Source organism: Pelodiscus sinensis, chromosome 2 (genome assembly GCF_052426305.1).
Source record: "Pelodiscus sinensis isolate ZL-2025 chromosome 2, ASM5242630v1, whole genome shotgun sequence".
NCBI classification, from domain to species: domain Eukaryota; kingdom Metazoa; phylum Chordata; order Testudines; family Trionychidae; genus Pelodiscus; species Pelodiscus sinensis.
Genome location: NC_143053.1, coordinates 247,623,084 through 247,911,441, shown reverse-complemented (window position 1 = coordinate 247,911,441; position 288,358 = coordinate 247,623,084). Strand labels below are relative to the sequence as shown.

Here is a 288,358-nt window from a genome sequence, read left to right as displayed (position 1 = left end):
TGGGGCAGCTCCACACTCCCGGAAAGGGCAGGGCTTTGGGCTGAAGGGGTGGGATTGGGGGTAGCCAGACTTCAGAGCTGCACAGAGCATGTTTCCCCACCTCCACCCTTCAGAACCCCATGGAGCATGCATCGGGGTCCTCTGGCAGCGATTTAAATAGCCCAGGGCTCTGGCAGCCTCCACTGTCTCAGTAGCAGCAGCAGCAGCCAAGAGCAGCAGGCCCCGTTGCCAGGCCCCGAGGCAACTGCCTCCTTTACCCCTCCCCTTCTCCCCCATCGGCAGGCCTGCTTTATACCAATATAACTGCATCCACACTAGGGGAATTATACCTCATGCTTAGGGTTGCCAGATGGTCTCCCAAAAAATACCGGATACACCGTATTTTTTGGTCGAGGAAAAACAAAAAAAAAAAGGAATGCAGGATAATAAGCCCCACCTCTCAGCTGGGACTCCCAGGCAGGGAGGCAGGGCCATGATCGGTGCTGGGAGCCTGTGATTGCCCAGAAGCCTTGCGGGGGTTGGGGGGAGTGGCTGGGACTCCCAGCCAGCCCCCCCCCGCCCAGGCTTCTGAAGCACCCAGAGCGGCAATCACGGCCCTGCCTACCAGCTGGGACTCCCAGGCTGGGAGGCAGGGCTGTCATTGGCCCTGGGAGCCTGTGATTGCCCAGCCACTCCCCCCGCCCCTGCCAGGCTTCTGTGCAATCACAGGCTCCTAGCACCGATCGTGGCCCCAGCTCCCAGCCGCTCCTCCCGCCCACGCCAGGCTTCCGTCCAGTGTGCAGCTGGAAAAGTCAGAGAATACCCGACATTGCACATGCAAAGAGCGCAAATACCGGACACCTGGCAACCCTACATACTAGCTTAGTTAAAACAGAATAAGGGCAGACAAGGCCTAGACTACAAAACTTTGGGGATAAGGACTGATTTTCACGACGTATTCCTGAAGTCAACAGGATGAAATTCAATAGGACAGATGTAAAGTACTCCACTGAGGAAGGAACAGTGGCACACATACATAATGGGAAATGACTGCTTAGGAAAGAACACTGCAGGAAGGGATCTGGGGGCCATAGTGCTAAATACGAGTTAACAGTGAAGCGCTGTCGCAAATAAAGCAAGCATCACCCTGGGCTGCATTAGCATGAGCCATGGTAAGCAAGACATGAGAAATAATTTTTCCACCGTATTCTACGCCAATGTTACCTCAGCTGGAGTTCTGTGTCCAGTTCTGGGTGCCACATTTCAGGAAAAATGTGGACAAATTGGAGAAAATCAAGAGAAGAGCAACAAAAAGGATTAAAGATCTAGCAAACATGACCTCTGAGAGAAGATGGAAAAAACTGGTTTTGTTGAAGGCTGGGAGAGAACATGATAAAAGCTTTCAAGTACCTAAAAGGATGGTTACAAGAAAGAGGGAGAAAACTTATTCTCCTTAACCTCTGATGATAGGATAAGAAGCAATGGGTTTAAATTGTAGCAAGGGAGGTTTAGGTTGGACATTAGGAAAAACTTCCTAACTGTCAGGATGGTTGAACACTGGAATAAATTGCCTAGGGAGGTTATGGAATCTCCATCACTGGAGATTTTTAAAAGCAAACATGCGCTGTCAGGAATGGTTGAGATAATATTTTGTCCTGCCACGAATGCAAGGAATTTTGCTAAATTACCTGTCAAGGTCCCTTCTAGTCCTATGATTCTATGATTTGTACAGCACCTAGCACAAGGAGGTCCTGCTCACTGTGATACACTTTCCTAATCAGGAACAGAAACATTATTTGTAATTCCTAAAGTTAGGCTTCTGCTGGGAAGAAAAAATTCACATACTAAAAATATTCTTCAATTGTGGCATGTTTCACTTCTGCCAGCAGCATTCCAGCCTTTAATTCAAGCAACATTTCACATTCATTTTTGGCACTATTTGCCCAGTTCACTCTTGATAGCTTGAGATGCAATAGAGTCAATGGGGCAGTTTAAGCCACACTGAAGTGCAGTCCATATGTGCATCTCTTTCCTTAATAGTTCAGCTTAGATGAAAAGGGCAAGATGCTACCATCGGAGTCAAAATGACAACAATGGGCCATATTCAGACGTGGTGTAAGTGCACTTAGTTCGTTGATTTCGATGGGAGTTGCACTTGGCAAAGTTGACTTCGTTTCCCTGCTCTCCCACAGACTTTCTATGTGGCCTTGGACAAGTCACTTAGGATATATTTAAACTTATTTTGAATTTGGTAAACCTCATTCTATGAGGAATAACACCAAATTTGAAATAGCTATTTTGAAATAATTGCTGTGTAGACACTTATTTCAAAATGGGGGACCTCCAGTCTTCCCAGGGTTCCCTGGTGGCCACTTCAGCCTCAACCAAGAACACTTCTCTCCCTCCCTTCCTCCCCGGAGCCCTTAAAAGGGTAGACTCTGGCCATAGTGCCTATGCCAGCTCCAAGCCTACCAGCCCAGAGCCAGCAGTCACTACCCCTAGCCCAGTAACCCCAAAACATGAGCCAGCAAGCCACTGGCAGCCAGCCCTCCACCGCTCCCCAGGAGTGGTCTGCCAGCTCCCAGGAGCCTACCAGGGACTGGAGAAGGCAGGCGCCTTCCTGGTCCAGGGTGGAGATCATGGACCTTGTTCAGTTTTGAGGGGATGCCCCCAATGTCCATGATCTCAGCACCAGATGGAGGAAAGCAGCCATCTATGGCAGGATAGCTGCCAGCCTGGCCAAAAAAGGCCACATGCAATCCTAGGATCAGGTTTGCATGATAATCAAGTTGGTCCAGCAAGACCCCCAACTCTGAGCCCTGAGCTTCCCTTCCCCCTTCTTCCCCTTGTTTCCCCCTTCCAGCTCCCTCCTCCTAGGTTTCCCCCTCCCCTCTCCCACCCTCTCTTCTCCCCTTTCCCGTCTCCTTTCCCCAGTCTCACAAGAGTTTCATTCCCTCCCCCCCAGTTTTGTTAAATAAAGAGAGTTTGTGTTCATGAAAATACTTGTATTTTATTTGACATCAGGAAGGGGGGTTAGGGAGGGGTAAGTGGAGGGACGTGAGGGAGGAATGAAGCACAAACCCCCAGTGGGGCAGACCAGGGAGGCTCATGGTGCTCCTCAGGGTGGAAGCTCTCCCGCAGAGCCTCCTGGATACTGACAGGCCCCCGATGGACCTCCCGGATGGCAGCCTGCAGAAAGTGCAGCCAGGCTCGCAGCAACATGTCCAAAAGAAGTACCAGAGTGCCTAGGGGCAGCTCTGGCTCCATGTTGCAGAGTGCTGTGGTGTCTCGAGTGAGGGCAACCAGAGCATGCAGAGACAAAATGCTTTGCTGTCCCTCATCGAGGTAGATAAGCAAGCAGGGAAACCTGAGAACTGGCTGTCCGGGGGGGAGAGGGGTCCCTTTAAGCACAGACCTCAGATAGCTTCAGGCAACAGCGCCACACAGTAAGTCCTGACCTGGTGTCCTGCTGGAACTGGATCCAGCCAGCCTTAAATGCGATTCAGAGTCCACTCAGTGGCTACGTCTAGACTGCAAGCCTCTTTCGAAAGATACTTTCAAAAAAGAGCGTCTAGACTGCAAGCAGTACTTTCAAAAAAGCAAGCCGCTTTTTCGAAAGAAAGCACCCAGGAAGTCTGGATGCTCTCTTTTGAAAAAGCCCTGTTTGCATTCAAGAACGCCTTTTTTCGAAAGAGCACTTTCAAAAAAGGCGTTCTTCCTCATGAAATGAGGTTTTCTGCCATCGAAAGAAAAGCCGCGTTCTTTCGATTTAATTTTGAAAGAACGCGGCTGTAGTCTAGACGCAGGTGAAGTTTTTTTGAAAATGGCTACTTTTTTCGAAAAAACCCTTGAGTCCGGACATAGCCAGTGTGGATACACTATTTCGAAATAGCAAGATGCTATTTCAAAATGCATTTTGTGTGTAGATGTGTTATTTCAAAATAACACTGTACTGTAGACATACCCTGGAGGACTTTCACTGTGAGGGACATATGTTGACAAAATATGTTTTCTGTACAGTCTCAATCAAGTGTGAACATAAATGCAAGGAACTAAGCTAGCCTTCTGGTGCCAACTTTAGTATACAGGCAGTCCCCGAGTTACGCGAATCCGACTTACGTCGGATCCACAGTTACGAACGGGGCCGTCTCCCTGGTCTCCAGCAGACCAGGGAGAGGAAGCAAAGCGGCGGAGCATGCGGGCAGCGGACAGCCCAGACACGACTGGGCTGTCCGCTGCCCGCGTGCTCTGCGGCTTTCCTCTGATTTGCTCTCCGTCCCCCTGGTCTGCAGATCAGGAGGATGGGGAGCAAAGCAGAGCAAAGCTGCGGAGCCCGAGGGCAGCAGGACAGTCACAGCGCGTCTGGGCTGTCCCACTGCCCCCGTGCGCCGCGGCTTTGCTCCGGATGCCTGTGGTACAGCAGCTGGGGCGCTGCCGGTTGGTCCCGTAGCGCCGCTCTTGGCACTACTGGACCAACCCGGCAGCATCCCAGCTGCTCTGCCCCAGGTGTCCTGATTCAGCCACTGCTGGTCAGTTTCAGCAGCGGCTGAATCAGGACGCCTGGGGCAGAGCAGCTTGGGTGCTGCTGGGTTGGTCCAGTAGCGCTGAGGAGCGGCGGCGCTACCGGAGTAACCCAGCAGCACCCCAGCTGCTCTGCCCCAGGCATCCCCAAGTCAGCCGCTGCTGAAACTGACCAGTGGCTGACTACAGGAAGCCCCTGCCCCGGGCTTCCTGGAATCAGCCGCTGATCAGTTTCAGCAGCAGCTGACTTGGGGATGCCTGGGGTTCTAAAGTTGAATCTGTATGTAAGTTAGAACTGGCATCCAGATTCAGCCGCTGTTGAAACTGATCAGTTTCAGCAGTGGCTGAATCTGGACGCCAGTTCCGACTTACATACAGATTCAAACTTAAGAACAAACCTACAGTCCCTATCTTGTACGTAACCCGGGGACTGCCTGTATACACAATAATTGCTCAGAATGGTTACTCTATTGTGACTATTAATGGGAGTGGCTAAGGCAGGCCTTGGGCTGATCATGATAATTTTAATATTTGGATGACTGAGAAGCCCTACCTAAAACGATGCAGTACTGTATGACTTAACAGACCCTCTCCTATGCCTCACTAGAAAATCTGTTTCAAAGGTGCTCCATGAATTGTAGGGTACAGGCAATTAACTTAAATATTAATTATCTATAATGAATGTATCCTTCTTGAGGGCTTGAAAAAGAAGCAAATTACTTGGAAAAGGACTAATTAAGATGATGTAATTTTGACCATGACGAATAATTCCTTTCTAGTGATAGAAATGATCTAATTGAAGTATCTCATTAATTAATGTCTCATGAAATTGACTGATAAAATGCTTCTGTGAATGCCACCTGAACTCTGGCCAGTGGAGCAATGTGCCCCACACACTCCTGCTCTAGCCCCTATTGGTGACAATATAATTAGGCTGTGGAAGCATGCTTTGTACAGGTGAATTGATAACTCTGCAATAGGATTACCTATCAATGCAAAGTTAAAGCCCTACCGTTTTCAAACATTGCAAGATCTCTGAGGTCAGCAAAATAAACTGGAAATCTTGTGAAGATTCATTGGACTGGGGTGAATCCCCTCCACACATATACACCTAGCCCCTCTCTCCCAGCCCACACTAAGGGTATGTCTACACTACAGCACAAATTCAAACTAACTTAATTCGAATTAGTTAATTCAAACTAAGCTTATTCAAATTCGTGCATCTAGACCTAAAAACTAATTCAGATTAGCATTTTGCTAATTCGAAATGGCATGTCCACATTGAGTGGACCCTGAACCGAAGTTAAGGCTGGCTGGAATCAGTGCCAGCAGGGCATCAGGTAAGAACTTAAGAGTGTGGGGCTGCTACCTCAGGCTAGCCAAGGGCTGTGCTTAAAGGGACCCAACCCCCACTCCGGACAGACAGTTCTCAGGGTTCCCCACTTGCTTGTCTACCTCGATGAGGGACAACAAAGCAGACCTGACTTGGAGTGCCCTGAGTGCCCTCACTTGGCACATCACAGCACTTGGCCGTCAGCCCGACTGCACTTGCCGCAGGCTGCCATCCAGGGGGTTCAATCGGGGGGCTGTCAGGATCCAGGAGGCCCTGCAGGAGAGCTTCCACCCCGAGGAACCCAGAGAGTCACCCCAGTTCTCCCCATCGGGTCTCGTGCCCCAGTCCTCCCTCACCTCCTTCCACTTACCCCTCCCTAGCCCCCCTTCCTGATGTAAAAAATAAAGGACACGTGTGTTCAAAAATAGAAACTCTCTTTATTTAACAAAACTGGGAGGGGATTAACCTCTGGGGAGACTGGGAAAAGGAGGAGAGAGAGGGGAAGAGAGAGGGTGGAAGAGGGAAGGGGGGAACCTGGGAGGAGGGAGCTGGAAGGGGGAAGCCAGGGGAAGAAGGAGGAGGGGAAGTATAAAACTATGGTACGCCATATATTCAGTACTGTGTACAGATGAGGTCTCCTCACCTCATAAAAAGATATTTTGGCCTTGGAAAGGGTTCAGAAAAGGGAAACTAAAATGATTAGGGGTTTGAAACAGGTCCCATATGAAGAGAGGCGAAAGAGACTAGGACTTTTCAGCTTAGAAAAGAGGAGACTGAGGGGGGATATGATAGAGGTCTATAAAATCATGAGTGGTGTGGAGAGGGTGAATAAAGAAAAGGTCTTCGTTAGTCCCCGTAATATAAGGACTAGAGGACATCAAATGAAATGAATGGACAGCAGGTTTAAAACTAATAAGCGAAAGTTCTTCTTCACACAGCAAATAGTCAACCTGTGGAAATTCTTGCCACAAGAGGCTGTGAAGGCTAGAACAATAACAAAGTTTAAAGACAAGTTAGATAAATTCATGGAGGTTGGGTCCATGGAGTGGTATTAGCCAGGGGGTAGGAATGGTGTCCTTGGCCTCTGTTTGTGGAAGGCTGGAGATGGATGGCACGAGACAAATCGCTTGGTCATTGTCTTCGGTCCATCCCTCTGGGGTACCTGGTGCTGGCCACTGTCGGCAGACAGGCTACTGGGCTAGATGGACCTTTGGTCTGACCCAGTACAGCCGTTCTTATGTTTTTATGTTCTAAGCTCAGGGCTCAGGCTCAGGGGTCTCACTGGACCAACTTGATTTTCATGCAAACCTGCTCCTTTGCATGCGGCCTTTGGTGGCCAGGCTGGCAGCTATCCTACCCTAGATGGCCGCATTCCTGTGCCTAGTGTGGAGGTCGTGGACGTTGGAAGCCTCCCCCCAAACTTCGATGAGGTCCACGATCTCCACACTAGACCAGGCGGGTGCCCACCTCTTGCAGCCCCGGGCAGGCTCCTGGGAGCCACCAGCCTGGTCCTGGGAAGAGACGGAGGGCTGGGTGGCAGCGGGTGGCTGGCTCATGCTGTGCCAGGTGCAGGGTCTGCTGGCTGGGTGCTGGCAGGCTTGCAAGTTGCACAAGCCCTGTACCCAGACCGTGCCCCTGTAAGGGCTCCAGGGCCGGGAGGGGGGCAGAAAAGTTTCCCTGGTTTGGCCCAGAGTAGCCACTAGGGCAACCTGGGAAGGGCTAGCCTCCCAGTAGTTCGAATTAAGTGGCTACACAGCCCTTAATTCGAACTAGGCGTTAGTCCTCGTAGAATGAGGTTTACCTAGTTCGAATTAAGCGCTCCGCTAGTTTGATTTAAATTCTAACTAGCGGTTTGTATGTATAGCCGCTATTAAAGTTAATTCGAACTAATGGCTGTTAGTTCGAATTAACTTTGTAGTGTAGACATACCCTAAGTCAGTCTGCACTGAGAGGCCAGTCATGGGAGGTGCTGAATGTTCCCAGTTTTTATTGATTTTCCAAGTCCCACTCACCATGCTCGATCCCCGCTGAACACAGAATCAGATTCCAGGTCTAATTTTTAACTTACACCAGTTTAACACCAGCATAAATCCATACACTTCAGTGGAATTGCTCTTTATTTACCATAATGTAAATGAGAAGAGAGTCAGGCCACTTCCAGTCAGGACTCTTACATGATGGGGGAGGGAAGAGGGTACACATTACGAGGGTCCAGAGGCCCGGCCCAAGTTGCAAATTGCAGTACATGTGTGGGAGAAGACGTGTATTCCATGTTTGTAATGGGCTTTAAAAAGAAAAAAAAAAAAAAAAAGCGCTACTTGGGCCTTGTATTTCCTGTGCCTTGCAAAGAGGGTTGAAATCCAACTTTGTAGTTTTACATATTCTGTCACAGGGTGAGCTGGCCATATAAAGGAGTTGGCCTGTATTTAGTTCACTGCCTGTCAGGTGATGGATTGGAACTCAGGAGATAGTCCTGCAGATCACCTGATCCCCAGATAAAGGTAGGTATGCAACTCAGGGTATGTCTACACAGCAAAGTTATTTCAAAATAACTAGACCAGGTTATTTTGAAATAACAGCCGTTATTTTGAAATAACTTTCCTAGTGTCTACACAGCCAAACTGCTATTTCGAAATTAATTTCAAAATAGCGGAGCGCTTATTTCCAATTTGGTAAACCTCATTCCACAAGGAATAACGCCAAATTCAAAATAGCTATTTCAAAATAAGTGCTGTGGAGACACATATATATATATTGTAGCCCAATGTCTGTGACTCTGTAATGCTGAAACGCAGGCAGTTCCTTCTGGGCGGCACTGTTGCCTCCCACAGTGGTGCTCGGCTGACTTCTGCACCACTCAGCCAGGCTGCCACGCAGGAGCAAGTGGCACAAGCAGCCGTTTGGGATCCGCACTACCCATGCAGCACAAGGGTGCTGCATAGGGAGCACGGGGCCCAAACAGCCGCTTGGACCGCATGCTCCCACTCGGCGGCCCGGCTAAGCGGCACAGAAGTCAGCCGAGCACCAGGACAGGAAGTGAAGGGGGGCAGGGCAGTGACATACACGCCCAGCGGGGCCTGGACAAGCGTGTATCCCTGACGGAGACAGAGGAGAGCAGAGAGTGAGAGGCAGGAGGCGGAGAAGAGAAAGAGAGACACGGAGAGAGGGGCAGAAGGCGGAGGAGAGCTGGAAGAGGGGGGGAGGCAGTAGGAGGAGAGAGAGAGAGGGGCAGAATGAGAGACCGGAGGCTCAGGAGAGAAGACCGACGTGGAGGAGAGACCTGAAAATCCCGTCTTAAGATGGGTTAATGGCTAGTTTAGAAATAGGGGGCCTCCAGCCTTCCCACGGTGCCCTGGTGGCCACTCTAGCCTCAACCAAGAACACTACTCTTCCTTCCCTGCTCTCCGGAGCCCTTAAAGGGATTGACTCTGGCCATAGTGCCTATGTCAGCTCCAAGCCTGTCAGCCCAGAGCCAGCAGTCACTGCCCTGACCTAGTGGCTCCAAAATGGTGCAAGTTCTGTAAATGGTGCAAGAACAGCAGTGGGCACAGGTAAAATATTGGCAAGTGCCCTGATTCTACCGATAGGTTAGGGATGTTAGATATTGATTAATTTAATAATCGTGTAACCGCACCAACACTTGGCAGTTAAACGATTATTCAATAGTCCACAGGCATAGGGCCCCACTCCCGGGGAGCCCCCTGCCATCCCACGTTGCTGCCTCTGTATCAGAGGTAGCAGAGCAGGATGGCAGATGGGAGCCGGGCCACAAGAGGAGCCAGTACAGATGCAGCAGTGTGATGTGGCAGCAGCCCATACAGAAAAGAGAGACTCAGCAGGCAGGTTGGGGGCAGGGTCCCAAACCGGGGACTGTCCCAGTCCTGAGCCTCTCAGGCCCAGAAGGGCCTGTGCCAAGTGATGACGTTTCTACCACTCCCTTTAGACTATTCCACAGCTTAATATATCTCACTGTCTAGAAATGTCACAATATTCAACCTAACATTTCCCTTCTTACTTTTATCCTTTTAACTCCCAGTTGTACCACCTTGTAACACTCCTTCTTCGTAGCATTTATCCCTCATAATGTTTGCAGACCACCACCGCATGGGTGGATTCCCTCACAATGTTGTAAACCAGGACTTAGTACAGTGCTCGCAAGCATAAGCGGAGTTGGGAGTTTAAGATTAGACTTGTTTCAATACGACAGTAAAAGTTTAGTAAATCCATTGCAGAAATATTACTGGTTTCCCATTTACACTCATATCACAGCAATACTGCCAGTCCTCTGGGGAAGAGAATTCGCTCCTGTATGTAACCATGGCACCAAAACCGACTGATTGGTGTTAGCTTCTTTCAGATCAGCTGCAGCCCCTTGACCCTCACGGTTTGCAGGTCATTCCAGCACCATAACTGACAAAATGAGTTGTCAGACACAGGGGCATATTCTCCTGTGAAGGCAAGCACATAACTCCCATTAGTGTTAATGGGAATTATGCACATGCATCAAGTGGAGAATGTATGGCCTAGTCTAGACAGCACACTGAGCAGGCTTGAGTCATCTGTGCTGATTTGATTTTTCTCCCCAGAGTTTGAGGTGAATGGGAATGCATGGGGAAACGGGGGTCCGAGGCATGAACATTGAGGAATGCGCTAAAGAGTGCTTGATGGCCATTATTTGTGCTAGTAATGGGTGGAGTCCTATAGGAACACTTTACTCTTAAAGGGCTGATCCAGATTTTTTTATATATATATATATATATATATATATATAGAGATAGAGAGAGAGAGAGAGGAGAAGGGAAGCAGCAAAGCTAAAAGCAGAAGAAGAACTCTCCCTTCCCCACACCGTGGTGATCTAGGGCAGTGCCCTCACAGATTGTGAATGCCTCACAGTCTCATGCCTTCATCCTCACACGCTACCCCAGCACTTACAGATCAGGACAGGAGGTGCGGAGAGGCCTTGCCCTAAGTCAGAAGTGGGGCGGGGCACTGAACCTATCCCTAGCTAATGCCTGAAACTGGCCCACCCTTCCTCTCCGACACTCTGTGTATAGGCAGGGTCTTATCTATGCACTGCTGTAATACATACAGTTTTACTGCTTTATCTTACAGAGATCGCACAGTTCAGCACAGGGGTGGGCAAATTACAGCCCTGGGGCTGGATCCGGCCCACCAAGCCTTTTGATCTGGCCCATGGCCCACCCTGCTCCCAATGACTGGCTGCTCCCTCATGTGCCTTTATGCGCCGTATGCCCTCTACATGGCCAGAAACTTGATGTGCTGACCCCACCGCCAGCCCAATCACCGCAGTTCCCATTGGCCAGAAATGCAGGGCGCAGTCTCCCCCACCTCCCACCCAAAGGGGTGTGCAGTGCCTACAAGCACATGGATGGAGCAGACAGCCATTTTGAGCAGTTTGGGGCTGCAGCAGGCAGAGAGCCTTCTCAGGGTCCCTGCTGGCTGGGAACCATCCAGGTAAGCACCTCCCGACCAGAGGCTGCCTCTGGCACCCCACTCCCTCCCACTCCCCAATTCCTTACCCAGGTCACCACCCAAAACCTCTGCACCTCCCCTCCCCCAGTCCATAGCTCCCTTTTAGACACTGCACCCCTACCTACGCCTGTCCCCCAGGCCAGAATCCTCTCCTGCACCCATACACCCTCCAGGACCCTGCACCCCAAACCTCTGCCCCAGGTTACAACCCCCTCATTTACTCAGACTCCTTCACGGACCCCACACCTTGTCTTGCAACCTGGTCTCCTACCCTGAGCTCCCTTCTGCACCCAAACTCCATCCCAGATCCTGCACCCCCTCCCTAGCAAAGTGAGGCCCTTGACCACTTAGCAAAATCATGGAGTGGCCTCCCATTAAAAATCATTGCCCACCCTGGGCTCTACCCAGAGAATCAAAGGGCTGGGGATCCATTCCTAGATCTGCAGTAACGTGCTCTATGACAGTGAGCAATTCACTGCACTTGTCGGTTCCTTTGGTTTCCCCACCTGTAAAAGGGAAATAAAGACACTTGCCATACTTAAATAAAAACAAACCCCAAAATTAAAATTTAAGCAACGTGGGCTGTGTGCAGAGCTGCTGTGACTGACTGTGAGTGGGAAAGAGAGGATTGTCACTCTGGTACACACAAGGATGCTCTCCCCCTACAGTTTACACATCCTTCACAGCAATAAAGGTTCTCCAGGCTAAACTGCTGTCCTGGGGCCCCTCTGGTGTTTGCTTTAAAAGTGAACTCCTCTGAAAAACCCTGAGTTCCTGTCAAATGAACCCTCCTCTTCTGTAGGGCAAGTAGAATATTAAGGCTCTAGGAGGATCACATAGGTGTGACCAAGAATGGGAATTATTTTAACTGAGGTTGATTGCCTCTCTATTACCAACACAAAGCATGTGCACAAACTCAAGAGGACAACAACAGTTTCTACCCTATTTCCATATTAGAAACCCTGGCTGATTTTGCTTATTACCCAAATAGAGTTGTCTTGTCCCTGTGATTAGCTAACATGGAGAGGAGGAGAAATTGAACACAGTGAGAGTCACAGGCTGCAGCAAAAAGTAGAAGAGGCCAACTCTCTCTCTCTCTCTCTTTTTTACAATGTTACTTGAGTTAACCCAGTGCTCTGTTAACGTTAACTCACACCATATATCACCTTATCAATAGGCAATCAATACCACCACTGAAATATGATTTTGTTAAAATGTCTAGAAGGCCGTACACGTTTAGCTCTCACACTATTTTCAGAAGATGAACATCAATATAAAAAATAATGAGCCTATAAAACCAAAGCCTAATTCATGCAGCTGAGCTGGCTTTTAAGAAATAGGACAGAGATTTATATTAAAGAACTTCAAAGCACACAGGCTAGAACAACATTTAGCATCTCTTTCAAACCCAAATGAAGGATGTTCAAGGCTAAGACTGAAACTCAGTTTGCCATTGCTGATAACATGTGGAGATAACAGTGTTGAGAAACCACATATACATCTCAGGCAGATAGATACATAGAAACTATATAAACTTCAGATAAATAAAGAGAATATTACCATTGATATGACAGCTGTCAGAAGCCTGTATCCCAAGAAAAGGGAAAAAATTTATAGGCAGGTGTGTTAGACCAAGCTGGATGAGCAAGCATCTCAGAGAGGTGATTAAGAAAAAGCAGAAAGCATATAAGGAGTGGAAGATGGGAGGGATCAGTAAAGAAAGCCACCTTATTGAGGTTAGAGCATGTAGGGACAAAGTGAGAGAGGCTAAAAGTCAGGTAGAGTTGGACCTTGCAAAGGGAATTAAAACCAATAGTAAAAGGTTTTATAGCCTTTTAAATAGGAAAAAAACAAAAAAAGAAGTAGGACCACTAATTACTAAGGATGGAGTGGAGGTTATGAATAATCTAGGAATGGCCCAATATCTAAATAAATACTTTGCTTCAGTCTTTAATGAGGCTAATGAAGAGTTTAGGGATAATGGTAACATAACAAATGGGACTAAGGATATGGAGGTAGATATTACCATATTCGAGGTAAAAGCCAAACTTGAACAGCTTAATAGGAGTAAATCGGGGGGCCCAGATAATCTTCATCAAAGAATATTAAAGGAACTGGCACATGAAATTGCAAGTCCATTAGCAAATTTTTTTAAATAAATCTCTAAACTCAGGGGTTGTACCATTTGACTGGAGAATTGCTAATATAGTTCCTATTTTTAAGAAAGGGAAAAAGCGCGACTTGGGTAACTATAGGCATGTTAGTTTGACATCTGTAGTATGCAAAATCTTGCAAAAAATTTTGAAGGAGAAAGTAGTTAGAGACATTGAGGCTAATGGCAATTGGGACAAATTACAACATGGTTTTACAAAAGGTAGATCGTGCCAAACCAACCTGATCTCCTTTTTTGAGAAAGTAACAGATTTTTTTAGATAAAGGAAATGCAGTGGATCTAATCTACCTTGACTTTAGTAAGGCATTTGATACAGTACCACATGGGGAATTATTGGTTAAATTGGAAAAGATAGGGATTAATATGAAAGTTGAGAGGTGGATAAGCAACTGGTTAAAGGGGAGACTACAGCGGGTCATACTGAAAGGTGAACTGTCAGGTTGGAGGAAGGTTACTAGCAGAGTTCCTCAGGGATCATTTTTGGGGCCAATTTTATTTAATTTTTTTATTGCTGACCTTGGCACCAAAAGTGGAAGTGTCCTGATAAAATTTGCAGATGACACAAAGTTGGGAGGTATTGCCAATTCAGAAAAGGATCGGGATATCATACAGGAATGCTGTATCTACACTCATGGCTTCTTGCGCAAGAACATCTTGCGCAAGGGTTGTTGTGCAAGAAGTCTTGCGCAAGAAAACGTCCACACTGCCATGTGTGCGCTATGCTTTTGCGCAAGAGCTCCCATGGCAGTGTGGACGCTCTCTTGTGTAAGAAAGCTCCGACGGCCATTTTAGCCATAGGGCTTTCTTGCGCAAGAAATCCCTGTCCAGCGTCCACACTGCCCTCTTGCGCAAGAGCTCCTGCGCAAGAGGGCTTACACCTGTTAGAAAAGAGCATAGCTCTTGCGCAAGAAGCCTTCTCTTCCCACGCCGTACTGTAAATTTCCTTGCACAAGAGTGGGCGGGCAGTGTAGATGCTCTGTGAATTCTTGCGCAAGAACAGCCATACTTGAGCAAGAAGCCGCGAAGGTAGACATCGCCTATGAGTACAGGGTCCACCTACATGCCTTGTATAATGGCATTAACACTTCCTTATCCCTACTGGAAATACCTCGCCTAATACATCCCAAGACTGTATTAGCCTTTTTCACGGCCATGTCACAATGGCGGCTCATAGTCATTCTATAATCAACCAGGACTCCGAGGTCCTTCTCCTCCTCTGTTACTTCCAACTGATGTGTCCCCAGCTTATAACTAAAATTCTTGTTATTAATCCCTATATGCATAACCTTACACTTCTCACTATTAAATTTCATCCTATTGCTATCACTCCAATTTACAAGATCATCCAGATCTTCCTGTATGATATCCCGATCCTTTTCTGAATTGGCAATAGCTCCCAACTTTGTGTCGTCCGCAAATTTTATCAGGACACTTCCACTTTTGGTGCCAAGGTCAGCGATAAAAAGATTAAAAAAAATTGGCCCCAAAAATTGATCCCTGAGGAACTTCGCTAGTAACCTTCCTCCAACCTGACAGTTCACCTTTCAAAATGACCCGTTGTAGTCTCCCCTTTAAAACTCTTCAATGGGGAATGTTCCTCCAAAAATGATTGTATGCCACCCTAGAATCAGTCCAGTGGTGGATATAAAAGCTTTGTGGAGTATCCCCTACTCAAGGCCCCCCAGGTGCACAGTAGAAATAGAGAAAAATAATATCCATAGATCTATGATGTCTCCGATGTAAAAATTTGATAGAATGGAGTTTGATTGGGACTTACTAGCTAAGACCCCAGTCCTGCAACCAGGAGCAGCCCTAGACTAGCTACTAGCAACTGGTGCCCTAGGCAAATCATGTAATCGGCGTCCCCACCTCCAAACCCCTCAAGGAAATTGCATCACCATTTGGTGCCCCATTGTGCCCCATTTAACTTGGCACCCTAGGCAATCGCCTAGTTCACCTATATGGATGGACTGCCCCTGCCTGCAACAGACTCCATCCCTGGAAAGTTGTATTGACTTGAGTAGGAAGTAGCGTTGCCAGATGGTTGAAACAAAAATATCCCCCCCAAAAAAAATACACGGGAAAAAATTCTGTTGAAGAGGGGAAAAAAAGGGGACGGGGGGAGAGAAGAGACCAAAGATGTTGAGGGGGAAAAAAAAAGGACTCCAAGGACTTCTTAAGCCAAAAAAATTAAAATTAAAATTAAATTAAATTAAATTAAAATTAAAGAGCATGTCCCCTTTAAGAGCGAGTGCAGGGATAGAAACAGGTCTTTCGCTGGCAGACATTTTGTGCCAGCAGCCTTGGGGAACCAGGTAAGCATGGGGGCTGAGGGTGTTGGGGGCCGGGGAGGTTCAGTGGGGGGAGAGCGGAAGGCCGAGTGCTGAATGTTTGTAGGGTTGCCAGGTGCCCAGTATTTTTTGCCTCCTGGCCAGGGAAAAATTTAGAAAATACTGGACATCTCAGGTGCCCGGTATTCACCCGGAAAGTCCGGTATTTTTGCCTCCTGTACGGCAAAAAAGATTCAGAGAATACCGGACATCTGGCAACCCTGTGCACCCGCAGAAAGCTCAGGACTGGGGCCTAAATGGAGACGTGTATGAGCCTCTCAGCACTTGCTTTTCCACCAAACAATGGACTCAGACTGGAACTGAACAATCTCCAAATTCAGGAAGACTTGGATCTAAAATTCCATTGTAGGCCTACCTCTGAACACCAACTAAGTATGCCAAGGCTGGTCAGCCACCCAAAAATTTGGCAAAGAGGAAAGAAAGGGCCTTCTAAGCTAGAAGGAGTTGATGCAAAATCAGTTGCATTTCATAGGCTGTGGGAGCTCACACTTGGTTCACTGCATCTAAGGAGGCTTCTGGTTTTTTCCTGCTATTGGATACTTGGGGTTCTTATTTAGTTTTTATTTAGCTTCAAACTCAGCATTATGTATTGTGACTTACAAAAAAAAATCCACGTGTGGGGTTTTCAATTACAGCTGCGCATAGACCGAACAATGTACCACACTGGATGAGCACCAGTAGCGAATTAAAAATGTTCCCCCCGCCCCTCTTGCAGGTATTATACAGTACCAGCCTGTTTCTGCTTGCCACAGGGAAAATTCTTTCATCTATCACATGTTCCTCTATGGCTGGATTATGTCACATCAAATCCAATTACCTCATGTCATGTCAGTTTCTGATATAATTCAGCAGAACATACTGGAGCAACATGACGCAGTGTAACAAGATGTGTCAGAAATGTTTAAAACATGCATTATTCTATGCAGCAGTAGAAGCGCACTGGCTGCTAAAATGCCTTTGAGCAACTATATTATCTGCATTCCTTGCAGGAGCAAAATCTAACCCATCTTCCAGCACTGAATAAACTCTACTGCATGGGTTCACAAGGCTCCCAAGTCCTTCTGTGCTTGAATTCTTCAACTCCACTCTGCATTTCCTGAATGTGCAGTGTAAGCAGCAGATGACCATTCATCAGTCATAGCTACAAAGAGCATCTTTTTAGACATATACCCTCACCACACCCAAAAAAGAGGTGTTTTGTGGTTGAGTTCAGTACAAGAGTCAGGATGGAAAGACCCAGACTGTGCAAAAGTCTCCCAAAGAAATGATTTGGGGGGTCACTCAAAAGTGGCCTAGCTGGAGCACAAGCCTTGAAAAAGAAGGATTCTCAGTCATCTTCTCATCAGCTTTTTGAAGTGAAACAGCAAAAGCCCCACTCTCGCCCCAGATGTTTGAGTCAGCATACAGAACTAACTTCATATGGACCACGGAGCTGGTTCAACTCACATAATGAAAAAAGCGATAACAGCATACATAGGACAATTAGGAAAAACTATTTCACTAGGAGGGTGGTGAAGTACTGGAATGGATTACCTAGGGAGGTGGTAGAATCTCCATCCCTAGAGGTTTTTAAATCCTGGCTCGACAAAGCCCTGATATAATGTAGCAGATGGGATGATTTAGTTGAGATTGGTCCTGTTTTGAGCAGGTGGTTGGACTCGATGACCTCCTCAAGGTCTCCTCCAACCCTAGGATTCTATGATAAAGGTAGAACAAGGCTCCACAAAAGGTAAACAGCCAGAAATAAGGATACACCTACATATTTGACTGCCCCAAGATCTTAACAGGCAAACAACAATCCAGTAGGGTGGCTTGTGCGTATAAGAAAAGTTGCTTACCCATTTCCCTTCTTTTCTTACTTAGGAAAAGGCAGCTTCCAAGGAATGAAATTATCTGCTGCCCCTTCTTTCTTGTTTAACGTCACCTCCAAAAGGACCTTGTTGGGGACACAGTTTCCCTTTCCCCCAAACCAGAAAGAAAACCACTTTCTCTTTCCCTGTACAAAGAGGGAATTGAGTGTAGACAAAGCTCACCTGAAACCAACAGGACAGATCAGGATCTCCCAATAATGAAAAGTCTGAAGGAGTTTGTATTTTTATTTATCCCCTTACGTAAAGTCATAGCTGCACCCAGGGAGGGAATAAATCTACTAATTATTTTCTGGCTGGTAGCAACCACTAGAAGAGTGATGGGCAACCAAAGCTAGTGAGCGAGCCCTATGAGTGGCCCTCCATCTCAGAGGGCTGCAAGATTGAAATGGGGCCTGTGTACTAAGACCCCCAAGAATAAGATGAAATACGATGCACTTGATTCTCCTTCTGTTTCACATCTTTTCAATACACAGTGATCCACTATTAGGACAAATTAAATTGCTGGCAAAAATAACTGGAAGAAGCAGAGGGAGAGCACGTCTCTTACAATGCTGTGTGCAATCAGCATGCACCTCACACGTGTCCTCGCTCTAAATGTGTGTCACTTCTCATTTTGTCAGGGGCTGCTCGACCCTCCCCTTTAATGCAGGCCCTACCCCTTACCTGGCCTCTTCCCTGCCTCCTCCCCTGAGTATGCCCCATCCCTTCTCCTCCCTCCCAGCATTTGAATCTGCTGATTTGCAGCACTCTGCAAGGCCCTTAGCCACCTAGCCGGTGTATAACTTGAGGTAAGCAGATGCCCAACCTAAGAGAACTTTTTTTATAAGGCTTCTTTAGGAAGAAGCTTTTTTCGGAAGAGATCATCTAAAAAAACTTCTTCCAAAAGAGAGCGTCCACACTGCGATCTGCTTTTTCGAAAGAGAGAGTCCAGACTGAATGGATGCGCTCTCACATGTAAGCTGTGATTGCTATGGACGGAATGGCCACCAGGGCACCTGTGTTTTTTCCTCTTTTCTGTTCTTCCGAAAGAACTCCCTCTTCCCCGTCCACAAATGCCTTTTTATGAAAAAGCTCTTTCGGAAAAAGGCTTCTTCCTCATAGAATGAGGATTTCCAATGCCAGAAAAACCCCTCTGTTCGATTTTCTTGCAGAACACGATTGCAGCGTGGACATTCCTCAAGTTTTGTCAGAAAAATGGCTGTTTTTCCGACAAAACTCTGTAGTGTAGACATACCCTAAGAGCAGATGACAAGAGCTGGGGCTCATTGTTGTCAGCACAGGTCATGCATGGGCGGCGAGTTATATGGGTTCGTGGTGCCCATGCTCCAGCAATATTCAGAGCCGGGAGCCCTGCTCCACCAATATTTGGAACTGGGTCTCTCCCCCGGCCCTGCCTGGAGCAGGCCCCAGCTCCCACCTGCTGGCCCCCCCGCACATCCTCCCACTTCGGCCCCAGAGTGTTCTCCCCCCCAGCCCGTCCCTGCCATGTGCAGCTTTCAGTCTGGCTCCCCCTTGCCAACGCACGCTGCCGGCTGCTGCTGTCATGAGTGGCATTTACAGGCAAGCGGGAGATGTTAAAACTGCTCGGTGCAGCATTGCCCTGCACAGCCTAGCTCCGGGTTTGGAGTCCGGGGACTTCTGGGGCCCGAGCGCAGACTCCGGCCCCGCAAAGTGGAAGGCAGAAGATAAGGTAAGGTAAGGTAAGGTAAGGGAGGGGAAGGGAGAAAACTAGGGGGAAGGGATAGAAGAGGAAGGGGCTTGTGTGGAGGGGGAAGAAAGGGGAAGGCACCAAGGGACAAGGTAGAGGAGAAACAAATGCCAGGGGGCTCAGTGCCGACAATGAGGAAAAGGGCAGGAGGGGAGGTGTCAGTGGGAGGGGGAACAGGATGATGCTGGGAGAGGAGAGGAGAGGGGAAGGGCATTGGGGTCTGGAGGGAGGAGGGGGAGGTGCTGGGAGAAGGCTTGAAAGAAGGGTTGGGCATGAGAAAGGTGGGGATGGAGCAAGTCATGTATGAGGGCACAGGGGCATGAGGGGAACTGGGGCAAAGGGTGGTGAGGGGGTGGGCATCAGGGGAAAAGAGGGCAAAGGGGGCAGGGGCAGTAAGGAAAGGGGGAGGCACCAGGAGGGTGCAGGGCTAAGGGAAGGTGCAGGTGCCAGGGGATTCTGGGGGTGAAGCAGAAAGGCAGACACCTGCAGGGAAGGGACCAGCACCAGAGCAGAGAGGCAGGACAGGTGTGTAGAAGGAGGTGTTAGAAGAAGGGATGAGGAGGGGTAGCTCACATGATCAGAGTGGGGCTACTGGAGGAGTGGGCACAGGGGGAGAGAAGGGCTGGTGGAGGGAGGCAGGTCACAGGAGGGCTGAGGACAGTGAGAAGGGCAGGAGTCAGGACAGCAGAGGAGGGTGAGGAGTTGGGGGAGGCACCAGGGGAGCTGATGGAGCAAGGGGAGGAGACATGGCAGCAGAGGGAAAAGGTAGAGGTTTATAAAATATTTATTAATAACTTGGATGCCACAGTGGCACATCCGAACAAGCCACATGAACTCAGTAATGGTGCACAACACAAAATTCATTCTGCTCATGGGAGGAAACTCTTAGGCTATTGTCTACACTGGCGGCTTCTCACGCAAGAACATCTCGCTCAAGGGTTCTTGTGCAAGAACACATCCACACTGCCATGTGTGAGCTGTGCCTTTGCGCAAGAGCATCCATGGCAGTGTGGACACTCTCTTGCACAAGAAAGCTCTGATGGCCATTTTAGCCATAGGTGTTTCTTGCGCAAGAAATCCCTGCCAAGCATCCACACTGCCCTCTTGTGCAAGAGAGCTTACACCTGTTAGAAAAGAGCGTAGCTCTTGTTCAAGATGCCCTCTCTTACCACACCGTACTGTAAATTTCCTTGCACAAGAGCAGGCGGGCAGTGTGGATACTCTGTGGGTTCTTGCACAAGAACGGCTGTACTTTCGCAAGAAGCCGCAAGTATAGACATAGCCCTAGAGGGAACACTTCCCCCAGCCTCTCTGCCCCCGAGTTAATGTCTCACACATTGGGTTAATGTAATTGCAGGATAGTTGCATGAGGGGGGTTTGGTGGGGGCCAAACTAATCCCTGATGGTAGGAGGATGGTGGGAAAAGTCCTTCGAAAAGGGTGATATGACATCTTTTACTTCTGGTCATATGTCCCGAGCGTGTTACATAGGGATGTATGGTTAACGGAGGTCAGAGGGTGTGGTTAACAGGGGTCAGGGGGCGTGGCTAATGGGGCACCCTGAATTATACAAACCGCCACCCCTGCACAGGTTGGATTAGAGAGAAGGAAGAATTCCAAAATGGAATACATTAGCTTGTGGCACCATCTCATCACACTGCCTGGAGAGAGGCTTGCTAGAAAATCTTGAGTCAATCTGACCAACATCCCCACTAGTTCCCCTTCTGCCAGAGATACATAGTGCACTCCGAGGGCTGGAGTAGCAGGAAAGCCCAAGCATCCACAAATGCAGCGAGGTTTGAAACTTGTGGTGACCAGAAATCCCATTTAACAGAGAGTTTGCAAGAGCTACCATCCAATGGCACAGATGCTCAGCTGCTGTAAAGAGCTGTATCCTCAGTGCAGACATAGCCATGTTCACTAGCTAAGGGTCTAGCTAACCCAAGGACTTGAACGTCAGCACAAAGAGAACAAGAACTGGAATGTATTAGGAAGGAGGATAACCAGCATGGGAGCTGGGCTAGGACAGAGCAAGGGATGAGCATGAAAGCAGGATAAAAAGTCAAGAGTTAGATTCAGTCAGATCTCCACACTCATCTGACCCTCCTGATCTCAGTTGCGCTATCGCTAACCGTGACGGGTTCTCTGAATTAGAACAGATAGGATTGTTTTTAAAACACATTTCAGCAAGAACCGGTATTTACAAAGTCCTTTCCTTCCAGTGGAAGAGACCAGGCTGAGACTATGGGGTTTTGACAGGATCCATATAACATAAAAGCAAACAGTGAGATTATAGAACTCACATTTAACTTCCAATGAAGAAGAGAAAAAACCAGGAGTTCTGATCTAAGCTTTATTGGTCCCTATGCAGCACTGTTAGCTTTTACTGTGGTTGATGCACCCAACATCCATTCCTATAATTTGTGCAGCATTAGTCTTTGTCTGGGTGGGAACGTGAGATGAATGGTTAAGTCGGATGACCCAAACATTAGAGCAATTGGAGAAGTAGCATCTCTATTTCTGAGTTCTTGTGATGGGTAAGAATTTGTGACAATCTAGTGGCATATTTTAATGCAAGTCAAGGTCCCCTTCAATTGACTTTGTAAAAAAATCTAATTTGTGTACATATTTCCCTTCCAGTGAACAACTAAACCTCCTTGTAAACTCCACAGTGAGCCCTGTAATTCTCTGGGGCTGCTGAGGGAGAAAGCACATTTTAATTGATATAATGTGTCTAAAGAATTTTTAATATTTAACTATGGGAGGAGGGCTCTATCCTGGTTTCTGATAAAAGAGGTAAGAATATGGGTGTGCCTGATTGTACTATTAACAGGACAATAAATTCATTCCTGCTCTGTGGAGAAAATCCTAAAGTTACATTCTCCCACCTTTGCTCGCAGGAGTAATATTTAGTTTGTCAGTATTCCCACCGGTTTCAGTAAGGCTTTTCTAGAATAAGGTGCTATTGAATGTGAAGAGGCCGAAGGTGTCTAGCCCATAGAAATTTGCCATTTCTGGGCTTGGCTGTAGTTTTTCGGTTCAGCTCAACGGGGGTCTCTGATAGGGTCAAATAGCCACAGCAGGAATTCCAGGAGGTAGGATGGGCCCTGAGTACTATACACACTGCTGCTACCTTTAAGGAGAGGCACCTGAGGTAAAGGTGCAAACAACATCAAGGTCTCACCATCTCCTTTTGGGGTGGCGAGAAGCAGAAGCCAGGATTATTCTTTGCACTCTGGGGAACACAAGGACTTGGGCTGTTTCACATCCCCATAGGACTTTGCATTCATGCCTCCTTATGCCCATGTTTGGGGCCTTGCTACAGTCTGGCTTTTTCTAGTCAGGTGTGTGTTTATACAAATGCAATACAGGACCCAGTATTGGATACTGTGTCATACACATGTCTACAAAGTTGGATGGACAATACCACTTCTCCACGTCACAGTACAGACACAATTTGCCATGCCAGGCCTGGCACTGATGTAAACATTTAGGGTTGTTCTCAGCCTGTCATGATCCATAGAACGTGTCCTATAATGATTCCTGGGCATCTACCCACCTGACTTTACCCACCAGGATTTATGTGATCTGTAGTCCTTTGCCTAACTACAAAAATGGATCAGACAGACACCAGGAAGAAAGGGTGGAGGACAGGGGAGGGACAGGGGAGTGAAATACTGACATCTGTGCCCTGTACATCTGAGATAGCAAAGAAAAACTGTGGAGTGCTTTGTTAGTTGCAGGGTCACAACTAGTGCACTATGTGCATACCACACAATTTTTCAGTTTTCCTATAAAACAAAGCAGCAGGGTACTTACACTAGAGATTATACTGCTTGGTTAAGGGAGGTCAAATATTTCTCAACGGGGTCCCTTTTAACCTTAATAGCAACAGGCTTGTGTCAAACAATAAGCTTGCTGATGCTCTCCTAAGGAGAACTAGCTGATGGATTAGTTTGCATGTAGATGTACTGCCCCAGCCGCAGGCCATACATGAGCTTTATGATCTTGGTCATTCCCCATTCGTTCAGGAAACAGGAGCTGTTTGGGTCTCAGTTCCACCAGAAAAGCCACTTACAAAAAAAAAATCAAACCATTTCGTTCTTTACACTTGCAGTTAAGGTGAAGGCAGCTGTCATGACTCAGAGGTGATCTCTACGCTTCCGGAAATGTTCAGCTGAAAGGCAGCTGTTTCATTTAAGTCAAGTCTGTAGAGCTTTGAACAAAGGAGCTTTTACATCTCTGCTAAAGCTACAGTGAAGAGAAGCCCTGGAAAGTTAGTCACTGACACCATTACAGCTGATGGCCCCCAACCCCCTCTTGCGGCGTCCTTCTGGCTTATTGCAGCAGCCCTTAGAGGCTTCATTGTTCTAGGCCAGGGGTGGGAAAATTTTCACAGGACAGCAGTTTGGTTCTTGGTCATGGGCTGGCTCCACCCCCAGAAAGGGCAGGGCCTGGGTAAGAAGGGAAGGAGCTGAGGACTAGCCTCCCACCCGCATTGTCTAGGGCCAGAGGCTTTGTATTAAAAACATAGCAAAGGGCTCACAGCCCTCAGCCCTACCCTTACCACATTGCCTGGCAGCCACTCAGGATTGCTGTGGCAATTTAAAGGGCTTGAGGCTCTGGCCCCTGCCAGGTTAACCCTACAACTGAAAGCCATGAGTCATTTAAATAGGATCCCGCGGCCTGAGACGCTGCCTGGAAATTTGGTGGCCCAGGCAGCAGGAAACAAATAGGAAGTGACCAGATGCATTCCTCAGGCTGGATCTAAGTGTTAGGCGGGCCGGCTCTGGCCACCAGTCCGCATCTTGCTCAGCCCTGTTCTAGGTGCTGTGCATACATAAAGTAAGAGATAGCCCTGCTGGGAATAGTCCAGTCTCTATGCACAAGACAGAGAAAAGCGGCACCATTATCTTCCCGTTGCATAGGGAAGCACACAGAGATGGACACTTGTCCCGAAGTCAAGTTAAAATTGGAATCTGTATCTCTAGTCCCAAACTGGAGCCTTAAGCATGGGATCATCCCTCCTGCCAAGCAAGATCATCTGGCATCTTCCCACACTATGGAACTCAGCCTAACACTCCTGCTGCATTGTGAGCCTGGCATGCCCACAAAGAAGGAGCAGCATTCAGCTCTGAGCATTCTCACTTGCCCCACCAGCCCTGGAGCCTGGTGCATTCCCCCCCATGCGCCTCTGACAATGCATCCTGATTGATAGAAGTGAAGCGTGTTCAATGGGTTTGCACCCACCCCATGTTGCAGAGGAGCTAAGTCTATATAAGCAGATGAGCCGCCATTGTCGAAACTGAGAGTCAAACACATAGATCCATATTTTAGCCATTTAAATCAATGGCCTGGCCTGCAGAGGTGCTGAGTACTCAGCTCCCATCTGACCTCACAGGGTGGCAGGGACACTCAGCCTCTCTGAACATGAAGTTCAAGTTATGCTTTTAAGTTCCCCTCTAGACAGATAATGTCAGGCTCACAAATTAGCACAGTCGGGTGAGAATTGTGCTAACAGCTACAGAAGAGTTATTATTTACTTAGCTATTTGATAGTTGCATATGCTATTTATTTTATTGCTAGCAGATTTACCCGGCATTGCGTGGGTCCTTAATTCATGGGTTTTTTTCTAGATAAAAGGAAATTGCACATGCCTTATTGAAATGATGGTATTTTTAAAAAATATTGTCTTCTACTTTTCAAACCTTAAACATTGATTTAGCAGTGCCAAAACAGCACTATTACAAATCTCTGTTTTATCACTTTTCTGCAAGGTTTATTGAGAAGCAATCCTATTCCAGGTTCACACTATTTTTCTGACTCATCATGGTTAAGTCTCTTTCAACATTCACTTGGTTATGGTAATTTTGAGGACTGTACTTTGTTTTGTAATTCTGTCTCTTTTCTGTTTGGTTTTATGAGAAGCAATCCCATTCCAAGCACATCCTGTTTTCCTGGCACAACCAAAGACCTACCTTGCTTTAAGCTGTGATAAGATGAAGCTATATACTGAATTTGGTGCTCCTAGCTCTTACCGTTAAGGAGTTCTTGATCAAAGAGACAAACTCTCTAACCCATACTAGCAGATGTACCCAGTGTTTCTCAGGTGTTTAATTTTTTTGGGAGGTGTGGGGGGGATGCCGGAGCCAGGGCAGGAGGTTAGAAATTTGGGGGCGGCATGGGGTGGAAGTGTAGAAATCATGGCAGGGGGCTTGCAGGTGTGCATGGACTCAGGGCAGGGAGTAGGGTGTTTTGGGGATGGGGGGTGCTCAGGGCATGGGATTGGCAGCAGGGACTCAGGGCCGGGGTGGCGGATGCCTCGGGTACCTGTGGCTGGTCTGGCTTGGAGATGGGGACAATGCTGCCTGACCAGTATCCTCTTGTCTGGCACTGGGTCCAAGGGTGGGGGTGGGGGCAGTGGTGTGGCTGCCCTCCTATGTTCACTCTGAGGTATTACTGTCCTTCCTACCAGCCCTTTCCATGTTATAGAAAACAGTCCCATTTGGGGTATGTCCCATTTTCCTGGCACATAAAATAAAACCCTGACTTGGCTTTAGATAAGAGTAAACTGCATTCCAAATTTAGTGGCCCTAGCTTTTACTGTTTAGAAGGCATTTTTGAACAAACATATTCGCAGATGGATGGGCAGACGCATATTTCTAAAATATATAGCTAGATTACAGTTGACTCGATGTAGAATATGTTTAACGTTAGGAATAGCCATTCTGAACAGTCACCTTCAGGTTAGCATGAGTGCATCAGCTCTTTATTGATCATTTGTCAAATATCACACACATGGATCTGAAGCTGGTTAAGAAGTGTTTCCTCTTAAAATCAATATTTATTCATTAACAACCTTTTAGCAAGTTAATTGAAAGTGACAGGATGCATTTTGCCTAATAGATTGCATTTTACAGAGTAATTTCTGATTTACAGTAATTTTTATTGAGATAAACATTCATTTCTGGTATCCATTTGAAAATGGTTTGTGCGTCTAGCAATTTTGCCTTAGGGAAATGCTGTGCTCTGATTTACTTGGGTGTGTGTTTCCTGGCTTGCAACAACACCTCAGTTGAGTTTTTCCTCCAAATTCTAGGTATCCTAGCAAAGGGACCATGTGAGGGACATGTCAGCAAATTGTGTTGAAGAGCAATTATTCTGCTATTTTGCCTTCAGGGTGGCCTTTAAACACAATTAGATGTCCCCTTGGCATCTCTTCCACATTGAAAACTCAAGCACCTAGGGGTAATATGCTACAGATAGTAGGATCAAGTACATTAGAAAAACAAGTCAGACACAGAATGGACCGACTCTGTTTGCATTGTGGAAATAGTTTTGAGTGGGTAGAGACATGGGCTGAGATTTTATTCCACTTATAGCAACAGCACTCTACTAATTCACGTTCTGCACTCCTGGCTTTCCCTCAATCCCTCTTATTCTTAAAGGTGAGGAGCAATTCTGCTTATGCAGGAAGTGTATATTACAGAGAAGGTTGCTCTGAATTAGGATTGCTGGATTCTGTTCCCATCTCTGTCACTGCCTCATTATAGGTGTGGTACTGCTCTGAAAGGTGACTATGTAAAGATGACCATGCGTATTGCCTCTTGGGGGACTCCAAATCAAATGTGCTCACTATATAAGTAAAAAGAAAATAGGGTATTCCCCCCACCCACACCAGCATTACAAGCCCACGCTGGAATGCAAGTTTCCATATCTTGAGTTATTTCTGGCCCATGCATCAAACAATACAGAATATGCAGCTGGAAATTAGTAAACAATTCTGCAGAAGATAACATGACTGTGCAGGGCTAGCAGGAGTAGAGAGTGGAATAAAAAACATATGGCCCAATTCTCAGGCTTTTATTCACATTGAGTGGAAACTTAGTATGAAAATAGTCCCATAACTCAATCGCATCTTCCAGATAAATCTGTGAACTACAGGATCTCTGTCAAGCATTCTTAGAACTACAATAGCCACCCAGGGAAGTGAAGAAACAGATTGACAGAGTCAGGAGAGTACCTAGAAGTCACCTACTACAGGACAGACCCAACAAAGAAAGCAACAGAATGCTACTGGCCAGTACGTTCAGCCCCCAGCTAAAACCTCTCCTACATATTATCAAGGCTCTAGAACCTATCCTAGATGACGATCCCTCATTCTCACAGACCTTGGGAGGCAGGCTAGTTCTTGCTTACAGACAGTCCCCCAACTTGAGACAAATACTCACCACCAACTTCATACTACACATCAGAAACACTACTCCTGGAACCTATCCCTGCAACAAACCCCGTTGTCCACACGTCTAACCTAGAGACACCATCATAGTACCTAACCACACCTACCATACCATCAGGGGCTCATTTACTTGCACAACTACTAATATGATATATGCCACCATGTGCCAGCAATGCCCCTCTGCCATGTCCATGGGACAAACCAGACGGTCTCTGTGCAAAAGAACAATAGGCACAAATCAAGACATCAAGAATGCTAACATTCAAAACCCAGTTGCAGAGCACTTCAGCCTCCCTGAACACTCGGTAGCGGATTTGAAAGTTGCCATTCTTGAGCAAACAAACTTCAAAAATGGACTGCAGTGTGAGACTGCAGAGCTGAATTTATATGCAAACTCAACACTCAGACTGGGTCTGAAGAAGGACTGGGAATGGCTAGCTCACTACAAAAGGTAATTTTTCCTCTTTGAGGATTTACACCTGGTCACCAGCTGTTGAGAGTGGGCTACATCCACTCTGATTGAATTGGCCTCATTAGCACTAGTCCTCCGCGCAGTAATGTGACACTCCCATCATTGCAGATGTGTATATCCCTGTCAGACTGAAGTTTCCACTCCATGCATCGGAAAAAGAGGGCTCCACACCAAGAAGCTTACGCCTCATTGTCTTTGCGGCAACCGGCTAACATGACTACCCCTCTGAAACAATGGAGACAATCCATATGACATTATTATGTAACATAATTAAATGAAAATGATTGTGAAACACTTTGAGGCACATGACTGGACAATGTAATAATTACAACATCTCCTTACTTACCACCAGAGATCACTGAGGAATCCCATTCTGACACCGATAGGCAGGGGAGACGAGGCAGGGGAGACGATAGCTACAGTGGGCCCCTGGGCTGAGAGGGGGGACCTGTTGCACAGTCCTGGAAAAGGCCAGCCCAGGGGCATCCAGTCCTCAGCGCTGCTGTGAGAACACCACAGTGGCTCCCCTGAGCTATTAGAGCCACTCAGCAGTACTGCGTGGTGCTCCAGCAGTGATTTAAAGGACCCAGGGCTCCAGGTGTTGCCGCTGCCACAATAGCAAGGGTGACATCCAGGAACATCTGGCCCTTCAGAATCACTGGGCCCAGGAGCAGGAGTCCCCTTTGTGCACGATGAATTTGCCCACCCCTTGCTGCATCACACAGGGACTTGCAGAATAGACACTCGAGTGTCTCAAATGTTTAAATACATCCCTACAGTTCAGGGATGAAAACCGGATACTGCTAACATCAGTGGCAAAACTTCTGGCTCTATTAAAGACAACAGATTTCACCCCAGATGTTAGGCCCAAGTTACCCCCAGTCTTACCAGGCCTTGTTCTTCCCCCTCCTTGACTGTTCAAACAAGACATATGCCTTCCCTCCTTGGCCACATCCTCCTTCCACTTACCACAGATCAGGTCAACCCTAGAGGCATACCCTTCAGTTAGTGATGGAGACGCAGTGCAAGGTTCTCAGTATCGCCATTCTGAAATCTCCACCATTCTGCATTTATCATCCAAATTGAGACTAAGTGGTAAAGAAAGTGACACGTTACCCCCTTACTATTGTTTCCTGCCCACTAGTGACAGTTTTCTGCCTACTTGGACCTAAGTCAGATTCTGAGAACATGACGCCCCGGAGTACTACCTTACCCAAATGTCACTGAAGTCACTGGAATGCTTATAGAATAAAGAGACCACTCAGGATGACTGACTCTATGCTGCTGGGAACAGGAGTATTTGTTTAGTAGCATTTACAGATTAGAGAGGAGAAAAGTCGTCATGTCAGTGTGACGCTACAGGAATTGAGTGGTCGGGACACATCAGAATGTTGCACTCCTCAGACTGCGGCATCAGCGCCAAACACCATTGTGAACAATCACAGCTCCACTAGACAAGAGCATGCTTGTGCTCTAAATCTCTCTGGCTGTATTCTCTTCACTAAGATGCAAGCTTCAGGGCAAATTAAAGTCCAGAGTATTTTCTGCTGTTGTGTGATAGCCCATTAGAAACCAATCGATCATCAGAGAAACCAAGACATATCTATTTTAAACATCCATTTGATTGCTGAGACAATGTTACCTGCATGGCCATTTAGTTGTTCAGCCACTGCTCCTGATCTGCAGTATCTCATCACCATGGCAGACACCTAGCACTGCTTGCTTGTTAAAGCATATTTAATACTTCAAGTTAGAAACGCACCCCCTATGCTGAGCTTTGAGGAACCACCACCCATTTATATTTCAGTCCTGCGAGCCTGTACTCATGTGCTTACCTTTACGTATGTGACCAGTTCTGCCTGACCCTTACATTAGGCATTACATAGAGTACTTAAGATTTCCACATTATTACTCTGAACGTGGATAGGTCCCCACCCCAGTATTATTTAAGTTATTATCGAGTTGGGAACCCTGATGTGCACAGTAGCAACCCTGGCACTATAAGAACCCGGCTATGTTTACAAATACAGTTAATTAATACATTTAGCACAGGTACATGTCCCTCAGCTTGGGAAGGCAGAGATACTTCAGAATGAACATGCAGCCCGCAGTGCAGTGGCGCGAAGAGCAGCTCACAGGGCAGTGGCAGAGAGCAGCAAGTAGGGGCCAGCAAGCAGCTAGCAAGAGGCCTCTTTACCTCCCTCCACCCTGGAGGGACATGAGCTCTATGGATGTACCGTTGAACTTTGGGCCTGCACTGGGCAAGCACAGCAGCTGTGAGTGGGGTGCAGAGATGGGTTGGGCATGTGAAGGGACTGCTGGGTGGCTGGGCTTAAGAACCTGAGGGGGAAAGGGCACTGCCTGACCTACTCGGGGTGGGACTTTTACTAACGGTTTTGTTTATGCTCCGTTTGTGGTGTTTCTTTTCTATATCCAGACTCTGCTTGCAACTGGGGAAGAACAGGGTCAACCTCTATGGTCTGGATTTCCTTCATCCAGCAATATTTGTGGTCCAGCATTCCTGTGGGTGCTCCCGGGCTGGAGCATCCATGGGGAAAAGCCAGGCCCCGTGCTCAGCAACTCCTCCCCCACCTTCTCATAGCTTCTGGAGCATCTCAACTCTCTCTTTTGCAGCGCTCGAGTTCAGGGAAGGAGAGGGGATGGGGATGCTCAGAGGAAGAGACCCTGCAGGGCCCTGGAGCCAGGAGCACAGCCCCGTGGCTGGCGGAGGGGAGACTGTGAGCACAGCACAGCTACCATGAGGCTTGGTGCACTTCTGAGACTAGGAGGGTTAGCGCTTGGGGGAAGTGGGAGGATGGCTGCAGAGCCCCATGGCTGGTGGTCAAGAGCACAGTCCCGCAGCTGGAGGTGGGGTCCAGGAGCACAGCCAAGGGCTACAGGGCTCAATGCACTCCCACAGAGGTGTATTCCTGACCCCCGGCTACAAGGCTCCACAACCACCCTGGTTGTTCCCCTGAGTCATCTCTCTACCCCCAGCAGTGGCAAAGGGGCTGGCATTGCCCTCCCCTGGTCTGGGAAATTCCCTGGTTAGGGACCGATCAGGACCCTAGGGAGGTACAACCTGTATTGCCCCTCAGAAGCACCCAGAGATGGTGTGTAAATTTCCCAGGTTACTGAGGCGACGGGGGCGTGGCCTCAATCTGGTTCCATGTTGAACTGATGGGAAAGAGCACCTAGGTATTGAACCCAGCCCTGGCAGCTGCTGGCTCCGCCTAGCAGAAGGGTTACAGACATAAGTTAGGCCGACTTAATTGTGTAGCAGAGACATGGTCACGGTCAACAAACCCAGTAGCGATGTTAGGCAGCAAAGGGAGGGGAGCGGCTCCTATCTGCAGCCAAGCAACTGAACCACCATCCCCTGCAGCTGCCAACATGGCCAGTCACGAAGGAAGGCACTCACAGCTCTGCCCAAGAGAGGAAACAAGGCCTACCATGAAGGACAGAGAGAAGAGAAAGAGGGAGTGGGAGACAGAAAAACCTAGGACAGCTAAGGAGCAATACCCCTGTGCCAAGCTGCTTCCCCAAGCACAGCTAAGAGCTGAGGCACACTTCCAGCCTCGGACCAAGTACCAACCTGATTGGGAGCAAACTAAGAGGGTCCCAGCAAAGCCAGGAGTGACCTTCCAAAGTACTACACCAGGAGTCTCTGATACCCCTTTTCCAAAATGACCTGACAAGCCTGTCCGGATAAAAACTAAATTAAAAATCCAGAAGAACATAAGAACGGCCGTACTGGGTCAGATGAAGGGTCCATCTAGCCCGGTAGCCTGTCTGCCAACAGTGGCCAGTGCCAGCTGCTCCAGAGGGGGTGGATTGAAGACAGTGATCAAGCGATTTGTCTCATGCCATCCATCTCCAGCCTCTGACAAACAGAGGCCAGGGACACCATTTCTATCCCGTGGCTAATAGCCTTTTATGGACCTAACCTCCATGAAATTATCTAGCTTCTCTTTAAACTCTGTTATAGTCCTAGCCTTCACAGCCTCCTCTGGCAAGGAGTTCCACAGGTTGACTACCTGCTGTGTGAAGAACTTTCTTTTATTAGTTTTAAACCTGCTACCCATTAATTTTATTTGGTGTCCTCTAGTTCTTCTATTATGGGAACTAATAAATAACTTTTCTTTATTCACCCTCTCCACACCACTCATGATTTTATATACCTCTACCATATCCCCCCTCAGTCTCCTCTTTTCTAAACTGAAAAGTCCCAGTCGCTTTAACCTCTCTTCATATGGGACCCATTCCAAACCCCTAATCTTTTTAGTTGCCCTTTTCTGAACCTTTTCCAAGGCCAAAATATCTTTTTTGAGGTGAGGAGACCATATCTGTACACAGTATTCAAGATGTGGGCGTACCATAGTTTTATACAGGGCAGTAAGATAGGGATAGAAAAGACACAGACTTTCTTAATAATTCCTAACATCCTATTTGCCTTTTTGACCGCTGCTGCACACTGTGTGGAAGTTTTCAGAGAACTATCCACAATAACGCCAAGATCTCTTTCCTGATTTGTTGTAGCCAAATTAGCCCCCATCATACTGTACGTATAGTTGGGGTTATTTTTTCCAAAGTGCATTACTTTACACTTATCCACATTAAACTTCACTTGCCATTTTGCTGCATTAGTTTAGGGAGATCTTTTTGAAGTTCTTCACAGTCTGCTTCTGTCTTGACTATCTTAAACAGTTTAGTATCATCCACAAACATTACCACCTCGCTGCTTACCCCTTTCTCCAGATCACTTATGAATAAGTTGAACAGGATTGGTCCCAGGACTGATCCTTGGGGGACACCCCTAGTTACTCCTCTCCTTTATGAAAATTTACCATTTATTCCTATCCTTTGTTTTCTGTCTTTTAACCAGTTCTCAATCCATGAAAGGACCTTCCCTCTTATACCATGATAATGTAATTTACACAAGAGCCTTTGGTGAGGGACCTTGTCAAAGGCTTTCTGAAAATCTAAGTATACTGTATCTACTGGATCCCCCTTGTCTGCATGTTTGTTAATCCCATCAAAGAACTCTACTGGATTAGTAAAACAGGATTTCCCTTTACAGAAACCATGCTGACTTTTGTCCAACAAATTATGTTCTTCTACATGCCTGACAATTGTATTCTTTGCTGTTGTTTCGACTAGTTTGCCCGGTACTGAAATTAGACTTACTTGTCTGTAATTGCCAGGATCGCCTCTAGAGCCCTTTTAAATATTGGTGTCACGTTAGCTATCTTCCAGTCATTAGGTACGGAAGCCGATTTAAAGGATAGGCTACAAACCACAGATAGGTCAGCAATTTCCCATTTGAGTTCTTTTAGAACCCTTGGATGAATGTCATTCGGTCCTGGAGATTTGTTAATGTTAAGTTTTTTTATTTGTTCCAAAACCTCCTCTAATGACACTTCAATCCAGGACAGTTCCTCAGATTCATCACCCACAAAGGACGGTGCAGATTTGGGAATCTCCCTAACATTCTCAGCCGTGAAGACTGAAGCAAAGAAATAATTTAGTTTCTCCGCAATGGCTTTATCGTCCTTGATTGCTCCTTTTATATCTCGATCGTCTAGGGAACCCACAGGTTTTTTAGCAGGCTTCCTGCTTCTAATGTACTTAAAAAACATTTTGCTATTTCTTTTTGAGTTTTTGGCTAGCTGTTCCTCAAAATCTTTTTTTGCTTTTCTTATTACATTTTTACACTTGATTGGACTGTGTTTATGTTCCTTTCTATTTATCTCACTGGGACTGGACTTCCACTTCTTGAAAGATGCCTTTTTATCCCTCACTGCTTCTTTTACATGGTGATCTGCCATCGCTTTAGGGCTTCTCCCACTTTTCCCAGTTATGCCAAACTTTTCCTGGAGGTTCTCCAGGAATGTGTTGAATTCCTTTCTGCTCCCAGGTCCTAGCAGTTCTGGAAAGCTTGAGACAGAGTCTCCAGTCCACTTGAACACACTCTCAACATTTGATAAGCATCAGACATGTAGCTGAGCTTGTTGGACTTGCCCCAAACTCCAAGCAGTTTGAAATCTCCCTCCGGCTCCAGTCACAACGCATTCAAAATGACGTTTGCGTGCATGCACAATTTAGGGTTAAGGCTGAAAAATTATCCTCGACTCCTTCCCATTGTGGCTGATATTTGTGGCACTTACTAGGCCTGCTTCTCCCCTGCTGCACCTTGTGTCGTTGTTTACACCTATGTGGAGCATGTGCAGAGTGTGACAGGCTGCCATTCTGGTTGTGCACCATTTCTGGCACTCCCATTGGGCAGGTGCAAGTGACTCCATAGTGTGCTGTGCAGCAGAAAACAAGGCCCACTGTCCCTATTACACCAGTGGTTTTTAAACTTTTTCTCATGACACAATTGAAGAAAGTTATTGATATCGCAACTCAACATAATTTGAGTAGAGTTTGGACTCTGGGGTGGGGATGAAGAGGGGAGCTTTGGAGTGTAGGAGAGGTCTCCAGCTTTATAGGGTGGGGTCAGGGCTGACCTTGAGCAGCTCCTGGTCAGCAGGGTGCAGGGGATGCTAAGGCAGCTTCCTGTCTCTCCTGGCACCACAGACTGGGCTGCACCCCAGAAGCAGCCAGCAGCAGGTTCCCAGCCATGGGAGTGCAGAACTAGTGCTCGGGGCAGGAGCAGTGCGTGTTCTATCCACCCACCCCCTTCCACCTAGGAGCCGGGCCTGTTGCCAGCTGCTTCGGGGGTGCAGCACAGTCTGTGGTGCCAGGCCAGGCAGGTAGCTGCCTTAGCATCCCCACTGCTCTCCTGATCCCCCTGCAGCAACGAGACCCAGTGCCTGGCATTCCATGACCCACTACGAGGTCACAACCGCAGTTTCAAAATCACAGAACTACAGGACAGTTAGCAACCTCTGCAACCCAGAGCATGACAACGTGCTTCCTAGCCAACTCCTCCCTGCACCGCTGCTGAATGTTCCAAAACTGTTGTGGTAGGAAGAATACTGTATGTTAAAGGAAACACTTGCAAAAGCCACTTCTGAATAGATGTTTAAAAGTTTCTCTAGCAGGTGCTGTAATATGGAAGAAACAAGCACTTCCAAAGCTACCGACCCTGTTATGGATGTATCGACATTGTTCTTGCTCAGGGATTACATTGCTCCTCTTTCCAAGCCTGCCCTTCTTTCACAAAAGGCAATCAAGGAGATTGCACCCTGTCAAAAGACCCTCCTTTTTATATGCTCACATAATTAAACCAGAAAACAGGACTATGTAGCACTTTAAAGACTAACAAGATGGTTTATTAGATGATGAGCTTTCGTGGGCCAGACCCACTTCCTCAGATCAAATAGTGGAAGAAAATAGTCTGGGTCTGTCTCCCAGAGCCTCTTGGGGTATGTCTACACTACAAAGTTAATTCGAACTAACAGACGTTAGTTCGAATTAACTTTGATAGGCGCTACACATACAAACCGCTAGTTCGAACTTAATTCGAACGAGCGGAGCGCTTAATTCGAACTAGGTAAACCTCATTGTACGAGGACTAACGCCTAGTTCAAATTAAGTAGTTCGAATTAAGGGCTGTGTAGCCACTTAATTCAAACTAGTGGGAGGCTAGCCCTGCCCAGCTTTCTCTGGTGGCCACTCTGGGCACCACCAGGGAAACTCTTCTGCCCCCCTCCCGGCCCCGGAGCCTTTAAAGGGGCATGGGATGGCTACGGTGCCCGTGCCAGGTGCAAGCCTGCCAGCACCCAGCCGGCAGACCCTGCACCTGGCACGGCACAAACCAGCCACCCACTACCACTCAGCCCTCCGCCTCTTCCCGGGACCAGGCTGGCGGCTCCCAGGAGCCTGCCCGGGGCCGCAAGAGGCAGGCACCCGCCTGGTCTAGTGCGGAGATCGTGGACCTCATCCACGACCTCCGCACTAGGCACAGGAAAGTGGCCGTTTAGGGCAGGATAGCTGCCAGCCTGGCCACCCAGGAGCAGGTTTGCATGAAAATCAAGGTGGTCCACTGAGACCCCCGACCCTGAGCCCTGAGCTTAGAACATAAAAACATAAGAACGGCCATACTGGGTCACACCAAAGGGGCATGGGACACCAAAGGCCCAGTAGCCTGTCTGCCGACAGCGGCCATCACCAGCTACCCCGGAGGGGATGGACCGAAGACAATGACCAAGCCATTTGTCTCATGCCATCCATCTCCAGCCTTCCACAAACAGAGGCCAGGGACACCATTTCTACCCCCTGGCTAATACCACTCCATGGACCCAACCTCCATGAATTTATCTAACTTCTCTTTAAACTCTGTTCTAGTTCTAGCCTTCACAGCCTCCTGCAGCAAGGAGTTCCACAGGTTGACTATTTGCTTTGTGAAGAACAACTTTCTGTTATTAGTTTGAAGCCTGCTACCCATTCATTTCATTTGGTGTCCTCTAGTCCTTCTATTATGGGAACTAATGAAGAACTTTTCTTTATGCACCCTCTCCACACCACTCATGCTTTTATAGACTTCTATCATATTCCCCCCTCAGTCTCCTCTTTTCTAAGCTGAAAAGTCCCAGTCTCTTTAGCCTCTCTGCATATGGGACCGGTTCCAAACCCCTGATCATTTTAGTTGCCCTTTTCTGAACCTTTTCCAAGGCCAAAATATCTTTTCTGGGGTGAGATCACATCTGTACAAAGTACTGAAGATATGGCGTACCATAGTTTGATACTTCCCACCCTCCTTCTTCCCCTGGCTTCCCCCTTCCAGCTCCCTCCTCACAGGTTTCCTCCTCCCCTCTCCCACCTCCTTTTCCCAGTCTCCCCGAGTTTTGTTCAATAAAGAGTTTCTATTTTTGAACACACGTGTCCTTTATTTTGTACATCAGGAAGGGGGACTAGGGAGGGGTAAGTGGAAGGAGGTGAGGGAGGAATGGGGTACAAGCCCCTGATGGGGAGAACTGGGGTGGCTCTGCGGGCTCCTCGGGGTGGAAGCTCTCCTGCAGCCCCCCGATTGACATCCCCCCCCAGATGGCAGCCTGCAGTAAGTGCAGCCGGGCTGATGGCCGAGTGCTGTGATGTGCCGAGTGTGGGCATTCAGGACACTCCAAGCCATGACTGCTTTGCTGTCCCTCATTGAGTTAGACAAGCGAGCGGGGAACCCCTGAGAACTGTCTGTCCGGGGTGGGGGTCAGGTCCCTTTAAGCACAGCCCTCGGCTAGCCTGAGACAGCTGTTCCACGCTCTAAGTCCTAAGCTGATGCCGTGCCGACACTGCTTCCGGCCATCCTTAACCTCGGTTCAGGGTCCACTCAATGTGGACATGCTAGTTCGAATTAGCAAAATGCTAATTCGAACTAGTTTTTAGGACTAGATGCACTAGCTCGAATTAACTAATTCGAATTAAGTTAGTTCGAATTAGTGCTGTAGTGTAGACATACCCTTGGAGTTTAGTATCCTGTTCCAGTATAGGCTGTAGTTTATTGATAATGTGTTGGACAGGTTTAAGTTGGGGGCTGTAGGTGATGACAAGTAGTGTTTTATTGTTGGTTTTCTTGGGCCTGTCTTGAAGTAGATGGTTTCTAGGAGACAGACCCATAGTCTCCTATAGACAACCACCTAACCTCAAGATGATTCTTAGGGTACGTCTAGACTATATGCCTCTGTCGCCAGAGGCTTGTAGATTAGGCTCCCAGGCATAGGAAAATGAAGCGGTGATTTAAATAATCGCCGCTTCATTTAAATTTACATGGCTGCCGCGCTGAGCCGCCAAACAGCTGATCAGCTGTTTGTCGGCTCAGCGCGGCAGCCTTGTAAATTTAAATGAAGCGGCGATTATTTAAATCACCGCTTCATTTTCCTATGCCTGGGAGACTAATCTACATGCCTCTGGCGACAGAGGCATGTAGTCTAGACGTACCCTTACCAACAACCACAAGACATACCACACTAATACCAATCCTAGTACCTTCCCTTGCAACAAACCCCGTTGCCAGCTTTGTCCACATATTCACTCTGCTGATACCATTATTGGACCTAATCAAGTGAGTTATAAGCTCAGCCAGAAATATAATTTATGCTATCATGTGCCGAAAGTGTCCATCTGCTATGTACATTGGACAAACGTCTCAGACACTTCACCAAAGAATCAATGCCCGCAAAACAGATATTAGACAGGATCACAAAGAAAAAACAGTTTCTTGCCATTTCAACCAGAAAGGACACGGTCTCAACGACTTGATTACCTGCATCCTGCTTCAAAGACCTTTTCAGATCACACTTGAAAGAGAATGCTCTGAACTGTCATTCATGCTTAAATTCAACACTTTAATGTCTTTGTTTAAACTTAGGCATAATTATCTTACCCATTACAAAGATAGCTTCCCCAATTATCACCTCTAATATCATTAGCTCACAGACATTTACCTCCCCCCACCCCCCCAACCCCCTTCTGTTCTGAAATTTGATTTGTTACGTACAAGATAGGGACTGTAGGTTTGTTCTTAAGTTGAATCTGTATGTAAATTGGAACTGGCATCCAGATTCAGCCGCTGCTGAAACTGACCAGCGGCTGACTACAGGAAGCCCGAGGAAGATTTGCTCTGCCCCGGGCTTCCTGGAATCAGCCGCTGATCAGTTTCAACAGGCTGAATCTGGACGCCAGTTCTTACATACAGATTCAACTTAAGAACCCCAGGCGTCCCCAAGTCAGCTGCTGCTGAAACTGATCAGCGGCTGATTCCAGGAAGCCCGGGGCAGAGCAACTCTGCCTCGGGCTTCCTGTAGTCAGCGCTGGTCAGTTTCAGCAGCGGCTGACTTGGGGACGCCTGGGGCAGAGCAGCTTGGGTGCTGCTGGGTTGCTCCAGTAGCGCCACTCCTTGGCGCTACTCAACCAACCCAGCAGCACCCAAGCTGCTCTGCCCCAGGCATCCTGATTCAGCTGCTGCTGAAACTGACCAGCAGCGGCTGAATCAGGACGCCTGGGGCAGAGCAGCTGGGGTGCTGCCGGGTTGGTCCAGTAGCGCCCAGAGCGGCGCTACGGGACCAACCGGCAGCGACCCAGCTGCTGTACCACAGGCGTCTGGAGCAAAGCCACGGAGCACAGGGGCAGCGAGACAGCCCAGATGCGCCGCGGCTGTCCCGCTGTCCTCGTGCTCCGCAGCTTTGCTCCCCGTCTCCCTGGAGACCAACAGACCAGGGAGATGGGGAGCAAAGCAGAGCAAAGCCACGGAACACGCCGGCAGCGGGACAGCGGCGGCGCGTCTGGGCTGTCCGCTGCCCGCGTGCTCCGCAGCTTTGCTCCACGTCTCCCCAGACCAGGGAGACCGGGAGCAAAGCCGGGGAGCACGCGGGCAGCGGACAGCCCAGACACGCCGCGGCTGTCCCACTGCCGGCGTCCTCAGAGGCTTTGCTTCCTGTCTCCCTGGTCTGCTGGTCTCCAGCAGACCAGGGAGACGGGCAGCAAACCCCGTTCGTAACTGCGGATCCGACATAAGTCGGATCCACGTAACTCGGGGACTGCCTGTATATGGTTGTGACAATTTTCTTCCACTATTTAATCTGAGGAAGTGGGTCTGGCCCACGAAAGCTCATCACCTAATAAACCATCTTGTTAGTCTTTAAAGTGCTACATAGTCCTGTTTTTTGTTTCAGCTACACCAGACTAACATGGCTACATTTCTATCACTATAATTAAACCACACACTGATGGCTGAAAGTGACGCTCTCCTACTGAGACACAAGTGAGTGGGCCTCGGGCTTGTCCTGTTGTGGCTCTAGGAAATCGTCTGGAATTTCCAGAGGTGTCACCAGTGGGAGGGCTAGCAAAGAGTAGCTAGGAACATGCGCAGGACCAGGTAATGGGGCCTGAGAGCATTTGTGCTCACCTGAAAAGAGAACAATGCAGGATTCTGCTCGTTCCAGTGGGTCAGGAGGATGGGGTTAACACCAAGAGACTACACGAGATGGCAACTGGCACAATAAGATTAATACACTGCACTTAAAGAGCCCCTTCTGCAGAAAGAACACAAATCAATTCATAAATATTCAATACAAAGAAGCCCCACAGTGCCCATGTGAGCTGCTTAAGTGCTGTGATGAGGGATGTGATGAGTCCACACTTTTATGGCTTCACTGGATACCAAACATCAGGTCCTAAATTTCCAAGGATGTCAAATGCAATGTGGCTGATAGGCCTCAACCTCTCATTTGCTGAGAATAAATGTTGTATTTACATAGCAGCCCAATCTACCCTGCCATAGGTGCAGTTTCCATCACAGGGAATATTATTGACTGGCCTGAATACCCTCTAGACCTCATAGGATACGGAAGTAAGGGGTGGAAGGCTGGGGAAGAAAGCTTCTTCTATCTGAGACACTTCTTACTCACACAGAGGTGGCTGATCCCATCTTGGTTCTGGCAGGTAACGTCATATAGGGCCAGGTCATCTCCCCGAGACCTGCACATAGCTCTGTCCTGTTAAATAGCGAGGGAGAATCAGCTGCCTTTGAACTGTAATCCCCTTCCCCACAAGTCACAGATAGCCCCCCACAGCAGTCACATGCCAGATTAGAATGGAGTTTCCAAAAGTGTCTTTGCTCCCATTGAACTCAATGGGAGACTTTGCCATGGACACGAGTGGGGGGAAAAGGTAGGTCAATGCGGAGCACTTTTGAAAACCCCACCCTATGTCTTCATTCTTGCCCAGGGGGCCAAATCCACAGCATCACACTGCCAGTCAGAGTAGAGGCTGCAGATGTCTGCTCTGGAGATTTCCCACTCAATACATTTAAGACTCACATTAGGCTCACCAATGAGACTTTTTTGCTTGTAGAATCATCCTGACTGAAAAGTCTTTTTGGTCACCTGAAGAAGAGCTCTGCATAAACTCAACAGCCTGATCTCTTTCACCCGCAGAAGTGGGGCCAATAGAAGATATTGCCCCACCCACCTTGACCCTCTATGTGAAAATGAGTCTGTAAAATGAGGGCTTTATGCATAGGGCCAGATTGTGAGCTCCTTACTCACACATGCAGTTCCAGAGAAGTCAATGGGACTATCCACATGAGTGACTGCTCCCCACTGTAAGACACTGATCATCTGGCCCTTACAAAGCCAATGGGTTGGTGTTGTTGAAGTTGCACATGCATTTCCATCTGCAAAGTGGGTGACTGTTTGTATAAGGACCCCATTTGCCCAGGGCAAATGTACATTTCATGTGCCCAGCAAGCCTCCAGGCACACATTCTATAGTCTTAATGTACATGCCTCAGCTCCTGCCCCCAATGACTCTCCTCTATTTGAGCTACACTGATGAGATCGTCATCATCTGGACCCATGGGAAGGAGGCCCTTGTTAAAATTCCAGTGGAATTCTTCTATTTCCACCCCATCATCAATCTCAGCTTGGACCAGTCCACAAAAGAGATCCAGTTGATGTTCACATGAATGCCACTCTATACCAGAAACCTAGTGACCACTATACTTACATACACACTTTCAGCTTTCATCCAAAACATACCACAGGATCCATTGTCTACAGCCAAGTCCTAAGATACAACAGCATTTGTTCCAATCCCTCAGGCAGAGGCAAACACGTACAGGATCTCTATCAAGCTTTCTTCAAACAGGAGAAGTGAAGAAACAGATTGATAAAGCCAGGTAGATACTTAGAAATCACCCAGTACAGAACAGACTCAACACAGAAAGCTACAGAACAGCACTGACCATTACCTACAGTCCCCAGCTAAAACCTCTCCTACACATCATCAAGGATCTACAACCTATTCTAGATGATGATCCCTCATTCTCCCAGACCTTGGGAGGCAGATTAGTCCTTGATTACAGACAGCTCCCCCCCTCCCCAACATGAGACAGATACTCATCACCAACTTCGCAGCCCATAACAGAAACACTAATACTAGAATCTATCTCCGCAACAAATTCCATTGCCAACCCAGTCCGCACATCTATCCTAGTGACACCATCACAGGACCTACCCATACCAGCTATACCATCAAAGGCTTATTCAGATGCACACCTACTAATGTAATATATGCCATCGTGTGCCAGCAATGCCCCTCTGCTATATACATTGGGCAAACCAGACTGTCCCAATGCAAAAGAATAAATGGACACAAATCAGACATCAAGAATGGCAATATACAAAAGCCAGTGTGGGAACATTTTAAGCTCCCTGGGCACAGATCTTCAGACTTGCAAGTTGCCATTATCAGGCGAAAAATATTCAAAAACAGACTGCAATGAGAAGCTGGAATTATATGCAAATTGGATCCTTAGAACAAGGATTAAAATGACCCATGAAGTGGTTCTCCCATTACAATAGGTAATTTCCCACTCAGATACTCTTACCTTCTCGTCACTGTTGGAGGAGAGCCATACCCACACTGATTTAATTAGCGTTGGTATCACATTCCCAGCACTATAGCCCCTTTTTTTCTTTCTCTTCAGCATCTGAGGAAGTGGGTTGTAGCTCACAACAGCTTGTCCCCTAATACTCTAATACTTTAAAGAGCCACCGGACTCCTTGCTGTTTTTGCTGAAATAGACTTACATGGCTACCCCTCTGAAACATGCCCACCTTGAAAGTTTGGCTTCACATTTTATGCATTCATAAGCCAAAGCACCTGTTATATGCACTTATGAGCTACCTACTTTGAAGAAATGAGAAAGAACCAATCTTTTCCCTTAGCTGTCTATTGTGCTGGGATTTGGAGGGCTTGGCGTTATAAATGCTGATCACCTGGACCTGGGAGCTCCCAGCAGCCTTAACAGTCCCGACAAATGCTTCTTTAATATACACACCAACAACATTTGAGTCACTTCAAGAACCTGACTTAAAAAACTTCAACCACCTGCTTCGGGCTTTTTCTTAACGCATGGCACTTGGGTATTCTGAGGAGACTTGCAATCACACAGCACGTGTTGCAGAGCCTCAGAGCAACATATCAAGATACAGTCATAGGGAAGGCTTTCTCCTAGACTCATTTAAAAAAAAAATCTGTTCCTCCCTGTGTTTCTCAACCATGCATAGTCACCGTGCTGCGTATGATTGTTTGGTACCCGCAGCGGTGGCACAAAGTCCCCCAAAACAATACAGGTTGATCATCTCTAGTCTGGCACTCTTGGGACTTGACTGGTGCTGATCCAGAGAATTTGCTGAACCATGGGAGGTCAATATTGTCTAGCAGCATTGCCAACACTTCCACTGCTCCTTGGGCTCTTAGAAGACATTTAGGGGTAGATTAGATCCAAACAGTAGCCCAGAACACTGAGACAGGACTGGTGGCTGTAAACAAACTTTATGGCTCCACAGGAAACTTGGACACACCCATGATAAGTGGCTAACTAAAACCATGCCAGACCACAGATGTTGCCAGATCACTGTATCTGTATCTGAAATCTATGACCTGGGCAGCAGAGAAGAGTACGTTCTGGGTTAAACCTACATGATATATTCATGAAGTATTTTCTGTTACCCTGTATAGCGTACCGTCCTCATAACACATCATTGTCCTCCATCCTACTGGGTAGAACTGAGGTATGTTCAGACTGCTGTTAACTCTATCCCAACTGAATATTTCAGCTTTCCTTCAGTCATTATTTCCACCTTCTCAAGGAGAGAGAAACCAAGGACTCCAAGTCTGGTTTCCAATTTCATTGCATGTGGAATATACTGTAGTCCCAAACTGCTGGGCCTTAGGCCAAAGTCCAAGCTGATGTTCAACCTTGGAGCTAAACTCTGCTCTCAGTTACACCAATGCAATCTCATTAACAATGCATGTATTTAACTGTGTAGAGAATTTGACCTTTAATATTAAATGGAATATATAGTTGTGTATATTCGGTGGTGCTAACAAATAAGTAGGGGTATGTCTACACTACCACCCTAGTTCGAACTAGGGTGGTAATGTAGGCAACCGGAGTTGCAAATGAAGCCCGGGATTTGAATTTCCCGGGCTTCATTTGCATGTTGCCGGGCGCCGCCATTTTTAAATGTCCACTAGTGCGGACTCCTTGCCGCGTGGCTACACGCGGCACGGACTAGGTAGTTCTGACTAGGCTTCCTAGTCCAAATTACCATTCACGAGGAGTAACTGTAGTTCGAACTAGGAAGCCTAGTCCGAACTACCTAGTCCATGCCGCGTGTAGCCGCGCGGCACGGAGTCCGCACTAGCGGACGTTTAAAAATGGCGGCGCCCGGCAACATGCAAATGAAGCCCGGGAAATTCAAATCCCGGGCTTCATTTGCAACTCCGGTTGCCTACATTACCACTCTAGTTCGAACTAGGGTGGTAGTATAGACATACCCTAGGAGAGGTCAAATCTCAGCATGGAGGTGTATAGACTGTGGGTTATTGACATTAAAGTCCATTGGTGCACATTATTTGTGATACTCAAGTTACAGATAATTAGCAAAAGAGACCACAACAGTTCTTTCTGAATTGATACACTCTATCCAGTCAATGCTAAGTTAAAGCCAAATTCAATAAAGGCTCTGTCTTAAGCACCACAAAAACTCCTATCAGGCTGTGTACTAAACTCTGAAAAATAAAATGTCCAAAACATCTTTTTCATCAATTGGTTTCTGAGGACAGGACAGGGAGTAATGGGCTTAAAGTGCAGCAGGGGAGGTTTAGATTGGACATTAGGAAAAAATTCCTAACTGTCAGGGTGGTCAAATATTGGAATAAATTGCCAAGGGAGGTGGTGGAATCTCCCTTTCTGGAGATATTTAAGAACAGGTTAGATAGACATCTGTCAGGGATGGTGTAGACGGAGCTTGATCCTGCCTTGAGGGTGGGGGGCTGGACTCGATGACCTCTTGAGGTCCCTTCCAGTCCTATTATTCTATGATTCTATGATTCTATCTAGGGTAGAGAGGATATACAAATCTGACCCTTACTGATTGTGTAAATCAAGAAAGATTGAGCATGCTGCTTTTGATTTACTTGGACTTTAATCCCTCTTGTAGTGGCAGCACAATACAGTGGACTGAGGAGGAGACTAAAATCCTAACAGCTGGAGTGAAATCTTGGCTTCACTGAATCGGGGTTTTGTCACTGATGTCAATGGGGCAAAGATTTCAACCCTGGTTCTCAGGTAGGGTTATGGAAAACATTTATAGCGTCTTTTAAAGTCTGGATAGTCAGGCTTAAATTTTCCAAAGCAACTAGTGCATTGATTTTTTAAGTGCCCACACTGGAACATCTTCAGCGGGCTGGATTTTCAGTGCCAAGCAGATGCCCTCTGAAAATTAGAGCCTCATAAGAGGTCTCAAAATGGGCACCTCAAACCTGAGGCACCCAACGTCACTCGCATCCTTTGTCTATTCAAATTTGCAAAAATAAGGTGCACTTTTGTAAGAAATGTGCAATTCTTTTCCCATTTGAAAGCTCACACCCATTTCAAAACACTGACTTTTCTGGCACTGCTTGCTACTGAAAATCTGTGTGATTAGAACATACCTTTATATTGCAGACTACACATATAGTATGCACACTAACATAATTTATTACATTTCCATATCTGTGGAGGAGTAGCTTTTCCAGTTGAATAATTCCTGTCTTTCTAAGTAAGCTCACTAATGTAGCAGTACTGCTAGGTAGCCTAAATAACCCTATACCCACTACAGGATAATGATAGGTTGGTAGGCTGGTGCTGTACATGGGAGACGGTCCTGCTAAATTTCATCATACAAAGCTCCCTTTGAGTGGTCAGAGGAAGGAGAATCAAGTACTTGGTGAGTGCCCTATCGCAATATTAATGCCCTTCTTTCTAATTGCTCTCTTCCACATTGTTTGCTAGCATGGATATTATTCAGCCTGTTCATGTATGATAATCACTGATGCAGCTAAATGCTGAGAAACTCAGCGATACTATAACTACATTGTTATACTTTTATCACTGCCTTTGTACAGTGACTCATTTATAATGCTGAACCAGAAATAAAAATAAATAAATTAGTCTGGGGCTCTGTTCTTCTCGCTTTGCATTTTCCATTAACAAGCCCTGCAAGGAAAAATAGATGCCTCCTCTACAGTTATTATTTTCACCCTCTGTGACAACCCCCTCCCCAAGCCTGCATTTCTCAACCCAGTCTGTGGATTAGGGTTGTTATTTCAAAATAGCCTTACTTCATTCTGTGCTAATGCATATTTCCAGCCTGTCACTTTCCCACGTGCTTTGGCTGTCTGGGACTGAAATCCCTCATTATGACCTGTGTTCCAACAGCAGTTATGTGATACGGAATCTCTATGTACATAACGGGCAGTAGCCCATCTGTCTCCTGCCAAGCATATAACAGGTGTGGCCTGCATTGCTCCATTTTGTCACCTGGATTTGAGGGCCAAGAAAGACAGTGAATGGAAGGAAAACTGCATCTCTAAGAGTATATACAGCATGGCTGATGCTCTTCTCATTTCATCACTCCTGATTTACATAAGCACACTTATGTGCTTAATTAATGGGGAGCAGGTTTAAAACTAATAAAAGAAAGTTCTTCACACAGCGTGTAGTCAACCTGTGGAACTCCTTGCCAGAGGAGGCTGTGAAGGCTAGGACTATAGCAGAGTTTAAAGAGAAGCTAGATAATTTCATGGAGGTTAGGTCCATAAAAGGCTATTAGCCAGGGGATAAAATGGTGTCCTTGGCCTCTGTCTGTCAGAGGCTGAAGAGGGATGGCAGGAGACAAATCGCTTGATCCTTGTCTTCGGTCCACCCTCTCTGGGGCACCTGGTGCTGGCCACTGTCGGTAGACAGGATACTGGGCTAGATGGACCTTTGGTCTGACCCAGTACGGCCGTTCTTATGTTATGTTGTTATGTTCACACAGTGATGCTACTACAATGTGTGGGCCAGATCCCCATGTTTGGATCCCTGTGTCTGAGTACTTTCTGCAACACATGGTCAACCTGTGGAACTCCTTGCCACAGGATGTTGTGAATCAGAATACTAGGACTGGGAGGGACCTCAAGAGGTCATCAAGTCCAGTCCCCTGCCCTCATGGCAGGACCAAATACTGTCTAGACCATCCCTGATAGACATTTATCTAACCTACTCTTAAATATCTCCACAGATAGAGATTCCACAACCTCCCTGGGCAATTTATTCCAGTGTTTGACCACCCTGACAATTAGGAACTTTTTCCTAATGTACAACCTAAACCTATACCCTTGCTGCAGTTTAAGCCCATTGCTTCTTGTTCTATCCCCAGAGGCCAAGATGAACAAGTTTTGTCCCTCCTCCTTATGACACCCTTTTAGATATCTGAAAACTGCTATCATGTCCCCCCTCAATCTTCTCTTTTCTAAATTCAACAAATCCAATTCCTTCAGCCTTCCCTCATAGGTCATGTTCTCTAGACCTTTAATCATTCTTGTTGCTTTTCTCTGGACCCTCTCCAATTTCTCCACATCTTTCTTGAAATGCCGTGCCCAGAACTAGACACAATACTCCAACTGAGGCCTAACCAGCACAGAGTAGAGCGGAAGAATGACTTCTCGTGTCTTGCTCACAATACACCTGTTAATGCATCCCAGAATCATGTTTGCTTTCTTTGCAACAGCATCACACTGCTGACTCATATTCAGCTTGTGGTCCACTATGACCCCTAGATCCCTTTCAGCCGTACTCCTTCCCAGACAGTCGCTTCCCATTCTGTATGTATGAAACTGATTGTTCCTTCCCAAGTGGAGCACTTTGCATTTGTCTTTATTAAACTTCATCCTGTTTACCTCAGACCATTTCTCCAATTTGTCCAGGTCATTTTGAATTATGACCCTCTCCTCCAGAGCAGTTGCAACCCCTCCCAGCTTGGTATCATCTGCAAACTTAATAAGCGTACTTTCTATGCCAATATCTAAATCGTTGATGAAGATATTGAACAGAGCCGGTCACAAAACAGGTCCCTGCGGAACCCCACTTGTTATGCCTTTCCAGCAGTATTGTGAACCATTAATAACGACTCTGAGTACTGTTATCCAGCCAGTTATGCACCCACCTTCTAGAAGCCCCATCTAAGTCGTATTTACCTAGTTTATTGATAAGAATATCACGTGAGCCCGTATCAAATGTCTTACTAAAGTCTAGGTATACCACATCCACCGCTTCTCCCTTATCCATAAGACTTGTTATCCTATTAAAGAAAGCTATCAGATTGGTTTGACATGATTTGTTCTTTACAAATCTGTCCATGAAGGCCAGGTCTTTAACAGGGTTCAAAAAAGAGCTAGGAGGAGATTCATGGAGGATTGGTCCATCAATGGCAATTAGCCAGGATGAGCAGGAATGAGGTCTCTGGCCTCAGTGTGTCAGAAGTTGGCAATGGGCAACAGGGGAGGGATCACTTGATTACCTGTTCTGTTCATTCCCTCTGGGGCACCTGGCATTGGCCACCATTAGCAGACAGGATACTGAGCTAGCTGGACCTTTGGTCTGACTCAGCATGACCGTTCTTATGATCTAGAGAGGGAGAGGAAGGAAGGTCTAAGCTCCCTTTCCACACCTATGATTCTTGGTTGAATGAGAACAAACCAGGCTTTTGCAAAACACAATTGTCCACTAGCCATTGATCCTTGCAACACAGTGTGCTCTGGCTTCTCCCGCTCATTCAGCGACAGCCCCCCCAGACTATGCATGGAAGGTGGCAGACTGTTGGCTATGTCTTCTGGGGAGTCACTCTAGGTCAAAAGAATCTGCATGACTAGAGTAGCACTCATCCCTCTAAGGCTGCAGGAGCAGTGTCAAAGGGACAGAGCTGGGTCAGAGTTAGGGTCTGTCCCATTATTTTCAGAGGAACCATGTCCATCTGTACAGGGATGCTTTCAGCTCCTTTGCGTGATGTTGACAAGGGGACAGAATTGCTATAGACCTGGAAACTGTACAAATGTGCCACGATGAAAGATCCATCTGCTTTCTAAGGTCCCAAAGTGAAATCTGATTCCCCTCTCATGTTTTTATGCTTATTGCTGTCATGCTGTTTATACACTCAAGTGATGCACATTCTAATTTTGTTTAACATAAAACAACAACTATGTACTGGCTGCTGAAGTGTATTTGACTGTCTCTTCCTTCTGTCCATACAGTGAAAGACACAATACTAAAAAATGCATCTTGCTTTATTTGCTTTCAAAAGTAATGCACTGAGGCTAAATCTACACTATATGGCTGAAATCGATGAACCTTAGGTCGAGTTACCGCAGGGTCTACACTATGGGAGGTCGACAGGAGAAACTCCCCAGACAACTTACCTTACCTCTTCTCATCCCGGGTGGAGTAGAGGGGTCAACTACAGAGAGATCTGCAGTCTATTTGGTATGTCTTAACTAGACCTGCTAAATCAACTACTGGTGGATTGATGTCAGTGTATTGGTCTAGGCTGTAGTGTAGACATAGGCTGAGTATGAATACAGCAGAAGCTTTATGAAACAAGTATGACATATTTGGTCCCAATGTATCAGACCCTCAGCTGATGTGACTGAGACTTTGTCTACACTACAAAATAAAGTCAAATTTATTAAGTTTAATGTTTAGCACCTGATTTTGTGAAGTCAAAGGTCCAGAGCCAGGCAATTCCTCCTTGGAGCTGGAGCTATGCAATCTGAGCGACTGGCTGACAGCAGTACTTGGAAAAACAAACAAATGGTCGGGTAGCACATTAAAGACTAACAAAACACATAGATGGTATCATGAGCTTTCGTGGGCACAGCCCGCTTCTTCAGATGACCGGACAGTACTCTGGACAGCTCAATGTGGGGCGTGGGCGGGCCTGGGTTCCCCTCCAGTAGTTACTGAAATGGAGGACAAGAAAGAAATCTGATCTTAGGCAATCCAGGGAAAGGGATGCCATCTGGCCCTGGAGTGGAGGAGAAACAGAGTGAGAGCGCACAGGCACATGCCCTCAGCCAAGGGGGCACTCATGAGAAGTGAGTGCAACCCCATCACAGGTACCCACTGTCGACTTTGACAATGATGGTAGCTATCCCCACAGTTCCTGCTGCCCCTTTGCGATCTGCCCTGAGTGCCAGATGGGACCCAAACAGCGCAGTGGGTGGCTCTGGGTATTCGTTGTTAGCATCCCATAATGCACGCATCTCTTCCTCCCTTCTTGAAAGCAGTGGAAAACTATTGTTTTGTGCCCTTTTATCCCTGGTTATCCATGCAGATGCCATAGCATGATAAGCATGGAACCCAGTCAGCAGCAAAGTACTATAGCAATCATATTAACCGTCATGTGCCTTATGCCGACATATGTCCAGCTCCTAGCCAGGGTCCACCAGAAAGAGCAAGACTCTCAGGAGGCCATGAACAGACTCTTGTGTAAGACACTTGAAATAAGTGATTGGCAGATGATGGGAGTATTTGATCCTGTTGGCACAATGGAACACTGGTTCTGGTGCCATGAGATAAGCACAGACTGATGGGACTGCATGGTTATGCAGCTATGGGACAAGTCACAGTGGCTGCAAAACTTTTGCATGTGTAAGGCCACCTTCATGGAAGTTTGCAAATTGCTTTCCTTCTCCCTGAAGGGCAGCAATACCAGAATGAGGCCCTCTCTGATAGCTGAGAAGCAATAGCCCTGTTAAAGCTTGCAACACTAGCCAGTTGGGAATCCATTGGGAGTGGAGAAATCTACACTAGGGGCTGCTGTGATCCAAGTATCCCAGGCAATCGATACCCTTCTGCTACAACCGGCAGGGACTGTGCAAAACTGACAGACATAATGGATAACTTTGCCATGATGGGGTTCCCTAGCTGTGGTGGGGCAATAGATGGTACACGCGTCCCTCTCTTGACACCCAACCACCTTGCCAAAGAGAACGTACACCACAAGGGGTACTTGTTGATCATGTTGTAGGCACTGGTGGATCACAAGGGCCCTTTCACTGACATCAATGTGGGATGGTCAGGAAAGGTGCATGGCATACTTCATCTTTAGGAATGCCAGTCTCTTCCAAAAGCTGCAAGCTGGAACTTTCTTCCCAGACTGGAAAATCATCATTGGATGTGTTGAAGTGCCAATGGTAATCCATGGAGACCCAGCCTTCTTGCTTCCATGGTTCATTAAGCCATACATAGGCAGCTTGGACTGCAGACAGGAGCACTTCCACTACAGGTTGAGCAAGTGCAGAATGCTGGTAGAATGTGCTTTTGGCCATCTAAAGGGAAGGTTTGACCGTGTATTGACTAGGTATGACCTCAGCAAAGGAACATTCCCTTTGTTACAACAGCCTGCTGTATACTCCATAGTATCTGTGAAAGTAAGGGGGAAAGTTTTATGGCAGGGTGGGAATGCGAGGCACAGCGCCTAGCCAGTAATTATGAGCAGCAAGACACCAGAGCAATAATGAGAGCACATAGAGGGGCACTGGAAATTAAATCAAACTTCAGGACCAGACTTCAAATAGAAACTGCTGAGCTACAGTTCATCTTCAAGTTTGACACAATCAACTCTGGATTAAACACAGACTGTGAATGGCTTGCTAACTACAAAAGCAGCTTCTGCTCTCTTGGAATTCACACCTCCAGATCAGCTACTAGAAGTGGGCCTCATCCTCCTTGATTGGATCCACCTCGTCATCTCCAGCCTGATCCTGGCCTGCATATTTATTCCTGCCTCTGGAAATTTCCACTACATGCATCTGACGAAGTGGGTCTTTGCCCACGAAAGCTTATGCTCCTACACTTCAGTTAGTCTATAAGGTGCCACAGGACTCCTCGTCGCTTTTGCAGATTCAGACTAACACGGCTACCCCTCTGATACTGGAAATTAAAGAGGCTTTGAAAAACAGCTTTGTGAATGGCCAGACAATGATATGACAGTCGTTGTGTGTAACAAGGTGACCTCGGCTTGCCTGTAAACCTCCCCCGCCTCGCCCCCCACAACACGAGCAATAAAGATGACATTATGCATTTTTATTTAGGGAATAAAAGGAAGCAGGGACAGAAAGGGAGTTCTGGATGGAAGCTTCGGAGCGGGGAGAGAAGGGAAAGTGGCATATTAAAATCCCCCTGCTCAGCAATCATATAGGTGTGAGAATGACAGCCTTTGAAAGCCTGTGCAACACGGTGCTTGCAAGGAGCAGCTCCCGCAGCTAGGCAAGTGTCTGTGTTTGCTAAGGGTGGCCACAGTGGCACGCTGGTGGGGCAGAGTCTCATGTGGTGATCGTGTGTTTGGCACACATACACCCCATTTGCTAAGAGAGTGCAACTTTCTCTTCCCACAGGAAATTCATGGATGTCAGAGAGCCAATGTGCCATACCCAGGGAGCTCACTGCCACAACAAACATTATTGAAACCAATGATCCAGAAAAAGAATTAGGCATTTATATGGGTAACAAATATATCAGCATTACAATAGCAAGGATTAAAAACAAATCAAGTGTTTTAGAAGGTGTATCAACCTTCATGCTATGGGGCACGAGCTAGCCTCTAAAGAGAATCTGTCTCAGATCTGCGTAGGCTCACCTGGACTGTGGCCCACCAGACTGCTATTAGAGGAGTCTAGCCTCTGGCTCCTCAGGTGTTTAAGCCTCAAGAGTCTGAGCAGAGCACAGACACTGTCCCAGACTTGGGGTCTGGAGAGACTCCCTCAGAGTGCAGACACCCTGTCTGGCACTGACAATCCGGAGAGCTGAGACAATGCAGCCCAGCTGCCCTGCCCCTGGATCCAGTGCCAACTCAGACTGCCCCCATACCTTAAGCACTTCCTCTCACAGAATCCCACCGCAGGTGTGAGCCTTCTAGGTTACAGTTCAACTCTCTCAGCAGCATGTAACATATAGATACAGACACTTTAGACAGAACAGTACCCTGCTAATGCTCTTAGTCAGACAAGAAGTACACCGCACTATACAGAGATAATACATTCTAGACACATTTTCTCTCGCTAGCTTCCTCTTCAAGAGTCTTTGGGGGACCATCTGTATTCAGGTTGGAAGGGTGCCCTTCCCCCCTCCCCACGCTTTTTCTGGCTCCTGCAACAGCTTCGTCTTACACTGGTGAGAAATGGCCAAAGAGAGCAAGCAGAACAACTTCAGCCCTTTCATAACCTTGCAGCCCCTCTATCCGGTGACTCCCAGATGACCAGAACCCTACCTGCTATTTGAGTTGCTAGCCAACCTCTACCATAGTAAACCCAATTCTCCTGGCTGAGGCCAGCCTTTTATGTAGGTGCTTCCATCCTGAATAAATAGCCACCAGCATTTAGTAACCCTCTGTTAGGCTTTCGCTGCTGCTCCTATTGGGATTTCTGTTCAACAAGGAAGTTAAAGGATGCCAGAGGAGACAAAAGGCTTCATAATGGGATTTGCAGCTTGGTAAAGACACAAACAGAAAGTTCATAACTGCACAAAGAATTTGGCATGATTTATATCTAAAACTTACTGGACTTTTCAGTTTAGAAAAGAGACAACTAAGAGGGCATAGAATAGAGGTCTATTCATGAAGGTATGAAAAAAGTCATTAAACAAGTGTTATTTACTCTTTCCCATAACACAAGAACTAGGAGTCCCCAAATGAAATTAATAGAGGGCAGGTTTAAAACAAACAACAGGAAGCATGTTTTCAACACCCAGTCAACCTGTGGAACTCCTTGCCAGAGGATGTTACCTATTTTGTTCTTTCTTTCTGGAGCACCTGGCATTGGCCACTGTCTAAATGTAGGATACTGGGCTAGATGGACCTTTAGTCTGACCCAGTATGGCCGTTCTTATTGTGAAAGCTCCTCCCCAACCTTGGATGGGTCCCACACTTTCAGGTAAATTACTTGCCTCAGAAGCTCACAGCAGTCCTCAATTTAGACACCAGCTTGGCTGTTTGTTGAGCTACTCTCATTAGCCAGTATGGGAAAAAGAGGGAAAACCAAAATTCATAGTCTCTCTAGCCCCTCCCCATGGTACAGAGTATGACAAACCCTTGTACCAAAGCCCGTCTCCTTCTAGTACTGAAATAGGAGAGTTGGGTGTGTGTGGAAATCCAGCCCACCCTCTATTCTGGATTCCAGCCTAGGGACCCTGTAATAGCAGCTGTTTATAATGTTTCTGGTGACAGCTATTAATCTCCAAGCCACTTCCCTACAGCCTTCCCCAGCACCTCCTTACCTCAGGTTCTTCCTGCAAATACCTACTTGCACTTTCTCCTCCCAAACACTCCACAACACTTTCTCTCATCTGCACACATACTAAGCAAACAAAAGGGAAGCCTCTTTAAACCAGTTTCAACTGCTTCTTAATTTGGCTCCCCACGTGTTCTAATTAATCTGACCCCCCCTGACTCTGGAAGCCTCTTAATTGGTTCCAGGTGTTTTAACTGGCCTGATTGTTCTGGATCAGCCCTTGCCAGTTTACCCTGGGAACAGGGACATATTTAATCTGGGGCTAATATATTTCCCCTTTACCACTCTCCTGTAGATCTCTGGCCTAACTCTGTCACAGTATGTTGTGAATTGTGTTAGCAGATCCCCCCAAATCAGCACCAAATCCAAAAGAAACTTCCCTGTGGGTAAATTATCCCTTAACTCACTAAAGAGTTTCTTGCACCTGCCTCTGAAGAAGCGAATCCTGACCACTGCTTGACAAAATACAAGAGGCCTCTTGGACCACTGGTCTGATTCAGTATTTCTATGGTCCCTTAGAAACTAGCATTCATTTAAATAGAAGAAATTTAAGAGGAAGCTACAAGGAGCCTTGTCTACTAATTCCCAGTACTTCCCTTGCCACAGTGGTACAATGTTTTAAATGGCGAGTTCAGAACCTTATTTTGTTGCTTTTAAAACCAAAGTCTGCTGAGACGATCAAGCAAGTGAGAAACTTCAATGGTTCTTGACACCATGGATTGATTTAGATATTCTGGGAAGGTTTCTGGAAGATTTCATGGGAGATGTGCTCACAAAATCTGTTAAGGTTTTATAACAACAAGTGTTGTGCGCATACATCCCTGTGCTCCAAGTTTCCAGCCCAAAAATAGCAAAAAATGAGGTCAGTCCCTGAGACTGATGCCATCGGGCTGGAAAAGAAGTGACAAGAAAGACATTGTATTATTATGAAAGCTCCTCTCTGGGATTGCATTTGCTGGCAGCAGTGTTGAAAGCCTTGTTCATGTCAGGATGTGTCAACGTTGACAAGATCCAATGGAACAAAAATCATGATTGGTCAACTTGAAAAGAAAAAGCTAGACAGTGTTATAGATCCTGAGTCTGCAGTTGGATCTATGCCTGTGCACTGTATGGCTATGTCTACAAAGAAATCCCTGCTGAGCGTCCACACTGCCCTCTTGCACAAGAGCTCCTGCACAAGAGGGCTTACACCTGTTAAAAAAGAGCATAGCTCTTGCGCAAGAAGCCCTCGCTTACCATGCCGTACTGTAAATTTCCTTGAGCAAAAGCGGGCGGGCCGTGTGGATGCTCTGCAGATTCTTGCGCAAGAACTGCCATACTTGAGCAAGAAGCCGCGAAGGTAGACACCGCCTATGAGTACAGGGTCCACCTATATGGATCCAACTGCAGGATCCAGGTAGGGACCCTGCAGAGAGAAACAAACAGATCAGTTGGGTTCTGTGAAAGAACAGGAACCTAAGTCGATGGCATTTCACCATATGGTTCTCCTGGCAGGCTCAGGGTCTGAGCTTGTAAGAAATCTGAACAAAAGGAATAGCAAGAAATCACACAGTAAATGCAAAAGAGAGCAATAATTTCTGGTAGCCTCTCTTGGGCTATGTCTACACTATGACTTTTGCTGCATGAGGAAATGAAAATGAAGTGCAGATTAGCATTTTCTCACTCTTTTTTCCAATTTTGAGCTAGGGGTTTTTGCGCAAAAACAGGCAGTGTGGCCGGGGCTGTTTTGCACAAAACCCCCTTTTTCCACAAGATCCTTATGCCTCTCTGGGACAAAAACGGAATGAAAGAGAGCATGTAAATGAAACATGAGAAAATGCCAATCCATGCTTCATTTGCATTGCCTCTTGCGGCAAAAGTCATAGTGTAGACATAGCCTTGGAGAGGGTGCGTTATTTTGGGATTTTTTTTCAGGGACAGGGAAAAAATCACTGACAGTTCCCTTATATTTGTGGTAGTTTGTGATGATTGATATTTACTTAGTTCCTGACACTTTACCAAGTAGGATAGAACTTGTCTGTAACAATATGAAGTCTGCCCCTATGGCAGCCAACAGCCTGTATGAAGATAAGGACTCTGCTTCAAAGACCTCACAAACTAAGGCCAAATTTCAAACTCAGGCAGTAAAGTTAAACAACTAAACCCATATAGGTTTGCCAGGTGTCTGGTATTGACCTGTACAGTCCGGTATTTTTGCCTCCTGTCTGGTAAAAAAAAAAATTCAGAAAATACTGGACACCTAAAATGTCTGGTATTTTCTGATTTTTTTTCCCTGCCAGGAGGTGAAAATACCAGATACTTGACAACCCTACATACACTCAGCAACCGGGCCCAGCCCCCAGCTCACTCCCCCCCCCCCCCAGGGACCCTAGTCCCAGCCCCCTGGTCCCCTGGCCCCCTCGCTTTCCTGGTTCTGCAGGGAAGCTGCCTTTTGGTTCCAATCTAGAAAACAAGATGGCAAAAAAGCCTAAAGCGGCCATGCTGTTTTAATTTTTTTTTTTTTCTTAATAACTCTTGGTGTCCTTTTTTTTTCTCAGCAGCTTTGGTCTCCCTCTTATTTTCTCAACAGAATTTTTTCCCTGGTGTTTTGGGGGGTTTTTTTGGGGGGGGGGGTTGTTCAGTATTTTTGGTTAAACCATCTGGCAACCCTAAACCCATATAAAGACCCGGTTAGGTGACCCAGGTGTCAGAGCTGCTGAGAACACATAATTTCTATTGGCTACAATGGGAGCTTTGGGACCTCAGCAATTTGGTGCTGAAGTAGGGATGTAGGGGCATGACTCAAGGACTGGAAGTACAACAACAGCAAAACTGACAAGGAAACACAGTTTGTATTTCATGAACTATAAGGAAATACTCAAGGTGTTTAATTACACCTAATGCCTCGCTAACCCTCTAGTGGCCAAAGAAGACAGGATTCTTAGTGAAAGCATGTCTAACTTTGCTTTCCAGAACTAGACAGGTTTACTGGCGATAACAGAAGGGTTATCTCCAATATGCCCATCACTCAGAATCTTAATCTGGACATTGCACATGGACCAGTATAAAATTTTACTCTAATTTGTTTTTTCAAATTGACAAGCACACACGTCATTTTCAAACCAATAGTTACCCTTGTTCTTCTGCCGTAACCTGTAACTTACAAGTTAAAAATCACTTAGGAAAGTTAGATGTCAGCAAATCACCAGGTCCTGATGAAATGCATCCCAGGATAATCAAGGAGCTGATAGAGGAGGTATCTGAGCCTTTAGCTATGATCTTTGAAAAATCATGGAAGACAGGGGAGATACCAGAAGACTGGAAAAGGGCAAATATTGTGCCCATCTATAAAAAGGGGAATAAGAACAACCCAGGAAACTACAGACCGGTCAGTTTAACATCTGTCCCAGGGAAGATAATGGAGCAGGTAATTAAGGAAATCATATGCAAACACTTGGAAGGTAATAAAGTGATAGGGAATAGCCAGCATGGGTTTGTGAAGAACAAGTCATGCCAAACTAATCTGATAGCTTTCTTTGATAGGATAACGAGCCTTGTGGATAAGGGAGAAGCGGTGGATGTCATATACCTAGACTTTAGTAAGGCATTTGATACGGTCTCGCATGATATTCTTATTGATAAACTAGGCAAATATAACTTAGATAGGGCCACGATAAGGTGGGTGCATAATTGGCTGGATAACCGTAGTCAGAGAGTTGTTAACGGTGCTAAATCCTGCTGGAAAGGGATAACGAGTGGAGTTCCGCAAGGGTCTGTTTTGGGACCCGTACTGTTCAATATCTTCATCAACGATTTAGATATTGGGATAGAGAGTACGCTTATTAAGTTTGCAGATGATACCAAACTGGGTGGGGTTGCAACTTCTTTGGAGGATAGGGACATAATTCAAAATGACCTTAGAAAGTTAGAGAAATGGTCAGAGGTAAATGTGCAAAGTGCTCCACTTAGGAAGGAACAATCAGTTCCATACATACAAGATGGGAAGCGACTGTCTAGGAAGGAGCATGGCGGAAAGGGATCTAGGGGTCATAGTGGACCACAAGTTGAATATGAGTCAACAGTGTGATGCTGTTGCAAAAAAAGCAAATATGATTCTAGGTTGTATCAACAGGTGTGTTGTAAGCAAAACTCGTGAAGTCATTCTGCCGCTCTACTCTGCACTAGTTAGGCCTCAGCTGGAGTACTGTGTCCAATTCTGGGTGCCACATTTCAAGAAAGATGTGGAGAAATTGGAAACGGTAAAGAGAAGAGCAACAAGAATGATTAAAGGTCTAGAGAACATGACCTATGATGAACTGGGCTTGTTTAGTTTGGAAAAAAGAAGATTAAGGGGGCACATGATAGCGGTTTTCAAATATCTAAAAGGGTGTCACAAGGAGGAAGGAGAAAATTTGTTCCTCTTGGTTTCTGAGGACAGGACAAGGGTAATGGGCTTAAACTGCAGCAAGGGAGGTTTAGATTGGACATTAGGAAAAAATTCCTAACGGTCAGGGTGGTCAAATATTGGAATAAATTGCCAAGGGAGGTGGTGGAATCTCCCTCTCTGGAGATATTCAAGAACAGGTTAGAGAGACATCTATCAGGGATGGTGTAGATGGAGCTTGGTCCTGCCTTGAGGGCGGGGGGCTGGACTCGATGACCTCTTGAGGTCCCTTCCAGTCCTATGATTCTATGCTCACTACCATGTAATAGGACACATTCCCTGTTGGTGTAGCTAGACCAGGCTCTCTCAAAGAATGACAGAGGCCCCCGCCACTTTGAGTTTAGAGGCCCAAGCCCAGCCTCAGCCGCAGGCCCCCGATGTATCTAACTTCTCATCCACTGGGTCATACTAAAACCAAAAGAATATTTGAAAATGAACACTTGAGACTATTTATTAAGTCATTATGCCAATAAAGTATATTAAAATGTAACTAACTGTGAGTTTCCACTGCAAGCAAAACTCTTAATTTTAGGAATGTGTTTCTGGCATTGTGTGCAAACTCGTTTATAATTGAAGAAAAATCTAATTTACAGGCAACACCACTGCTAATGTTAAGCATTGCGAGCTCATTCAAATGCTCTTGTCCCATTGTAGGACCATGATAGTTCTTTACTTGTTTTAACACGCTGAATGTGCATTCATCTGAAGCAACTCATGCAGGGAGACTACGTAATGCAATTGTGATATTAGGAAAAACAGTTGGTAGGTCAAGATCCAATATTTTTGAAGCAGTTCTTTTGGCATGCAGTCTGATTTAAAGTTGATAGAATGTATACGTTTCAGGAAGATGATCTTGTCACAGAGATCTCTTAAAATTTCAATGTTGTACCTTCATTGAAACTGTTCAGCTGCTGAATATTGATCTTCAACACTTAGTTCTCTGAACTCCCAAAGGAATCCAAAAAGGGAACAAATTTGTTGCAGTGACTCAGACCAGATTTGATGGAGTCAATAATAACAAAAAAATGATTGACTCTATAGTGCCATTCTGCATTAGATTGAGATGTTAGGCTGCGATTGGTGGAAAACTCAGATGAAATGTCAATACCCTGTCATACTGATTTGGACTCATAAAGGATTGCATCCCATTGATTATTAATCTTTTGAATAATTTTATAAAGTTGTTCAGTGTTATCCCTCTCAACATCTAATGTAGCATTGTGTGCTTCAATTACAAGATTAGTTTTGTGGATCATTTTTATCAGCATCAGCCACATGGATGACATTAAAATGCATTCAAATTTGGATGTATACTTCTGAATTGACTTAAGTTCAGTGTGAGCCTGTGTTGTGAGAGTAAGAGATTCAAGCTCACTTAGGGTATGTCTACACTACAAAGTTAATTCAAAATAACAGCAGTTATTTCGAATTAACTTTAATAGCATCTACACAGGCAAACCGCTATTTCGAAATAAATTCGAAATAGTGGAGCCCTTATTTCAAATTTGGTAAACCTCATTCTACAAGGAATAACACCAAATTTGAAATAGCTATTTCGAATTAAGTGCTGTGTAGACACTTAATTCGAAATAGGGGGCCTCCAACCCTTCCCAGAGAGCCCTGGTGGCCACTCTGGGCACAACCAGGAAAGCTTACTCTCCTCTCCCCCATCCCTGGAGCCATTAAAGGAGTAGACCCTGGCCACAGTGCCTGTGTCAGCTCCAAGCCTACCAGCCCAGAGCCAGCAGTGGCCACCGGGGCCCCTGAACAAGTGGCCCCAAAACATGAGCCAGCAAGCCACTGGCAGCCAGCCCTCCACCGCTCCCCAGGAGCAGTCTGCCAGCTCCCAGGAGCCTGACAGGGGCTGGAGAAGGCGGGCGCCTTCCTGGTCCTGGGTTGAGATCATAGACCTTATTTAGGTTTGGGGGGGATTCCCCCAACTTCCGTGATCTCAGCCCTAGACGGAGGAACACAGCCGTCTTTATGGTAGGATAGCTGCCAGCCTGGCCACCAAAGGCCACATGTGAACCCAGGAGCAGGTTTGCATGAAAGTCAGGTTGGTCCAGTGAGACCCCCCAACCCTGAGCCCTGAGCTTCCCCTCCCCCTTCTTCCCCTTGCTTCCCCCTTCCAGCTCCCTCCTCCCAGGTTTCCCCCTCCCCTCTCCCACCCTCTCTTTTCCCCTCTCCCACCTCCTTTTCCCAGTCTCCCCAGAGGTCCATCTTCCCACCCCCAGTTTTGTTCAATAAACCCAGTTTCTATTATTGAACATACGTGTCTCTTATTTGACATCAGGAAGGGGGGCTAGGGAGGGGTAAGTGGAAGGACATGAGGGAGGAATGGGGCACGAGCCCCCAGTGGGGAGGACCGGGGAGGCTCTCAGGGCTCCTCGGGGTGGACGCTCTCCCTCAGGGCCTCCTGGATCCTGACAGCCCCCTGATGGACCCCCGGATGGCAGCCTGCACCTAGTGCAGCTGGTCTGATGGCAATGACCCCACGAGATGCACCGGAATGCCCAAGGGCAGCTCTGGCTCCATGTGGCCGAGTGATGTGGTGTCTTGAGTGTGGGCACTCAGGGCACTCCAAGGCTATGTCTAGACTGCAAGCCTCTTTTGAAAGAGGCTCTTTCGAAAGAGAGCGTCTAGACTGCACGCGGAACTTTCGAAAGAGCAAGCCGCTTTTTCGAAAGAAAGCACCCAGTGAGTCTGGATGCTCTCTTTCGAAGAAGCCCTATATACATTCAAGAACGCCTTCTTTCGAAAGAAGCACTTTCGAAAGAAGGCGTTCTTCCTCGTGAAATGAGGTTTACCGCCGTCGAAAGAAAAGCCGTGTTCTTTCGATTTAATTTCGAAAGAACGCGGCTGCAGTCTAGACGCAGGTGAAGTTTTTTCGGAAAAAGGCTACTTTTCCCGAAAAAACCCCTGAGTCTGGACACAGCCCAAAACAGGACTACTTTGCTGTCCCTCATCGAGGTAGACAAGCAAGTGGGGAACCCTGAGAACTGTCTGTCCGGGGCGGGGGTAGGGTCCCTTTAAGCACAGAGCTCAGTTAGCCTCAGGCAGCAGCCCCGCACACTAAGTCGCAACCTGATGCCCTGCCTGCACTGGTTCTGGCCAGCCTTAACTTTGGTTCAGGGTCCACTCAGTGTGGATGCGCTATTTCGAAATAGCAAAATGCTATTTGGAAATAGTTTTTGTGTATAGATGTGTTATTTCGAACTAGCTTAATTTGAATTAACTATTTCATGTAGACATACCCTTAAAGCCTTTCTCACAGGTCCAAATGCTGTGCAATTGATTTAATGCTATCAATTTGTACTGACCATCTCGTTGTTGACTTGCTATGAAGGGAAACAGACAGATGCTGCTTCAGAATTTCCCACTTTAGAAGACTGCGACTGAAGAAGTTGTACAACTGCTGGATTGTTCCAAAATATGTGATTGATTCTGTGCAATCAGTACCGACAAGATTTAGTGTGTGGTTGTCACAACTGGAAAAAATAAATTTTGGATTTTGCTCAAGGAGGACTCCTTGCACTACGTTGTACTTCCCAGCCATACCGGATCCATTGTTATAGGCTTGGCCAATGCAGACTTGAAAATTTAATTTGAAACCCTCCAGAATTTCTAATACATAGTGGCATTTTTTTCTTTTGAAATTATCAAACAAAATGCATCATTCTTCAATTGAAACCTTTGAACTTCCTGCAATTTTAACATATCGAACAACCAAGGTCATCTGTTCTTTATGAGAACAATCTGGAGTTGCATCAATAATAATTGAAAAGTATTTTGCATGTTGTATCTCTTCAAGAATTGTTGTTTGCACAAATGTCTCTCACAGCTCAATAAACTTGTTTTGTATTCTTATAGACAGATAATGGACTTGTATGTGTTTCCCGCACTCTTGTGATTCACGAACATGCTTAACACAGCCTGATAAAAGTGGGTCATGCTTGCTAAGAAGCTCAAGTATACCAGGAAAGTTTCTGTTTGTAGAGTCACTGATACATTGACTGGAACCAAACGAAGCCAATCCCAGTTCAGAAAGAAAAAGAATGACATTCACTATGCGCTCAAGAAGTTTTTTCCAGTTATCAGTTTCTGTGTTTATTTCACTCAGGAGTAAGTTTTCAACTGAAGTATCAGCTAATGCTGCTCTACTAGATGATTTCCATGTAGAATGATTAACTCTATGTGATAATGAAGTTTCATGTGCATCTTCGAGGTCCTCATTTTCTGCCTGCACAGTCTCTAAATCAAGGATAGATTCTGCATCTATTGCTACTGTTGGCATTTCTGTATCTTGATTAATGACCTCCTTATTTTGAGGCAGTGGCATTGAAATGTCATTTGTGGGAACAAAGTTTTCGTAATCAGAACTGGTAGTGTCACTGTCAGTATGGTCACCGTCTAATGGCTGAGGCGTCTTTTCTGTGAGAAATAATGTTATTGGCTTTAAACTCCTACCTGCTGCTTCACTCTGTTGCTTTCATCGTCTCTTACTTGCACCACTTTCAAATCTTTGCTTCATTTTAATAAAGGGGTTCTTTTAAAACACAGTAACACACAAATTAATTTGCTAAAGGCTATTGGTTATACAAAATAATTGTATATACTTCACAATATTATATAACAACAGTTTGGGGGTGTTATTTACTATGGCCCTTATAGCCTTATTTCAAAGTCTTGAAATTTCGTCTGCTTACATGTTCCTGTTAGTAAATTCCTCTAATAACTCGTGCATTATGAATATGAACTTGGGGTGATTGCCAGATTAGATAAAAAGTTTATGAAACAACTAGAATTAAAAGGTTTTTTATCACAAAAAAAGCCTTTAAAGTTTAATCTAAAACTGGACGAAGAGGTAGCTTACAGCTAAGCCTGATACGGTTATTGTATATGAAGACACATAAGAAAAAACAGGAATACGAAAATCTCCTATGCAGAGATAAACATCTAATTTAAAGGTTAAAATCACCCTCAGACCAAGCAAAATCACTTTACAGTAACTGAATTAATTACAACTTTCAATACCTCTAAACTATGCAAAGACAGTAAACAGTGTTTCATACTGTAGAATCACTAATCACAGAAGCTACTCGAGTCTCCAGTCACACAAATGAAAACTCAGATGTGACCAAAAAATTGGTGATGGCCTGAGGTCCCATAATGTTTTAAATAATTTTTTTGCAGGTGTATGTAGAGCTTCTTTTGTTGTCTCTGTTATAACTTCAAGGTGTATAATAAATGGAAATGACTTGGTAGAAAAAGTCAACATTTGAGGCCCCTTTGTCTCCTGAGGCCCAGGCCAAATGGCCCTCCTAGATCCCCCTCTGATAGGCCTGAGCTAGACATGCTGCCTTTTCAGTCAGATGAGTTGCATATGCTTTCACCAACAGGGTGAAATATTGCCTTTGACCAAGGGCCAGTCAAAGGCCTAGATACTACATAAGTCCTATTCTGAAGGCTTCACTTGTTGTGGAGCACACAGTAAGTATTGCTAGCCTGACTTCAGCCAATCTTTCCTAGCATTAGGGACCACCATTTTTAAACCACCACCCACACAGCTGAAATTTATACTCCCCCTTTCCTTTTCCCTGTTGGTATTAAATATGATGAAAGGCCTCTTGCTTCTCTACTGGGAAAGAAACTCTGGTCTGTCTCTCTCTCAGACTTGCTTCTCTGCCAGAAGCACAGAGACCACATCATTCTGGCTATGTCTAGACTACATGGCTCCATCGACGGAGTCATGTAAAACAGTTTATTCAGCATAGTCAAAGAACCAGGGATTTAAATAATCCCCACTTCATTAAAATAAAAATGGCCGCCACGCTGATCAGCTGATCTGGCACAGCGCGGCAGTCTAGACGTGGCGCGGTCGACAAGGGAGGCCTTTGTCGACCGCTCCAGTAAACCTCGTTCTCACCCTCTAAGTCCTTTTGCAAAGTTTGCTGATTTTCAGTCACATCAAGATCCAGGGTTTTCATGAATCACTCCCCTCCATAACAGAGGGTACGTCTACACTACAGCGCTAGTTCGAACTAACTTAGTTCGAATTAGTTCATTCGAACTAAGCTAATTCAAACTAACGCGTCTAGAACTAAAAACTAGTTCGAATTAGCGTTTTGCTAATTCGAACTAGCAAGTCCACATTGAGTGGACTCTGAACAGGGCTTAAGGATGGCCGGAAGCAGTGCCGGCAGGGCATCAGAGGAGGACTTAGAGCATGGAGATGCTGTCTCAGGCTAGCTGAGGGCTGCGCTTAAAGGGTCCCGACCCCCACCCCGGACACACAGTTCTAAGGGGTGCCCCGCTTGCAAAGAAGTTCTGGCTTGGAGTGCCCGGAGTACCCACACTGGGCACATCACACCACTCGGCCATCAGCCCGGCTGCACTTGCCGCAGGCTGCCATCTGGGGAGAGGGGGTAATTGGGGGGCTGTAGGAGAGCTTCCACCCCCAGAAGCCCGCAGAGCCAGCCCAGTCCTCCCCATCGGGGGCTCGTACCCCATTCCTTCCTCACCTCCTTCCACTTACCCTTCCCTAGCCCCCCTTCTTATTGATGTACAAAATAAAGATAATGTTTCTTCCAACATTGACTCTGTCTTTATTGAACAAAACTGGGGGGAGACTGGGAAAAGGAGGTGGGAGAGGGGAAGAGAAAGGCTGGGAGAAGGGAGGGCAACAAACATGATCAGGGGTTGGGAACAGGTCCCAGATGAAGAAAGGCTACAGAGACTGGGACTGTTCAGCTTAGAAAAGAGGAGACGGAGGGGGGACAGGATAGAGGTCTCTAAAAGCAGGGGTTGGGTGGAGACGGTGCATTCAGAAAAGTTCTTCCTGAGTTCCCATAAAGAAGGACTAGAGGACACCAAAGGAAAGGAATGGGTAGCAGGCTTCAAACTAGTAAGAGAAAGTTGTTGTTCTTCACAAAGCAAATAGTTAACCTGCGGAACTCCTTGCTGCAGGAGGCTGTGAAGGCTACAACTAGAACAGAGTTTAAAGGGAAGTGAGATCAAGTCATGGAGGTTGGGTCCATGGAGTGGTCTTAGTCAGGGGGTAGGAGTGGTGTCCCTGCCCAAAGTTTGTGGAAGGCTGGAGAGGGATGGCACGAGACAAATGGCTTGGTCACTGTCTTCGGTCCATCCCCTCCAGGGTCCCTAGGGTTGGCCACTGTCAGCAGACAGGCTACTGGGCTAGATGGACCTTTGGTCTGACCCAGGACGGCCATTGTAAGCTCAGGGCTCAGGGTCGGGGGTCTCAGTGGACCCCCTTGATTTTCATGCACACCTGCTTCTGAGTGGCCAGGCTGGCAGCTCTCCTGCCCTAGCCGGCCACTTTCCTGTGCCTAGTGCGGAGATCGTGGACAAGGTCCACGATGTCAGCACTAGCCCAGGAAGGTGCCCGCCTCTTGCGGTCCAGGGCAAGCTCCCGGGAGCCACCAGCCTGGTCCCGGGAAGAGGGGGTGGGCTGGGGGACATCGGATGGGTGGCTCTGTGCTGTGCCAGGTGCAGGGTCTGCTGGCTGGGTGCTGGCAGGCTTGCACCTGGCATGGGCACCGTAGCCAGCCCGTGCCCCTTTAAGAGGTCCGGGGCCGGGAGGGGGGCATAGAATTTCCCTGGTGTTGGCCAGAGTGGCCACCAGGGAAACCTGGGGAGGGCTAGCCTCCCACTAGTTCGAATTAAGGGGCTACACACCCCTTAATTCGAACTAGCTAGTTCGAACTAGGCTTAATCCTCGTAAAATGAGGTTTACCTAGTTCGAACTAAGCGCTCTGCTAGTTCGATTCAAATTCGAACTAGCGGAGCGCTAGTGTAGCACCTAGGAAAGTTAGTTCGAACTAACGGACGTTAGTTCGAACTAACTTTGTAGTGTAGACATACCCAAAATCTTTTTACTTCACCTTACATGCAGAGGAGTGGACTTGATGACCTCTCAGGGTCCCTTCCAGTTCTATTATTCTATGATTCTATGTACCCAAAACTCCCTGTTTTGACCCCAGAGACAAGCCAACTCCCAAAGGCTCTGGTTTCCCATGCTGATTTCACATCCCTTCTCTAACCCCCATCAACTTGTTTTCCTGTTGAGTTTATATGCAAATAGAGCTTCTTTTGTTTTTGGCATATCCTTCTTCATTTACCTCAGAGATTTAAGTAGGCTAACTGTGCACAGTCTGAATATAGGGCTCACCCATATGGATCCAACTGCAGGATCAGAGTAGGGATTCAGCAGAGAGAACCAAACAGATACATTCATGTTTTCTCATGGAACCCGAGTGACGTTAAATCAACATTCCTTTGTCCAGGAAAAAGTTGCTTACCGACCCTGACTGGTTACAATGTTTAAACATATATTTGGTATATGCCTACAACTTCTTGCATGACATCCATACCTACACCTCACAATGCTTATGACCACCATTATGACACAAGTTTTTTACTCAATACTTTACATGACATTCTTTCTAAATAATGACCACAATGGTATAGGGGTAATGAGTTTGTCAGGTCTAACAGGAGTTGCTGTTACAGAGCACAGAGTTCATTGCCATTCTTGTTGTTAATAGTAGCCCAAGTGTGCTTCCTAAAGCATCATTAGCCATGGCTAAAATAGAGATACAGTGTATACAGCCAGTGACTGGGCATGACCTACAACTAGATTTTTCTTAAGGAGCTTTATTGTAGGTTTGGTGCCTTGGTGCTTTAACATGTGTAAGTGCTGTACTCTTTAAATCCATGCAGGGAGTGATGGGAATGCTGTGCAACTGGTTCTCAGACAAAACTCAGCTGTATCTAAAAGCATCCAACTCAAAAGCTGCCTGGGACACCAAGGCATGCAAGGGGCACGTTACTGGTGATGTGGCCGTTGTTTTTAAAAGAGCGCCCAGGAAACAAAGCTAGAAGAAAATTCATTCACATGTCAAAGGGCCCTGACGTCAAACCATGAAAGCAAAGCATCCCCAGAAGGCGGCAAACTATTGCCGGAGGCCACCCACTCACACGGCTACAGACTGCTGGCCTCCCAAGGATGGGCAGGGATTGGGAAGAAGAAAAGGTTTTCCATGGTTCCCGTGTCAGACACAGCCTGATGAGGCCAATCGATTTTGCAGCAAGGGCTAAAGGAGAGAAATTCAGATGTTTAGAAGGGGAGAGGGAAGAGGCTCTGTAGACACTTCCCACTCCTAAAAGTTTGATAAACAAACTTGGCTGCAATGTAATAACCTAGACCAGACCAAAACTCTTTATCTCTCACTCCCACTGCTTTGAATCAGGAGCATTTCCACTGAAATCAACCGAGCTCTGCTAGGGTAAGTGAGAGAAGAATCAGGCCTTTTAGGTTTGAAAAGGATAGCGCCGAGTTCTGAAATGTGAGCCAAAGTGTCTGATTCCCCACTTACCTAGCCCAGTGTAAATCACGAGTAACCCCATTAAAGTCAATAGAGTTCCACTAGTGTTAAAGAAGGAGATTCAGGCCCAGAAGCTATATTGCTCCCTGCCAGTATTTCTAAGTCCACTGCATATCCACGCTTACTTCCCCTCAAGCATTGCAAGATCTAGGTATAAAGGGTTTCGGGGAGGGAGGCAGGTTGGGGATGTTATTTAACCTTTAACTTAGTTAATTTCTTGCAGTGCAGCGAAAGGCCCATTATGGGTATCTCTAATGTACTTCTCTCTCTGAATGGTATTCATTTTCTGTCGTGATGGAAGGGAAAGGACAGTTTTTCCCAAAGGAGATGAGCAGTGACAAAGGACAGAGCTTGCTGACAGCATACTTAGCCACAAGCCACTTTTACACCCTTTTTACAATAAATAGTAGCTGGAGGAGATGTTGCTTTTCCCACTCTCCCGCCAACCACTCATTGTTGACTGTACCCTAGCAGCCCAGGAGCTCTTGTTAATGCACTGTGATTGAGTACCTCAGAAAGGATGGGGTTTAGGGGGTAGCTCTTGGTTCCCTTTGAAGAGCTGTTTACTCTTTAGTGATGCCTCCGGCCCATTGAAGACAGTGCTGCCTCACCCCTGCTGGGCCCATCTGCTTTGTCTGCCTGCTTTCCTGCTGCCGCAGGCAGGCAGCTGGCCTGTGCATTTCAGCTCACATTTGTAAACCCCGGAGGGAAAAAAAATTAACCCCATGAAGAAGGGGGAGGGAAGGGGCAAAAATAAGACAATGTTCTTGCCTTCAAACCCCAGACCCCTCCTCCCTCCCACCCCCATCCAGTTTATGTCCTCATTAACAAGGAAATGTGTGTGTGTGTGTTCCTACAACGAAACCTCCCCAGCGGGCTATATCCCCAGCGGGGGTGAGTGGGTGCTGCCAGCAAAGCTCTGACCATTTATACCAGCTGGGTTGCTGGCCAGGTATTTGTTGTTGCTGCATGATATGCATCCGGCAAGCTATGCTCTTGCTATAAAGGCTTAACAAGCCATTGCTATGTGCTGGGTGCCATCGGCCCTTGGACTCTGCTGCCTTTATTTCATTTGGTCCTCCTGTAAAGCTTTCAGTGAGCTCCAAGGCCTGGGGGTACAGCCTCCTGGTGAGACTGTTACCCTTTGCAATTTAGTCCTAACCACTGGCCCAGCCTTCCTTTTCACAAGAGCTAAGTTCTGTCACACACACGATGCAGCTTGAGGGTCAGTTATATGGAATTACCCTTAAATGCCCGCGCGGAACGTCCCCCTCCCCCAAATCTAACCGAGTGAGCCAGAAAGCGAGAATTTGAGGCAGCTCTTAGAATAGGTGGAATTTATGGCCCTTTTCTACTTTTGCTTTATTCTCCTTTGAAGCTGTCTGCAGTAAATGAGGTGCTGCTCTTCACACACAGTGCTGCCAGTGGAACCCAACGCCAGCCAGAGCTGTCAAGCTTTTATAGGGTCGGGTCAGCTGCAGGCAGCACTACTCGAGGAGAAATATTTTAAGCCTCTGTGCAGCATCCCCCTATTGGTAAATGGGTGGACAGGACCTGACATACTTCTGAGCCTCTGTCCCGTGAGCATGCGCCATGTCTGGAACAGCAGCTCTCCCTGCCACCCAGCAGTGTTGCTGAACCCCGAGAACCCTTTTCTCGACTGCTTTGCGTCTGTATTGTGGTTTACTCTGGTGCACGGGAGTAAAGTGGCACAGATTGGAAGGGTACCACTATAAAAGAGGTTGCCAGGAACAAGTCAGTGGGGAATCAGGCTCTGGATAGTCTCATATGTTCACTGCTCTTTACTGAGACAGAAAACAAATAGGGAAAAAATGCCCCTTCCTCCTCCCCACAATTTGCATGGCAGTTGGGTGAGGTGGCTGTGTGGGTTGCCTACATGACACACTTAGGGCTACCTACCCCTCAGTCTAAGGGCACGTCTCCCCTGCAGGGCTTAACTCAAAATAAGCTACTCAAATTGAGCTACGTCAATTGCATATCTTATTGCAAAATAGCTTATTTCGAAATAGAGAGCATCTACACATCACTTATTTCGAAACAGAGCACTCTTCTTCTGACTTCCCTTACTCTTCGTGCAATGAGAGTTACAGGAGTCGGGGTAAGAAGTCCTCCAGCTTGACAGTATTGACACAATTTCAAAATAACTGCCTGCTGTGTAGATGCAGACTAAGTTATTTCGGAATAGCGTGAATTATTTCGAAAGAGTGTTGCAGTGTAGACGTACCCTCTGAGACTCAAATTAGGCCATATTTAGAGTAATCAAGGTCTCTGATACTTGCAGTACTGTTACTGGTCTGGCTTCATTACAGACACTTATTTTTCTTACCCTCGTTTCCTCTCTTCTCTCAAGTCATAGGCTTATCTGGTAGTTTCCATACTGCTGTCCATTGGAAATGATTGGAGACATGAGAAGCTGATTATACACTATCCCCCTATGGCTTATACTGTTGTGCAAGAGGAGAAAATGCCACCTGCTCCCTGATGGTGACTAATTTCCTACTAGGAAAATCTGGTTGCTTAACATCTGTCCAGCTAGGATACTGATGTGATTTCCAGCAGAGATGCAGGAAGGAATTGGAAAATGTTTATGTCAGACTGAGGATGCTAGGCCCAAGTCCAGCAGTATCAACCTACGCATCAAGGCAAGAAAAACCTTGTGGATCTCCACAGAATATTTCCTCCAAAAGGATCTGAAAACACTTGGCAAACTATAGGCAGAGCACAAATGAAATGTAACTATCCTTATGGCTGGGGGAAGGTGCTAACAAACCAACTTGCAGCATAAAAGTGTGAGCTGAGGAATTCTGGCAAATATACACAAGAGAAAGCCACCTCCCCTATCAGAAGTACCAGGATATATTTAATGTTTTATGCAAGTCATACAGGATTTGCACAATATCTCTATGCTGGAGGCATAATGGTAAGCAGACTTTTAGGATCTGAGCAGGCAATCCCAGAGAGTTTAGCAGTTTCAAACCAAATGCGTGCAACCCTTTTAACCCTCTTTTTGGTGACTGTATTAATGCTCATTTACATTCTAACTGTATATTAATAAGAATGTATTAATGTGTATTTATGCACATGTGTGTGAATACCACTGTCCTCTGCTGGATTAAAACCAGAACTGCCCACTGCGTCATAAGCCCTGCAGTGGTAACAGCTCATGGGGGGATTCTCCTTTCATTGAAGAGATCAGGGCTTGATTTTTCTGCAAGTGGATCCTAGTCCTAGCCCCGCTGTTGCCATGATGTACGTGACATCCACAAGCTCCCTAAAGAGCCAAGGAACCGTTACTACCTATGTGAAGCAGTGAAACAGACTTGGAAATAAATGAACCTTGAGTACCATGCGAAGATTCAGGTGGTGTGACCTAGTGGGCAGAGCAGAACCATACTGCAAAAACCAGAGACAAGCCAGTGGCTGGAGTCAGAAGCCCCGAATTGAACCCAAGCACTGAGCTGGAGTTCTGGTCAGAAAACAGGCCAATGGTCAGAGCCCAGAGCTGAGAGCTCTGAGGTAGGAGGGGACGAGGGCTGCAATGTTACAGGCAGGGGTTGGACAGGAAGCAGACCTGGCACAGCTACAGGTGTGGCCAGGAGCGGCCCGAGGCCGGCTGTAGCAGCTGGCGCCCCAGGCGGAAGGCGCGATCGGCGCCCCTGCCTGCACAGCCATCAATGGCTGTGACGTCATCACAGGGCGCCCAGGCCGGCAGCGCCATAGACGACCACCTAGTCTGCCTAAGCTCATGGGCCGCCCCTGGGTGTGGCACATGCTAAGCAGCCCAAGAGCCACTGTTGCTCCAGAGTTATGCAACAATGGCTTCCTCACGGCCAAGATGGAGTCTGCTCTGCAGGCCTCTCTGACCAAGAAAAGACATGGGCAGGAGCGCAGCAGGGAAACTCCCTTCCAGCCCGAGGGCGCCTGTCCCAAACCCCTGGCGTAAATCCCCCCGCACCTAAATAGTACAATGAATATAGGAAAGGGCAATATTCACACACAGAGGCATGAATGGGAAACACAGCAGGGGGAGAGATGAAACAAGCCAACCAGCAGTGCAAGTAGAGCAGTGCAGTCTGGTATGCTGTGCCAGCAAGATGTTTCCACCGGAAAGAGGAACGGCAGGACGTAAGGCTGTGGCCCTTTCAGCGCCACTGTACTGCCCCAGCCCTTTCATGCAGGGTCTTCAATCCCTCCATCTGTGTACTCTTTAGTGATGCTTATGGCCCAGTGAAGACAGTGCTGCCAGATGGTGGCGCTAAATGTGGCACAATCAACCCGCAGGAGCTTTGGCATGGGGCCTCCTGGTGGCTCTGAGTTCTGCTCCTTCCCCTGCTGTGGTTCCTGAGTACTGAAGCAATGAAAGGAAAAGAACCCCAGCCCTGTCCCCTGCCCTTCCATAGAGCTGTGTGTCCGCCTGCCCCCAGCAGCAGCCCCGCCAGAGGACAGGGCTGATGGGAGGGGTGAGTGCACCACCAGAGGAGTGGCTGTTGTTCTGCTCCTTTTCCTGCTGCAGTTTCCAGGAGAGCCCCGGCGTGCAGGGCTCTCTCGGGAAGTGAAATGGGGCAGGAGCAGAACACCAGCAGCTCCTCCCACACAGCTGGTCTGGCCCCAGCTGTGCTCCCACCCAGCCCTATCCTCTGGCTGCAGAACACATGAGCTATGTCTACACTGGTGGGTTCTTGTACAAGTATGGCCGTTCTTGCACAAGAACCCACAGAGCGTCCACGCTGCCCGCCCGCTCTTGCGCAAGAAGATTTACAGCACGGTGTGGTAAGAGAGGGCGTCTTGCACAAGAGCTACGCTCTTTTCTAACAGGTGTAAGCTCTCTTGCTCAAAAGGGCAGTGTGGATGCTCAGCAGGGATTTCTTGTGCAAGAAAGTCCTATGGCTAAAATGGCCATCGGCGCTTTCTTGCGCAAGAGAGCATCTACGCTACTATGGGCGCTCTTGCGCAGAAGTACATCTCAGACATGGCAGTGTGGACGTGTTCTTGTGCAAGAACCCGCCAGTGTAGACATAGCCATGGAGACAGGATGTGGAGCATGTAGGGGTCCTGGTGGGGGGAGAGAGGAGTCATGGGAAGGGTCACATACCCCAACCCACCCTCCATACTAATAAGAAGTGGATTCCACTTGCACCCCTGGTTACAGCCAACATGAGGAGCCACAAGATCAGTGGTACCAGAGGCTGGTACCTTAGTGACCATCAGGGATAAGGCAGAAGTCAGAATTGGTTACATGAGAAATAAGACGACAAACTTGCAATCGAATTCCTCAACTTTACCAAGCAAAATAAAACTTGAAAGCAAAAAGGAGTCTCTTCCCCACAACACTCAGCAGTCCATACTAACTGGAAGCCTTTCAGTTAGGACCATTCTCACCAGTTCAATGATGCTCCTATTGTCTTTCAATCAATTAGTGCTCTGAGTACAGATGGGGCAGAAGAGAAAATGTGTAGGTGTCTAACCCTCAGAGATGCAGGCTGTAGGAGTGGGGGGAGGAGTGCTGCAGCACCCCTCAGCATTTTGCACCCTATGCTGGGTTGCCAGCCGCTGGCCCATGGCTGGGGTCCTAGCTGCTAGCTCCAGAATGTTCTTTCCACCAGCCCCGCTGTCTCTGGGGGTCTCGGCCATCGCCCACTCATGGTCCACTGTCGGCCCCAAGGTTCCAGAGGCTCACTTCAGGGTAGGGCCTGACATTGGCCAACATCCAGGGCTCCCAGGCTGTGGCCCCAGCCTGGGACTGTGAAGGGTGTGGATGAGGTAAGGGTCACAGCTCAGCACCCCAGCCCTAAAATGTGTTCCAGCGCCATGGCTATCCCTTCTTTTATATACACCTCTTCTCTTTGAGGATCCCCACCCAACCAGGGTGGAGACAACTAGTTTGTGGTGTACGTGAGTCCCAAATTGTCCTTCAGATGAAGTGTACATTTTTGCTTACCCCCTTCTGTATATGTGAAGTCTGAGCCATCAGAGATTACATGGAAAGTTTTTGTTTGCGCGCTTGTCTGCTGGCGAACAGTTGTTTCAGCAATTACATTTTCTATCACCTGTGGTCAGTTCTTTTTTGTCTCTGAGGAGCCAGCCTGTAGGCATTCCCCACAATTACAGCATATTTCAGTAACAAACACACCGAAAAATGTCATAGCTTACACAGATTGCTAATCATTTCAACAGGATAATGATGCTCAACAGGTTATGAGTTTTCAAATGCCATTTCACAAGGTAACGTTGTACATAATATAGTCATAACCATATAAAAGCAGTGCATATGGAGGATAGGGTGTCACACTGGCATAGTGAGGTTTTAAATTATGGAGAAGAATAGAATACACAGAAAAATCCTATGCCGGGGGTGGGAGGCAGCAGAGTGTCATTGTTATGGAGGACACATGGCAGCACATTAGCTTGCATGCAGAACTCCATCTTGAAGCTCACCTCCTTGTCAGAGTTCTCAAATTCTATTACAGCATTTACAGTGAGTAGTGAACAGTATCAAGCTACAACAATCAAGCAACATCTTCACTGGCTATGTAGGCACAATGACACAAAGAACTTCCTCCCACCGGCTCTGAGGATGCTCTCGCTGCATCACTTTCTCCCCGGTGAGCCAGTGGAGCAAAACACATAACAAGAAATTACATCTATGCCTGGGACATGGGCGTGAAAGATGCTAGCATGAGGCAACCAAGTCTGACTTGAGTTTCAGCTCATTTAGATTTATTTTAGCCTTAAAAATGGAAGGCCTGTTTTCAATCGGGTGGTAGGTGCTTAGTATTGTCACCCCCAAAGCATTCAAAAATCACAGTCAGGCTCCCCAAAAAAATCCACAAGATTTTTGGGGATTATGAGATTTTAACAAGAATGAATGTGGGATCCATTTACTTGATTTCTGGATTTGGAACTTTAGGTTTCAAATTTCTCTTTGCAACTGTTCGAAATAAAAACATACTTCCCTCTCCTCCCACACATGAAAGCAAAGGCACTCACTGAATCACATGAGCTGTGGCTTCATAGAAAAAAACCACCAAATATCGTAAGACTCACTATAAAATTATGAGAACTGGCAATACAATTGCTTCAGGACTGACTCACTACTATCAGCACCTCCTGCTGGTCATCCTGGGAGTTAGCTCTGCCAGGCAACGTGTTACCCTTCTAGCATTGACTTCCTGCAGGCTCTCACACTGTATGGACTCTCATGCTCCAGGGGTGACTGCATTCACCTCTTCGTGGCTTGACCCTATGGCCAGGTCATTAAGGTCCTTCCCTTCTTGAAGTTCTTACAGACCTTCTGGCTGGCTGGCCTCTGCAATGTCCTTACCAATTCCCAATAGCTGGTAGGGGAACACATGCTTACATGCTACCCTGGGCTCCATCCAAGGTCTCTGCATAGTTCTACCGAGGGCCAGGGCAAGATTTACACCTTACATGCCCCTACGCTCAGCATCTACAGCTCCTTCATGCAGCAATGCCTGGAGCCCCCCGCCTACATCCTCATGTGGCTTTGTGCCCCCCCCCCCCCCCAGCAGGCCAGTGTGGCCTACACTGCCTCCTAATCTGGCTTCAAGAAGGCTGCTATGATTTTTCACTTGAAGAAAAAATTCACCTACTACCTGCCAGTTAAGCTGTTTGCTGCCAGCCATCAGACCAGTCACCCTCAGGCTGTTCTGGTGCCACAGTGATGGGCAAAAGGCAGAACTCCATTTTCTGCAGAAATAAAATGATTCCACACCAGCTCATCATCTGATGAACTGGGTGGGTTTTGCCCATGAAAGCTATATACTTTTGTAAGTCTCTGCGGTGCCACAGGACTACTAATCGTTTTTGAAGGAGTAAATAACACTTCCTTGTTCAATTTGTCCACACCATTCTTGATTGTATAGACCTCTGACATAGTTCCCCTTTACTCATCTCTTTTCCAAACTGAAAAATCCCAGTCTTTTTTAGTCGGTCCTCATATGGAATGTGTTTAATACTCCTAATCATTTCTGTTGCCCTTCACTGTGCCTTTTCCAAATCAAATATACCTTTTTTGGGATGAGGTGAGTAAAACATAACATAAGAACGTACTAGGTCAGACCAAAGGTCCATCTAGCCCAGTAGCCTGTCTGTCGACAGTGGCCAGCACCAGATGCCCCAGAGAGGGTGGACTGAAGACAATGATCAAGCGATTTGTCTCCTGCCACCCTCTCCAGCCTCTGACAAACAAAGGCCAGGGGCACCATTTCTATCCCCTGGCTAATAGCCTTTTATGGACCTAACCTCCATGAAATTATCTAGCTTCTCTTTAAACTCTGTTATAGTCCTAGCCTTCACAGCCTCCTCTGGCAAGGAGTTCCACAGGTTGACTACACACTGTGTGAAGAACTTTCTTTTATTAGTTTTAAACCTGCTACCCATTAATTTTGTTTGGTGTCCTCTAGTTCTTCTATTATGGGAACTAATAAATAACTTTTCTTTATTCGCCCTCTCCACACCACTCATGATTTTATAGACCTCTATCATATCCCCCCTCAGTCTCCTCTTTTCTAAACTGAAAAATCCCAGTCGCTTCAACCTCTCTTCATATAGGACCCGTTCCAAACCCCTAATCTTTTTAGTTGCCCTTTTCTGAACCCTTTCTAAGGCCAAAATATCTTTTTTGAGGTGAGGAGACCACATCTGTACACAGTATTCAGGATGTGGGCGTACCATAGTTTTATACAGGGGCAGTAAGATATTCTGGGTCTTATTTTCTATCCCTTTCTTAATAATTCCTAGCATTCTATTTGCCTTTTTGACTGCCGCTGCACACTGTGTGGAAGTTTTAAGAGAACTGTCCACAATACCTTCAAGATCTCTTTCCTGATTTGTCATAGCCAAATTAGCTCCCATCATCCTGTTCGTATAGTTGGGGTTATTTTTCCCCGATTGCATTACTTTACACTTAACCACAATAATTTAATTTGCCATTTTGCTGCCCAGTCACTCAGTTTGGTGAAATCTTTTTGGAGTCCCTCGCAATCTGCTTTTGTCTTGACTATCCTAAACAGTTTGGTATCATCCACAAACTTTACCACCTCGCTGCTTACCCTTTTCTCCAGATCATTTATGAATAAGTTGAAAAGGATTTGTCCCAGGACTGACCCTTGGGGGACACCACTAGTTACCCCTCTCCATTCTGAAAATTTACCATTTATTCCTACCCTTTGTTTCCTGTCTTTTAGCCAGTTCTCAATCCAAGAAAGGACCTTCCCTCTTATCCCATGACAATGTAATTTACACAAGAGCCTTTGGTGAGGGACCTTGTCAAAGGCTTTCTGAAAATCTAAGTATACTATATCTACTGGATCCCCCTTGTCTGTTTGTTTGTTGACCCCTTCAAAGAACTCTAATAGATGAGGAAAACATGATTTCCCTTTACAGAAACCATGTTGACTTTTGTCCAACAAATTATGTTCTTATACGTGCCTCACAATTTTATTCTTTACTATTGTTTCAACTAATTTGCCCGGTACTGAAGTTAGACTTACCAGTCTGTAATTACCAGGATCGCCTCTAGAGCCCTTTTTAAATATTGGTGTCCCATTGGCTACCTTCCAGTCATTAGGTACAGAAGCCGATTTAGAGGATAGGTTACAAACTACAGATAATAGTTCAGCAATTTCCCATTTGAGTTCTTTTAGAACCCTTGGATGAATGCCATCCGGTCCCGGAGATTTGTTAACATTACGTTTTTCTATTTGTTCCAAAACCTCCTCTAATGACACTTCAATCCGGGACAGTTCCTCAGATTCATCACCCACAAAGGACGGTGCAGATTTGGGAATCTCCCTAACGTCCTCAGCCATGAAGACTGAAGCAAAGAAATCATTTTGTTTCTCCACAATAGCTTTATCGTCCTTGATTGCTCCTTTTATATCTCAGTCATCTAGGGGACCCACAGGTTTTTTAGCAGGCTTCCTGCTTCTAATGTACTTAAAAAACATTTTGTTATTTCTTTTTGAGTTTTTGGCTAGCTGTTCCTCAAAATCTTTTTTTGCTTTTCTTATTACATTTTTACACTTGATTGGACTTTGTTTATGTTTCTTTCTATTTATCTCACTAGGATTGGACTTCCACTTCTTAAAAGATGCTTTTTTTGTCCCTCACTGCTTCTTTTACATGGTGGTTAAGCCACAGTGACTCTTTTTTAGGTCTCTTGCTATGTTTTTTTAATTAGGGTATACATTTAAGTTGGGCCTCTATTATGGTGTCTTTAAAAAGTTTCCATGCAGCTTGTAGGGATTTGGCTCTAGTCATTGTGTCTTTTAATTTCTGTTTAACTAGCCTCCTCATTTTTGTGTAATTCCCCTTTTTGAAATTAAATGCCAGAGTGCTGGACTGCTGAGGTGTTCTTCCCACCACAAGAATGTTAAATTTTATTATATTATGGTCACTATTCCCAAGCGGTCCTGTAACGGTTATCTCCTGGACCTGATCCTGCACCCCACTCAGAACTAAATCAAGAATTGCCTCTCCCCTTGTGAGTTCCTGTACCAGCTGCTCCAAGAAGCAGTCATTTAAGCCATTGAGAAATTTTATCTCGGCTTCTCTTCCTGAGGTGACATGTATCCAGTCAATATGGGGATAATTAAAATCCCCCATTATTATAGAGTTCTTTATTTTGGTAGCCTCTCTAATCTCTCTCAGCATTTCAATGTCAGTATCACTGTCCTGGTCAGGTGGTTGGTAATATATCCCTACTGCTAATTTCTTATTATTGGAGCATGGAATTACTATCCTAGTGATTCTATTGAGCATGCTGATTCATTTAATATTTTTATTTCATTTGATTCTACATTATTTTTCACATACAGTGCCACTCCGCCACCCACACGGCCTGCTCTATCCTTCCGATATATTTTATATCCCGGTATGATTGTGTCCCACAGATTTTCCTCATTCCACCAGGTTTCAGTGATGCCTATTATGTCAATCTCCTCCTTTAGTACGAGGTTCTCTAGTTCACCCATCTTATTAGTCAGACACCTAGCATTTGTGTAGAAGCACTTTAAAAATTTGCTACTGCTTATTTGTCTGCCCTTCCCTGATGCATTGGATTCCTTTATATGCGGTTGTTGTAAAATATCATATTGTCTCTGTATAAATGCATGGTATGCCCACAGTATTCAAGATGTGGGCTTACCATGGATTTATACAGAAACAATATGATATTTTCTGTCTTATTATCTATTTTTTCCTAATGAATCCCAATAGTCTGCTAGTTTTTTTTATTGCCACGAGATATGGAGCACATATTTTCAGACAACTATGCACAAAGACTCTCTTTAGGGATGGGTTCAGCTAATTTAGACCCCATCAGTTTGTATGGATATTTGGGATTACATTTTGCCATGGTTATTACTCAGCATTTATCAACACTGAATTCCATCTGCCATTGTGTTGCCCAGCCACCCAGTTTTATGCAATCCCTTTGTAACTCTGTGCAGGCTGCTTTGGACTTAATTATCTTAAATAAATGTTGTATCCTCTACAAATTTTGCCAACTCATAGTTTACCCTTTTTCCAGATTGTGGATGAATATACCCAACAGCCCGGGTTCCTGTACAGACCAGTGGGGGACACCACTGTATATTCTTCTCCAGTCTCACCATCTATTCCCACCTTTGCTTTCTCATCTTTTAACTGGAGTGCCTGACTGTGCTTTCAGGGTCATCTAATGATTCTTAGTTTACATTAACGACAAGCCTTTTGTTACCCTGTCTCTGTTGATAAGCACATCTCCTGCCCCAAAGTCTGTGCTGTTCCCAGCTTCCAAAGTCCTCACAGGTCACATGATGCAGTTAAGCTCTGTCTGGGGCTTTTACAAAATTCATGGGGGGAGACTAGAGCTTCCCCATCTGCAAGTGCTGCCCAGCATAAGGGAGCTACAGAGCCAGCACTTGGGGCAGGGATGACGTGTAGAGTCCCTAGCTGCCACTACACGGAGGAGCTGGAAGGGGGACAAGCCCCATGGAGCCAAGGCAGGCAGTGAGCCAGCCTTAGCCGCACTGCACCGCCAACCAGACGTGTAATGGCACTGCTAACTGAACCCCCAGGGTTCCTTTTCGACCGGGCATTCCAGTTGAAAACCAGACACCTGGCAACCCTAGACTCCTTTTTTTTTAACTCAGAATTCACATAACAAGCCTTTTTTCTGCTTTCCTTGTCAGCATTAATTATTCCAAGATGACTGGCATCAAAGGGATAGCTGAACGACTGACAAAGGTGCTCGTATCATCCACCCTCCCATAGCCCCTCATTCACGACTCTAGCGCTCCCCACCACGGACAGATACCACTGTATTTCAACCCCACAATCAGCTGCACAGTGGACAAAAGCATCTGTGAGTTGTGGATTCCTGAAGTCGTGGAAGGAAACGTAAGCAAGGTGCTGGTGAAGTGAAAGGGAACCACAACTACTAGTGTCTGTGCATGTACCAAAAACATGAGCGGAAGAGCAAGGCTGTCACATGAAATGCAGCCAAAAATCTATTTCTAAACACCCAGAACAGTGCTCCTGCTCTATCTATCACTGTTGCTTTCTAATGGCATCTAGATTACAGAGCTAATTGAACTGTAAAAGTAACAGCCTATAACATTTTTAATGGAGCAGATTGCATTTATAACTTTTCCTCTCTATTGTTAGCTGTACTCCAACAGCCTTTCTTTCTTGTGTCATTTCTTTGTGATTTCCCATAGATTTACAACATAGCTGTCCCTTCTCACAAGTATGAAGGACACCCAAAGGAACAACACAGGTCCAGTTTCCAACTTGGATTCCTTAGCAGGGTAGTCAAATACTCTATAAGCATGCTCACAACCACACACACTATTATTAATCATCTTTATTATGGATGATCTCGCTCTCCCATCATGTACATATAAATATATAAATAAAACAACTTGACTCAATGCATTCAGCCAGCAAATTGGACTGAAAAGCAACTGCAGTAAAGTAGATATCATGACCTTTCATATTGCCTCATTATCACCAGTACAGATAGAGGATTATATTCTCGCCAATGGAGAAACATTCATATACTTGGGGTAGCACCATCAGCTGAGATGGTGGAACAAGCCAAGACATCTGGAACAAAATAAAGCCAAGAACACTTTCAGGAGCTTAAATACAGTCTGGAAGTCATCAAAATACAACACCAAAATCAAACTCCAGATATCAGAGCTGCTTACTTTCAATATTACTTAGTGCAGAATGTGGAATCAAAACATGACACGTCCAAACAATACAACCTGCCACAGAAAAATCCTCTATATCTTTTGGCTCAGAACAATCACAAACCAAGATCTATTCACACAGCACAGCCAAGAAGATATGAGCACCAACATTTCCAGGAAGCAGTGGAGATGGATTGGCCTCGTGCTTCAGATTGAAACTGATTCCATCACCAAAGTACAATAAGACGCCTGAAGGCAAGCGAAACCAAGGCTGCCCGAAAACAACATGGCGAAGTGGAAGCCGAGCTGAAAAACTTGGAGCGCAGCCATGAAACCACTGAAAGACTTGCCAGAAACGGATAGAGGAGGAGCTTCATCACTGTCCTAAACATCAGGGCTGTGTCTAGACTGGCAAGTTTTTCCACAAAAGCAACTGCTTTTGCGGAAAAACTTGCCAGCTGTCTACACTGGCCGCTTGAATTTCTGCAAGAACACTGACTTCCTACTGTCTGAAATCAGTGCTACTTGTGGAAATACTGTGCTGCTCCCGTTCGGGTGAAAGTCCTTTTGCACAAAAGGGCCAGTGTAGACAGCTCAGATTTGTTTTGTGCAAAAAAGACCCCATCACGAAAATGGTGATCGGGGCTTTTTTGCGCAAAAGCGCGTCTAGATTGGCACGGACGTTTTTCCGCAAAAAGTGCTTTTGCGGAAAAGCATCCATGCCAATCTAGACGCTCTTTTCCGCAAATACTTTTAACGGAAAACTTTTCCATTAAAAGTATTTGTGGAAAATCATGCCAGTCTAGACGTGGCCCAGAAGTATAATGGTAATATCATGATAGAATCATAGAATCATAGAATAGAATCATAGAATAATAGGACTGGAAGGGACCTCGAGAGGTCATCGAGTCCAGCCCCCCGCCCTCAAGGCAGGACCAAGCTCCGTCTACACCATCCCTGACAGATGTCTATCTAACCTGTTCTTAAATATCTCCAGAGAGGGAGATTCCACCACCTCCCTTGGCAATTTATTCCAATATTTGACCACCCTGACAGTTAGGAATTTTTTCCTAATGTCCAATCTAAACCTCCCCTGCTGCACTTTAAGCCCATTACTCCTTGTCCTGTCCTCAGAAACCAAGAGGAACAAATTTTCTCCTTCCTCCTTGTGACACCCTTTTAGATATTTGAAAACCGCTATCATGTCCCCCCTTAATCTTCTTTTTTCCAAACTAAACAAGCCCAGTTCATGAAGCCTGGCTTCATAGGTTATGTTCTCTAGACCTTTAATCATTCTTGTCGCTCTTCTCTGTACCCTTTCCAATTTCTCCACATCTTTCTTGAAATGTGGTGCCCAGAACTGGACACAGTACTCCAGCTGAGGCCTAACTAGTGCAGAGTAGAGCGGCAGAATGACTTCACGAGTTTTGCTTACAACACACCTGTTGATACAACCTAGAATCATATTTGCTTTTTTTGCAACAGCATCACACTGTTGACTCATATTCAACTTGTGGTCCACTATGACCCCTAGATCCCTTTCCGCCATGCTCCTTCCTAGACAGTCGCTTCCCATCTTGTATGTATGGAACTGATTGTTCCTTCCTAAGTGGAGCACTTTGCATTTCTCTTTATTAAACCTCATCCTGTTTACCTCTGACCATTTCTCTAACTTGCTAAGGTCATTTTGAATTATGTCCCTATCCTCCAAAGAAGTCGCAACCCCACCCATGATGACGATGATGGGGACCAACCAGTTCAGACTTCATAGTGCTAGTCACTGTACAAACACAGAGCAACACAGTCCCTGCCTGAAAGAGCTTTCGATCAAAGTAACTAGGAGACAGACTCCACAGTTGCACAGAGAGCCGCCAGACATGTAAGCACCATTTAAACTCCATTTTGAAAAATTAAGTGGGATTTATGTGATGCACAAGCCTGATGCAAGTCTCTGCACAGGGGTGAATTTCACTTTTGTATGCAAAAATCTGCTACTGAAGCACATAAATGCTGAGCTGAATATCCAAATGCAGAGTTTGGGTGTCTGACTAAGAAGGTGTCCATATTTGGAAATTAAGCTTCCCTTATGACTGGAATGTGTCTGTGTTGAATTATCCTTACAGAAAATAATTTTATCAAAATTGATTCTTCCTGAAGTTCTTCAATACAAACAGCATCCAAACCCCTCAATACAGAGGGAAAGGGTACTTTAGCAATGCTAAGAAAGTCAGGGCCAGTTCTACAGTCTGCAGGTTCATCTGTCACAAGCTTGGTTAGGCTGACAGGCTAAAAGGTGGAGAGCAGCTACTCAGCCTCATTCCCAAGTCCATGTGTCCACCTAGCCATTCTTTTACCAGTGTCAGAGCTGAAGCTTGTGCCAGGTCAGAAATAAGACTCCAGGGCTAAACTTTCTCCTCTTCCCAGCCCTTGGATCCAGAAGCAGAGCAGCAGAATCTGCACCCTCCTGAACTTGGAAGAGGTCTGAATTTTGCATTGCAGGCTCATGCCTCCTTGAAGGGGAATCAAGCAACCTTCATCATGTAACATAGCAAAACTGCACGGAGAGTAAGAAACTTCTGCAACCCTCAGCTACAGTCACTAAATATTACCAATTTTTTTCAGTCCATAAAGATTCAAAACCAAAGTATCGTTACTAACGTTGGTCAGGAATTTTCTGTCCAAATGATTTTCCAATGAAAAATCCACTTTCTGCATCGTTGCCGTTTTCCATGGGAAAATTTCAATTTGTCCAGGAAGCTTTGATTTCCCATCTGAATACCGTTCCCAGCTCCATGGTTTCTCCAAGTCTGGAGCAGCCTGCTAGCTGCACTGTCCCAGAGATGGGGCTCCCAGACATGCAGCTCCTCAGCAGCCCAGAAGTGTTGCAGCTCCCACATCCTCACCTTTCCAGATCTGCCAAGCTCCCTGCCTCGTTGCCAGGACTTGGAGCAGCTTGGGAAGCCCTGGAAATATTTTTTAAAAGTCACAACATTTTTTTGACTTTTTTTTAAACAAAATGTCAGAATTCCCACTGCCCAGGAAATTGCACTTTTTTATTCCTTTTTTGAAAGCTTTTGGTATCCCATTTCTGAATTACCCACTGAACAGGAATCCCAATTTCTGGCCAACTATCATAAGAATATAAGAATGGCCAGACTGGGTCAGACCAACGGTCCATCTAGCCCAGTACCCTGTCTGGCAACAGTGACCAATACCAGATGCCTCAGAAGGAGGGAACACAACAGGTAATCCTCACGTGATCCCTCTCCTGTCACCCACCTCCAGACAAACAGAGGCTAGGGACAACATTCCTACCCATCCTGGCTAATAGCCATTAATGGATCTAACCTCCATGAATCAATCTAGCTCTTTTCTGAACCCTGTTAAAGTCCTAGCCTTTACCGCATCCTCTCGCAAGGAGTTCCAGAGGTTGACTATGCGCTCTCATTATTATTAGTAGAATTTAGGTAGCATCTAAACATCCATGCCTCCACTGTGCTAGGCACTGTACAAAGAGTTAACAAAGAGGTGGCCTCTGCACCGAAGAGTTTACCAAGGCCTGGTGGAACCACTGTGACCATCTCTAGGCTGACATTTGTTGTGTGAGACACAGGCCATAGAAATTCCTCATAATAATTCCTACAGCAGGGCTTTTAGAAGAACATCCAGTCTTGATTTTAAAATAGTCAGGGATGGAGAATTCACCACAAGCCAATGTTTAATCACTAGTACTGTTACAAATTTACACCTCATTTCCAGTCACCTAATAATAGGTGAGTATGACAAACAGCTGAGGTGAGGTGTACAAAATAGCAATGAGTTTAATACTCTGTCAGAAACATTTGCCAATAATAGAAATGAGCATCAAAAAAGCTCCAGCATGAACTTGGTTCATTGACCAACCCCCTCCTCCCCAAATTACCAACAATAATAAAACTGTTGCTGAACAGAATACCACCAGTTGAACATATGGCCACTACATAGTGAGTTGTGCCACCCCTGAATAGTTCTACAAGCAAAGGACCACTTTTAATAGCAGAACAGTAAAATTTGCCTTTCCCAGTAATACATGTAAAATACCCTCTCTCTCTCACACTGTGTGTACATTTGAGAGAGAGAGAGAATCAGGTTTTAGCCCAAGACACTCGCCTTGTAATGTAAATTACAATAAACGGCAGGAATATGCTATGAAATTCTGGTTTGGTTCTAGGCTGGGCTCAGAGCTAAGGAAGCCTGCAATTAATCAGCTTTCCTTTCTCCCTGTCACTGCAAACAAAGGAATTAGCAATAGAGAGGTAGCAGTGTTAGTCTGATCTTGCTGAAACAAAAGGAAAAACTTTGTAGCACTTTAAAGATTAACAAGATGGTTTAATAGGTGATGAGCTTTTGTGGGCCAGACCCACTTCCTCAGAGCAAAGAAATTAGCAGTGAGTTCTGTAGGGAACAGAGAGAGATCATTTGGCTCATGGGGCGAGGGGGAGAGCAAGGTAGAGTGGTGGGAGGAAAGAAAGGAAAACAAAATTACCAAAATTTACTCACACGGAGCATTCCATAAATATTTAGATATGATCATCATTATCTAAGAGTAAATTAAGTTATAAACAGTCGTACAGGTGAAGGCCTGTCTACATAGGACAGCATTTTATTGCAAGTTAATGGGGGAAATGGAGCACCTCAATTCATCAGGAGGCAGAAGTGCTGTCTGTTGAGATCAGTCCATAGAAATCTTTTCCTATTGGACAGCATAGGCTCATATCCACTCTATACTTGTTATACTGAAAGCTATAGACAATAAGGCTACGTCTACATGTGCTTTCTTGCGCAAGAACATATGCAAATGAGGCACAGCGATGAATATCTCCATGCCTCATTTGCCTACTTAATGAGACACCATTTTTGCACAAGGGGCTTTTGCACAAGAAGGAGCAGTCTACACTGCTCCTTCTTGAGCAAAAAAACCCCTCTTGCACAAGGGCCGTTCTGCCTGAAAGTAAGTGTAGATGGCTCCTTCTTGCGCAAAAGCCCCTTACACAATAATGGGGGCACATTAAGTATGCAAATGAGGCACCGTGGTATTCATCGCCACACCTCATTTGCATATGTTCTTGTGCAAGAAAGCACAATGTAGACGTAGCCTAAGAGGCATAGGTGTGTGAAACTGAAATAAGGAATCAAGTACCTCCTTCTGAGTTGTTATATATCACACCAGCACCTACAGGCCCTGCAATCAGGGTCCATTGTGCAAGTGCTGTAGAAATGCACAGTCAGGGTACATCTAGACTACAGGCTTTTGTCAACAGAAGTTTTGTCGACAGATACTGTCGACAAAGCTTCTGTCAACAAAGAGCGTCTAGACTACATTCAGTTCTGTCGACAAAGCATGCTGCTTTGTCAACAAAACCCTGTAGTCTAGACACAACCCTAGATGCAATAACACCTTCTGTCGACAGAACTCTGTCGACAAAAGGCGTTATGCCTCGTAAAATGAGGTTTACCAGCGTCGACAAAACTGCTGAGTTCTGTCGACGTTATGTCTACAGAACTCAGTGGTAGTGTAGACGCAGGTATAGTTTTGTCGACAAAAGTCCACTTTTGTCAACAAAACTCTGTAGTCTAGACACACCCTCAGAGACAGTCACTCACCAAGGACATCCGGAAGTCGATCCTCTAGCATTCGATTTAGCAGGTCTAATATAGACCCATAAATCAAACCATGAGGGCAGCCCCTGCTAGTGTCCGGTATTCCTCATTCTGCGATGAGTAAGGGAAGCTGACAGGAGCATGTGCTCCCATCGGCCTCTCGCTGTGTGGACGCCACCATGGCTCAGCTTAAGGTAAGCCAGTTCCAGCGTACATTTTGTATTGCTGGAGTTGCATACCTTAAGCCAACCTACCTGGTCTAGTATAGACCAGGCTCTAAAGAGCCTTCAGTCTAAATAGAGACCAAGAAATGGTGGTAATAAGTAGTAAGTATCAGTCAACCCCACTTTATAGCTAGGGAGCCTTTTCAGCAAGCCCCCAGAATTCACCAAATTAGAGCTATTCCACACCAGGGTAGAAGGAGGAGTCAGAGCAAGGTCCAGAGTCTAGGACCCCTCACAGAGAATGCTCTGCCAGCCCCTCTCTTCATTATGAGGAGGAGGGGGGATCCAGCTTGTACACTCTGCTGACACAGCCGTGGCAGATGGTGCAGAGAGAGAGAATCCAATGCAAAAACCCCTTTTTGTGCAAGATCCTTATGCCTGTAAAATAGAGGGGTTTTGCTCAAAAAGGGGTGGGTTTGCTCAAAATGGACACATCCACACTGCTTGTTTCTGCACAAAAACCTCTTGCGCAAAAAGCATCGGATGAGATTATGCAAATGAAGCATGAGAAAATGCTAATGAGCGCTTCATTTGCATTTCCTCTTCCACAACAAAACATAGTGTAGACAAAGCCTCAATGATAGCCCCTTGTGTTCATTCCCTCTACAGCACTTGACATTCGCTACTACAGGGAGATAGGATACTGGGCTTGATGCCTCTTTGGCCTGACCCAGCATGGCCATTCTCATGTTCTTACATAGAACCCAGATGTATCTGCCCCTGCTGTAACCACCTAGAATCCACTCTCCTCCCAGCACTGAGATAGAACCCAGGTGTTCTGATGGAGTCTCTCTCTCTCCACAAAGTTAGTTACAAGGTAAGAATATATATTAAAAATTGTAAACCTAGTCATCCCTTAAGTGACTTGCCACAAGAGGTCAGAACATATTATTAGAGCTGAGTGGTCTAATATTTGTCTTTCTTTTACATAGGGTTTAGATACAGGGCTCCTATCAGCCAACTGCTAAATTATCTGCCAAAAATCTGGAGTTTTCAAGTGCCTAAGTAGCCCCTGGAATCATGGTTAAAGTTCCCCTCCCCCCCCAAACCAAAATCTGAAATGGTGCCCCCTGCTATTGAAATAGCGTAACAGACCTAATAAGACACAGCACACGGAATACTGAAAGGCAAATCAAGTCTCGCCCTACAAACAAGAAAAGTTTGTCTTATTCTGAGGCTAACAAGGAGCCTTTTTGACTATTTATGAAGGCCCTGATTCAGCAAGGCACTGAAACTGGTCAGTGGTTCTAATGGCATCAGTGGGACAATGCATATGCTTAAGGAGCTAGCTGAATTGCAGCCTAAAGGTGAGGTGAGCTAAATGGGGGCTGATTTGAAGGCAAAGGATTTCATAGATTTTTAGGTAAAATGGGATCAGCCTGACACATTGCACAAGGCACAGAATTTCATCCAATTTATTTTATTTTGAACCTGGTAATTTGTGCTAAAGAGTCTCTTTCAAAAAGGCACTCAGTCTTCATATGAAGATTCAAGACATGGAGAATCCACCACTTCCATTGGTGGTTTGTTCCAATGCTTAATCACCCTTGCTATGGGAAATATGTGCCTTATTTCTCATTTGAATTTGTCTGGTTTTAACTTCTAGCCATGGCTCCTTGTAATGCTTTTCTCTGCTAGTTCAAAGTTCCTTTTGGTACCTGGTATTTTTCCCCATGAAGGGGAGAATGTCTATCCTTTATGTGCCAATGCAGTGTTTTCTCAGTCACTCAGAATGGTAGATCCCCTAATAGCAGAACTAATATTCAACGGGCAGCTATTTCTTTAATCGATTCTTTCATTTGGGTGAATATCATTGTCTGCTGTGGCTCACAGCTCATCCCATGTAAAACTCAGTTTCTACAGAATAGCTGTAACTCTCTTCTTGAATTTGCCATATCAAAAAGGAAAAAAAAGACTCAACAGATGAAGTGACAGAAAATAATTAAGATAAATAAGATTCTTCTCAGAAGCGTATATTTAGAGAGAGAGGTGGAAATTAGACAACGCAGTGTAGTCTGCACTCTGTCCAACTATGAAAACTGACTCTTTGTGTTCCTGTTTCTTCCCATGAGATGTCCTGCAAGCAACTGGCCTGCTAATCGCTAACCAAAGAGATGGAACACTCCTAAAAGGAAGAGACATCTTTGGATGCTTTTTTCATCTTTGAAATGTTTCACAAGCCACACAAACCTGACAGTTTCTTTTAATAAAATGCTATTTCTCCTCTAACCCCATCCTGGGAGTGAGAATGCACCCCACATCACAATAATCATTCCAGCCCACTAACTTATTGCAATTAAACTCAGATGCCTGTCACACACCAAGGGCAGAATCCCAATGGATTCCCAAGAAATGTGATGCATTTATGTGGATGGACAAGCAGAAGACCAAAGCACATTTTGTTAAACAGTGTCTCAATCTAACTGAGTTGTAGTGTGGCAGGCAGAGGTGCGGAGAGAAGGGGAAATAAATCATTAAATCATTTGACTCAAGGTAAAGATTTCTATAGATACCAAAAAATATTGACTGGCTCAGGCAGAGAATTCTGTAATTGAGTGAACATTAACTAGGAAATCTACTGACTTCTAAATCCTGCCAGACCATGAGGGTTTCAACGCCAAGAGAATTTCAGATTTCAGGTATTTAAGTAAAATCCAGTCCTCAAAGTCTAGAGGACATATCCCAGTCCAAACACAAAATATTCTAGCTGTTAATTTGCAGTTATTAGACTGATGGGGGCATTCAGCTGGCTTTATGAAAATCAGGCATTGCTCCCCTTTCTTTTAGGGAAATCCTAGGGGAATTATAAGTGGCTTTTTTAATTTAAAAATGGGGAATGGTTAAACAAAGAACAAGGTGTTTCTAGAAAATAAAAAGATCAAAGCAAGAGTGTTTGGATAGACAAAAGTTTGCAGCAATTATTACATCTTAACATATAGAATACTCAAATCAACCTCATATGTATGGGCTCCATTCCCCCATGAAAAACGAGACTGATGGCTTTGTTCCCAATACTCCAAATCCTAATAAATCCACCTCTGTTTTAAGTTATAATATATGAAACACTTTTCTCTGAAAATTTTTCTGTGATGCCTTGGAAGCTGAGGCTGGAGCTGTAAAATGTGTTTGTTATGGAATCAGAAAACAAGGGATAACACTGCAAGGTGAAGGAATATATCAACCGGGAGAGATTTCTACTAAGGCAGAAACGAAAAAAGTAATAATGGTGTGATATGAAGACATGAGGAAGCAGCTTACTTCAGGGAGCAGCCTTGTTGGGGGAAATACAGTACAGACTACGGCCAAGCAGTTTATTAGATGAGTAAGTTGGTGGAGTCTTCTGGGGGGGTGAAGTCATTTAAGAGTCTTGTAATGGTTGTGTGTCAGATCCTCAGGTGTTGTAAATTTTCAGTCAGTGGAGTTATTGAAATCAATGGAGCTGCACTGATTTTCACCTGCTGAGGAGCTGACCTTTATTTTTAATGTTCAATGATGTTTTCCCATTGGGAGATGCTAAATCTTTTCTGAAATGGTGATCACATATCTCTTATACCATGCTACATCCTGCTACCCAACTCGTCAGTTTTAGCTGCCCTTCAGAGAAATTCAGCGATGTTCCAGTCAGCCTCAGCTTTCATGGGTCCTCCTGATCTAACTCTCACTGATGTTAATATGAACAATTTCACTGTTCTGGGAGCTGGCCTGAGAGGATCCACAAGAAGCTAAGAGGGGGGCTTTGTGCAAAATGGTGGCTCATTAAGTATGCAAATGAGGTGTGACGATATTTATTGCCGCGACTCATTTGCATATCTTCTTGCACAAGAGAGCGCAATGTAGATGTAGCCAATCAGTTTTTTCAATCCTTCCTCATAGGTCATAGACTTTTAATTGTTTTTGTTGCTCTCCTCTGGACATTCTCCAATTTGTCCACTTCTTTTCTGAGATATGGTAGCCAGAACTGGTCACAGTAATCCAACTGAAGCCCTACTAGTGCTGGGTAGAGCAGAAGACTTATTTCCCATATCGTGCTTATTATACTCCTACTAATACATCCCAGAATGTTGTTTGCTTTTTTGCAACAGTGTTATACTGTTGACCCATATTTATTTGTGATCCACTTTAACCCTTCCCCCCAAATTCTTCTCTGCAATACTCCTTCCAGTGAAGTCATTTCTCATTACATATTTGGGCATTAGTTGGGATTGGTCCTGCCTTGGGCAGTGGGCTGGACTTGATGACCTCCTGAGGGCTCTTCCAATTCTATGATTCTATTCCTTCCTGAGCATAGTATTTTGCCTTTGTCCTTATTCAGTCTTATGCTAATTAATTCAGACCGTTACTCCAGTTCATCACGCTCATTTTGAGTTCTAACTCTGTCCTCCAAAGTCTTGCAACCCCTCTCAGCTTGGTATGTGCCATGAATTTTTGAAGGCAACTCTTTGCGACATCCAAATCATTTATGAACCTGTTAAACAGAACTGGGCCCATGGCAGATTCCTGCTGGGTCCCACTTGATATGCCCTTCCAGCTCAATTGTGAATCATTGATAAGCACTCTCTGGGAATACTTTTCCAACGTATAATTGTACACTTTAGGGACACTTATCTAGCACCTTTGGGCTGTCTCAGTGTCGCCCACGTGTGGGTGCACTGGAGGGGAGGAGAAGTGCAAAGAGTCCTTCCTCACAATTTGCCTACTCACGGGGCACCTGTACTTTGGCTCTCAGTGACCAGGAGTACAAAGAAGGAGTTGGCTGGTAGCTCTGGCAACATGAACAGCCCAGAGAAATTGTGAGTCTGGATACACACACACACACACACACACACAATTCCCTTGTGAAGAACACTGGCTATACCTTTGCACAGACAGAGAAAGAAAAATAAAGCTTCACTCATCGCCGATAAGCAGCCATCTCTAGGGTGTGTCTAATTAACAGCCTATGGCAATGCTATGCAACAGTTAAGAATAGAAGGGAAAGAATATATTTAAGTGAAACTGAAGGTGCCATGTAGATAGGCAGAATGCCATGACCTCCATCGAATTCTGGCCAGAATTAACTCCCTTGCTACCAATATTTCATCTAATGTTTTTCTATTCGTGTGCTGAATAAATGATGTTATGTGCACTAAGGTATATGTGGATGTGCACCACCAGTAGAAACACAGGCTGCTAGCTGTGGGTGCTCTGCTAATCAGCTGGGTGGCATTTGAATCTTTCCTGGGTGGCCATCAAAGCACACAGGTTACAGGAAGCACTGCTGGCTGCGGTGAGATAAGGCTTAGTATCTCTAATTACGACCTAAGTTCAGTGCATCCACAAGATGACATTACAGGAGCACAGCATCCCCTTGTGGCAGGCAGGGAAATTGATTTGGTACAGTCACCAATGGTGTGCTCCACCACCTGATCAACTCATGCAGTAATACAAGTATGTAGCACTTTAAAGACCAAGAAGATGCTTTAATAGGTGATGAGCTTTCATGGGCCAGACCCACTTGCCCATGAAAGTTCATCACCTATTAAACCATCTTGTTAGTCTTTAAAGTGCTACATAGTTTTCCCTTTTGTTTTAGCAAGATCAGACTAATACGGCTACCTCTCTATTAGTAATACAAGTGTAACACTAAGGGGGAGTAGAAGCACTGGTAAAAAAAAATCAGCTTTATTTCCTGTCACAGGTCATGGAACTAAAAGCTAACATCTCTGTTATCTTATTATGAGACATCTGCACAGCATGCTTGGGGAACAGATCCACCAGTAAAATGACAACTTGGGGGGGTAAATCCATCCCATTTATAACAGCAATGGAGTTACACTGTAGGATGATTTTGGCCCATTGCTCCTCAGGAAGAAAGTGGAGTGAAATGGGTAGAACCCTGCCTGGATACAAAATTTGTATCTGCACCAGCATCCCTATCTGCCAAAATGAGCCACGGATATCCACATATACATCTGTGGATGCAGATACCCACAGATATAAAGCAGATAACCATGGATTTTCAGGGCTGTACAAAGGGAGTTCAAAGCAAGTCAGTCTTGATCGGCTCCCAAGGAGACAAATGAATGACTCAAAAAGCATAGTTATTGTAATTGCATGGTTTTGTCTCTTTCACCAATAGAAGTAGGCCAAATAAAAAAATATTACCTTCCCCATCTCGTCTCTAAAACAGCATATGTAGAAACAGAAGAGCCTGTTCAATATGCTAAAATGCAGTGGCTAGACCACAGCTATGGTAGTCACATTTTGTTTGGATTCAAATTACCACTGATCAGTTATGCCCTATACAAATCCCTCCCCCATTAAAAAAAAATCTTAAAACCTCTCTTGCGTTATGCCTTCAGGGCAAATTTGCTTTTATGAGCATGAATAATTCATGCATGTTCATTTATTTTTAATCAATATGCCATGAACATGCATGGTTTAGTCAACCAAACAAAAGCAGCATACTCTTTACACTCTCCCAGAAGCTTTAGATTAACCACCAGTAGCCAGTTGGACCAAAAGCACATGGATCTATTTCATTTTTCACCCCTTTCTCTCCAGGAGTCAGTGAAATCATTCCCTGTCCTTCTCACTTGTCAATGGTCTTCTCCATTCCATAGTGATTATTGGAGTGGGGCTAGTCAACTTATCTGAGCTGAAGCTTCTGGGAGAATTTGAAAACAAGGCATTGTTGTTGCTATAAGGAGGGAAGAATAGGAATTATTAATTTGCAATAGGCTGTACATTTAAATATCATGTTGTGTACAATTGCACACTCAAGACTGATGAAGACAACTCTGGAAACAGCTGACTCAGCTACCTCATTAGTAGACTTACAGTTCAGCAGTATTGCAGAAGGGGACTAATGCCTGAAACAGTACAAAGCCACTGTCACTTATGACAGCATTTTCCAAATGAAAATCTTTCCCAGCACTTTTGAAATGCCCCTGAAGGCTTCTGCATATCACAGCCTCACACTCATAATAATCATTTGTACTATGGGAACCAACTGAGGTCAGGACCCCATTGTGCTAGACTCTGTACAAACGTACAGAAAGAGACAGTTCCTGTCCTGAGGAACTTAATAAACAAGGCACTGTTATCTAGTCCTTATATAGATACGGACTAGAGGCAAAGAGAGATTCTGATTTACACTAAACCCCTTAACACTAGAAGAAAGTGACCCTAATGTTCAAGCCAAAGCAACATGCTTAAGATCACACCTCAGATCTCTGGCTAAGGGTAGATTTGAACCCAGTGACCCTCTAAACTCATATGGCACTGAGTGCCAGTACGTGGCCTTGCTGGCGAGATCATCCTTCGTCCATTGCTGGATAGCTAGTATCAGCCCACGCCCAGGATGAAATGCACAATTCCATTGTCCAAGAAGTACAAACCGTTGGCTGATTTGCCCCACGTCTGTGGCTCTAGTACAACAACACGGCATCTCAGTTTGGGAAATGATCAAAGAATTCCAATTCATTAAAGCCACCTGGTTTGAAATCAGCCATTCCAAACTTACAATATTAGCTATTGTGATTTAAGGGATAGCTCAGTAGCAACGTTCTATTCATTAAACCCTCAATTTGAATCCCTATAGGAAAGGTGAACTCTGCCAGTCAGATACTGCATACAACAACACACACACACACACACACACACACACACACACACACACACACACACACTAGGTAACCTGCCTTTTGTCACTCCCATAGCCAGCATCCAAGCAGATACAACTCTGCTAGACTTTGGGGAAGTCTGGCTTCAAATTGGAGCCCTGATCTGACAACAGCAAGCATGAGGGTGACCTCTAAACTCAGATGGCATCAGTGCCCATGTAAAGCAGAGATCAGTGTGGGATGCAGTCTTAGGGTGCGTCTACACTGCACCATAGATCAAAATAAGAAACACAATCTGAGCTACACAAATTGCATATCTTATTTCAATCTTATTCCAAAATAGCTTAGGGTATGTCTACACTACAAAGTTAATTCGAACTAACAGACGTTAGTTTGAATTAACTTTGATAGACGCTACACACGCGAACCGCTAGTTCGAACTTCATTCGAACTAGCGGAGCGCTTAATTCGAACTAGGTAAACCTCATTCCACGAGGACTAACGCCTAGTTCGAATTAACTAGTTCGAATTAAGGGCTGTGTAGCCACTTAATTCGAACTAGGGGGAGGCTAGCCCTCCCCAGCTTTCCCTGGTAGCCACTCTGGGCACCACCAGGGAAATTCTTCTGCCCCCCTCCCGGCCCCAGAGCCCTTAAAGGGGCAACAGGCTGGCTATAGTGCCCGTGCCAGGTGCAAGCCTGCCAGCACCCAGCCAGCAGACCCTGCACCTGGCACGGCTTGAGCCAGCCACCGGCTTCCACCCAGCCTTCCGCCTCTTCCCGGGACCAGGCTGGCGGCTCCCGGGAGCCTGCCCAGGTCCGTAAGTGGCGGGCGCCCACCTAGTCTAGTGCAGACATCGTGGACCTCATCCACGACCTCCGCACTAGGCACAGGAAAGTGGCCGGCTAGGGCAGGAGAGCTGCCAGCCTGGCCACCCAGGAGCAGGTTTGCATGAAAATCAAGGTGGTTTGCATGAAAATCAAGACCCCCGACCCTAAGCCCTGAGCTTAGAATGGCAAAGGTCCATCTAGCCCAGTAGCCTGTCTGTCAACAGTGGCCAACACTAGGTACCCTGGAGGGGATGGACCGAAGACAATGACCAAGCCATTTGTCTCGTGCCATCCATCTCCAGCCTTCCACAAACAGAGGCCAGAGACAGCATTTCTACCCCCTGGCTAATACCATTCCTTGGACCCAACCTCCATGAATTTATCTAACTTCTCTTTAAACTCTGTTCTAGTTCTAGCCTTCACAGCCTCCTGCAGCAACGAGTTCCACAGGTTGACTATTTGCTTTGTGAAGAAGAACTGTCTGTTATTAGTTTGAAGCCTGCTACCCATTCATTTCATTTGGTGTCCTCTAGTCCTTCTATTATGGGAACTAATGAAGAACTTTTCTTTATGCACCCTCTCCACACCACTCATGCTTTTATAGACTTCTATCATATTCCCCCTCAGTCTCCTCTTTTCTAAGCTGAAAAGTCCCAGTCTCTTTAGCCTCTCTTCATATGGGACCTGTTCCAAACCCCTGATCATTTTAGTTGCCCTCCCCTCTCTCTTCCCCTCTCCCACCTCCTTTTCCCAGTCTCCCCGAGTTTTGTTCAATAAAGAGAGTTTCTATTTTTGAACACACATGTCCTTTATTTTGTACATCAGGAAGGGGGGCTAGGGAGGGGTAAGTGGAAGGAGGTAAGGGAGGAATGGGGTACGAGCCCCCGATGGGGAGGACTGGGCTGGCTCTGCGGGCTCCTCGGGGTGGAAGCTTTCCTGCAGCCCCCCGATTGACATCTCCTCCGGATGGCAGCCTGTGGCAAGTGCTGCCGGGTTGGTGGCCGAGTGCTGTGATGTGCCGAGTGTGGGCACTCAGGGCACTCCAAGCCAGGACTGCTTTGCAAGCGGGGAACCCCTGAGAACTGTCTGTCCGGGGTGGGGGTCGGGTCCCTTTAAGCACAGCCCTCAGCTAGCCTGAAACAGCAGCTCCACGCTCTAAGTCCTAATCTGATGCCCTGCCGGCACTGCTTCTGGCCATCCTTAACCTCGGTTCAGGGTCCACTCAGTGTGGACATGCTAGTTCGAATTAGCAAAACGCTAATTCGAACTAGTTTTTAAGTCTAGATGCGCTAATTCGAATTAGCTTAGTTCAAATTAACTAATTCGAACTAAGTTAGTTCGAATTAGTGCTGTAGTGTAGACATACCCTTATTTAGTAATCTGGCGCTGTCTACACAAAATAACCCGCTATTCCAAAACGTTCCTTATTCCTCGTGCAATAAGGTTTATGGGGACATTGGAATAGCGAGCCTGAAATAACAGGCTTGCTGTTAAGATGCGGGATAGCTATTTCAGGATACTCTGGTATCCTGAAATAGCGTTGCAGTGTAGATGTAGTCTTAAAGGCTAACTCTGCTGCATTGCCCACCTCCAGCTCCAAGAAAAAAAACTAATTTGGGTCAATATTATCAATGTCCCCAGCAACTCTGACTGGCATTTTAAATACTCCTTGTGCTGTATGGACAGCACATATTTTTAGACAGAGCTTTGATCTTCGCTTCTTCGAGGTGACCTGTCACAAGACGCTCAGGTCTGTGTCACTCATGTACAGCATGACGGTTTCCCTCACTCACAGAGACAGGCTGTGAAACACAATGCAGAGGTTTGGAGAGAAGTACACACTCATTTACTCCCATATACAACCCCTTATTTGAAGCATGAGGACAACAACAAAAAAGGATCATACAAAAATCCCAGTGACAAATATACTACAGCTACAGCTCAAGTGTCAGTAAAAATAATCAGAGGAGGCACAGAGATGGCCACTGACCAAGGTCATGTCTATTCATAGAGTCATAGAACACAAGAACTGGAATAGACCTGAAGAGGTCATCAAATCCAGTCCCCTACCCTCACGGCAGGACCAAGCAACATCTAGATCATCCCTGATGTTTATCTAACCTGCTCTTAAATATCTCCAGTGATGGAGATTCTACAAGTTCCCTAGGCGATTTATTCCAGTGTTTGACTACCTGTCAGGAAGTTTTTCCTAATGTCCAACCTAAACCTCCCAGGCTGCAATTTAAGCCCATTGTCCCTTGTCCTATTATCAGACTTTAAGGAGAATATTTTTCTCCCTCCTCTTTGTAACAACTTTTAGGAACTTGAACGCTGTTATGTCCCCTCTCAGTCTTCTCTTTTTCCAAACAAAACAAACCCAACTCTTTCAGTCTTCCCTCATTGTAGGTCATGTTTTTTAGACTATTAATAATTATTGTTGCTCTTCTCTGGACCCTCTTCAGTTTCTCCACATCTTTCCTGTAACGTGGTGCCTGGACACATTCGGAGTTAGGTCTGAGCAAGCTGGGGTGTAAATCTACAGCACTCCAGTGTGCCATGCACCGGTTGGCTGTGTAGACCCTGCTGTGGCACATTAAATGTTCCGTAGTATGCTTTGACCTGCTGCTGTTTCACAAAGGTTTCAAAGAGCAGCAGGTCAAAGCCCACTCCAGAACTTTTAATGTACAACAGCAGGGTCCACAGAGCCAGTTAGCATGTGGCAGGCTAAAGCTTTGTAGATTTACTCCCTGAACTGGGTTGAAGATGTCAGACCTTACCTCCAGCAATATTAATGGAGATAGGTGAACGGAGAGGAAGAGAGAGACAAAAAATAACACAAGATCTAAACTGGTTTTGGCCATATCAAATAGCGATGATCCCAAGCACAACTCAATATCCACGCCTCCCTTCTCTGTTGAACAGGGAAGGGCAAGGGAATGATTTGGAACCCTGCCCAGATTTGGGTACAAATTGTATGGTTTCCAATGTCATGAGCTGACCCAATACCCCAAATCCTACTTCCCCAGGCACTGGTGTATTCCAAATCCAGATCCAGATCTGAATTGTGTGTCTCCAGCTCTAAACACCCTCTTGTTAGGTCAGATTGCTTTACAAACAGAGAGCTGTTCTGGGACACTAACACTTGGAGAGTTACAGTCAATTTAACTCACATGGACTGCTCTGGGAAAACTTAATGCTATCATAATTCATCCTTCCTCCCCTCCCCCGAAATCCAGAGATGAAAGATTAAACCTCAGAAGATTTATTAAACTGACACTTTAATAGAATTTTTAGATTTTCTCTGTTAATAGTTTAAATGTAATTAAATTCTTTCAAATGCAGGGGAGGGGATAAGGTTAACTTTTCCCCCAGCCTAAGAACGTCCGGAAACAGAGACAGAGCTCTGATGCGTCTCTTAGGCTTATTTGCATGGCAGAGACCTGGATTAGAGAAACAACACAAATCTCATTAATAGTGACAGAAATACCTCTACAACCAAACTTCAGTGTAGGTTCAGCCACCATGTGGCAAACAGCCCTGAGTTCCAAATACTAGACAGACAATGCCAGGGGGAAAGAATAAAACAAGCCACCCATCACTTCTCAAGGCGAGGGAAAGAAAGAGAAACAGAAGGAACAGGATGAATAACTCTAGCACTTGACACCACAACAATTAACTTGCTGAGGGTGGAATAATTCTTGCGGCAGGTCTCTGGCCTTGGCACTTTCTCAACTTGGGTAAGCAAGAGATGTACTGAGCACAACGGACAGTAAAAGAGGTTTCATAAATCCCAAGCTGAAGTCAGTTTTGATTTATGAGATTTGTGGGAAAAAATTGAAAATTCAGGGGTCTCTGAATGCATATGTAATCAGCCGCCACAGCCCTGCTGGTCTCTAGAGGCAACTCATCACACAGACAGCAGTAATCGGGTGCTTCACAATCATTTGAGCTTCTGTACGGCCTTCTTAAAGGTTATACATCCATTCCCAATCAATACTTGAAGCAGCAGACACCCCCCCCCACTCCCACGCCATTGAATTGTCTTACATTATTTACAACTCATCAGCTGTGCCCAGTCTCTACTTTCATTCCCAACCTTTCCATCCTTCGGGGACACAAGAAGCTGAGTCTGTTCAGACATGGAAAAGAAGCAGATGTGAGGCTGGCACAGCCAATCCCTTTGTTCTCTATCTAACGAACAGTCACTAGCAAGGTGGCATTATTCTAAGATTCAAATGTATCGTGTTTTCCCATTTCAGAAAGGTGGCACAAAGGGATCTGAAACCCAACTTTCCAGCCTAGTGAGCTCTGTTTGGGAGTGTGAAGGAATAGGCATTAGGAATACAGAAGCTATTGGCAAGCTGCATTGAAGGCTGAGTTAAAAGCCTTATGTTAATGTGAATTGGTGCAGTTTAATATCACTGTATCTGGGGGACATTCTAGTACTGAGCTTTCACCCTCCCTGGTGTTCTGATGCACACAGGTTGACCAGAAGTCCCGATTTGATAAGGCAGTCCCGATATTCAGGGCTTTTTCTTATATAGGCACCTATTACCCCCCCACCCTCCTCCTAATTTTTCACACTTTTTCTCTGATCACCTGAATGCATATTGTGCTCTAAGGGGAACAGCAGCTGCAGCTGGTATTACCCAGTTTAAGATTCTAACCCTAATGCTACTGCAATACAGAACACACAGATAACGACCCCTGGGACACACCATGCAAACAAATGCACCCTCCACTTCTATGCGCAGCAGAGGCCTGGGTAACCCATGCCTGCTTGTTGTGGTACACTGTCCCCCTCCTAGTGACACAGCAGTGTCATGAGTCAGCAGTGTGATGCCGTTGCAAAGAAAGCAAACATGATTCTGGGATGCATTAACAGGTGCGTTATGAGCAAGACACGAGAAGTCATTCTTCTGCTCTACTCTGCGCTGGTTAGGCCTCATTTGGAGTATTGCGTTCAGTTCTGGGCACCGTATTTCAAGAAAGATGTGGAGAAACTGGAGAGGGTCCAGAGAAGAGCAACAAGAATGATTAAAGGTCTAGAGAACATGACCTATGAGGGAAGGCTGAAGGAATTGGGTTTGTTTAGTTTAGAAAAGAGAAGATTGAGGGGTGACATAATAGCAGTTTTCAGGTATCTAAAAGGGTGTCATAAGGAGGAGGGAGAAAACTTGTTCATCTTGGCCTCTGGGGATAGAACAAGAAGCAATGGGCTTAAACTGCAGCAGGGAGGTTTAGGTTGGACATTAGGAAAAAGTTTCTAACTGTCAGGGTAGTCAAACGCTGGAATAAATTGCCCAGGGAGGTTGAGGAATCTCCATCTCTGGAGATATTTAAGAGTAGGTTAGATAAATGTCTATCAGGGATGGTCTAGACAGTACTGGGCTCTGCCATGAGGGCAGGGGACTGGACTCGATGACCTCTCGAGGTCCCTTCCAGTCCTAGTATTCTATGATACCCAGGGCAGAGTGATGAGGCTCAACAAGTGCAGAGTCCTGCACTCAGGATGGAAAAATCCTATGCACTGCTACAAGCTGGGGACTGCCTGGGCAAGCAGCAGTTCTACATAGGACGACCTGGGGATTACAGAGGATGAGAAGCAGGCCCTTGTTGCCATGAAGGCTAATGGCATATTGGGCTGCATTAGTAGGAGCATTGCCAGCAGATTGGGGGAAGTGATTATTCTCCTCTGTTCAGCACTGAATTCCCCTCTATTCCCCCCCAAAAAAATTCCCATCTTGTAGGAAGTGGAAAACATTCCCTTTTTACATAGTTATTTAATTCTTTTGGGTCTATATGTAAGTGAAGGGCACAATCTACTTCTCCCACAGTGACCATGGAGTGCCTCCATTCCAGGGTTTCTTCTACTCGCTTTGTGATTCCCAGAGCAATGAGGCAATCCAGCTCCTCCTCTAGCTCTGAGGGGATCTTCCCTAGGCTCTTTCAGCTGTGTGCTGTTGAGAGATTCCCTATCCTTTCAAAGGTGTCTTCAAACCTTTCCTGAGCTGGAGCCCCTTTAAATTGCTACTAGAGCACTGTGCCATGTGCTCCGCGTGGCTTTGAGGACTGGCGCCATGATCCAGGCAGGGCTGGCTGCCCTAGCTCCACCCCTTCTGCCCAAGGCCCTACCCCTTCCAGGGGTGTGGAGCCGAACCTCCCTCCACACCTTGTCTGGGGGCCCACAGAAGCTGTCAGCCCCCCTCTGAAATCTGGTCTATCATCAGGCACTCTGTCCCCTAAAATCGCAGGACTGACCTTCAAGTTCAGACCAGTCACAAACTCTTCTGTAGTGTCACCTAGCTTGTTCCTTGTGATTACAAACATTCTTCATGCATCCCAATTTTACCAGGAGTGCGGCACTTCTCAAATTTGTGAACCAGGGTCACAATTAGCCTCTTGTGCTTGAGTTAGCTGAAAACTGTTAAACCCAAAGCATCTCTCAACCAGTCACTGTCAAAAATAAAGCGGAATTTCTTCCTTTTTACTAGCATGCACTGCTTGCAAATAATGAATCAAGTGCTGTGTGAATTTCCTCCTGTTGTCCTCCATGTTCCTACATTGTTTAAGCCCCGATGGAGCTGAACTGCTCCATTCTTCAACCTCGGTCATTTGCTTAGGCTATGTGTACACGATGGATTGCAGCTCACACCAAAGTTCTTGTGCGAATTGCCCCGTGTGGATGCTATTTGTGAGAACTAAAAGGTTCCTGGTCCATGTTCACATAGTCGTCTGTCAACCAGGACTATGTAAATGCCAGGTAGGCATCTCTTGGCTTACCCCCGGGTACAGCTATTCAGGATAAAGGCATTACACAAACAAAACTACCAACAGTCTACACACATACAAGCTATTTTGTTCAAAACAGCTCAGGCGGACCCTTTCCACAAGCTGAGGGCTTTGTTTGCTAGCTGTCATGATGCCACTTAGTACTAGTACATACTGCTCCCCTTTCCCTTCTGTAGCTACCAGTGAATGCTGCACTCGAGAAGGACAAGTACCAGAAGCACCATAGGACATTGTTTCAGCTCCTTTACAAAATGCAGAACAGCATTCTAGCAGCACTCCAATACGGTTCGACAGACCTATTCCTCAGTCTAGTGGTTTACAGCCATGCAAAGACACACACGCCACTTCCAGATATAATCATCTTTCAAATATTCACATTTCCAAGGTCTCATCTCCGCTGCACTGCATATCTCATCATCGCCCCCACTGGCACTATGCAGCCATTTGGCCTTTGCACAGCACTTGGGGACGGGCTGTAGAACAAACTATTAAACTGTATTATGCATTCATACCACTCCGTTGACGGAGCCATGTAGATGAGTTTACTAGACATAGCAAAATGAAGCGGCGATTTAAATAATCACCGCTTCATTTACATCAACATGGCCGCTGTGCTGTGCCGATGATCGGCTGATCTGGCACAGCGGGCAGTCTGGACGCTCCGCGGTCGACAAGGGAAGCCTTTGTCGACCGCTCCGGTAAACCTCGTTTCACGAGGCATTTAAATGAGGTTTACCGGAGCGGTCGACAAAGGCTTCCCTTGTTGACCACGGAGCATCCAGACTGCCTGCTGTGCTGGATCAGCTGATCGTCGGCACAGTGCGGCGGCCATTTTGATGTAAATGAAGTGGTGATTATTTAAATCGCCGCTTCATTTTGCTATGTCTAGTAAACTCATCTACATGGCTCTGTCGACGGAGCCATGTAGTCTAGACATACCCTAGGTTGTGAGGCATATACCTTGTTTGTACTATGAGGGGTCCTCTGGCACCTTAAAGACTAACCTTATGCCCAAATAAGTCTGTTAGTCTCTAAGATGCCACAGAACTACTCATTTGTGTGGATACAGACTAACACGGCTACCCCTTTGTGACTTATTTAAGCTAGCCTCAGCTATACCGGGCAGAATACTAAAGGACCTTATAGTGTACACATCTGGTGTATATCTCTGGGAAGGAAGCTCTGTCAACAGTCCATATATGTTACAGGACCTTGACCTGCTAGGAAGAGCCCAGCATCTACTCTGTACAGAAGTACACAACATGGCGTCAGGAGTAAACTAGTACCAGAGGAGGACAGAAACTGAAGAAAAGCAGCAAAAGTTGCGAACAAAGGAGCAAAGCATGCAGCATTGATATAATTGAAAAGTCGTGGAGATCGGGAGAAATCCCGGATGACTGGAAAAAGGCAAATGTAGTGCCCATCTTCAAAAAAGGGAAGAAGGATGATCCAGGGAACTATAGGCCGGTCAGTCTTACCTCGGTTCCTGGAAAAATCATGGAAGGGATCCTTAAGGAATCCATATTGAGGCACTTGGATGAGAGGAAAGTGATTAGGAATAGTCAGCATGGATTCACAAAGGGCAAGTCATGCCTGACCAATCTGATTAGCTTCTATGATGAGGTAACTGGCTCGGTGGACATGGAGAAGTCAGTGGATGTTATATACCTTGACTTTAGCAAGGCTTTTGATACGGTCTCCCACAATATTCTTGCCAGCAAGTTAAGGGATTGTGGATTGGATAAATGGACGGTAAGATGGATAGAAAGATGGCTAGAAGGCCGGGCCCAGCGGGTAGTGATCAATGGCTCGATGACAGGATGGCGGTCGGTTTCTAGCGGAGTGCCCCAAGGTTCGGTTCTAGGACCGGTTTTGTTTAATATCTTTATTAATTATCTGGTTGAGGGGATGGATTGCACCCTCAGCAAGTTTGCGGATGACACTAAGCTGGGGGGGGGGGGTAGATACCCTTAAGGGCAGAGATAGGGTACAGAATGACTTAGACAAATTGGAGGATTGGGCCACAAGAAATCTGATGAGGTTCAGCAAGGACAAGTGTAGAGTCCTGCACTTTGGACAGAAGAATCCCAAGCATAGTTACAAGCTGTGGACCAACTGGTTAAGTAGTAGTTCTGCAGAAAAGGACCTGGGGGTTACAGTGGATTAGAAGCTAGATATGAGTCAACAGTGTGCCCTTGTAGCCAAGAAGGCTAATGGCATATTAGGTTGCATTAAGAGGAGCATTGCCAGCAGATCCAGCGATGTCATCATTCCCCTTTATTCGGCTTTGGTGAGCCGCATCTGGAGTATTGTGTCCAGTTCTGAGCCCCCCACTACAAAAAGGATGTGGATGCATTGGAGAGGGTCTAGCGGAGGGCAACCAAAATGATTAGGGGGCTGGAGCATATGACTTATGAGGAGAGGCTGAGGGACTTGGGTCTGTTTAGTCTGCAGAAGCGAAGAGTGGGGGCGGGGGATTTGATAGCAGCCTTCAACTTCCTGAAGGGAGGTTCCAAAGAGGATGGAGAGAGGCTGTTCTCAGTAGTGACAGATGGCAGAACAAGGAGCAATGGTCTCAAGCTGTGGTGGGAGAGGTCCGGATTGGATATTAGGAAAAACTATTTCACTAGGAAGGTGGTGAAGCACTGGAATGGGTTACCTAGGGAAGTAGTGGAGTCTCCATCCCTAGAGGTGTTTAAGTCTCGGCTTGACAAAGCCCTGGCCGGGTTGATTTAGTTGGAACTGGTCCTGCCTAGAGCAGGGGGCTGGACTTGATGACCTTCTGAGGTCTCTTCCAGTTCTATGATTCTATGATTCTATAGCATTCTTCAGTATCCAAGAGAGCTTAATTTTTGATAGACATTCCTACAGAATGGACAAACTAGAAACAATATTTTCCAGGATTTTGCACTACAACTAAACTTCACAAGGAAGCTGGAGACATTCAGGTATACTCTTTAATTTATGCTCTGGGGAAGCAGGCAGAGAATATCTATAAATATTTTACCTTTAATGAAGACAGTCACAAAGTTTAAAGGGTTATGTTGAGGTTTGATGCATACTGTATGCCTTTAGAGAAACACAGCAGAAGCAAGTAAAGAAAGTCAGCATGACCACTAGAAGTCATTATCATAAAATCCCTAAAGCTAAGAAGGACAAATTTCGAGCGAACATCAAAGCTTTTCAGCCTAAGAGCACAGGGTATTGAAAATTTCACTTGTGTCCAGCTAAAAGTGAGAAATGTAATGAATGCAGAAAATGTAGACTTTTTCAGCTGATTGCTACACAAAGCAATCAGGGAGTTGACTAATATTTCAGACAATCAAGAGCTACCATTTCTGGGATCTATCACATGTGATGACACAGGATCTCCCTGGAGAGCAAAACAGAATATTCATAAAAGAACTATTGACTTTAAAATTGACTCCGGAGCAGATGTCACAGTCATCTTAGAAAGGACTAACAATCACCTTCAACACCTTACAATCACCTTCAGCTCCTCCCAGCACTGACATCAGCTGACAGTTCTCACTAGCCCTGTAGGTAACTCTGAACTGCATGGGCCAGTTCACCTCAAAAAACTACCTATAAAAACAAAAGCTATGTGTTCAGCATGAATGTGATCACGGGATCAAAAACCAGTAACCTCCTCGGTTACAGTGTGGCAACCATGCCGTGCCTCTTGAGAAAGACGGAAAAACTCAGAGGATTTGATGATATCAGACTTTTGAAAGGAGATATCGTACATATAGCCATATATGACAATGCTGGACCATACACAATAACACCTCTACCAGACAGACTTTCAAAGAGTCTAGCTGTAGATTTTTACAAATTCAAAAGTTTCCATTGCCTGGTCCTAGTGGACCATTTTCCAGGTGTATAGAAATAACATGCTTGAAAGACATTATACAAGATGTCCCAGTTATCGAGAAGCTCACATGCACTTTTGCTTACTTCTGTATCCAGAACAAGTAGAGACTGACAAAGGACCACAGTTCACTGCAGCAGAATTTAAGTTATTCAGAACAAAATATGATTTTGATCATATTTCTAGGAGTCCACTTTACCCACAAGTGAATAGAAAGGTGGAAAGAGCAGTACAAACAGCCAAGAAAATCCTACCACAGGAAGAGCCATTTCTTGATCTTCTGTTATACGGATCTCAACATCCAGTACAATTCTGGATGGGAAGACAACCTAAAATTACTGTTCTGACTTTGAAAACAAATTTACCTTCTAAGTGTCCAGATATGGACTGAGTAGCTAAATCAGATAAAAAGCCCTCCTCCCTCCCACCCCAAAAAAAAAACTTACACCACCAGTGAAACAGACACCACTGAGTCAGAGAAATTCCAGGCCTAGAACTTGGTGACCATGTTTGTGTCAAACTGAATTAGGGGCCTTGTATATTAAAAATGTACACACTTGGACTGAAGTGGAGATGAACGTAGGAGATGGCTGTGTAGAGAGTCTCTGGGTTAAGCTAAAAGGGGTAAAAAATGAGGGTGATGTCACGCTAGGAGTCTACTACAGACCACCTAGCCAGGTGGAAGAGGTGGATGAGGCCTTTTTTAAACAATTAACAAAACTATCCAAAGCCCAAGATTTGGTGGTGATAGGGGACTTCAACTATCCAGACATATGTTGGGAAACTAACACAGTGGGGCACAGGCTATCCAATAAGTTTCTGGACTGCATTGGAGACAACTTTCTGTTTCAGAAGGTTGAAAAAGCTACCAGAGGAGAAGCTGTTCTGGATTTGCTTTTAACAAATAGGGAGGAACTAGTTGAGAACTTGAAAGTGGAAGACAGTATGGGGGACAGTGATCACGAAATAATAGAGTTCATGATCTTAAGGAAAGGTAGAAGGGAGACCAGCACAATTGAGGTAATGGATTTCAGGAAGGCAGATTTTGATAAGCTCAGAGAACTTGTAGGTAAGGTCCCATGGGAAGCAAGACTGAAGGGAAAAACAACTGAGGAGAGTTGGAAGTATTTCAAAGGGACGTTGTTAAGGGCCCAAAAGCAAACAATTCCGCTGTGTAGGAAAGATAGAAAATACGGCAAAAGACCAGCTTGGCTTAACAAGGAGATCTTGCATGATCTCAAAATAAAAAAGGAGTTCTATAAAAAATGGAAACTAGGACAACTAACAAAGGATGAATATAGGCAAGCAACACGGGAATGCAGGGGCAAGATTAGAAAGGCAAAGGCACAAAATGAGATCAAACTAGCTACAGGCATAAAGGGAAACAAGAAGACCTTTTATAAATACATTAAAAGCAAGAGGAAGACCAAGGACAGGGTAGGCCCACTGCTCAGTGAGGAGGGAGAAGCAGTAACAGGAAACTTGGAAATGGCGGAGATGCTCAATGACTTCTTTGTTTCGGTCTTCACCGAGAAGTCTGGAGGTGTGCCTAACGTAGTGAATACAAGCAGAGAGAGGGTAAGTTTAGAAGATAGGATACACAAAGAACAAGTTAAAAATCACTTAGGAAAGTTGGATGTCAGCAAGTCACCAGGTCCTGATGAAATGCATCCCAGGATAATCAAGGAGCTGATAGAGGAGGTATCTGAGCCTTTAGCTATGATCTTTGAAAAATCATGGAAGACAGGGGAGATACCAGAAGACTGGAAAAGGGCAAATATTGTGCCCATCTATAAAAAGGGGAATAAGAACAACCCAGGAAACTATAGACCGGTCAGTTTAACATCTGTCCCAGGGAAGATAATGGAGCAGGTAATTAAGGAAATCATATGCAAACACTTGGAAGGTAATAAAGTGATAGGGAATAGCCAGCATGGGTTTGTGAAGAACAAGTCATGCCAAACTAATCTGATAGCTTTCTTTGATAGGATAACGAGCCTTGTGGATAAGGGAGAAGCGGTGGATGTCATATACCTAGACTTTAGTAAGGTATTTGATACGGTCTCGCATGATATTCTTATTGATAAACTAGGCAAATATAACTTAGATAGGGCCACGATAAGGTGGGTGCATAATTGGCTGGATAACCATAGTCAAAGAGTTGTTGTTAACGGTGCTAAATCCTGCTGGAAAGGGATAACAAGTAGAGTTCCACAAGGGTCTGTTTTGGGACCCGTACTGTTCAATATCTTCATCAATGATGTAGATATTGGGATAGAGAGTACGCTTATTAAGTTTGCAGATGATACCAAACTGGGTGGGGTTGCAACTTCATGGAGGATAGGGACATAATTCAAAATGACCTTAGCAAGTTAGAGAAATGGTCAGAGGAAAAATGCAAAGTGCTCCACTTAGGAAGGAACAATCAGTTCCATACATACAAGATGGGAAGCGACTGTCTAGGAAGGAGCATGGCAGAAAGGGATCTAGGGGTCATAGTGGACCACAAGTTGAATATGAGTCAACAGTGTGATGCTGTTGCAAAAAAAAGCAAATATGATTCTAGGTTGTATCAACAGGTGTGTTGTAAGCAAAACTCGTGAAGTCATTCTGCCGCTCTACTCTGCACTAGTTAGGCCTCAGCTGGAGTACTGTGTCCAGTTCTGGGCGCCACATTTCAAGAAAGATGTGGAGAAATTGGAAAGGGTACAGAGAAGAGTGACAAGAATGATTAAAGGTCTAGAGAACATGACCTATGAAGCCAGGCTTCATGAACTGGGCTTGTTTAGTTTGGAAAAAAGAAGATTAAGGGGGGACATGATAGCGGTTTTCAAATATCTAAAAGGGTGTCACAAGGAGGAAGGAGAAAATTTGTTCCTCTTGGTTTCTGAGGACAGGACAAGGAGTAATGGGCTTAAAGTGCAGCAAGGGAGGTTTAGATTGGACATTAGGAAAAAATTCCTAACTGTCAGGGTGGTCAAATATTGGAATAAATTGCCAAGGGAGGTGGTGGAATCTCCCTCTCTGGAGATATTTAAGAACAGGTTAGATAGACATCTGTCAGGGATGGTGTAAACGGAGCTTGGTCCTGCCTTGAGAGCGGGGGGCTGGACTCGATGACCTCTTAAGGTCCCTTCCAGTCCTATGATTCTATGAATGGAGAAAAAAAATGAACAATTTCAACTGTCAAAGAAAAAGATTTTGGTGCCTAATGAGACTAACAATGGATAGTTTAACAAACAGTCAAACTTTACAGTTTGTTTCTCAGAAAGAAAAATCAACAGAGCAAATTCTATAGGTGGCAGATGCAACTCAAAAGAGATTGACTACAACCATTTTTTGCCAATAATGGACAGCCAGATATCCCAACTATTACATATTTGTTTGTGTAATTGGAAAACCAGCATGTTTCAGACAGACTTAACAGACTGATATGCACTGAACTTTAAACAGTGCATAATAGTGCAAATTTTGTCAATGGTAGGAATGTAAAACACATTAAAGGGGAGGTGTAATGCAATATTAAACATCATTATATTGTTTGTCCACTAGATGGCGCTGTGTGTAACAGACCCTTACATAAGTTATACCTGGCAACACATTAAAGGATCTTACAGTGACTACATCTGGTTTACCTCTCTGGGAAGGATGCTCTGTAGCCAGTCCAAAGTTAATATGCTAGTAGCTGTGCCACAACCTACCGCCCACTAGGCGTACATGACAGATTGTGAATTCTGCCCTGACTCTCTAGAACCAGAAGTGTAGTGGGTACATGGTGCTTCGTGGTTCACAGAGAGAGGTGTAAATGTTTGTAGTATTGTTATCTTCTCTGTCTCCACTTGTGTTAGTTTTATGCTACAATCCTGCTTGCCCTTCATTAGATGGAATTGTCACCAGTTCTCCAGTGACCGTCTGTTGAAGGCATTTCAGAGCTTTTAAAGCTGCTTTCTCAGGAGCCTCTGCATTGGAATGTTTTGGATTTGCAGTGCTCAGCTTTAGACACACAGCATGTCCAGCACATGCAGAGATGCTCATCTGTTCAATAAGGCTTTCTGTATTGTTTATGGTAGTGCACGGGATGTGGTAGGTGCTTCCCAAACATCCCTGTCTCAAGAACCACATACGGTACTCTTAGGGAAGGCAGACAAGCAGACACCATAGAGATAGAGATAGAGATAGAGATAGAGATAGAGATAGAGATAGAGATAGAGATATGCTTTGTCTGCTCAGTGCCTTATTCTACATGGTAAAAAAAGAGGGAGATACTTGAACTGTTTATTTAAAAGTTCAGCACTATCAATTTAGGCTTGAATAAAGATCTTAACATACTAAAGGAGCAACTTCTCCATCTTTAATATTTCATTTCCAGATCACATGCTATGAATGAGACACATCTAGCCTGACTTAATTAGCTTCATTAATGCTAGTCCTGCAATTGACCGGTAACTTCTTTTGCTGTTATATATACCCTGGATTCTGTTGTTTCCACTCCAACTCATCTGTGAAGTGGGTTTTTTTTGTCCCATGGAAGTTCACGGCCTAATAAATTTGTTAGTCTATAATGTGCCTAGAGACTGATCATTGTTTTTATTCTGCATCTGACAAAGTGGGTCTTTGCCCACGAAAGATTATGCTCCTACACTTCAGTTAGTCTATAAGATACCACAGGACTCCTCACCGCTTTTGCAGATTCAGACTAACACGGCTACCCCTCTGATACTTTATTCTGTGTGTGCATTTATTACCCTGGGTGTTTCTTTATGGCAGTGGTCACCAACCTTTTTAAGCACAAGATCACTTTTTCAATTTAAATCAGTCCAGGATCTACCTCAAACCCAAATATCCCTGCCCCACCCCTTTGCCGAGGACCCACCCTCCTCACACTGTGAAGATGGGGTACAAGGGAGAGGGACAGAGTGACATCAGTGCCCCCCTGCCGGTCTCCCCACTCTGCACAACAAGCAGGAGGCTCCCAGGGGGCAGCTCTGAGGCTCTGGGCAGGAGCAGTAGGGCAGCGGAGGGAGGGGCAGCTGAAGTGCCAGCACTTGATAGCCTTCCAGCCAAACCACTCAGGATCACATGTCAGAGATCTACTGGTAGATCCCAATCGACTGGTTGGTGACCACTGCTTTATGGCTACTGCTAAGGAGTGGCAGGTCCTAATGGTTAGAGCAGAAAACCAGGACTATGGAACTGATCGCTCTGACAGTTAAGGATCTTGGCCACACTTGTGACTTCCTCCCCCTACCCCACATTAATTTCCCCGTGGGAAAGTTTCCCCAACTGCAGCCCAGCCTGTTTCTGTTCTTGGCTAGATCGAAGGCATCAGTCTCCTGCAGGGTTGCCCAGCCAACCCTTCATTCACGTTTAACAACTTTAAAAAGCCAAAGCAAAGCAAGCATCTTGGCAGCAGATCCCATAAGATGATACAAAGGCTGCATCAAGAGCGATGCTGATTCTGCACTCATCATCTAGCTAGCATTGAGTATAGCTGGGCACGTTGTGCTACGGAAGTTTGTTACCAATGCACTGACCACCATGCCCCACGTTCTGTCGCCCATCCCAGGAAAACACCAGTTTGTCACTGAGGAGACTGTTCATTTCAGGTGAAGGAAATAGAAGAGTATAAAGCAGTGGTGGGCAACCCACACGGGGTTCTGTGTATGGCCTGCAAGACATTTTGTTTACCATTGTTCACATGCAGGGTTGCTCTGTGTATTTTTTCCTACTGGTATTCCTAAAGAGACATGCATGTGAAGCAAGGGCACATGAAGTGAGGTGTGTGCTGATTGCCCACATGAAGTGAGGTGTGTGCTGTGCTCCCTCAGCATCCAATCAAAGTGCTGCTATGGTTTAACCCGCACCCCCTGCAAACTCTAGGTGTGCACATGCAGGTAGTAAAACTGCCCTCTTCCGGGAGACCCTCTTTGTTAGGACAATTTTGCAGCCCACTGAGACAAAGGAGGACCACTCATGCAGCCCACTCACTAGCCTCGATTGCCCATCACTGACAAAGTTTCTGGTAGAAACAAGGACTCAGTCTGCAACCTCCTGCTTCAGAACTGAGACAAAATGTCACCTGCCTCACAGCAGGCAGGAAGCCTCTTCCAAGTAAAGGTTCAGTCAGAAGGAAAGAGAAGAGATTTCTCCTTTCTGGTTACATACACTACAGCCGGGCTCACTAGCAGGGGGGTTCATTGTCCTCTTCGATATCAGTGCTTAGTCTCTCTGCCTGATGTAGGCTCCAGACCCAGTGGACCGGGCACAAAGCATGCCAGCTGCCAAAGCCAGCCGGGAGTGGGACAAGGGAATGCAGGGGGCCGGATGCAGGAAATGCTATATTAATGGAGATGGCCCCCTGATAGTAGAGTTCAAAAGTGAACTTTCCAAAATTCAAGGTCATGGTTTTGGATCCAAAGTCTCATTTAGACCATTGAAATAAAGAAGGGACAAGAAGAGATGGGGAAGGGAGGGTTCCCAGTTAATCCCTGAGCAGTGTAATGCTCTGGAGCTGGACTCAGAGCTGGCATGAGTGGGTACCAGTTCATCAGTGTGGGCCTATAGCTTTAGTCTCTCAGTGTTTGTACATTTTGGAGACAAGGTGGGTTAGGCCACTCACCTCACCTCCCCAATATCCTGGGACCAAGACAGCTAGAAGACAATGAGCTTCAGGACTGTCCAACTGCCCTGTGTCCTGGAATTGGCTAGCCTCTCTCAGCAGCCTTACCCTGATCAACCAGACACCATGCTGGGCTACTGTATGTTTATTCCCCACAACAATTAAACATCTCTGATCAGCTCAACTAATTAACTGTTCACAAGTAGTTACTCACTGATAGGGACTTTTGGCACCTTTACCAGCAGTTACCCGACAGCCAAACAGATCAACTGAACAAACTAGACTTTCTGGGAAAGATACAAAGAGCTAAAAAAATCTCACTATGACAGCTACCAGGAAAGCTAATGCAGCATGCAGACCAAATGTTTTTATGATACGCAAGCACACAGGGCAAATGAGGCATTTGCGCTTCTTCCATTTCCAAACTGCAATGGCACTTCTGAAAACAAAATCAGAAGCAGAAGATTGCTCCTGGGTGAGCTTATTTAGCAAATGCATTTTGGAGACCAGGTTTCAGTATGAAGGGGTTTTCATCACAGCTGAATGAAGCCCCTTGAAAATGGGAGGGATTAGATTTGAATGGAAATGCTGACAAACTGAGATCATTTAACTCTGGTGATAATACAGCTTCTTTAGGTTCCTGGTAGCGAGGAACCTTTAGTAGCGAGCCTTACACTTTTGAATCAGATCTATAGATTTTCTATATTTTCTACTGGGTTCTGCAGTACTTCTAATAGAATTTAGTAAAAAGTTATATCTATTATAAAAGCCTATGAAAAGGCTTCTATAAATTTTACAGGTTTTTTACAGTAATTTGTATAGAATCCTATTAAAAATGTATAGAACCTCTAGTGGTTCTATCTCTGTTTCATTCTATAGGATTTTTCCATATAAGAAAATGTCGAGGAAAATATTTTTATTTTGAACATTCCATATAAGCTTGTATTGCAACATAAAGTTAAGACCAAGTCCCTGCTGCATTCCACACACACTCCACTGAACTCTGCCTTTTTGACCTTTGTCTGAATAAGGACTCAGGCTGGGTCAGTGCCCAAAGATAAAGAACCCCTGTGGTTTGAAAGCTTCCTACTATTGATTCCGCGGTCACCCCAGTCAAGTCTTGAATTCCATGGAGCCAAGATACCACAGTGACGGGCAGCTCATAAATGCACATAAACAATTAAAAATTATACAACCCACCTGGCTATCCTAGGACCTAACTAAAATCCTGCTGACAGTGGTACATTGTCTGGAGGGCTATAATAAGGGAGCTTTAGCTTTTGAAGAGAGAAGAATTTAAAATAAATTCAAGTAACATAAAGATGAGCCTGGATCAGACACCTGGAGACACACTTCCTGGTTTAGCTAGAGAAGAGGAGAGGTCCAAACCTATCTAAATGTGAGATGAAATCAAGCTCTGGATCTCACCCCACACACATCAAAAGAGTCCAACACACCCAGGCTTAGGGAAAGTTTGGCTTCAGAGCTCAATGCAGGCCCATCTCCTGGGAAAAGAGAGAGGGAGGGGGTATTAAGCCAGACAGATGCACAATGGCAAACATGGGCACTACGACCCACAAGAGAAATGTCGGAAGAGTCATATTCATCTTCACTGGCACATTTTCCAGCAATCCCTGCAGAGGCGCTCAGGACTGACTGACCCATGCATACTAAATTGTCTTCTCAGCCTTCCCGGCCCCAGTTCAGTCCTGTCAGCAAGGCAATAATGGGACATTCACTGTCCTGCCTTTCCAGGGCTGCATTCTCCAGGGCATGAAATCCAGGAGCATCATGGCAGGATTTTCAGAAGTGCCAACCAATTTGTGCGGCTCCATTCATGATGGCCCATACAACTTCAAGGCCTGACTTTCAGACAATGCCAGGCTCCCACTCCCCGACAATCAGTTCCTCTCACAGTGTCTCAGCTTGGGCATCCAAAATCAATAACCGCTTGTGAAAATCTCAGCCTCAATGTGCACACACACACAAAGCCAAATACTGAGGAGGACAAAATTGCAGTCACAGACAAATCAACTAGCCAAACCAAAACACCCTTTGTATACAGGATGGAAGAAGGGATGGTATCAATTCCTTTGAAAGCATGCTGAGCATAGAGGAGCCACTAGTATTGTCAGGAGAGTCCTGAAGTGCTGATGTAAAGTATCATGCATGTTCTTTCATTTTTGCAACAAAAGAAAAAAACTTAAATTGTACCATAAAAACCTCGTATTACAAAGAACTGATTAACATTTGACTCTGCTATAGAACCTGAACAATGGCTAACGCTGTGAAGTGGCTGCCCAAAAAGGCTAGTCAAAACAATGCAATAATACAAAGAGCCCTTGTGCATGGCAGGAAGTGTGCTGTACTATCTACCCTCCCAGATGGTGCTCTAGCGTTCCTCTTGACCAGCCAAGCCAAGCGAGGTCATATGCTCGATATTTGTTCAAAAATCTTTCTGCAAAGAGGGTGCATGACAAAGTCACTTTGCACACATCCTGCGTATCTATCAGTTTTTCCTTGTACTTGGGTTACAATGGACAGATAACACAGTGAAACAGAGCTGTGCCTATGTTCTGTCTTCCTGTCTTCAAAGCACTTCACATCCATTCACTAATCCTCACACTGTTCCATGGAGTCAGCCATGAGTATTATCCTCATCTTACTGGTAAAATGGAGGCAGAAAAAAAGGGAGAGGGACTCAGAGGGAGTTAGTGGCTGAGCCATAATTTGAACTCAAGAGTTTCTGGTCCTTAGTCACTCTCTATGGTTAACAAAATGTTAAACAATTAGCGCCAAACTCACCGCTGTTCTAAATCAGCGTAGACTTCTGTAGAAATGTGGTTATTTACACCAGCTGAGAATCTGACCCTTGATCTGACTCCTGGGAAATAATTGGAGAGTTAACCATGATGATTTAGCCCTTTTAATCCCCACTGAGGGAGGTCTGCTTAAAACACTTCACACCATCTACTCTAGAGGATGATTTTTACTTAGGCATGGGCAGACTCAAGGAGGAGATGGTCCTGTCAGCTGGATGTGGTGAGATGTAGTTTTAACTCACATGCTTTTGTAAATAAATTGAAGGCTGAAATCAATCAGAGGACAAAGGAATTATACGTGTCTTATGGTGATTTACTCCTCCATCTGTATGTCCATCAAAAGCAAATTTTAGATCCACACATTTTGTCAGGGCGAGAGAGCGTCTTTAAGCCCCAACACCATCATCCCTTTCACCTGCTTGTTTTGGATATCAGGAACATCGGCTCCTCATGCCCCCTCCCACCTCAGTTTGCTGAGGACTTGGCCAAGATTTTAAAAGACCTCAGGAGGGATGTTGCATGGGGCCATAACCTTGGATGCACATCCTCTTCCCCTCCAACTGAGCTGTTGGGAAGAGGTGGCAGAGGTGTAGACTACCTATGGGAGCTGAGGTGGGGAAAAAAAGCTGCCATTTAGGGTGCAGCCTTGTGCACCATCATTATTCTGATCCCCTCCAAAATCTGGATTAGGCCAAAGTACAGCAAATTGCAATAACCAGTCTTAAGGCAGCACTTTCCAATGACAGGGAGCAGAGTGGACTCTTACCCAATGAAGGTAGAAGAAGGTATTATCAGAGCTGCTGCTGCCTGAAAATTCATGTGTAGTGAAGAGTCTGGCAGGTCTCAGCCTTTCAGCCCAGCCTGACAATCAGAGGGCAAATACTGGTGATATCTAGGGAGGCTTTCTTTAACCATTATGATCACTTATCTTACCTGGGTTAACTAAACATCTGTTTTGAATAGCTGGTCCAGCACCATCCTCTGCAATCGGTCAGCTAAGAGGCAGTGAAATCAGTAATGCATCAGCATTAAACTCCAGCCTGCCACATCAGATCCCACAAATGGAGCAGCCGTAATCCACTGCCTTGACAGATCAAACAGCATTAGCATGGACATTCACCATCATGGCTGGAGCAGACTGAAAGAAAACTCAGGAAGGAGTGCTTAGAGACAGGGCAGTAGCTGGTGAGACTGATTCTTAGAGTGCCTGGTTTTGAATTAGTGTGTATTTAAGGGCTGCTGGGGGTGTGACTTACCTGAGTGAAGCACACAGACAATCTGTGTCAACAGTGGTCCTTGGAATTCTGTGTTGGCTTCTACTAGCCACAGTATTTGTTCCTGTTAGGAAAGTGACATGGGCTCAGCCCGGGAAGGTGGTAACACAAGGAAGGGAATGGAACCAATATGTTAGCAGGTGTATTTCTTAGGACTACACTGAAATGGAGTTGAGGCCACTGGCTTTTGTGACTTCCATGCATCAGATTGTAGCGTGGGTTGAACATGTACCAGGCTGTTTTGTTGCTATGTGAGATACTTGGGTTTCCACTTCCTAAGTGTGTCTCCTGTGCAGTGTATTTCTTTTGCTGATAAATATTTATGCATGTGATTTTGATTTATATTTCAGAGCTTAAATGCTGTAGAGCCTGGAAACATTTGAATTAAAACAACCTAAAACCAAACGAGAGAGAGAGAAAAAAGAGACAGGGACAACCTCTCTACCAAGGGGTCTGCTTCTTCCTACGGCTGAATTTTTCCAGTGAAATGCCCTCCAGAAGAGGCACAACCCTTCCACTTCACCCCCCACCCACTCTGCATCAGTCTGTGCTTTATGATTGTGACTCCAAAATTGCATGCAACAAAGAGGAAAGGTGTTTGCGGCATCACCAAGGTTACTAGAGTGAAAATATCACACACAGCATTTGCATGATTGTACTTCCAAATCACAGCTTGTAGCAACAGTGCATTTTAAATGAAGGTGATTTATAACTCAAACCAGCGTGCTGATCATATTCTGGATAATAGGCTTTGTCTGGTAGGTTGTTTTTGTTTTCTCTTTGGAGGCAATGAGCTGTGTTTGTGAGAAGGAAAGCAGCGGTGTTTCACCACCTCCCCTGCAAACACTTTCAACCAGTGGTCTCCAATCTTTTTAAGCAAGAGATCGCTTTTTGAATTTAAGTCAGACCAGGATCTACTTCAAACCCAAATACCCCTGCTCCACCCCTTTGCCAAGGCCCCGCCCTCCTCACTCTGTGAATATGGGGTACAGGATGGAGTGGCCCGAGGCCGACTGTGGCAGCTGGCGCCGCAGGCAGAACATCTGATCGGCACCCCCGCCAACACGGCCGTCAATGGCCATGACGTAATCATCGGGCTCCCCAAGTGCCCCATGACATCATCATCAGGCGCCCCGGGCACCTCGTTGAAGGTGGCGCCCTAGGCAACCGCCGAGCCTGCCTACACTCGTGGGCCACCCCTGGGTACAGGGGAGGGGGACAGAGAGACATCAGTGACCCCCTGCCTCTGTCTCCCCCACCCTGCACAACAAGGAGGAAGCTCCCAAGGGCTGTTCGGAGGCTCTGGGCAGGAGCAGCCGGGCAGCGGTAGGAGGGGCAGCTGAAGTGCGAGCTCTTGATAGTCTCTCAGCCAGACCAGTAAGGATCCCCTGTCAGAGGCTCCAAGATCTACCGATAGATCCCGATCGACTGGCTGGTGACCACTGCTTTGGACAGACTCAGAAATACACAGGAAGGTTATCCATTCTCAGGGTGGGATTCACAGTCCAGCAGGCATTAATCCCGCCCCTGCTGTGGCCCGCAGGATGTGTCTTCTCTGCAGGCTGGGGCATGATGGCAGCTCGAGCAGAGGCACCTGAGCTAGCTGCAACGGCGCTAGAGCAGGGCCTGAAGCAGGGAAGCCACAGCAGCGTGAGCTAGCCACTCCAGTCCATTAGCCAGGACTCCAGGCATGCTTGGAGAGCCTGCACAGAAGCAAGCGCTGCCGCAAGTTCCCTGCTCTGGGACTAAGTTTGATTAAAGCTCGGGCCTGCCTGCTTGAGCTGTAACCACACCCTGTGAGCAGTGCTGCAAGGGGGCTGTTTTGAACCGGTGGCTCTGGTCAGCACTGCTGACTTGGCCACTAAAAGTTCAGTCAATGATGCAGTGGGGCTAAGGCAGGTTCTCTGGCTACCCTGGCTCCACGTGGCTTCCGGGAGCAGCAGGCATGTCTGGCTCCTAGACCCAGGGGTAGCCATGGGGGCTCTGCACACGGCCTCCTAAGCACCAGCTCCACAGCTCCCATTGGCTGGTAACTGTGGCCAATGAGAGTGGCGGGGGCACTGCCTGCAGTTGCAGGCAGTGAGCGGAATCCGCTGATCCCTCTGCCTAGGAGCTGGACATGCTGGACACTCCCAGGAGCTGCTTGAGTTAAACGCCACCGGGAGTCTGCACCCCAAATCTCCTCCCACAGCCCAACCCTCTGCCCCAGGTCATAATCCCCTCCCGCACCCCAGTTCCTTGCCCCAACCCTGAGTACCCCCCTGCATTCCAAACGCCTTGGCCCCAGTGTGGAACCCGCTCCTGCACCTCAAACCCTTTATTCCTGGCCCCACCCCAATGCCCTCCTTGATCCCAACTGCTGCTCCAGCCCAGAGCACCCTCCTGCACTCAGACCCTTCATTTCTGTCCCCCCGAACCTACACCTCCAGCCAGAGGCATCACCCCCTCCCGTGCCCCAACCCCCTGCCCCAGCTGAGTGAAAGTGAGTGAGAGTGGGAGAAAGCGAGTGACAGAGGGAGAGAGGGGGGATGGAGTGAATGCGGGACAGGACTTCAGAGAAGGGGTGGAGCAGAGGCAGGGCCTCAGGGTAGGGGCAGGGCAGCTGGTGAAGCAAAGGTGTTTGGCCTTGTGTGATTACAAAATTAGCATCCCTCTCCATGACTGCGATGCAGACATACCCTAAATCAAGCCCCGCTACCCACCCACTGAGTGAGTTCAAATCCATTTTTAAAAAATTAACCTGCCACCAAAACAAGTCAATTGTAGATCTCTGCTTTTGCAACAGCTGAAAATACGCTGCTGGAGGTGCCAGAAAGGCATTGCTCATCCCTGCACAAGGTCCAATAGGTTGCACCGAAGCAGAACTGGAAATGAGAGCTTTATGCTGTTTCCAAGGCAGATGCCCACGTTTCCAATGAGCTCAATGATCCCGGATGCTCTGAAGATAGCAAACTTTACAGCCATGACACATTTATGTGGAGAAAAAGCTCATTGAGATCACACTTTAGAAGGTGTATCGGGCCCAATCCTCCATAGGCATAAACTGAAATATGCTGATTTACAGCAGTTTTAATTTCTGTCTGTCTGAGCCTCATGTAATTGGATTCATAATAACTAATCACAAGACTTGGCAGGTGGAGGGATAACAAAAAATTTTCTGAGAACCATTTAAAAATGCTCTAAAACATTGTAAAATAGATGTTCTGTACAAAATGTGGTCTAAAGGGAGCACACAATGGTATGGAGTGGTAGAAAGGCTTTGTATGGGGCGGTTTGGCTGATAAACTCATAGATAGCCCTAAATTCATCTCAACAAAATAACGTTACACCACATAAAACACACACACACACACACACACACACACACTAAGCATTCATATAAAACGTGTCACCCTATAATCTGTCAAATAAATCTGACATAATAAATATGTCACTTTATTTAACAACTGGTGCTGAAGAGAAATAGACAGAGTGAAAGAAATCAAGACAGGGCTTAGTAAAAACACCGCGGAAGGCAGAAAATAAAGCAATCAATCAAATCCGTGTGGAATGTCTACAGCACTTGAAATAATATTTTATTGTCAGCTATTGATTGGATCCCACTGAACAAAATTGCAAACAATGAATCTGGGGTTATAAACAAGAGTCACAATAAGAATAACTTATTTCAAATTCTCGGTCGCACATCAATGTGTTCTTTGCAAAATGAGATGTGAAGTAAGAGTCACTGGTAGCCTCAGTCACTTGGCTGTCTTACCCCTTGAATCTTGGAAGCTATCGCCAGTCAGTAACAATGGAAATGTTTTTATGAAGCAGCAGTAAAAGTAAAACGTTCAACCCTCACAGATTTAAACTTCAACTGTCAAGTTTTCAAACTTCTCTAGGATGAGCGCTAAGGAATGGGGTGAAAATAAAAGTAGCATTTGGTTTGGCTAGGGAGATTTCCTTGTGGGGGTGAGGGAGCGCAAGAGCTTTTCATCCAGTCTCATGGCATCCCATGAGAGGGTCCAGCGGAGGGCAACCAAAATGATTAGGGGGCTGGAGCACATGACTTATGAGGAGAGGCTGAGGGACTTAAGTCTGTTTAGTCTGCAGAAGCGAAGAGTGAGGGGGGATTTGATAGCAGCCTTCAACTTCCTGAAGGGAGGTTCCAAAGAGGATGGAGAGAGGCTGTTCTCAGTAGTGACAGATGGCAGAACAAGGAGCAATGGTCTCAAGTTGTGGTGGGAGAGGTCCAGGTTGGATATTAGGAAAAACTATTTCACTAGGAGGGTAGTGAAGCACTGGAATGGGTTACCTAGGGAAGTAGTGGAGTCTCCATCCCTAGAGGTGTTTAAGTCTCGGCTTGACAAAGCCCTGGCCGGGTTGATTTAGTTGGGATTGGTCCTGCCTAGAGCAGGGGGCTGGACTTGATGACCTTCTGAGGTCTCTTCCAGTTCGATGGTTCTATGATTCTATCCCCAGTAGGATTGACAGCTTGCCCAAAGCAAAATAAAATAAACCAGGGGTGCAAAGTGTGCTTTAGGAGAGATTTGAACAGCTGACACACATCCCAGGCCCAGGGATCTTTGTACAGTGAGGAGAAACAATTTCCATTACCCCTTGACTACTCAGCTCTCCTCTCATTTGCATCATTCTTATCCTGAGGTAACTCCATTGACTTCTGGTTTACATCAGTGGATGACAGAGACTCTGTCTCTGCTAAAAAGTGATGTGTGTGAATAGCCTTGAGTTCTCTTTCTAACTTAAATTATGTTACGAAGTAGCCCACTGAAATGAATCAGACTGCTGGAGGAATAGGGTCTTCTGAGAATCTCGCCCCTGCTTACTTCTGCCCCTGTATAAAAGAATCACTTACCTTCGTCACTGTGGTTCTTTAGAATGTGTTGAACACATCCCTCCCGTTCCTGCTGTGCACATGTGCTGTGAAAAGGTGCTGTGAAAAGTCCATGAGGGTGGCGTGAGAAAGAGGCCATGGTGTACAATCCAAGGGATGTCAGTATCCCCCTTCAGTCCTTTAAGCCATGAAGCTTTTCAGCCCTCTGGTCTGGAAAGAGCAAGGCTCCCTTAAAGGGCAGGACATGGACAAGCTATATTGGACCTTCTGCAGGAGCCCTGAGGACTGCAACCAGGAACTCCTCCACATGGTCACCGCAGAAGCCATGGACCTGGCACCTGAGTCAGCCGCACACACAGCAGCCTGGAGACAGCCCTCCTCCTCACCCATTTCCCCATGTCTGACAGTGAGGAGAACTCCTGCCTAGCCTCTTGTGGCAACAAGTCTTCACGTTTTTCCAGAGTCCCACAAACTGAACTCTCACCTGGCCAGTAGCACCTGCTGGGTTGCAATCCTGAGTAGTAAACCAACATGCCCCTTACCTCCCCGCAACAGAATAAACTTTCTTGCCAAACAGGTCTAGCTTCTTTGAGTCCACTGATACCGGATTTGTGCCCCGTTGTCTTTGTCTTTCTCTCTCCTGGGCAGCAGACACTACAAGAGACCTCATGGGGCAGGGAACGTGGGCAGGCACATGGTATTTTCATGCAGCCCTTTTTGAAGTGGAGGGAAGGGAAGCGGGGGTCTGCCACAGACCCATAACTGGATCCATAATGGCTTCATTGAGAGGCCAGGCCAGTCTGGAAGGGCCTGCAGCAACTAGAATGCTTATCATATGGGAGGTTTCTTTTAATTTCCCCACCTGGACACTTAAGGCTAACCACTTTGACAACTCATGGGGAGCCTTATAACCATCGGGGGAGACATCTCCCGATACTGCCACATCTGGAAGGAAGAAGAAGATACCTTTCTGGCACAGGACTTGACGGTACCTGCATTGGTGCTGGAGTAAACAGCATTGGCTTCTGCTATCCCAAGGCGGAGGTATGCTTGGGCTTTGCTCACTGTGACTGGAAATCTTCAGTCCAGGAGATTGTCCCCTTTGGCAACCTACTTCTTATACCGTCCCTTGGGAGCTGGAAGCAGGACTGAGGGATGGGGCCACAGCCAGGAATGGAGCTGCAGACTAACAGATGTATTGGAGCATACGCTTTCGTGGGCAAAGTCCCACTTCGTCAGATGCATGTAGTGAAAATTTCCAGAGGCAGGTTTAAATATGCAAGCCAGAATAAGGCTAGAGATTAATTCAGTCAAGGAGGGTGAGGCCCACTTCTAGCAACTGATGTGGAGGTGTGAACACCAAGACATCCCTACGTTAGATGTCAGATGATGTCTAGCTTTTTCATCTGGGCAGGACTAAATGGTTTTGTGCTTTGCCTCATTTGTTTGTGTTATATGCGGATCACATGAAAGGTAGAGCAGTCTCCTCGCAGATGACCTCCAAATGGATAACATCTTGCAAAACTGCCCCGTTACACCCTATTAGTGGGCATAGGCTCATTCTACGAGAGCGCAAGCTGCGCCTATCGCATTCCTCCGTGACGTTGCCATAGTGGACATTTGCAGGGTGGCTACGTGGTAGCTGATACGCATATTGACAAACCATTACACTATACCAGGGTGGATGCAAACTTTGGTAGATTGGTCCTGAAGTCCTTGTTTAGGTAGACTGAGCCCCACGTCCAGGGCTGTGCGCTGCAACTGATTCTTCTAAGTAGCATGCACAGCAGCAATTACTCACAGAAAAAAAAGTGATTTATTGTAAGTGTGGTTCTTTGAGATGTGATGCAGGCTTGTGCTCCATGACCCACCCTCCATCTCCTCTGCATTGAAGTCTTGTGACCAGGTGAAGAAACTGGGAGAGAGTTGCGGAGACAATGCCTCCTACAGCCACTAGAAGGACAAAGACTATGGGGCCCAAATGCCACCGCCCTACAATACTGCTGGTCACATTTCTCCAGCTCCGGTGCATCGGGCACATGCACACATAGGTGGAATACGCACCTGCATCTACTTGAACTACTAACTACTACTATCTGTTATATTCTGTGTTTATATTCACACAGCTATAAACATTTAAAAGTGACTTATTTTCAGGACAGATGGGTGATCAAAAGGACGAAAGCAGCTTTTAAAGGTGGATTCTCCCTAAAGCAGGGGAAGAGAAATGTTTTTTGAATTGAGGAAAATGGACTTTGCCAACCAGTCCATTGTGGAGTGGCGTGGGGACTCTATGAAGCTTAGAGCTTCCCATGGGGAAGATGTTTAGACACCTAGGAAGCCAGATTTGTATACATACTGCTTTATGTTTTTTTAAGACCTGTTTTCATTCCAACAAATAATACTTGGTTTAAAAAGGCTGTTTGGTCATGGGTGTAGCCAGCCAGTGCCCCTAGAGGGAACTGACATGCAAGTGCTGGATGAAAGTCAGCCCTGCTGAGGTAATCATGGCTGGTCCCAGTTGGACTGGGAGAATCATATGATTCTTCCATCAAGCCAAGTGACTGCTAGGGACCTGATCCCAGAGAGGGGAGTGCAGTTAGCTTAGTAACTGTGATAGCATCCTCCAAGCATTTCTTCCCCTCCTACTACACACATTCCAAGGTGCCTTGCTTTCGTAGCCCATCCCTACTCCTGAACAGGAGGCCATTATCTTTGGAGCCCATCTCTGCTTCTCAGAGAGCAAAGTCTGGATTGGGGAACGAGTGCTGTCTTAAACCTGTACTTTTCTTACTAATTTCTGCTTTGGCTAAGAAAACAAAGCACATCTCTGCTCCAAAGAGGTTCTCTGAGGGTAGATGTGTCATGGACTTCTGAGCATTTGCCGCCTTGCGGAACGCCAATTAGCAGTGGGTGATTAAATAGTAATGTAGCACATATAATGAAGCATTCAGAGGCGAGCAGAATGAGTGATCAAGATGTACAGAGCAGATCCCTTCAAACACTGGAAGTGCGCCCTGCAGAAAACAGGGGAACAGCAGCTGCTGCCTGTAGAAAGGAAGAAAAGAATCCTTGGAACAAAGCAACAGTGCACCCTCTAGTGGGAAAAGCTGGGAAGCAATCTTTCCTCTGTCATGCACCCTGCATGGCATCTCATCCGATGATGTTTTACTGTACAGCTACAAGCTCATCGGCTTCACATGCCCCCAGGGGCAATCTCTTTAACCCACTTTAATCACCATCTACTGTATCAGCACATCAGCTCCATTAGCATGAGCAGGAACGAGTCACCCCGAGCTTGTCAGATAATTTTCCCATGAGCTTTTACCTCATGCCATGCCCAGAGCTTCGTTGACGTGCACTGAGGCATGGAAAGACCACAAGTACCTTGGCAACACAATAACTTTGGGGATCAGCCACAGTGAAGACCGAACAGATGCCAAAGCTCCTCGTGCTGCTGCCTAGAAGCAGCAGGTTAATCTCTACCACATGCAGTGACACATAGAGCAAGGCAAAAACAAAGTAGAGGTAGTTAGGTGCCAGGTCAGGGGTGTAGAATGACCCCTGACCTGCAAGGCTGAGGGTTGTTTCTCTATTGACAGGGGGGCTAACAGACTTGCTGGGCCCCTGGGCAAGGTGTGGGGGAAGCTGTGTGTGTGTGTGGGGGGGGGTGATTCTACACTCCAAAGAGGGTTAGGGCCTCAGGAGGAGGCGGGGGCAGTTAGCCCTCTGTGCTGCCTGGGGCATACTGTGCTGGGCCCCTCATCCCCCAGCCAGTCCTGAGAGCCACCCAGAGCAGACCACATGGCAATTTAAAGAACCCAGGGCTACAGCCACCATTGCTCCTGTGCTAGAAGCGGCGGTGGCTGAGAGCTCCAGGCCCTGGGGCAACTGCTCCCCCAACCCACATTGGCAGGCCTGTCTATCAAGCACTGGTGATATTGATGCCTGCTTCAGCTCTTACAGAAAACCATCTGCTGTTGTTAGCCGAGCTGGAATGCACAGCATCGGCCATCCTGGCAGGCACACTGAAAACTGAACTGAGGAACCTCCAGAGCTCAACGCACACGCTGCTATAGCTTGAGTTAAAGAGCCAAGCTGCCTTGGGAGGCATATCCTCCCTGGCTGAAGCGGCTGTAGCGCACACCCATCAGCAGGTTGCACAGGTAGCCTTTATTAATATTTGACTGATGACAGGGAATTCATGCCCCCACAAAACTGAGGCCTAGCCCTGTGAGGCTGCATACGAACAATAAGAGGCAGCCCATGCTCTGAAAAGCTTACAGTGTGAACAAAGAAGACCAAAAAAGGCTGGAGAGAAGCAGCAGAAAAAGAGCAGTGAACATTTAGTCAGGACTCTTCTCTCTCTAATTTGGAAATTGTCCAGCATCTCCAGCTTTAAAGCTGATCTGGATGAGGTAGACACTGGGTGCTCTTTGACATTTTTAATATATGAAATCTTCTTTTTAAACGTAAATCATTCAGATAAGCACTGGGATGGACCATAGGTCTGAGAACAGGGTCACATCCCTTGGTTGGTTGTGCTCCTCCAGGATTTGTATTCTCCTCTTTTAAGGATCTTGTTCCCCCGCAAGAAAAAGAAAGAACACAGGGCCAACATTCCCTGCTACTAGTGCTCAAGCTTCTGTGGGAAATTTACTACCATGCCTTTCTGATCAGAGCTGGAAGAAAACTGCCCTTCAGACAGATCAGACTCACAGTTGAGAAAGAACCTCTCTCCTTTTATTACTTGGCTCTCAATCGGTTACAAGAAAAACAACTTTTTTTTCTTCTTAATCACCTTCATCGAACTCCCCTGAACTTTGGGATAATGTATGCTGTGTCATCGGCGCAGCGCCACTCTGAGAATGGTAAATAGGCTCCCATGTATTTCTCAGGCTGACAGTTCACATTATCATTGAGACTTAGATAGAATTGTGCAGTACTGAGCAACAGAGAATCAGAATGCCTGCATCAGGAGTATCTTCCCCTCCAAGGAACTCATTTACAAATGCTTATTAAAGAAGCCCCACAACATGGCTGTGGGTGCTAGAGAAGGAAGATTATATCCTTGTTTCAAAGTAGAGTAAACTGAGGCAGAAATAAAATCCTGGCGCCATGACTACTAGTCCCCTGCTCTAATGAGTAGCCCTTGCTCCCAGCCTGTGTCTTGCTGCTTCACTGCAGTTAAGGTGTTCGGATGGGATGGGCCTCTGGCCTTTATAAGGAAAAAGGAAGGAGAACAAGAATCCATCCCAAGAAAGCAAAGAATAAAAGTTCTCAGTGGAAAGCATATTTTTACCTATATAAGGGAAATTTACAAAGCCACCCATGGGAGTTAGACACCTATTGGAACTGGACATGTAACTATCCTTTGTTTTTAAAGATCTTCCCTCTAATAATTATTCCTTTGTTTTTTGTATCTTTAAGTCCTGGCAGACTCTGCTGTTCGCAGAGAGAGGCGGCCATTTTGTATTAGATTAACAGCAGACTGTCATACAAAAACACACTGTACTCTTTTATCATGCTTTCAACGCTGTTCTTTCTTCTCCTCTTAGTTAAAAATAAAGGTGAGCGTGTGACTTCTTTAGGAAATTCACTTGCAATTTATTTTTCTCTTCCTTCTTGTATCCCCAATTAGTTTCTTTCTGAATTTCTTGCTGCAGCTTTCTTCATCTGACAGAAACTTTCAATTAAACGAAAAGATTGTCAGCAATGTAAACCACTACTCCTGTCCCTGCTCCAGTTCTGGCTAGAGCTTCGTTCCCTTTATAAAACCCATCTAGTAAGGAAGTTCAGCATCCTTAAATAAATGCAAAAGGCCATGACGTTTGCCAGGTGTGTGAAGAGAGAGAAATTTTATTACACTGATTCACTTGTCTCAAGTTAGTGTTGATGAAAGAGAAGAGTACACAGGACAAGTGAGAGTAAGGGTGATGTAAGCAGGTGCTATGCAAGCTTTTCCTGCCCAGCTCAGCTAAAATAACCCATTTGTGATGTTTAAGTAGAGGCTGCTAGTCATCATCAATTGCGGGTCGTTTGGTGATGTATATGCAAATGTACAAGGGACTAGGATGAACCATCAAAGATGAGATTTGTCTTCTCAAAAATAGCTTGTCTCTCCTAGGCCTTGTCTATACTATGTTGGGGATCGATGCTTCAGAGATCGATCCACCAGCCACCGATTCAATCTCCAAATCAAACTTTCCTGTCTACACTGAAACTCCACTGAGAAGAGTAGCCAGTATTGAAGGGAGGACAGGCCCCTATGACCTTACCACTCACAAGATGCCACAATGAATATGTCAACTTCAACGACACTATTTATGGGGTTAGTGTAGACAAGGCCCTAGAGACTTGAAGTGCAGTATGACATGCAATTTATACTTTCAAATGCACACAAAGGATAAACTGAATTTTGGGAAATGGCCAGTCCATTTGTGCTTTGAATATAGTGTTAACAAATCATCACCCCAGATATGCCCATTAGGAAAAAAGGGTTGCCAGGTGTCTGGCATTGACCCGGACAGTCCGGTATTTTCGCCTCCTGTCTGACAAAAATATTCAGAAAATACTGGACGCCTAAAATGCCCGGTATTTTCTGATTTTTTCCAGGACAGGAGGTGAAAATCCTGGGTGCTTAGTGGGTTCCACAGGGGAGCTGTCTTTGGTCTCCCCCTTTTTTTTTCCCTCAACAGAATTTTTTCCCCAGCAGGGTTTTTTTTTCAGGGGGGGGGGGGCATAATTCGGTGTTTTTGGTTAAACCATCTGGCAACCCTATGGAAGAATGGCTCATGCCTTTGAGTAGCAAATGTGTCTATATAACTGCCACCAGACGCATTTGAACCTGGGACCTCTGAAGCAGAGTATAGGAGCCTCTACCCTCTGAGCTAAAAGCTAGCTGGCTCCCAGCTGATGCTGTAGAGGTCTCTTGGTCTTAACTGTTGCTGTGGCCTAGGTACCACTTGCATTGCTCAGTAACCACACTAGGGTTATGTCTACACTGGCGCGATCTTGCACCAGAGCTATGCAAATGAGGCTAAGCGTGGAATATCACTGAGCCTCATTTGCATATCTAATGAGCCACCATTTTTGCAGAAGAGGTTCTTGCACAAGAAGGAGCTGTCTACACTGTCCCTTCTTGCGAAAGAAAAACCCTCTTGCGCAATGCTGTTATGCCTGAAAATAATCAGCATAACAGCATTGCACAAGAGGGTTTTTCTTGTGCAAGAAGGGGCAGTGTAGACAGCTCCTTCTTGCGCAAGAGCCTCTTCCGCAAAAATGGCAGCTCATCAGATATGCAAATGAGGCTCAGCAATATTCCACGCTTAGCCTCATTTGCATATCTCTGGCGCAAGATCGCGCCAGTGTAAACATAGCCTAGGTGTGTGGGTTACATCTACACAGCAGAATTGCACACACACACAGGATTTTCTGCATGGAGCCTTCAGTTCTCCATAGGGGTGCAAAAGTGGAGTCTGAGCGAGCACATAATTACAGTAATCTTGTGTTATCTACCATCCAGATCATCACATAAGCAGCTCTTGTCAGGAGGCTGCTTTAAAAAAAGAGCACCTTATTGGCACCTAAATTAAATACCAAGACTCCACTATATTAGGCTCTGTATGAACAGAGTCTCTGAAGCTCCTATTCCCTCCACTCCTTTTAAAATTTTCCTCCATAACAAGTGTGCAGCTAAAATTATCACCCCTGGATGACCATCTGATTCAGCACACCAGGCTGTTTCTGCTTAAGAGGTATTTACTCTGCTGAGAAGCTGTCCCAACGGATCTTTGGGGAGTAAGAGATGGGATGGTAATGCCTGCCCTCCTGCAATGTTAGGAACCCAAACAAGATAACTGAGCTAATGCATGGGAACCACAAAGCTGAAACTATCCTATTTCTCACTGTCCAAGCTTTTTAGTGGGAAAAATTAAAAAGCAACCAAACTTCAGCATAGATGTAATAAAAAATAAACTTTAAAATAAAATGACAATGTGATTAGTAGCACAGGTAAGATTTTAAAAATATTTGTATTTGTGATACCCTTTTACTAATTCACATAAAAATCAATTCATTCAGACCCTAGTCCAGAAAAACACAGACATTCACACTTAGTTTTATATATACTTAAGCCCATCTCTCTTTAGCAAAGCCTGTAAGCACAGGTTTAACTTAAGTGTGTGCTTAAATCCCATTCAATGAGAACCACAAACTTAAACATTTTGCGGAATGGGGCCCTCGATCACTTTAAATGCTGTGTCTCTTTTCAGAACAAAAATCAACAGCAACAGCAGAATTGAGCCACTATGTGATATCTGTGGTCTGTCACACAGCTACCAGAAAAACAAAAAAAGCCAAGAGACATGTAAAAAGCCTTCTTCCCTCAACCTTGCCCTCTTTCTTTAAAAACAGCCAACAGGAAAAAGATGTATAATTTAGTGGAATGGTTTGATTGGTGCATTTGATTATTTTAAATGTCAGCTTAAGTTATTCTCTTGTCTTCAGAGCTGCTGGGCCTTGCTTCAAAGTCATTCTGAATCACGGCTCTTAGTCTTCGCCTGCTGATGGGCCCCCAGGTAGTGATGGAAATGTAACTTCCCTTGACACAGATAACCTCCAATAAATGAGCAAGTTCCCTTTTGACATGCTGATTATAATAAATGGAGGGTTATCACGCAGTTCTTTAAACAGACAGAAAATGGGTCAAATTCTGCTCTCAGCTTCCACGGGGACATATGGGTGTAACAAAGCAGGATTTACTTCTTCGTGTTTGCAAAGCAGTAGTTTGCAAATCTCATTAGTCTGTTGCTAGGACTCTGATGGAAAAGCAGTTTTTTAACCTGGAATAGCTTATTCTTCAACAGATGGATAACACATTGGGACATGCCAGCCAACAGTAGGCTGTGGAGCCCAGAAGTCAGGCCAGGAGCATTAGTCAGTCATTCTCAGAGCCCGGTCAAAAATTCTCAAGGCCAGCAGATTAAATATTGGGCCCTATTCTGATCTCACAAGGGTTTTACACTAGTGTGACTCTATTGACTATAGTGGGGCTACCACAGGTTTGCAGTGGTAAGAGATCAGAGTCAAGCCCTATTTTCACAAAACATCATTCCACCTGGTCTCTAAATGAGATCATTTTGTTTAAAAAGAATGGCTTTGTGCACCCAAAAGTTGAAGTCAGCATGAAGTGCCTGGAAACCTTATTTACTTCAGTGAGTCAGACTGCTGCCTGGACTTTCCTGAAAGCCTTTGCTTTCCAAAGGGTCTCAATGCCAGCCTACCCCTACACTCAGAGAATAGATCTCTCATACCAGGGGAGTGACTTGATTTTACTGCAGTTCTGCCTTGCCCTGTTCTGCTGATGGTGCCTCTACTTGGGGCACGTGGCTCTGGTCTTTCCTTTTCTAGTAGAGACCACTCATTACTCCTCTCTCTGCTGTCCTCTACAGGAAGTCTGTGCTCCTCATCTTGGGTATTTTTCAGATAGCACCAAACACTCATTAACGTACACAAAAAGCTGAATTCAGCACTCTTTCTGTAAAATGGATGGTAAATCCTTAACAATGCTAGTCTCTCCTTGGAATAATAAATTATGAGGACAAATGGCAGAACCATTATCAATGTCAATATCCAGTCATAAATAGCCTTATAAGAACACTGAAATGATTGTGTTTTATTGCATTAGGTATCACTTGTCATTAATTACAGCAAGAAACTTTTTGTACTTTGATGGAAAGCATTGTAACCTGCTCAGTAATAAATTCAAAATAGTCTTAAAACAAAAGTAACCTCAAGTCCCCGCCACATCGACCCGAGTGCAAAATGGCATTTTAAGCCCATGATGACACAAAAATAAAGCTTTGTAAATCTTCCTTATAGCGTATGCATGCTACTTCAGTGCTCACCACAGCCATTGAATACAGGTGGGTTTTTTTTCCTATTTAAAATATTTTGTAATTATGCGTTAAGTATTTTTCCTTTTGGTTTGGTCCTTTATGCTACTATGCCCCATGTGATCTAGAACAGAGATACCTGCAGCACTAATTTAAATCAATAGGAGCTGCCAGGCTCAGCATCTGTCAAAGGTAAGGACTCTTCTTTGGCCACACTCCTGCAAACCTTTACCCAAGTGTACTTAACCAGAGTCCAGCTGACTTCAGTGGGAACTGACTGTATGAACCATATGAACTGACTGTGTTTGGATGCCAAAGGCTCTGGTCCTTCATACATTTGTGCACCTGAATGGCTTTGTGCATGAGAAGCACTACTGAGTCCAGTGGGATCACTCAGAAATATGTTTGCAAAATGGGGGCTGAATATGGATTATGCATTTAACTCCAGACACTCCGTTTTGAAAACATTGACTGTTTCCATTATATTTAACGGCAAAGAACACCTATTATTCTCACTGTGATTTATTGCTTGCATCATAGGACCTAGGAATCACATTCCTGTGCGCCATGGGCTTAGTGCTAAGGGTTAGTCTCTGCTTTGCCAGCAATCAACACTGTAGCGATTGATCCACTAGCCATCAATTTATCATGTCTTCTTAGATGCAATAAATCGATCTCCGAGTATTTGACCAGGACTTTAACAGGGTTCAAAAAAGAACTAGATAAATTCATGAGGTAGGTCCATCAATGGCTATTAGCTAGGATGGGTAGGAACAGTGTCTCTAGCCTCTGTTTATCAGAGGCTGGTGATGGATGACAAGAGAGGGACCACTCGATGATTACCTGTTCTATTTATTCCCTCTAGGGCACCTGACATTGGCCACTGTCGGAAGATATGCTACTGGGCTAGATGGACCTTTGGTCTGACCTAGTATGGCTGTTCTTATGTTTCTCTCATGTCAACTCCAGTAGTCCATCAGGACGAGAAGAGCAATTGGCATCAATGGGAGAGCAGTCCCCGTTGACCTTACTACACACAAGATGCCACAGTAAGTATGTCAACTTCAGCTACACTACCTGACGTAGATAAAATCGACAGCAGGCTTTAGTATAGAGAAGGCCAGAAGTCAGTGGGAACTGAAAGCCAGTGACCTTTCACAGAGCTGCTCAGCACCTTGGGAGATCAAGCCCGAGATAAACAACAGAAGTTGCAGGATTACCATTTGCTTCTTGATGCCTGCACAATAAATTAAATAAAAAATAATAACTGCTCATTTATGGCAACTTTTTTCCCCTACTGCCTATCCAGTTAAGACTTCACTTGGCAATCTGAGAGTTTAGCTCCCCAGTGTACTTGCTTAAAATTTAACAGATGGCCTCTAATAAGTAAATTGAAAAGTGCAAATAAGGTTAAAACAATTTTTCTTTATTGAATATCATTAACTTCATGGCTGCCCACTTCAAAATGCTAATTAAACTTCACTTCCTTATGTAGGGTCCTACTGAAGAAAAATTGCTGTGGGGTAAATTAATCTTGGTTGCAGAAGACTGGACCAGAAGGTCTGAGGCACAGCTGTTAGTCTCTGCAAGGTTATGCAATATAATTTGAAATTTTCCACACATGGCATTTTGTCATACCAGATCCTTCCTCAAAATAATGCAATCAAGAAGGGAGTTATGAGGGTCTGATGTGAAAATCTGGTCCCTTCCACTGTAAGGTAAGAAACTGAACAAAACCTGTGTCTATAAACAACAGTGCTGCTAGTTCACCTCTAACACAGTTTGCTTGACTAGTGTGGATGAGGATTTCTAAGCCCCATGCTTTAAACAATGCTTCAAACCTTACTTAGCCTCTGTCTCTAGAGCCGCATACAGCTCTTGAAAAGAAGAATGCCCTTCTGGGTAAGACTTTGGGTTGGGATTTGTGAGATGTGGGTTCAGTTCTCTCTCTCTAGTATTTCCGTGGTTCGCAGAACTAGAGTATCTCAGCACCTCACAATCATTAATGAATTGTGTCCTCGTAACACCCTGGAGGTAGCAGTAGGCATTACCCCATTTTACAGATGGGGAATGGAGACACAAAGTAGGCTAAGAGACTTGCCCAAGGTCACAGGAAATCTGTAGCTGAGCAGGGGATGGAGTCAGTTTCCAGACCTTTGCTCCAGGCCCTGCTCACTTAGGCCAGGGGTGGGCAATATAATGGCAGTGGTTCACCAGGGTTAGCCGCTGCCACTATGTTTATCTGCACCTCTGCAGGTAAGGGTGATTGCAGCTCCCATTGGCTGGAAACAGCGATCCGCAGCCAATGGAAGCTGTGATTCCCTGGTACCCGTAGAGGCACAGCTAAATACAACAGTGTGGGGGCCTGCCAGGGCAGATCAGATCTGGCCCCTGGAGGCAATATTTGCCCACCCCTAATTTAGGCCATACCTTCGGTGCTCCTTGTCACAGAGTGGTCCCCCAAGAAGCCTTTTTAAAGCCTCAATCACAGACCCCCACCACTCCAGATCTCCTTCACCACTAAATTTTACTGTATTCTTCCAGCGGGCAATAGCCTATAGTGTTCTTTAAATGTATTTACTGTCCCTAATATGCTTCCCCACTTGTGACTGGAGAAGAGACCAGCATTAGGAGCATCTAATCCTGCCTACTTTGGCCCTCTTTCAGGTGCCAAACTCTTCCAGTATTTCCTTCCTGCCAATTTATAGAAGCCCCACATGCTTGGTTGCTTCTCCAAGCTGTAGCTCTATTCAGTTAACTGAAATCCTCTCTCAACTACGTATCTTTCAGTTAGGTCCCAATTACTATAGACTGGTTGGTATAAGAGTGAGAGGGTGTTAACTTAGCTCCTTATTCAGCACACCCTGTTACAGTCCCTGGGCAAGTCACTTAACTTGGGTGCCTCAGTTTCCCAAACGTAAAATGGGAACAGTATGACAAAAGCTGTTTAAACCTGTCTGGAGCAGGGATATCTCTAATTATATTTGTATAGTGCTTCAATGGCGCCCTGATCCTGAATAAGAGCCACTGGTGCAATTGTAATATAATAGCAGCAGTGGTGTCTGTGGACCTAAATCAAGTTCCATACACTCTGCTTAGTTTCCAGCAAGGTGAGTGGAGTGCCACACACAGGTGCATTGCTCGATTTGCACACAGGAACCAACGAGCACAAGTCACCAAAGTCCCCCACCCATTTCTGGGTGCAAAGGGTGGAGAAGAATCCCTTGGCTCTCAATAGGCAAGAAAGGTGGAATTATGATGCAGGAGAGAAAAAATATCATATGGAGCACAGAAAGCCAAAGGTAATCATAGCAGGGCATTCTGAGGAGTGTTGAGTCTATTAGAACGACACCTCTACACTACAGAGAATGGTGCATATACTTCAAATGACTCATCTGTTTGGCTGCAAGTGCAGCCAGAGGCAGTGGGAGACTGAACCAGAGAATGGATGGGACAGGTTGCAGTTTATAACAAGGATCAGCTGTGTTCTTGCTGCCGTTCACATCCACTCAAAGTCATGCTGATCTGAAAGCAGGAGTAGTTTCTTTGGCTCTGAAGACATACCAGTATGGTTTCACCTATCACAGGGACAGAATCTCAAACTTCCCACAACTCAAAGGTACCGAAGAGGAGCACTCTTTCCCTTTAGATATGCCATCTCCACTCATCGGAAAAATGTGAATTTGCTTCTACACTTAAATATTCTGTGTATAAATTGTAAACGTTAAATGGGGTATTTGACATCAATTATCTGGCCTCTCTCACCAGAGTTATTTCTAGTCTGCACAACCCAGATGCAATATATTGGCTTTTACTCCTTGCCCCAGAACACTCATTGCATGGAGCACATATTATCCAACACACCAATTGAAAAATCATTCTAGCTCATGGCCATGCTCCCAGACCAGCCATTGCATCCATAATGGATGGATGGAGAGAATGGAAGCAGTGTTGGGACTTTCATTCCAGTCGTTAGATGAAGGAATCGTAACAATTGCAGATTTCTTTCTTTTTACTATGGAAATGACTGAATCAACTTCCCATGCTAATATGTAGTCACCCCACTGCCTGCTGCCACTGGCTTCATGCTGGCTGGGGAACTTGTTAGCAATAGTTGTTTAAGTATAATTGGTTCACTCAGAAGTGTACCTAAAATGTCCACAGAACAATCACAGTGAGACGCTATATTCACTGGGCAAATGGCAAGATGGATCTATACAGAAAGCAATTTTGTTTGTGTCTCAAGTGTGCTGTTAAGGTAGGGAGATAAAATCAGGAGAAACTGTTGACTCAGGAAATGGTGCACTGCCATTCCCAGAAGAAATTGTTTTAACATCAAACACGAGGGAGGGTCTTGAAATGCAGAATATTTGCTTATTTGTTTGACTGAACTGTGACTAAATTTGACTGAACTGTCTGACTAAATGGTATAACTACACTCACTGTATTTTTCTCTGCTTGAGTCAAAGTTTCTTCAAAGTGACAGTGAGGCAGGAACTGCAATAATTAGGTCAAGAAAAGGAAATTAGGAAAACATATTTTCATTTTTCAACAATATCTTTCTTGATCAAAGGGGCATATCTGCTATAAGCAACAATCCTCAAACTGAGTCACTTAGGGAAGGAAGCTAATGAAAGGAATGAAACCATGAGTGACAGGGGGAACGTCCCACCCTGACCTAACAAGCTACAGCAGCAGTATCAAGAGATGCTCTCAGGAGGCATAAGCAGTGACATCAAAGTTCTGTGCAAAGTCTTTGCTTATTTTCTGTAACTTGTATTTTATTCTAAGATAAAAACCTAAGGTGAGAAATCATCTTGCAGTGATTGCATAAAACCTTCCATAGCAAGGTTTATATTTAAGAGTTTACCATCTGCAAAAAAAGCAACATTTACCAGCTATAGAAACACTAGAGATTCCCTGTCCATATGAGGAAATGCACACAATTCTCTCAATAGTTGGTAATGCAGTGCACATTGCATTATGCAACACCTGTCTATCTCAAGAGAGTCTTATTTTACCTCAAGAACTGGACTTGCAGACACAATATGAATGCCTGGAAGAGTACAGCTGAGCCCTAGTGGGAAGTGCAGACAAGGACACACAACACAGAGAGGGCAAGATGATGTAACAAAGTAACCTGTCTGTATCCACAGGGTATCCCTGTATGAATGGATTAAGGGGATTTTCTGGTGGGAGTCTGTGACATGCCAGGTGAGCCTGAAGCAGGTAGGACAAATCACATCTAGTCAGGAGGAAAAATAAAGGATTATTGGACCAACCAGGCTTTATGATTATACAGAATTAGTGGGGGAAGGCAATATCTTGCCTTTTTATGAGATAGGAATTAAATGGAGTCTTAAGGAGCTTCTATACAGTTAGCTACAGAAAAAAAAACCCAAGTACCTCACAGGTGGCTTCTTTCATCTCAAGGCCCTCCTCGCCCTGAAACATGAATAAAACTTGTCTGATGAAAAATAAACCAGTTGTAACCCAGAGGCACTGAGACCATTGACAAAGGAGAGTGAAGTCTGCTCTACAGCCTTAGCTGAGAGCTAGTTGGCTTTTAGTTCATGCAGTAGACTCACAGGGGCGGGGAAACTTTTTTGAGTAGGAAGCCGCTGACCCACAGAAAAATCAGTTGAGGGCAGCAAACAAGTGAGAAGAAAAAAAAACCCAAATCCTCACTGACGTCGTCCTCGACTGAGGAGAGACACTCCCCACATTCCCCTCGCATACCAGAGCTACAGGGGACCAGGCTAGTAAATTGTGTGCTCCAGTCCCACAGGGGAACAGCAGGGGGCCTGGAGTGCCAGCACGGGCTCCCTAAGGTTAGGGAGGAGCCCCGAGCCTCAGGGGCCATATCCAGGCAAGCTGCAGGCCGCATCCAGTCCCCAGTCCTTAGGTTCCCCATCCCTGTGAGGCACATGGCATTAACCCCTGAAGTCGCACGTTCAATCCCACCTACTGACCTGGGTCTGTCAGCTTTTGCTTGCCAGGGTATTGGTATTCACCAATCAACATTACAGACATGCCTAGAGGCCATAACCAAGAGCAGAGCCCTGTGGCACTAGGTGCTGTTCAAACATAGGAAAACAGACCCTGCCCTGAGCAGCTTACAATCTAAACAGAGGAGACAGAGAAGTATCATCTCCACTTCACATGGGCAAGCAAAGCACATAGCGATCAACTAACTTGTCCAAGGTCACTCAGAGAGTCTACTGCAAACCTGGGAAGTAAGTCCATAGTTCCTGTGTCCTGGGCCAACATGAGATCCACCAGACTTTTCTTTCCCACCAAAGTGATGTTCTGACTTCTAGGACAAGCTAACCTGATCAGGTCTGAGTGCCATATTTGGAGTCATGAAGGAATTTCCCTCCACGTCAGACTAGCAATGACAGGGAAGGTGTGTTTACATCTTTATGTGGGTGCCGGTCACTTGCCAGGATTATCTGGGTGTCTCACACATCAGGATTTCCCTGCCATTGCAGCAGTCTCAAGCACGGGGCACGTAGGTCTTTGTTATTCTCTTGCCCAGGGCACTGGTCTCCTGTGGGCTGTTATACTTTGGTCTGTCTGTTGGTGTAGCATGCTGGTGGTGGTCAGTGCCAGTGGCCTTTGGTATATAGGAGGTCAGATATGATCTAGTGGTCCCTTCAAGCTCTGAGTCTCAAGCTGTATCCAAGTTCCCCAGATCATACCTCTCCTGCAGTTTTCAGGAGGATTTTGTAATTCACACCTCTTATGGCCCAGAAGCCTGTAATAGAGCTGTACCCAGGAATAAGGGGGTTAAGCCAGTTATAACATTTTACCCAAAGTTAAAGTGAATATAGTTAGAATTTTCCACTTTCCCCAAAAAACAAGATAGAGAAAAGGAGCATTTGCAACCAGCAGCACCTATGATAAAGCTTTAACATACTCCGTCAAGAAATAGTTGCTAATAAAGATGATGTACTTCCAATCATACTAGTCAACCAAGGATCTAAAAGTAGCATTTAAAACATTAAACAGGCTTCATAACTGGTAAGCAATTGGCATTATCTCCATTGTACTAATGAGTAACACAGACACAGAGTGGTTAAGGAACTTAATTCAAGGTCAAATAAAATTGCAGAAAACTAAACAGAATCAAGAAATAACGATGCCTAATTCTGTCCTAGCATCTTGGCAACATGCTTCACAGGTAGTGAACAAAATGAACTAGCATACACAATGGTCAAGAAATAGCCAGTTTATAACAAAGAACATTTGCAAGAGTCTCATATTTGTCAGAGACTTGTTTAAGATACTATAAAACAGCAGAAAGGCCTGTCAAGTAAAGGTAGCATCAAGAATGGATCTTAAGAGGAGGCAGGCTCACCCAATGAAACGTCAAACAAAAAGAGGACTCTTCGTTCCAAGAAAGCAGTAGAGGCAGCAGCCCATTTTCAGGAAAATCCAATGGTGAAATACAACGGAACAACACATTTGCTGCCTGAGGTAGAAGTTTTGGAACTTTTGCTCGACAAAATAGAACAAGTCTCTGGAAAAACATCTTAAATTCTGATAGGATGACTCAAACAAAGCTAAACCATTGTGGACTACACAGGTCCAAAAGCCCTGATTTAAGGAGTGATGAAACCTTGAAGAGTGGATAAAGGCTGTAATTATTACGATCAAAAAACCAAGAGAGGTACAGTACATAGATGCTTTAGATACGAGGGGTTTAGCTATAAGCTTATTATAGAAATAATCAGCCTGATTCGTCACTGCCTTGCATTGTGTTCTTATTGATGCTTATGTAATACAAAGCAATAAAGACTACCATTCGGATTTGGTAGCTTTTTATGCCCAATTTACATAGGTGAAAATCATGATGCTAAAGGCCAAGAAGTGCAAAAAAAACAGGCCTATTGTCTATGGGTATATTTGTGTATTTGCCATATTATTGTGAGACTTTAATGACTTGGTCCTTTAATTGTACTTTGAATCTTTAAAATGGTATACAGGCAGTCCCCGAGTTACACGGATCCGACTTATGTCGGATCCACAGTTACGAACGGGGCTTTTCTGGCCCCGGAGGACGGGAGCGGCGGGACGCCCAGATGCGCCGCGGTCCACCGCTCCCGTCCTCCGGGGCAAGAAAAGCTGCTCCCCGTCTCCCTGGTCTGCAGGGAGACGGGGAGCAAAGCCTTGGAGCACGCCTGCAGTGGGACAGCCCGGGCGCGCTTGAGCTGTCCCCCTGCGGGCGTGCTCCGCGGCTTTGCTCCCCGTCTCCCGACCAGCAGACCAGGGAGATGAGGAGCAAAGCCTCAGAGCACGCCCGCAGTGGGACAGCCGCGGCGCGCCTGGGCTGTCCCGCTGCGGGCATGCTCCAAGGCTTTGCTCCCCGTCTCCCTGCACACCAGGGAGACAGGGAGCAAAGCTGCGGAGCACGCCCGCAGGGGGACAGCCCAAGCGCGCCTGGGCTGTCCCGCTGCGGGCGTGCTCCACGGCTTTGCTCCCCGTCTTCCTGCAGACCAGGATAGAAAGTAGATGCTTTCAGCAAATTCATTCATTCCACCAGAGGTCTACCTCTTTGAAAGTGATCCCTTCAGGAAAATTAAATCTCCTCTTGTTCTTTTCCACTTTCATCATATAATGCTTTAGGCAGCAAAGAAAATAAATTTTCTCATGGATCAATTCATTGGAGAGTCACTCCTCTCTCAGAGACTATGGTTAGAAGACCATCCTGTTAGGCTTTGTCAACACTGCGAGTTTTTGAGGAAGAAAATATGCAAAAGAGGGACTCATAGGGTTGCCAGGTGTCCAGTATTGTACCGGACAGTCCGGTATTTGCTCTCTATCCAGTAAAAAAAAATCAGAAAATACCGGACATGTGCAATTTCCAGTATTTTCTGATTTTTTCCGGCTGTGCACCGGACGGAAGCCTGGCGTGGGTGGGGGAACGACTTGAAGTCCCAGCTAGGAGGCGGAGCCGTGACTGCTGCCGGGACTGCTGCCGGAAGCCTCCTCCTCACTCGTGCGTCACCGGGAGCCCTGCACGAGACAGGCAGCAAGTGCCCAGGTCAGTTCCGCTCCCTGCTGGCCAATTTGCTCACCCTTCCCTTCCTGGCCGGCTGGTTCTCCCCCACTTCCCCTCCTGATCTTCCCCGGCCAGCCCCCCTGAACTGCCCCCCCCAGCTCTGCTTCCCGCCGGCCCGTTCCTCTTCTTGATCTCCCCTCGCCAGCGCCGCTGTACCCCCCCGCCAGCTCTGCTTCCTGCCCACCCTTCCTCCTGCTTTCCATTGGATTCCCCCATCTCCACTGGCCAGCCCCATTGCCGACCTCCCACCCCCAATGAAGCATGCTCGGGTTTGTTTGTTTTTCTTTGTAGTCCCCTTACTAAAGGGGCCTCTGTTTTTTTTCCTGGAAAGAGCCTGTGTGCTGCAATCCAGACTATAATTCCCATCAGCCCTAGGGAAAAAAACAGGAAGGAAGGACTCTGGTGGGAGAGAGGGCTGCTCTCTCCATGTGCATGAAGGAAAGAGGCCTAGCAGTCTGGGACTCTGCCTTGGAGTTTGGAAGCGAAGGGGCAGCCAGGCTGCTGCCAAGGACATTGCTCCAGTCCAGGACTAGATGCCTGTTGGAACTGGGATTTAGGAGGCTGCTTCCAATAGGCAAAGCACGAGGCAGTAAGTTTTGGGCCTTGTTGGAAAAGTGCTGCCTGGGACAGAGCTGCTGTCTAGCCAGGACCGAATCTCCACTACAGCTGCAACATCAGCGCGCCAACGCAAGCAAGTGTCTGGGACTGAGAGTCCAGGGGTGTGCCCACTCTGGGGTGGGGTCACTGGTAGTACAAATGGTAGCTATATAAGCTTCCATTATTGTTATGTGTTTTGTTAATGCTATTCGTTGCTAATTCTGTTAATCCCTGTTTATTTAAGTTAAGTAAAGCTCGTTTATTTTAAAGTGTTCTATTAGATGTATATGATTTGTAGTTGTTGTTTTGGATCCATATTATAGCTGGAATGAGTATGTTCCTGGATGCTCGCAAGGCACACCAGTGAGTGTGTACAAGGCCAGCCAGGTGGAGGAACCGCCATTTTACATTCTTTACAAGCAAGGGACTGCAGCAAGGGGGTGGATAGGGCTTTCCCCAACTAAACACCATCACCACTGGCGTGCTCAGGATCTCTTTTAGGTTAAAACATCAGGCACCCAGGCACACCTGTGTGACCTGCTCCTCAGTAACCCGGGGAGGAAAAAGGGGGTTACATCTTTTTTAAATGATTACCTGGTAACCGCTAGCAGTTCTCGGGGGGGGGGGGGGGGTTGGCTCAAGAACTTTGGTCCCTCCCCCCACCCCCCCTTTTTTTTCCTTCAACAAAAATTTTTCCCGGTGTTTTTTTTTGGGGGGGAGGAGGGGGTTTGGTATTTTTCTTTCAGCCATCTGGCAACCCTAAGAACTCATAAATTGCGATAACATTAGCATATTTTCTGCTGTTTCTTTTTGCGCAAAAAACCCTTGTGCAAAAAGAAAGGGCAGAAAATATGCTAATGATATCGTGACTTATGCTAATGAGTCCCTCATTAGCCTATTTTCTGCTGAAAAAACTTGTGGTATAGACAAAGCCTTAAAGAGCATGGGTGCAGCTTGGCTCTTTCCTTATACTCCAAGATCCATAAGGCTCCAACCTACAGTGTCTTTGATGTGGGAATGAGAAGTCATGCAAGTCAAACAGCAGCAAACCAGTTCCCTCTAGCCAGCAAGTTTCATGGCTGTTTATGTGGCTGGGATCAGTTTTCTATGCAGTCTCATTGGGTTTGTCCAGAGCAATAAAAAGATTGTGGTTTGGTCAGGGTTAGTTAATATGATAGCTAACCCACTTTCTATTAGTTTAGATGTAGGTTAACATTTTGCCTGTATTTAGCTGGTCCAGGGAGCCTAGGATCAACCTCAACCAAATAAATCCAAGTAGAAGATGTCAACTTGCAGCTAGATCAGGAAAAAGATGGGTAGGCTGGCATTCGCTGTGTTAACTCTGACCTGCTTCCTAATCTGGAGAAAAGGGCCCATGTTCCTGCATCACTGGGTTTTTGGGAAGGAGTGTGCCTCTCTGAGATCTGTGACTCCTTCTCAGATTAGCCTGTATGCCCAGAAAAGAGAAAACAAAAGGGCAGGAAGAGTCTTACAACATTTCTTTAAAGGACTTTCTTAGGGGAGATTTACTGACTTTCATTGTATCTGTCAGTAGTCATGTGACTTGGCTGAGCTGGAAAAAGAAAGAGCTTGTCTTTATAATTCTTATACACCAATCCTTAGAGGTCACCCCTAATAAACCCATCACCACAGCAAGACTGTAATTCAGTGGTGCTCAACCTGCAGGCCTTCATTGCCTTACATGTGCCTTTCTCTTCTTAGGGCTGCGTAAGACCTCCTGCAGCAACCTGACAACACAACAGTCGCCTTGGGAGAAAATGACAATTTGAAACAAACACAGAGAGGCAGACGTGCACACGCATGTTGGAGCCAGTATTGGTAAAATCAGACTTCTTATCCCAGGTGACATACATCAAATGCCAGGATCCTCACTCATCCAAAGTGATACTGCACAAAATGTTCCCTTCCATTACCCATTTTGAGTTGTTAGAAGATTTTTTTTACATATGCATCTGAATTCCAAACATACTAACAGTTGGCAGTTCCACAGCACCTATCATCACCGATCCTCAAAGCACTATCTCATAAATAAATCAAACCCTACAGTACCAGTGTGAAATAAAGCAAGTATTACCCTCCACACATAGAAAAGAAGAATAGCTAAGTGGCTTGCCCAATGTGACATACCATGTCTAAGACAAAGCTGTGAAGACTCCAAGGATTCCTGATTCTATCTTCTGTGTTTTAACAACAAAGCATCGCTTCCTCTCATATCTAAATAATATTTTTAATGTTGTGCGGCTGTTGGATAACAAAATGGCTGTTAAAGGTAGAGGGCTATTGTTATAATAAGTGGTACATGTTATAGTGTTGTACCTTGGGACACAGACTAATAAGCACAAAGCCCTGGTCTACACTTGGACCTTATTCTGAAATAACCCTCCCAAGTTTGAATTTGTAAGTGATGCATCCACACTACCAAGCCCATTATTTTGAAATAATGAGTCACAGAATTTGAACTCTGTACTCCTGCTTTCACGAGGAGTAATGCTAATTCCAAACTAGTAATTTTGAAATAACATTAGTAGAAACACTCTGGTGCTGCTAATTCAAATTTATTGGTCTCTGGGAGGCTTCCTGCAGCTCCCCGTGCTTCCTGGGGCTCTAAGTCCAAGGTAGCGCATCCACATTAACCGAGCCTGCTGCGGAGAAATTTCAATGCTTCCCTGTAGTGAGGACACACTAGTTTGAATTTATTAAATCGGGAGTTCTTAAGTCAAATTTAGTAATTTTGAAATAGTTTCCTAGTGTACACATGGCTAAAGAGAAAAAGCAATGCATAATGATAAATGTGGATTTATGATGCCACTTTGTAAAAGTAATTGCTCAAAAAAAATCCATCTTTTAGAAACACGAGCATGTAGTACCGAGCTTGTTAACAGCAAGAACAGCTCTAATTGTTCCATCATGAACACAAAGGACATTGTTCATATTCACGAATAATGTATTTAAACATAAACCGATAGTAAAGTCCACTAAGTTATCTGCAGCCCATTCAAATGAATAACAGAAACATTCTTTTATAATCCACAAGAGGAGGTTACTCACCTTTGCAGTAACCGACATTCTTGGAGATGAGTGTCTTCATGGGTGCTCCACATCAGGTCAGTGCCTTGCTGCTGAGCCCATTCTCCCAAGTCTTCAGAGCAGTGTCCCTATAGCTGCACATGCACACGCATCTTGCCACGTGCACCTACTGTGCAGGTGTTGCACATGTACAAGCCTCAACCCCTCCCCCCCATTTCTGCTCTACCCCAGAATGGTAAAGCCCTCAAGAAGGCCAGAATTCCAAAGTAGAGGGGAGGAAGGGAGGCTAGTGGAGCACCCATGGCAACACTCACCTTGAAGAACGTTAGTTGCTGCAAAGGTGAATAACCTCCTCTTCTTCTTCAAGTGATGTCCCCAAGGGTGCTCCACATTAGATGGCTGTAAAGCTGTATCTCTCTAAGGAAGCAGGGACTTCAGATCCAACAGAAAAGCAGCAGATAGTACTGCCTTAGGGAATTTGAAGTTAGAGAAAAGTCCTTGAGAAAGTGCATAGTGCTCTGCGAATGTATGTTCTGATGACCACATAGTGGCTGTGCAAATGTCTGCTAAAGGGAACTTCCCTAGAAATGCCACTGAGATAGACATGGCTCTAGTTGAGTGTGGCCTTATACTGTCAGGAGGATTAGCACCTGCTAAGGAAGTGCAAAGACTTATACTGTCCGAAATCCAGAGAGAGTGTCGCTGAGCTGAGATGGCCTGGTCTTTATTATGATTCACTATGGAGACAAACAGTCTAGGAATGGATCTGAATGGTCTTGTGCATTGTAAATAAAAGGAAAAGTGCCCTGCGTAAATTGAGAGTGTGTATGTTTGATATGAATGAGTCAGATTGGGGTTTTGGAAAAGAAGTAGGTAGGTGTATAGTCTGAGTCAAGTGAAAAGACGATCGTACCTTTGGTAAAACTTACAGTGAGTGCATAGGGTGACCTTGTCCTTAAAAAAAAGTGGTGCAAGGGAGGTCCTGCCATGAGTGCTGCAATTTCACCCATGCATCTGGCCAATGTAAAGGCTACAAGAAAAGCCATTTTCATAGAAAGGGGCAATAGGGATCAGGTGGCCATTGGCTCAAATGGGGAGGTCTTTGATGAACGGGTGTTTAAAACTAGGTGGAGATCCCAAGGATTGTGCCAAAGGGGTCACATCTGGGTAAAGTGCTTGTAGGCCTTTGATGAACCTCTTAGTGAGAAGATGTGCAAATACTGAGGCATCATCTATTTTGAGAGGAAAAGTGGTTATAGCAGTGAGGTGTACCTTGATAGAACTCATCGCAAGACCATCTTGTTTAAAGGTGCAATAAATATTCCAAGATTAGAGGCAACGGAGATGTGGACGGGTTAGCATGACGAAGTGCACAACATACTGGGCAGTGTTTTGCTTAGAGTGTCGGCCATGGTGTTCAGGTGACTGGGAAGTGTTCAGCAGTGATATATAAGCCATGTCTTAGGCACCAATTCCAAAGTGCAATTGCTTTAATACATAGTGTAACCTCCTGTTAGAGAAGATCCTTGTGAGAGTGGTCCCTGAAGAGGGACTGAGTAGGAGGCTGGGAAGGGGGCGCTGACATAAGGGGAATAGTACATCTAAGCTTGATTATTTATAGAACCCATTCATCCAGATGTTTTTCTTTTCCAGTTGTTAAAATAGGGTGGCAGATGGTGCTGCTGGAACAGTTTAGATGGTGTAGAAGGTGTTGAAATGGGTGAAAGATTTTCACAACCCTTGAAGTATGACTCAAATTTGCTTATTAGAAGGTTGTGATTGCTGAGAGCTGTCAGAGGGTTGGTGTCATCATTGGACCCCTGCCTCTGGAACAGTTCTGTTGATGTTGCTCTTGTCTGTTATATTGTTGAGTATATTGAGGGTATCTGAGTCTAGGTTATGGCTTATACCTATATTGTTGTCTTCTCGTTTTTGCAGGATTGTGGATGCCAAGAGATTGGAGTGGTGCTCTAGGAACCTTCATGGAATGCGGCACTTTGTTAGTGTTGGCTGTGAATAATTTCTGGCTGTTCAATGGAAGGTCTTCTACGGTTGATTGGATCTCTCGAGGAAAGGCTGCAGAACTGAACCAGGAGGCCCTCCTCATGACTCCAGCTGTTGCAGTAAATCAAGCTGCTGCGTTGGCAGCGCAGCTTGAAGTGCCATCCTTGTGTGACACTCAGTAATCATGGCTTTCAACTGTTGCTTTTTTGCCTCAGGGATATCTGAAATAAAATCATTTAATTTTGAATCATTTCTATGGTCATATTTACTGAGTAATGCTGCATAATTTGCCACTCGAAATTATAAGGTGGAGGACATGTACACGTTTCAACAGAAGAGATCCAGCCTTTTGCTGTCACGATTGTCTGGGGTAGATCTAAACTGCTGCTTGGTCTTCTGATGGGCTGCTTCCACCACCAAAGAGATAAGTGCAGGGTGGGTATAAAGAAATTCTGATCCTTTTGGAGGAACATAATTTTTTTTGTCAGCCCATCTGCATATTGGAGTGGCTGTTGCAGGCATTTGCCAGATAGTCTCTGCTGGTTCAACAATGGCTAGATTAATCAGAAAAGCTATCTTGGAAGTCGTACGAGTTAATAAAATGTCAGTCAGTTCATATTGGTTCTCTGACACTTCCTGTGTGGGGATAGTGAGTTTGGCAGATATCCGTTTAAAAAGATCTTGAAAATGTGAGAAACTGCCTGCTGCAATTGGAGGAGGGGGCATCACAGCTTCGTCTGAGGAGGACAATTTTTTAGTATCAGGCGAGGTATCTGGTGTGGGGTCAGATTGCTCCCTTTGTATTGCACATAGTCTTTGTGGAGATGGAGATTGTGGTGAAGACAACAGTTGGGCTATACAAGGTTGTTTGCAAAATTGTTGGTGCTTCTTGTAAGGCTGCCATGGGCTCCAATACTGCCACTGTGGATAAGGCATGGGTGGTGGCATCCATAGGTTGTTGTACCAGGTTGGCGTGTTTTGGTGTCTGGAGTGTGGAGAATGAATCCTGGCTGAATATACAGAATAATTAGTGGTGGGGGGAGTTGGTAGGAGAGAACAGTACATCCACATCCTCTTCAGAGTCTCTAGAAAATCTCTCCAGCAATATCTCTGGTCTCAGTGCCAGCGTACCTGGAGAAATGTCAGTGCCCAGGAACGGTGAACTGAAAGTTGAAGAAACCAGGAGGTCTCTGTGTTGTGTGTACTGTCATGCCAGCGTCAATGGTGCGGCTGTCGGCTACACAGACACCACTTGCGGGGCCATATGATGTCTTGGCACTGAGCAGCCTCATGATGTAGTCAGTGCTGTGATCGTGCCTGTACCAGTGCCGGAAGGTACACCGGTCACTGGAGCCAGTTGCGGTGCCAGCACGGTTACATCCACTGTGTCTGGGCCTGGCTAGCACAGGTGAAGAACCGTTGCATGCCTAATAAGTAACGTGAGTGACAAGCTAGAGTCAAACTGAGGTTTTTGGATTCCAGAGAACTGGATGAAGTATTCTCCCAGGACTGGACAAGTGTTCTGGAGGGTAGGTCCATCAATGGCAATTTGCTAAGATGGTCAGCGATGCAATCCCACGCTATGGGTGCCCCTATCTTATGACTGCCAGAAGCTGAGAATGGATGACAGGGGATGGATCACTTGATAACCGCTTGGTTCTGTTCATTCTCTCTGAAGCACCTGGCATTGGTCACTGTCAGAAGACAGGATACTAGACTAGATGGACCATTGGTCTGACCCAGTAAGGAAGTTCTGATGGTCTTACAATAGGTTGAGTGTAAAAGGTCTCAAAGAGAATCTAAACAGATACACAGATGCAGTCCCAAGAGCCTGCAGGTACCATTACATGCTTCAAGTGGATAGAAATGTACTTCCAGTGACAACACCTAATAAAAATGCACTTCCTCCAATGATCTCAAAGAGCTTCTACAAACATTAATTGACTTTTATAAATAGCTAAATGAAATTAGACCCATTTTAAAGATGGGTAAGATGAGGTACAGAAGGTGAAGTGATTCAGATTTAAACCTGTGTTCTCTACCCATAGGATACATCCCTGTATCAAAGATATAAGAAGCTCCAATCTGCCCCATTTTCTGTAAATTAGATCTAACATTTAGACTTCTAGTAAGCTGACTATATAGCACTCAGCCAGACACAGTTTGGGCACCCCCAGATGTACCACATTGTAAGCACATACAGGCAGTTTCTACCAGAGGGCTTATTTCTAACAGATCCTTATTTGTTTCGACATTCTCTATTGTTTGTAGCATGTTTAGCCAAGTCTCCTGTCTTTCGGAGGTCACAGCCATTACTTTACAGAGAACTGTAAAAGCACTGAGATCAAATTACAGACTCGGAACCAAACTGCCCTTATAGTTACTCCCAGGCAACCTTTCATGTACTTGCATAGACATAAGTTATAGCAGGATATGATCCACTGCAGCCAATACAGGAGTTTGTAATAGCAGGTAACAGTCAATAAGGCATTTCCACAATGGAAACAAAATAGCACTGGGACCTAAGAGGGGAAAATGAAAAAGTGTTGTCTTGAATATTAATTTCTCTTTTCAAAGGAACATAATTCTCAGGAAATTCATGTACCTTCTGTTTTAGATTATTCTAGCAGCTTCATAAAATATCTACATGTTAAGGAAAAAGGAGAGAGAATCAAAAATCAATCGTGCTTAGTTTTTTGCAGCATTTATATAATTTCTGTAATAAACATGGTATAAAAACAGTAGTCAGACTAGAGACATACAGAGAGATAGCTATAACAGATAAATGGATATAGAAGACAAATAAAATAGGCAGAAAGACAGGACAATTAAGTAGATACCTATGATACAGACAGATATGGTAGACATATAGCTATGGACAGACATGTAAACAGAATAACTGAGTAGACAAATTAACCTTTTATTATCCAGTTATTTCAAAGTACCAATTACAATGCTGAAAAGGATCTGAGAAAAAAGTGGACACAAAGAACAACTTGCGTGATTTCAGCAAGATTTCAATCTTTCAGAAACTTTTCCAATTATACTATTTTAAAAAACATTTGAATATGTATTAGACCTTGTTTTTAGCACAATATACAGAAGAATGCTTTAAAACAACTGCAGTACATTGTCAACTTTCTTCTCATCTTCACCCTGGCAGTAAATTCCTTAGGTTAGTTTTTGAAGATTTTTCTTTTTCTTGCTATTTAGCCAGATGAGATGGGATTGGATTGCAAAGCACTTTTTGTTCAAGCGCTTCATATCTTTTCAGAAGGGGCTGGTAGACCTAAAAAGGAAGAGAAAGTTACATGTTTATGTTTTTAAAACATGGATTTTACTTATTTATTTACTTACTTACTGATTTACATTTTAAAGTATCATCAGAACCAACCAAAGTGTTAGGTGGTCTTTTAAAACACACACTGCTATTCTTCATTCTGTTTATAATCACTCTTATTATCAGTTCTTTTACAGCTCTAATATCATGATGCTCTCATATAATCTCTATTGTAGGTGTGGTAAGATGTGTCTTGTGATGAGCATAACTTATTATTGCAAGGGGAAGTAAGCAGTCTGTTAAAATAATTGTTTACTGACAGTTTGACATACATTTCTAAAGCCCAGCCTGCTCTTCCTAGTTCAGAGGTGGGCAGTAAGCTGGAGGCTCTTTGCCAGGTTAGCCCCTGGGGAGTTACTGACTTTATTTACCTGTGCATCTGCAAATATGACCCTCTGCAGCTCCCACTAACCGCAGGTGCTGTTCCCAGCTAATGGGAGCTGTGGGAAGCGACACCACTTCCTCCCGCTCCCTTTGGCTGGGAGAAGGGATCTATGTTCAATGTGAGCTGCGAGCGCCTGTACCTGCAGACATGCAGGTAAATAAAGAGCCAGCGGCCCTTCAGCGACTAACCCTGGGAATCCACCTCTGGCCCATAAGCCACTTACTGCCCACCCCTATTCTAGCCACAGAGCCTAAACTCTTCTCCATGATACAGTATTAATATCTGTATCATTCTCACCCTTTTTGGTCTACTTGCTCCCTGCACTGATGTATTCCTTGGCAGGTCGGCGTTATGGCTGCCTGCTGTCACTATGGGGCCATAAAGCTATAATAAAACAGATCCAATACTGGAAACCCTTACCCATGGTAACTAACAAGAGCCAGCATTTAAGTGATTTTCACTCTTGCCAAACACGGGCTCCAGCCTGCAATCCTTACTTGGGCAAAACTCTAAATGGCTTCACCATGAGTTTTTCATGAGTAAAAACAGAAGCTGTGTGTGTGATAGCATATAAATGCAGAACTGACCTTTAATCAATTACAAATACAGTACTTCATGGCATCATTTTTTAATACACATTCAACTGGAATTAAATAAAATATCCCAATATGATCAGATCATCTCACAAGAGAACCCATTTGTAGTTTTTCAAAGATTTTATCACCTGAAAAGGGGGGGGGAGGAGTGATCGTGTTTTCACTGTGTGTTTCCATTCATTTCAGAATCTTCAGTATCTGAGTCAGTTTCTTCCTGAATAATTGTTTCAAATTGAGATGCTCTCTTTGGAATTTAGTCAAGAATTGTTGACTAAAGAATTGAATTGTTGGTCAAATTCAGCAACTGAGGAGCCTTCTTTGAATAATTCTACCCATCACTAATAAGATGTTAACAACAGTTAAAGCAAATCTATATACCACCAGGTAAATTTACAATGTACCCATGGGTATGTGAGAATATACACTGTATATTTAAATTGAAGCCCTGTCAAGGTCAGGAAAATTGTTGTTTTTAAAACATGGTAGCTAATAGGCGTTTAAAAAACATGTCAACTAAAACTATCTTCAGGGATGGAGCATCAGACCAGGAGATAGAAGACCTATGTTACACTCTTGCTTCTACTGTTGATTGACTGTATACCCATGGGCAACTTGTTTAATCTCCGTGCCTCAATGTCCCCTGTCTGTAAATTGGAGATAAAGGGATCGATGGACAAAAAGGATATGAAAATGCAGAACACTATTACAATGAGAGTCATAAGAACATAAGAATGGTCATACTGGGGCAGACCAAAGGTCCTTCCAGCCCAGTACCATGTCTGCCAACAGGGGCCAATGCCAGGTGTCCCAGAGGGAGTGAATTGAACAGGTAATGATCAAGAGATCTCTCTCCTGACATCCATCTCCACCCTCTGACAAACAGCGGCTACGGACACCATTCCTTGCCCATACTAGCTAATAGCCATTTATGGACTTAACCTCCATGAATGTATCTAGTTCTCTTTTAAACCCTGTTATCGTATGTCTACACTCGCGTCTTTCTATGTGAGAAATATGCAAATGAGGCTATGCGTGGAATATCGCCGAGCCTCATTTGCATACCTAATGAGCCGCCATTTTTGCAGAAGAGGCTCTTGAGCTAGAAGAAGCTGTCTACACTGCCCCCTATTGCACAAGAAAAACCCTCTTGTGCAATGCTGTTATTCCTTAAAATAATCAGCGTAATGGCATTGCGTAAGATGGTATTTCTTGCGCAAGAAGGGACAGTGTAGACAGCTCCTTCTGGCGCAAGAGCCTCTTCCGCAAAAATGGCGGCTCATTAGGTATGCAAATGAGGCTCAGCGATATTCCACGCTTAGTCTCCTTTGCATATTTCTCACACAAGAAGCCGCGAGTGTAGACATAGCCTTATAGTCCTAGCCTTTACAACATCCTCAGGCAAGGAGTTCCACAGACTATGCGCTGTGTGAAGAAGAACTGCCTTTTATTTATTTTAAACCTGCTGCCCATTAGTTTCATTTGGTGGCCCCTAGTTCTTATATTATGGGAACAAGTAAATAACTTTTCCTTATTCACTTTCTCCACACCATTCGTGATTTTATATACCTCTATCATATCCCCTCTTAGTCTCCTCTTTTCCAAGCTGAAAAGTCCCAGTCTCTTTAAAATCTCCTCATATGGGACCCATTCCAAACCCCTAATCATTTTAGTTGCCCTTCTCTGAAATTTTTCTAATGTCAGTATATCTTTTTTGAGATGAGGAGACCTCATCTGTACGCAGTATTCAAGATGTGGGCATACCATGGCTTTATATAAGGGCAATAAGATATTCTCCATCTTATTCTCTATCCCTTTTTTAATGATTCCTAACATTCTGTTTGCTTTTTTGACTGCCACTGCACACTTCATGGACGTCTTCAGAGAACTATCCACAATGACTCCAAGATCTCTTTCCTGATTAGTTGTAGCTAAATTAGCCCCCATTATATTATATGTATAGTTGGGGTTATTTTTTTCCAATGTGCATTACTTTACATTTATCCACATTAAATATCATTTGCCATTTTGTTGCCCAGTCACTTAGTTTGGTGAGATCTTTTTGAAGTTCTTCACAGTCTGCTTTGGTCTTAACTACCTTGAGCAGTTTAGTATCATCTGTAAACTTTGCCACCTGACTGTTTACCCCTTTCTTGAGATCATTTATGAGTAAGTTGAATAGGATTGGTCCTAGGACTGACCCTTGGGGAACACCACTAATTGTCCCTCTCCGTTCTCAAAATTTACTATTTATTCCTACCCTTTGTTTTCTGTCTTTTAACCAGTTCTCAGTCCATAAAAGAATCTTGCCTCTTATCCCATGACAACTTAATTTATGTAAGAGCCTTTGGTGAGGGACCTTGTCAAAGGCTTTCTGGAAATCTAAGTATACTATATCTACTGGATCCCCCTTGTCCACATGTTTGTTGGCCCCTTCAAAGAACTAATAGATTAGTAGGACATGATTTCCCTTTATAGAAACCATGTTGACTTTTGCCCAACAAATTATATTCTTATATGTGTCTGACAATTTTATTCTTTACTATTGTTTCAACTAATTTGCCCGGTACTGACGTCAGACTTACTGGTCTGTAATTACCGGGATCACCTCTAGAGACCTTTTTAGAAAGTGTCTAGCCTGACCTATTTAACTACATGGTAGGACCCAATGTATGTCACAGTCCAGAGTATTAATATTTTGTGTTTTTTTGTTAGCAGCCTTTTTTCCCCTGTGCAGAATACAAAGACGTGTAAAAGTGAATAGCCACTGAAGAGCTGAAAACTGGAAAATAATGAAACCACAGAGGTGATCTAATATCAAAATAATAAAGGCTTCGTCTCAAAGCAAATCCATGAGGATACAATTGCAACACTGGGGAATGATGCCCATGTGTCACAGTTTAAATAAAATCACACAGGTCTATTGAACTGTTGGATTTTAGAAAGGGAGAATCAGCACCGAGGATGACTCAGACAAGCCAGAGCATCAGAAAACCTTGACACAATCCACAGGATGCCTCAGACAAGCCAGAGCATCAGAAAACCTTGACACAATCCACAGGATAATGATGAATGACAAGACCAACAGTCAGGTTCATAACTGAGACATGGCATTGGCAGTCGTTCCGTGCATGCCATCTGCAGTGAAGACTTGGGCATGAAAAAGGTTTCAGCAAGATGGGTGTCCAAAGTGTTCACTGCTGATCAGAAGACATCATGACAAGTTTCCAGGGAACTTCTTGCTTCTCCAGGACAGTGCATCACCCCACACATCCCAGACTGTAGTGACCACAGCAACCAAAGGAAAAAGTTGGAGTGATGATACTGTGGTGATCACAGAAGTTGAGGAGTTTTTGAACATTCAGGACAAGGACTTCTATTACATAAGCATAGCCAAACCGCACCTGTCTATTCTGCCATTGCACTAGAACATGTATACTGATGTCAGGGGGAGCTATATTGAAAAATAAACAAGTGAATGCAAATGATGATTTTCTCTTTGCCAGATTCAAATTTTCTGAACGCCCCTTACAGCACATCACAGAGTATATGAATTTCACTAACTATATGAATGCCTGATGTGTGTTGTGGGCGGCATTTAATTCTCTTGGGGGTGGCTACCCAAGCACTCAGCTTACAGTGAACACTGGCTCTCAGTAACTGTGGAATACCAGGAAGTGCCATTATATATCCCAAAGACTGCTATTGCCCCTATTTTTCTTAAATATATATGTAGGAGCAAACAAAATTCTAAGCAAACATTTATGCATTGTATTAGAAGCATCAATATGTCATACAAAAATAGATCCTTTATCTACTGAAACATCTATAGTCAAGCCTCACTAAATCTTGCTTTGCTAACCCATAAACTTGATAAGCTCTGGTTGCTTTACCAGATTCCTCAGCAAAGATTTAATAGCTTAGTGCTATTTTACTAAGAGTGCTTTATTGCTAAAATAGCAGCTCTCATATGACTTACACGACATTATTTTTACAATACATATGGCTGGACATTTACTAGCACATTATGAAGTATTATTGTGAATACATCACTCTAAATTAAAAAGTGTCAAAATAAATGAACAGCCATGTTAACTGATAAGTGTCCTTGACTATTTTATTGGCCTTAAACACTTACTTGCTAATTTGCAAAATTCAGGCATCTGCAGTGGGTCTCTCAGACATCAGTGTGAATGAGTGCTGTAATATATACTGAACGCACATGGGAAAAATTAAAACCATTCCTCCTACTTTATTTCTGTTTAATTTGGGCTTAATTCACCCCTTGTACAGAGACCCAGAACAAAGTCTGTGAACCATACATGTCCTTCTTAACCCATTAACTGTTACTTATTATAAACGATGGTTCTTTGAGAGCTGATGCAGCCATGTATTCCACTTAAGTTGTGTGTGCCCAGTGCACCAGAGCCAGAGAATTTTTCCTAGCAGTACTTTAAAGGGCAGAAATCGTGCTTTGTGCTCATAGTCCCTCTCCAGTGACCCAATGCTGATTGTATCAATGCAAATTTTATGAAATAAATAGACAATGCAATTACATGCGATGCACTAAGTGAAGTGGACTGCACTAAACCTTCTAAGCACAAAATGCTACATAACAGCAGTAAATGAAATCTTATACCATTGAATAGGTACTTGACTTGTAAAAACACAGGAGATGTGATTATCTCCAGATAATCATATTCTCTCATGCCTTTTTGCTTAATTAGCCAATAAGCCAACCATCACCATTTTTAATAGACTTCTAAAATTGAGCTGCATTTTAATGCCGTAATACATATTGTTATAAGTTCTTTCAGTTATTTCAGTCAAGCCTAGTGGTTCTGTCAGGCTGAAATGTAGGAAATTTCTGTGCCCAGAGTTCTGTGGTGCCTTTCTTGTACAATCCCAGTTCCTTGGCCCAACAGGAGCTATGGAAGGCATCGTGTTCCCCAATGTGAAAGAGAGCATAACTACTGCTACCAGTATGGCCGCAAGCCAGTGCTGAGGGATGGACAAGTTCAGGGCCCATGTTCACTCTGTCCCTCCTCCTCTTTAGGGCAGTTGGCAGTGCTAGCACCACACACCCCTTCTGCTCAAGTAAGTGCAAGGTCTGGCGATGGTCCTCAGCTCCTGTATGAGAAGCACAAAAGGAGATTGGATCCATGCGCACATCCTTCACATCCACATAGGGGGTCAAGCCAAATCTACCCTACAATTGTAAACACGATAGAATAGAAATTATACTTTGATTTTTGAAATTAAGTTGTGCTTAAGTTTCACATTCAGGATTCAAATACAGTGAGCTATAATATTTTACAGCAGTCAAAAGCAGGCTTTCCTCTTTCCAGTGATCTGGTCCTTGTCGCTTCAAACCTATACTGGCAAAAGGAGGAAACCAGACTAGATTCCTGAGTTAGGACCAGCTTTCCCTACACTGCCAAGATCTGGCCCTCGCAGTACAAAAAGCGAGGGATCTGTGAAATCAGCAACTTCACAGGGGTTAGCCAAGTTCCTCTGCAAGAGCTCCTCAACAAGACAGAGCTTAACCTCAGGATCACTTTGAAGTTTATAAAAAGAACCATCATTTAAGTGAAAGCCACTAAACTAAACAGAAAAATTGGATGAACAGGAAGATGTAGCCCTGTAAAAAACAGAACCAAACTGACTCATCATATTATGAATTTTTACTGCACTGTTCATACTAACCCACTATATTACTGACAGGCCCTCTGGCTTTCTGTAGTTTCACAGCCATGAAACTAACCGACAAATCCACTATCAACTGTAAAATCATAGAAAAGGAGATAAAAATTGGAGTGAAATTTGTAATTGAATGAAACTGCTTTTTATGTGATGCAGCTGGCATGGTAAAGGGGGTGCAGAAATGGTCATTCCTCAACTTGTTTAGCTGCTACCATCTCTTTAATGACTCAGTATCAACTGGAGCAATAATTCACTGTCTCTGTATCATTTAAAACTAATAAAAAGATGTGTGATAATAGCCCGGTCTAACGGAGTGAGAATGGAGGAAGAAAGTATTGAGACGGAAACAACTAATTATTTTAGTTGTCAGGATACTGTATGGCAGTAAAATCTGACACACAAAAGAATTCACTGTGGATTCTTTGACGTAGGCTGTATCTAGCCCTGCATGGGACCAAGGATCCCACTCAGCTTTACCCACCGTTGCAAGTGGTAACTAAACGGGGACTAGACAGACCAAAAGAAATGAACTTGTGACTCTGCCCCATAGGCCAGAAGCCAGCCACAATGTTTCTGATCTGTCTGCTATGACTTGCAACTACTTCAATCCTACTTTTTATACTTGCTTATTAATAAGCCCAGTGTAAAATAATTGTTAACTGAAGAGGGGGGGCAGCTGTGCATATCTCCCATTGATAAAGGGGACTGTGCCCCGCGCCGTCTGGCTCAGAGGCCTAGTCCTTTGCAAAGAGGCCCAGAGGCCTAGCCTTTCAGGATCCACCCCTAGTCCGGAATCTGGGAAGGAGGGGTAGGGGAGCCCGGGCCCTCCCTCTCCACCGGGCCCCAGCCCAGGGCCCTATGAGTGGTGGGTGGTTCCCGCCACTGGCTCGGCGGGGAGTTTTCTCCGAAACGCACCAAGCCTGCTGGGCCTGTTCCTGCTCCCCGCCCTGGACTGCTTCCTACCCAGTCTCCCTGTCCGGCGTAGGTCCCACCTGGGTATGCAGGTCCAGCTGTGGAGGCGGCGTTGGCAGGCGTGCCAGTGGCACTGACCGTCACAGCGTCTGGAGCAACCGTGTTCAGGTTTGGGATCGACCGCTGGCACGGTGGCTGCTGGGGCGGCGCCAGCGGCTAGGGTGGCTGCAAGCCGTGGGCGCCAGCGACTGGTGGGGTGTCCGTAGCTGTGGCGTTGGCTGGGCCTCTGGCTCTGGTGGAGTTGGCAGCTGCTCCGATGCTTGGGCTGGAGCTCCTTCCCCTCCGGAGGTTAGCCACGACTGAGCTGTTTCCCTGGCCTTTATACCTGGCCCGCAGTTGGAGCATGCCCAGCACTGCTGTGGAGGCGGAGCCTTCCCAGCCCAGCAGGACAGCTTGCTCTCCCCTTGGCCAGTGCAGGGTTGGGCCGCTCCACCACAGGGACAATCAACTTATGAGCTTGCTCTATACAAACCTTTATACAGAGTCAGTAAAATGGATTTATCTGGGGGTTCTGGTTAGGAATTTAAAGGGTTAATTGGTCATGCAGTAAGCATAAGCCTTACCAGCCTGCGTATTGGCAGGGCTCAACAAATCATGTAATCTACTCGCCTGTGGCGCGTGATCTGCACATGCGCAGCTCACAGAACCCCGCGGCTGGCGATCAGGGCTTGCCGCCACTTGGCGAGCCCTGCTTATAGGCTAACTGGTTAACTGACTGAGCTCAATGTGCTGTGGGCAGGAGGCTGCTCCATCCGGGCTGGGCCAGGCCCACTACTGTGTGAGTGGGGGGGGGGGCTGTTGCAGGTGGGTCTGGCCCAAGCAACCCCCTGCCCGTGGCACAGCCTGGTGTTGCTGGCCAGCCCAAGCAGCCCCATGGTAGGTCCTGCCTGGCCCAAGCAGACCCCCTGCCTGCAGCATGGCTGGTTTGGCTGGAGGAGCCCCCTGGAAGGCTCAGCCCAGCATGGTCAGAGCAGCCCATAGCATGGTGGGAATAGCTGGGCTGGAGCAGCCTGACACAGGTGGGGGGGCTGCTCCAAAGTCAATCTATTAAATCTAGTGTTTAACCAGTTAACATTTTAAACATTAATACTCCTAGTTCTGGTCCACTGGGATTGTGCACCTGGGTGCTGTCAAGTCCCTTTGACTAAGCCTTCCCAGAGCTGAGCTGATCTCTGTGTCTATGTTACTCTGCTATGGGCTGTGACCACAACTCTGTGCCATTGCTGGAGGAAACCAGAAGGTTTGGCTCAGTAACACAGGGTGGTGGGTCATTCCACAGGGCAGGAAGGTGGGCTCAGTGGTATTTCAGCACATCAAAGGTACGTCTAGACTACAGGCTTTTTTCGACAGAGGCTTTGTCGACAGATGCTGATACGAAAAATTGATCCACTGTCGAAAAAGAGCATCCAGACTGCCGGACGCTCTGTCAACAAAAGAAGGCACCCAGAAGTGCTCCTGGCAGGTCACAGGGGCCAGCCTTAAATTTCAGGCACTGCTGCATGCTCTTTGCACAGACACGTGCTTAAAGGGATCCTCCTGGACAGCTGTTGTTCTGCTCCTGCTTCTGGCTTGCCTACCTCCTAGAGGGAAAGCAAAGCTGTTGCAGTTCTTGCTTTGGTTGCCCTGCTTCCTCAGACACCACAGCAGTTTGTTTTCAGGTTTGTTTTTGTGCTTTTCACTGTGTTTTTGGCCATGGAGCCTGAGCTGCCTCTGGGCAGGCATGGCCCCACACTGTGATGATGGAAGTTCTGCTGCATCTTCATGAGAGCATCATGACGTCTGCGGCAGAGCTGGATTCAGAGCCCAGCTTTGAGCCCCACTGCCCCTGCCACCAAACTTATTCCTGGAGAGGCGAGTTTGGAGGCTGGACACCAGTTCCAACCGGTGGGACCAGCTAGTTATGCAGCAGCGGGACGATAACCAGTGGCTCCCAAATTTCCGGATGCGGAAGTCCACCTTCCAGGAGCTCTGTGACTGGCTTGCCCCTGCCCTGCAATGCCAGGACACCCACATGTGGCCCGCATCCCCGTGGAGAAGCGCGCCACTATTGCTCTGTGGAAGCTGGCCACCCCCAACAGCTACCGCTCCGTGGGACATCAGTTTGGTGTGAGGAGGTCTACTGTCAGAGCCGTCTTGATGGAGGTCAGTCACTCTCGGGGGACAGTCCATGGGGACGGACGGATAAGGGGGACAGTCAGGACCGGGCACAGGGAATGGGGGATGAGGTAGGAGTGGTACAAACCTGCCTGGCTTCACCCTGCGGTGGTGTGGAGGATACGGGGGGGCTGCCTGAGAGGGGGCTCTTGGGGTCTGGGAGGGGAGGGTGGAGGAGCACCTCTCATCAGGTCATGCAGCTCCTCTAATGTCCTGTTGTGTGTGTTTGTATTTGTCCCTTTCTGCAGGTGGTGACAGCCATAAACTCAGAGCTGCTTCACAAGACTGTCTGCCTCGGAGACCTGGATACCATCTTGGCTGGATTTGCGGGGCTGGGTTTTCCGAACTGCGGTGGAGCACTCGATGGGACTCACATCCCGATCTGCGTGCCAACCTATCGAGCAGCACAGTATATTAATAGAAAGGGCTACTTTTCCATGGTGCTGCTGGCCCTGGTCGACCATCGGGGACAATTCACAGACATTTGTGTCAGGTGGTCAGGCCGGGCACACAATATCTGCATATTCCAGAACTCATATCTGTACCGCAGACTGGGGCATTCTTTCCAGAGAGAAACTATGCAGCCGGGGATGTGCAGATGCCTACGTGCATCGTGGCAGACACGGCGTGCCCCCTTATTTCCTGGCTCATGAAGCCATTCACGGGACACCTGGATGAGAGCAGGGAACTCTAACTCCCGCCTGAATTGGGCTCGCTTCCAGGCGGAGTGCTCCTTTGGCCGTCTGAAGGGAAGATTTAGATGCCTACTCACTCAGCTGGACATGGGGGAACACAACATCCCCGATATGGTTGCTGCATGCTGTGTGCTGCACAACCTAGTGGAGAGGAAAGGGGAGGCCTTCCTCCCCACGTGGGGGACACGGGCTGATGTGGAGGGGAGGCACTTTGAGCAGTCCCAGACAGCTACCATCTGGTAAGCCCACCAGCTGGGATTCTGGCATTTGAGAAGCCCTGAGGGAACAATTCTCCCAAGGAAGCCGATGATTTTCCTCGGGGCCTTCCATTTGTGGGATTGCCCCATGCCCCCAGTGTCTTCCTTCCCAAAACCCTTCCCGGCTCCACATTCACACATTGTACACATTCATCACACACTGAGAACAGAGACAGGTGTTGTTGAAAAAAATGTTTACAGTTTATTTCACTGTTGGTTTTTTGAAAAACTAAAATACTCTTTTGTTCAGAAAAATAAAGGGTTTGTAAACAAAGTAAAGTGCTTCCCTTACTGACTCTCACAGGTGGGAAGGGGGAATGTCAACCTGGAACGGGGGAGGAAAGCTCAGGGCTGAGGGTGCTGCCTTGATGAAGAGCCCCCTGCACTTTGGCTGTGGAGGCCTTCTCACACAAGGCCGCACATGCAGGCTAGGACAGTAGGGGGCTGGGCAGGAAGTGGGGCTGTACCTGCGTCTGGGATGGCAGGGGCTGAGGGGGCGGGCAGGCTGAGCAGGACCAGGCACAGGACCGGGGAAGGCCATGGCCTCCCGGACAGCAGTGCAAATCTCAGTTTGCTACTGGAGAAACTCATCCAGCAAGTACCTGCGCCACTCTGCCTCTGCCTCCATCCTCCAGTTCACTGCATCCTGCATCCCTTGCAGGACCAAGATGTGCTCGCGCACCAGGTCCAAATACATGCACCAGTGCCGAAGGATTCCCTGCAGCCATCAGGGTGGTGGGGCAGGTGTGGCGCCCCCTCCTGGTCAGCTGGTCCAGCTGTGGAAGACAAGAGGGAAAAGTCGTCAGTCATGCACACTCACACTTCCCCTCAGAGGGCATGCCCTCCTTCTTCTCAGCAGTCAGTGCCTGTCCTAGGGTCAGAGGATGCTCATGTGCATCTCAGTAAGGCATGGTGTGGCCTGGCAGCAGTCACAGCCTTCCTGGAGCCCAGAGGTGTTCAGGCCACCATCCTGCCCCCCCCACACACATCCCATGGCCAAGCAGCACAGACAAGTGTCAGGCCACAGTTGGGGTTCTCACAGCTGAGAGGCTTGAAGCTGTGTGGCAATCCCAGCCTCCCCAACCCATGCCTGCACCTGGCATCATTGTCCCCCCATGGCTGTGATCAGCATGACATGTCACAGCACTGCACCATCCACTTTGCTCCTGTCTGCCCCGCCCTGTATGTGTTGGACCCTCACAGCACTCACCTGATGTTCCCTTCCCGGTGTCTGAAGTTGTCTGGGAGGCCTCCTGAGTCTGGGTGTCTGGCTCCTAGGTCAGGGTCACTGTGCTCCTGGTGGTGTCTTCCTCTTCCTCCTCCTCCTCTTGGAGCTGCTGGTCCTCTGCTGGGGTCTCACCCTGGAGTTGCGGCCGCTGCTGCACAGGGGTCTCCAACCCAAACTCCACAACCCTCTCAGGAGGCAGGGATTCCCCTACCCCTGGATCCGGTCCAGGTCCTCATAATAGGCACAATAGAATGCCGTTTCCCAAGAGCAGGAACTGTGCTCGTGGCCCCTGCCTCAGCTCCTAGACCTTGGCTCTGACCTGGGCTAAGGTGCGGGGGGCGGGCGGGGGGGCCTTTCCTTGCAAGGCCATCATCCATTCTGGCATAAATGTCAGCGTTCCTCCACCTGGACTGTAGGGCCTGAAGAGCCCCCTCCTCGGACCAGAGCTCCAAGAGGGCTTTTATCTTGGGCCCAGACCAGGAGGGTGCCCAGCGTTTGGTGCCCCTGGCTTCCTGGGCGGATGTGTCCCTGGAAAGGCCAGGGAGATCTTGGGGGGCTTGTCCCTGGGACATCGCTCCGAGTGGCCCTACCAGGAACAGCTGCTCAGTCAGGGTCCTGGCTGTAGCTGGCTTGCTGCCAGAATGCTAATCCTGGGTGCCTGTGCCTTTTAAAGATGGCTACAGGCAGGAACAATAGAGTTGAAAGCTATGGCACGAATGTCCACCAGGGCTTCTTCCGGGAGGCCTTTACTTTCGACATAAATTCTTCCCCACATCCATACTTACCTTTTGTCGGCAGAACTCTGTCAACAAAGGCGTTACTCCTTGTAAAATGAGGTTTACCGCCATCGAGAAAACTGCATTGTTTCTAATTAGCGACCATATGGTTGTTCAGACTGGAAGTTATTAAAGAAGATGTGTACGCCTATCATGAGTGACTGCTGATCAATGTTAAGAACCAAGCAAGAAGGGATTTTTCTGATTTTTTCCAGAGAGAGAAAATAACTTCAGTCACATCTTTCCAAGTACCACTTTGCTGAAACTAGAGACCACTCTGTTAGTATTACCAGTCAGAACCCAAATGACCAGCACTAGCATTAAAGCCTAAATTATAACACTTTGGTCCTTGAAAGTTGACATTTTTTCCTCTCTGCATGTATGTGATTGAGAAAATGTACTCTTTTATGGGTCTGAATATAGTGCACTCAGATACTATATCACTAAAAAAACAGAGATCTCCCCAAATCAACCCTAGTGCCTCCAAAGTTCCAAGTACATCCATTTAATTGGCAAATATAATAACCATTCTTAAAACATACAGAAAATGAAATGAAACAAAATGAAATGAAACTGCAAATGATGAAATTCTAAAGCCTACTCACCTGATCTGTCCCAGCAGTTGGTGTAACAACTAATCTAGGTTCTGGTGCTAATTTCACTACATCTACCCAGGACACACTTGTTTGTGCCACAAGCCCTGCAGAGAGAATCACAATACTGATCAATGCTCAAAAACAAGATGAGGGATGTGCCTTGACTCACTGGCAAATTAATACATTATATTGATCCTCCCTCGCCAGGTCAGCATTCAAGAGTGAAGGATAAATGGCAAAGATCTTACATTCCAATGCGCTAATCTGGAAAGTGGGGACTCGAGATTGAGTTTATGTCAATCATTCAATTTGTACTCTACTGCGGGTTAGTGGCAGAGATGCAGTAATCATATATGGACACCAATAATACAGTAAGCATCAGTGAAATTATGCAGAAGCAAGAGATCCAAGGACAAAGCGTAACCAAAATAAAAAGCACAGCTAGAAAGGTAGGGAGGAGATGTGAAAATGGAATAAAAAAGGTGTTCTACAAATAGTCATAAAACTAGGATGACATATGAGGCAGGTGAACAATACAAAGGAATCCCTTTATTATAGCATTCTCCCTTGCAGAGTAAGCTACGGTGTTTCAGGCATTCTTGGCTATTCCTGCCAAACAACCTAGACCAACTATGGAATACTGTATTTATAGATATAAATCATAATGCTGTTAAAGGGCTATTGTCATCAATATTTCATTTATGTTAGCAAGTCTTTATTTTTAGACAATTCCTCTTCTCAGCCAGAGGAGACAGCTGAACAGCATCAATCAAAAATGCTGTTGAAAAACACATAGCATGCCATGGTGGGAGGGGCAGGCTGGACATCAGTATACCTGAGCAAAGATTTCAAATACTATACTGACAAAGGGAATCCCATCTTCTGACCATATGAAATAGCTGCATAAATCTTAAGGAAAGCTCTGCATCTCAAGCTGCATTCAATGGACAAGAATTTGCCTCTAGCAGCATATACTGGAAAAATTAAGGATGATTTTTGAAGTATAGGACATATCTGGAATAAAACAGAGGAAGGATTTGGGGATTTGATTCTAAAGTGTAAAAATGTTCACAGATTGCTCCACTCCTTGGGACAGTCTGGTGCTGCTTTATTTCCACTCTCCTAAATGATGGCACCATTGCTTCTTCTTTGAAAACAAAGTGGCAGAAGCATATTTTTGTGTTAAAATTACTGATTCAGCTTCTCTGCTGTGCAGAGTTATTTTGTCTTCACACTTGTGAGAACAGTCAATGTGGGTGTAACCGTGCAGCTGAAACCAAAATTGACTTCTGTAAATGAAACCTGCATGCTTTTGTGATGATCTACACTGTCTTGCTTCTTTCTCCCTGTTACGATCCTGCACAAACATGGGTTCAAGCCGTCCCATTGCTAAAATGTGTAATTGAGGCCTATGAGAATTTTGCCTGACTAAGGTCTTGGCCCACACTTGTGAACTGGTTCAACAGTAAAATACTCAGGAAATGACGTCATGGTCTATTCAAGTGTTCCAAAATACCTGAAGAAGACAGTCCTTCCTGGGAGTCAACATTATTAAAATGCTGGGACCCAGCCATTACAAGTTTTTGCATCAATACACAAATTGACACCTTTATCTCTAGGACTTCAGCTGTTGCATTACAACTGGTGATCTATGGCAGTAAATGAAATGAGCAAGAGATTTATGCATTCACAACATGAAGTGTACACAGCTTGAATGTGCAGCACAGCACAGCTTGTATACGCTGATAGATGGTTTGTCATTTAAAAATGCCAAGATTTACACTGAAGATTTATTTTAATGTCGCCCATTTTGGCAGGACTATTACTAGGCTGGTTTTCTTGAACTTCTTCCCCTTTCCTTTGTGGGTTTAGTCAAAGGAGGGGAGCTTTAATTAACACCCAGGTATCTCCTGGAGGAGGATCAATGCATCATGGCTGCACATCTCACCCAGCAGACTGCATCCACTTCCATTTGCATTGCCATTTTGTCCAGACCCTACTGCTAGCTGAGAGGAGACTGCAGGCAGTTTGTGTTGTTGTGCCCTACATTATCCTCTAGGCAAAAGATCTGCCACTGCGAGCCCAAGACTAAATTCTGCTGCAAGAAGTGATGGTGAGTGAAGCCCTAAAACAAGAGTCAGCAACCTTCCTGAAGTGGTACCAAGATTTAACCCTCCTGCCCTGGGCTGTGCTGCTCTCCCAGTGGGAAAGGAAGGAAGGGCTCTCTCCACTGTGTGCCCTGTGGACCACCTGGGTCAATGCAAACCTTTCAGCAGACTACCAGTTACTAATGGAAACTCACCGTTAATTACATAATTACCCCGCCATTTTGCTAGTGCTGCAGCTAGGGAGAACGGATTAGTTTAATTATTAAACAGATTAAGTGTTTTAAACTTTCTTATGTTTTATCAAACTTCATTTTAAATAAAGTAAAATATTATGTCCAACATAAAAGGTTTCAATGTTTTCTTTATTGATGTCAGTGGAAATACTCCCTTTGACTTCAGTGGGCTATGGATCAGGTCCACTAGGATTTATTCTTCACTTTTTTTCAGAAGCTTTAACCATGGGCATTGGGTGATTGAAAATTAAATGTTCAGGTTGTTAGGAGGACTTTTCTTTACAGCCTTACCATGAATTGCTCTGTAAGCACATCCTAAACAAGCAGAGTTGGCGGTGTCAATAGTATATACTGGTGCACTAAACACATCAGACAGGACCTGGGAAATATAAAAGCATCTGTTATACATGACTATGCAACACAGGGCAATAAATCATTCCTTATAGTTGCTGAGGCAAGCAAATGGTTCCTTCACATGATAAGCAAATGTTTGAGCAGGCCTTTTAACAGTTACCTCTGGGGTCAATGTGTATTGACCCTTCTCATGTGACACAGTACTAACCATTGGTAAATCTGACTCAGACCAGGTGACTGGGACCAGGAAATGAAGATATATTTCTTACTGTGTTGTCACTCCTTTATTACAAACTAAGAGAGGGTTGTATGAAGTCATTATCTCTCAGGTAAGATCTCAGAAAACACATCCCCCAAAACGTGTAAGGATCAGATATGTTCACTCTTGAACCACAAAATTGTGGGCCAGATTCTCTGCTTCACTAAGTTTATATGGAGCAAAGTAGAAGGGAGAAGGGGAGAAGACAGGAAGTTGACGGCAATTCCCCAATTCTCTGCTCAGACATAACCAAGGTTAGAGCAGCTTCGAGGTCCAGAGCATTCCAGCTACTCCTTCTTTCTGTCCCCAGCATAGCCCTAGTTCTGGGCTCTGCGGGCAGAGTGGTGCAGGAGACAGTGTGACCCTAACAGTATCCCAATGAAAAAGGATAAGGAGTTAAGTGGCATCTGGTAGTGAGTTTCAGCTGGCCAGGATAGTTCAGTGTACGAACCAACTCATTAACGTTATAACCTGTATTTAAATAGGTATAATGCAAGACAACAGTAAGCTAATAAGATATTCATCATTTATATTACTGTGTGCTGTATGCACCGGGGTCAAATTCAAAATTACAAACATACTATGAATTATGTTCTTAAAGACTGTGTGCTGGGCAGGGCTGAAGTTACCCCACTCTAGACAATGGAATGTGGCTCTCCCACTTTGAGTGCACTTCTAAAACACAATGGACAATGGAAATGCAATTTACAAAAAAATAAACAGAACTATCAAGGCAACAAGGGGAGGAGATAATCATAGCAAGGGGAAGACATTGCAGGAAACTGACCAATTTGCATTTTAGCAAGCAGCAGAAAAAGAAACCAGCGTGAAGCTTCCTTTACCACAAGATTATGTTGCCTTCCTCATAGCTTGACTGAACTTTGCTTTAAGATAACCTGCAGAAGGATCCATTGCAAGCACTTTAACACAGAGAGGCAAAGAACCTCCATTTATTTTCCATCTAATGAGATAGAGGAACCAAGTACTTTGGACTTTGTCACCTGAGTGGTGATCAGCCATCTTGCTGGAAGGTAGATTGGTAAGAAAACAACTTTGAATAAATGTAAACATGGCAAATGTGATAACAGCCTTTAACTACCTGAAGGGATGTTCTAAAGAGGATGGAGAGAAGCTGTTCTTTGTAGTGACAGATGGCAGAAGGAGGAGCAATGGTCTCAAGTTGCAGTGGGGGAGGTCTAGATTAGATATTAGGAAAAACTATTTTACTAGGAGGGTGGTGAAGCACTGGAATGGGTAACCTAGGGAGGTGGTAGAATCTCCATCCCTAGAGATTTTTAAGTCCTGTCTTAACAAAGCCTTGGCTGGGATGATTTAGTTAGGGTTGGTCCTGCTTTGGGCAAGGGATTGATCTCGATGACCTCCTGCGGTCTCTTCCAGCCCTATGATTCTATGTTGTATTAAGTGTTAGCCATTGGAAAATGTTTTCAGTTTTGTTTGCTTATAACCACACCTATCTCTACCCTTTACTTGAACTTATATAAAATTCTATCTTATTTTGTTAATAAACGTGTTTTATTTTTAATCTAAACCAAGCCAGTGCTGTGTTCCCTTCAGATAGCATTGTGAAATAAGCATCTCTGAGTATCCATCTGTATCAGGCATCAAATACAACTCTATTTAGGGGACAAACGGAAAATTGATCAAGCCATCCTTTTAGTGTCTCGGTGACTGAATTTAAGTGTATTCATAAATTAACATAAGAATGGTCATACTGGGTCAGACCAAAGGTCCATTGAGTCCAGTGTCCTGTCTTCCAAAAGTGGCCAATGCCAAATGCCCCAGTGGGAGTGAACAGAACAGGGAATCATTAAGCAATCCCTCTCCCATCACACATTCCCAGCTTCTGACAGAGGCTAGGAACACCATTCCTATCCATCTTGGCTAATAGCCATGGACCTAACCTCCACAAATCTATCTAGTTCTTTTTTGAATCCTGTTAAAGTCCTAGTTTTCACAACATCCTCTGGCAAGGAGTTCCACTGGGTGATTGTGTGCTGAGTGAAGAAAAAATTCTGTTTGTTTGTTTTAAACCTGCTACCTATTAATTTCATATAAATTCATACACATAACAAACCATTTAGAATGTGGGATTTCTTCCTCATAAGTGATTAAAATAACTGATAGAACTTTTCATGAGAAGACCTAGGGGGGAGAGAAACCAGGCCCATGGGGAGGGGATCCTGTGGGGGGAGATAGGCGCTGGTGGGCTAGGGGAAAAAAAATGGGCCCCTGACTCCAGCCTCCTGTACCTCCTCCATATCCCTAAGGCCCTGACCTGAAGGACTTGGGTAATGCCAGCTTAAGTCTACTAGTAACAAATAAAAGGAAGTACTACTTCATGCAACACACAGTCAACCCATGGAACTCATTGCCTGGGGATCTTATGAAAGCCAAAATTGTAACTGAATTTAAAAAAATTAGATAAATTCATGAAGGATAGATCCATAAATGGGGAAGAATGCAATCCCATGATCTGTCTCTAGGCTTCTAGCTGCCAGGTGCTAGCACTGGATGACAAGAGATGGATCACTTGATGTTGCCCATTGCAGCTGGGGAAGAAGGCCTAGAGGCAGATTGCTACAGGCAAGAAGCAGGTGGTCTGAAGAAGCAGATCTTAATAGCCTGCTATTGGGGCTCTAGGCTGAAATGCAGGACAGAGGGATGGACAGAGTTTCCCTACAGGGAAGCAAAAAGACTGGTGAAAGCCCCAGACAAGGGTTATAAGGCCTAGAGTCAGGCTGCAGTCCTCACACAAGGCTGCCAGATTGTATTTGGACAGGTCTCTCACTTTCCTCAGAAGCAGTGAGACTAAACCATGGCCTAGCCAGAGAGCTGAGTCGCTAGACAAAGGGGCACCCAGCAGACCCCAATGGTGTGTAATTGAGATGACAGCGAGGAAACCCTAATGCTGCCCAACTCGAGGCGGCACATTGGCTGGTGAGTCATTTTGTCACAAAGACCTTTGGCTGTTCTGTGGTAGGTAGAAATAAATAAGCAATCTCAAGTCCAGTTACTACTGGACAACTGTCCTTATCACAGATACAACCATCACAACTGGCACTAATTATCAATCACATGAGAGAGGCTGAAGACTAAACAGGCTAGGGAGGCTAAACTACTTTCTCATCACCAAGAGGTGGTCCTTTCAGAATGGAACTGAGGTGCATTGGCGGGGCAGTATGCAGTAGATGAAATCAATACTGCCTATGCTATACGTGTCCTACCTCCAGCACCCCTACAGACATCGTGGCTGAGACTTTCAAAAGTGTTCACCACTGACCTAACTCTTCTCTCAGGGTACGTCTACACTACAGCGCTAGTTCGAACTAACTTAGTTCGAATTAGTTAATTCGAACTAAGCTAATTCGAACTAACGTGTCTAGAACTAAAAACTAGTTCGAATTAGCGTTTTGCTAATTCGAACTAGCAAGTCCACATTGAGTGGACTCTGAACAGGGCTTAAGGATGGCCGGAAGCAGTGCCGGCAGGGCATAAAAGGAGGACTTAGAGCATGGAGATGCTGTCTCAGGCTAGCCGAGGGCTGCGCTTAAAGGGTCCCGACCCCCACCCCGGACACACAGTTCTAAGGGGTGCCCCGCTTGCAAAGAAGTTCTGGCTTGGAGTGCCCGGAGTACCCACACTGGGCACATCACACCACTCGGCCATCAGCCCGGCTGCACTTGCCGCAGGCTGCCATCTGGGGAGAGGGGGTAATTGGGGGGCTGCAGGAGAGCTTCCACCCCCAGAAGCCCGCAGAGCCAGCCCAGTCCTCCCCATCGGGGGCTCGTACCCCATTCCTCCCTCACCTCCTTCCACTTACCCTTCCCTAGCCCCCCTTCTTATTGATGTACAAAATAAAGATAACGTTTCTTCCAACATTGACTCTGTCTTTATTGAAAAAAACTGGGGGAGACTGGGAAAAGGAGGTGGGAGAGGGGAAGAGAAAGGCTGGGAGAAGGGAGGGCAACTAACATGATCAGGGGTTGGGAACAGGTCCCAGATGAAGAAAGGCTACAGAGACTGGGACTGTTCAGCTTAGAAAAGAGGAGACAGAGGGGGGACAGGATAGAGGTCTCTAAAAGCAGGGGTTGGGTGGAGAGGGTGCATTCAGAAAAGTTCCCATAAAGAAGGACTAGAGGACACCAAAGGAAAGGAATGGGTAGCAGGCTTCAAACTAGTAAGAGAAAGTTGTTGTTCTTCACAAAGCAAATAGTTAACCTGCGGAACTCCTTGCTGCAGGAGGCTGTGAAGGCTACAACTGGAACAGAGTTCAAAGGGAAGTGAGATCAAGTCATGGAGGTTGGGTCCATGGAGTGCTATTAGCCAGGGGGTAGGAGTGGTGTCCCTGCCCAAAGTTTGTGGAAGGCTGGAGAGGGATGGCACAAGACAAATGGCTTGGTCACTGTCTTCGGTCCATCCCCTCCAGGGTCCCTAGGGTTGGCCGCTGTCGGCAGACAGGCTACTGGGCTAGATGGATCTTTGGTCTGACCCAGGACGGCCATTGTAAGCTCAGGGCTCAGGGTCGGGGGTCTCAGTGGACCCCCTTGATTTTCATGCACACCTGCTCCTGGGTGGCCAGGCTGGCAGCTCTCCTGCCCTAGACGGCCACTTTCCTGTGCCTAGTGCGGAGATCGTGGACGAGGTCCACGATGTCCGCACTAGCCCAGGAAGGTGCCCGCCTCTTGCGGTCCAGGGCAAGCTCCCGGGAGCCGCCAGCCTGGTCCCGGCAAGAGGGGGTGGGCTGGGGGGCATCGGGTGGGTGGCTCTGTGCCGTGCCAGGTGCAGGGTCTGCTAGCTGGGTGCTGGCAGGCTTGCACCTGGCACGGGCACCGTAGCCAGCCCGTGCCCCTTTAAGGGGTCCGGGGCCGGGAGGGGGGCATAGAGTTTCCCTGGTGTTGGCCAGAGTGGCCACCAGGGAAACCTGGGGAGGGCTAGCCTCCCACTAGTTCGAACTAAAGGGCTACACAGCCCTTAGTTCGAACTAGCTAGTTCGAACTAGGTGTTAGTCCTCGTAAAATGAGGTTTACCTAGTTCGAACTAAGCGCTCCGTTAGTTCGAATTAAGTTCGAACTAACGGAGCGCTAGTGTAGCGCCTAGGAAAGTTAGTTCGAACTAACGTCCGTTAGTTCGAACTAACTTTGTAGTGTAGACATACCCTCACTGAAATTAATGGTTCAATGTTGAACATTTTTTTAAATGACGCCTTAAATGCCCTGTTACCAACAAATTCTCACCAGCAACTGTACACCGCACCACAGTAACTCTAACTCAGGAACCAATCCCTGCAACAAACCTCGGTGCCAACTCAGCCTTCATATCTACACCAGCCACACCATCACTGGTTCATTTACCTGCACATCTACCAATATAATATACGCCATCATGTGCCAGCAATGTCCCTCTGCTATATACATCGGCTAAACTAGACAGTCCCTATGTAAAAGAATAAATGGATACAAATCAGATATTAGGAATGGCAATATACAAAAACCTGTGGGAGAACACTTCAATCTCCTTGGACACACAGTAGCAGATTTAAAGGCAGCCATCCTGCAGCAAAAAAACTTCAAGACCAGATTTCAAAGAAAAACTGCTGAGCTACAGTTCATCTGCAAATTTGACACCATCATTTCAGGATTAAACAAAGACTGTGAATGACTAGCCAAGTACAAAAGCAGTTTCTCCTCTCTCGGGGTGTGTCTAAACTACATGGCTCTGTCGACGGAGCTATGTAGATTAGGCAGGACGGCAAAGGGAAATGAAGCGGCGATTTAAATCACCACCACTTCATTTAAATCAAAAAGGCCATCGCGCTGTGCTGATCAGCTGATTGTCGGCACAGCGCGGCAGTCTAGACGGGGAGCTGCTGACTCCAGAACCCTTCGTCGACCGATTCTTTATGCCTCATGAAACAAGGGCTTACAGGATCTGCAGACGAAGGGTTCTGGGGTCAGCAGCTCCCCGTCTAGACTGCTGCGCCGTGCTGACAATCAGCTGATTGGCACAGCGCGGCAGCTGTTTCGATTTAAATGAAGTGGCGATTATTTAAATCGACGCTTCATTTCCCTTTGCCATCCTGCCTAATCTACATGGCTCCGTCAACGGAGCCATGTAGTTTAGACGTACACTAGGTGTTCACACCTCCACATCAGCTGCTAGAAGTAGGCCTCACCCTCCCTGACTGAATTAACCTCGTTATCTCTAGCCTGCATATTTATACCTGCCTCTGGAAATTTCCACTACATGCATCTGACAAAGTGGGTTTTTGCCCACGAAAGCTTATGCTCCAATACATATGTTAGTCTATAAGGTGCCACAGGACTCCTTGTCGCTTTTGCAGATCCAGACTAACATGGCTATCCCTCTGATACCTGAACTCAGGTTTGGTGGCTAAAAAGACGTGATAAACTAGTCAACTGTAAATACCCTTCAGCAAACTCAATTTAAAATTAGCATTGGGTTAACATATAAAACATGGGGAGCAATTGTAATTTGTTAACACACTTGACACAGTATCTCAAAATATAAAAAGTATCTCAAAATCTCAAATGTCTGAAGATATATTCTGAATGTAGTGTGCAGCTATAGAGGTGGCAGACTCATTATACCAATATAAAACTCTATTGCTAAAGCTGTTAATACCCACTGCAATGTAATTTTCTTAAACTCAGCATTCTGCACTTACTTGTAAGATTTCTTTATTGTACGATGCTCCACCAGTGGCCAAAATCCTTGTTCTTGCCACTACAACGCAATAGAAAGATCAGTTAAATATAATCAAGATATACGCTACTTAACTGAGCGATTAGAGAGTGTAAGTGGGAATAAGACAACAAAGTTTCTATCACTAACTTTATCACTAGCTTACTGTGTGATTTGAGCAAATGCGTAACCTCTCTCTTTGCTAGCAATAAAACTGAGCATAGCCTTGCTTAGCCACTGTTATAGAACATGTTTCAATCCTTGGATAAGGATTATACATTATTTATAATTCCTATTTTATATTGTGGTATCAATAACAGTAAGCTCTACTGAAGAGGGATGCAGCAACAGACACAAAATGGTATTACACTATAGTTGTGATTTGAGGCCTGTTCCCATTTGGATCTCACTTATGGACGTGCAAATTGACAATTTACAAAAATCAGCAAATTTCTCAAAACATATCTCTTTGTGATGGTCACAATCACTACTCAGTGAAATCATGGCAAACTCCATATGTTTGAATGATAAGCATGTGTTTCAAAGAAGAGCAATTAGGGAGGCACTAACTCATTCTGATGCAGGGAAATCATAGTCTGCACTCAGCTCCTTTGCTAATAAACCCCCTGGGGCAGGATGCCAATCAGTGGGGATGAAAGGCAAGATTCAGAATCTGTGTGGACAACCAATCTGGAAGAACCAGATACTGCAAGGTAAATAATTGTTGTTCACTTCCAAGTGATTGTCCACACCCTTTCAACTCTTGGTGGCTAACAAGCTGTAAACCCTGGGCTAGAAGGCAGGAGGGTCTGAAAAGTGACTGTAAAATACCTACCTGAACTAGCAACTGCGCTGTAAGCTTGCACCAGAGAAGGGGTCCGCAACCTATGGCAGGTATGACACTTATGGCACACAAGCCAATTTTCAACAGCACGTGGGAGGGAGGTCTGCCCCGCCCCTCCTCCCCTGCGCAGCTGCTGGAGATCGCTCCCTCCTCCTTGCAACAGGTTAGGCTGCGGTGGGAGGAGGCAGCGCTGGGGCTGAGGTTCCTCAGCAGCACCTCAGCCAGGAACGGAGGCACTGCTGCTGCGGCCACATAGTCTAGGGCTAGCCCTGGAGGTGCTGCTGCTGCAGCCACGCAGTCGATGGCCAACCCGGGATCATGTGGCAGCAGCTCCAGCACCTCTGGCCTCCGGAGTCAGCCCCAGACCACGTGGGCCGCAGCAGCAGGGCCTCCAGGGCCGACCCCAGGCCACAGGAAGGCCTCTGGGGCAGCCCCAGATTGTGTCAACAGTGGCAGCAGGGCCTCTGGGGCCGGGCCCATACCACGTGGGCTCTAGCAGCAGGCCCTCCCTCTGGGGTGGCTGGGACAGCATGGCTGCAGCCACTGCTGCAAGGGAGCATGATGCCAGGTAAAGTCCCCCCTCATGCCCAGACCCGCTCCCACCTCAATCCCCTCACTTTCCTCTACCCTCCCCAAGACCCAGCATCCTCAGCTTGCTCTGACACCCTCCCTTCTTCCTGCACCCTCTCTCCTGGCCAGACACCCACCCTGCTCGTTCATCCACGTTGCTCCTGTACCCTCTCTCCTGGCCACACACGGCACTCTCTCTTGCTCCTGCTCCCTCCACTTGGCCAGACACCCTACTCCCAGCCTGCTTCTGCACCCTACCTCCCACCCAGACCTCGCAACCTCTCCCCTTTCTGCACCCCACCTCCCTCCCAGATCCTGCACCCTTATCCCTATCCTATTTGCTGGCAGCCCTGTCTCGCACATTGTACCCCTCGTTTTTGTCCCTACCCCAGAGCCTAAGGAGGCTGTACTGCGTCTTGTCATTTGTTTTATGCTTGTCAGAGCACAAAATCTGTCTTCATGTCCATACCCTCAATTCATTGAAGTACTTAAGCATTAGTAGTAGAGTTGATTGCATACTTCATTGAAAAATGCAAATTTCTGTAAGCCAAAACTCTTTTTTGTCAGGTTCAACAAAAGCATTGTAGGGAAATTATCTCAGCTATAGGATGGGATTGGTAGCCAAAATGAGACCAAGAGACTAACCCACCCCAGACAGACTGATGGTCAGTATACTCACCTTGGATGCAGAAGACCCAGATTCAAATCCCTTGTCTGAAGCAGACGAAGGTGGTCTCAAATCCAGGACTCCCACTTCCCGGTGAGTGTCCTAACCATGGGGCTATTCTGGGAATGCTCTATGGTTTTTCCATTTAAAAAAAAATAAACTCTCAGTTTCATCCGAATGAACAATGGGGGGGAAAATGAAATCTTCAAAATTTTCAATGGATAGGAACATTATTTCCTGCCCAGATGGCGAGGGTAGTCCCTGCTGATTTCAAAAAGACTGTTCATATGCTCAAAGCTAGTCTCACATGTAAATACCATTGCTTAAGTGGAGTCCATGGACAGCCTCAATTTATGGAAATAGATGTTTTGTAATCATCAATAATAACTGCTGTAGTGTTTGGTACTGTTATATTCTATAATGCTGAAGACCCTTCCCAAAAGAGATATTTCAATGATTAATTTTTTAATCACTAGACAGACCTAGTAATCACGATTAATCACTCTGTTAAGCAGTAACAGAATAACATTTATTTAAATATTTTGAATGTTTTCTGTTTTCAAATTTATTTCAATTACAACAGAATACAAAGTGCAGTGTTTACTTAATATTTTTATTACAAATATTTGCACAGTAAAAAAAGAAATATTTTTCAATACACTTAATACAAGTACTATAGTGCAATGTCTATCATTAAAGTTGAGCTTAGAAATGTAGAATTATGTACAAAAAACTGCACTCAGAAACAGAACATTGCAAAGCTTTAGAGCCTATAAATTCACTCAGTTCTATGTCTTGCCCAGCGATTTGCTCAGACAAATACTTTTGTTTACATTTGCAGGAAATAATGCTACCTGCTTATTTACACTGTCACCTTAAAGAGAGGATAGGCATTTTCATGGCACTATGATAGCCTGCATCGCAGAATATTTATATGCCAGATGCAGTAAAGATTCATACATCCCTTCATACTTTGCCTACCATTCCAGAGGACATGCTTCCATGTCGATGATAGGTTCTGTTTGATAACAATCCAAACCAGTGCAGATTAACACACAATCATTTTCATCATCTAAGTCAGATGTCACCAACAAAAGGTTGATTTTCTTTTTTGGTTTAGCAATTTCCACAGCTGACTGTTGCTCTTTAAAGACTTCTGAAAACATGCTCCACATCTCATCTCTGTCAGACTTTGGAAGGCACTTAAGATTCTTAAACCTTGGGTTGAGCGCGGTAGCTAACCTTTAAATTCTCACATTGGTACCTTCTTTTCTTTTTGTCAAATCTGCAGTGAAAGTGTTCTTAAATAGAACAACATATGCTACACCATCATCCAAGACTTCCATAACATGAAATACATGTCAGAAAGCAGGTAAAACAGAGCAGGTGATATAATTCTCTCCCAAGGAGTTCAATAACAAATTAAATTAATGCATCTTTTTAATGAGCATCATCAACATGGAAGCTTGGAACAATGGCCAAAGCATGAAGGCGATGTCTACACTACAGAGAAGATCAAAGCTGCTACAGTCGATCTTCCAGGGTTCGAATTAGCGGGTCTAGTGAAGACATGCTCATTTGAACTGACAGAGCGCTCCTGACAACACCGATAGTCTTGCTCCTACAAAGAGTAAGGGAAGTCAAAAGGAGAGTGTGCTCCCATCGACTTCCCACAGTGTGGACAGTGCCAAAATTCAATTTAAAATACTTCGACTTCAACTGAAGCTACGCAATTAATGTAGCTGAAGTTGTGCATCTTGATTCAAACTTATCCCCTTGTTTAGGCCTAGCCTAAGGGGTATGCGAATGTTTAGCACACCTGGTTTTGAGTACAGTTATGTAACAAAAGAAAAATCTACATTTATAAGTTGCACTTTTCATGATAAAGAGATTACACAACAATAATTGTATGAGGTGAATTGAAAAATACTATTCTTATAATTTTTACACGGCAAGTGCTTGTAATAAAAATAATATGAAGTGAGCACAATAGACTTTGTATTCTGCATTGTACATTTAAACCAAATATTTGAAATGTAGAAAACCAAAATTGTTAATAAATTTCAGTTGGTTTTCTATATTTAATAGTGCAATTAAAACTGTGATTAATTACACTTAATTTTTTAAAATCACAATTTTTTTTTAGTTGATTGTGTGAGTTAACTGTGCTTGACAGCTCTGCAGATTACATCTATATTATAATTAGTCTCAATTTGGCTTGAGCTAAAGACAAAACACAATGGAAAAGGTGGTCAAACAACTCTTGAGGCTACAAACAACTCTTCATATTCTATCTTTCAGAGAATCTGTAGTCAAAGCCCTGAACATAAAGAACAAATAAGTGAAGATGTAGTTTGCACAAGGGCGTCATTCAATTTCTAAACATACAGTGACTTGCTCAGATAGAGATTTTATGACACAGTCAAGCTCTGCAAGGAGGATATCACTTTCCCAAATAAATTAATCTTATTTTCCTTTTTGGTGGATATTCAGTGATGCACAAATTGAGTTATAAAAGCCATTAAGATCTCTGTCAATGTCAGTAAACGTATCAACCAAATGGCAGATTGATTCCTCAGGGGAAACAAGTTTCAATTATACCTACATAGAGTGACAGATCCCTGTCAAGATTATCACAACTATGTAATGCAGAAACAAGTGAAAAATAATCAATAAACCCCTGTGCCTGGAAACAAATCTGAACTTTTTCTGGTTTGCCTACTAGCTGAATTTCTCTTTTGCTACACCTGTTTGTGGGCACGATAGTCTCAAAAAAGCATCACATCCCAAATAAAAGCACCACATTTGAAAGTCATCCTGCTAGACACACACACACACACACACACACACACACACACACACACAAAACACACACACACAAATAAGTTTGCCTCACTTTGCTGCAGCACAACGGTCAGCATTTTAAAGAATGAGACTTGCTTTTGCCTTCAGCCAAATGGGAAATGCCTCATAGATGCCACTATGCCTATACCAAAGTAGGGGAGGAACACACAACATAAAGGTGATAAGGGCAAATAGTAGGCATCCAAATGAAAATTACACCCGCGTCTTGGGTAAATTGCTTCTTTCACCTACTTCTACCTATGCACACTCTAACCCTTTGTTTTTTTATATGCTGTTGTTATGCAAGCATCCAGCTTTGGATTATTGTAATAAAGGAATAGGTGTCTTTTTTTTTATTGGGCCCAGGTAAACATTAAGCTATATATTGCTTATTTTGTGCATTCTCCAAATTTGCACTAAGTGACTTCAGTGTTCATACAGAAGACCACTCTTCTACGCTGGCTCCCGGTTCCTGACCATCATGACTCTCTCCTTAGTTGCCCCAGAGTCTGAGTCTGCTCAACTGCAATGAGTCAGCAATTACCTGTAGGCTGTGTCTACACTGGCACCCCTTTCCGGAAAAGGGATGCTAATGTAGAGTTTGGAATAGGCAAATCCGCGGGGGATTTAAATAAAAAGCGGCAGCCATGTTAATGCAAATGCCATGGGGGATATTTAAATCCCCCGCTGATTTGCCTATTCCAACGTGCTACATTAGCATCCCTTTTCCGGAAGGGATGCCAGTGTAGACGTAGCCGTAGGGTTCATAGAATCATAGAACAGTAGTACTGGAATAAACCTTGAGAGGTCATTGAGTTCAGTCCCCTGAACTCATGGCAGGACCAAGTACCATCAGCCAGTCCACAGATAAGGTTCCAAGTCTGCACTTCCTACTCCTACTCCTTTCTCTCAGCACTTTCGGAGCATCATGAATTCGCTGATTTGCATTCTGTCCCCGCTCCTTCCTCGCCCTCCCAGAGCATGAACAACCACACAGGCTGGGGTTTTAAGCCGCAATCCCCTTACATTCACTGTGATTCTCCCCAGGCAAGTCTGACTAAGCATCTAGTCTCTACACTTCCATATGTGTCCAAGGTCTATGACCAGGAATGGTAGTGACTACAGAAACCCTAACAGCTTTTTCAAAACAGAGTACATTTAAGGACAAAAGCATACAGAAAAAACATAAAACAAAAGAAATATAAAAAAACATACTAAATGTGCCACAAATCGCCCATTTTCCACATAGTTGAAGGTTGAAGTCCTTCCAAACCTCCAGCAGATTTGGGACCAAAAAGCAGGGCTTTTTACTGAATCAAACAGAAGTCTCCCCTGTCAGGATAAACTTTTAACAGGCCTCTCAGCCTCCTGAAAATAGGTAAACCCAGTCACTGCCCGCTCTTTCCCAGAGGTCAAGCCCCAGAAAGTCTGCATATCTGTATAACCAGCTTTTGGATTTCACATTAATTATCTTCTGGTGATTGCAGATTCCACAGGAAATCCTTCAGTAAGCCAGAAACATATAAATACATACAACCTGTATTGATATAAAAAGCTGTGAATATTCTACAGGCTCACATTGCCTGGTCCATTTGCATACCATGGTCTTTGAAGTACTCATGTTTTCAAAGTTGGCTCAAACATTCAGGTAAATTCATAACATTAAATAAATAGTCCCAGGATAAGCTTGTGTTCATTATATCTGTCACAGTGAGCAGATCGCTGAATTAACTGTTACAAATATGCACTGTGGACCCAATCCAAAGACTACTGAAGTCTACGGAAAGACACCTGTTGAAATTCTGGAGAAGACAGTTCCCTTTCCTTGGTACAAGTAGTTCAGAAGTATCTACATATTCTAACAAGTTTCATGGAGCTGGAGCTTTTTTCTCCATCACGACTGTGCCCCTAAGTTAAAGAGCATGATGAAACAGGCATTCAAGATGCAACATCACCTCCTTGCAGCAACAAATGTGATTGCAAATAACTGCAATTTACTATTTGCAACTAAAGGCAAAAATCAATCACTTCTTTATTTCCCTAATTAAACCTGAAATTCTGCAATTTAAAGAAAACAAACATGGCTTTTGATTATAGATGACTTTATATTATTTTGTCTGATTTATAAAACAAACCCTCTAAAATTGTCCTCCTTATAAATCAACATATACTACCTCAAAAAGTCATGTTTCTCGTTCTTATGACCACCAACTTAGCAAAAGTAATCTCATGCTCTTTTGTGAACAGTTCCAGCCTTTTCATTGCGATATACCATAAGGCCCAACCACGTGTAATGTACTGAGTGCCCTTCTGTGGCCCTCCAGAAACCACTCAGCAGTTTGTAGCATCAGACCCTCAGTCACAGGCATCTCTGCCAGACTGTGATAAGGCACAGCTGCATATATTCCAGTCTGTTGTGAATGCTTTAACTCACAATAAACCGAAAATACCACTGCAAACCACGATTCACTGAAGTTTAGATCTAGCCAAACAAGGCATTGATGGCACTAACTGGACCCACCAAGTTCCAGATCTGATAAATTAACATAAATGATCTGCCCAGAACAATTCTAAACCAAGGGCTGGCAAAATCCCACCAAGCAGCTGGATCCAGCACACAAGCACAGCAAGAGCTTCAGCCCAAATCCTTGCCTGTCCCCGCCCCTGCGTACTGCCAGCCCAAGGGAGAGTGGGAGAGCTATCGTATCCTTGACCAGACCTTCAAGATGTTTGTCTAGTACTTGAAGGTTGGGAGGTTGAGAGTTGGTCCTTGCTCTGCCTGTGCCTGGTCTGGCGCTGTCTTTGTCTGGCCTCATATTGCTTCTGTGGTTGACTGAAGGGCATGGGCCTATATCTTTGTGTAAAATATTTTTCCTGCTTCCTCTTTGTTGTAAGCAAGTGGATGGCCAGGTTCTTTAACACAGAGTGGTAGTCTTTCAGAGTGTGTAGAGAAACATATATGGAGTTGGAAATAGCTTTGAGCCTTCGGAGGGATGGTCTTCCATGGCTGCTTGAACTTCTCATGGAAAGCCAGATAAGTGCAGCCAGGATGGTCTTCTCATCATCATGGCCATGGCAACAAAGCAAGCTGCCATATCTGAAGAGTCCAAGGCCGCTTGCAATGCAGTGCAGGAAATGAGCTGCAATGGGGCCAACAAATAGGCCTTCCTGCCCATCAAGTCCAAATGTTTCCACTCTTTGTCATATGGAGTGGCTCAGGGAGCACTTTGTTTCCCTCTTTGATTTACTGCTTCTTTCACCAGAGTGTTTGGGCAGGGATGGGTGAACAGAAAATCAGCCCTTTGAGGCACCACATAATATTTCCTGTCTGATCTTTTACAGATTGGTGGGAAGGTAGCAGGTGTCTGCCAGATGGATTTGACTGCGTCCATCAGGGCAGGGTTCATTGGCAGTACCAATTTCACTGAAGAGAAGGCATGCAGAATACTGGTTAGTTTGTGCTGTGTCTCCAGCAGGTTCACCAGTAGATCTGAGTCACCCTCTTACGGAGCTCCTGGAATGCCTTGAAGCTGTCTCCTGATGTAGGGGCAGGAAGCATTGGTGACGAGGATGAGATATGAGTGAGAGATGGAGAAGAAGCAGAGATTTCTTCACCACAAATATCTTCTTCCTCTACCACTGACCTATCCAGAGCGTACAGACAGAGCCTGTGTTGTACAGGAGGTCAGTGGCTGAGGCTGAGGCTGCTGTTGCTGTGTCTTATATAAAGCCCAATGGTCCTAGCAGGGCCAGTTGGTGGGCATTGGTACCACAGAGGACAGCTACTGTGGTGGTTGCCACTGAGGAGGTGGTTGGGCTTGCTTAGGAGAGGAGTACCCAGGTGTCTCTGTACCCACTATAGCCTCCTGTGATGGGGTGTATCAGCCTCGCACTGTGAAGGCTGAGCCTAATCAGGCCCACCTGGCTGAAGAAGCCCTGCCCCCACAACTCTGCTGGGCATGCTCAGACTGCAGCCCAGGTATAAAAGCCTGGAAGGCGGCTCAGTCTGGGCTGACTGCCAGAAAGGAAGGACCTCAGAGGGGAGCTCCTGACCAGCACCAGCCAGCCAATCAGAGGGAAGACAGCAGAGACTCGAGTACCAATTGGGACATCTCCCCGGCCGTTGATGAGGGAGAAGCAGCCCCCAGGGAATTAGTGGACCCGGCGAGCACCTGGAACTCTATCCCACCAGACCAAGTAGGAAGTGGCCCAGGGAGGGGACCAGAGCCGCCTCTCCCGCCCCAGAATCCTTGGTGCATTTTGGATGGATTCCCCGCTGAGTGAGTGATGAGTCCTCCTGTCACTCATAGGACCCTGGGCCGGACCCGGTGGAGTAGGGTGGGCATGGAGCCCCCTACCAGGAGTGTAGCGCCCTCCCATAACTTTGCATATTGACTCTGGCCAGGGGGCCAGCGAACCTGGCCTTAAGGGACCAGCTATTGACTTTGTGTATTGACTCTGGCAAGAGGGCCAGTGGACTCAGCTTTAAAGGGCCAGCGAGCCTTTCTAGATAACCAGTTCTGATTGAGCAGCCCATCAGGCCCTAGAGTCAGGGCCATGCTACAGCCCGGGATAGAGCGTGTGGGGTGGACAGTAGACCCGGGAGGGGGAAAAGAGAAGATGCCCTGCAACAGCTCCTCATCTGCATCGCTGGATAGTGGCAGTGCCAACCATGCAGGAGTAGAGAGGCTGAATCTTGCCAAAGTCGGAGTACTGTCAGTGCCGAATAGTAGAGTTGTCGGTATCGAGGTGACCCATAATTCCTCACTAGTCGTGAAGATCTGCAGTCATCAGTGCTGAAGGCGGTGCCACAGCCAGTGCCGGTGGGATTTGCTGTACCATCAGCACCCAGTGTTTATGCGTTTTCAGTGCCAGGAGTGGCATGGACACACTCGGTGCCAAGATGGATTGCAGCTTTTTCAGTGCCAACACAGAGTCGGAAGATGCCAGCAGTACCAGTTTACATTTTAACTTGCACCTTAGAGCTGGTCTCAGTGAAGTCCTGAGCCTATCAATATGTGTTGGTGTCTGACGATCCCGATGCCTCTCTCTTCTGTACCTTAGGTATGAACGGTACCGGGGGCATTTTATGAGGGGGTGGCCACTTTTTTGAGTGGGAGTCACCTCTGGCAGCTGAATGGGCTCACTTCCTGGACTGCTGGTCTGAGGCAGAGTCCTTGGCACTGGAGCCTAAAGGGGCAGCTTTCTCTGATACTGCCATGACTGCCTTGGCGGCGTCAAGTGCTCAGGGTCTGATGCTGGCTGCAGTGTTTTCCAATAGGAGCAAGTTCAGCTGAAGTTCCCTGGCCTTCCTCATGTGTGCTATGAGCTGTTTACAGTGCTTGCACTGGGAAATAAAATGAGCTTGTCCGAGGCACTGAATACATTGTCAATGGCTGCCTGACACAGGTTTTGAAAGCCTGCAAGATAGGCAGCGTTTGAAACCTGGGTAACCAGGCATCCCAGGGAGAAAAAAACAACCAAAGGGAAAGGCCCTAACAAGAAGAAAAAAAAATTAACTATAACTGTTGAACAAAACTAAGAACTACTGTCACAACAACCAACAGCACTAACTCACGCTAATAAAATTTTGAAAATACTGGGAGTGCAAATATCAGTTCTAACTGAAGACGACGGTGGCAGAGAAGGAACTAAAGGGATGGTTGGTTGCACATGAGGAGTAGCCACACTGGCGTGTGCCGGCTACCCTCTGTGCACAGCCTACCAAGGGCACTACCTAAATTTTCTGAGTAGCAGTGCAGGCGACGCACCCACAGGGCACTCCTTGAAGAAGAACCAGCCATTTTGCAGCTTACCTTGGCATGTGCATCACTTGAAACTGAAGAAGTTTTAATGTTTTGAGATCTACCGTAATTTTTATTTATGTTTACAGTTGCTCAATCAGGAGGCCAACAATTTTCCTGATTAAGCCATTAAAAAAAAAAATTCCTTGAGGACAAAATTGAACTTCAGCCTCTAAAGCTACATCTACCGTAACTATCAAGAATTCAAGAGGACATTTTTAAAAATGAAACTTTCTCAGGAGTGCTGCAACTGTAACATAATACTTAGGTTACAGTTTATAAACTATGTGTTTAGATTACTTTTAATAATTAAAAAATCTCTATAACACTGGAGAGGAAAATAAGGCCTGATTCTGGTTCCACTAATACCAGAGACATCAGTGAACACCCATCACTGTAAATGAGAGCACAAAAGACTCCAAGGCCAAGATTTTCATATGTGACTAGTAATCCTGAGTACCCCGAATTTTCAAAACGTATCAAGCACCCTGTCATGATCATGAGGGTTAGCCAGCAGCCTGGGGATTAAGGGATTAACTATATCTAAGCCAGGTAGAGTTGGCCAACAGGGATGTAGTTAGGAATTTCAAAATGGGACAAAGGAATTTTGAGGTTTTCCCTCCAGCTACTGAGGGAGACAAAATGTCTCCCTCCAAGAATACTATTTTCACTATCTGTAAGTAGGGTAATGTTTAGATAAATTCGTTAGGTTTTATTGTTTTATGGTTTGGGAAATGGGATCTGAGGTCTGTGCATTTTTTAAAATGGGTTTTGCTCTCCTTTGTAATTAAGTTTTAGCCCATGATGGGGTTTCCCCCATGAGTATATTAATTTGTGACTTTTGCATCTAGTCATTATGCTTGCAACAGGAATATTGTGTAGATAAGTTCTTTCTCTTTTATTTTTATTAATCTGGCATTGGTTAATTTGTGTGTCCTGGTTTTTACTTTAGGTGTGAGATTTCCCAAGTGATCTCTCCCCTGATTTTTCTTATCATTACTCGGGTGGTGGCAGTGGATTTTTATCCCCAAAATCTAGGTTTTTAAGATTTCGGGGGGGGGGGGGGAGTTTTATACCAAAGCCTGGAAAGATAAGGCTTTGGGGTACTTTTGCAGGCCCCCACTTCCGCATTTATCATTCCAGAGTGGGGAAGGAGCCTTGACACCCCTTTCCACACTCTAGGGAGAGATGTCAAATACTGGCTTTCCTAAGGCACTGAGTCATCAAGGTCTATACTAAATGTTAAATCCTCATGTTTAAGGGCCTCATACCATTTCTATTGCTCCAGTACACCTACATTCCTTTAGTCCAGTTCTGTTCAGACCCTAATTTTAAAAAATATTAATGTCTCAATGATCTTTTTTATATATTTGTGATTTCAGAACATGCAGGCCTATTTTTTTTTAATGAAGCCTTAATTGCAAACTGTTGCAGACTAACAACAATATACTACAGAGTTCAAGACACAAGATTGGAAGCTAATTTTATCCCAGATGCAACTCTGTTGACTTCAGTGAAGTAATGCATCATGCAGCAGGAATCTGTACCATTAACTTTAAAAAAAGCTATTTGGGAATATGCAGTTATAACAGCTATAACAGGAATAATGGTAAATTGACATGCAGGCAACAAGGCCTCTAGAAGATTGGTACCCTTGGTATAAATACCAGAGAGCTGTAACTGCAGCTGAGTCTGGATATTTGGGCTGATTTCCTCTCTCTGCAACTCAGGGAAGTAGATCAGAATTTTGGAACAGCAGTCTAGCCATGCTCACGCCACTTCGACTTGCTGCTAGATTCTGACAGTGATAGCTTCTTTTGCTCCCACCCTTCCTCTTATTTTAACTTTCCTGCCCATTTTTGCAAAAAGGGAGAGAGGGTGCAGCTGGGGGCATGGGCGGCGGGTACAATGGGCATGGGAAGGCTTTGCCTTCCAAAACGGCCTAATATGTTCTTCCCCATGCTCTACCATCAGGCCCCTTATGCCTGCTGTTCCCATGCCAGAGGCTGGGGTAGGCAGGCTGAGGGCTGCTCTGGCCTCACCGCCTGCCCAGTGCTAGAACTGGGGCCACTCTGGCCATGCCACCTGCTCAAGTGCTGAGGCTTCTCCGACTGCGCTGTCTGCCCAGCATTGGGTCTGGCAGCTCAGCAAGGGGCTCCAGTGGGAGGGCACGTGACTCAGGAGTTAGCCAGGTGGCACAGCACAGGGGTTGCGATGCCCAGCTCTCCGGGGTCGGGGGAGGGAGGTTGGGGTCATGCTCCCTAGCTCTCCAGGGCTGAGGGGAACTAGCATGGGGCAGAAGCCACAGTGGGTCTGGGGGCTAGCCTCCCCAAGCCAGGGGTTTATCCACCTCCCATGGGTGAGAATAGCATTTTCCCGCCTGGGCACTCCTTCTCCTTACTGGAATGATTAAGCCCATGGAGAATAAACCCTTCCTGAGCCTCCACTGCAGCACTGCCTTGTGAGATCCTCTGCCCCTTAAAGACCTGACAGAGCAGCCAAGAAAGCACCAAGACAAATCCAAGCAATGTTTAATATGTGAGGCAGTTTTCCCAGGCTCAGCAGAATAGGAGTTGAACCCAGCCTGGCCTTCCATCAGTAACTCCATTAGGTTCCAGGGCTACCAGCTGGACAGGTAGGTGGGATTTGTTACCCATCAAGCAGCCATGAGTCCAGTGGAGTATGGGGAAAGGAGGGGGGAAGAAATGGACCAGGAATCCCAGTGCTTTGGAACAGGAAGAGGTTCCAAAAGCAAGGAGGACTCTGGCCTTTTTCACTTTCTATATGGGCACTGGTCAAGGCACTGGTGCCAAGAGGAGCCCGATGCTACGGGTGCACTATGCACTAAAGCCAACGTGGTGGGTGCCATGTCCATCTTTGCTGGCTCCAAGGCTGGTCAAAGAGCAGCCTCCATGAGGAGGGTCCTAAAGTGAAGGTTGTGTTCCTTTTATGTCTGGAGATGAAAGTTTAATAAGGGTCTCTCATGGGCCTCAGGAACTCCCTCCATCTTATTATTGGTAAAATTAACACCTGATGATGGTTATGATGTTTTTAATTTAGCTGAAAAATAAGTACAGGCAAACTAATAGGTAGAATGATTTTTAAAATTGCCCTAAATCAATATTAAATTGTTCTGGCTCTCAGTGTAACTTAAATGGAAAGTTCTAGGTAGCCAGCCATTCACTGGGCTGGGCTCTTGTGAATTGGATGCTGTTGCCAAGCAACAGTAGGTGCCAAGGAATGAAATACAGTCTGTAGAAACCTAATAGCCTGAAGAAAAACAAAATCCCAATCTAAGATTTACGGCATATTTAAAAAGGAGACAGAGAATGTCACTTACACATATGCACACTATTAATTTATTGTAAGTATAATTAGTATGTTTTCATAATGCATAATTAACTAGCAAAACAAAAGAAAACTGATAGGTGAACTGCATTATATTTTTCTTTATTAAGCTTAAATAGAAAGTCAAAAGATTCTTAAGAATTACTCCATTAAGACCCAAGTCCTGACATCTACCATGAAAAGATTTCAGTCAAAAAATGCCATGTTGACAGACAATATTATAATTGCCAATGATCCATCTATGCTATCTACATACCTGTGTTTTTCTACCATGCTCATAGACACAGCATCTGATCATCAGAAAATTGTGTAAGCTTGTTAAGATTTTAAAGTATTTTAGCAAGTAAATTAAAATACATGAACACAGATCACCTGTTTGGGGATCCTGATTGACAATGTATTTTACTCTACAAATATAAGAGGAGGATTTGGACTGAAAATTTTGGTTGTACCCAATAGAAGGGACTAACTGAAAGCTTAACAAGATCAAGTTGAACCAATAGAAACAAAAGAAGCTGCTGCAGCAGCAGGATTGAGAGTCTCAATTCCATGGTCCAAATTCTTCCCTGCGTTAGGACCACTTTCGCAGAGTGACCTTAAATGCTGCATAGCTAGCCACAAAAATATATAGGGGGATCTCTAGTAGCACAGAACTGTCTCAGTGGCTGTTTTATCACCACCTGTCTCTGCAGCTATATTGGGGGTGAAGAAATGCAGGCGTGACTGGATTTTCCTACACCCCAGTGACCTCTGGAATACCATAATGGCCCCTTGGAGTCACTGGCAGTCAGAACATTCTAATGAACTGTCATAAATTATACTAAGTTAAGACAGGGGACCAAATTGGTGCACAGCCAGACATGAATAACTATGGCTTAAAGGCACCTTCCTCTGCACCTCTAGTACAGATATAATACAATGGGTTTTAAATTTTAATGACCCTGGATCTAACTTGTCTTATATTGGCACAGTCTCTAATAATAACTTTCCATCATATGAAATCACTCCAATTAACAATCTCTTTTCAACAGAAGCTTAGCATTGACATAACAATGGTTTATTTCAGATCCATGTCCAGGCACATTTGGCATAACTAAGTGGGAAAGTATACATGGAACAATCCTGAAATAACCTTGGCTTTAACTAGTGTTATAAAATTGTTTAACTATGCAATATTTTCGAACACATAGGCTGTGTCTAGACTGCATCCTTTTTCCGTAAAAGGGATGCAAATTAGACATATCGCAATTGCAAATGAAGTTTGGATTTAAACCCCCCCCGCTTCATCAGCATAAAAATGGCTGCCGCTTTTTTCTGGCTCAAAGCTTTGCTGGAAAAAAGCGCCAGTCTAAATGCGGATCTTTCGGAAAATAAAGCCTTTTCTGAAAGATCCCTTATTCCTCATTTTAAGATGTCTTAAGATGAGGGATACGGGATCTTTCGGAAAAGGCTATATTTTCCGAAAGATCCGCGTCTAGACTGGCGCTTTTTTCCGGCAAAGCTCCGAGACGGAAAAAAGCCGCAGCCATTTTTATGCTAATGAAGCGGGGGGTTAAATCCCCGCTTCATTTGCAATTGCGATATGTCTAATTTGCATCCCTTTTACGGAAAAGGGATGCAGTCTAGACACAGCCATAGAATTAAACAAGGGTTGATGTGGAACGGGGAAACACTGAAGATGATTTTGTATATCTTGGGCCAATACAGTATCATTTATAAAACATCACAAAAGAGCTCAACTCTAGTAAGAATAAGTCCATCATGGGGCTTTGGTGATTGATTGCAATAAATAGATGAGAATCCAGGACTCTTCAAAACTCTGCCATTCATACACAGAGTCCAATCAAATCATTTAGGTTGTACTAGAAGATTTACCTGGCATTGTTTGGGGCTTTCACTGAAATAATTTTTGTTTTTCTTCATTTAAATCTTTATTCTGGAACGGGGCGGGGGATATGGGGTTCTGTATGCACCAGGGCTGGGCAATAATTTTTGACGGGGGGCCACTCCAAGATTTTGAAAGTGGTCATGATATGAATGGAGGAGATGCAGGGTCTGGGATGGAGGTAGGGTACAGAAGGGAGCTTTGGGTAAGGGAGGGAAATTGGGTGAAGGAGGCAGTTGTGACTGAGGCATTGGACTAGGGTGCAGGGGGTTGGATTGTGACCTAGGGCAGGAAATTGGGGTACAGGAGGGGGTGCAGGGGTTTGGGTTGTGAGCTAGGGCAGGAGGGGACTGTGATCTGGGGCAGAGGATTGGGGTGCCAGATATGGGAAGGGATATGGGTGCAGGAGGGGAGCAGAGGATTTGGGTATGTGAAGTAGGGACCAGGAGTGGGGGGGTGGCAAAGAGATGGGGAAAGGAGGGGCTGAGGTGCCAGAGGCAGAGTCTGGCCAGGAGACTTACTAGTCAGCAGCCCGTTCCTGAATCAGGCTCCCTGCCTGCCCTGCCCCTGCAGAGGCTGCAGCCATGTGCTCTGTGAATACCTATGAGCCATGTGTTTCATGGCTGCCTGTTATTGAAAGAGGCAGCTCCCACCGGCCAGTTTCTGGCTGGAAGCCGGCCAAAGGAATTGTGCAGGGGTCAGGAGCAGCTCCTAAAGCTTCCCCTATCCCCTCTGTGCTCAGTTTTTAAAGTGAAACTGCTTCACAGCCACATTTCTGAGGGGCATGCGGGTGGGGTGAGGCAAGCAGGAAGCCTACCTGCCAGCATCTGCAGGCTGGATCCGGTGGCTTGGCAGGCTGGATCCAGTCATATTTTGCCCTTGCCTGGTATGCAGGCTGCACTGGGGAGAAAGGACAACCCCAGCTCTCTCTCACCGAAGCAGCTTAGGGCCAGGTGAGAAGCACCTGTCCTTGGCTGATACAGCAGACACAGCCGAGGGAGGACTACATTTCCCACAGCTGGTGGACAGGCAGACACACACAAACAGATACATAAACAGATGAACTCTCTGAAATATATAGTAGATAGCTGTCCCCTGCTCTGTCCCTGCCCCCTGCTGACCCAATGGGGTTATAGCTGTCCTGGTCCCACTCTCTGGCCCCTTGCTGCCCCCCTGTGGTTATTATGCAGTATAACTGTCCCTCCTACCAGACCCCTCTCTTTCCATTATATGAGAAACAACTGAATTCTAGGTGCACCCCATTGTAGGGATGTTAAATTGAGGTTTTTAGTAATCGAGTATCTCCCCTCCCCCGCCACCACTCCTACTGTGTTTTAAATTGCAGAGCCACAGGGGGTTTGGTTCCCGACCTGGAGCAAGCAAGGACTGAGCCAGGCTGCCTGCCCACCCAGCTCCTAAATGTAGTAGACTGGTCCTCCTGTAGTAGCACTTTCTTGTGAAAGTGGTTACTGAGGAGGGATCGGGAAGGCGACTGGGAAGTAGGCATGTTAGTGTCAATCAAAAGAACTACACTCAACCCCTACTCCTTGCTGCCTCTGTATCAGAAGCAGCAAGGGGGGGGAGACAGGAGCCAATGCCTGTGGGGAGCCAGCTTAACCTGATGCAGTATTGCAGAGAGCAGGCAGGAGCCGGTGCTCGGGGAGGCAACTTAAGGAAAGAAGAGCACCAGATTCCATGGAGCCGCCTGCCCTCCAAACCCAGAGCTGTTGCCTCTGATAGAGCGGCAGCAGCTTGGAGGGTGAGGGGGGCAGGAAGGAGCTGGTACACGCAGGAAGCTGGCTTTTAAGCCAGCTGTCCATGTGTGCTGGCTCTGTGGAACTGCCTGCCCCCTAAGATGCCTTTCACAGAGGCAATGGGGGACAGGGACAGCAGGCAAAAGCACCAGCTCCTCAGAGCTGCCTCGCTCCCCCTCTCCCTCCACACTGCTGCCAGGGGGGACAACAGAGCCAGCCTCTGTCCACAAGAAGCTCAGGCCCCACCGCGGAAAAGGGGGCTCCCTCCTTAAACCGGCTCCCTTCGTGGACTCGCGCCGTCCTGACATCCTGCAGTGCTGCCTCTGATACACTGCCTCTGATACAGTGCCCTCCCTGGGAGTGGGGCCAGCAGCGCACTGGCTGGTGGCCCCACCCCCGGGTGGTCGGCAAATAATTTTGTAACTGTTAAGAATTGTTAACTGCGAAGAATGGTTACACAATTATTAAATTAAACAATTTCTAACATCGCTAGTGGGAACAGGAATGGAAATTAAGTGAAAGGTGTAGCCCAGTTCCAGCATGCTCAGAACCCACTGGTCTGTGATGTAGGATCATACTTTTAGGAAGTGGGACAGGTGGTTGGCAAGAGTAAGGGACGAGAAAGATGGTACTCCAGGAAGTGGTAGGCTGCTCTCAACCAGCAAGTCAAAATGTTTGAAGATCCAATTTGCCAAGATGAACTAGCAGCGGCAAGAGCCTGGCCCAAAAACAGAGGGGACCAATGCCATGCCATTGGGGGAGGCAGATGAGGAACCTGGAGAACTGCCAGAGCCACTAATGGCAGAATACCCCAAAGAGAGAGGGGATCTTTGGACCACAGCACCCTAAACCCTATACTGTGGTAGGAAGCAGCCCAGAGAGTATGTCTACACTACAACGTTAATTCAAACTAACTTAGTTCGAATTAGTTAATTCGAACTAAGGGATCCAGACTAAAAAACTAGTTCGAATTAGCGTTTTGCTAATTCGAACTAGCATGTCCACATTAAGTGCACCCTGAACCGGGCTTAAGGATGGCCGGAAGCAGTGCCGGCAGGGCATCAGAGGAGGACTTAGAGCGTGGAGATGCTGTCTCAGGCTAGCTGAGGGCTGTGCTTCAAGGGTCCCGACCTCCACCCCGGACAGACAGTTCTCAGGGGTGCCCCGCTTGCAAAGCAGTCCTGGCTTGGAGTGCCCGGACTACCCACACTGGGCACATCACAGCACTCAGCCATCATCCCGGCTGCACTTGCCACAGGCTGCCATCTAGGGAGAGGGGGCAATTGGGGGGCTGTAGAAGAGCTTCCAACCCCAGAAGCCCGCAGAGCCAGCCCAGTCCTCCCCATCGGGGGCTCGTGCCCCATTCCTCCATCACCTCCTTCCACTTACCCTTCCCTAGCCCCTCTTCTTGATGTACAAAATAAAGATAACATGTCTTCCAAAATGGAATCTGTCTTTATTGAACAAAACTGGGGGAGACTGGGAAAAGGAGGTGGGAGAGGGGAAGAGAGAGGCTGGGAGAGGGGAGGGCAACTAAAATGATCAGGGGTTGGGAACAGGTCCCATATGAAGAGAGGCTAAAGAGACTGGGACTTTTCAGCTTAGAAAAGAGGAGACAGAGGGGGGACAGGATAGAGGTCTCTAAAAGCAGGAGTTGGGTGGAGAGGGTGCATACAGAAAAGTTCTTCATTAGTTCCCATAAAGAAGGACTAGAGGACACCAAAGGAAAGGAATGGGTAGCAGGCTTCAAACGAATAACAGAAAGTTCTTCTTCACAAAGCAAAGAGTCAACCTGTGGAACTCCTTGCTGCAGGAGGCTGTGAAGGCTAGAACTAGAACAGAGTTCAAAGGGAAGTGAGATCAAGTCATGGAGGTTGGGTCCATGGAGTGCTATTAGCCAGGGGGTAGGAGTGGTGTCCCTGGCCAAGGTTTGTGGAAGGCTGGAGAGGGATGGCACAAGACAAATGGCTTGGTCACTGTCTTCGGTCCATCCCATCCAGGGTCCCTAGGGTTGGCCGCTGTCGGCAGACAGGCTACTGGGGTAGATGGATCTTTGGTCTGACCCAGGACGGCCATTGTAAGCTCAGGGCTCAGGGTCGGGGGTCTCAGTGGACCCCCTTGATTCTCTTGAACACCTGCTCCTGGGTGGCCAGGCTGGCAGCTCTCCTGCCCTAGACAGCCACTTTCCTGTGCCTAGTGCGGAGATCGTGGACAAGGTCCACGATGTCTGCACTAGCCCAGGCGGGTGCCCACCTCTTGCGGTGCCGGGCAAGCTCCCGGGAGCCGCCAGCCTGGTCCCGGGAAGAGGGGGAGGGCTGGGGGGCATCAGGTGGGTGGCTCGCTCGATCCGTGCCAGGTGCAGGGTCTGCTGGTTGGGTGTTGGCAGGCTTGCACCTGGCACGGGCACCGTAGCCAGCCCGTGCCCCTTTAAGGGGTCCGGGGCCGGGAGGGGGGCAGACGAGTTTCCGGCCACCAGGGAAATCTGGGGAGGGCTAGCCTCCCACTAGTTCGAATTAAGGGGCTACACACCCCTTAATTTGAACTAGCTAGTTCGAACTAGGCTTAATCCTCGTAAAATGAGGTTTTCCTAGTTCGAACTAAGCGCTCCGCTAGTTCGAATTAAGTTCGAACTAGCGGAGCGCTAGTGTAGCGCCTATCAAAGTTCATTCGAACTAACGTCCATTAGTTCGAATTAACCTTGTAGTGTAGACATACCCAGAGAGATTAAACCCTAGTCAGCAGTGATGCTGATCCCTCACCCAAACCCCAAGACCATGTGATGCTCACTCCTTGCCCAAGCCCCGAGATGATGGTGGTGCTCACCCCTTGCCCTAACTGTTGGCTGCCACTCCCAACGGGAGCCAGAGCCTTTCTACAGACTCCTTTTAGCTGTGTGCCCCAACCAAGTGGCTATGAGCTAAAGACTGTTTGTGACTGTGTCCAAAGGGCCACAGCTTCCCGACAGGCTGTTAATTACTATCTTCTCCAGCCAAGTGGCTGGGACAAAGACTATGGTGCTTCATGCTGCCCAGCGGATGGGAGCTCTCCTCCCCAAGTTACTTGCAATCTGCCAATAGAGGCCAAGTGGCTTCCCTCTCTACTAACATGTCTCTCTCTCTCTCTCTCTGTCATCAGAGTATAAATTCCCAGGGACTTAAGGGTTGCCCTTAAATCCTGAAGGCTATTAATCCTCTCATCCATCTTTTAAGAGAAGAGCGAGGGGCCTTGGAATAGCAGGTCTTGTACAGTTTGCTACACCTACAGGGGAAGACCTGATAACTGCAGCCAATATGAATGCCACCCACTAACTGCAGGAGCCATAACTTGAACTTCTGAGTCTGCCACATCTAGACTTACTTGTAAAGCTGATCTGGCAATTAATTTGCCCTTCTCCATCAGAGCAGTGAACTCCTGTTCAGTTTCATCTAAAAGCCTGTCCTTAAATTTTAGGACATTATCCTTCAGGCTAAAATTGTACCAACCCAGCTGAGCCTGCTGGTTCACAATTCTCAGTTGTAAGCCTCCCATGGGATACATCTTCCTGCGAAAGAGGTCAAGCTTCCTTGTTCCTTTCCCTTTCAGGGCTGATGCCTGTTGACTCTGTCTCTCCCTTTCATTTCCAGCAGACAATAGCAGGGACAGGAGGTTGTAAAAGTTTTTATATCCCTCAGAAGGGCTGTATTACCTTTCACCCTTTTAGCAGTGAGACGAAGGGAGAATGGAGTCTGTCAAACTCTTAATGGAATCTACAATAGCCTTGATCACAGGGAAAGCAAGAAGGGAGGCAAGGATCCAATCCTAGAAAGACCCATAGAGATAAAAATGTCCATCAATCTGTGAAACTTTCCTTGCACCTCTTCCAGCTGAATATCCAGAACTGCAGATATCCCTTTTAGTAAGTCTTGATGGACCTTGCAGTCATCTTGCAAGAGTGAGATAGGCTCTCTCATCTGATGACAAAAAGGTTTGCCACTGTTGAGGAGATCCCTTCTCTACCTCCTGCACAAGACAGTCCCAAGTAAATAACTCCACTTGAATGGTAGGTACAGCTCCCCAGAGACAGGGAATGGTGTCCCTGCTGCACATGCTCCCAGTACCTACTTGATATAGGAGGGCTTGAAGGGAGTGGGGATAAGAAACACTGATTCCGAGTGGGACCCAGCTACATGCCAGCCTTTGCTCCTTGCAATGAGATCTAAACCATAGTAAGTAGGATCCCCACTGGGATTGCTCAAGTCTGGAAGAGTAGGATCCAACTTCAGAGTCTAATGAGGAAAAAGAGTTCGCTTTCTCTGACCATGGGTACTGGGGAGCCAAATTGTGAGTCTAATAATGGAGGCATCAGTGAGACCATCACAGGCTAGCCTCTTGATGCAAAATGCAGCAACGGTATCAGCCACCAGAACTGACCAATGCACTGGGGCTGGAGCTGGCATGAAGGTTCTAACACATCTGATCCTGGTACAGGGTGGTTGTACCTTGCCTGTGGTCATACCTGTGCCCCACAGGTAAAACTGGTACAAAAGTTCAGGAGTTCCCAAGCTGTCTCAGATGCTTCACATGTAGCTGGTACCATCAAAGGTTCCAGACCTGTGGTACAGCAAGCTGTGCCAGTCTTGGGATCACTGTCAACAGGGCCCTCCTGATCTCTGGAGTCATTCATTCCTCTTTGCATGCAGGCTGTAACTGGGGGGGGGTCTCTCTTTTTTGACACCCCTTCAGAGTCCTTGCCTCCATCTGAACATAGGAACAACCATACTGAGTCAGATCAAAGGTCCATCTAGACAGTATCCTGTCTTCTGACAGCGGCCGATGCCAGATGCCCCAGGAGAGAGTGAACAGAACAGGGAATCATTAAGAAATCCCTCCCATCACTCATTCCCAGTTTTTGACAGAGGTTAAGGACACCATTACTACCCATCCTGGCTAATAGCCATTGCTAGACCTAACCTCCATGGATTTATCTAGCACTTTCTTGAACCCTGTTAAATTCCTGGTCTTCACAACCTCCTCTGGCAAGGAGTTCCTTCACACAGACAGGCCGTGCATTGTGTGAAAGAAAATTTCCTTTTGTTTGTTTTAAACCTGCTACCTATTAATTTCATTTGGTGAAACACCTTCCCCTATTTCTAGTTCTTATGTTACAGGAACAAGTAAATAACTTTTCCTTATTCATTTTTTCCACACCAGTCATGATTTTACAGACCTCTATCATATCCCCCCACATTCTCCTCTTTTCTAAGATGAAAAGTCCCAGTCTTTTTAATCTCTCTTCATATGGGATCCGTTCCAAACCCCTAATAATTTTGGTTGCACCTTCCCCTATTTCTAGTGCACCCCAGAGTACACAGCATGCTACATTCTGGGTTCTCTAATTTGCAATATATACTATTGTGTATAAGTGAACAAAAATGCACATCTTTTCTAATTCCTTACAGATAAGACATTTAGCAGTAATAAAAGACACAATGACTTTCCAAGGGCATGTATCTGCTTAATTATTCAAAAGAAAATTGACTCAGGCACTGTGGTATGAAACACTAAAATATGCAAACAAGGTAAATTATGGGAGAAAGCAGCAAGAAGAAAAATGCAGTTGATGGTGGAAAGAACACATAGGGACAGATCCTGGTCACCTTACCCACTATCAGCTCCATTTACTTCACTGTAAAGAGAAACAGATATGCTATTTCAGATAAATTACTCTATATAACACTCAGCAACTAGCCAATGTCATGAAATAATCTGACCAACAACTGGCCACCTCTAGAGCACCTACAATATTTTGACTTAATGAGGCAAGATGTTTAAAGGAGGAAAATGTGGAACTGTACTTCATTTAATGGGGTCAAATCCTAATTCAAGCAAAACACCCTTGGCTTCCATGGAAGTTTTGTGTGAGTAAGGACTCAGTGAGATAGGAATTTATGATTTCCCAAATGAAGGATCTGAAATGATAGAAAATAACAAAAAAAAGATTAATATAGAGATACAGGCAGTCCCCAGGTTACGTACAAGATAGGGACTGTAGGTTTGTTCTTAAGTTGAATTTGTATGTAAGTCGGAACTGGTACATATTGTAGGGGAAACTCTAGCCAAACATTTCTCCAGAGCTCAGTTTTATTCTCCCACACCTCACTTCCCGCAGTCCTTTATTCTCAAGCTGAGGTGTCTGCTGAGAAAAGCCACTCCGCGTCTCCCTGGTCTGCTTGGGGGGGGAGGGGGGCGGGCGAGCTAGCTTCGCGTCTCCCTGGTCTGCTGGGGGGAAGCAGCTAGTGCGTGGTTGCCTCACCCCGTTTGTAAGTAGGGATCCGATGTAAGTCGGATCCATGTAACCCAGGGATTGCCTGTATTGCAAAATAGAATTTTAGGAACTTCCATAACTCAGACACAAAGTCCACTCAAACAAAGAGCACCTGAATTTTAGCTTGGACCAAAAGAAATCTCTTTTCAATCAAGGCATCTATTAAACTGAAAGTCTCTTGTAAGCAAGGGAGTTTGTGTTGTATTTTCATCAAAACTGCTGAGAATAAGCAAGAGGAAAATGACTAAGTAAACTGAACAAGAAAGTGCCTGATCTTGATGAATAATTCAAGGATGAACGACAACAAATGCTGATTTGTTTTTAAAGGCAAAAAGGCAGGATACAACTGTCCTTGGGTTAGAAAAATGACCTTTTCTTTGTAATGATGTTCTTGTCTTTAGGCACTGAATCACAAGCTCAGCATTTGTAATTCCAGTTCACAGCTCTGTTGTTTCTCTCAAAGCTTGCCACTTCTTGCAATATAATTTAATCTTTACTTTACAGGATAACCCAATTATTGCAGAATCTCAGCTATAATACTAGGCAATCTAGTCAATCCCTTGATTGTTTTACAAATATCGTCTTGATCAGTCTGTTTATACCATTTTAAAAATAATTCAGAACATTCCAAAAACATTCCTGCATTCAGGTCAAATTCAAATCCCTTGCCAGAACTTGGGTTCAGAATCATTGGAAGAAGATAGGAATGGTGTTACAGGAATGCTGTAGTCAGGATGAGTCATTATAACTGAGGTCCCTTTTGCCCATCTCTGATGGCAGAAACCATGTCAGTTAAAGATCTCGAGGCATTTCAGTTCTATGATATAACTCATTATGCTGCAAAGCATTTTGGAAGTACATGAAGTCCCATGAAAGCATATTTTATCTACATTTTGTTTGGTACATTTTAAATACACTTATCTAACAATTGCAGAAGGAAAGCACTCATGGATTCTACTCATGGATTTGCCAGTTTATTGTGTGGTCATGGAGAAGTCACTTAACACTTCTGTGTCAAAGTTTCCCTATTTATAGGGATCGAGGAGATTTACCTGGCATTACTCGGGTCCTTAATTTTTTTTTGGGGGGGGGAGGGAAGAGGGAGGAATAAAATGAAAATGTACATGCTTTATTTGAAACATTTCTCTGGGGTGGGACTGCAGAGGAGGGGATCAGTATGCAGGCTACCCCAGGGAGAGAGAACTACTCCAAGCCTCTCTCACAACAGCAACTTGGGGTCGGGTGAGAATCATCTCTCCATGGCCATTGCAGCTCCAGCAGGCACAGCCGGGGGAGGGGTGCATGTCCCCCAGCTGGGGCAGGTCCAGGTTTGTCTGCTCCTTGTGCTTCCCTGCCAGAGTGAGGGATGCAGCAAACTGTGCACTTTTCCCTCGCTCCATGATGAAGAGGAACAGCCTGCAATGTTTCCATATGAATCGGTGGGGGGGAAAGGGGGGAAGCTCAGGGCTGGAATAGTCCTGAATCCGGGGGGTGGGGAATGCCCCGGCCAGCCCTTTTTACCTGCCTGGTGATTCTGTCTATTTTCTGTATGGTTTTATAAGAAGTAATCCCATTCCAGGCACATCCCATTTTCCTGGCACAACCAAACCCTTACCATGCTTTAAGTTATGATAAGGAAACGTATTTGGTGGTCCTACCTCTTACCGTTTAGGTGGAGTTCTTGAAGACACAGACAGTCCAAGGGTGTGTCTAAACTACACCCTTCTGTCGGCAGAGAGATGTAAATTAGACACATCGAAAGTGCAAATGAAGCCGGGATTTAAATATTCCGTGCTTCATTTGTATAATGGCAGCTGCCGCTTCTCTCCCCCCCCCCCCTTAAAAAAATATCTCTGGAGATATTTAAGACTTGGCTTGGGGTTATAGTGGACCACAAGTTGAATATGAGTCAGCAGTGTGATGCTGTTGCAAAGAAAGCAAACATGATTCTGGGATGCATTAATAGGTGTGTTGTGAGCAAGAAACAAGAAGTCATTCTTCCGCTCTACTCTGCGCTGGTTAGGCCTCAATTGGAGTATTGTGTTCAGTTCTGGGCACCACATTTCAAGAAAGATGGGGAGAAATTGGAGAGGGTCCAGAGAAGAGCAACAAGGATGATTAAAGGTCTAGAGAACATGACCTATGAAGGAAGGCTGAAGAAATTAGGTTTGTTTAGTTTAGAAAAGAGAAGATTGAGGGGGGACATGATAGCAGTTTTCAGATAGCTAAAAGGGTGTCATAAGGAGGAGGGACAAAACTTGTTCATCTTGGCCCCTGGGGATAGAACAAGAAGCAATGGGCTTAAACTGCAGCAAGGGAGGTTTAGGTTGGACATTAGGAAAAAGTTCCTAACTGTCAGGGTGGTCAAACACTGGAATAGATTTCCCAGGGAGGTTGTGGAATCTCCATCTCTGGAGATATTTAAGAGTAGGTTAGATAAATGTCTATCAGGGATGATCTAGACAGTATTTGGTCCTGCTGAGGGCAGGGGACTGGACGATGACCTCTCAAGGTCCCTTCCAGTCCTAGTATTCTATGATTCTATGAAAAGGAAAACCATGTTATTGGACTTTCCCCCATAGTCCTCTTGGTCAAATAGCATGAGATACACTTTTTTTGTGCCCCCCAATGATCTCACCTCCTTCATTGACCCCAGAACTTCATCAGGGATTAGATAAATCCCAAAAGTTAAGAGTTCATTGTCATATCAGGGTGAAGCTATATCAGCATTTTCACAAAGTATTGTTTGAGGAAAGACAATCGGTTTCCCATACAATGACTGTTTTCTCTTCTCTCTGCTAACTCATCTAACTCTAGAAGAGTAGACAGTTTTCCTGATCCCAAATTCATCAATGCATTTCAAAAGCCACTTTGATTTTACAAAGTCAAGTAGGGTTGCCAGGTGTCCCGTTTTGAACTGGACAGTCCAGTATTTGAGCTTTCTGTTCGGGGAAAAAAATTGAGCAAATATAAATGAGACAATATAAATGTCCGGTGTTTTCTAAATAAGATGTAATATAGATTGTGATGTAATGTCAAGTGTGTCCAGTATTTTTGTTGAAACCATCTGGCAACCCTAAAGTCAAGGTGATTGAATTTTGATTTGCACCTCCATTTTTGTCTGTGTATTATTCTGTATGTTGGTCCCTAAACAATGCAGAATGTATATTCCTCGCTATAAATTATAAATTTTGCTTGCTATGGAATATCATTTATTGAAAAACACCAAATTCTGTTCAATCTTTGATGGTGGGGCTCCTGTGGAGCCCCAAGAGACAACCAAGCTCCCTGCAACAACTAACAACCAGAGTGAATCCAGTAGGGATTTCAACTAGACAACTACACGATTAATCGATAAGCTTGGGCAACTACAAGCATTCCCCCTCACACTTGCTTCCTCTGCATCAGAGGTAGCAAGGAGGAGGGGAGAGGCAGGAGCGGGGAAGGCAGGCAGCAGTGCGGGGTGGTGGGGGCAGGGCAGGCTGCCTTGAAGCAGCCTTTGTCTACAGCGGGCCCTGTCCATGGGGGGCGCGGGGAGGGTATCAAAGCTCACCACAGACAGAGGATGCTCCATGACAGGAGCCCCTGTCTGTGGGGGGAGGGGGGGGTCTGAGCTTCCTGCAGACAGGGGCTGTTGCCACAGAGCAGCCAGTGTCCATGAGAGCTCAGATCCCCTTGCTACCCTTGTGGACCAGCTCCCATCTGCCACCCCACACTGCTGCTCCTGATAGAAAGTTTGCAGCGTAGGCTGGTAGGGGGCTCCCCAGGAATGGGGGTCCAATAGTCCTGTAATCGCTAAAATCTGATGCAGTTACACGACTATTCAATTACACACAATTTATCATCCCTAGGATACAGCTCAGTATTCCTTAAAATTTTAGCACGATAATTTACATATAGCATCCAGATTTCTGAGTGACTCCTGCCTGAGATACCAATATTGGGAGAAGGAGAAATGAATGTTTAATTTCCTGATATTGTGATTAAACAAATGCTTAGTTTTCCCATTCTCAGCTTCTCCATAAATAGTGTTCTCAGTCCTTTTCCTGAACTTTTAACTCTATTACATCAAAAATGTGATGGAATGAATCCACTTGAGAGTAGCATTACGACTTGTTAGCATGGAATTGTATTTTGGGGACATTCTGATCTCTGTATACCAAGGTAAATTCACTCAAGTTAATGGCTACTTTACATACATATTGATAAACATATATCAGAATCTGGCTTAGGCAATCATGCCAAAAAAAAACCAAATCCCATTCGCCTTAGTCCCTTGGAAACCCCAGGATGGCTCACAACAATAGGGGAAGCAGGATTGGTCTCATGAATTCCAGATAAAAATTCAAAACAAAAAACCTTCAAGCTTGTATGCAAAAGCAAGTTGTGGGAAATATTCTGACCTTTACTAGCATTGGGGCAACTCCATGGATGTCAATGGAGTTACTTTCTGTGTTACGCTGCTATGAAAACAGAATCAGACCACATGGGCCTCATTTATCATTGTCAGGCATTTTCTGTCATCATTTACAGCAGATAAAAAGAACACAAAATGCTACCAAATTAGAACAGCAGCATTTCACATCCACTGTGCCCTGCACCTAAGTGTAGTGATTTATACCAGTACAAATGGCAGATTGTACTCTGTATCTTTAAGTCCAGCTTAAGTGAAAGAATACATCCAATTCCTCAATAATATGACTGCTGATTAGTCCCCTGAAAAGTAAATGAAGTCTTGTACATGTCAGATATTTAGCCTTAGCTATACCAAAAATGATCTTCAGGGAGCACAAACATTTCCCCTCTGGCAACCTGTCTGTCACAGCAAATCTGTAAATAAACTGTCAAAATCTATTGCAATCACTCTTGAATCTGCAAGGGAAAAAGTAGTAAAATTGGTACAGCTGGCTCCAGTCCCCGTAGAACTGGGCTGAATTCACAGTTTTAACATGGTTCATTTCTTCACAGTAAGTCCAATGTGATACACTGTGCACAGAAATGAGTGACACCTTTGCTAATCATTTTCTTTAACTTATCCTATTTGAAGGTAATAAAGGATGCAATGACTTTTCAAGGGCATGGACTGGTTAATTTTTCATAAGTAAATTGACTGCAGCGCTGCAAATTTACAAAAATCCACTAAAACATACTGTAAAGCAGTGGTCACCAACCAGTCAATTGCAATCGACCAGGACACTACTAGTCGATCGTGAGGCAGTGTTCCCATTCCCCTCCTTGTTCCCCCCACCTGCGCTGCCACTACAACCTCCCACCCCTCACAAAACTGGAGCTAGCTCCAGCTTCCTGCAGTGTGTGGAGGGGGAGGGGGAAGTCCTAAGGCTCCGCGACAGAGCCGGCTTTTCAGGAAGCGCGTGCACTGTTCCTCTCCTCCTCACACCCACCAATACCCTGCTCCTACCCAGACACCATCCAGCACCCTACCTCTGCTCCTTCCCTTCTGGCCAGACACCTGCTCCCAGCTTGCTCCTGTACCCTACTTTCCACCCAGATTCTGAATCCCTATCCCTATCCCACTCACTGGCAGATCAAAAGAATCCCAAAAGAATAAATCTGGCCTGGGGCCTTGAACCTCAGTCCTACCTACCCTCCCCCCCAACAGGGCTGGAGTACCAGGGGAGTGAGGTGTCTCACTTGGGGCCACATCAGTGAGGGTTGGGGGGGGGGCTGGTTTTTTTTGTATCTCACTTGTGTGGTCTCTGACTGATTTTTCTGTGGGTCAGTGGCCTCTGACCCAAAACCAGTTCCCCGCCCCTCCCATAAATAAAGACAATGTTGAAATGTTTTGCGTTGGATATAATATTTTATTTAAAAATGAAATGCGGCCAACAAGCTCCCAGCTGGGGCCAAGCCCCCATCTGGCCACAGCATCATAACACTCCTGCACAAACACACACACCCATGTCCCAACCCTGAGCCCCTCATATCCCCAAACTCCTTCACCCTCTACATCCCCAGTCTTGTGCCACAACACTGCTGCACCACCCACACACTGCAAACCTGTGCCCTGAGCCTGTCATACACCTAACCCCCCTGCCCTGAGCCCATCAGATACCCCAACCCAAACTCCTGCACCACCACATCCTCAAGTATGGCTTGCTCAGCACCCCAACCCTCCACCTGCCCCCTCCCCGAGCCAGCATCCCCTTCTCCACCTCCTCCTACACCCAAATTCCCTCAGAGCTTGCACCTCTCACCCCTTCCCACATCTAAATCCCTCATTCCCACCCCAGAGCCCACAGCTCCTGTCCCAACCCAGAGAGAGTAAGTAAGGGCTGGGGACAGCAAGTGATGGAGAGGAAGAGAATGGAGAGGGTGGGGCCTTGGGGAAGGGATGGGGTAGATCTTGGCTTGGCTTGACATTTAAAAAGTGATCTTGGGTGTAAAATGGTTGGAGACCACTGTTGTAAAGCCATCTAAATTAGGACGATTCACATGTAAAATGGAAAACAAAAGCACCGGTACGGGGAGAGATGATATTTGAATGTTTCCTTAAATGGACAAATGGAAAGCATGAATAACAACGCTACAAAGAACCCAAGGAGTTAGCCAGGGACGGGGATTGTAAAACTAATCTACTATGTGTTTGAGAGAGTTGGTCTGTCTACCTTTATCTTCAAGACCGCCTTCTAAATGGTAAGAGCTAGGACCACCAAATTCGGTATACAGTTTCCTCCTATCATAATTTTAAGCAAAGCAAGGGTCTTATTGTTCCAGGAAAATAGGATGTGCTGGGAATGGGATTGCTTCTCATAAAACAACATCTCCCACTCCCCGTCCCCATCCAAGACTGCCCTACCCCCCAAGCCTCCCACCCCTTGCCCCAGGAGCTCTTGAAGGGATCTGAAGTCCCCCCTCATGTCGTATCAGGACACTCCCTGGCTGTTTCCCTTCATCAGGGAGTGAGAAGAAAGTGCACAGTTTGCTGCATTCCTCACTGGCTGGGGAGTGCAGAGGGCAGACAATCTGTGCAGTTTGCTCTCGCTCCCTACAGGAAGAGCAAGAGCAAGCAGCAGGTATAAATCTTGGGGTGGGGCACTTCACCCCACCCCACCCCCAGCTCATCCCACTAAACATATGCGCTCACACAGAGTCCCCTGCCCAGAGCCTCTCCTCATCCCCTCCCCCAAACCCTGATTCCCACATCCCCCCACAAGCCCAGCTTCCTACCTTGAGCCCCTCCTTAAGGTCCTAAGCAACACCAGGTACATATGCAAATTATAAATATTTGTAAACTGGACAAACTGTTCAACAGAAAGAACTAGCATCTTTGGTTTTATAATTTAATGGTGCAGATTAAATCTTGGGAATCATTCCCCTCTCTTATTTCACGTGATTAACAGAAAGATAACTAATCAGGTGAGCAGAATACAAGGATTCAACCTTATTGGATAGGCATTAACCAAACCTCTAGACCCATAAAAATGGAGATGTGAGATGAGAAAGACAGTGAGTTTTTCAGTTTTGTCAATCTGTAAAAATAAATCTGTAACTGAGGGTTTGGGGCAGTGTAACTGGAGTCACTCCTGAGGGCTATGTTGAAGAAGTAGTGTCCAAAAGATAAGTCTTGATGAAGCTAGCTGGAATAGTGACTAAGAGTGCATCTAAACAGCAGGGTTTAACTCGAAATAAGTTACACAAATTGAGCTATGTCAATTGTATAGCTCATTTCAAAATAGGGAACGTCTACACAGCACTTATTACAAAACAGAGCACTCTTCCTCCGACTTCCCTTACTCCTTGTACAATGAGGGTTACAGGAGTCGAAGTAAGAAGTCCTCCAGCTTGACAGTATTTCGACATTATTTTGAAATAACGGCTTGCTGTGTAGACACAGACTAAGTTATTTCAAAATAACATGGTTATTTTGAAATAATGTTGTTGCATAGAAGTACCCAATGAGACCAGGAAGAAAAGCAGCAACTAGAGATGAGGGCTGCCCCCAAAATGGCATCTGTAGAGAATAAAATCTCCATCCTGGTGGCCCTGAAGAGGAAGAACAGAACAGAGAGAGGAGGATCACCTGGATCTCTCTTGCTTCCCCAGGATGGGCAAAGCATAGGAAGTAAAGGACGTCCTAACAGCTTATGCTGTGACCTTCATCAGGATAGCCTTGAAGGGCTACAGTGAAGTGAGATTTCCCCAACTGTTATTTTACAAACTGCACTGTCAAGGGGTAGCATGTAGCAGTGCTTCCCCAGGAGTGGAACACAGAACTAATTGTGACTCAGTCCCTCCACTCCTTACAGTGCAGAAGAAATTTACTTTGCCTCTTCCCCAGGGACGGCTTACTTCCCAGAGCCCGCAAACAATAAAGGGCATAGCTATGGTTCTTTCCACAACCACTTCCTTGCAAGAAGAGTATCTGGTAAGTAGCTCCTGCTCATCCAACCCTGGCCAGAGTAACAATCTTCATGGAGATGTAAATGGGTTTTATTCCCTCTTAGTCCCTCTGTAGGCAAACAAAGGATATGGAAAGTGAGGGACATGACAGTCTTTAGCTCAACCAACAGGACCCAAAGGTAATTTATTTACACCTAACTGGTTAAGAGCAACCCTCTAGCTATCCCTCACTATAAGCACAAGAGATTTTTTAAACTTTTATAATTTCTACCGAAACATTTACACAGCTAAATTGCACATCTTACATGGATTATGATATAGATTAATATCACAGGCAATTATATGTTCAGCAAAAAAAAAAGGAGGAATAAAATACAGGCAGTCCCCGGGTTACATGGAACCGACTTACATCGGATCCCTACTTACAAACGGGGTGAGGCAACCCCGCACTAGCTGCTTTCCGCCAGCAGACCAGGGAGACGCGAAGCTAGCGCCTCCCCCCCCCCCCCCAGCAGACCAGAGAGATGCGGAGCGGCTTTTCTCAGCAGACACCTCAGCTTGAGAATAAAGGACTGAGGGAAGTGAGGTGTGGGAGAATAAAACTGAGCTCTGGAGAAATGTTTGGCTAGAGTTTCCCCTACAATATGTACCAGTTCCGACTTACATACAAATTCAACTTAAGAACAAAGCTACAGTCCCTACCTTGTACGTAACCCGGGGACTGCCTGTACTTGTGTGCGATATGGTCAAGTTAACTTTTGGAACCTCCTGACTTTTGAATGCCTGACACTAAATGTTGCACTAATACTAGGGGATGGTGTGGGCATCATGTTTCATTGCTATTATTATTTCACACGGGGGAAAAAAGAGGAAACATTCAAATATCAGAGAGAGAAATCCAGAGTTACGTGACATGCATGCCTTACAATCTCTGTAGGTGTGATCAATGGTGCTTGTAAATACTTTGAAGTGCAGCTATTGCACAGCTTGTAAGTTTCCTTGCTCTGGAGCTAATGGGTTTGTGGAACTATAAGCTCAATAAGCTCCTTAGTCTAGATCTAAGCAAAGAGCTTGCTACAGTTACAAAGCTTCACTACTCCTTGCTCCAAAGTTTTTAATCTTCTTAGTTTACGCTCTTCTCCTGCATCATCTTGTAAATCCCTGTAATCTGTACCTGTACTGTACAAGTGAACTACCTTCCCATGCACATTCATTGCATCTAACTTTAGGTACCTGATCCCGCAGGTTGATAAGAGCCCTCAATTTTTAATTAAGTTAAAGGGAGAATAGAATTGTTAGCACTTCGCAAGAAGTGCTCAGCACCTCACAAGACCAGATCCAAGGCAGCAGCTACAAGTTAATTGGAATTGCTTTGGTTTAAGATGCACCTACATTTTTCAATGTCCATCATTTTAAGTCCAAGTTTTTTCTATTCTCATAAATCTGACTCCTCAATAAAAATCTATTCAATACCAGCTTTGAAGTTTCAGGGCTGGATTTTCAAAAATGTTCAGCATCAGCCTAACATTGCTACCACTAAAGCCAAAGGGAGTTTTCCTATTTATTTTTGTAACACAATGTTCAGCCAATACTGAACACTCTAGAAAATTTCACCTCAAAGTTCAGTCATTTTTGAGTTACACTCAGGAAAACAATATTGGTCAGAATTTACCCCTTCTTTTCCTATTCCAAAACAATAAATTAAAAATTCACATTCAGGCAGTGAACAAGGGCTAATTCTGGACCTAGCTCAATGCGTAAAGCCAGTTTTACTTTCAAGTATGGACATTTTCATCCCTGTCTATAACTATTCTGAGAAGTTATGATTTGACAATATCGGGCAACTTTAATTATAATTATGACTCTTAATATTGTACCTTTTCCATGTGCAAATGCTGTCTCAAATTAATCTTTACTTTTTACTAACATCTGCTAATTGCATCATTGTTGTTCTTTGACAAGCAAGTTACCTGCTTGATTGCTGAGAAAACAACTCTTTCCAGGAAAGCATTTAAGCATGTCCTTAAGTCCCACTGACTTCAATAGACTAAGTGGTTTTTTGAATAAGAACCTTAATTGTGCCTTCACTTACTCTCAATGTGAGCTTTATCGCTGCATTTGAGAGCTGTACCTGAAACCCAAGACATCATAACACAGCATCCTAATCAAAAGGCTGCTAGCAAGGCCATTGGCTTCACAGTTCTGTTATTATAACTGGCATAATGTAATACAGCTAAAAGACTTAGGCATTCTTCTTTTGTCAAAAGTAATTAAACATGCTACTGACTTCCTGCACAACTCAAAAGCCAATGGAGAAATATGTCTCCAGACCCATTTGAGTGACAAGGTTAGATCATCCTTCTCTCCCTTAGTTTCAGCTCCATCACTGAATGTGTGCATCATGCTGTAAATTAATCTGTAAAAATCTGGATAGACTGTCTAAGATGTAGCTGTCCAAATAAGGCAAAATAACACAGGATGGCATCTAAGGGTTCAGACTGGCTTGCAGCCACAATAGACAGAAATAGTTAATATACAAATGTTATTCAAGAGGAGAAAATAAAAGTAGACTTTTGTCCAGTTACATTTTAGAAACTGGAAAAAAGGTCTCAAGACCTTTAAATTGCAGGTTGAAGAAATGCTACGTACATTCATTAAGAGTCTGATGCAGAAATTACAAAGTTCCTTCAAGGTGGGCTATTGAGTTTTTCTTCTCCTGTGACATAAAAAGCTCATAAAATATAATTTCCCCTTGTAAGCTTAAAGAAATGGCTATTAAATTAATCAACACAAGCTACTCATCACCGGTGGGGACACAGATGATTGTAAAAAGAATTAAAGCATATCAAAATGAGGACTAACAGACTTTCATAATGTGATACAGAACCTATTGCCTCTAGACATTCCTAACCTTTGTCCATCATACCTATTTATATTGTAAGCTCTTCAGGGCAGATACACACACACACAGAAAAGCCGTCCACGAGGAGTAACGGTAGTTCGGAATAGGAAGCCTAATCCGAACTACCTAGTCTGTGCCGCGTGTAGCCGTGGGAACGGAGTCTGAACTAGCGGACATTTAAAAATGGTGGCACCCGTCAATATGCAAATGAAGCCCGGGAAATTCAAATCCCGGGCTTCATTTGCAACTTCGGTTGCCTACATTAACCACCCTAGTTTGAACTAGGGTGGTAGTGTAGACATACCCTAACAGATTATTGATATGAAGAACTTGGCTCAGGACAGGAATGACCAAAATTTGTTAGTACCCAATGACAGCTATTCAGTGAAGTATCTGAAAGAAATTGGTGAACATCTGTCACTACCTCAGCCTTTTTGCTAACTCTCAACATAAAGACCAACAACTAAGACTGCAAAATTCAGCAATGCTCTTAATAACATGTTTAACTTACTGTGAATAATTCCACTGACATCAATGAGTCAATGGGACTGCTCATGTCCTTAGAATTAAGCATGTTCATAAAAGCTTTTCTGAAATGAGGTCTAAACAGGCAGAGAGAATGAACCATGCTCATTTCTACAGGAGGTTCCTCAAGGTCAGGTTTGAGACATATTGATAAGGCAGCTTTCACTGCTGTTTCCTATGTAATATCTCTTCTCTGAACACAAAGAGGATTTTTGTTTCCATTACCATAGATTCTGCAATAAATGTGTTTTGTCTTGCTTTTCTTTATTTTCTATCATTCTCTGAGCTCTTGAAGACACATAAAAGCCATACCCCACCACTGTTTGAATCACATGACAATGCTATATTTAGCAATAAAACAAGCCCTATTTTTAAATTTTAAAAGTCCAAAATAATGACAAAGTTGTAAGAGGAAGAAAGTGAAGACAAATCCGGAATGAAAAGACATGAGAGGAAGTCATAAATTTATTTTTCAATAAACTGGATATGTAAGTTAAATACCTCCTAAAATAAAATTGGTTTTACCACTAAGAATGGTTCTACAAAGCATCAATAGCTTCAGCAGCTTTAAGGGAAATGTTTTCATTCCAAGAAATTATTTGAATCGACTTTTTCAATGTACTACTTTAGGCACGCATACTTCACAACATCAGACAAAAGGTTCATTCCAGACCCGCTGACTTTTTTAACCTTTTCAATATAGCTATGTCAAAAGGACCCCATTTTAAAGTTATGTTTGAACTCCACTTGTTTTCATTGGAAAATCCCAAATAATGTATTGGGTAATTAAAGATATTTTTCCATAACCATGCATTTCTTTTATATTTGCTTTAAAGACCACAGAGACACAGAACAACTGAACTGAGACCTAGAAATGCCAAAGGGTTTTTCATACATGGGATGCACTGGGAAGTATTACAAAAGGTAAGCAAGGAGGTAAGGAACACAGATACTGTATTTTGGCTGATGAATATGGAATTCTGGTATTGCAAGAGGCTCACTACTTTCTAGGTGACAAGGAAAGTAGCTTACAGCATGTTTCCTAGCTTAGCAAACTGGCTTAATGTTATGATCTTCAAATGTGAGGAAACCTAACGGAGAAATTCTCAATGTGTGGGGGTTTGTAGGGAATAAGTACCTTCACAAAATTTTAAAAAGCCCTTCTTATGCTTCAAGAAATGCAAAATAATTTCAAACATCGTGGTAAGGGAGTATTTATCCCAAACCTGCCCTGAAGCTTATTCCAATGTTAATCAAGATCTGAGACTTGATCTTGACTTCAGGCTTCTTTCAGAAGAAGCTTTTCTGGAAGAGATCTTCCAAAAAAACTTCTTCCAAAAGAGTGCGTCCATTCTGCCAATGCGCATCCAAAAAGCGGTCTGCTTTTTCGAAAGATAGAACCCACACTGAATGGACACTATGTCACATTTAAACTGTGATTACTATGGACAGAGTGGTCACCAGTGCAGCTGTGCTTTTTCCTCTTTCCTCTGCTTATGAAAGAATTTCCTCTTCCTCGTCCACACACACCTTTTTCTGAAAGAGCTCTTGCAGAAAAAGGCTTCTTCCTCCTAGAAAGAGGTTTACCAATGACAGAAAAACCCCTCTGTTCTTTTGATTTTCTTACAAAAGAACATGATTGCAGTGTGGATGCAATTGAAGCTTTTTCAGAAAAACTGCCATTTTTCTGAAAAAAACTCTGTAGTGTAAGACATACCCTTTAGATACAAATTTACCTCTTAAACATCTTTCACTTCAATACCAAATTTATCTCCCAGTCCATCACACATAATGTTGATGTCATATCACTATTACTGAAAATTGACTCTTGAAATTTTGAACCATTAAATTGGATTTGCATTCATTCTCTACAAACCCCACACACTGAGAATTTCTTCTTGTTAGGTTTCCGACTGCTGGGTCAGTTGCTATTACCCATACTCTGTCAACACACACTTAGGCAGGTTGAGAGTTATAAAAGAATTATGCATACCTCTCTCAAAATATACTCTGGCAAATGCATCTGATTGCAATGGCAATTTTATCTGAGTACAGAAAGATTTGCCCCAAAGAGACACTATGAGATGTGGATACAAATGCTTGCAGACTGAGTCACATCTGTATGATTCTGGAATTTGGACATCTCTTCTGTTCCCTGTTACACAAACTATAAGACACATTTTTCTCTTAGTTATACTATATTGTTCCTCTCTATTAAAATAAATAGAATATTACCAATGTAACTAGCAGCAGTTTCATCCTGTTTTCTACCACCATTCTGGTAGTGTTTAAAGAGAAATGCATTAGCTTCCAAAAGAAACAAAGACTTCTGTACAAATGAATCCCCTAACCATTTTGTTCCAGATTCAAAATGGTATCAGCCATGATTAGCATATTTATTATGTTCATAAGGCGCCTGAGATGTTGTGCCTTCAACCCATATTTATTTCAGAGTTTATAATATCAGGAACTCTGTAGGAGATGCCCAGCACCTTACAGAATTGAGTCTTAAAAACATAAACGAAGGCATTAATATCAATTTGGTATAAAATCCATTTCTGATAGTAGAGAACAGGCTTTATTTTTAAGTCTTTTGATCAACTATAAATTTATATCACTTCAAATTGGCATTTCCTTTTACCACCTACTAGTATTTAAAATTGGCAAAACAGACACCATTGGACATCTTTAAGTAAACTGATATACATGATGGAGTTGCCTTTAGCAATTCTTCTTACCTCACAAAGTCTCCTGTGACTGTTCACTCTAAAGTTCAATGTATCGTCCTCTGATGATGCCAGCTAGGTAAATTGCCAAACATGAAATCTCAAATCCTGAATAATTACACAGTGTTAATAATCCAAACTTCTGACTAAACAACAGAAGAGGCAAGAGGTTTCTAGGGGTACATCTAAACTACATCACTTTTTCGATAAAGAGATATAAATTAGTGGTAATTTCTCCAATTCTCACACTGAGCAAAGCATTTAAGTTAATGTATTCCATTTAATGAAGAGTCAAGAACTTGTGCTGCAAATAACAGATCAGATATAATTGGAATTTTTCCACCCCACTAACCTATAGTACATCAATAAAAACAATATGAATTGAACCCAAAATCCAATGTATTTGCATTTCTTAATTTAGTGTTTAACTAATTTAACAATAGTAACAACTTAATTCAAATTATTATCTAGAGCAAAAATTAAAAAATGTTTTAAAAGCCATTAAAGATTTGATTACATTTCATCTAAATTGATAATAGCTTTCTTTTCAGTAAATGCCTTTTTATCCTCATCCCACTGAAATAAGAGGTTACTTACCTCGTAACTGTAGTTCTTCGAGATGTGTTGCTCATGTCCATTCTGATTAGGTGTACACGCGCCGCGTGCACGGATTCCGGAGCTTTTTTCCCTTAGCAGTATCCATAGGGCCAGCAGGGAGCCCCCTGGAGTGGCGCCGGTATACCGGTGCATATATACCCCTGCTGGCCCTCCCACCCCTCAGTTCCTTCTTGCCGGCTCCTTCCGACACAAGGAGGTGGGTGGGATGCAGAATGGACATGAGCAACACATCTCGAAGAACTACAGTTACGAGGTAAGTAACCTCTTCTTCTTCTTCGAGTGCTTGCTCATGTCCATTCTGATTAGGTGAGTCCCTAGCCGTGTCCCCCCTCCGGAGGCAGGGTCGGAAGGTGACTAACTATTATTTTATTATTCTGCAGAACACAGAACTGCCATCCCGATGGCAGCAACCTCCCTGGCCAGCTGCGTGATTGCATAATCCTCTGCAAAGGTGTGCACCGATGACCAGGTTGCTGCCCTGCAGATCTCCAAGATCGGCACGCAGGCCAGGAACGCCGCCGACGTTGCCTGGGCTCTAGTGGAATGTGCTGTTATGCGCGGCGGTGGTCTACCCGCGCCCTCGTAGCACAGTCGAATGCAGGAAGTAATCCACGAGGATATACGCTGCGCCGAGACTGGCTGACCACACATCCTTTCCGCCACTGAAATAAACAATTGAGTTGACTTACGAAACTCTCGTGTCCTATCTATATAAAAAGCCAACGCCCTCCTAACGTCCAGGCAGTGCAGAGCCTGTTCCCTGGGCGACGCGTGTGGCTTGGGGTAAAACACTGGCAGGTAAATATCTTGGGACATGTGGAAGCGTGAGACCACCTTGGGAAGAAACCCCAGGTGTGGACGCAACCTCACCTTATCTTTAAAAAACACCGTGTAAGGTGGTTCTGAGGTGAGAGCCCTAAGCTCTGATACCCGCCTGGCCGAGGTAATGGCCACGAGGAAAGCTACCTTATAGGACAGATGTATCAAAGAGCATGAAACCAAGGGCTCAAACGGGGGCTTCATAAGGGCAGTCAGGACCAGGTTAAGGTCCCAAGCCGGTACCGGAGGCCTCTCATATGGCATCATCCTGTCGACTCCCTTTAGAAACCTTTTAACCAAGGGATTGGCAAAGATAGACCTTTGGCACCCCCCGGCGTGGAAGGCCGCTATGGCCGCCAGGTACACCCTTAGGGAGGCTGTGGCCAGGCCCTGTTTCCGCAGCTATACGTAGCTGGAGGCCCCCCGTGGCATAGGCCTTCCGGCCAAGTAGGTCCAATCTCCTAGGCTCCTTCACCTTCAGGGTAGGACCTGGAGGCCCTTGGTGCTCCTTCTGCCCAACGGCCTGAACCACTATGGATCCCGGAGCCGGGTGGGTAAAAAGATGCTTGTGCCCCTCCTGGGGTACATAGTACCTTCTCTCGACCCCCTTCTGGGTCAGTGCAATGGAAGCCGGCGTCTGCCACAGAGTTTTAGACAGCTTGTCCACCATTTTATTCAGTGGGAGCGCCACTCGACCAGGGCCCGCTGCCACTATGATGTCCACCATAGGATCTAAGTCCTCATGAACCTCCTCATGCTGGACCGCAAGATTGACCACCAGCCTTCGGAGCAGCTCCTGGTGCGCCCTGGAGTCCATAGACGGGGGCTGGGGTGCGGGGTTGGCCAGGGCCTCGTCTGGTGAAGATGATGAGAACTCCCTTGAGGGGATTGCCTCCTCCTCAGCTATCTGTGCCCTGGTTCCCCCTGGGCAGAGATGTCCACATAGGTTGCGCCTGGCTGGGACATAGCCCCCTGCCCCTGACCAATAACCGGAGGTCTCGGCATCGCCACCATAGACGAGCTGCCTCCAGGTGGGGGGGGCTATCAAGGGGGTGGCGGACAGAGTGCTACTCCTTCGGGATGACCCCGCTGCCGGCCCCGTAGAGGGAGGCCCCTGGGCCTGGTGGTATGCCCAGGGTGTCCAGAAAGCCCACTGGGGTTGCCCCTGCCACTGCTGCTGGTCCACCGGCTCCCGGTGAGATGATCTGACCGACGAGCGGGACCTATGACGGGGCCGTGACCTATATGAAGACCTGGCCGAAGCCACCGACTCGGCCTCCGACTCCGAAGAGTACTCTGATGCTGACCAGGGAGGAGCCGATGAAGCCTGCACCCTTCACTGGGCTGCCGTGGCCGATGGCTTGCCCCTGTGCACCGCACAGGGTGGAGGCCTTTGCTGCGGTGGTACCGCGCCCAGCTGCATCTGATAGGCCGGTACATAACCCTCCGGTGCCGTCATGTGCAGCGGCGCTGCGCCCTGCTGCTGCGCTCCCAAGGAGTAAGCAGGGATCGGTGCCGGGAGAGGCATCAGCGTCGGTGCCGTGCGGGGCGCCTGCTGTGGCACCGCAGGTGGCGCACAGTACGGTGCGGGGCCCTGCACCGCCCAGGGGGCCGTCTGCGGCACCGGACCCTGCACCGGTGCCGTCGGCGCCGCAAGCGCACTCGCTCCCGGTGCCGTCGGGAAGGGACCCGGGGTCGGTGCCGGTGTTCGTCCCAGCTCCGAGAAAAACTGCTGCTCGGCCGAGGCCCGCCCTTCGCCCAGAGGGTCCCACGACCCGGCCATAGCCTGCTGGGGGGCACTTGAGGCCGGTGGCCGGTGCCGGCGCGGTCCGCTCCTGCGGCACCGGGCCCTCCCCTTCATCCACAGCCATGTGAATGAGGTCCCGGGCCGCCTCAAAAGTTTCTGGGGTGGAGGGCCGACGGACCTCTCCTAGCCCCACGGGCTGCCCTGGGCTCTTGCCCTTGTCCGGGCTGCGCCTCTTTTTGAAGGACTTAGAAGACAGGTGATCCCTCCTTAGGGCGCACCGTCTGGGCACTCCTCTCTACCGAGCGTCCCCTCGAGCTCTTGGAGGCCCTCGGCACCGGTGACTGCGATCTGTGCCTCGGTGCCTTGTTGTCCGACGGGGGTGCCGCCGACGGTGCGCTGCGGGCAGAGTGAGGCCGCTCCTCGCTCTGAGGCTGCAGTGCCGACTCCATTAGCAGGAGTTTCAGCCGGGAGTCCCTCTCCTTCTTGGTCCGGGGCTTAAAGCTCTTACAGATAGAGCAGCTTTCAGCTCGATGGGCCTCACCCAGACACTTTAAGCAGTCGGAGTGGGGATCTCCGCAGGGCATAGGTTTAAAGCCCTGGGGCCCTGGCATGCCCTCCCCTCACGGGAGGGTTCCACTGCTCCCTTAACTAACAGAGGGTATGTCTACACTACCCCGCTAGTTCGAACTAGCGGGGTAATGTAGGCATACCGCACTTGCTAATGAAGCCCGGGATTTGAATTTCCCGGGCTTCATTAGCATAAGCGGGGAGCCGCCATTTTTAAATCCCCGCTGCTTCGAACCCCGTGTAGCGCGGCTACACGGGGCTCGAACTAGGTAGTTCGGACTAGGGTCCTATTCCGAACTACCGTTACTCCTCGTGAAACGAGGTGTACCGGTAGTTCGGAATAGGCACCCTAGTCCGAACTACCTAGTTCGAGCCCCGTGTAGCCACGCTACACGGGGTTCGAAGCAGCGGGGATTTAAAAATGGCGGCTCCCCGCTTATGCTAATGAAGCCCGGGAAATTCAAATCCCGGGCTTCATTAGCAAGTGCGGTATGCCTACATTACCCTCCTAGTTCGAACTAGGAGGGTAGTGTAGACATACCCTAAATATTTAGAGCACTTAACAACTACTTAACTAGATAAAAACTTCAACCAGAACTATAATACAACAGATAAGAAATAAGCTGCTAAGAGATAGGCTATCAGCCTGAAGCATGCTCCAGCTACTGTCACGGGCGGTAAGAAGGAACTGAGGGGTGGGAGGGCCAGCAGGGGTATATATGCACCGGTATACCGGCGCCACTCCAGGGGGCTCCCTGCTGGCCCTATGGATACTGCTAAGGGAAAAAAGCTCCGGAATCCGTGCACGCGGTGCGCGTACACCTAATCAGAATGGACATGAGCAAGCACTCGAAGAAGAACATGAAGTTTTCTCTGTGCAGCCAAGCTTTAGACAAACCTTGTTAGATCTACTGGCATTATTTCAGGCAATTAATTAATAAACAGGGAGGGGGGGTTAGGAAAAACTGCAAAGAGTGGCAGTAAAATGGATAGAGCTGCTTTTTAAAATACTACATTCAATTGAGATAATTGCTCTTATTCAGACACGTTCAAGAATGCAAGTTGGCTAGGGATAGCCTATCTATTACTTAACATTTCCTAGGCATTCTTGGCATGACTGTTAAGTATCAGAAACTCAAGTTGCACCAACTGCTACAACAGAGAAAGAGATATCTTCCTATATCTCTAATTGTAGTGGTAGAGTGATAATTAACGTTCCCATTAAAAGACGTTAATTAAATCAAGGGTATAAATATGTATGCATTAATTTAGAAAAGTATTATCAAAACAATATTAAGATGTTTGAAGCCACATTTGGAGTTAAGGTCCTGCAAACTACCTCAATTCTGACCTTGTTTCCATTCCTGTTAATTGACAATGCAGTAAGGACCCTGGTGTAATCACAAGTATTAAAACCAACTTTGCCATATTAACAAATGAAAACTTCATTCCTCAGAACGTTTCAGCAATTGCAAACTCTTGGCATCTTCAACCAATTTTTATATAGTAGATGTGGTAGAGATGAACATCAGGCCATATGGAGAGGCTCTATGGATGAAGCAAATAAAGTGGACAAATTTCAGAGCTTAGTAGAAGTAGTCACAGCCCGATTGCCTCACTGAGTGACACCAATTTACTCCACATCTCGGTTTAGTGCAACGTGTTTTCTAGTCCATTTCCAGAGAATGGATAAAGTTCACTAAAAAGGAGCTTTGTAGTAAATTTTTCAAGACTGCTCAAGAGTTTGGAAATTAAGGCCACAATCTTACACACCGGCATCTGGCATTCACATGAGAAAGTGGCCAAATCACTGGGAAAACTTGTAATAATTATAAACTTAAAAAACAACAGATGGTCTGGTAGCACTTTATAGACTAACAAAACATGTAGATGGTATTATGAGTGAAGTCATCTGAAGAAGTGGGCTGTGCCCACGAAAGCTCATGATACCATCTACATGTTTTGTTAGCCTATAAAGTGCTACCAGACCATTTGTTGTTTTTTAAGTTTATAATTATTACAAGAGTTTTCCCAGTGATTTGACCATATAAATGAAAGTTCTCTGCATATGCAAATTATGATACATGCCTCTCTGAACGTAAGTGAAGCTCAAGGATGGACAGCCATTCCATCTCTTTCAGACCACTACTAGAAATTCAAAGCATCTTAAGACAGTTAGGGTGTAGCTGTAGGGAGGACCACTTGTTCTGTAAGAAAGCAACTTAAGGGGGATAATCATTAGGTTCTATCTCAGTAACCATAATCTATGAGCTTTATGAATATACACACTACTCAATCCTAGACACTGCGCATGTCAAGTACGCAGTAGATTGCAGGGCTGCTGCTAGTAGGTCAGGCTTCTGTACCAGATATGGACTGGCTATAGAGCTCCTTTCTCAGAGAGGTACACCAGATGTGTTGTCCATTATATTCTTCAACGACTACCAGGAATATCTGTTGTATGCTTAGATAAGGTATGTTAAACACATTGACAACTAGTGGCTGAACAGTTTAACATTATTTTACAATCCTCTCCATGGTGCAGATGAAACTGGACCTGAAAAAAGTCTCCTTCCTGGCTTAGTACCAAGAGCTAGTTATATAATTTGAGGTAAGTAGTCAGGAGCCCAGTAATGCTATAATAAAATTTCCTCCAAAGAGAGAAATCTATCAGCGTATTTAGGGAACATCAGAGTAGTTATCACAAGTTCACAGCCCCTCATACAGCTCTAATTCTAAATAGGACCTACAGCCTGTAACAGACAGATATCTCCTGCCTTCATTTTAAAAAACTAGACTAAACAACAAACTATAAGTAAAATCTGACCCAAAAGGACATAGAATAAGAATAAACCAGGAGGAAAACATTGAGGTCATTATATAAGATCCAAAGCTTGCTGCATCTTGGTGTTGAGAAAGACCACTCCCCCTTTTATACCCTCAGCACCTCGAGGGTGAGTGGGGGAGAGATCCCACTGGACACTGTTTTCCAATATGTTCCAGAAGCTTCCTGATCACAAAAATGGGAATACGCAGAGACCACATGAAGAAGAATGTACAATTTCTCTAAAACACAATTCAGCAGTACTTCATTCTAGCATTCTACTTTAAGGGCCAAATTCTGACCTCAGATGCTTATTGGGACTTCTGTGGGTACCCAATATCCACATCCAAGAGCAAAATTAAACATTTAGTAATTAGCTTCGATATCACAATGTCTGGAGCACAAGTGTTCAGTCCTTGGTAAGTTATTTAACTAGAAACATTCTTAATTGGAAGAGATCATTCAAGCACTTCTCCTTTCTCATCACCAGTATATTTAGAACAAAATATTGGAAACAATTTTTGGCTCCTCTTCAAAACTGTAAAAAGTTCAATTTTGATCAAAATATATACAAAAATAAAATGTTTCAGAAGTGACAACCTGAGGTAAGAGCCCAAATCCCATGGACTTACACTTGTGAAAATTGAACTTGCGTTCTTTCAAAAATTTTACCCTAGATTTACATTTAAGCAACTCTATGAGATCAGCAATCACCTTCTCGCATACTGTTTATAGAGCTGCCATTACATAGGTTGATTCTGGACATTAAACTACTATTTGTATGTTCCAAGATGACCACTGAATAGACCGAAATAAGTTATCTAATTTTCAGAATTTCTATGCTTACAGCAGCTCAACCCAGGGAGCTTATTTGGATGCTTAAATAAAGATTCCTACATAAGATTAAAAACTAACTTCACAACAGCCCCTGTACACTGGGTAAACAGACTGGAATAGTGAAAAGGAGCTCTAACAGCCCCAATTCTGATGAGGGGAGAATCTCCACCCCATGCCAGAGTCACAAGAACTGAGGAAGACATCCACAGGTTGTCTTCCAAGAACCCTAGTCCTTTCAAAACCCGACAGAAGGCAAATTGGGGGAGAAGACAGAAGAGGATGGGGCTGGATTACAGCTCCCAAAGCCTGCATGTGCTACAGGGATTCTCATTTGTTGCAAATATACCAAGCAGCCCATTAGCTGCCCACAGGGGAATACTGTAAATTAAACTAGCTCTCAAAACTGGTGGTGTCTTTCTTTTTACAAATTAAAATTGAACATAATTAAATATTCTAAATAATAAGTGTTCATTATAAATATAAATAGCAAACATCATTATACGTTGGGTAACAGATTGACTTGAACACGATTTGGTTATCTCTAGAATCTAAAATTATGTTCAATTGATTTATCATTTAGAAAAGCTCCAGGATATTTATATATGTACGTTATTACTGAGAGAAGCTTTCTGCAGTGTTTTTGTTCTGTTGTGCTGTGTTCAGTAGATTAACATGGGCTCAAGGAAAGATTTCTAATAATTTTTTCACTGATAGTTTGTCGAGGATAAATCAATTTTTAGCACCATCACTCTGCTGCTAACATAAGATTACAGAACACAAATGGGCAAAAAACACCCTGTGAATGTAAGACATGGAAGATAATTGTCCTATTATACCTGGCATTGGTGAGGCCTCAGCAGGGGTACTGTGTCCAGTTCTGGACAACACAATTTAAGACCAATGTGGACAAGCTGGATAGGGACTATAGGAAAGCCACCTTTAAGAGGAAAGGTGAAAAAAACTGGGCATAGTAAGTCTTGAGAAAAAAGACTGGGGTCAGGGAATAACTGATAATAGTCTTCATACAAAAAGGATGCTGATCTGTTGTTCCCCCACGCCCATTGAAAGTAGGACAAGAAACTTAGTCTGCAGCAAGGAAGATTTAGGTTAGATATTAGGAAAACTTTCTAACAGTAATAGTCAAGTATTGGAACATGTTCTCAAGAAAGGTTGTGTAATCCCCAACACTGATGGTTTTAAAGAAACAGTTAGACTAACGCCTGTCCGAGATAGTCTAAGTTTACTTGGGTCTGCATCAGCACAGGGAACTGGACTGGACGACCTCTCAAGGTCCCTTGAAACCCTATAATTATATAAACCACATCCCAGTCTGAAGGAACAAAACCATGAATTCATCTAAATTCCATTTTATAAGTAAGGAAAGAAAGCATATGGAGGAAAGGGTATGATTCCCTTTCTATAAAGACATTCTCTTGGGCCAACTCTGGGTTTGGGAAGTTGTAAAGCACTTTGAGATCTATAAATTAAAAGTGACATATAATGTGACAAGTGCACAAAAACCAGGACACCTGAGATGAGAAAATAGGGAATTAAATCTGACCTGTTTGTGACAATTGGGACAATAGGAGAATCTCTGGGGGAACTGAGTGGAGCCCAATTTCTTTCTTCACATGTAAACAAGAAAAACAGAAAAGACGGAGGGTCACAGGAAGAAAGTTTAAAGTAGTAAATATGTACAGCTTAGCCAAGTAAGAACTACAATAACTGTAGTATTTTATGAATGCTATAAGCATCCAAGAAGGGGAGGTACTTACAGTGCTATGTGGAGGTTTAACTAGAAAAAGGGGGTTTAAAGCAAAGATTAAAAAAAAAATCAGAGGGGTAGCCATGTTAGTCTGGATCTGCAAAAGCAACAAGGAGTCCTGTGGCACCTTATAGACTAACAGATGTATTGGAGCATAAGCTTTTGTCTTTGCCCACGAAAGCTTATGCTCCAATACATCTGTTAGTCTATAAAGGTGCCACAGGACTCCTTGTCGCTTTTATGAAAAAAAAATACAGGCTGAAAGCTTACTAACAGTGAAATATTTTATGCAATGGAATACCCTAAGAAACAAGGAATAGGGACCACATCACCAGAATCAGCTAAAACTTGACTGGAAAAAGTACTAGCAAAATACACTGGAGAAAACACTCCCTAACAGATTGCAGCTTGCTAGCAGACTAAGTACACAGACAGCCTCCCAAAAAATGGTCATGCTAGGGCTGTGTCCAGACTCAGGGTTTTTTTCGAAAAAAGTAGCCTTTTTTCGAAAAAACCTCACCTGCGTCTAGACTGCAGCCGCGTTCTTTCGAAATTAAATCGAAAGAACCCGGCTTTTCTTTCGATGGCGGTAAACCTCATTTCACAAGGAAGAACGCCTTCTTTCAAAAGTTCCTCTTTCGAAAGAAGGCGTTCTTCAATGTAAATAGGGCTTCTTCGAAAGAGAGCATCCAGACTCACTGGATGCTTTCTTTCGAAAAAGCAAGCCGCTTTTTCGAAAGTTCAACGTGCAGTCTAGACGCTCTCTTTCGAAAGAGGCTCTTTCAAAAGAGGCTTGCAGTCTAGACATAGCCTAAGTGAATAATGTACCCACCAAAACAGAATTTAAAAAAAAAAATCACTCCCCATCTGAGCATGTCACATTTAAATACGCAGCATTGTGCTGACTTACCATTAAAGCAATTGTTCAGACAATGACCATCTTATCAATTGTCAAAAGACAGACAAATAACGCAGTTTCCAGTCTCTTTAAATGTTCAGAATTTCTGTTTTAGATGCGTTTCCTTTCTGACGATAACGAGAGAACAACGAATTCCCAGCAAGACAATCCATGCAAAAAATTCTAGTGCACAAAGGCTGCTTCCTATAACACATTAGGTCACTTCCTTGGCAGGTATTTTATCTGTAATCTTCTAAAAAAAATGAAACTGACTGTTACTTCCCTCTACCAGATTAAAAAACAGCTGTTTGTGTGGAGTAGGGGGCTCAAGGAATTAGTAATCAGCTAACAAACCTTTTGACCTCCAGGTCACTGGTTCAAATCCCAGCCCTGGTCAATTGTGACCAGAAGTCATTGCTACCTGATAGATGTTTGCTGGCCTGTGAGATACAAGATATGGTATGCTGAAAAGCTGGTTCACACATTACAGCTAGGACCCTGGTGTGCTGTTTCACTGATAAAGATTTGGGACCCTCTGGATTTTTGACACCGGCTTCATATTAATTAAAGGCACAATCTTGTTCCCACTGAAAGTAAAACTAACCTCTCTCAATTCTAGAGCTAACAAGCCTCTCCCCACAGAGAACAGCTGAGGTGTATTAGCAAAGGGCACTGTAGGAAGCCTGCACTGCATATTTAGTGGTTAAATAGAGGCTTTAGTTGCTTTCAAAAGCACTACATTATCTTAAACTATTTTAAGTTGTTTTCATTTACTTCCCCAAGCAATGGTCCTCAGACACAGGAGCCACCCACACACATGCTGCTGAAACAATATCTGAACTCTGAGCAACAGCAAGAAACAAGTAAGCAGCCAACACAACATTTTATTATTGATTTTCTTTGAGAAATGTAAATCCTTCAGGGCAAAAATATCACTTTAATCTGTATGCAGCTAAAAAATGGCTCCATCACAGGGTTCCTTATTTCGGCTAGGAAAGAAGGCATACGTAATTACAGCTCAAGCAGCCAGATTCTTCCCCAATGAATGTAACATCAGTACTGTACCTTTAGGAATGAAGGTATTCCAAAAGCGTGTGATAATTTATGAAGTAAGAAGATAGATACTGTTTCCTATAAACAAGACAAGTGATGGTAACTATAGGCAAACACAGAGGCCATTGAACGTTTTACCAATAACTCACACTGACCCATTATCAAGCAATTCTTGTTTATAGGCTGAAGGAAAAATAGCAAGAAGAATGCAGAGCCAGGAAGTCACCTTATAATCAAATGGGATAATCCATGTCACACTGTTGGAACTTAATGACACAGCATCATGAACAATAATCTGCCCAAATGTCTAATCTCCTCCAGGAATATTTTGTGTAGCTGTCTTACGACAGTATAGTATGGTTTCCCTCCATTTTCCTACTCACTGCTGGGAGGGAAGATGGATCTCAACAGCTATGCTCAGCATTTTTTCAGTAGAAAGAGGTAAAGTTTTATAAGAGTCATAGATGAGACCTCAAAAAGAAGCCAGCAGCTCTCAAATCACAGATCAGTATCACTGCCCTAGACTTGTTTAAAACACAAGGAGAGATATTACCTTTCAGCAAAGGTTGAAAACATTATTGTAGAAAGGAGGGAAAATCCACTGGATGCACTGGTCTTTGCCCTCCCCCGATCTCTGTTTGGATTCTTTTGAAATAGAGAGTCTCAATCGCATTGCTGCGACAATGGCAAAGTTAAACCCTAGAACGAGCCTAGACTGGTGCACTCTGATTTTTCTTATAACTAGTAGATGTCACTATCCTCTTTAATCAGTCAGAAGAAATGCACTTTCACAGATCTGAAATACAATTAACTCGTGGCAGTTTAGAAAACAAAATCTTCCATGTTTTTAGCAAAAGAGCAAAAACTTGGGCGTGCCAGGTACCAGAGTCATCAATATTTAAGCAACCAAGTGTACTATCCACATGAGTAACATAACATAAGCAATGGATTTTCACATGTAGAGGATAGTGCAATCTCTCTCTCTCATTCATATATATACACACACACACACACACACACACACACACACACACACACACACACACACACACATATATATAAAAAATATTTGTGCCTCTGTCTTGTGTGAGTCTGTCTGTCTACGAGTCTGTTTGTGCAAGAACTCCTCCTAAATGGTAAGAACTAGAACCACCAAATTTGATATGCAGCTTCCTCTCACCCTGTCTTAAAGCAAAGTCAGGATTAGGTTGTGCCAGGAAACCTGAGTGGCAGGATGCTATTCTCAGAGTCACCACTGGGGGCAGCCGCACCACAAAGAGCTCACCATCTCACCTGCCACCGGATCAGGTAAGTGGCCCCTTACCCCAAACCCCTACCCCCTCGGACCCAGCACCACGCTGAGAAGAGCCCCTCTGGCCCATTGCCATACTCTTCCCCTCCCCCCCCCCCCCACCAAAGACCACTGCTTGGGGCTGGCAGTGCAGAATTCCCTCACTAGAGGAGCCACCAACCCACCTCCCCACAGCATTGCCAGGCTGCTCAGCACAACCAGCCAGCATGCACAGCCCCCCGCAGACCAGGTCTGGGGATCGCCATCAGGAGGCATGTGTGGCATCCCCCAACCAGGGTAAATCTTCTAGTATGTAATAAATACAGACAAAGGGTCTTAAACATAAGTGTTTTCACCTAAAAAGCTCCAAACAGTATATCCATCTCCATTATTCTTCTGATGACAGATGGTGAGAATCAGACTCCTAAAAACCTAAACTAATAATCACACTACAACAATGTCAGAAAGCTACAGTACTATACCGCCCTGCTGGGCACTTTTGAATACACAAATGTCATTATATTTATTGGGTCTGTGAACATCACAGTAACTCCCTCCCCATACCTCCTGCCTTGTGTACAGTTTTCTTTCAGTATCTAAAATATACTTCACTCAGCTGGCGGCAAGCATAGGGTTCACTCCCTATATTACTTATTTTAGCAAGGGACACTGACACTAACACTGGATTCCCTAAAACCAGGATAGAAACCCTGGTTGGAGCTCCCTAAAATGGTAAGAATCAGCTAAATCGTTTATCCCCAGCTAAAGTAAGAGTCTTACCTTGCTTCTGCTGACATTAATGCAAATTTTATAATTGACTTCCATGGGAACAGGACTAGTACTCGATTACCCTCTTAGAAGCAATACAGGTTGCTCAACCAGTCTGAACCTACTGACACTTTTAAAGCAGCTGTGATATTGTACACAATCTCCTGACACACACCATAGTTTTCTATAAAAGTCTCATAGTTTTGGTTTCAGAGGATATATAAGAGGTACCAGTGCTTTATCACAACAGATCCCCAATCTATACATCAGACAGGGCTAGGATCTGGTCGCTGAACTCTAATTGTTGAGTTGAGATTAAATTTCAAAGACGATGGGACAAAACAGAAGATATTTACAGTACAATCAAAGCCCAGAGGAAAAAAGGGAACACAAAGTCTTCACCTTATCTCTGCAGATCGCTAAATCAGAGAATATAAAGAACAGGAGCTGAGCAAGTTTCCGTTGTTTGTTCCAAGTTAGCAATGCTCTACCTATGCCCCAAATAAATAATCCTAACAGGATATAGGGTGTTGCTCAATCATTTCCCTTTAAATCTGAGAAGGATTGGAACAACTGGAAAACAATGACAAACATATTAAAGCCTTTAAATCATGACAGATACAAGGTCTAACATCTCTCACAAGCATCACCTGATGATTCTCCCAGTTTTAAAAAGTGTTGACATACAAAAAGTATATATATGTTAGTTTTAATTAAATTAAATCATGAGATGGAATCTACCGCCCTCTCCTGGTAAATAAACAAATTGTATACAGACATCTCTCTCTCTCTCTCTCTCTCTTAGCAAGTACAGGGTTGTTCTAAGACTTCTACAAAAGTTTTTTTTTCAGTATGAAATGCATCTAAAGTTTAGATAGGTGCAATTGGAAACACAACTAAATAAACAAGCTATGAATTCTCAGTGTGTCTATGGTTTTTCTAGAAACTGGTGCTGCAACAGAAAGAAAGGGGATTTTCGTTTTCCTGTAAAGTTGATAAATTAACTCATAAAATGAAAGTAAACTAGAATACTTATCCAGCATTAAATCTCCTTAAGTCAAAATAAAGTTTGTTGTTCATTTAAATCATTATTCTATGGCGGGGATAGGAATGAGGGGTTAAGTATGCAGGCTACCCTGGGGAGAGAGGACAACCCCAGTGCTCTCTCAGGGCAGCAGCTTGGGGCCAGATGAGAAATTCCTGCCCATGGCTGCTGCAGGGGGCACAGCTGGGGCAGGGGTACAAGTGCCCTGGTTGGGGGCCAGACAGACAGACACACACAAACAGACAAACTCTCTGAAATATATAATAGATAGCCATAGTCGTGCACAGCACATTTCATTAGGGTGTTCAACCAGGGAATTTTTTTTTTTTTAAAGGTGAACATTTATTGAATACTCAATCATAAAGGACATTATTTATTCATCAAACAAACTAAAGAAACAAAAACTTAACTAAACTTAATTTTTTTTAAATGAACAACTAAACTTTACTTTAAAAAATACAAACTTAAGTATGGGACATTGTACTACTTAGTTTGTTTTTTACATGTGCAATTCGGCACTTATTGCATAATACAGCAATCCATATTTTAAAACTAAAAGAGCATATCATGCAATTAAATTAAAACGCAAAGCCACTTTTTTTTTTTTTTACATTATAGGGTAACCAGGTAGTCTTAAAAAAAATACTGGACACACTTCGTGGGGGAGGTGGAGAGGGAGGAGGGACCAGCCGGGAGGGGAGCGGGACTGGACAGGAGGAAGGGGGGGGCGGGAAGCAGAGCTGTCAATGGGGGGGGACAGGGGCTGGCCAGAGGAGATTGGGGGGCAACCAATGGGAAGCAGAGCTAGTCGGTGGGGGTCGGGCGGAGTGGGGCTGGCCGGGGAAGATCGGGGGGAAGGAATGGGGGCCACCAGCAGGAGCAGGGCTGGCCAGGGGAGCTGAGGAGGAGGGGAGAACTGGCTGCTGGAAGCAGTGCTGGCAAGGGGTGCAGCGGGGTTGGCCGGGGAAGATTGGGAGGAGGAACTGGCTGGCGGGAGGTAGAGCTGGCGGCGGGGGTTTGGTACAGCGGGGCTGGCCGGGGGAGATCAGGAGAGGAGGGGAGAACTGGCCACCAGAAGCAAGGCTGGCGGTGGATGCAGTGGGGCTGGCCGGGGAAGATCGGGAGAAGTGGGGGAGAACCAACCAGCCGGTCAGAAGGAGGCGAGGGGGGAGGAGCATATCAGCCACTGGGGAGCGGGCAGTGCAAATCCCAGGGCACTCTCTCCCTCTTCCCCCCTCCCCCGGCACGGTCCAGGTGAAGCGCGAGTCAGTCTGGCTGCGGCTCCAGCACACGCTTAACCAGCGCACAGGAGCATGGACCGGGCTACCCTTCCTCCTCACACGCAACCAGGGCTCCCAGCACCAATTGCGCCCCGCCCCCCAGCCACTCCCCATGCCAGGCTTCCAGGCGCCCAGTCGGAAAACCAGAAAATACCAGACATTGCACATGTCCAGTATTTTCTGGATTTTTTTACCGGACAGAGCCCCAAAAAAACAGACTGTCCAGTAGAAAATTGGACACCTGGCAACCCTAAAACATTAGGGTGTGCCTGGGCACACCCGGCACACCCTGTATGCACACCAGTGTAGATAGCTGTGCCTTTCTCCATCTCTGCCATCCCAATGGGGTTATAGCAGTCCCAATCTCTGGCCCCTTGCTGCCCTACCCTGTGGTCATTCTACAATATAACTCCCTCCTACTAGACCTCTCTCTTTCCATTTTATGAGAAAATCAAATTCCACGTATATGCCATTGTCCTGGCACAACCAAACCCTGATCCCGCTCTAAGTCTGTGGTGTCCAAGCAGTTCTGAAGCAGTAGCCACTATAACGGATACTGCCATAACAAACTAACCACACCCTGGCAGAAGGGATGCTTTCTGTAACTCAGCAGCTATCTCTCTAGTTAATTGAAAAGCAGCATTTGTAGGGTCTGATCAGGATCCAATCCAGTCTGCCTCAATAGGACAACTATGACTGTAATCCAGCAGTAGGCAAGATATGACCCGTGGGCTGGGCAGGGGCGGGAGACTTCGCACGCTCCCCCATCCGAAGCCTCCAATTGGCCTAGGAGCACAGTAATGAATGAAGTCTCCTCCCCTTGACAAGGACATACCCCTTCTGTCCAAGGCCCCGCCCTTCTGCCTAAGATCCTGCTGCTTCTGGGACTGGCCTGCAACCACTGCCAAAATTGGTGAAGTGGCCCCCCTACAAAATTTATTGCCCACCCCTGCTGTAATCCAAGGATCAAGGGCAAGGGTAGGGCAGATCTAAATTCCCAACAATTGAAATCAGCTGAGACAAGGTGGATGAGGTAATAAGTTTACTATTGATGAGAGAGACAAGATGACCAACAGAAGTTGGTCTAACAAAAGACATTACCTAACCCACTTTGTAACTCTACTATCCTGGGACCAACACAACTACAACACTGCATACAACTACACTGCACACCATCAGAATTCAATTTAGCAGGTCTTTACTAGACCCACTAAATTGAACCCCAGAAGATTGATCTCTGGAGCTCTGATCTACTTCTAAGTATAGACAAGGCCTAGTAGCTTGCTCAAAGTCACACAGGAATTCCTATGGCAAAGCCAGGACTTGAACACAGATGTATTAATCTTAAGTCTATTGTCTTAATTAAAAGACCATCTTTCTTTTCATTTAACAAACATTCTAGTTTAAAAGTTATTAGTGAAGACTAATATTTTGAAATAGCCAGAATACCTCAAGAAATAATCTTCAGACTGACTCCGAGAGACTCATCTCCCCAGTTAAAACTGGTATATGCTAAGAATCAGACTTCTATTTGCATAGCCAAGAATGTCATTTAACAAGAACCTAAGTCAAAATTCACATCAGTTTCTGTACCAGTCAGACATGATAAAGTCAGAACCACTCTTTTTAGTAATCTTTGGTTCCATTACCTCTGATGGGTTTTTTTAATCACACTTACTGATTTTATATCCCAGCTTTTCAGCATGAATCCTCTTGGCCATGAACTGTCCTTCAATTAAGGCTCGTATCTCCACCTCCTTTGGAAAGTCTGGAACCTGTATCAGAGGAATACATTCAATTAACATGCACCTTATATAGTATACAACACAAGGCTGGAGTCTGGTTTAAAAAACCTCCACAGATTTATAGTTTCATTGTCCTTGTCTTCACCTTGAAGCCTACAGTCACAACTCTGCCCCTACTCGTCAGTTACATACACACAGGACTTCTAGAAGCTCATGACAGACAGAATATAGCCCATAACCTTGGCACTGTTGGTAAATCTTTCAATCTTCAAATCAGTGCATGATAGGGTGTGTTTCTAATGCCAGTTGTAAATTCTTCTGCATTCACTCCTCCACACCAACAGCTGCTTATAACATTCTCCTCAAGTACATTATCTTCTCTGGGGTACATTAGAAAAAAATTAAATATACTAAGTAATGTCATACGCAGAAAAGTTTAAATTTGTCCTATGTCTTAAAAAAAAAAGGAAACAAAAACTAATCCTTTTCACTGATTCATTCACTGTAGTAAAGAGAGATTTCTCCCTTGTAAAAAACAGTTGCTTATCTTACAGTAACCATTGTACGAGATGTTCTGTGCACGTAGATCTCACTCATGGTGTACATGTGCCCTCTGCATAGGAGTTTGGCCATTTTGTCAGCTCTGTCCACTGTGGATCACATATGCCTTTTTCACACCCTTAGAATCCCTCCCTGGGGCATAAACAATAGAGCCTATAAGTTAGTTCTTTCACCACCCAGAGTACAGATTAAGAGTCTCTGGGTGGCAGGGACGGGGGAGAATAGGGAGTCATGGGATCCACATGCAGAGAACACCTCAAAAATAACATTTACTATAAGGTAAGTGTGGAGGGGTGTCTGCCCCACACTGGCAGAAGGGATAAAGCCACTCTGGGGAGGCCATTCAGGAGGCAGCCAATTAGGAAAGGGCGGATAGAAACAGAGAATAAGAAGGTTTAGAGAGACAGCAATCAGGGCCAGGATGGGCCATATAGGAAGGGCTGCTGAACAGAGAGCTTCAGTCACTCCCTGGGGTTTGAGGAGGGAGAACTGGTTGCCCTGAAGGAGGGAAAGATGACAACCACATAGAGCAGTGCTGGACAAGGGCAGGGAGAAAGAGTGAGCTCCCAGCTAACTGCTGCCAGGCTGAAGCCTGCTATAAGGGCTATGAGGAAGTGGCCCAAAAAACCAGAAAATGGTGACTGAAGATGGCACAGAGCATGGCTGCTGACTAGAGGATCCGTGGATTGGGACCTAGAGTAAGTCTCGGTTTTGTTTTCCCCCTTGGCCCACTTGCAATTGAGGGAAGTGGCTAGAGTACAAACTGCAGCCTGCCACTGAGGCAAGTGGCTGGACAGAGGACTGCCAGTACCACAGAATAGGGAGAGAACCAAGTGGGGCACAGCCAGAGAGCCGTGTTCAGAAGCGGACTTCACAGTCCTGAGAGTGACATGGGTCCTGAAGTAATGGTATTAAGATGTCACTAGATGAAGGCGTATCAGTGAACCAGAGCCAATTCCCAGGATGGCCAGCAGGAGGCACTGTAGTGGTGAATTACACCCAGTTACAGCTAATATTTACAATTTCTGTCTTAAAGTCTTTGTATGTAAGGATCTGGATCATGGTGTATAGCCCACAGTTCGGTTCCAGGTGGTGGGAGCCAGGAACTCATCTGAATAAAAACTGGAGAACTGCTTTCCTGACTTGTGCATCAGCTTCTGATGTTGCTAGCAGAGAATGACGACTGGTAAATGAATGCATTGAGGACAATGTCACTGATCTATAGAGTTCCACAATTCATTTTTTACTGAAACATGCCACCAATACAGCCTAGGCTCTCGTACAGCGAGCAGTAACATGAACTCAAAATAGAAATGTATTAATATTATACAATATTTGAAACAGGAAACAATCCATTTCAACAACCTTTGAGCAGAGATTGGGTTGGTTTGCCAAGTAAGTGGCCCATTGGCTCGATGTAGTTTCCCTTATTTAGCTCCTGGAAGGTCACCAGATTCTTTATTTACCTGAGAGTCTGCAGGTACAGCTGCTCGCAGCTCCCATTGGCCATGGATCCCAGCCAATGGGAGCTGCGGGAAGTGGTGCAGGCCAGGCTATCACTTCCCACAGCTCCCATTGGCTTGGAATGGTGAACCATGGCCAACTATAGTTGTGAGTGGTCGTGCCTGCAGACACTCAGGTATATAACGACTTTGGTGGTCCACCAGGGCCTAACCCTGGAGAAGCACATCAGACCAACCGGTCACTTATTGCCCACCTATTCTCTAGATGTATTGCCACATGTGATAAATAGTTTCAGAGATCTTCTGAATGGTCCTACAATATAACGGCCTCCTCTTAAAGTCCAATGTATGAAGTTTAGATTCACTAGAAGATGAATCTCAAGAGGGGGAGCCATGTTAGTTTGTAACTTTAAAAACGAGAAGTAGTACTGTGGCGTCTTAGAGACTAACAAAAATAGTGACATCACGGAAAAAATACAAGTTAAGTGAAAAGTTAGATCAGCATAGCTACAGCACTCAGGATTGTGAAAATCCACACCCCGAGTGCTATAGCTATACTGATCTAACTCTCAAGTTAGACGTAGCTAGCTCAAAAGCAGATAGTTTCTCTCACCCTAGCAAACTTTGTTCAGGGAGGTGGAGTTTTACAGTGAAAGAAAAACCTGTCCCATTGCCATTGGCTGTGTCTGCACTACAAGGATATGCAGAAATAGTTACAGCACCATAGCTGTTCTGCAACAGTTCCCATATAGCAGATGTTGCCTCCAACAAGTGATTTCTTTGTGCCCCCAGAAAATGGATGCCTGTGTACAAAAAACAAACCTTTAATCTCAGCTATGACATCCCAAGTCCCCTAACACAGGAGCACAATAAATAGATGTTGTCCTGTTTATAATGAGCTAGCTGGGTTCAAAGTCAGTACTGTAGATACCTTCAAGCATGGGACTCAGGCCAGAAAATTCCTTCAGAAAATCACTCTTAGGACCACATCAGTATATGAAATCTAGAAGCAAGTATCACAGATGCAAAAGAGGACAAAGTTCTCAGCCCAGATAGGATGAACCTCCTTTAAATCATGAATATAACGTGATTCACTACAATATGGTAAATATATTACTACTACCTTGTTGTTGTCCCTGTTGAATCTGTGAATTCCAACAGCTTCAGGAGTAATTTCTATCACATCAAAATAGAAACCTTAAACCAAAGCAAATTAAAGAATGTCATGTTTTCTTCTAATCCAAAAAAACCTATCCATTTCAGAAAATGGCTAGAAAAATAACAAATATGTATAATGCCCATAAGAGTACAAAACTGTAACAGAGTGGAGCAAGAAAAAGTTTGATTTACTAAACTATAAATTTCAAATTTTGTACAGCATCTTCCAGACACAAAATAAAATCACAGAATGTTTCCTGACCAATTCTAGGCCACACGTTTATTGAATGAATTGTATTTCCTTTGATTTATTAAAACGTGTTTTTAAAAGCATCTCTGACGCCAGGCAGGCACCTTTAATACTTAAATATAAATACAAGCCATGTAATAAAAAAGACAAATTCAGCAACTCAGCCACGCTATGTAAAAGAAATTACCAATCAAATACCTATGTACACAAATAGTGTATATGGGTTACTAGAAAATAACTGGGTACTTAACTTAAATGAGTTTTGTTTTTCTTCATTTAAATTATCGTTCTGCGGTGGGGCTGGGAACAAGGGGTTACGTATGTAGGCTGCCCCTGGGAGAGAGGAAAACCCCAGCACTCTCTCATGTGAGAAACACCTGTCCATGGCTGCTGCACTATAAAAATTTCTGAAAGTTTTCCATTTTGGACTTTCCAAATTTTATTGTATTTTACTGTTTGTTCATCTTTATATTTTCATTATTTTTACACTGTTTCATGACTACTACTGTCATAAAATAATAGTTTAATTATTCTATGTTTTTATTTTTAAATGATTATAGGCAACTGTAACTTAGTGCTAACTGAAATCTCTTATCTGGTCTTGAACAAAGGGTCCCCTGTTTGTGTGATGATGAAACAATTTGACACTAAATACAAAGTACACACAGAATACTAAGTGTTAACTTATTCTCTAGATCATAGCATGTCCTGTGTGTGTGGTAATGAAACAGTACTATCCCGTTTTCAGTTGCCAAGATGGTTTCCAGAATAAGGGGCTGTATTAAGTGGCCAATCAAGAGGAAGGCTAAAATTAAAATTAGTCTTTCAACTAAACAGAATATTTTTGGGTATGTTTTGGTACTCTCTCTTCCCCCCCCTCCCCCCCCCCCCCCCGCCAATTCCTTAACTCTTGGCCTTTATCATCACCTAAGTTTTCATTTCTATTACTTGTGAAATAATGATTGCATCCAAGCAAACCCTGGAGTTCCCAACTCGTGAAATAATGATTGCATCCAAGCAAACCCTGGAGTTCCCAACTTTGTCAAGGTTCATACCTAGGTTTCCATTGTTTCCCACAACCGTACATTTTAGGGCTCTGGAGAATTCGTCCCAGGAGCCTGAAGCACAGTCATCTCGGATCCTTTCTCTCATTAGAGAGCCATTCTTAAAACTAAAAACAAAAAACAATAATAATCATATATTCAAAAGCTGCATTTTCCAAATCATTTGGACCCCAGGTTATTAAAAAAGATTTTGATGCACTCTAGAGGATTTAGACACACAACTTTCACCAATATTAATTGAACATATGTCTAAATACCTTAGGGTATGTCTACACTAGCCCCCTAGTTCAAACTAGGGAGGCATTCGAAGTTGCAAATGAAGCCCAAAGTGTAACAGTTAACTTGAACTAAGTACTTAGTTCAAGTTAACGTTTGACTGCAGCGTGTAGCAGTGGGCAGTTAGTTCGGACTAGGGGAATTTAAAAATGGCACCCGGACGGGAAGATGCAAATAAGAACATAAGAACATAAGAACGGCCTCATTGGGTCAAACCAAAGGTCCATCTAGCCCAGTATCCTGTCTACCGACAGTGGCCAACACCAGGTGCCCCAGCTAGGGTGGACCGAAGACAATGATCAAGCGATTTTTCTCCTGCCATCCCTCTCCAGCCTCTGACAAACAGAGGCTAAGGACACCATTTTATCCCCTGGCTAATATCCTTTTATGGACCTAACCTCCATGAAATTATCTAGCTTCTCTTTAAACTCTATTATAGTCCTAGCCTTCACAGCCTCCTCTGGCAAGGAGTTCCACAGGCTGACTACACTCTGTGTGAAGAAGAACTTTCTTTTATTCGTTTTAAACCTGCTCCCCATTAATTTCATTTGGTGTCCTCTAGTTCTTCTATTTAAGGAACTAATAAATAACTTTTCTTTATCGGCCCTCTCCACACCACTCATGATTTTATATACCTCTATCATATCCCCCCTCAGTCTCCTCTTTTCTAAACTGAAAAGTCACAGTCGCTTTAACCTCTCCTCATATGGGACCCATTCCAAACCCCTAATCATTTTAGTTGCCCTTTTCTGAACTCTTTCCAAGGCCAAAATATCTTTTTTGTGGTGAGGAGACCACATCTGTACACAGTATTCAAGATGTGGGCGTACCATAGTTTTATACAGGGGCAGTAAGATATTCTGGGTCTTATTTTCTATCCCTTTCATAATAATTCCTAGCATCCTATTTGCCTTTTTGACTGCCGCTGCACACTGCGTGGAAGTTCTCAGAGAACTGTCCACGATAACTCCAAGATCTCTTTCCTGATTTGTCGTAGCCAAATTAGCCCCATCATACTGTACATATAGTTGGGGTTATTCTTCCCTATGTGCATTACTTTACACTTATCCACATTACATTTTATTTGCCATTTTATTGCCCAATCACTCAGTTTGGTGAGATCTTCTTGGAGTCCCTCACAGTCTGCTTCTGTCTTGACTATCCTAAACAGTTTTGTATCATCTGCAAACTTTACTACCTCACTGCTTACCCCTTTCTCCAGATCATTTATGAATAAGTTGAAAAGGACTGGTCCCAGAACTGACTCTTGGGGTACACCACTAGTTACCCCTCTCCAATCTGAAAATTTACCATTTATTCCTACCCTTTGTTTCCTGTCTTTTAACCAGTTCTCAATCCAAGAAAGGACCTTCCCTCTTATCTCATTGCCATGTAATTTACACAAGAGCCTTTGGTGAGGGACCTTGTCAAAGGCTTTCTGAAAATCCAAGTATACTATATCTACTGAATCCCCCTTGTCCGCATGTTTGTTAACCCCTTCAAAGAACTCTAACAGATTAGTAAAACAGGATTTCCCTTTACAGAAACCATGTTGACTTTTGTCCAATAAATTATGTTCTTCTACATGCTTCACAATTTTATTCTTTACTATTGTTTCGACTAATTTGCCCAGTACTGAAGTTAGACTTACCGGTCTGTAATTGCCAGGATAGCCTCTAGAGCCCTTTTTAAATATTGCTGTCACGTTGGCTACCTTCCAGTCATTAGGTACGGAAGCCGATTTAAAGGATAGGTTACAAACTACAGATAATAGCTCAGCAATTTCCCATTTTAGTTCTTTTAGAACCCTTGGATGAATGCCATCCGGTCCCGGAGATTTGTTAACATTACGTTTTTCTATTTGTTCCAAAACCTCCTCTAATGACACTTCAATCCGGGACAGTTCCTCAGATTCATCATCCACAAAGGACGGTGTAGATTCGGGAATCTCCCCAACGTCCTCAGTCGTGAAGACTGAAGCAAAGAAATCATTTAGTTTCTCCACAATAGCTTTATCGTCCTTGATTGCTCCTTTTATAGCTCGATCATCTAGGGGACCCACAGGTTTTTTAGCTGGCTTCCTGCCTCTAATGTACTTAAAAAACATTTTGTTATTTCTTTTTGAGTTTTTGGCTAGCTGTTCCTCAAAATCTTTTTTTGCTTTTCTTATTACATTTTTACACTTGATTTGACAGTGTTTATGTTCCTTTCTATTTCTCTCACTAGGATTGGCCTTCCACTTCCTAAAAGATACCTTTTTGCCCCTCACTGCTTCTTTTACATGGTGGTTAAGCCACGGTGACTCTTTTTTAGGTCTCTTGCTATGTTTTTTAATTTGGGGTATACATTTAAGATATTTAAATCCCGGGCTTCATTTGCAACTTCGAATGCCTACATTAGCCTCCCTAGTTCTAACTAGGGGGCTAGTGTAGACATACCCTTACAGTGCTTTAAAAGTCTCTAACTTGGTGCAACTGATGGGACAGACAAAGGCCTTCTCTTCTTCTTTGACCTTGTCATTGCCTACGGGCCAAACGATCTCCCTGGGAAAAATTAGAGCAGTCTCAGGGTTGTCCTAGGGGCCATTTCAACATCATAGGATCACATTTCAGTTACACACCCAGCATGTCACAGAACAACCACAGTTCTTCCCATCTATGAAAGAGACATCTCCAGATACCTATTTAAAGTACAGTTATGTCCCTTTTGTACTAATAGTGCAAAGATTACATGCTTTGGGTCAAGGATTTAGCCCCTAAACCATTACCATGAATTTGATTTCCATTCATCTAAATTTAATAAATTGCCTTAGATTCTTGCTCAGCCACTTCAAATTATACAAAAATTAACCCATCCATTATATTGGCACCAGAACTTATTCCTCACAATTCTGCAGCTCCTGCTTCCCAAATTAAAAATGGGACTGTCACAATGTTGAGGCAAATGTTGTAATACACTGTACAGAATATTGAACTTTTTATTCATTATCATTTTGCAAAGGGAACGAGAAATATTTTGTTGACTTTTAACATAAGAGAAAAAATATGTAAACGGACATTACCATAAAAGTGCCATATAAGCTTTAGAATCAACAGGATTGCAGAAAATATGACCTTCTAAGGCAGGTGTTGGTTCTTGAATCCAAAGAAACAATGTGTCACTTGTACCAAGGCTAATCTGGAGAAGAAGATAATTGCAGACTTATAAAATGGGAGGCAATATAGACATTAAATTAAATCTATTTATTATTACTGCTAACTTTTTTTAAAATCACACCATTAAATGAACTGGATTCTTATTGTAACAAATGATGATTAAGGTTATCACCCAATTAAGTTCATTCCGGATAGAGAAAGAGACCCAGCAATTTATAAATTTGGAGAATTATCTTAAAAGTACAGGTATTCCACAAGTTTGTTTAAAGTCCTGCATCCAGCTCTAGAAACAGCTGCAATGAGAATCGGTCTGACTCCCGTATATAGAAAATCAACAGATTTGCTATTTTGATTTATTTGAGAACCTAAGGTTATTGTCCAGGTTACTATTTTAGTCTCTGTAGTATCTCTAACCTTAATCACAGTGATGCGAACATTTTTCATTAATGCATATTGACTTACCGCAATGTCCCCTTCTTTAAGTTTCATTCCTGCAAGCGATGCTGAAAACATACAGAAGACAGTTCAATTAATAATTAGGCATGCAAAGTATTTATGCTACATTATATATGACATTCTGTTCTGTGCAGAAAATCATACCAAGGCCTAAACACAACTTCAAAATGGACTTGAGTGGTGCGTGAGGGTTTGGAGACATTCACCCTAAATATATTAAGTTAGTCATTATAGGGCACGGGTGGGAAATAATTAGGTGTGGGCCACTCCATGTATTTTAGGAAGTTGTCATGGGCCAGATCTGGGCTCCCAGAAGGGATGGGGTCCCAGACAAAAGAGGCAGAGCTGGGAGCTAAAGAAAGAGAGAGAGAAGTGTGTGTGTGAGAAAGAGAGAGACTCGGCATGTATTATTTATACCTGCCTCTGGAATTTCCACTACATGCATCTGACGAAGTGAGTCTTTGCCCACGAAAGCTGTTAGGGTACGTCTACACTTGCTTCCTATCTCGAGATAGGAATGCAAATGTAGTGTACCGAAATTGATGAAGCACAGAATTTAAATATCCCATGCTTAATTAGCATAATCACGTCCGGCCATTTTGAAATCACATTATTGCAAAATAAAACGCCCCATGTAGCAGCAACTTCTCTCTCGAAATAACTGTTACTCCTCATAAAATCCTTCTGGCAATGATGGGGCTCATATCCTCTTATCTGCAGTGTCAACAGATCTTGGTTTAAGATTGTTTTGGGACAAAAGATATGGAAAACTTTTCTGAAGCAGGTTGTAGGGAACTGAGACATTTTGGACATGTCATACTTTCTCATTCCCCAGGATTCTGCACTGGGCAAATCACTTAATCTCCCTTATTTCCCCATCTGTAAAGTGAAACCAAGGACAGTCCCTTTTGCCTACATTTTCCATGACTTGTCTATTTTGATTAGAACTGTCTTTTACTATACATATGTACAGTGTCTAGCAAAAAGAAGCTCCTACCCTGGTCACTGTAATACAGATAAATAATTTTAAAATTTCAAGAAATAGTGCTTCTGCACTCCAGTCCATGGGAGTTTTCAGAACTTCCATAAGCATATACAGGCAGTCCCCGGGTTACATACAAGATAGGGACTGTAGGTTTGTTCTTAAGTTGAATTTGTAAGTAAGTCGGAACTGGTACATATTGTAGGGGAAACTGTAGCCAAACATTTCTCCAGAGCTCAGTTTTATTCTCCCACACCTCACTTCCCTCAGTCCTTTATTCTCAAGCTGAGGTGTCTGCTGAGAAAAGCCGCTCCACGTCTCCCTGGTCTGCTGGGGGAGGGGAAAGCTCTAGCTTCGCGTCTCCCTGGTCTGCTGGGGGGAAGCAGCTAGTGCGGGGTTGCCTCACCCCGTTTGTAAGTAGGGATCCGATGTCAGTCGGATCCATGTAACCCGGGGACTGCCTGTATTTCCATAAATATAGCACATCTTGGACACTAGGGAATTTTGAAGACCTGCAATTATCTCTTAATTAGAATTTTAATAAAGGGCATCATTAAAATCTCTGCACCAATGAGATTAATGAGGAAGTTTAAAAGAATAAAAACAAACTTTCCAGCGCTCTGATGCCTGATCTCCTGATGTCTTTTTCAAGGAAGGCTTAGCACTATATCTTATAGTGTTGACATTTGTCTTCTGGTCATTGTTTTCCCTTTCAAAAAAATATATGCACTCTACACGAGTAACTATCTAAAGCACAGCAGTATCATTAATGCAGTGTTTGGGACTGTGAATGTGAAATTATACGCTACTTTTTTAAGGGTTTATTTCCTGTATATAGAATTTTACTTTTAAAACTTTTTACAGATTTTAATGGCAGATTTCTTTTTAAAGGTTTGGGAATTGTTTGTCTTACTTTAAATATGTTTATTTGAACTAGGTGTTCTCTCCTTCACACACAGGACCAAAAGCTTAACTAAATAAAAGTTCTAGTAGTTAAGATTAAATCTTTGATCTCTGTTTCTGCCTTCAGGCTTGGAAGACAAAAGCAAGTTCTTTAAACAATAGATTTTCTCAAGCTAAAATGAAACTGTTAACTGGCAAAGGAAGTTTCTGAGACGTAGACAAACAAAAACTTATCAAGGTAGAATTTAGGTGCACAGTGATGATGAGATGCATTTGGAGTCTATACACTATATATCTCAAACAAAGTGTGTTATCTCAGAAGAATCAGTGACAAAAGCTGTTGGAAAAAGGTGCCTGTGTGTGACATTCTTCCACCATCTGTAGATCATCTGTATATTGCAATATGCACTGAATAAATCTCAATTTTCAAACACAGAATTATGGAAGCATATTTGTTTACTCTCTCACCTGGATTGTCACCGGTAAATGCTACAACTTTACAGTCTGGACTAAACCCATAGCGTTGAATATAATATGGAGAAAGAGAGCCCTAAGGAGTAAACAACATGTTAAGAAAGCTGAAAAGTGCAAATTAATCCCACAATGCCAAATACATCGATAACTCAGATAGCCAACTAATTCTGTAGCAAAGATGTAACCGATAAACTGATTAATCTTATCAGTTAATGCTATAGGCTACATGCATCTCCCACCCCCTTGCCAGTACATTTTTTTAGCAGACTGGCCAGCAGCCCAGCTCATCCCCAGTTTGTTCAGGATCTGGGACCTACCCATGCTGTGACTCTGCATTTAAAGTGTATTAGGAGCTGGGCGGGAGGGTGGGCGGGCAGGCAGGCAGGCAGGCAGGCAGGCAATCTGGCTCACACCGGGTCCAGGAGCTCAGACCCCCACTGGACAGGGGCTGTTGCCACCCTGCACTGTTGCCTCTATATCAGAGGCAACAGCACGGGGCAACAGGCAGCCAGTCTGTGAGGGGAGCTGGTTTTTAAACTGGCTTCCCTCGCAGACCAGCTCTTGCCTGGGACCCCACAGGCTGCCTCTGATAAAGAGGCAGAAGTGTAGAGTGGCAAGGGGCTCCTCGGGATTGGGGATGCAGTGCACTGGCTGCCAGCCTCACCGCAAGGGACTACAGAATAGTCGAGTAACCAATAAGAATTCATGAAGTTAATCAACTATTTAATTAACCGATATTTAACATCCGAATTCTGTAGTACTTCTATAGAAGTTACAATCACTATTTACATTTATTTTATACTGTTGTGCTTTAGAGATTTTTGAGCTAACATTTTTATAAGATACCAACAAGTAAACCTCCTGAAAACCTCCCTCAGATCAAATTCTGAAATGAAGCCAACAGCAGCATTTTGACTTGAGATCTCCTTCCAGGTACTCAGCACATAAATGCACATGTTCCCCATCCACGTATATATTAATATTAAAAATGAGACAAATACAGAATGATATGCAAACACACAACTAGTATGCATCACCATCACACGATATAAATGTTCATCAGTGATTATCTTTTATTTTCTGGTTAAGGATTCCATTTTTTCATGTCTCCCCAATAACAAAACCAACAAATAGCAGCCAAAGACTCTTCTTTCTTTTGGTGGTACTGATCAGACCAAATCAATCTATTTCAAGAGGTATTCAGCCAGATTTGTTTTGACAATATAACAAAGATATGCTAGGGGAACAGAGGGCTTTTAATAAACCTGATAACTGACTGAAGTTATTGCATGAGTCCTTCAAACTTTATAACTACCATACTCTACTGCACTTGAGAAGCTTGAATGTCAGATAATCGTATTTCTTCAGTGTTAGAAATACAGTATTATTCACTCTTAAGTCAAACAACTGTTCGCAGATGTGCAAGGAAAGAAGAGAGACTTCTATCATTTGAGCATTGCTAACGGGGTCACCACAATCTTAGTCTTTGTATCCGCAGCATGCAAAGACCCTGGGGAAAATAGTGACAGCCAACAGCCACCAAAGTAGGGCTTGTGCATCCTTTCAAAGTTATCAGCACTCCTGCTCTGGAATGCAGTTCCATAGTACTCCTGAACATATTAGGTCAGTCAGAACAGCTCGGGGAGCTTACTACTGGAGCACAGCCTCCCTCTACAAACACAGATCACAAGGACCCTACTGTTACACACAGAGCACACCCCTGAAATGTTCCAGTGCCTTGTTCATCCGCAGTTATCCTCCACAAGCACATACCAGTACTGAGCTGGATGGCACAACAGGTCCCAGCTTTTCTTCTAATCCTGGTGCACAAGCACTAAGGCAGGTAGTGGACCACATTTTATCATGAATCTGCAGTAAATTCATTCCAGAACCTATGAGACAACAGCATAAAAACATGAGATGTAAACCCTGAAACATGAGACTACGTTAATGAAAAGAAAACAAAGATACTGTATTAGAGGATTTCACCTGGCTAAAGGCAGAGAAAAAACTATACACAAACATGGGACATTTAATACTGATGTCGAAGCAAAAACACGCTCTTCTGTGTTTAGGCAGCTAACAAGCAGCTTTATTAATTAATAAAGCACAGCATGAGCTAAACGTGGTCACAGCAGAGCCAGACCTAGTAAAGCTGCTAATACAATCAATCTTGGTATCTTTATACTTTTAACCAAACAGTCTGACGTCAGGGCATCTAATTACAGAAATCCTCAATTAAATTTGGAAAAACAAAGCTTTATCAACAAGATGGCGGACAGGTGCGAGGGAGTACATCTCCTGTCCTAACCAGCCCAATTAACACATACCAATAGCCCATCCTGTAGGCCTCTTCTCACGGGGTGACAGAAAGTTCACTCTGGTCTACGTGCTTGAGAGAAAAGCTGAAATGGTTTCTGATATACAAGATGGCTTCTAGCTAAATATGAAAATGGTTTCTACAGCTTCTACACTGACATGGAATGGTCTCAGCTCGGCAGAGCTCAGGGATGCTGTACTGTTACCAACGCACAACTCTGTGGTAGTTTTCATTTTGGAAAGGGCTAGAAATCTTTCCCACTGCATAGGGGCCAGGTATAGCCAAACTTCTTGCCCTCCAACCGGTGAGGCTAGACTGTGAAAATAGGTGGGGAATACATCCATAGAACCTGCAATCCCTCAATACTAGCCAGCAAAATGAGATGCACATGCTGCACGCAATCAAAGGATGATGCAGCAACTGCATTCTCTTTGCATAAGGGAATTGTGCCTGAGGCACAATATTGCAGGAATTCCTACAAAGGTGGTATGTACTTTTGCCTTGTACCTAGCTTGGGGGGTGATTTTAGTCCATCATTTAGCCCTTATTAATCCTTCTAAAATCCCTGTAAGGTTATGTTTGTATTATTACCCCCTTTCCAAAGGGGAAAACTGATCCTGATTTGTCATGGACCAAATTTTAAAAAATAACCTCTAATTTTGTGTGATACAAATTTTGAGTGTTCAGTTTTATACATTTAAGACATGATTTTCAGACTTATTGAATGTCTTCAAGTCGAGTTGATCTCAATGGGTATGTCTACACTAGAAAGTTAGTTCGAACTAACGGACGTTAGTTCGAACTAACTTTCCTATGCGCTACACTAGCGCTCCGTTAGTTCGAACTTAATTCGAACTAACGGAGCGCTTAGTTCGAACTAGGTAAACCTCATTTTACGAGGACTAACGCCTAGTTCGAACTAGCTAGTTCGAACTAAGGGCTGTGTAGCCCTTTAGTTCGAACTAGTGGGAGGCTAAGGCTTCCCAGGTTTCCCTGGTGGCCACTCTGGCCAACACCAGGGAAACTCTATTGCCCCCCTCCCGGCCCCGGAGCCCTTAAAGGGCCACGGGCTGGCTACTCACTTTGTGCCAGTTGCAAGGCTGCCAGCACCCGTGCCTGCACAGCCTGCACCTGCCACACTATGAGCCAGCCATCCGAGGGCTCCCAGCCCTCCACTGCTCCCCACGACCAGCCTGGCGGCTCCCGGGAGCCTGCCCGGGGGCGCAAAAGGCGGGCGCCCGCCTGGTCAAGTGCGGAGATCGTGGACCTCATCGAGGTTTGGGGGGAAGCCTCAAATGTCCACGATCTCCGCACTAGCCACCGGAACGCGGCCGTCTATGGACGCATGGCTGCCAGCCTGGCCGCCAGGGGCCACCAGCGCAGCCGGGAGCAGGTGCGCTGCAAGATTAAAGACTTGCGGCAGTCCTACTCCCGGGCCTGCCTGCCAGGGGCTGACCCGGAGGCCTGCCCCCACTTCCATGCCCTGGACCGCATCCTGGGGCCTCATGCCGTCCCTGCCCCCCGGGACGTGATTGACCCCGGGGCAGAGGGACCGCTCCTGGACACCGAGGAGGAGGAAGAGGGCTCTGAGAGCCAGGAGCCTGCTGCCAGCCTTCCCAGGACCCGGGACCCCCGAGGCACCCCACAGAGCCGCTCGCCTGCATCATCAGAGGCCGGGGAGGCATCCACCTGTGAGTACCCTCGTGTTCCCCTTATGTGTACGGGGGGCTGGGGCGAGAGGGAGCCCCGGGACCGTGCGCCTGGGCCTTGCCCACTACGGAGCAGCAGCTGGGGATCCTGCAGGGGCCCTGGCCTTGCAGAGGGGAGCTGGGTTTCACACACCTGGGCCCCTGGGGTAATTGACCGCTGGTCTTCTTGCACCACAGCTGCAGCACCGGGGACTGCAGGGCGCACCACCCCGCCTGCAGCAGCCGCCCGCGCCCGGGCAAGCAGGACAGCCAGGAACCAGGAGGACTACCAGAGGCGGCATCTCCGGTTCCTGGACCGACAGCTCCGTCTCCAGGACCACTGGGTCCAGGAGGACCTCAGGCTGCGCCAGAGGAGTCTGGAGGCCCTGGAGGAGCAGGGCCGTGCCCTGCGAGGCCACCTCCAGAGCCTGCTAGACCGCTTTCCATTTCCTCCTCCCCCTGCTCCCCCTCTTGCTCCCCCTCTTGCTCCCCCTGCTCCCCCTCTTGCTCCCCCTCTTGCTCCCCCTGCTCCTCCTGCTCCTCCTGCTTCCGCTCCTGCTTCCTCCACACCCCCTGTCCTCTCTGCCCCCCCCTCCACAACCATTCCCCACCGACGCCCCCGGACCCGCAGTGTGGCGAGACGGGAGAGGCACCCAGACTCCCACCCCTGAGCTTTCCTTTCCCTTCCTCCCTTCCCTCCCCTCCCCTTCCAGCTCCCTCGTCCCAGGTTTCCCCCTCCCTTCTCCCACCTTCATTCCTCCCTCCCCCACCCCAGTTCTGTGAAATAAACAGACGTTTTTGTTGGAAAAACAGGTGTCTTTATTTGACAGTAGGTAGGGAGGGGAAAGGGGAAGGGGGGGGTAGGGTGGAAGAAGGCCCCGGTGGGGCATGCAGGGAGAGGTCAGTCCTCCTCCTCCTCCACCTGGAAGCTCTCCCGCAGGGCTTCCCGGATCCGGATGGCCCCCCGCTGGGCTTCCCGGACGGCGGCGGTGCGGGGCTGACCGTAGTGTCCAGCCATGCGGTCAGCCTCAGCCATCCAGGCTGGCAAGAAAGCCTCCCCCTTCCGCTCACACAAATTGTGGAGCACACAACATGCCGCCACCACGGGAGGGATGTTGTGCTCGGCCAGGTCCAGACGGGTGAGGAGGCATCGAAAGCGGGCTTTCAGTCGCCCGAAGGCCCCCTCCACCACGATGCGGGCCCTGCTCAGCCTGTTATTGAAGGCCTGGCGGGAGGGATTGAGGTGTCCCGTGTAGGGCTTCATGAGCCAGGGCTGCAGTGGGTAGGCGGCATCCCCCACCAGGCAGACGGGCATGTCCACGTCCCCGACCCTGATGTGGCGGTCGGGGAAGAAGGTCCCGTCCTGCAGCCGCTGGCACACGGAGGAGTTCCGGTACACCCGGGCGTCGTGTGCTTTGCCGGACCAGCCCACATTTATGTCCGTCAACTGTCCCCGGTGGTCACATACGGCCTGCAGGATGACGGAGAAGTACCCCTTGCGGTTCACGTACCGGGACGCCTGGTGTTCCGGGGCACGGATGGGGATGTGCGTCCCGTCGATGGCCCCCCCGCAGTTGGGGAAGCCGAGGGCGCCGAATCCCCGGATGACGGCATCCGGGTTGGCGAGGCGGACCACCCTGCGGAGCAGCGCCCGGTTGATGGCCTTGACCACCTGCGGAGAGAGACACAGCAAAGCGTCAATCAGTGGGGCGCCCGGGTGGCTGGGAGCGTGCGTGCCCTGGCAGTGCCCCGCGCCCCACTCCCGGAAGCAACCCCCCTGGCGGCGTGTAGTACGGCCGGGACAGCCCGACCCCTCCGGTGCGGGGCGCTTTCGCCTCCTCCCGCCCCCCCCTTTGTCCCTGGGGCGGCCCATCCCCTCCTCGCAGCCCCCCTCCCCCCCGGCTCGGTGGCCGACGAGCGCCGTACCTGCATGAGCACTGCTCCGACAGTGGATCTCCCCACGCCGAACTGGTTCCCGACGGATCGGTAGCTGTCCGGCGTGGAGAGCTTCCAGAGGGCGATGGCCACCCGCTTCTGGAGGGGGATGGCGGGCCTCATGCGAGTGTCCCTTCTTTGCAGGGCAGGGGCGAGCCACTCGCAGAGCTCCAGGAAGGTGTCCCTCCTCATCCTAAAGTTCTGGGTCCACTGTCGGTCGTCCCAGCGCTCCAGGACGATGCGGTCCCACCAGTCGCTGCTGGTGTCCAGACGCCAGATGCGGCGGGGCACGCCGGTGCCGGGGCGCCGCCGCGGCTCCTCCACGGCCCCCAGGGCGGCCAGGCGGAGAGGCAGGGGGCTGACGTTCCCCAGGTGGTGCCAGGCAGCCTCGAGCCATTGCTGGCAGGCTTGCAGCAGCAAGTCCAGAACGTGCACCAGAAGGTGCAGGGCGAGCCGTGGCTCCATGTTGCCACCTGCGGCGGCCCCCCCGAAGGGAAGCACCGACACAGACGGGCACAGAGACCGACGCTTTGCTGTCCCTCGGCGAGGTTGGCAAGCAAGCAGGAAAAGCTGAGAACCGGCTGTCCAGGGGGGGTCCCTTTAAGCACGAGCCTCAGATAGCCTCAGACAGCAGCCACACAAAGCAACTGCTGACCTGATGCCCTGCCAGAACCGGTTTCAGCTGCCCTTAAATGCCCCCCTGCGTCCAATCAGTGTGGACGCGCTAGTTCGAACTAGCAAAACGCTAGTTCGAACTAGTTTTTAGTTCTAGATGCGCTAGTTCGAACTAGCTTAGTTCGAATTAACTAATTCGAACTAAGTTAGTTCGAACTAGCGCTGTAGTGTAGACGTACCCAATGAGAGTTGTGGGTACTCAGCACCTCAAAAATCATATTTAATGTATGAATTACTGGATTCTTTTTTAATTCAGTCTTAATGATTGGCAAAGGCCACATAAGTGACTCTCTGTCAGAGCCAGGATTAGAGCTGAGGTAACTCCATTTACACTGCTCCAGCTTCTCCTCTAGCTAAAAAGAACATTTTTAAAACTCATGATCGACTGACCACCAACTGTGACAGCTCATATCCTGTACTAATCTAAGATATATTTAATTAGATATTTCACTGCATCTTAATAACCAGAGGTGAATCCTGCTAACTTACTAATAATGTTATCCTGTGCTAAAGACATTTTTGCTTTTATAGCTAATTAGCCCAAGAACCTGCTTTTTTCAATGACAGAAACTCAGTCATTGTTCAAAATGACTGGTAAATCTGAAACCAGTGGAATTTTGCTCAGTGTTACTGACCTTTAGACACTTGCATACATACAGGGAGAATGAAACTTGCCCTCAGCACATAGACTGTGCGATCAGGCTCTCCATAGAGTTTTGTGGGGCTGGAGAGGGAGGGAATGAAAAGTAGTCCACTCCCCAAGCAACTGGCAGACCACTAAACTGCAATATGGCCCCTCTGCATCCCCCATACAAGTACAGTAAAACTCCAGTGGTCCGGAACCCAATGGTCCAGCACTCCTGATGGTCCGGCACCATCTGGAACCCAGAAGTGCTCCGGGCAGCCGGACAATTGGAGCTGCTCTGCCCCCGGCTTCCCCGATTCAGCCGCTGCTGAAACTGACCAGCAGCTGACTCTGGTAAGCTGGGGGCAGAGCAGCTGGGGTGCTGCCGGGTTGGTCCCATAGCACCATGGGGCACATCCCCCCCACTCCACCCCAGACTCCTCATAGCCCCCCCTTCCGATGGTCCAGCATATTTGATAATCCGGCACCCCCTGGCTCCTGAAGGTGCCGTATTATCAGAAGGTAACTGTATATGAAATTATTGGATATGCAAGCACTGAGGTAGATGCCACACCGTAATTCTTAACACCCTCCTCTGCTCCAAGTCATTTAAAGCTATTAAACAGCCCCCATCCACAGTGCTCATAGGGTGCAGAAACAACCCCAACTGCCAGTGCGGCCCCTCTTCTGCAAGCATTCTGTCTCTCTTACATACATAGAGAGAGAGAGAGAGAATATGCTAGATCTCTGCACTTTGGTGTCTTAACATTTTATAGACATATCCAACAGTAAGTACGTAAGGTATATTTAAACCAAATAACCCAGCCCAGCTTTACAAAGAGAGTGTATTATACACTTTTGAGACACTGGAATAACTCAGGCTACATCGTAAGAAATTCAGATTACATTTTACTTGAGTTAGTGATATGTAAATGAAATTAAATGCATTTGATTGACTCAATTTCCTTTTATGCAAATTAAATACACTTAATAAATTATATGATGGTTAATTTGCCCTATGATTCAGAAGCAGGAATTCGACACAGCACACTTTCCATGGACATGAGATGTGTTTCTCTTCCCTGAGGTCAATCAGAACTACCACCACCAAATACAGAAAATACTCTTCCATAGAGGAGAAGGGGGAATTGAACAAAGAGTTCCGGCCCTCGGGAAATTCTACGTAAGGGATGGGAGGCAAACAATGATTGTCTTCAGCTGACTTCACAGAAAGCTACCCACCTCGAGAGAATAGATGAAAGCACTAGGAAATAAAAAGAACTCTAACAGAGGTGCAGCTAAGCAGCTAGACTCAGGTCAGAAAAAGATATGCTCTGGCCTGAAGAACTTTACATTAAATAAGAACTGAGGTGAGAAATTATTATGTGTAACAATTTCTTTTAGATTATTAGGCTTAGCTAGTGTTCTTGACTTTTACTTAGTAACTTGCTTTGCTGTGTCTATTATCACTTGCAACCACTTAAATCTTACTTTTTATACTTAATAAAACCACTTTTGTTTATTATGAAATCCAGAGTAAATAATTCTTATCTGGGGAAGGGGGAAGCAACAGCTATGAATCTCTCTCTTTCACTGATAAGGAGGATGAATTCATGAGTTTTCTGTGTGAAAACTTGTATACAAAGAATGATTTATCTGGTGTTTTGGTCCCTATTTGGGGCTGTGCTCCTGGGTGCTGTCAAGTCCTTGTATCTGAGCCCTGCCAGAGCTGAACAGTTATCAGAGTCTGTGTTACTATGCTGAGGAGTGGTTACCCCAATTCTGTGTTTTTGCTGGAGGAGCTTCTGGCTCAGCAGAACAGAGTGATGGGGTATCCAGACGACAGGTAGGAGGACTCAGGAGGTATGATCTGTCCATCAGTGACAGCTGCAAGAGGATCTCTATAACTCAATCTGTCACAAAATTGTTTAGTCCTCTAGTGCAGTGTTTCTAAAAGTGTTCCGCAGAATCACTTTGAGAAACACATTAACTGGCCACCCCGGTTTGTTTATTTACTAGTGCTGCAACCATGGACCCTCGCAGCTCCCATTGGCTCGGTTTCATCCTTTGCAGCCAATGGGAGCCACGGGAAGCAGTGTGGGCCAGGCCACCGCTTCCCACCGCTCCACTTGGCTGCAAAAAATGAAATGTAGCCAATGGGAGACATGAGGCTCTGCGGTGCCAGTAAATAAACTAACTGGGGAGGCCAGTTAATGTGTTTCTCGAAGTGATTCCACAAAACAGTTTCCAAAACACTGCTCTAGTGTAACTTGACAGGATTTTTTAAAGCCTATGTGACCTGAAGTTAAACTTATAGAAATGAAGAGTAGGTCTGTTATATGACCATTTTTTTCAGAGATTTATTTCCAAATACAGGCAGTCCCCGGGTTACGTACAAGATAGGGACTGTAGGTTTGTTCTTAAGTTGAATTTTTATGTAAGTCGGAACTGGTACATATTGTAGGGGAAACTGTAGCCAAACATTTCTCCAGAGCTCAGTTTTATTCTCCCACACCTCACTTCCCTCAGTCCTTTATTCTCAAGCTGAAGTGTCTGCTGAGAAAAGCCACTCCGCGTCTCCCTGGTCTGCTGGGGGGGGGGCGCTAGCTTCGCGTCTCCCTGGTCTGCTGGGGGAAAGCAGCTACTGCGGGGTTGCCTCACCCCGTTTGTAAGTAGGGATCCGATGTCAGTCGGATCCATGTAACCCGGGGACTGCCTGTACAATATACAGGATCAATGGAAGGAAATTGCAAAAGATGAGAAAAAAATAGGCTTTGCATCAGCAGTATAAAAAATCTTGCATAATATTTATTTTTATTATTGCTATTAGGATGATCTCCCATTATGTTAACAGAAGACAAGGGATGGAAGACAACATGTAATTTAACTTTCATCTAGTAAAGAGTGGCACCATAATGTATGATTTCACTCTCCCATCTTTTTCACACCAAGGTTTAATAACTTTACATCCTCAGAACAGAATATTTACTCTAGATATTTAAATGTCCAGAGGAACAACAGAATTAGATGGGTACCATGTGTGTAAGTTATAGCTGGTTAAAAGTTATATGTGAAAAGTTTCAATTGAAACAAAAAAATTCCCATTTTATGCAAAGTTTTTCACATTTTTTTTTGACCCACCCCAAAAAGTTTCAATTTCCAAAACTGAAAAAGTTGGTTTTTCATCCCTTTCTTCTCTCTCTGAAAAAAGTTTTCAGAAACCACACCATTTTAGTTTTTCATCAAAAATATATGGAACATTTCAACCAAAATGAACATTTATTTTCATTTGAAAAGTCATTTTTTCCTCACATACTCAAAAAATCCAAAAGTGTTTGACCATTTCAGTACAGAATGTTGGGACTGATCCCCCAAGGGACTCAGGGGCTCTATGAGGGCACCCTGAACTCCCAAAATATCCAAGGGTTGCACTAACTGTCCAAAAGCTGCAATAAAGATGATGGGAGTGATGGATGCTCAGCATCCTTCAGAGTTTTTCCCACCAGGGAATATGATTCAGCCCCCCCCCCCCCCCCCAGCAAAAAAAAAAAAAAAAAAAAAAGATTGCTGAAGTTTACATCATCAATACACTGAAAATTAAACAAAATACTGAAATTGCTAATTACATTAAGACTAGGTCATAAACATGATCATTTCATGCTGGCAGTAGATAAGCATAGACAGCCTTGCATGTTTTAGGGTCTGTGTCAGGTGTATTATGCCTTTCAGGGACAGTCATGCACTTCCAGTGAAAGCAATCCCGGGAGCAATCAAGGAACCCTATCCTGCCCTGCCTCAAGCTAACAGAGTAGGAAAGAGAGGACCCATAGTCCCTCTGGCCACTACATGGTGGGATTTTTCCACTGCTGTAATAACTCCATATTATGGATACTTGTCAGTTAACAGTCCCAATTAACCACAACACACACATCTTGCTCTGCATTTAAAACTCTGGACTGGAAGGCTGACTCAGCCCCAGCCGACAATTTGAAGTTTTAAATGCTGCTGCCGTGGAACAGCCTCTATCCACAGTGAGTCAGGCTCACTGCGGACAGAGGCTGTTCTGTGGGATGCCGAAGCAGCCTCTATCCGCAAGGAGCTTGGGGCCCCTCACAGACAGGGGCTGCTACTGCCCCATGCTGCTGCCTCTGCATCAGAGGCAGCAGCACGGGGCAGCAGGCGGGAGCTGATCCATGAGGAAAGCCGGTTTAAAAAACCAGCTCCCCATGAGGACTGGCTCCCGCCTGCCACCCCACACCGCTGCCTCTGATACAGAGGCAGCAATGTAGGGTAGCAGGAGGCTCCCTGAGAGTGAGGCCAGGAGTGCACTGGCTGCCATCCTCGCCCACAGGGGCCATCGAATAATCGTGTAACTGTTAAAATTGTGCGGGTACACAATTACCTAATTAAACGATTGCTAACATCCCTACTCCATATAGGTTAACAGAAGCATTCTTTTATTGATATCCTTTTACACTTCTAAGCACAGTAGCTATGTCGAGCTAAGTTTTAAGTACAGATCATGTTTAAGTTTGGTTTCTCTGCTTCAAACCTCTGAGATAAAAGCTATATGAACTTTTTTTAGTTGCTCCTCCCTGACCTGTCGCCTAAGGGAAAGGGAAAGTAGAGGGCCTGCCTGCCAAGGAGAACATTAAGAAAAAAGCAGCTCAGCTGGCCAAGAGGGTTCAGAGGCCCTAAAAAATTGACACTTTTAAAGCTAGATTTTGGCCTGTCACTAACTCCTAAATCCTACACAGAGCCCAAAGCATATATGAGGTTCCAAGCTGCCCAAGAGGGGGATGCAGATATGAATTCCTTGCTACCTTATTGAAGTGAGAGATACTGCACTTCTTCCCAGCCTTGTTACTAGAAAGGAGATGAAATAGTGAGTTGAACTTGATCTCCACCTGTGTCTTCAATTCTGGCTTTACCATCTTTTTATGCTACCACTTCACTGACTGCCTTAATATCTAACCATGAAACTTGGGGTGGGGGGAAGGGAACAACCCCATGTGGGCAAGAGGAAGCTGGGAGGGAGAGAATATGCCCCTGGCCCCCAGCCTCCTACACTCCCCACACACACATCCCCAAGGCTCTGCCCTGAAGGACCTGGGCAAGTCTTCTAGTACATCATAAAGTAGAAACAAAGTGCACAAACTCATTTTTAAAAGAATCTTTGAGGGATCCTGATAGAAAGAGGAGGTCAGTTTTTATGTTTGCACGCACACACGCATGCATGCACCTGGGGGCAAAGAGGTAACCGTATTAAGATGAACACTAAAATAAGAGTAATTAATTCATTGCAGAGCTACACATTTAAAATACATTCCTTATCAGAGTAGTAATACTTAAACATGTGGGAAACACCTTGTCCTTCTTCTATTCATGATGGGGAGACAGGGAAACTCCCATGCAGAACTGTTCCCACCCAAAAAGAACAGACAACACTTACCATCACAATAATCAATGGGTGCATACACACTTAGAAAAAGGGATGCTGCAAAGCTACTAACCACAGAGATTCTCTGAAAGACAAAGATAACATGAAATAGTAACACTCATCAACTCTGATGCCAAAACAACTGCAGCTTGTGTAAGTCAAAGCAACAACATACTAATAAAATTTCAGCAATGGGTACTGTCTGCCAGAAAGTATTATCCAGTAAAATTTTCTTGCCTGGGCTTATAGTAGACAGCCATCTAAAAAGAAACCTTATGAAACATACAACATACACACAATATAGGAATGTATTCTGTCTTAGTACACATTACTGTACAGCCATGATATATCTAAGGGCCACAATTTAATAAAAATAAGTCTAGATACAAAAAAACAAGCAGACAGAAAAATCAAAGAATACTTGACAGCATAGAAATCATACCAATAGCATCTATTGGTGAACCCAAAGGGAAACCAAAGCTAAACACAGACGAGATCTTACAAACGTCTCCTTTTGTGAGAGACTCTTCCATCACCCCAACATGAGCACTCGTCTTCCTGAGTCAATCAACTTCTTCCCAAGTCAAGCAACATAGCCCACCCCTGCAGTTAACCCTCTGATAGCAATCAACTATGCTACCCATTACTATGCCACAGACTCACTTCTCAGAGATAGACGGTAGATGGTCTCTAAGGAGGGTCATAAGGATGGCAAGACTTAATGACTCTCTATACCTTCTTTAGGCACTACTCAGGGACACATTTCAGCATGGCTGAGATGGACCCAGCCCTTCCTTGTACTCCAATGAACACTAGCTGCCTGAAAGAGAATGAGGGGGGTTGGATTAAAGATTGGTTCTGGCTCCGCTCTCTAAACCATCCAGAAAAACAGGCTGGCACAGTGGAGGGAACACACCACATCCTCTATAACAATGTTTTCCAAATGGTGTTCTGCAAAGTGAAAATAAGGGATCTGCGAGAAAATTCCATTACAACAACATTTTATGATTAAAAAAAAATAATTAATATTATGTGATTTTTGTTTTTAAATATGTGCAATTAAGCTAAATATTGATCTCACGACCTTGTTTAGCATTTGTTTATTATTATCCTTACTTATTTGTGGTCTACATTTTCAGTTCCATATATTAGACTGTTATTTGGAGTTCCACAAAATTATTTTGAGTTTAAAAGGGTTCCATGGCCAAATAAAATTGGGAAACATTGATCTATAAAGTAGCGAGCTACAAAGTAATGTGTGTACTGCATACAGGTCCTTAAGATAAATTCTTACCAAGACAGAATTCCTCTGGGGAATTCTGGTTATAATATGGCACTGCCACATCCCTTTCAGCACCACTAGGGAAGCCAAATTACAATCTACTCCTCAGCCCCTAGATCTGATCAAGGACTCAGATCACAAGGATCCTGGCTTAATTCACTTCTGCATGAATTTATTCTTAAATCTGTGACCAGAATATGTAGTTTGTCTTTTATCCATTCCATATCCTCTCACCCTAGAACAAGAAGTGTCACAATGACATTCATGAAAATACAGAGAGAACAATATTAAAGAAAAACGTTCTTTACAAAGTATATGGTGAACCTGTGAGACTTACTGCAGCAGGATATCAACTTGTCCATATCAGGAAGGTATTTTAAAATTAGGGATGCTAACATATAGTCATTTCAATGATTAATCAAATGACTACACGCATCCCCCTCCCGCCCCTTGCTGCCTCTCATACAGAGGCAGCAAGGGGCGGGGAGGAGAGGCAGGGAGCCAGTGCCAGTGGGAAGCTAGCTTTTAAGCCAGCTCCCCACAAGCACCAGATCCTGCAGAGCCAACTGCTCACCCCCACACTGCTGCCTATGATAGAGAGGCAGCAGCGTGGAGGGTGAGGGGGGCAGGCAGGAGCCGATACACTCAAGAAGCCAGCTTCAAAGGGATTTATCACCTTGCTCTGAAACACTGAATATTAGTCACTGCTTGAGGCAGAACATCAGATTTTCAGCCTTGAGCAGTTAAAATAATAATTGTTAGTGCTGATTTCTCAATTTCAGTAAAAAGGAAACTTACATTTGAAATTTTTAATTCATTTTAATCATTATAAAATCAAAATAACTTTGAAGACCAATCTGTCAAAACAATATCAACTCAACCTCCAGTTTTTCCTAGGTAACAATGCCTGGCACCTGTTTTGCAACAGCAAACATTGCACTGATACACCCACAGAATAACCATTTGCATGTATTAACTATGCATAATCACATGCTTGAGAGACCAAATATGGCAATATCTGCACAAACTGGTGCACATGCAATTTTGTGCAGGCAAAATTAAGGCCTAATTTTTAAATTTTGATTCAAAATGTTGTGACCCAGAGGTATTCACAATGTTAAATACATCAATCTAAAAATATCAGGTGTGTGATTGTCATATGCCAATTAACTGAGATGATTAAAAAAAATAGATCCACTTTATAAAATCACAACCCCTATATTATATATTTTGCATTATGACAACTAATGCAAGAAATAACATGCATTTCTTTTTAGCAAAAACTTATTTATTTCCTTAACAAAATTAAAATGATTTTCATCTGTGATTTCCAATAAGTTTATTGAAGTTGAGCCAACCTCAGTTTGTGCGTAGACCTCAGGGTTCTGGCTGTAAATCTTTGCTATCTGGTTTCCAGTAAAACGCTGAGAGAGAAATGCAAATGATTAGGAATACAAATGCTAAATAGAGTCAATAGTCATTAACTCTGTGTAATGAGTTCAGTACATTGCACTTTGGATATTTAATTTGCCTGATGCATGATGAAAGTCAGTGCACAGCAGGCAATCTGCACTAAACAGGCTATAATGCATAGTCTCATTATGAGAATTTTGCTCACCTTTTGGAAAAAGGCTGTGAAAAAAGCATTATTATCCATAATTTATGTTTCAGAAATGACAGTTCAGTGGAACAAATCATAATTTATTACATACAGAGGAACCCAATATATTGCAAACATTGCCTCCAAAGCCTCAAAATGTTCCCAATTTATACAACTCTGCATAGATGGGGTAAATGGAGGACAGGGTACTACAAGCCAGAAAGCATTAATGGATAAGGAGTACAGGCAGTCCCCGGGTTACGTACAAGATAGGGACTGTAGGTTTGTTCTTAAGTTGAATTTGTATGTAAGTCGGAACTGGTACATATAGTAGGGGAAACTCTAGCCAAACATTTCTCCAGAGCTCAGTTTTATTCTCCCACGCCTCACTTCCCTCAGTCCTTTATTCTCAAGCTGAGGTGTCTGCTGAGAAAAGCTGCTCCGCATCTCCCTGGTCTACTGTGGGGGGGCACTAGCTTCGTGTCTCCCTGGTCTGCTGGAGGGAAGCAGCTAGTGCGGGGTTGCCTCACCCCGTTTGTAAGTAGGGATCTGATGTAAGTCGGATCCATGTAACCCGGGGACTGCCTATAATTATGTCTCATACATGTGTTAAATCAGATAAAGGAAAAACACTTAAGATGCTGAACTTTTTTGTTAATTAGTTAATTGCCTGTTTTAGGTTAAAAAGCAACATTTTGCATTGTTTAAAGTTTCATTTCAACTCAAATGAACATACAGTAAATTGCAAAATAAATCAAAAGAAGGATCTATGCAAGGGAATAGGACATTTTGATGAATTCACCCTCACTAACAAACTGACAACTAGGTGCTATTTATATATGCTACTTGTCTAAAACAGGGTTACACAAACTGGGGGGGGGGGGGAATTAAAGAAGCTAGGATCCCATGGTATCACTAATAACAGCAGGAGTGAGATTTTAAAAAGGAGCAGGTATTGTGGGATAAAAACAAAATGGCTGCGTCTAGACTGTCAAGTTTTTCCGCAAAAGCACTTGCTTTTGCGGAAAAACTTGCCAGCTGTCTACACTGGCCGCTTGAATTTGCGCAAAAACACTGACGATCTGATGTAAGATTGTCAGTGGTCCTCCGCAAATACTATGATGCCCCCGTTCGGGAAAAAGTCCTCTTGCGCAAATGTATTTGCGCAAGAGGGCCAGTGTAGACAGCACAGTACTATTTTGCGGAAAAAAGCCCCGATGGCGAAAATGGCAATCGGGGCTTTCTTGTGCAAAACCGCATCTAGATTGGCACGGACGCTTTTCCGCAAAAAGTGCTTTTCCGCAAAAGCGCCCGTGCCAATCTAGACACTCTTTTCCGCAAATGCTTTTAACGGAAAAACTTTTCTATTAAAAGCATTTGCGGAAAATTATGCCAGTCTAGACGTAGCCAAAGTGTATTTCAGGGTGGGTCAAGCCCAGGATTAAAAAACAGTCCTCTCTCATCACAAAGATCATGAATGTCCCAGCCAGCAGCCACCATTCTCTAGCACAGTGGTCCCCAACGTGGTGCCCACGGGAACCATGGCGCCCGCCGGGGCATTTATGTGTGCCTGCCGAATGATTTGAGCCAGCCCCACCCCCGGGGCGCGGTGCATGCGCAGTGCAAGCCCCAGGCACGCGGCACATGAGTGGCATCGGCCCTGGGTGCGCGGTGCATGAGCGTCCCCGCCCCCGGATGCTCGGCGTGTGAGCGGCCCTGCCCCTGGGCACCCGGAATTCCCGAAAGGTCTGGGACCACTGCTCTAGCAGCCCACTTTTGAAGGCAGCGCCACTGCCAGTAGCAGTGCAGAAGGGATCACTTCAAATTACAGGTGATGGGGGGGGGGTAGGTGAGAAATTCCATAAATGGTAAGTGGGGGGGGAAACGACTTTAAAAGTTTGTGCACCACTGATGTAAAAGACTTCCCTCACTCCATGACATATTGTCACAATTGTGGTAGGAGGAGGTGCCTGATCTGGAGTCCTATTGCAATAAGAAGGGTGTGATGATGGACCACTCTGTAATAACCATGGACATTTGGAACTCTCATCCCCCCAGGTCTACAATGGTCTGAGATTGTTAACTCTCAGGGAGCAATAAAGGCCCATTTTTTCTCCTTTACCTATGAAGAGATGGGTGTTGGGTAGGGCTTGATAGTGCTGTTGCCAGGCTCCAGATGTCTTCTTTAGAGAGTTTTATCAATTTGACTAAAATTAATACTGCAAGGAGTAAGTGGTGGTGATCAAAGGAGATTATATTTGGAAACACTTCTGTAATATATGTTATTACTATAGACATCTGCATGAAAGCAAAAATTTAAATTCATCTGCTCCTGCATCTTTTTTCTCACCTGCATCAAACTGACAGCTCCTCAACTTGAGCAAATTAGCAGAGCCCAACCAGCTAAGGAACTGATACACGGAATTAGAGAAGTAACTTATAGTAATAGTTCATCCAGTCCCTTTTTCTGCCAATATAAGTTGTTTCACACAGTGCATTTTCTAACACTTCAAATAGTCTAATTTTATAACTCCCAAGCAATAGGACATCATCCCTTCCTTTATGAGGCTATTGCAAAGCCAAATACATTTCACTGCCAGACAGGTTTTTCAATATAGACTAACCTTGTCTCTTCATAAGTTTCAGCCCCATACTGATGCCACACTTACTGGCTGTGAATTATTTTCAGAGTTTGTCATGAGACAGCAGTGAGACTGTATGAACTTTCATTCTTTCCTCCTCCACTTCTCACCTCACAGGCTCGCGAACCAGTGATATTAGCTAGCTGCTGCGCTCCCCCAGCAGCTTTCTCAAGAGATAAGCACTGGGTGGTAGTACTGGAATCCATCCAAACCGGGCTGTCACTGACAGAAAAGCAAGCCTGAGGGGGAAGGGGAAATAAATCATCAAAAATATTATCACTCCACACTAATGGACAAATCCTAAATAGGTATCTGTGCCCACTCTGGGCCCAAATACAATAGAACACAAGAACAGCCATACAGGGTACACCAAGGGTACTTCTAGCCCAGTATCCTGTCTTCTGACAGTGGTGAATGCCAGATGCTTCAAAGGAAATAAACAGAGCAAGGCTGTCATCAAATGACCCATCCCATGTCATCCAATCCTAGCATCAGGCAGTTAGAGGCTTGACGCATGCTGAAGAACACCAAGAGCATGGACACGGAAATGCCACATTGTTGCACTGGAGATTTCCCACTACTGGATTCTACATACATCTACAATCCACATGAAGCTAGCATGTTGGGGACACGGCCAATAGCTTTGTAAACAATGTGAAAACCCCAGGCCAAACCTTGCATTGGAGAGGAGGAATAGCTCAGTGGTTTGAGCATTGGCCTGCTAAACCCAGGGTTGAGAGTTCAATCCTTGTAGAGGCCATTTAGGGATTTGGGGTAAAAATTTGTCAGTGTTGGTACTTGGTCCTGCTGTGAAGGCAGGGGACTGGACTTGATGACCTTTCAAGGTTCCTTCCAGTTCTAGGAAATAGGCAATCTCCAATAATGAGGAGAAGCTGGCTGAAGCTGCCACTCTTTTACCTAACTTGCAGTAGCTAGCGATGGGCCAGCAATGCAGGTTACCAGGCCCTGAAGCAAATGATTAAGCTCAGGATTCCTTTCCTGAATTCTGCTGTACTTCATGCTGTGAAAGAATTGTGCTGGTCCTTTTGCTCCTGTTGTCAGGATTTAGCCATATGGATAACTATAATTATTCTTCTTGGTGTTGTACTGAGATTGTTGTTTCCAATGACTAGTTATAATCTTCTGGGAACCCTTCCCCTGACACTCAGAACTCCATTGTGCAGTTTTTTAACTCATTTCCCAGAAGTTCTTCACATGTTTATTGCAGACAATATTTTCATTTGGCAAGCCAGATATAGACATCTGAGATTTAAATAGATGAGTCTATTGTCTCCTTCAAATGTTTAAAAGTTCTTGATCTCAAGGTGGGAAAGGCTGATTTTCAAAATGTAACTTGAATTTAGATGGCTTCAATAGACAAACAGACCTTTACATCTTTAAAGGAGAGGGCTTTTCAAATCTATGTCCACAAGACAACCCCAAGCACCCATTTTGAGCTCAGGAGCTCCTAGGACCATAATTTGAACCTTCAGAAATAAATGTATTGTTTCATAAAAGTATTCTTGCTAATAAAAACTTGTGAATTGAAATTATAATATAGTGAATCTGAACATATTAACCATAATTGTAAAGGTGTTAAAATATTAAGCTTTATACAAACAGTAAACAGACCATACATTGTGGTGCTCATTGGGTGATGCATATTTTAACAAAATAGTAAGTTGTCATGCCGGGGAGGAAAATGAAATACTAAAATCCTTGAGCTAAAGGGGGGAAATGTATATTGCAGTGGCTTCTAACAGAAACAGACAAAGGAAATACTTTGGAAGCAAAAAGCAACTGTTAAGTGTCAGAAAGAGAACTGTGTGTGCTCACTCTCCCTTCAAAGCTTTTCATTGCATATATTACCTTCAGTAACTGATGTAAAGGAAGATCAGGTGATAAATTCTTTAAAATTTGGCTGGCTCCCTGCTTCCAATACACGCTCCCATGTTGCTGTAGAGGATATACATTTTTAAATTTAAGATGGCCCCCAGGATGTCAAATACAGACTTCAATATGGATTTCAAACATTAAAAAGAGAACCATGTCCAAAATGAGAGACAATTTAAATTAATTTAACAGTTCCCCGTTTTTGTCACATCCAGAACAATTAGCTCATTTAATTACACTTCAAGAATGAACAATGTACATGCCAAATCATCAAATTCAAATGTTTACCTAGCAAAAATGTAGACCATTAACTAAAGCAGCATCTAGTGAGCAATATGATAATATTGCTAGTTGCAGCTATTGACTTACCCAAGGATTCTACCATAAAAGCACAGCTTTAAAGTGAAGCCAGAGTTCCACAGAATAACTGTGTCATTTTGGGCCCTGCACAAAGGGTTAGACTCAATGGCTACGTCTAGACTACATCCCTTTGTCGTAAAAGGGATGTAAATTAGACATATCGCAATTGCTAATGAAGTGGGGATTTAAATCTCCCCCGCTTTGTTAGCATAAAAATGGCTGCCGCTTTTTTCCCCGCACGGAGCTTTGCCGGAAAAAAGCGCCAGTCTAGACCGCTGATCTTGCGGAAAATAAAGCCTTTTCCGAAAGATCCCTTATCCCTCTATGAAATAAGAGGATAAGGGATCTTTCGGAAAAGGCTTTATTTTTCGCAAGATCAGCGTCTAGACTGGAGCTTTGCCGGAAAAAAGCGCCATTCAGAAAAAAAGCGGCAGCCATTTTTATGCTAGTGAAGCAGGGGAGATTTAAATCCCCGCTTCATTAGCAATTGCGATATGTCTAATTTACATCCCTTTTATGAAAAAGGGATGTAGTCTAGACGTAGCCTAACTGTTTAAAGCAGAAAAAAACAGTAATCAGAATGACTGAGTTCTGCAGTCATACTCAAGGTACTTTGTCTGCCATTAATCCACTGTGCAACCCAGAGCAAGTCCGTTAGGCACCACTAATTTTGGGTATTCAACTCAAAATATATAGCCCCTGATTTTCTGAGCACCCAAGCCTTTAATTGAAGTGAATGGAGGCTGCAAGGGCTCAGCACCTCTGATTTACCAGTCCTAGGATTTTGAAGCTCAGCAACTGGTAACGTAAACACCAAAAATTAGTGGACACCTTGGATAATGCCTGCCATAATCTCTCTCCACTTCACTTTACACAACTGCAAAATGGGTCTCAAACCTGCTTACCTCATAGGCATGGTGTGAGGCTTAATAGATGAATGAATGTCTAAGTACTTTGACATCTTCGAAAGACAGACAATATGTTATATAGGCTAAAACTAGAGAAGCCATAAGCACGATATACAGGAAGACACAACCCCTGAACATTTGCATACAAGTCAGCCATCCTTTGGTTTCCATTATTTCTGCAGATGCCTGGTGTACCACCTAGTATATGAAGAGCTATGAGGAGAGGGATGATAGCTGTACCTTGAATAGATCTGGCATATTCAGCTCTTCACTAAATTCCACTCTCCTTAATCTTGCAGACACAGCTACTCAAACTTCCTGCTCCATCTCAAAACACGCCTCAAGTTTGCAAAAACGTAAGAGCATATCTTACACTAGGAAACTCTTTCAAAATAACTAAATTCGACTTAACTCCTGATTTTACAAAATCAAAATAGCATGTCCTCACTACGGGGAAGCCTTGAAATTAGTCCGAGACAGGCTCCATTAATGTTGATGCGCTACCTCGAATTTGAGCCCCAGGAAGCACTGGGGAATAATTAGTTCAAATTACTCTGGGAAGTATTATTTCAAGATAGTGGCACCAGAGCGTCCACACTAATGCTATTTCAAAATTAGCATTATTCCCCATAAAAAGCAGGAAGACATTTTTTTTCTGCAGTGTAGACATAGCCCTAGGGAGGCAGCTTAGTTACAGCAGCGAAACCTCACTGAGAGCGGGAGCCAGCAACCCCTTCCAGCCCCACTCCTGGGGAAGTAGCTTGGCTGTGTCAGCAGAGCTTCCTCCCCAGGAGCAGGGCTGGCAGCCCTTGTCAGCTCTGCTCCTAGGGCAGGCTCTACAGTATAAAGCTAATCTAAACTTTATACTGTACAGCCTGCAGTGTTTAACCACTAGGGTGCCAGGTGTCCGGTTTTGAACCGGTCAGTCCAGTATTTGAGCTTTCTGTTCAGGAAACAAATTGAGAAAATATAAATGTCTGGTATTTTCTAAATAAGATGTAATGTAGATGGTGATGTAATGTCAAGTGTGTCTGGTATTTTTGTTGAAACCATCTGGCAACCCTATTAACCACTAGGAATTTTCTGCTGTTAACACGGTTAGCTTTTTAAACGAATTTTTACATACCTAGTATCCACACTGTTATCCTTGTCCTCCCTGTCCTATTCTTTTCTTGCAGTTGTATACAAGTTGCATCTTGTACTAAACTGGCTTTTATGTTCTTCAGGCAGAGTCTGTCCCTTATTATGTATTTATACAGTGTCTGGCACAAAGAAACTTTGATCTTAATTGAAGCCTTTGGAGCTGTTGTAATACTACTAAATAATATGTATCATTATTCCTTAGTACATGGGTGGGGAACCTTTTTGGGTTGGGGGCCGCTGACCCACAGAAAAATCAGTGAGGGGCCACACTCAAGTGAGAAACAAAAAGAACCCAAACAAACCCTCACTGATATGGCTCCCAACTGAGAAGCAGAAAGACACTCCCCACATTTCCCTTGCACACCAGAGCTTAGAGGGGCCCGGGATAGTAGATTTTGTGCACTCCAGCCCCACAATGGAATGGTGGGGAGGCTAGAGAATCAGCATGGGCTCCCCAGTGCTGGGGTGGGAGAGCCCTGAGTCTCAGGGTCCAGATCCAAGCAAGCCAAGGGCTGCATGTGGCCCCGGGGCCTTAGGTTCCCCACTCCTGCCTTAGTACTTTGTTGAGGATATACAATATGACTGATTTTTCCCCCTTAAAAACTGACCTGCCCAGCCCCAGAAATAGCCTTCACATGAGAGAAGTTAAAGCCAGAAGACTTCATCTTTTCCAAGATCATATCCAGAGCCTACAAGAAAAAACAGAATCAAGAATGATTGTAATGAGCTACCAAATTATGCATACTCACAGCCCTCAGAATTAAATTGTAAGTGTCTGTCATCACTGATAAGGACTCAATAAGAGACAATGAAAAATTAGCTAATGACTAGGGATTTTTTGAGAAATTGAATAAATTAATCTAAGCAGAAGTGCTTTTTAAAACAAAAAAAATCTTCAAACAGGTTGAATAACAAAGGATTAATCATTAGATCTTAGTTCTTGTTTGGTCTTCAAAGGATTTCAATATATTAAAGAGACATTGTTGAGGCTGATACATACAAAATGGGACAATTTATTTTGTTCTTACATTTGGAAAACCCATGCAATTCCTTGTGGTGCCATGTCCAATTTTGCAACATGCTGAGCATCCTCAACTCCCACTGACTTCAATGGGAGCTATGGATGTTCACTACCTCTGAAATTCAGATGATTTATTCAGATAGCAAAATATGGATTTAAATACTTAGCTGTTAGACACTCAAGTCAGAAAATTTTGCCCTTGCCATGAGATTCTCAAATGATACTTTTAAGTCATTTCGGACTAAAAATTAATCTACCTTTATACTGTCATTACTGTGACCTTCATTTTGCCACCCATAGGGTACGTCTAGACTACAAGCCTCTTTCAAAAGAGGCTTTTTCAAAAGATACTTTCAAAAAAGCCTCTTTCGAAAGAGAGCATCTAGACTACAGTCAGTACTTTCGAAAAAGCGAGCCACTTTTTCGAAAGAGAGCACCCAGGTAGCCTGGATGCTCTCCTTTGAAAAAGCACAGTTTGTATTACATAGTGTCTTTTTTCAAAAGAGTACTTTCGAAAAAAGGCGTTATTCCTCGTAAAATTAAGTTTTCCACGGCCGAAAAAACTGCCGCGTTCTTTTGATTTACTTTTGAAAGAACGTGTCAGCAGTCTAGACGCAGAGGAAGTTTTTTCTAAAAAAGGCCTTTTTTTTTTTAATAAACACTGTAGTCTAGACACACCCTTAGTCACAACTTCACTACACATGTTGCCTTAGTAGGACTACTTACATAGTAAAATTCTATTCATTGTGAGCAACGTTTACAGAATCTGGGCCTAAATGAGTAATTTTCCTCTGGATTGTGAATATCTGTTTTTAGAACACAAAAGGAAACCTACAGTATTTTAAACTAAATGTTTTCTACACTTATCATAAAGGGACTGCACTACAGCAAAACTAGCTAGCCAGCCAGCAGAGGGAAACAAAAACTCACTAACAAATCTTATTCTCAGAGGATGAAATTAACTCTGATGTTGCATTAACAAAGAGGTAAACAAAGCAAAGCCAAACTGGCACCTCTTCCATATGAAACAAAGACTGCAAACAAAGAATGTTTTCCTAATTAAAAAAGAAGGAAAAGGGGCCAAATTTTATCCAGCAGATGCAATATTTATTTATTGCTGATATGGGTTCAAAACCACTTAGGAAAGAACTTATATTTTGCATGCATCTAGTACTAAATACAATGGAGAGAGAAGAAACAAAAGCATAACAATTTAGAAACTCCAGCTTTACTTGTTCATGATGTGAAATTTTGCACTTCAAAGAGACATAACTGCATGCAAAAGAAATAGAAAACAAGCTAACAAGACATCTTAGCTTGAATGGCAATCATAATTGCTTCTCATAATGATAATCCTGAGTTAAGATGAAGAATCATGTAATAACGCAAATATACCTGGTCAACCAAAATTAAAACAGTTTCCTACCTTGACCCACATTAACACAGGAGAAGTCACTGTCAGCTTATCACTGTGGACGTGGACTCCGCAATGAGTCCTGCACAAAGACAATATTTTTACTTGAGGTGGGAGGAGAACCTGTCTTTTTTCACATTTAGTTCGTTTTCTCCTCTTCCAAGCAGTTTTTTCACATGATCATGTACAACCAAAGAATACACAATAGTATTCAGTGCACAGCAAGAATTAAAACAAAGTTAGAAAACTCAACCTGCCCTCTGGAACTAACATTCTGATATTTTGACTAGGCACAGGGAAAAAATATAAAGGAAAGGCCCTGATCCTGCAGTGAGATCTAAGAGGGCAGACTCCTACATTTACCCAGTACTTTGAAGTCATTGAGCCTCTGCATAGGGAAGGCTCTGCCCACATGTATGTCATGGAGCAGTAAACTCTTTGTCATATATTTATACTGGTTTCTTACAAAGCGATTTGACAAAAAGCCAAATACCCACATAAAGATTATCCATGGTGAATCCTTGTTTATACTACAAATTGCTTAAATGTATCTTACATCGCATCTAAGCGCCAGTGTCAACATCACTCCGTCAGCAGAAGAGCTTCTCTTATTGACCTAGATCTCCCCTCATTGATTCAGCAAGGGCAATCAACTCTCAGGCTTTCAGTTCTCTAGCTGTTGCCTCTCTCTAACATGGATGGGTTCTGGCAGGAGAAGAGTTTTAACACCCCCACCCACCACAAAGGAGTCTCTTTGGTTACAAATGCATCACAGCTTCAGCTGAGAATGAGCACGTATTTAGGGACCCCTGAACTCAAAGGGAATTAGAGTTTCTAGAAGGAGGTAATTAGTACATAATGGGGTCTCTCTTTCTTCAGAGTGTGTCTCCAAAAGGTTGGCTTCAGAGGGGTGAGTTTGTATTCTCATCACCCCAAGCTATTTCCTAGGAAATCTATATGTACCCCAAAACTAATAATATTAAATCAATGTGTTTTAACTTAATTCAGTACAGTTCATTCGAGATATTGTAGGATATTGTCTGACTGCCATACTGTAGACCTAATGTAGCCATTTACAATTAAGTTTACTCATAAATTGAGTAAGTGCATGTGCAAACAGGTTGTCCAGAAACTAAATCCTACTCTGAAATAAAGGACATGGAGTTTTTGATGCTCCAATTAAACTTAGTCTATCAGGAGTCACAGAATCTTTTACACTTTCTAATGTTTATTATCAACGGTTTCACATTGCACCATGGGTGAAATCCACTTCTTGCCATATAAAATTTGTGTAAACAAGTTTTGTCCAAAAACTGTGAGCTTTGCAGGTTGGAATGTATACACTTTAGACCACACATTGAGTAGCAGGCACGGCCCTCTTCGGTACATATAGACTTACTTTCACTTTCGAAAGAAGCTATGCAAATTCAGTGATAATTTGCACATCTTCTTCCAATCAATTTTTCGAAAGAGGGTTTTTTGAGGTTTTTTGTTTTCGAAAAAGCAAGCAGTTTAGATGTGGTTCTTTTTTAAAAAACTTTTTTCGAAAGAACCTTCTTTCTCAAAAATTGAGGTTTACAGGTTCTTTCGAAAAAAGGGTTTTTTTCCTAAAGAACTGCATCTAAACTGCTCACTTTTTCGAAAAAAACTCTTTCAGAAAAGCGATCAAAAGAAGATATGCAAATTACCATCAAATTTACATATCTTCTTTCGAAAGTGAAAGTAAGTCTAGACGTACCCTTAATGTCTCCCAAGAGCAGTTTTGGGCAATAGATCTGCTCCAGCATATTCCCAAAACTCCCTTCCAAACCTTATTTGCTGTCAACATATCATGCATCCCCTTCCCGAACACAAAGGCAGTATTGCCAACCTTCGATGTTCAACTATAACGAGCCAGCCCCAAAAAACTCATGAGACTGCCTTAAACATCAAAAGTTTTTTTTTAAAAAATGATAAATAGGGGTAGTTGGTATTTGCTTTTTGCTTTCTGGTCTTTTAGGATGCACTCATTTCATGTTGTCAAGTTTTTCGCCACAGCCATGAAGACTAAAATATGTCTTTATTAAATGAAAGCTGAGATTCTCCTGCAATAAAAGGATTCCAGGAGCTGGGGCTTTCAGGAAAGTGCCAAACATCACAAGAGTTTACAACACCTTTGCAGTGTAGCCAATACCACACACAGACAAGCTAGAAACTCTGTTCATGCCTCCACACTTACTAGATCCATGGGATTTAACTGGTGTAAAAGCTCTTCAAAGGTACAAAACACTGGACTGACCATCACAATAAAATAAAATTCAAAAACATACCCAAATTCTGGAAGGTCTTTGTCAAAATGAATATTATCCTCATAGATGACTCTCAGCTGGTCATCAATGGCAATAACTTTAAGCTGAAAGAAATCAAAAGTGTACAAAAATACAGATCTATGTTTTCAAAAGGAGGATGGTATGTAAAGAGTGGTCTCTCAGCAATGTCTGAAAACTAGACTCCTTCAAAGTCATAGAATCCTAGGACTGGAACAGACCTCAGGAAGTCATCGAGTCCAGCATTAACTATTCAGTTAGCCAATTAATTTAAATCTAACATCCCTACATGGCACCACAGACATCATTTCTACAGGGAGCTGCATGCCATCCTTGGTAGCAAATCCATCTCCACCACCAAGCTTCCTGTGGATAATCTGGAGGTACTGGAGTGAACCTCAAGGAGGACATGCTAGATGAGAAATGGAAGAGGAGAAGACTGTGGGACAGGCAACAGGTGTCCAACAGCATGACAAGCCAGGATTTCTTTTTGATTCCTGAGCCGTGTAGCCATTTCCAGCATTCCAGCTTTAGTGAGCCTGAAGGCAGGGGAGGGAACTTCTCATAAGTACTCGTTTTCCTTCAATACTGCGTGGATGCACATTGCTGCTTGTGTACTACTTTAGAGGTACTGAAATAACCGATAAAGGTACAGCTGATATTTACTTTTCATTCCCCTGTACAAGCTAGGCAGAGGGGCCCTACAGAACAGTTTGTTTATGCACACCAGGATGTCCTGCAAATAGAGATTGCTAGCAAACTTTCCTGGAGGTAATTTGAAATACTCTGCCAAAGGAGTCTTCAGAGCGTTGCCTTGTTTCTTCCATTGCATTTGGAATAGTGCAGGCACTATTGCAGCACACAAGTTACTGGGCTGTAGCCAGATGTATGCAGGAGCTGCAACCTTGCAGCCTTAGTTACCCCCAGGAGTGATATATCAACTACAATCACTACTGCCTTTGGAAAATGGTGCCACATGTATCTTCTGGTGCTGCAGCAGTACCCAAGACACTCCTCTCCATGGGAGATTAACACACACCCAACTTTGAGAGCCTCACTGATGTATGTGATTGTGAATTTCCTGTTTCTTCCCCTTTAAAGATACATTACCACATATGTTATGTAGTGTACCTCAGTATGACATAGGTATGTTTGCAGGGCTGTGGAATAAAAATTTACCTAGGAAATCTGAATGAATCTTTATTATTCTCCAAAATATGGTGACCAATAGTATAATTCACAGAAAACAGCAACAGATGCATTTGTACTGTTGCAATACTGCATGCACAGCAATTACACGATTCATAGCACAGTGTCAAAAAATGCCAAGCTCAACAAGTTACAGCAACACACACAGCAACACATTGTGACTCAGTGCTCATTCATTCATTCGCAACCCCTCAACTCGAGAATGATGTTTACCAACGATTTAAATATAAGTCCTGAGGTGACTCAGGAGTTTGATCCTGAAATTGCAACTCCGCCCACAGTAGGATTCAGTGTCAAAATGCTCCTTCAAAGCTTCCCAGACCCAAACAAGTCCTCACGGAACCTTTCTGGTATCTGGCTACTTGAATTCAGCAGGAAGCCAGTCCACCTTCACACTCCGTCCTCGGGAAACATCTCCCCCTTTGCTTCAAAGCAGAGGTGAAAATGGGTGGATACAGCATACTGGTAAGTACAGATGTTAGATAGCGTGTAACTGAATAGTCATGTAACCACATCAAAATTTAGTGGTTACACAACTACAGGCAGTCCCCGAGTTACGCGGATCCGACTTACGTCGGATCCGCAGATACGAACGGGGATTTTCTCGCCCCGGAGGACTGGAGCGGTGGGACGCCTGGTCCCACCGCCCGCCTCCTCCGGGGTGAGAAAAGCTGCTCCCTGTCTCCCTGGTCTGCTGCAGAAGCCAGCAGACCAGGGAGACGCTGAGCAAAGCCGCGCAGGACCCGGGGCCGGACCCGCAGCGCTTCCAGCTGATCTGGAAGCGCCGCGGGTCTGGCCCGGGTCCTCCGCCGCTTTGCTCCACGTCTCTCTGGTCTGCTGGGGGGGACGCAGCTAGTGCCCCCCTCAGCAGACCAGGGAGATGTGGAGCAAAGCCCGGGGCCTGTGGTAGAGCAGGTGGGGCGCTGCCAGTTGGTCCCACAGCACCGCTCCTTGGCGCTACTGGACCAACCTGGCAGCACCCCAGCTACTCTGCCCCAGGAGTCCTGATTCAGCCGCTGCTGATCAGTTTCAGCAGTGGCTGAATCAGGACGCCTGGGGCAGAGCAGCTGGGGTGCTGCTGGGTTGGTCCAGTAGCGCCGAGGAGCGGCCGCGCTACTGGACCAACCCAGCAGCACCCGATCTGCTCTGCCCCAGGCGTCCCCAAGTTAGCCGCTGCTGAAACTGACCAGCGGCTGACTACAGGAAGCAGCAGCAGCAGCAGCTGACTTGGGGACGCCTGGGGTTCTTAAGTTGAATCTGTATGTAAGTCAGAACTGGTGTCCAGATTCAGCGGCTGAATCTGGACGCCAGTTCCGACTTACATACAGATTCAACTTAAGAACAAACCTACAGTCCCTATCTTGTACGTAACCCGGGGACTGCCTGTATTCAATACTTCCCAGAGGCTGGGCCAGCACCAGTGTGCTCCTGGTCACACTCCCCAGGAGCCCTCTGCCCTGCTGTTTCTGTACTCCCCACAAGCCCGGGAGGGGTAGTGGGGGTAGAGCAGCTGCCCTTGCACTGAGGGGGAGGGGAGGAGAGAGGGCTGAGCTCCTTGTGGACAAAGGCTGGTCCGCTGCAGCAGCCTCTGTCCATGGGGAGCTCAGACACTCTCCCCCCCGCCCCACAGGCAGGAGTGGCTGCTGTGGAGCAGCCTTTGCCTGCAGCAAGTGCAGGCCCGCAGCAGCCTCCCCTACACACACATGCACCCCCAATAGAGGCAGCAGTGCAGGGTGGGGCAGCAGGCAGCACCACAAAGCCAATGTTGAAGGGAGGAAGCTTCTAAATTGGCTCCCCCAGTTAGGGATGTTAAAATTAGATTAATCAACTAATCGAATAGTTAAAGGAATTTCCATCAACTATTTGATTAGTCGATAAGGGCGCTTCCGCTTTGAAATATAACAAAAGCCCACTGGGCTGTTGCTACATTTCAAAGGCAGAAATGCCCCACAGCGTTCCACCTCTGAAATGTACAAGAGCCCCAGCACAGGCTCTCATGCATTTCAAAGATTAAAACACAACATTGAACCTGAGGCCATGGGGGAACACTGAGTCCCCAACTGGCCTCAGGCTCCATGTGACATTGAAATGTACAAGTCCCAGAAGCTGCCTCCTCTTCCCACTTGCTGCCTCTTTCTGATAGGGGCGTGCCTATAGGCAAACTAGGCAGCCACCTAGGGCGCCAAGTTGCATGAGGTGCCAAATTCCAAACCCTGCCCCTTCCATTTCCCATGCCTTACCTGGAGCACGGCTTCCCTGCGGCTAGGAAGGGGGTAAGTCCTGGGAGAGGCAGCGCGCAGGGGGGTTTCCCCTTTGCCAGGGGAGAGGGAGGGTTGGCCCCAGGGAAGGAAGAACGCAGGTGGGTTGCACCACGGGGGAGGGAAGGGGAGTTGGCCCTGGGGGAGGAGGAACGCAGGGGGTTCCCCTGCTCCGTGGGAGGAGGGAGTCGCCCCGGTAGAGGTGCATGCCGGCTTCTCTTTGGGGGGGGGGGATCTTGGGAGGAAGCGGATGCAGGGGAATCTCTCCCCCGACTGGTACCCTGTTCCCTCTCCCTAGCCCCCAACCCCCAAACTCCATTCCCAACCTCCTGGCCCCCAGTGCCAGAACTCTATCCCCAAGCCCTCAGTCACCAGCCAGAGAACTCCAACTCCATCCCCAAGCCCCCAGCCCCCAGCCACAGAACTCCATCCCCAGCCCCCCTCTCCACAGCACAGATATCTCAGTCGATATCTGCCCTTGGGGTTGGCGGGGGGGGGGAGCGCGCCGATTGCATGGTTCACTTAGGGTGCCAGTTGCTGGCAGGTAGTCTAGGGCCGCCCCTGGAAGCAACTAGTCAACTAGTTGCTTACATCCCTACCCCAGCACCAGCTCCTGCCTGCCCCCCCCCCCCACTGCCTCTGTAGAAGGCAGCAATGGGGGGGAGGGGCAGGTCCACAGATACGGCCTGCACAGAGAATCGGCTTAAAAGCTGGCTCCTCACATGCATCAGCTCTTGTAGGCAACCCTCACCCTCTGCACTGCTGCCTCGGAGGCAGCAGTGTGGGGGTGGGGAGAGCAGGCAGCTCAGGGAGCCATGTTAAAGCCGGCTCCTGCCTCCCCACCCTTGCTGCCTTTGATACAGAGGCAGTGGGGGGGGGGGGGAGAGAATGCATGTAGTCTACAGGATTAACCAATAAACCCAGGCTTATCAGTTAATCATGTAGTCATCTACACGTTGGCATCTCCACAGGTAAGGCATACTGGTAAGAGATGCTCCCAACCCATACATGGGCAAACAATGTTGCTGCCCTTTTGCTCCCTTCCCCCACCACCGCCCTGCTGAGTTGGTAGCAAAAAGGAAGCTGGCCCAGGGCCCAGCATCAGGAGAAATGAGAACTGTGGGCAATGGGGGGGAACATAAGGAGCCACTTTGCCATGGCAGAGAGGGGATATAAAGAAGGAGCAGCTTCTAGCACAAGGAAGGAAGTACAGGGAGTAACAGAAGGGCATTGAAAGGTGACATAAAGAGCATTTGGCAGAGGGAGGAGAGAATAGAGGGATTCAAGAAGCCCCTAGTGCAGGGGTCAGCAATTTTTCAAACCAAAGAGCCAAACTACATCAAAATTCAGAATGAGTGATCAACAAAGAACCAATAAAATCATCTGGCCAAATTTTGACACAATACCATAGACTTTAAGGTCAGAAGGGACCATTATGATCATCTAGTCTGACCCCCTGCACAATGCAGGCCCCAGAATCTCACCCACCCCATCCTAGACTAATCCTCACACCTATATCTCAGATATTGAAGCCTTCAAATAGTTTGAAGACCCCAAGATGCAGAGAATCCTCCAGCTGTGATCTGTACCCCATGCTACAGAGGAAGGCAAAAAACCTCCAAGGCCTCTGCCAATCTACCCTGGAGAAAAATTCCTTCCTGACCCCAAATATGGCGATCAGCTAAACCCTGAGCATGTGGGCAAGACTCACCAGCCAGACACCCAGAAAGTTCTCTATAGTAACTCCTATCGTCCCTCCATTGACCTATTTACCACTGATAATGAATGGTCAATTAGTTACCAAGATCACGTTATCTCATCAAACCATCCCCTTCATAAACCCATCTAGTTTAATCATGAAGCCATGAACCTTTGATTTGTAATTCCAGGAACCCAGCCAGCTGAGAACCCAATCAGAATTTCTACTGTCTGGCAGTTCTTGGGGATCAGCCGTTCCTATTTAGTTATTCTCATTGCACATGGATGAAAAATATTTTTGCTTGTTCTCAAAAATGCATTGCTGATAGCAAAGCAAAGATGTGGAAAGTAAAAGGTACCCCAACCACTGGAGCGCCGGGTTTCACGGGCACCTCCCCTGTTGACACAAGTCACCTCCCCACAGCCCCCTGGGACGAAGCGCAGGCAATCTGGAGCCCAGCACTGAGGGAACAAATCAAGCTCCTGGCTGCAAACCCCCACGCCTTGCAGAAGACTGGCTGGCCCAGACCGCCCCCTCATTCATCCCACAGCAGCAGCGCGGGCTCTCCCCGCCGCCTCAAGCCCGAGGGGCGACTACGTGGGTCGGCTCTGGGGGCTGAATCCCTGCCCCGTCGGTCCCCTTGGAACGAGCAGCCCCGAGCCCCCCCCACTCGGCCTCCCGCTGCGGGCGGGCGCCGGGCAGGGGGGCGGGGCCTCTCCGGCAGCGGCCAGCTCCCCCGCGCGGCGCCGCCCGGTACCTGCTGGGTGCTGAAGTCCCAACCCAGGTAGCAGGGAGCTGCTGCTGCTGCGGCCATGGCGCCGCTCCCAACCCTGCTCTGGCTCACTGAGCAGGCGCGCTCGAGCGGAGCAGGCGCGCTGTGGCCGCTGCCCGCGCTCTGCCTGACTTGGGCTCCCGCTTTGCGCAAGGGTGATCAAAGGGCAGAAATGTCCTGGCCTGGGGGATCAAGCAGCTACAGGTAGTGGCAGAGGAGGGGCTGGAGGGGAAAAATCAGGCAGTAGGGCGCCCTGGACGGGGACAGGTGCCTGGAGAGCTAGAGGTCTGAGAGCTGGGAATGCACTTGATGCAATTTGCTACCCGTGGCCAGTTTGCTAGGTAAGCAAAAAAAGAGCCGACTTGTATGGTTGTAACTGGTAGGGCTAGGAAAATTAGTCGGCTGCAGGAGCTTACTCCAGGCAACAACTTCCTGCTCTGCAGCTGTTCCCCTCCTTGCCTGAGGTTGCTTCTTCCCATGTTCCCCCTGCAGCCTGCTCCTGCTCCTGCTACACAGCCCCTCCTCCCCACACCCAAGTGTCTGGGGGTGCAGCTGGGAGTTTCCCTGTGCCAGACCAAGCTGGGACCCAAGTGTCCAGGCTGGCCCAGGAAGGCCCTTCCCTGGGCCCAGTATCACTTGCTTGGCACTGCAGGATGTGCTGGCTCCAGACGTGCAGCACTCCCTGCCCACCCCTAGTTCAAAGGACAATGCACCTGCACAGGGCTTTGAGGAAGTTGTGGCCCAGCCACCACCCTGGGTATCCATTTCACCCCGAGGAGCCAGCAGTCCTATAGTGGGGATCTATACCCAAGAGCAGCATGTGCTGGAACTCATGGCTTATTCCACCCCTTCCCCTGCCCAGTTGGGCTCTTCACTCCCCCTCCCCCCAATTCCTAGCAAACTCTTCTGGGTGCCAATCTGAAGGCCATCCTAGGGTGCAAATGGAGCTACATCAGTTTAGGGAGGGGAGGTCCTAGACATGAGGTTAGAGAATGAGGGGTATGAAATACAAGGGTGGTATAATAGGGTTCTAATATTAGGGGTGTTAAAAAGTGATTACAGTATTTCCTCATTTAACACTCTAGATATGTTTCAGAAAATGATCGTGTTAAGTGAAAACGTGTTACCCGGGGTCAATTTTCCCATTGAAAATAGTGGGAAAGGTGGGGGTTGCGTTTCAAGCGGTGGTGTCTGTTGGGACCGGGACATAAGGTTGGGGGAGAAAGGGGACTGGGTTACAGCAGGGCGGGGAGGTGTTTGGCTCTGGGAAAAGGAAGAGGAGAAGAGGGGAGGGGGATTGGGTTGGGAGTATGCCCCTGTGACTGGTCTGCCGGGACCCACACTGTGTCCGGTGAGGGGGGGCCTGCAAGCAGGGGCGGAGGAGAGGGAGCAAGGCATCTGGCGAGGGGGAGTCAGCGGGGAACGGTACGGCGAACCCTCCACTGCTTTGCAGGGAAGCAGGGGAAGCCCCATGCAGCTGCCAGCAAAGGGCCAGCTGGGGAAATCATGTTTTTCCAGGGACGGTCATGTAATTCAAAAAATGTTCCCTAAAAATAAATCGTGCTATCATGAAAACATGTTAAGCAGGCACGTGTTAAATGAGGAATTACTGTAATTGGAATTTAAAAGTAGCTATGCTTCTACACATGGAATTTCACTAACCAGCTACAGAGAGAGACTGTAGAACTGGAATTCATCTACAAGTTTGTTACCCTGGGCTTGAATAATGTCAAAGACATTAATTGGTTAGTGCATTTTTATATTAAGTGGGCTGAATGTGTCCCATTCAAAGCTTTTGTTTAGCCTCATTAACACAGGTGCTACAACTGACAGGTACTTTTTTCTGCTATATATGTATTGGCTTCTGTTATTTCCACTCCAACTCATCTGAAAGCTCATGATTCTACATATTTCTTAGTCTCTAAGGTACCACAGGACCACTAGTTTTTAAAGTTATGAACTAAGATATCTACCCCTCTAAGGTTGTGTCTATACTGGCCGCTCGATCTTGCTCAAGTAAACTGATGTTATACAGGCAGTCCCCGGGTTACGTTCAAGGTAGGGACTGTAGGTTTGTTCTTAAGTTGAATCTGTATGTAAGTCGGAACTGGCATCCAGATTCAGACACTGCTGAAACTGACCGCCAGTTCTGACTTACATACAGAATCAACTTAAGAACCCCAGGCGTCCCCAAGTCAGCTGCTGCTGAAACTGATCAGCAGCTGATTCCAGGAAGCCCGGGGCAGAGCAACTCTGCCTGGGGCTTCCTGTAGTCAGCGCTGGTCAGTTTCAGCAGAAGCTGACTTGGGGACACCTGGGGCAGAGCAGCTGGGGTGCTGCTGGGTTGCTCCAGTAGCGCCGCTCCTGGGTGCTACTGGACTAACCTTGCAGCACCCCATCTGCTCTGTCCCAGGCGTCCTGATTCAGCCGCTGCTGAAACTGACCAGCAGCGGCTGAATCAGGACCTGGGGCAGAGCAGCTGGGGTGCTGCCGGGTTGGTCCAGTAGTGCCCAGAGCGGGCGCTGCAGGACCAATCGGCAGCGCCCCAGCTGCTCTGCCCCAGAGTCCAAAACAAAAGCCTGGTCTGCTGGGGGGGGGGGGGGGGGAGCACACTAGCTGCCCCCCCCTCCCCAGCAGACCAGGGACACGGGGAGCAGAGCCTCTGAGGCTTTGCTCTGGCAAAGCCTCAGAGGCGAGGGACCCCGCCGTGGCTGCGGCTTCAGTCTGGGAGCCTGTGGTCTGCTGGGGACGGTCCCCAGCAGACCACAGGCACCCAGATTGAAGCGGCAGCAGCGGCGGTTCCCCGCGCCTCTGAGGAACCCGCCCAGTGCCCCTGGTCTGCTGGAGACGGTCTCCAGCAGACCAGGGGCACCGGAGCAGCTTATGAACGGGGCTTTCTCGCCCCGACTTCCGGGGCGAGAAAGCCCCGTTCGTAAGTGCGGATCCGACATAAGTCGGATCCGCGTAAGTCGGGGACTGCCTGTACTGTAAAAAATCAGGGCTTCTTGTGCAAGAACTCTGATGCTCCCTCTCAGGAAGAAGCCCTCTTGCATAAGAGCTCTTCCAGAAGAGCCCAGTGTAGACAGGCAACATGAATTTCTTGCGCAAGAAGCCCCTATGGTTAAAATGGCCATCAGAACTTTCTTGCGCAAGAGAGCATCTACACTGGTATGGATGCTCTTGCGCAAAAGCACATTTCTTGCGCAAAAGCACATGCCAGTGTAGATGCTCTCTTCTGGAAGAGTTTTTGCAGAAGAACTCTTCCGCAGAAGAGTTCTTGCGCGAGAAGCTGCCCATGTAGACGTAGCCTAAGACTATTGTGAAAGGGTTGCTAGTCAAGTGAATAGCAGTAGTTCACTGACAGTGCATCTCAGGTGGTGCTAATCCACACCTGAGGAACTTTGCTGTGAATGTTCAGATCAGCATGTAAACAATAGCTTCTATGGAGTCATATGTGGACAAGTAACTTGCTCAAGCATCCAGAAAGGGGCTCTTCTACATTTCAAAAGCTGGGCACACGGGGCCAGCAGAGGATGCCTTGAGTCCCCTGCTGGCCCAGTGCTCCCTGCAGCGCTTCCATCTTTGAAACGTAGCAAGAGCCCTGCTAGTTCTTTCTACATTTCAGAAGCAGAAGTACCGCAGGAACCGGGGGCAAACGGGAGACTGCTTGAGTCCCCTACTGGCCCAGTCAGTGGGGGAATGGTCTTGCTACATTTCAAAGGCAGAGGTGCCTTTATCGACTAATCAATACAAATTCCATCTACTATTTGATTAGTTGATTAATTTAAATTTAACATCCTTAATTTGGACATGTATACTTTGAGCACAATTGGTCGTTTTGGAAAAAAAATCATGGAACAGGTTGTGTGTGTTTTACATGTGAAGAGTGGGTTTAGGAAAAAGATTGAGAGAAAAATAAAAAACGGAAAATATTATTTATAAAAAGAATATTAAAGATAGATTTCCCCTTTAACTAGGTACTATGGCAATGTGTTTTTACCATCACCCACTCATTTTCTTGTTCCCATGCAAATACAGATTCACTACCATATCTCAGTGAATGTGCATTTTTGTGTACACCAATTACATTCTCACTGACACATTTCCACATTTTCAGTGATGCTGTACAATTTCATAGCTGATCCTATATTTATGGCTGGAACTTCAGTCCCATTTTTAAATTACCGGTAAGTCCCTTGAATTATACATTTCTGGGGTGCTTTTCTAAATGGTATTCGTATGTTTAGTGGTTTCTTCATGTGGTCCCCCGTAGAATTCCCCAGTTCTGGTATTAATTACTTCAGATTCATGGGTTCCCACTTCATGTGCAAATTTGTTTATAATTGAAATTCATAATCACCTTTTATAACTTGGATAATATTCCCATTCAACTATGTATGTGTTCCTGAAGTCCCCTGCTACTCTTTTGTTAGTATTTTAGAAATCGACTCACACAGAAATACATGTTTCAGTTGTTACATGAAATATACATACCCCTGGAGTATCTTTTACAGCTTTAAAGGGATTAACTGACTCTTACCACACTGTGCCAGACTTCCCCATCTCCCACATTCAATTATTTTTCCTCATTATACTCTTTACTGGGCTTAGAAACTTGATATCCCTTACTGAGTTGTGGAAAATTTTCAGATTTTTGTACTGGAGAATCAGCTGCCTGAATGGCAATTTCTTGTCCCCTTTCACTTTGCTTTCTTCCAAAATTTCCTTTTTCTAATTTTTTTCAAAGTATATTAGAAGCTGTGAGGCCACTAGGTAGTCTAGGTTTCTACAGCACGTTGGAACACTTAAGAAGGATAAAGCCATTACAGAAAATATAAATCAATTATTTGCAGCCACCTGTACCATTGAAAAGCTATAGTAAAGACCAATTTCCTAGAATTACTTGAGGGGGTTAACAAGCAGATATACTGTACAAGGTGATTCAGTTAGTGTAATATACTCAGATTTTCCAAAAGCTTTTGAGCTCTTACTAAATTAAGGTTTTTAAGCTAAATAAGCTGTTATAGGATAAGAGAGATGGTTCTTTCCTAGATGAATAACAGTTAAAAGATAAGAGAAAAAGGCTAGGATTAATTGGTTAGTTTTTAGAATGGAAATAGGTAAACAGTGGTGTTGGGAGGAGGGTACACTGGGAAGAGGCAGTACTGTTAAAAATATTTAGAAATTGTCTGGAAAAAAGGGGGTAAAACAATGATATGGGAAAATCTGCAGATGATACTAGACTTCCTAAACTAGTTAAGTTCAAAGCAGACTGCAAAAAGTTACAAAAGAATCTAACAAAATTGGGTGACTGGGGGAAAAAATGACAGATGAAATTTAATGTTGATAAATGTAGAGCCATGTATGTTAGAAAACATAATTCCAACTAGACATACAAATTGATTGTGAATAAATTAGCTTAAAAAAAGTTCTTAGAATTTATATATCACATCTTGGAATTATTGTGGCTAGTTCCCTAAAAACATTCATTTAGGAAATGGAAAAAGCATAGAAAAAGCAATTAAGATGATCAGGGGTCTGGAATGCTTTATATGAAAGACTAGATTAGTAAAACCAGGACTTCCCAGCTTAGAAAAGGAAGGACTAAAAGTGAAATACAACAGAGATCTGTGAAATTCTGAACAATGTTGAGAAAGTAAATAAGTGATATCTAATACTGTTTCATAACACAAGAACAAAGGGTAACCAAATGAGACTGTTAAACAGGTTTAAAATAAACAAAAGAATGCACAGTTAAACTGTGGAACTTCTTGTTAGAAGATGTCATGAAGGCCAAGACCATAACAAAGTGATTGTTATAAAAGAACTAAAAGCTGGGATTGGGCAACAAGGATTTACTTGTTTAGGTGATCATTACTTGCTGGCTACGTCTAGACTGGCATGATTTTCCGGAAATGCTTTTAACGGAAAAGTTTTCCGTTAAAAGCATTCGCAGAAAAGAGCGTCTAGATTGGCACGGACGCTTTTCCTCAAAAGCACTTTTTGCGGAAAAGCGTCCATGCCAACCTAGACGCGCTTTTCCGCAAAAAAGCCCTGATTGCCATTTTCGTGATCAGGGCTTTTTTGCGGAAAACAAATCTGGGCTGTCTACACTGGCCCTTTTGCGCAAAACTTCAAGCTGTGCCACACCATCTGCTCCCTGCTCCACCCCTGTTTGCTCGGGGACGTCTTGAGGCCCCGACACTGAACATGACTTTCAGCTCTCAGTGAGTTCAGTTATGAGGGCAGAAGCCTCACTGCTAGCACAGCCTGGGCAGTCTCTTTCACCACCAAGACTGTCCCATTGGCCGGTCATTGATGACTTCAGCTGTATTGATCTACACCTTGGGACTCTCAGTTGAATCTCACTCAGCTCTGTCATTACACACGAGAGAGGGGGAGGATCAGATGATGTCTAGGACCCTTAGGCAGAGCCCACACCAGCAAGTAAAAACATCTGCCTCAACCCTCTCTCAGCTTCTCTGGCCTTTGGCATGCCTGCCCCCAGCCTAGAGAGTGCAGTTCAGTGGAGAGTGAGTCCCTCAGTCATGGCATGCCAAGTATTATTCTGCTGCCCATTATTCACACAAAAAGGGTCAAAACACTTCATTACCCAAGCCCTCTGCCCCCCAATAACAAAGTGACTCACAATCCAACACCACCCAAAAGTGATTATTTGGGCACAGCTTCTCCATCATGTTGTGAGTGTGTCATAGCAAATAGGGTCAGTTCCTGAAGTCTTCTCTCCCCGCTCATGATTAGATGACAGGGAAGAGCTCATTCAGGCTCTGCTTACATTCTTTTGGCAACAAGGTCAGGATAAAAGATAATGGAATGAAGCTACTACAGTGGAGCTATGTCTACACTGGCGGCTTCTTGCACAAGAACATCTTGCGCAGGAACACATCCACACTGCCATGTGCCAGCTGTGCTTTTGCACAAGAGCACCCATGGCAGTGTGGATGCTCTCTTGCGCAAGAAAGCTCTGATGGCCATTTTAGCCATAGGGCTTTCTTGCACAAGAAATTCCTGCCCAGTATCCACACTGCCCTCTTGTGCAAGAGCTTCTGCACAAGAGGGCTTACACTTGTTAAAAAAGAGCATAGCTCTTGCACAAGAAGCCCTCTCTTACGACGCCGTACTGTACATTTCCTTGCACGGGAGTAGGCAGGCACTGTGGATGCTCTACAGATTCTTGTGCAAGAACGGCCATACTTGCACAAGAAGCCACAAGTGTAGACATAGCCTAGGAGTGGGAAATAACTTTTGATGGAGGGCCACTCCACTTCCTACAGCCCTCCCCCCAGGCTAGAATCCTCTCCTGCACCCATACTCCCTCCAGGACCCTGCCCTCCAATCCTCTATCTGAGGTCACAGCTCCCTCCTTCATCCGAACTCCCTCTCAGACCCCACACCCTCTCCAGCACTCCAGCCCTCTATGCCTCAACTTCCTTCTCAGACCCCACACCCTCTCTATGAAACGCATGGCTCTTGACCACTTACCAAAATCTTGGTGTGTCCCTCCTCCCCCAGCCAGATCCTCCACTGGAAAAAATCAGTGTAGCTACATTGTCTTCAGCTTTGCCACACCAATTTACACTTGTTGAATATTTGGCTTAATGGCAATTGAGGGCATTCAGAACCTCACAGAACTCAGCCCTTAGTGAGAGTCTGAGCATTAGTACAGTTATCCATTTCCAAAGAAAAAATGTAAATGTAATGAATCTTGTAATTGTTCTCTGCAAAAACATACTAAATGTACTGAGCTGGATCAGATAAAGTCTTTGTTACTTACCAAATGGCCAGCAGTCATGTGTGGCATTGCTAATTAAGTGGGAGAGGTTTACAATGTTATGGTCCGAGTAACACAATACTAATATTATGTCCTTTTAAAAATCTCAGTTTAAGCATAAGATCAATCTACTGGAAAATTTTTCAAAAAATGAGTCTTTGAAGGCTGTTCACCTTCTGTCTAGTGTAACAGTTAATGTTTAACCAAACATTGATTTGTGAAGCACTGTGACAGCACCATAGTAAGACCTACAGAACTGCATTTGTTAAAAACAACTGGAACTACATTTACATACATGTGCACATTTCATCTCCATTGTCATCATGGCAAACTCCAAAGAGATATATCACTCTTGCAGATTGAGCCCTGCCATGATCAATGATTGCCTAGCTAGGTCATTATGGTGGTTTGGCTGGATACTCAGTGTATGTCCACCAAAGCTTTTTGGAACACTTGAATTGCTGGCCTTGTAACAGCAGTCCATGGTAAATATTCTTCATAGTCCATTGGTTTTTCATCCTCCTATTGATGTTTTGATTAATTATAATTTATTATTATTATTTGTATTACCATAGCACGTAAGGGCCTAGTCATAGACCAGGACTGCATTGATTTCTTTTTTTACCCTTAGGTCTTATAAATTCCAACCCTTCTATATGAACTCCCATGCATATTATTCATGAGGTTTTTGTGCAAAAGGGAAAGGAAGGATGGATATTTGAGACTAGTCAATTTTCCCAACCCTTTAAGAGTTTTTCAGGAACACCTCCACAGGCGTTTTCTCTCCCCATATTCATTTTACTATTGTAATCACTTTGACACTTAACAAGGTCTTTGGAGAAGAATGTCCAAACTTGTTTCAGACTGCAAGGATTTTTAAAGGCTGCTTTCTGCATCTGACACCTTTGTCCTTGCAGTGAAAATTCACATAATCTGCACCTTTAACTCAGAGGACAATAGTTCAGCAACATAATGTTGCAGTCTAGATAAAAATAGAACTAAGCTTAACTATTGTTAACAATAGATTAACTAGATCTCTCATGCTACACTTTTGATCAAACACCATTTGAAAATAAATGTATTTGTATTGATTAAAAGATATCAAAGACAAATTCCTTCCTATTCAACCAACCATCTGATGTAGATAATAGCAAAGCTTTGCACTTCCACAGCAAGGATCTCAACACATTTTATAAACAATACATTAAGATTCAACCTCTCTGAGTAGTATCTTGCAGATGGGGAAACTTTGAGGTCTGAGCATTAGACCTGCTCTGTATTGCCATTCCTATCACTGTTTCCATTGGTAGGATGGAAAATGTTTATGAAAAATGTCTAGTGCAGCATAATGGGTAAGTAGCAATAACAGTAATAGAATATAAAAACTACTTGCCAGTAACTGGCATTCATGATAAACCTCTGTGTATTCATACCTTTGCAATCAGGGCACCTGCATTGGAGGTTTCCAGAATCTTTTGGTGAGATGTGTTCTGTGGAACAATTTAACCCTTTCTGGTCCCTCCTCTCATGGAGGATTTAAGGGTATAAAATGGAGAATGGCCCCAGCTACCTTTCAATAACTTGGGAGTTCCTAACTAAGATTCCAAAGAAGCAGGATAAGCAGGTGAAGGTTATGGACACTGTGGCTCTCTGTACTTCAAAACAGCACCCTAGACCTTCTCCATATTTCCCACATCATCTATTCATGATATATTTCATAAAAGCATGTCATGTAAGATATGATAAGCAAGGTCATGATCTGATGTCACCCATTGTTCTGTCCAAATATGCATATTGTTAATGTGTATGAAGTTATGAGATTTTGCAGTGTGGTTGTTTCTAAAATATGTTGTAAGTGGCGGATGATTGGGTTAAGGACCATTTAGAAAAGCTGGACTTACACAAATCCAAGGGGATGCAAAGCATCCAAGGATGCTGAAGGAGCTGTCTGATGTGATTGCAAAGCCATTGGCCATTATCTTTGGAAGGTCCTGGATGATGGGAAAAAGCAAATATAGTGCTCATCTTTTAAAAGGGAAGAAGGAGAATATGAGAAACTACAGATCAGTCAGCCTCACCTTAGTCCCTGGAAAAATGGAGTGGGTCCTCAAGAAATCCCTTTTGAAGCACTTGGGGAAAGGAAGGTGATCAGGATCAGTCAACATGGATTTACCAAGGGCCAGTCATGCCTGACCAACCTGATTGCCTTCCATGATGAGATATTGGCTCTGTGGCTATGAGGAAAACAATGGACATGATATACTTTGACTTTAGCAAAGCTTTTGATATGGTCTCCCACAGTATTTCTGCTGGCAAGTTAAAGAAGTGTGGCTTGTATAAACGGACCATAAGGTGGATAGAAAGCTGAATAGATCATCAGGCTCAATGGGTAGTAATCAATGGCTCAATGTCCAGTTGGCAGCCTGCATCAAGTGGAATGCCCCTGTGTCTAGTTTTATTCAATGTCTTCATAGGACACATACAATCACAGAACACTAGAACTGGAAGAGACCTCAAGAGGTCATTGAGTCCAATCCCCTGCCCTCCTGGCAGGACCAAGCACTGTCTAGATCATCCCTGACAGGTGCCATTAATGAATGATCTGGATGATAGGTTGGATTGCACCCTGGAGTGTAGGGATGGTCTCCAGAGTGACCAATACAAATTGGAAGACTGGGCCAAAAGAAATCTGATGAAGTTCAACAAGGATAAGTCCAGAATACTGCACTTAGGACAGAAGAATCCCATCAGATTGATACAGGCTGGGGACTGACTGACTAAGCGGCAGTTCTGCAGAAAAAAGACATAGGGATTGAAGTGGACAAGAAACTGGATATGAGTCAACAGTGTGACCTTGTTACCAAGAAGGCTAATGGCATATTGGGCTACATTAGTAGAAACATTGCCAGCACATCAAGAGAAGTGCTTATTCCCCTCTATTGGGCTGACTATGGCTAGCTGGGTTTCCCCTTGAAGAATATGGATATAGCCCTCAGATCAAGAATAGGCAGCAAGCAGTAAATTCTTCAAAACCAAAAATATTTATTTAGAAGTCAAGTTACAAGAAAAGAGAAGAGCTAGAGATAAAAAAATAGAGTGAAACAGTAAATATTACAGTTACACTTTAAACAAAGTGATATGGCAAATAAAGACAACACTGTATTAACAGTTCCACTTAACTATATGGCATATAACAATTTAACAATGTAATCATTCACTTACTACTCTAGTCTAGGATTTATAACAATGTAACAATTAAGCACACAACATAAATCTTTTACATATATCACTGTAGCAATTAAGCATGTAACAATATATCCATTAACATTTGATATCTGTTACTTAAATCTAGACATTTAGTACACCCTGGCCTAACAAGTACCAAAAGGGTAAGGAGATCCCACTCAAACTGCAGGCATCCAGCTTTATTTACATTTGTACCCCATACACTTCAGGATGTTAAAGAGGAAAAGATGTTAGCAAACAAAGGCTTCTTTAAATTCCCTCTGAATGATCACAAATGGTCCTTCTGCTCTGTGAGGTCTTTTTGAGAGCATTGTCTGGAGACTGTTGCTCCAAGATGGGCTGCTACGGTCAGGGCTGTTCACTGCTGCTTCCACACGAGGCAAAACAGAACCTCAGGACTGACTGAACCATAGCAGCAAGATGACTGGAGGCAGAGGGAGCGCATGGCTCTCACAGTCAATGTGTGCAATCAGCTCACACCTTACTTCATGTCTCCTTGTTTTATATGCATGTCATTTTAGTAATACTGGTAGGAAAAATATCCATGGAATGGCAACCTTGCATGTGAGCAATGGTAAACAAAATGTCTCATGGGCTACACATTGAACCCCAATGGGCTGCAGGTTGCCTACCGCTGCATTAGACCTTCATAATCAGAAGGAACTGAAGATGACTGGGGTTGCTTCTCCTTACATATGCTTAAAATGCTTCATGAGGGGAGATGGAGGAAAGTATGAGTGGCTCCACTGAAAGATTTGGAAATTGGCAGCACAGGTGCTGTGATCTACAAGTGGGGCCAAATGAAGTAGAAGCGGGAGACCTGAAGGACAGTCTTGTGTTCTACTATTGCTAAATCCCTAGTAACTAGCATGCCTTAACTAAGACTCAGACTTCAAGATGTATTTGTAAGCCACAGAAATCTGCACCCTTTTATCAAATATGTCATAAAAAGGAAGTAAGCTGTTACTTTTGTTTGTGCCAATATTTTCTGGAACGCAAACATGTACAATTAATCAGGCATCTTGTTTCTTCTCTTTGGGTGTTTTCCCTTTATTTGAGTTCTCTACCATGTGGTTATCTTTTGGTGTAATAATCTGCTTTTAACCTTTCAAGGCTGTACAAAAAGGAAAATCATAGGAAGACAGGGGCAAAGGATTATGATAATATTCTTCATTTTGATTTCTTGTGGTCATTTAAAAATTGCAACTATTTCAACCCCGTCTCTGTACCCTAGTCAGACTATGTGTGGCATACTTCCAGAACAACCCATATAAACAATGCAAATAACCAGGTACAGCTCTGTACAATCATGTGTACCGTTGAGTCTAAACATCAATTTGGGCCAGGTCTGTCTACAAACATAACAATTCAGGTGACACACACAGCTATAATTAATCATTGGGAACACTGTTTTTTCTTCTGTTAAATCAAGAATAATTATTGCCTAGATATTCCCAGCAAAATTCACTTAATCAATGAATGGATTTTTAGATAGCAAATTATTTTTAGTGGATACAATTACATAGATCCTCCAGATGGGAAGCTTTCCAAACAAGGTAAAAGAAAGTAAATGCCTCCCTCTGGAAAAAGCCATTGAATTTGGATTTTGAAGCACCACACAATTTTTTACATACAGAAAATGAAAAAAAAATGCTCTTGCTGTGTGATAGAAATACATTTTAAAGAGAATACCTTACTTCAGACTTGGATTCATAATCAAATAAAGTCCCTCTGATCAGCCATTTTGACAGTTTAACTGAGAGGCTTGCACACAGATGCTGTACTAAGCAATCTGTCAGAATCTACAATATATGCAAAAATGTGTGTACTATTTGTATTATCACAGCAACTAGAAGTCCCCACCTTGGACAGGGACTCCATTATGATAGGTACTGTACAAACACAGAACAAAAAATTGTTCCTTGCAATATAAGGGCCGAATCCTGGGTTTCTAAGTTTCTAGCATTAAGACAAAAAATAGCCACACTTCTTCCAAAGTGCCAACTCCTGCAAGTTTCAGGGAGCACACATTGATGGGACTCTGGAGTAGATCTAAAGAATTATCCCTACAAAGTGGGTATTAGCTGCTCTCAAATCTGTCTCAGAAGTGTCATCTGATATACAAAGCACCAAAGGAGTATTTAACCTAACCAAATATAACTCATTCCAGTAGTGTCTGTACATCAGTGAGAAAATGGGGATGGGAAGGTTACTATTAATACATAAGTAAGGCAAGTACAAAACAGATCCTTCTGTTGTTATTGACTCATATTGAACTTTGGTGGGAACCGGAGCTCCAGGTGTTCAAAGGATTAATTGTATCAGTTTACTGAGCCTTAGAAGCATAATCTATTTACTGTGTGAGCTCCTGTAAGTTAGACCTTTAGCTTGTTTAATGGATGACACTCTAGTTGCATGAGGGTGTTTCTAAAAATAATCTATATTCCCACCTCTGGAGTTTCAGTCAGTAACTAGTCAGTAGTTTACTCTTGGGCTACGTCTAGACTGGCATGATTTTCCTCAAATGCTTTTAACGGAAAAGTTTTTCCGTTAAAAGCATTTGTGGAAAAGAGCGTCTAGATTGGCACGGACGCTTTTCCATAAAAGCACTTTTTGCGGAAAAGTGTCCGTGCCAATCTAGATGCAGTTTTGTGCAAGAAAGCCCTAATCGCCATTTTCACCATTGGTGCTTTTTTGCGCAAAACAGTTTTTAGCTGTCTACACTGGCCCTCCTGAGCAAAAACATTTCCGGAAAAGGGCTTTTGCCCAAACGGGAACGTCAAAGCATTTGTGCAAGAAGCACTGATTTCGGACAGTAGAACGTCAGGGCTTTTGCGCAAAATCAAGCAGCCAGTGTAGACAGCTGGCAAGTTTTTGCGCAAAAGCACCTGCTTTTGCGGAAAAACTTGCCAGTCTAGACGCAGCCTTAGAGAGGTAGCATGTTCTGGGGGATAGCCTACAAGCCTGGAAGTCAGGAAAGTTGGGTTTTATTCCCAGTTCTATTACTGGTGTACAGTGTTATTTTGAGCCAGACACTGTCCCTTTCTTTCTCTTCCTTATTTGTGGTTTTCTATTTAGACTGTAATGTTATGGGGGCAAAGGCTACCTTTGGACACTAGTATAATACAAATTAAAAAAAATAATAAGCTGGATATTATTGCCTCATATATATTAATACCTTTTAAATGCCTTTTTTATTTAATAGGTTGATGCACATCTGTTGCGTAGAATCTAAATTTAACTTTCAAGGGATGCTATCAAGGCAATTGTTTATGCAGCATATAGTCAAGATATGCAATATATTTTCAGAGGTTGTCATTGAGTCAAATTCTGGTGCTTGGATTTTAGGAAGAGTTGGGTAACTTTTATGACCATTAATAAAGTCTGTATCTTAATGCCAGTTAAAACTGTAAAGTCACTCAAATCTCACACTTCATAGTACAAGCAGATAAGTCTGAAGGTTTGGAGAAGGAGACACTCGTTGCCTCCACAACTCAGAGCAGCATTACAAAATTGGCCATTATGTGCATTATGGGAGGAATTAACTTTCCTCCATCAGGCACCTGTCATTCTTGGAGGTAGGTTACCTAATTAGATGTACCAAAGATGCATCCCATTTGGCAACACATATGAATCTTGTGCTGTCCTCCAGTGTCAGTAATGGGGAACTTACCTACAGAAAGGATCCACAGCTCCTGAGAAGCAGTTGTTTTGTCTCATCATCCTCTTTGTGATGTAGGAGAGTGTTGTAGATGAAGCAGTGAGCATGACCTCCAGGATGTAAGTGTGCTGAGGATCCATAGATAATTCCAAGGTATAGCGAAAATTGATTTTTAAAACAATTTTGACAGATGATCTCAATGTTTATTTTTAAGATTTTTTTTCTATTTAAATTTTCACAGGTGAACAAAATTATGCTTTCAAGCCTTTTTTTATATTCATCAATTAAAATTTTCACAACTGAGAAACTACGGGAGAAGCTGACAATAGTGGGCCAGACAATAATTATTTAATCACAGCCGACATTGAGATTAATAAAAATAAAGCTTTAGAACAGCTGAAACACAGATTGTCAACATCACACATGTGATAGGATGTATAAACCCTACACTGGTGAGGAAAAGGTTAAGAAGCAACTCTGGGTCCAGAGCCCCACCCAGCTGCCCCTGCTAGGCATGCTCAGTTCAGTTTGGGGATGGCACAGGGCAGCAGTTTTGTGTTGCAAGCTCTTGCCAAGAAGCTGCTGAGGCCTGATGTGGCTGGACCCAGGCTTCACTGCCAAGCCACCCCAGGCCTTTCTGAGGTAGCCAAGCTACCCCAGGCCTTTCTGTCATAGAGGGTGAGGTAGGGTTGCCAGATGTCAAGTTTTGAACCAGACAGTCCAGTATTTGAGCTTTCTGTTCGGGAAACAAATTGAGAAAATATAAACGAGACAGTATAAATGTCCGGTATTTTCTAAATAAGATGTAATGTAGATTGTGATGAAATGTCAAGTGTGTCCAGTATTTTTGTTGGAACTATCTGGCAAGATAGGTTGAGGACAAGATGTGACTACGAGAGGACAGCTTTTGGGAGCTCCAACAGAGAGGACTCCAGGAAGGATTGAGAGGCGAGCTAGGGATACCGACAGAGGAACAGAAGCCAGGGTAGGAAGCAGTCCAGGGAGCAGACATGAGTCCTTGTCAACCTAGGCCACACATTTCGTATTATTGTTTCATTGGGTTCTGGGTTGGAAACTGATGGGATCCCAGCCACTTCAGGGCAACCCTGCTTCTCCCAGCTGCCATAAGTGGCAGCAGCAGTGGGTGCTAGTTCCCC

At 45.2% G+C, this 288,358-nt stretch overlaps 1 protein-coding gene and 1 pseudogene across 2 annotated transcripts; both read right to left on the bottom strand.

Annotated features, from left to right (window-relative positions):
• Positions 1-55,585: 55,585 nt before the first annotated feature.
• On the bottom strand, positions 55,586-64,645 carry LOC149525457 (zinc finger MYM-type protein 1-like; annotated as a pseudogene).
• An 84,662-nt stretch (positions 64,646-149,307) lies between these two features.
• Positions 149,308-272,652, bottom strand: XYLB (xylulokinase). Of its 2 annotated transcripts, XM_075922825.2 has the most exons (19): positions 272,488-272,651; positions 266,568-266,650; positions 264,271-264,340; positions 262,432-262,512; positions 259,389-259,475; positions 257,630-257,758; positions 254,636-254,701; positions 252,008-252,080; positions 241,086-241,204; positions 239,307-239,388; positions 236,960-237,000; positions 236,404-236,519; positions 233,058-233,173; positions 231,718-231,791; positions 228,504-228,600; positions 172,763-172,821; positions 165,735-165,822; positions 163,112-163,206; positions 149,308-149,692 (listed from the first exon to the last, which is right to left on the bottom strand). In XM_075922825.2, the coding sequence occupies exons 1-19, from the start codon at positions 272,542-272,544 to the stop codon at positions 149,609-149,611; spliced, it is 1,617 nt and encodes a 538-aa protein (XP_075778940.2). In that variant the 5' UTR covers positions 272,545-272,651; the 3' UTR covers positions 149,308-149,608. The 2 variants fall into 2 exon arrangements, with proteins under 2 accessions (XP_075778940.2, XP_075778943.2); XM_075922828.2 differs by lacking the exons at positions 149,308-149,692; positions 163,112-163,206; positions 165,735-165,822; positions 172,763-172,821 and adding an exon at positions 175,495-176,481 and having other exon boundaries at positions 272,488-272,652.
• Between the last annotated feature and the right edge of the window lie 15,706 nt (positions 272,653-288,358).

Coding starts and splice junctions, on each gene's coding strand:
- XYLB (XM_075922825.2), bottom strand. CDS start 272,544: ATGGCCGCAGCAGCAGCAGCTCCCTGCTACCTGGGTTGGGACTTCAGC. Junction 264,341..266,567: donor AAAGACCTTCCAGAATTTGG/GTATGTTTTTGA, acceptor GTCTTTGTGCAG/GACTCATTGCGGAGTCCACG. Junction 236,520..236,959: donor TTAAAGAAGGGGACATTGCG/GTAAGTCAATAT, acceptor CTTCTTCTCCAG/ATTAGCCTTGGTACAAGTGA.